General features: G+C 33.0%; 1 protein-coding gene across 3 annotated transcripts; it reads left to right on the top strand.

Moving 5' to 3' along the window:
• The first annotated feature begins 86,925 nt into the window (after positions 1–86,925).
• LOC143232418 (neuroligin-4, X-linked-like) lies at positions 86,926–222,338 on the top strand. 3 transcript variants are annotated; one of them, XM_076467864.1, is made up of 8 exons: positions 86,926–87,971; positions 163,590–163,739; positions 169,258–169,443; positions 202,744–203,533; positions 206,026–206,129; positions 216,500–217,002; positions 219,401–219,663; positions 221,743–222,338. In XM_076467864.1, exons 1-8 carry the CDS (start codon positions 87,545–87,547, stop codon positions 221,777–221,779), a joined length of 2,460 nt encoding a protein of 819 aa, XP_076323979.1. In that variant the 5' UTR covers positions 86,926–87,544; the 3' UTR covers positions 221,780–222,338. The 3 variants fall into 3 exon arrangements, with proteins under 3 accessions (XP_076323979.1, XP_076323980.1, XP_076323981.1); XM_076467865.1 differs by having other exon boundaries at positions 219,401–219,667; XM_076467866.1 differs by lacking the exon at positions 86,926–87,971 and adding an exon at positions 133,070–133,504.
• Positions 222,339–288,358: the final 66,020 nt, after the last annotated feature.

Raw genomic sequence — 288,358 nt, 5'->3', positions numbered from 1 at the left:
AAATATTTTTATTTTTCACTTTTGAAATTCATATGTCATTTTTTGTTGTAGCTTATAGAATACACAATTATTTTTGTGATTCACGAGAAGCGCACGTTATACTAACGTCGAGACAGTATAAATTTCAACATTAAACGTCCCTTATGTGACGTTAATTTAGTGTCTACCAACTGACTGATAGACAATACACTATTGTATAATGATGCGAGTGGTTAAAACAGGTGACGCCCTCCTTGTGATTGGGGAAAAATACGAAGTTACCAATTCAAACGAAACTGATCTCTAACTTACAGTACTGAACTATGAATTTGTTCATAATATATAAAAAATAATAACAGTAAAATAATCACGCTGATCTTACAGTACTGATCTCTGCATGTTTATATAAAATATAAGAATTCACAAATCGCAAGGAACTCACCTTTATTCTTACAAAACTGAACTTTGTGCGTATGTGTATGAAATATAAGAATTCGTCTATTGTAAACGAACTTACCTTCAATCCAAGTACTTAACTCTAATACCTTACGTTTAATTATTGTAGATTTTCTGGGTTTATAGTTTATACTATAACTTTGGATTATTTGCCATTTGAAGAAAGAATAAAGAAAAGGAAAAAACGACCATTTACTCTGGATGAATGGTGATTTGTTTTGTTCAACATTTCGCTATGATGGCTTCTTCAAGTCTCACAACAAACTGATCGATAGAAAAAGATATATTAGTTCACGGCCTAAGTGGCATTAAATGTATTGTGTTCAGACGAATTTACGACACATTAGTATTGTTCAATAATTAGTTTCAGGGTATTATTTGCAATATAATAACTTTGTTTAATATTATACAGAAATGCAAAATTCAGATTATTTACCAAATTATAGTTTGGGTTGGATTGTTTTGAATTTCGCACAAAACTACACGAGGGCTATCTGCGCTAGTCGTACATAATTTTGCAGTGTAAGACTAGAAGGAAGGCAGCTAGTCATCACCACCCACCGCCAACTCTTGGGCTACTCTTTTACCAACGAATAGTGGGATTGACCATCAAAATATGACGCCCCCACGGCCGAAAGGGCAAGCATGTTTGGTGTGACGGGGATTCAAACCCGCGACCCTCGAGTCAAGTATCTAACCACCTAGCCGGGCCCCAAAATATAGTACAGAAACTGAAATGTAGGTAATTATCTATCTATATATATATATGGAGATAAGAACTTCTCAGAATTTCATATTAAATTAAATGGACAAGAAACACAACAAACACATTTTATATGTAAATATCTAGAAAATTAACTAGTGGTTTTTATTTAATATTGTTTTTTCTTCTCAGAAATTTGAAAAGCTTTTTTTCTTACGATTTTGGTATAAGAAATTTTACATTTAACTACAATGTTTCTTTCCGTATAAGATATAATATAGAACATTCTCGTGTATTAAATGTTGGTGAGGCTTTAAATTGTTCGTTAATTCTGTCCTGACTCGAAACGCTTATCCTTCGCTTTCTTCACCTACTTACTCTGAGCCACCATGTTTACTTGTTAAACTATATACACTTTTAGTACATTTTATTATATAAACACATTCAACACACTAAGCATTATAAATGTTTTAGTTTTTGGGTTTAAATTGTAATCTTACTAATAATTAATTTTGGATTTCACCAGGTTTTTAACCACTGTTATACTAAACCTAATTGTTTTACCATCTGTGGCTAATATAAAGAGTAAGTGAAACTGTGCTATATTCTCCTTTTGAAACTCATTATTGATGTTAAATCATAATTATTATTTTACTGATTCATTTGAGTTAATTCAAACATCACAATAGTTAATGTCTGTACTTCTACCGAGTCTTGTTTATATTTATATTCTAAACTGTAATGTAGTAAATAGTTTGACTTTTACATTCTGTGTGTTATATTACATAATTTAATGAGATTGCATGATTACTTTTATTAGCCTAACATCAGGTAGAGCCCGTCTTCTCCCAGTGGCACAGCGGAATGTCCGTGAACTCACGACGCAAGGAAGGGGAGTTTCGATACCTGTGGTGGGCAGAGCGCACATAGCTCATTGTGTAGCTTTGTGTTTAATTTCAATCTATTATTAGGTTGAGACCAGTTATTATTTAATAATGTTGTTTTGTATATTCTTCTAAGCGTGACACTTTGAATTTCACAAAAAAACGGCATCTTAATTTAACTAATTTTTATTCACTTTCATATAATTCTGGGAAACGTCGTAATGCTGAAATGTATGTGAAAACATATTCTGATTTATCTGAAGTGAATTATAAGTTCGTTGTTTTTATTCTTGTAGAAAAATTTAAACATTGATGAAAATAAAATTGTGGAACATTTGAAAATTATACCAACTTATGAAAATTAAAGTTAGGTGAGAGAAGGAAAATATATGAAGTATCATGTTCTATGTTCTACCTATAAGATGTGTCCTCACACTACACACATCTTATTAGTGAGTATTATTAGTAGATACTGGTAGGACTATGGTGCTACCAATCTCCAATATGAGCAGTGTTACGTTAACGAAATCATAGAATTCTATGGTTTAGAACCCTTCTTCGTAATTTGCATATATTGAGACACTTACTTATTCATTATTGATTCTCGAATGAGATTAAAATCTTCACCCTAATGTTAAACTAAGACTTTCTCAGCCCGGGGATGTTGGTTGAATATATTATGTGACAGAGCTGATTGATCAGATTTTAATAAAAGTGAAAATAAAAGGAGTGGTAGGATAAGACAATTATGCTTCGTGATTTTGAACAACAGATCGTTTGTTGTTCCCATAATAAGGCAATAATTAATTCTTGATAAACCTGCAAAAATATATCACTATCTATTTTACGAATGATAACACCAGTAATAGCCTAGTATATCGCTCTATCAACTTAATATGATATACTGATGCCTCAAAATATAAAACTACCTTACTGCAGCTCATTTTTTTGGCTGCTGATGAAAACATTGGCATGTGTAAAAACGTATGAGTTATATTTTAATCAATTATACTAGTTTCCACGAGGCCCGGCATGGCCAGATGAGTTAAGACGTTCGACTCGTAATCTGAGAGTCGCGGATTGGAATCCCCGTCGCACCAAACATGCTGGCCCTTTCAACCGTGGAGGCGTTATAATGTGATGGTCAATCCCGCTATTCGTTGGTAAAAGAGTTGGCGGTGGATGGTGATGACTAGCTGCCATCCCTATAGTCTTACACTACTAAATTAGGGATGGCCAGTGCAGATAGCTCTCGTGTAGCTTTGCGCGAAATTCAAAACAAATATAATTTCCAAGTATTAAGTTTTAGCTTACTTTCATGGTATTACGTTATTTTCTGGTGTGTCCTAAGTTGTTTAAAGAAAAATAAGATTCCAATATTTGTAATATTAAGGTTTTATAAAAAAAAAGTCAACTTTCTTTATTTACATGTAAATAATACGAATTTAGAAATCTAAAAGGAGCCAGGAGTAGTCTAACGGCTAGCTAGCTCTAACTGTATATTTGATAATTCCTTGTTCTCTACTCATTGCCACAAAATACAATCCGTTCTTTGGGGCAGTGAGTGAGTTATAAGAATGAAAGCCAGATCTTACTGTTCGACGAGACAAGATTAGTTCATGATTTAACAATCATACACGCTTTCGAACATTGCAAATCAAATAAACACAACATAACCATAGAAAACACCCAAATACTAAATAAAGAAACAAACATAAACAAACGCAAAATTAAAGAAGCCTTACTTATACAACAACTCAAGCCAAAAATAAACCAATACAAAAAACGCCTTTATACCTATATTAATAAATATATTCAACATCTAAGCACGCCCTCTGCATTCCTACACTCAATTACACAACCGCTTTCAAAGATGTGGTCAGCTCTCTGTGAATTACCTCTTTCTTTTGTTGTGAACCTGACGATGACCGAAGAAGGTCGAAACGTTGTTCGCTCCCTTACATAGAGCTTTCTCTACTCATACCAGGCGTTTTTACTTACATAATGCTAAGCAATGTGTCCTAAAAATAAAGGGACATTCAAGTAAATTCAATACTCTCATTCATCCCTCTTAATAAATGAAGATTTTGTTGCTACTAGAGGAATCAAGCCCCAGATTTTAGCATTGTAATTCTATAAACTTACCATTGATCCAGAAAATATATTAAGAAAATAACTAATTTCGTAACGGTTGTTTCATATAAGAAAAAAATTCACGAATTTAAAACGCTAAAATCAGAGGTTCAATTCCCCTCAGTGGACACAGCAAATAACCTGATGTGGCTTTGCTATAAGAAAAACACATACACACAATAAAGTCTTCATAATATCTCGTCCACGATAATTCCAGATAATTCATATAAAGCTATTTGATTATTAGTTGACTAAATAAAGTGTCGGCTTGATATAAAAATACATAGCTTTTCGCAGTATGCAAAATAGTAACTATAAAAGCAACACCTCAGTCATACGGTGCTTAACTCAGTGTATTTAAATATATAAGATATATGACGTAGAAACTATAAATTTAAAAAAAACTATTAAGTTAAACTAACGTTACTTCATATATAAATAAAGTAAAATTAACGATATGTTAAGAAACTTAATTTATTTGGTCTAACAGCATTTAACTTTGTTCTAGTAAGTAAAATTTAGACTTATGTAATCTAGGGAACTGACTTTTGACTGGCAGTGTTTCACTTCATAAATGCATAGATAAAATAAAACCTGTTAACTCTAAAGAAACACACTTTAAATTCTGAAGAAGAACACTTAGGTCTTAAAATACATAAGTTGTGTTTTTAGACGTATGATATAGGTACTATTAAACCTAATATCACACCTTTACCTTATAGTATATAACTATGTGTAAAATGTGCGCCTTAATCTTGTGGTAGTTAATGCCGTATATATGTATAAAAAGTAGGTCTTCACCTTCCAGTATTTAACCCTAAGTATTGAATTTATGAACTCCAAAACAACTCAACTAGATATAAGCATATTTTTTGTAGAACATATCAAGTTTAGTAAACACTGTTTACTTTATTTGTATTTAAACTTGTGAATGTAGTGATATACACATTGTAAAACCTGTTAAGCATATTTAGGTGTAGGAAAAATGTTACGGATCAAATGACAGAAGAGGTCATGCTTCTGAATCAAACCAATTACGGTGTCAGCTGGGATAAAATACATAGCTTGTATTTTGCTAATTTCGGTTTTAAACTGGTACAATTTCAAGAAAAAGTGTTTACAATATTTCACTTAGTATTGATTTCTATTAGTATGAGAACTGTACCAAGCTTATAGAGAAAATAAAATCAGCAGTCAATCTGTTACATTATAAAAAAAACTAATTGATTTGTGACATTATATACATGACATATTATATCCAATATCACTGCACAACAGTTTTTTGAAAAGTTTTGCTTCCTAAAATGTTTTTGCTGATTGTGACAGGCACCTGGGGGGTATGCACAAATATAGTTTTGGTTTTGCTTCATCACGTAGGAACTCTGAGAAACAGACAGTTAACTGTTTACTGGCAATAACGTATTTAATTGCGTTTATGTTTCTAATACGCTACTAAGTTCAACATAATTAAAAGTGTTTTGCTCCTGATTTTCGTTTGTATTCAATGTTCGGTGCATCACGTTGAAGTGTCCAACAGTAATCATCAAGCATTGACGGATTCCAGTTGCCCTGATATCGTTTTTCCATTGCAGCAATGTCCTGGTGAAACTGAAGATTTTGATGAAACGGTACATGATGGACAAATTTGGATGTCATTTTCGTGATCAGCAGCCAAAAAACTATAAGGAACATCCAACAGTGTTCAAGAAACAAAAACTTTGTTATGCAATGTAATTACCAACTTAGTTGTCAAAACGGACGCCCTCATGCAAAGGTGTGATTGTTATTCAACTTTTAAGTTGGCTGGAGTAGTCAAGGAAGCCAGGGAATCAATGAGTGTTTAAAAACAAAGTGAAATTAATTTCTTTCTCAATGATTATTTTTACTTTTGGCAAAACGTGTGGGTAGTGAATGACATGCTATTGGTCAAAGTTGTTAGATCTTCGTAGATTAGTTAATTGGTTGCTTTTAAGCACAAAGATCCACAATGGGCCATCTGTGTTCTGTCAACCAAGGATATCAAAAGTCGAATTTTAGCGTCGTAAATCTGTAGACTAGCTGCTTAATATCTGGGGAGTTAGCTTATTAATATTATATTGACTAGTTTTAAGGCGTTTTTTTTAACATAGAGTTCAAATTTTGGTAAACTAGAATGAGGCAGCGATAAGTTTTCTACCTACTGGGCCTTAAGGTACCAACTAGCAATGCGACTAAATCATGCAATTTCATCAAGAGAAATAATAAAACTATGAACTATAAAAATAAAGATTATCTAACAGTACAAAACAAATTCGAGACTATAAAAAGGTGTTACTTATAAAAATTCTTTAACTTATTCAGTAAAATAAGTGCCTGTATAAGTGATTATTATTTTAACTGATTTTTTTCAACTAGTTTGCCAAACGATCTTGTAGCTTACAATACTGACTCAGTAAACGTGAAACCATTCGAGAAATAAAAGAGAAAGCGTTCTAAATTAAATTTTGTATATAATATTTCACGTATAATATTTATCTTCTTAAATTCGAAAGTTTTTGTTTTTACTTTTAATCTTCAAAACGTCTGTAGTTAAACTTCTGTTTTCTGTTTCCGCCTCTTTTTGTGAGAAGTGTTTAATTCAACTTTTTTCTTTATAACAGTTATAATAATATAAAGAGAAATAATTCTTAGCTACAATAAAAAATCTTCTGCTTATTCAAGCTAGAAAGAAAAACCCATAGTAATTCCATTTTCTCTTGCAGATTTTAAGAAACGTATTTGGAGTCTTCCAATATGGTTGCATATTTAACCACATTTTCTACAGAAAATTACAGATTCATTATTTCTCCTCTGGATGGATCGGGAGAGTGAATTATTCTAATATATTACATTAGGTTGTTTTATTCGTATAATTAAGTAGTAATAGATTATTCTTAATCTTTTATCAAAATGTTTTTAGTACAATAACGAATTATTCTAAATATTCCACACTTTTGTTTTTATAGTACTTTTTTACTTACTTCTGTTTCACACCTGTAGCACAATAACGAATTATTCTAAATATTTCACACTTTTGTTTTTGTAGTATTTTTTACTTACTTCTGTTTCACACCTGTAACACAATAACGAATTATTCTAAATATTCCACACTTTTATTGTTGTAGTACTTTTTTACTTACTTCTGATTCGCACCTAGAGCACAGTAATGAATTATTCTAAATATTCCCCACTTTTGTTGTTGTAGTACTTCCTAACTTATTTCTATTTAAAAATAATAAGTTATTTTAAGTATTTCATTAGTCAAGTTCTAGGGACATTTACAATTACACCCTTAGCTAGTACATCAGAGAATATAATAATATGCAATAGACATATGTTACCAACTCTTAATATGCGTTATCTACGTTTGTTGGTGTGTTGTTTTTTTTCGGGAGGGGGAGCTTTATTTCTAATTGAAAATACAGACATGCGATAATATATCGATTGCATGTATCATATCGATATATTTCGTGTTATAAGCGATAATGTATATATTAAACGTACCACATGAGAACTTTTAGTGCTAGAATTACATGTACTATATGGATAACTTTAGCGTTAGAAATAGTGATTATCTTCTCATTTCCTGTGCTATAATAATGTTAGATATTTTAATTTGGTTCGTAAAGTGTTAATCACAGTGAACACAAGTCTAAACAAGGGAACATGAAATATGATAATGTTATTTTGGTTAGTGAAATGTTCTTTACTATTGATATAAATATGTATACGAAACATCTGATATTATTTAACCGATCAACCAATTTGTTTCATTTTAATGACCAATTTAAAAAGGATTCGTGAAATTACTTATTTATTCTATCAGTTACACTATGTGTTCTTCGATATCTGTGGTGGTTGCAAACCATGTAACCAGTTTTGTAGCTTTGCCCAAAACAAACATCAAACAAAATTATTACTTTTTAATACAAGTATACCGTGTTAAGAGTTGTTTTCAAACGTATCGTATTTTATATTAATATTAATCTGTTTAAACTCGTAACAAAGTTTAGATTTGAAATTTTCTAACATTTTTTCGGTAATTTCCTCATGACTCTGAATCGTTCGCGCTAAATATATTCGAAAATTTTGTTTTTTTGTTTTTAAATTTCGCGCAAAAATAAGCGTGGACTATCTGCGCTAATTGTCATCACCCACCGCCAACTCTTGAGTTACTCTTTTACCAACAAATAGTGGGATTGACCGTCACATTATAAGGCCCCCACGGCTGAAATGGCGAGTATGTATGGTGTGACGGGGATTTTAACCTTTCCGGCCTTATTACAAAATAATCACTCTAAAATAGAGCTGTATATTGATACTCCAAAAGTTAAAAAAAGAATCCACTCACCGTTTGATAATACTCTATTAAAATCTATTTTAACAGTTATGCAAATTCAGCAACTTAGTCTAAAAACCACTGTCCAAAAAACAGGTATAATATTTGTCGATCAAATGTTTTAATTGTTTTATTTCTGCTACGTTCCAGTTTAAACGTTCTCCACACTTCCAAACTGCTATCACTGACTCCAATAGTCCATCATTCCATCTATTTTGCCAATATCTTATGCCACTTCAGCAGAAAAACACCCAAAACTTTCGTGGTGATGAGAAATCCACTTGAAGTAAAAATGTGTTCTCAAGACAACTGATATGGGTATTAAAACTAACTAAAATCAAGTGCAGAACAACGTTTCGACCTTCTTAGGTCATCTTCAGGTTAACAAAGAGAGTTTGCAGAGAAGATGACCTGAGAAGATCGAAAGGTTGTTCTGTACTTTATTTTAAATAAAGCTTTATACCCATACCAGCCGTCTTAAAAATACATCAAATTTCGGCCTCCATGCTTCATGGAAGGTGTTATGCATTGGGGTAAGTATGTTTCACCTTCTTCCGCCAGACCTTTAACCTACGCTTTCAACCAAATATTTCAAATTTTGATTTATTCGTCCATAATACCCCTTTCTAATCGTCAACAGTCCAGTTTTATACTTTTTAGCAAATTTAGATACCTTGACAAAATTTGGAGGTCAAAGTAAAATATTTTTAACTGTTAACCAAATATTCCGTTCTCATTCAGTTTTCTTGATACTGTAGATTTGGACACATTTTAACATTTGATACCCGGTCGTTCATCTCATACTCGAGATCAATGGCAATCTTCCTTCTGTCGTAAATGCTACATAAACGAAGATACTTAACATCAGTATCACTAAGTTTAGGTGTTCTGCCTTTTCCTTTCCTATTTTCAAATTAACCTGTCTCGCTCTCACGAGCTGGAGTGTACTTGACAATGTCTAAGGAGCATTTCAAGTCTGTGGAAATTTGTCGGAGAATACAAACAGCATAACGTAAAGTTTTATCGTGAACTCTTTGATCTTCTCTCTGCATGACGACAAAATGTAACTATATAGAAATAAGTTAGCATATGGTTCCGGTATATGCTAGAAGAAATCACTTTAGTAGCACTCCACAAATAAATCTTGACAAAAAAACACTATATATTAAGACACTGCCACGATAGTGTTTTCAGACCCTAAGTTTGATCAGTATGTTCATTAAAGCAGAACCCTCGTAACATGCCCATGATACAAGTGTATGGTAATTCTGAAGAATGATAACCATTCTCACCCTAGCTCATTCAGTTGTCAACAGGAATCAGTAAAGCATTACTATAATGTTGAAATTTACATTCTGTAATGGCGTGGAAGAATTAGTCCCGTAAACTATTCTCTTGTGCTGACACATTTGCACATTACTGTGTATATGTTTAGCTGAGAATTGTATGTATTAAGTGACATTTCTGCATGAAAAATATTTGGTGAATTAGTACTTATTATAACCAATAAATATCTGGTGTAGGTAAATCTAACCTATTTTTTATCTTAATCAACAAACATTAGAAACAGATAACTACAACCTAATTCTTCTCTTAACCAAAAAGCAACAAAGATCAATGCATCCAGATTACTTAACCAGGAAGAACCAGATATAGATATCACTAGCCTATTTTCCTTTTAACCAACATGCAATAAGTAACTCCAGCCTTCTTTTCTCTCAATTAAAAAACTCCATGTATAGATAACTCTTAAACAACAAATATTAGAAACTGGTAATTCATACTTACTTTAGGATTAAGTTAGACACACACAAACCTTCAACATACAGTTATTACGCGTTTCTTAATAACTCGGTGTTATTTGTTTGTTTGTCTCTGATTTTAAATTGATAGACAAAAGAAAACTCAACTAATCAATAGGATTTGAACACAACTCTCGAGCTGTTCATGTCTGATCGAAAAATGGGATTTGAGTGTCAATTTTATAGTGATCCCACTGTCCTAATATGCAGAGCAAAGGATAGTGAACAATGGACTCATGGTATTCATACTCCAAGCATGATAACTGTTAACCCTCGTCCAACTCAAAATTAACCAAAGAAAGAGTAGAAACTTGTCTAATGGACAAAAGTCTAGACGTTTTATATGAACCAGTCATATAAAATCAGCTCAAATCATTTTTTATGTTTTAAACAACTCATGCTTGATTGATATTTAGCTCATTTACTAAAAAAAGTAAGGAATTTATACGACAAAGTAAAAAAATGTGTCACTGCTTTTACTCTAATTGTTTCAAAGAGTTATGAAAATGAGCAACATATTTCCGTTAATATATTAGTTAAACATTTACAAGGTTTATCGCTTCTTGATTAATAGACATTGAAGATCAAAAACGTTTCGTGACACTTTATAGTTTTTTATAAACATTTTTACAGAGGTTTCTGGTCAAATAAAAGGGCCATCAATCATCTTAATACGGAACTCGTGATAAATTCAGTTGCTCGTGTCAATGCACGGATGTTGTGCTCGTGATCCGTTCAGCCTAAGAAACGTTCAAAACAAATAAAAACGTACAGAGACATGTAGTGCGTATATTTTCACAGTAAAGAAGTGCATTGTATGCAGTATCCTTATATAGAGACTGAAAATTTTCTGCTTACAACAGGACGTATTTTCTCTATACGTTGGCAATCGTGTCTTCGTCCTTTTTCTACTAAAATTATATATACACATCTTACATTTTATCGAAAAACGAATTAAGTATGTTAACTTTAATACTGCTAGCGTTACTTGTGACTACCTCTCGTACTATATTATAATGCCTTTATATAAGCAAGTGGTTTAAGAGTTTCATTTGTTGTTTGCAGTATTTGTCTGTGCCCAATTACAATTTAATGCTTACACAGGCATAATGATGTGACAACAGTGGAAGATCCCCGCTGGTGCAGCGGTAAGTCTACGGAATTACAACGCTAAAATCAGGGTTCAATTCCACTCGGTATACTCAGCAGATAGCCCGGTGTGGCTTTGCTATAAGAAAATACAAACACATACATACACACACTACTAGCAAAAAGTTTGTAAAAAAAATATTTATTTTCTCATGAGCTACAAATGACTTAAATGACTATAGCGCTTGATTCGTAATCTGAGGCTCGAACCCCATTGCTACACATACTCGCCCTTTCAGCCGAAGAAGCATTGTAAAGTGACAGTACATTGCACTATTCGTTGACAAAAGAATAGTCCACGTGTTGTCGGTGAGTGGTTGATAGTCGCCTTCTCTTTATTACTGTTAAATGAGGGACATTTGCCTTCGTGTATCTCTCTCTACTCAAAACAAACTAAACCATGAGCTGAAATAACCTAACACTGAATAAGTTCTCAAGTATTAGTAACAAAAGTAAAACTCACCTTAACAAAAAAGTATCCGTACTTATCTTGGAAACTTTTTTTCTTTTAATCAGTTGAAACTTTCGTAAATATTCTTTTGAAGATAATAGTTTAATAAACTTGGGGAAATATTTATGAACATAATCGCAATAAAGACAAACATCATTTTTCAGTTTGGGATATATTGCAGATATCGACTACTGTCCTATAGTAGAATGAATTAGGAATTTTTCTTTATGTTACAGTATGTATGTAAATTTTTGGTGAACGGTTGACGTTGAAGTATGAAATATGTATTCCTTTTTCTGATTTATTTCCTGATGCTAAAGTGTCTGATTACAATGCTAATATTCTTATGCTTGTTCTTACTTGAACAGATTCGATTTTCAAAATTTCATATGCTACAGTAATTATCTGGTTTTTATTATTTTCAATTATTTTTTATGCAAGACCAATCATATAAACATGAGCGCGGTTTGTATTTTTAGCACACAAGAGAAGACGAAATACAATATTTCTTATTAGAGGATATTTAACACGCAAGTGTTTTTATCTACGTAAAACAAGAAGCGCTGATGATTTCATTGGTAGACTTTATGGTGTGAAATTTTGAAAGTAGAGACGCACACGGGTGTACAATGTACTTGTATTATATTTATTTAGTTATAGACCCACGTAGCCTTGGGATAATGAGAAATAAACTCTGAAATAAGGGAATGATATTGAAAACAAATATGATCAAACTTTAAAAATCAACCTGTTCTAAACAAAATACAGAGAAAATTTCTAAGCTACTTTTTAGTTCGACTGGTAACTTCTAAGGCAAACTTGAAATTAATTAAAAAATGATAAGTGACCTAAAATGCAGCATTAGGAGTGATAGCTGACCAATCATATGCGGGCAGATTTAGTGAGCAAAAGTTTTCCTTCTTCATGTGTATGTCCCTCAATACCTCCACAAGGATATCTTACGTAGTTACCAAAGTCTGACAGATAAACTCAAATTGGCATCAACAATGGAAGCGACAAACCCAAGGGTACAATTTACGAAACATCATTGTAGGAGTAACTGTTTGAAACTAGAATCAAAGTAAAGGTATTAAACTAGAAGGTACAGTTTCAGATGCAAAGATCACACGTGAATACTAATTGAAATTGAACGGTTTTGCCAAAAGTAAGGATGTATTATGGAGAAAGGACTAAATTACAAGTTATGGAATGTAGACGGTCCTTTCTAATCTTTCTTTTAGGAACTATTGTTTATATATCTATTAGTATTATAAAGTAAGTTCGTACAATTCGAATGCTTATTATCAAAGGAATACAATGTTTACTAGATGAACTAATGAAAGAGTTAGAAGAATAATTATTAACATACAGCGCTAATCGTGAAATTCACGTTGCCAACAAAAGAATATTGTTTGGTGTGTCCACCAGTTTTGTCTACTAATATTTACATTTGGAAGAGAACACGAGACTCATCTCGAGAACAACGATTTCCAATAGTTACACTTCACCAAGTGTCGTACGAAATCTTTCAGATCTGTCAAAGTAGTAAGCGCATTATTGTAAATCGATAATTTAAGGTGGTTACATAGCCAAAAAAGTGTTGGGCTGAGATTTGGAGATTGTATTTGTCAAATATATGGCAAAAGCCAACTGGAAGGATGTCCCAGCAGTATATCGATAGGCTATGCAATTGAACGGTTTTGCCAAAAGTAAGGATGTATTATGGAGAAAGGACTAAATTACAAGTTATGGAATGTAGACGGTCCTTTCTAATCTTTCTTTTAGGAACTATTGTTTATATATCTATTAGTATTATAAAGTAAGTTCGTACAATTCGAATGCTTATTATCAAAGGAATACAATGTTTACTAGATGAACTAATGAAAGAGTTAGAAGAATAATTATTAACATACAGCGCTAATCGTGAAATTCACGTTGCCAACAAAAGAATATTGTTTGGTGTGTCCACCAGTTTTGTCTACTAATATTTACATTTGGAAGAGAACACGAGACTCATCTCGAGAACAACGATTTCCAATAGTTACACTTCACCAAGTGTCGTACGAAATCTTTCAGATCTGTCAAAGTAGTAAGCGCATTATTGTAAATCGATATTTTAAGGTGGTTACATAGCCAAAAAAGTGTTGGGCTGAGATCTGGAGATTGTATTTGTCAAATATATGGCAAAAGCCAACTGGAAGGATGTCCCAGCAGTATATCGATAGGCTATGCAATTTAAGATGTAATACAATTTCGCATTAAGACTTTTTTCTTCAAATTTCCTCATTCCTGAAGTGAAGAAGTGAAACATATTCCAACATGGACGGTAGTGTTCTTTTTCACAAATCCATTACTTGTGAGTTCTGCAGAGAAATGACATACTAGCTCCTGAAACCAACCCACAATGTATCGTCTCATTACGCAGTGGCCATTGTACAAAGAGACTCCTTTCTTTGAGATTACAGAGTCAAAAGAAATTTTTACCTCGCCATAGAAAGAAAAGAAAACTTCTCACTGTATGATATTGACTAGTAAAGTGTCATTGATGCCTGTTAAAACCAAATCTCTTAACAGCTGTTTAAAAAAACAAGAAACAAATAAACAACTTACAACTTCCTTGGAAAAGGTAAAGGTGATAAAGTGAAATATAGTTTACCTGCTCAATTAGCTTATATCATAAACGGCACCTTTGCTTATTGGAAATATTTACGTAAGACATATTTGCACAACTCTAGTCTCAGCAATTGTTTACAATCAGGATTTTTTATTGAAATCTCAAAATTCTACCTACCTTCGCAGAGTGAATTTTTTCTTTGGTTAGGAATAATTTTTGTCTCTAAAAATTTTGTTGCTAGAAACTCGTAATGATGTAATAAAAATTTTGAAAGAACAACAGCTCTGCCCTCTAGCCGCTCATTTAGGAACTATAGTCTGTATGATATTTTATTGTCTTGTTCTTCTTGTTAAACGTGCTCAACCTCTCAGAAAACTGTAAGGTAGTGAGCTGATTTATATAAGAGTCTTTCAATATAATACTAAATTAAGTTACAAAATAAAGAAAATGTCCTTACAAGTAAACTTTAATATAAGTTAATTCTATAATTCATTTCGACAAAGACAATTGGTATTTCTCAATATAAGGTGTATATTACGTATTACTCACTAATTTAACAAAGTAATTAAATAACTTCTGATATTTTAATTTGTATAAGTATAGATAAAAATTCAGGTATGTAAATCTATATAATTTTACCTAACACTAAGTTTTGTTTTTTTGGGGACAGCGATACGTCTACGGACTTAAAACACTAAAATCAGGAATTCGTTTTCCTGTGGTGGACACAGCAGATAATCCATTATCACTTTATTCTCAAAGACTAAATCTTAACATCATCCTACAAGTAGGCTGGAGTATATATGCATGTCGACTAAGTCACGACAGATACTAATTTCGTAATGGTATAAAAGCACAAAAATCGTTGAAGACAGCTTATGAAAGAATACGTAAACAATTCAGCTAAAGGACAAACTCAGAAATTATTGTAGGTCAGCGTTTAAGAAAAAAAGAACATTTTTTGGCAGCGTTAAAAAAATAGACATTTCAAGATGGTTTATTCATTTCAGAATAATGTCTAAGAGAATAAATCAAATTCAATTTAAATCACTATCAAATTTAAAGAATATCTTAATAGCACTGTTTTAGACTTGTGGCCGAAGATTAGGTCCATGCTATTTCAAATACGTTCTAATGACAATAGGAATATGCTACAGTTTGGAGACACAGATTTTTCACGTTCATTTTTAACATGCTAATCTGTCATTCGAACAAGTGTTCCAATGACAATAGCTCATTTTTTTATTATTATGACTTTATAGCATTACATAAAGTGATGTAATTTCCGTTGAATACCATCTACTGTTTTCTTATGAACTTGAAACGTTTTATTTTTAATCAAAATCTGCAAAAGGATGACAGCGCATATATGAAATACAGATGAATCGTGTATGGCGAACGTTCATCTTAATATAATTGTTCTGGTTTGGGCCAGCTACCCACACTACCGATCTCTTGAAGATATCGAGCCTTCCATAAGCGTAAATGTCACTATGATTTCATGGAAGAGAAAATATCTTGTATGCTTAAACAACTATTGGAGCGCACAACGTATGAAGCATACACCCTGTCACGACTGAAACTATACCGATCTGGAAAACCAAGTGACACCTATATCTGTGTGATATTGAACGATGATGAATGAATTGTTATTATCTTTACTAGGCAGTTCTTAGCAAGGCGTATAAAGTGGAACGTTTTCTTGGAATTTCGGAAAGGTTATCTATTAAGTTCTCAGCAGAAATGCAAAGATGAAACTCAGTAAATTCAGTAGTTTAAGTCAGTTGTAGTTTTTTTTCATACACATTAGTCTGTAAATACTACTAAATACCTAAATACAGACAATAATAGAATATTTGTATGTTATTCGGGTACATTTTTATGTTTTTATTTAGATGTGTGTGTTTTCTTTTAACAAAGCCACATCGGGCTATCTGCTGTGTCTTTTATGTTAGTAATCACCCTTTTTCTCTTGTTCTAAATATTTTACATACGTATTAAAATAACACTTATTTATTATTAGTGATCCTTTTTCTACAAATTTCAATTAATAGAAGTCATTATGTGTATTTCATATCTTACGATATTTTATTTTCTCTTTACTTATGATCTACTGTCAGTGGTACAGTTGGTTATGAAATAACTGCTTTTACTGGTAAAACTGATAAATTTTCCGTAGTTATAAATCTCTATGCTTAATGAAAATACGTAAAACATTTTATTTTACGTTAACTTAGCCATCTGTTTATTATAACGAAGTGTTTTTTTATTGCTGTTGCGGATTTTAAAACTTTTCTAAGTTGAAACATTTAACGTATCTGTTTTCAACACGTTTTTGTAAGTGCCGTAAACTATTTTTCTCATACTCATAAAAGAGCCTATAAGATAGTGTATGTACGCCGCAACAGACTGTATTGATAACCAACAAGGCTTACAGGAAATTGAACACCAGATGATGACAGCTAACTTTGTAATATGGCTTGGGAAGGGAAATAAAAAGTACAAATAACTTTGACTTTTTATTTATTACGTTTTTCTTGTAAATCTTATAAACGTTAAGTTTTAAGTTCATCGGGTAATAAGTAATAATCCACTATTCTTCAAGAAATGGAGGACTTGTCATGGTCTAGTGCAGGGGTGTGCAACATTTTTCGTCGGTGGGCCATATAACCAACTTCATCAATCAAGCGGGGCCACTTAAAAAACAAGCTTATTCGTGTACATGCACAATAAATTTAAAAAAATTCTCAAAATGCAAGCAATAATATTTTATATTTTTGCATGAGTGATCATTTCAGTGCGACACTTGAAATTTAGAGTCCTTGCAGAGCTTGTCAATATCAGCTTTGACAGAAGTGGTTGCCACTCTTAACTGACTGGTCAAATGTTCATCAGTCAGATGACTTCTACATTTGGTTTTGATGAGCTTCATTTTGGAGAAAAATTGCTCACAGCAGTAGGTGCTACCAAAAAGGGAGGCAATTCTTTGTGCATGACGGGACAAATTGGGAAACTTTTCACGTACACAGAGTTTGTAAAAGTCTAGCAAACTGTTTTCAGAGAATTTCCTTTTAGTGTCCATGTCAGCCTGCAGTTCAATGAGTTCCATTTGGCAATCATCAGGACTGTCTTCCACTGCCAAATCAAAAGGTTGAGCGAACAATTTCAATCTAATTTCAGTTTGTCTGAAATCTGGAAATCTGTTTGCAAACTCATCACGCAGCTTTTGTACACTGGTTCCATATTTGGTGCAATCCAGATTAGGAAATTCCAGTTTCCTGGTTGCAAGACATGTAAAATGGGTCAATATGGCTCTTCTCAACTGAACCTGGAAAAGTTCCAATTTCTTCTCAAAAGCACAAATATGCTCAAACAACTTATTCACAAGTTGACTTTTCCCTTGTAGTTTTAAGTTTAAATCAGACAGATGCTGTGTAATGTCTGTGAGGAATGCTAAGTCATTCAGCCAGTTCTCATTGCTCAAGAAGTCCACATTCTGACGTTTGCTCTCCATGAAGAACTTAATCTCCTCTCGCAGATTCCAGAATCTCTTCAAAGTAGCAGCTCTACTAAGCCAACGTACAGCAGAGAAGTACAAAACATCTGAATACTCACTGTCCAGCTCATCTAAAAAGTTTTAAATTGTCGATGATTTAATCCTCGTGTTCGAATATAATTTACGCATTGGACGACATTTTTCATGACTTCTGCAAAATCCAGAACTTTGGTGCACAAGCTCTCTTGGTGAATAATGCAATGGCTTACAACTACGTCTTGTGCTCCAATTGCAGTTAGAAATTTCTTGGTGAATCCATTTGTCCTACCTGTCATGGAAGGAGCACCATCTGTTGTAACACCACATAATTTATAAGGATTCAGTTCAAACTTTTCTACAACCTTAAGCACTTGTTCACAAATATCCTGTCCTGTGGTTGTGGAGGAAAGGCTTGCCATATCTAAAACTCTTCGAAAACATCAAAGCCTGCAGTAACAGCTCTGATGAAAATGACAAGTTGGGATGTGTCATTGATATCAGTGCTTTCATCAAAAGCAAGACTGAAAGCTTCACACGAATTCAATCTCTCTTTCAAAGTTTCTTTGATGTCCTCTGAAAGATCTTTTGTCCTGCGTGAGACAGTAAAGCGGGAAAGGCTAGTTTGCTCCACCAAATATTTTTCTCTGGACATGCATATTCTGTGAATATTGTTAAACAATTTTAATAAATTCTCCATCACTGAAAGGCTTTCCCTTTTCTGCCATACATTCACAAAGCTTAAAACTCAGTTTTGTCACCAGTTCTGAATTTTTCTTGAAAGTGGTAAAACACCTTGTTGCTTTTCAATGGATGTTTTAAATGTTCAATTTTGTCCTTTCGTGCCTGACCAACAATTTCATCAAACTGGGAGGAGTGCTTAGTTGCGTAATGTCGCTTAATATTGTACTCTTTCATGACTGCAATTGTAGTTTGACAGACGAGGCAGACAACACCTTGATTATGTGGGACAACAAGATATTTTGTGCACCATTCACTGTTGAATAACCTTCCCTCATCATCAATTTTCGTTTCTTAACTGCTGACATTTTACTAGCCCTGAAATCAAAACAAAAATTATTCTCACGAAAATAGCAAAGTAGAAAAAACATAGAATTTATTTACACATGGAACCTCTTATGGACAGAAACACATGTTTCTAAATTGGCATCCCGATCATAGCCTTCCGGTACTTAAATTAATTGAGAATAGCAAAATACAGTGTGACCTCGCCTATTCGCGGTTCGCCATTCGCGGCCCCGCATATTCGCGGGTTATGCGCGAACTGCGTTTTGTAGGTCACAGAGACTGAAAGGGCTTTTCGAGGAGATTTCTGTTGTATTTACTCAATCAAGCCGTTTTTATCAATTGTCGTCTTCACCAAACAAGATTGGACTGCTATTGGCTGACTGCCTCAGCTTCCCCAACAACGCAAACGGCAAAGCACAGCCCGGTAACGCACGGTACAATTTAGTGAAATACACAACAGTATGCAATATTGCTACATTATTACTGCATCAATGAGTATAAGTATCATTAGTGTTTGGGAAGCATTTCATATAGTATATAATCGCATACATATACGTTTTAAAACTGCGTCCAATATTCGCGGTTTTTCGCTATTCGCGGGAGGGTAAAGAACGTAACCCCCGCAAATAACGAGGTCACACTGTACATAGAATCAGATGCATCTGAAAGCAAAAATTTTAATAAATTCAGTAAAGTCACAACAATATGCTAAATAATAATCAATTTACCTTCAATCTCTTGTAGTAACTGTAAAAGGTAATAAAATTTTCTCCAATAATGAATGACGGACAGCAGAGGTTAGGGAAAATTGTCGCCAGCGGGCGAAGGCGAGGTTCAGGACATGACGTTGAGTCGTAGAAAATAGTGCTAGTGCACGTCACCTATTCATGCTCTAAGGAGGCCGACCAATCGAATTCGGCCTGCTCCTCTCTAGCAAAGATAATTTTAGAAGTTTGTCGAGTCGAAGCCTGGGAATCCCGTAGGATCGATGCTTTTAAAAATATTCCATTTGCGTTGGATTACAGATCAGGCCACATGGTTAGATTACAACAACTAGGGCCACACTAAATGGCTTGGCGTGCCGGGTTGTGGCCCGCGGGCCGCCTGTTGCACACCCCTGGTCTAGTGGTTAGGCCGTTTCTCGACTTGTAACCTGGGAGTATCGTGTTCTAATCGCGTGTTCAAAAAGTTTCACCATTTTAGTTGTGGGATCGTTATAATGTTCCAGTCAATTTCACTTTCCATTGGTAAATAGTAGCCAAACAGTTGGTATTGTTTGCTGTTAATGAGCTACCTCTTCTGTAGTCTACTACTTTCATATTAGTGACGGTTAGTGCAAATAGAACACGAGTAACTTTTAGCGAACATTAACGAGCGAACAAATAATAAAAAAAACATCTTTAAATGTAACGTAAACCAATAATTGATCATAAATGTAAAACCTAAGTTAGAAAATAAGAAAATAGGGATCTACTAGCTATGCGCCTATCAATATTCACGACCTACATGAATGATTTTATAATGATACAGTAATTACACTGCAGTAAGATGTTTAAAATGTTAAAAGCATCAACTGATAAATTTATGACAATTTCATGCCCAAATAACCACACCATTTAAGTTAAGCTTACTCCGTAAAATATAATTGAATCGGAGTTGACAGTTATTTGAAGTGATATTTAAATATTAACATAAAAATAATCAGTACTTATTTATTTTGATAGATCTACCACAAATAAACCGTTATTTATATTATTAATGGTTGAAATGTATGCTTACAGTCATAATAAATATAAGTAGAGTGTTTTAATATTATCGTACGTCAAGAGTTGGCAAATTCACCGGGTAAAGGTAAAGGTAAAGGTTTGGTTTGGTTGCCATTAATTATTTTGAAAACATAATATGATGCGCCATAAAAAAATTTGCCAGTTATGTTCCTTTAAAGAAATTTTCCATCATTCCCAAGTAAATAAATAATTTTATATTACATAACAATGTTGGTTTTGGTTCTTTTCTCTTTAACCAAATGGAACTATTAAGTAACATAGCAAACAAAAACATTTTTGAAAACTAACGATTGAAACAGAAAGTAAAATTACGAACTAACACTAAATATAAGAAACTTTTAAAATCCCTTTACCTACACCAGCATACGAAATTTTCAGAATCATAAAGTGACCAACCAACTTATAATCCGTGAAACTGACGTTGCGCCTCTGGGGACACAATTATCAAAACTCATTTTTTTTTAATAAATAAATAAAAGAAGTGTATGTTTATAGTTCCATGTGTCTTACGACTTAAGCTGTTAAAAATAGTCACATGAACGTGAAAAAAAAACAATAAACAGAAAATAATTATTCCTAGACAACAGTTGCTTTTATTTAAGTTTATTTCTTTTCTTCACTCTGAATAACATACGACGTTCATGTAAACAGATAAATGAACAAAACGAACAAGTATTACACATGGTTTAATTACTGGATTAAAGCAATGGATATTCTACGTATCATCTATAATCAAGTTTAGGATAAATAAATAATGACATACTCCATTTTTATTTCGTCAATTTCATTAATATTATTGATTACAAAGTTTTAACTAATCTTGAAACATATTATCATTATATTTTACATTTGTGAACATTAGTTTTAATAAATAAAGAATGAACAGAAGATAATTACAACAAAAGGCCAAGCAGGGTTTAATAAAAACAGTCCTTATAACATCTATATAACAAAAATAATTATATCTTTTTTTATTGCCACTTGTTAATTTATTGTTTCGTGTTCATAAGAAAGTCATGTGATTACCAGCAAAGTGGACGAGCTTTGTACAGTATTCCACGAAAGAAACTGATTGTCTCAGTATTTCACCAGCAGCGAGAGTTTACGTACGACTTGCGATATGATAAGTTACACTTGAAGAGTAAAGAATGCCTAGCTGTAGAACCTCACAGACTTCTCGATCGAATCTTTTATCCGATGCATAAGGATTCCTGTTCCAACAGTCAGACTACTGTTCTCAGAGCCCGGTGTAGAAAAAATATCCACGTTTTCTAATTAATTACACGCTTTTGAGAATAGTTACCTACGTCCTTCTTTTAAACCTTTAAAACTTGCAATTTTTATGATGGCGGATACACCGGAATGTTCAGTTTAAGAGATTTTATTCAGTGATTTAGTTTCGTTGTTTTGTTTTTTTGGAATTTCGCACAAAGCTACTCGAGGGTTATCTGTGCTAGCCGTCGCCGTCCCTAATTTAGCAGTGTGTTAGTCATCACCACCCACCGCCAACTCTTGGGCTACTCTTTTACCAACGAATAGTGGGATTGACTATCACATTATAATGCCCCCACAGCTGGGAGGGCGGGCATGTTTGGCACCCGCGACCCTCAGATTACGAAGCGCACACCTTAACACGCTAGGCTATGCCAAGCCTAAGTAATTTAATATTTAATGATTATTTAGCTTTTATAACAAGAGTGTTAACAGATATGATATGTTTCGTAACGTAATTCTGTAGGAGTCGTACGTTGCGTATGTAGTTTAGTTGTTTATTAGGATTTTCTAATATTGTTGGCATCTTACTCGAAGCTTCTAAGATTTTCTCGTTATATATTATACCGTCAGAGGGCCAGATGTTTCTAGATTATTCTGTCGCAGTTTATAAATGCACACAGATACGGAGAGCGAAATGAAAATTGGAGTTAAACTTGTAAACTTTGTGTATTGTAAACACAGAAAAAAGGAGATTAACGTGTCCTGTCAAGGGTGTTCTAAAGTAAGTTAATCCACTTGTGAGAATTTTAACGAAATGATGACTATTATTTAAAACTGTGGTAACCAATAATTACAGTGTTGATTTTTAAGTGACTTTTACAACTTGTATTGTAACAACACAGATACAGAATAAGTGGTTTGAATTTCGCGTAAAGCTACACCAGGTCTATCTGCGCTAGCCTTTCTAATTTAGCAATGAAAAGCTAAAGGGAAGGCAGATAGTTCTCACCACCCACCGCCAAATCAAGGGCTACTGTTTTACCAGTAAATAGTGGGATTGATCATCACATTATAAAGCCCCCACTCTGAAAGGGCAAGCATGGTTAGTGATATGGGGATTCGAGCTCGCGACTATCAGATTGCGAGTCGAGTGCCCTAACAACCTGGCCATGCCAGCGAGGTAGAGAAAAATAAGTTGTTTAATCAATTGGGTTCTAAAGCAATTGAACCAGCCTGTGTGAACGTTTGACAAAACAGAGAGTTATTTAAATCTACGGATGCAATTGTAGTAATTCACGGCGTAACGTAAGTGAATTTATCATTTATTATTTTGTTATAACAGAGTAGAGAGAAGAAATAATTCGTCTTGTCGATTAATTTCAAAAGTAATTGAATTAATTTGTGTCAACTTTGACAAAAGAGTGAGAATTATTCAAAACTCTAAGTTCTACTGTGATAAAAATTAATGTAACAAATTTTTATACGTATATTTGACTTGTTTTTTAATATATTATTTTAAAACAAGTGGATTGTGTGCTGTACATTTCTTGTTTACATTTATCACCATTATGTTACAGGCACCTCCGGTAAATAATCTGATCCGTATATAAAACCTGAAATTTGAATATCTAGCCAGGATTGTACAGTGGTAAATTGCAGTAAAAAAAGACGTGAATGGCAGCAAAAGTAGGGCCATGTACGTACAATTGTTGTGGTGGCGAAAACTGCGTAGAGATTACAATCACACTACATAACTATGACAGCTGATTTTGATAAATAGGTTGAGAGAGGAGAATGACTTGAGATAAACTATAGTGATCTATGAAAGTTTGCTAAACAACAACAAAAGAGAAAAGTGTAAGGAGGGAAGAGAGTAAGAAAGACTGAAAGAAGAAAAAGAGCGAAAGGAAAGATTTAAAATAAAGATAATAAAAGCATAAAAAGACAAAAAAGGAAAGGAAGAAATAGAAATGGAAAAGACGAAAGACTGCAAATAGAAAGAAGTAGAGTAAAACCGAGATCGTAAAGTTCTCTCCAACAGAAAGACCAAGGACTCAAGAGCGAAAATGAAGTTAGGGCCAGCCGACCAAAGCTGTCCAAGTTTGATGAAAAGAATGATCACATGGGTGCTTTTCTGGAGAGATATGAAGGTTTTCCTCAGAAATTTAGAGAAGTCAAATCTGAAACTGGAGAAACTGTATTTAAGTTTGTGTCACGTCTACGATACTTCAAAAGATGGACTGACACTGCTAACTATGAAGATATATTTGAAGGACTGTCGGATCTACTAATATGTGAACAGTTTATGATCACTTACTCCACTGAGATGTTACTGTTCTTGAAGGAGGGAGCACCTAAAGACATGGAGGAGATGATCAAGCTGGCAGAACAGTATATGAAAGAGCCCATAACTGGTTCTGGTAAGTACAAGAATAACCAGTTAACGTTGAAACCAGAGTTGGCTGACCAGAAACGGGATACCATTAAAGGTGACAAGAACTCAATTGACAAAAGGGAGAAGAGATACTATGTATGTTATAAAATGATCAAGCGATCATTTTCAAAAAACGAGAAGACTGACTACCACCATGAATGCTGCTGCCAGAAGAAACAGAATTAAGACAACCCATAAGATTCACCACAAAAAGAAGTTATATATCCATGATTAACCAGTGCATGACTGATATTAGGTTTAAGTTAGCAAGTGGATCGACAGTGCTAATAGTAATTGGAGCATCTGACAAACAATGAGACGTACAAACAAATCACAACATGCCAGTGGATGAAGGCTTTGTTTATTGTTGAAATTTATCACCAACAATTCACAGACACTTAATGTAAGGAATCCGTCCCACAAACAAAATCTGACACATGGTGCGGTTCTTTTGAAATACTTAGATACCTTTATCATATGTTATACTGTAATACTCTATTGTTATTGAATCAATAAATAATCTTGCTCGAAAATTAGATTGAGTTGTCACTAGCATTTACTATATAACATGAGACAAGTTTTAGGCTTATACAACTCAAAACAAAGCTATAATACGTCATCCTACTACACAACACAAAGGAACAATACCAACCATGAAGTTCTATTTTTCAACATGGTGCACGAAAGTATATTTTATTTTTATATAATTCTAATTTACAACTTATGCGCATGTTATCCAAACGGCTAGGACCTACATCCCTTGGGTTCAAGTCTTTAATTTTTAATACTGACAGAAATGAAAGTACACAGCCAGTAAAACATACGAAAATAAAACAAATATTTTTTTTTTTGCTTTGAACTGAATAATGGAATTGACTTTTACTTTTGTATCGTTGGTTTTTGAATTTCGAGCAAAAATATACGAAGGCTATCTGCGCTAGCCGTCTCTAATTTAGCAGTGTAAGACTAGAGGGAAGGCAGCTAATCATTGCCACTTACCACCAGATCTTGGGCTACTCTTTCACCAACGAATAGTGGGATTGACCATCACATTATAACGCCCCCACGGCTGAAAGGAGGAGTATATTTGGTGTGACGGGGATTCGAACCCGAGACCCTCGGATTACAAGTCGAGTGCCTTAACTACCTGGCCATGCCGGGACTTTTTTATCGTTATAACAGCGGAAACGTGTAGCAGTTTCATCAGCACATGTCTCAAACCTTTGACCATTCAAACTACTAAGTTACGTAAGGCCCTGCTGTTTACGATTATTCCACCAAAAACAACTTTAGAACACCTTTTTTATTTTAAGCCGAATGACGGACTAAAACAACATCATACCGGTATAAAATTACGTAAACAATAAATACAAAAATTTAAGGTAAAGCAAAATACTAGTTTTTTATATGCAAAAACGGCTCGTTTGGGTTGAGAAAATATTTTACACAACTTGTTCACGTGGGGGTGTTCATGTGAACCTGACGATGACCAAAGATGTTTATGCGGTGCACATTGTAAATAACGAAATCAGATTATTAGTGGTGTAAGCCCTACGATTTATCACTGGGCCACTAGAATAAAAGAAAAACACACAAAACACGGAAAATAATATGTTATTGTAAGCCGTCTTGACATTTGTAATTTCGTATAAATAAAGAAAACATAATTTAAACAGTATTCTAATTATTCCAATATAAACCAAAAATAAAACAATACTATTGCGTAAGTTTTGTTTTTTTTAAGTTACGCACAAACCTATAGAATGGACTATCTGAACTCTGCCCACCGCAGGTTTGGAAACCTGGTTTGTAGCGTTGTGCCACTAAGAGCAGAACTATGTAATTAATAAAAAACACCACAAAAATAATTAATGTAAAATAAAGTATTATACTAGTTTTAGTTCAATCACACGAAAACAACATTCAGAAGAAAAAAACTGTGTTTTTGTAAAATTGTCATGTATAAACGTAACAATATAAAAAATATACTATTTTAAGAACAAATAAATGAACACGAACGCATGCATCAAAAATATATTAAAGTTAAATAAACAGCCAAAAAAATTCATAAACGAAAAATATAATAGATCAAGAATAGATAATCGAAAAACACTAAACGCAAGAAAACAATGTATTAATGAATTCCCTTTCAGCGAAAACAAAAGAAAAACCATGGGAATCCATTTATGTTACGTCAAATAAATGAAAACTTCGAAATAAAACAAAATGGTAGAGAAGAACGAACAACCAACATGAAACTAAGAGGAAAACTACAACACAAAATAAACCGATATATTACAGTAAAGACGGCTAAAAACAAGTCAAATAAACAAAAAAATAACAAAACGACCATAAACGAAACACAATATTAATGCTGGGACAAAAACACAGAACAAAAATAAAATAGTAATTTACGAAAACATTGGAAAAATATTATGGGAATAATGTTTAAACAGCATAGTGACTAATTTAAACAACATAAACAATGTAAATTTAAAAAACAAGCGTAAAAAATATCAGTGTAAAAGTGAATGAACAAAAACGTAAATCAATGTGTTAGTGTGTTGTTATCAGAAGTTCTATATTCAGGTGTCCCCAGTGGCACAGGGATAAGTCTGCGGATTAACAACGCTAGAAACCGGGTTTTGATACTGTGTTGGGCAGAGCATTGTGTAATTTTGTGCTTAATTAGAAATAAAAGAACATATTCAGATATACGTTTTTTAGAATGGTTACAAACTTTCACATGTAGGAAATGTGCTGTGGGCATTACTGACGTTTTGTGTACTGCTTACATAATATCAGATTTAATCAAACCAGTAATTTTGGGGGGTTTCTTATTGACGATGTGGTATAAAGATTTACTTTGTTGAATATTCACGATAGCTATATATACCAATGGTCTTTACTCTTGATGACGAGAAACCCCATTGAAATAAAAATGTATCTCAGAACGGCTGGTATGGGTGTTAACACTTTTACTGATAAGGAGAGAACAACGTTTCGACTTTGCTAGGTTCTCTCCTTATCAGTAAAAGTGTTAATACCCATACCAGCCGTTCTGAGATACATTACTAGTTGTCTTTAATTTAGAAGAAGAAAGGTAACTAGTCAACACCTCCCGCAGACAACTGTTGGACAATTTATTTTCCAACGAAACCTATGAATACTTAAACATTATCACGCCTCCACAACCGAAATGGTAATTACGTTTGATAACAGGATGCGAGTCTGCAACCCGCAGATTAAAATTAGACCACCATCTTTACTAGGCCTGATGTTGGTGTAGATCCAATTGGCTCTTTTACAGCAATTTCGTGTTTAACTTATGTCAGAAATGCCATGCAATTAAATTCTCCATACTTTCATCAGGGAGAGCCAAAGGTGAGGGAAATGCCTGCGGTCTGAAAAGAATTACTTCATTGTTTCTGGATGTGTGTATATATTATAATGTGGTCTGTCAGTGTAGAACACAATCTTCGGAATTCTAGCAAAACATTTGTGGAATATCAAAAAGTGTCATCCATTATCTTCTACATTATTCTATTTTGAAAATAAATATTCGTTTCACTTTATTTTACACTTTGTTCCGTTTGCAACGCAGTTAAGTGAAATTTTCAATTAATATTCTGCAGCGTGTTTCCCTATTCAAAGTAGTTGTTGTTGTTACCAGGTTCACTGGTAACCTGGTAGCAACAAAGAGTAAGGTAGCAAGATGACATTTTAGGGCTGTGACCACAGATTTTGTATTATGAAGTTTTGTTATTTTGATGATTATACTATTTTGAACCTCTCTAAAACAAAAGGCTTATGTATGATGGGGAGACTGACACTGAGATGATACGATAATATTAGGAGATAGAAATAGTGATGATGACTCCTCTTCAGAATTCATGCTAATAATGAATAAGTTCATGTCTACAGCCTGAGCTCCCGAAATGTTAAATGTGTTATACCCTTAACCTCTGATTGACGGAAGGCTTGGATAAATAAGAGTCAATGAAGTGACTTGCATGCTACAGGTCCTGGAGCTAAAGCCTCTATAGGATACACTGACTTTCAATCTGATCAGCTCAAAGAAGTAACAGTTGAGATTACCATAGTTACGGTGCTTAAGGCAGACTGTCGAATAATGTTAGCATATATGAAAATATGTCATGTTGAGATATACTCATATGATAGTATGCATACATGGTTACAAGTGTGAAATTGGAGATACATTAAATAGACAATATTTAAAGGCACCAACGAACAGTTAGTGAATTGTTCATTATTTTTTACTTTTTGCTGTTGAAAATAAATATCAATCTTACTTTGTGTTAAGCCTATTTTCTGCAACTCAGTCGTGTCAGATCCTTCATATGTATTTTTATGTTTAAACCCTTAGCTATTGTAGCTAAAGATAGTTAGTGCACCTAAAAATATTAAAAATATAAGACCAAATAAATAAAACTGAAAAAATACAAGGTATTCTAATATTATACCATCGGAAATTGCAGGTTAGAATATGTGCTTATTTGCTCAAAGTTCAAGTTTCACTTATTGGGAAAAGAAAAAGAATTAAGGGAAAAAATACAATATGTCTACTTCACTTGGGGAAGGTACAGTAAAAATATACAAAATTATAAACTAAATCAAAATAATTTTGTAACCTTGAATAAACAATGTAACACAAAGCGTAAAGAAAAACAATTATGTAGTTTAAATTTATATCTGCGGACTTACAGTGCTAGATTCAGGGTTTCCATACCCGTGGTATGCAGAGCTCAGATAGACCATTTTGTTGCTTTTGCTTAATTACAAACAAATAAACAAAGTCAAGCAAACATAGAATAAATTCCAAAACTGTGTTAGCATAAGGTCAAATAGACTAAAACACAATACACGAGTAAAACAATGTATTATTGTAAGGTTAAAGGAACAAATAACATGTTTCTGTAAGGCTAAAAAACAAAAAATGCAAATAAAATAAGTGAAAATAGTGATCTAGTGTGAGGCAAAATAATTGAGAAACTCAGCAAAAATACAAGTTCATAAAACTTAGTCAATAATCTTAAGAATGACGGTGAATCGTTTAGTTCTTTGCCAATCATTAGGGCCCGGCATTGCCAGGTGCTTAGGGAGCTCGATTCGTAATTGGAGGGTTGCGAGTTCGAATCCCCATCACACCAAAAATGCTTGTACTTTTAGCCATGGGGCCGTTATAATGTAACGGTCAAGCCCAGTATTCGTTGGTAAAAGAGTAGCGCAATAGTGGGCGGTGGGTGGTGATGATGATGACTAGCTTCCTTCCCTTTCGTCTTACACTGCAAAATTAGGAACGGTTAGCGCAGATAGCTCTCGTGTAACTTTGCGCGAAATTCAAAACAAACACAACAAAGTCTCAGCGCAAGGTACTTTTATTTCGATTTTATTATAGTATATTGAAAACTTGTAAAACAATAACCCGATTCCTGAATTCTGGTTTGAATTATGTAGATTCATATTTGAGTCAGTATGGTATTTGACGATTAATACATGTGGCCTTGTATTCTTTAAAAGCCGAAAGCAAAACTTTCTTTTGATTCAGAATTTTTTACCACATTTAAAATAAGAAAAACCCATCGATATCTGGTTAAATGGTTAATTAAACAAGAAAAGATGGAATGTTTTCTGCTAATTTGATACACGTATTTTCACTTTCATCACTATAATAGAGGAAACGTGTTCAACATTCTATAAAAATGTTTCAAGTTTGATAGGTGGACTTGTCATTTAATGTTATAATAAAATTGTTTTACCCATGCCATCAATTAAGTGAATAAAAATATTTTTTTTATTTCTCGCAGATAACTACTAAATACTGACATTAACGGTTTTAACACTGGTGAATTAATTTAAATAGAGAAATAATTTTTTATTTCTCAATATTATTTAAATGGGAAAAAATAATTTGGATAATTTTTTAAAACGCCCTCGTACTGTATTCTAATGTAGAAAAGTGTCATTGCGAGCCATTTCATACTTTAATAAGCGTTAAAAATAGTGCTCAGTATGGCCAGGTGGTTAGGGCGCTCGACTCCAACCCTGATGGTCGCGGGTTAGAATCCCCGTCGCAACAAACATGTTCGCTCTTTCAGCCTTGGGGGCGTTACAATGTGATGGTCAGTCCCACTATTCGTTGGTAAAAGAGTAGCCCAAGAGTTGGCGGTGGGTGGTAATGATTAGTTGCCTTCTCTATAGTCTTACATTGCTAAATTAGAGACGGTTAGCGCAGATAACCCTCGTGTAGCTTTGTGCGAAAATAAAAAAGAAATAAATAATCAACTAGCTAACCCCTAGTGGCACAGTGGTATAGCTGGGGTATTATACTACTAGAAACCTGGTTTTAATACCCTTGGTAGGCAGAGCACAGATAACCCCTTTTCTGGCTTTCTGCTTAATAACAAACAACACGATCGATCAGCTTGATATTACAATCATGTTTGTTTTACATTCATGACACTGCCAACATAGTATGGTGTAAAGTTACTCAGAGATTACTTAAGTCGTTTCTGAGTCTATCTCAGTGTTCTGATTTGAAAATTACTTATGTAAGTCAGGAGACTTTTAAATTGATGAAAAACGTGAACGCCTTGACTGTTCGACACACAATGTTGAGTAGGAAATATATGTCATACTCTTGTGAATAGCAAATTTAGATATGCGTTCTCGACTTTAGAGTAAACCCATACTTTTTTACTTGAAAACTGAGATGTGTACGTCACACTGTTTCTTTTCTAACAATATTTTGTATTTTCCATAATAAATCGTAACTAAATTTCAGCTGATTCACGAACCTGTTTTTGCTTCTTTTGTCTTGTGAGATCTCGTCGTCGAGACTTGCCCATAAATGTTACAGGGGCCACACAATTAAAGTGTCTAGACTGTGAAACAGCGGATATATGTTTTGGTCTTGATGCAGAAACAAAAAAAAATTGTATTTTAGAGCTATGAACGCGGTTGTCTAGCTGCCTTCTCTCCTCTTTACCAGTTCAACTGAAGAGCAGCTGTTTTTCCAAAGGTTTTATCAATAACAACAAAAAAGTGACATAGTTTTGAATTATTTGAAATAACACTCAGGCATTGTATCATTACCTAACAGCAAAGTTTTCTGGATCTCAAGGGGTGAATACAAATTACATCATCTACAGCAAAATGAAGGAAATATCTATCTAGTTGTTTTTGATAACTTGACGACAATAACATAGAAAAGAAATTCAACTCTTCAAAGAGGCTGTTAATCTTGCTATTTTGATTGTTACTGAAATATAAATATAAGTTTACAATTCCACAACAATCAAGATAAGTGTTTTTCTAAAAGACAACTGTATTATCAATTTGCTGTTTAACTCTCTAACGCGACTTAAAACATTTGCCTTTCGTTAAGACTAATTACCTTCCTTACAGTGACGATAAATATGATATCATCTCAGAACTTGATCAGTGTTATATAAAAAATTGTTATTAATATTTCTATCAATCGTTCTCAATCTACAGTAATAGTAGTAATTATGGAAACACACAAACAATTGACATAATTGAGCCATAAACGCCAAGTAATAGCCCGTAATGGTGAATTTATTACTCATACAAAAATTATCACAAAGAAGTACAAACGAAAAGCGACTAATTTGCACAATATACTGTTGTTTTATGTGAGCTATTTACTTTTCACAGAGCATTACAGATTGTTTATATTCTGCAATACACTTTATCAATTTACAATGGGGAGTACAATTTCAAATGGTCAATTCAACAACATTGTTTTGTTGCCTTTAAGATATCTTTTGAACCAACTTTCTGTACACTTGGGTTCATTGTTTTGTTGGAGTAGGAATCCCCACAAGATGAGTCATTTAGGGAACGGCATGATGGATCAGAACTTGCTTGTACTTTGTCAGGGTGCCATCAATTTTGTACATCAAGAAACCTTCCACTGAGACATCTCCAAATTTGTACTGAGCCTCACCATTCGTCACTATAGATATTAAACATTGGCTGTGATACAGTTCTCCTCTCTGCCGTCAAACAAACTAACATTGATTGTTGTCAAGCAATTGAGAGTGAATTTATATTTTTAAGCTTTGCTTATTTTCCAGTTTTTAGTAAAATTATATTTTGGATTTATTTATCCCTTCTCAGCAGCATCATTTCTTCTGTTAAGAATACGTTTACATCTTGTTCCTCTCGAAGCCACATCTGTACCTGTATTTACAGCAATATCTGTACCTGACTGTTCGTAAAGGACCTGCTTTAATAAGCCTGACATCACTTTTAGGCATTTTCTGTTTTCTACAACGACAACTGCTATTACTAAGAGTCACAAATTCATGTACATCTTTCAGATTCTTTCATAACAGCTCCTAGTGAAATATGGGGACATGCCGCAGTTTTTCGACTGGAAAGTATTTGACAACTCAAAACTTTGTTTTCTACCCGCTTGTAATACCCGAGATCCCTGACTTATCACACTAGCACTACTGGTCATAATACGACTGCTAGCACGTTTATACGCTTTTTACTGTTCTAGAACATTTTGATTGGTTAGATGACAATCAGGAACAGTTTAAAGTATGAACACGATAATTTACTTCGATGCAATTGCTTTTTGCGCGATAAACGATTGTCATTCTCATAGCACTTGCTTCTTGTGCCCTTAGTCTAACTTCTCCCCTACTGATTTTCAATATTATATATCCATAGATATATCTTTGTTTTCGTATGCTGTCTTTTTCTCATTTCTTTTCTTGTAAAATTATATAACAAATAGCTGCATGTTCATTCTAATTCATTTAAAGCGAGATACAAGATAAATAAAACGAGTTTGAAAGTTATTTTCCTTATATAAGCCACATTATAGACAAACTTAACTGTGACCATCATATAAGGAAACAAACATAGTGTTACTAGTTTGTTACAAATAAGACGAAAGATACAGGCAAAATCACACCACCAAACTCGCCATGATCGATTTAAACCTTGTCAACCACGAAGATATCTGTCGCTCTAGCGGTTGTCTGGTATTTGTATAACAGTTTCTTGATTGCAACGCAACGAGCTAGCTGATTGGTTTGTCCTCGTGTGTATGCCCTTCAAACATCTGTAATTGTCTATTGTGAGATTAAGGTTTGTAAGTCCCGTTATTCCTATATATGCTGAACAGCTGTCTAAGACTTCTTTAATTATGAACAAATAGTTGTACCAATTGTAAGTTTTCAAGTATTGGTTAGAAACTGTTACATATTTTTTTTGTTATAGCTCAAGACAAGAAATACGTTTTAGTTATTTCATCCGACGATCACAAATAATTATACCTCTAAAGTTGTTTAAGGTAACAAAACCACATATGGTCTAAAAAGTAGTTGGTCTGGGGGAAAATCCGTATAGTTTTTATCATAACACTTTGTAAAAAATTATTGTTAATGGCAGATATTTTTTTCTAATTTCCAAATAAAAAAGTCTTATTTTCTTTCTTTACAGAAATATGTTCCTTCCAAAATATGAGACGTACAAAGTTGTTTTTACATGTCTAAAAATTTGGCCACAAGCTTATTCCATATTCTTAAAGTTTGTATGTAGAAAAACTTATTAAACATCAAAAATTAACAAAAGTAAGAGACTACTGTTTTTCTCTCTTAGAATAATTCTATTTGTATTTAGTGTTTACATCAAAGCTTAGAAGCTGGCCCGGCATGGCCAGGTGGTTAAGGAACTCGACTCGTAATCTGATGGTCGTGGGTTCGAATTCCCGGCACATCACACATGTTAAATGGTTAGCCGTGAGGACCTTATAATGTTACGGCAATACCACTCTTCGTTGGTAAAAGAGTAGCCCAAGATTGGGCGGTGGGTGGTGATGACTAGCCGCCTTCCTTCTACTCTTACACTGCTAAATTAGGGACGGTTAGTGCAGATAGCCCGCAGGTAGCTTTGCGCAAAATTCAAATTCAGAGCTTCAGGTTGTCAGCAACCTCTTTGCATAATGCAATGAATTATTTTAATAAACATGATTTATTGGGTGATCGACATACATGATGAACAAGGTTCTAAATACATCTCTCCAATGAATATATATTTAAGAAATAATAATCAAGCCAGCCACCATGCACTAGACGTTTAGAATTAATATAATATTCATAGTTTATAAATATTTTTATATAAATAGATTAAAAATTAATAATGAAAAAATAAAAATAAATATATTAAATACATAAATAAATAAAAAATAAAAAAGGCAACTCAAGACAATATATGGGCATTGCCCTGAAAAGGGCCTGAGTATTGTGGGTTACTCTGGTCCTAAATCATTACAACTGATTACACTCAGGAGTAGCTGAAATGAAAGTTAGGGATGGAGGAAGAGGTCTTTTGCACCTGATCCTTCTGGGTATCTAAAATCCAACATACCCAAACATCCATAAAGAAGAAGCAACCGCCTTAATTTCGAACTACTGACAAAAGTGAAGGTCGCCAGTCAGAAACACCATTCCACTCACCATCATGCAAATAATTTCACTTATAACGCACCCACAGCTTAAAGTGTGAGGAAAAATTAAAATTGTGGTACCGCACAAATTCGAACCCTGCTTTCCTGTCCAAAATACTTAACTTTACTTCAGAGTAAACTAGCGCCATGAAGATAAGTAATGTCCTATGAATCTCGTCACAACTCTTTATGGCAATAAAATATTATTTGTTTAATTAATTTTAATGTTTCTTTTACACATGCATAATTTTCACAAGGTAATCATAAACCATCTAGAAACTCTACTTAGTGTTAAATTATTACATTTCTGATTACATTTATTAACCTGGTCATAAAGCAGCATTTAACTGTGAGCCATAGTTTTTCTTTCAAACTCGTGAAAACTGGATCATCTGAGGCACTATGTGTTCTACTTATGTGTATAAGTGTTCTTCAGTTCTCGCTGTAGATTTGAATATCCTTGGTGTAATTGAATAGATACAAAATTTAGATAGAGTGTATACTGTTAAATTGGAGTTCTCAACTGTAAACGAGCTTTACCCAGAAAAACCTTTTATAATATATTGTTTGAGAAATAGTTTCACGCCAATACCCGAATAATTAATCTCCTCGCATTAATACCCGCTAAACTTCTAAAAGACAATAGAACAGAAGTTTACCTTTAACAATGCTTATATACTAGTTGCTATGTCTAAAAATAGTAATTATTTATGCAATAAACATAAGAATAATAATTAATTATTCCGTTGCTAATATTATTGTTTTAAACACAAATTTAATTAAAAAGTAATTTAATTAATATGTTATGGTTATGAAAGCTTTGCCATACATCAGTAACTGTCAGAAATAAGCATAATTTTAAGAGAGTAAGTAAGTAAACTAGTCTTGCTTAATTACGTTTGTACCTTTCACAACATCAGCAAGCCATCACCAGAGTCTTACGTAAAGATGTTGACAGAATGATGTCACAGTAACAAGTAAATTAAAATTTTAAATATAACGGGTTTTTTTCTTTGTTCAGGTTTCGAAACTTTTGGTTTGATTATTGTTAAACACAAAACTGTACAATGAGCTGTCTATGCTCTATCTACCGCGGGTATTGAAATCCAGTTTCTAGCATTGTAAGTTCACAGACATTCTGCTGTGTTACTTGAGGAGCCATGATGGGCTATATCGTTTTGTACTTACCATGAGTATCAGAAATATGTTTGCAAATCACCGAAATAGTAGAAGACAAAATATGCTAAGCAATGTAGAAGTGAATGAATGTCTCGTGTTTGTCGGAAAAATAAACATGAGTCAATCTATACAGGCAGCATCATGGTGGTTAAGTGTTAAGGCCGAGGGTTTACGACACAAAAAATCGTGTTTAGATATCCACGGTAAGCACAGCACAGATAATCTATTGTGTAGCTCTGTGCTTACTAACAAACAAACAATACGGACGATACATCACGTAACTATTTAAGATTTTGTGTTAGTTTGCAATAAAATATAAACTCACAGAATAGGCTATCTGTGTTCTACACACCGGGGGTATCGAAACTCGGCTCAATAAACACTCAGACATACTGCTGAGCTACCCGCTGGCAATTACTCGTAAGTTACATGTTTTTTATTTACCGAACAGTAGAAAGAAAGTGTGGTATAAAGTAAAAGAAATACGTGAGTAATGTTATGTTGATACTTTGGACAACGTAGCTATCATGCAAATCTTTATCCTGTTATTCAAATGTTATCACACTCTTACTAAGTCAACTATATAATTCTGTGTTTACGTCAGCTTCGCTCAGAGTTACGCTCCAGCGTCTATGAGCTAACATTAGATTTGCATGTTTATTGAAAAGAGCTTTATTTCATTAAAGATACGTTAACAATTCATTTGTAGTTCCCAGCTCTCTAAGGCTTTGTGGCACGTGACATTCTGCACCAAAAGGAACTAAATTCCGAACCGTAACCTAGCGTGTTGTGCAAATCTAGATATGTGTTAGATTTTTCTTTTTCGCTCAAAATATATAGAAAGAAAAAATCAATTAATAACATAATATTAAATTATAATAATAGCACAAAATATTAATAAATGCCACAATTATTACCTTCAATATATATTGAATTCCCATTTCACTAAATGTTATCTTTTAAAACTAGTATTACTGTGATAAGCAAGGTTTAACTTAGTAACTATGCTAAAACCGAAAATCCTTTTTATTTCGTTTGGTGAAACTCACTTTGTTGTAATTTTTCACGTATGTTCAAATCTGATTCTATGATATATATACTAATAAGATGTAAATGACGCAAACAAAATGCTAGTAAAATATTAAAAGTATGGCACCTAAGAAGACATATATATATACAGGATTCTTTATTATTAAATTAGGTTCTCAGCAGTTTCTCGATTTTATTATAGATCATGAGAACCAGAATAGAAAAGAATTCCCCAAGAGCATGAAATTACAGTGCGAATTAGAAAGCTAATCTAATATGTTTTACATCTTACTCAGGCGTCAGTGGTGAGTGTAAAACGAACAAGTCTGTATAAACACAGATATAGACATCAGTAACTTCCAGAAGAAGGAAGTTGTTATCGATGCTATGCAAAAACTTGGATCGTATACTAAAAGCCACGAGAGGGCATGAGAGCACTCTAAAGAGAACAGCCCCGGGCATTATTGATGTTAATAAAAAAATTATATCTTGTACGTAGAATTTTAAATGCATCGCCGATGTTGTGAAGTCTTACTTTTGCAACTGAAGAATCTGAAACCTTTGCTTGGCTCAACAGCCTCGGGTTTTTCTGGGTATAATGAAGATATCGTATTTGGCAAAATTAAACTCCAAGACTCTACTGTCTGCAAGTGTACAGTTTATTTGTAGATTTAATGTAGCTCGGTGTATAATCTCTAACACGTTTATTTTCCATTTCATACAGTGCATGCATTTGGTCTGCTAATATTAAAACTAGCAGCATTTTAGGTTCAAAACCTAAATATTTGGTGTTCAATCTTTAAGAACATAATTACTTCCTAGTAGAACATGGATAAGTTATATAAATGTGAATATAATACGTTACAGATTGTATTTTCATTAAAGTATATATGAGTTTATCATTTGTATAGTTATATCACTTGCTTTATTCGTTTTAGTTACGTAGAATTTGAAGCTGCGAATCCTATTCTTATGTGGTTTCCCCTTCAAATATACTTCTTATAGTTCAAGATCTCCATATAGAAAAAAAAAACATGCACTTCGGTGGCATTCATAAAAGAATTATTTCTGGTGTACTTAAGGTACTAAATCCCCCTCATCAGCCATATAGCGCTAAGACTCTAAATCATTGTTGGTATTGCTCTAGATTCTGTTATAATGGATTTACCAAGTATTTGTTTTATTGTTTCAGGAATAGCAACGCTTCGTTGTCATATTCGAGTTTGATTAACCATTTAAAGTAATTTTGTTTTGCACCATTCTTCCTTAAGCCTTATATTTTATATTTCCATAGTATCATTTATTATTTAATCTAATTAAATTACGTTAATAATGTATTTCATTTTTTTCTTATTTCCTTTTTTGGCAAAATTTGTAATTCTTTTTAAACAGTCAACGTGGTTGATTGCTTATCTGTTGTTAAGCGTAAAGTTACACAATAACCTGTCTGTATCGTGTCCATAACGGACATCGAAAAGCGTTTTTTATGTCCATAAGCCCTCAAATTTACTGCTGATGCACTGTAGAATATTTATTGCTAACAGATTCCATTGTTAATTTACGCAAAAAGTTAAAAAAGTTTATATACATTAATGCCTTTATCACAGTCAAGTTCTGAAATGTCCATTTTTATTCATTTACGTATTTTTGTTAACATTTTATGCATAAAAAGTCTGAGTAACTGCCAAATGCATTCACAGAGAAATAAAAATCATAATACATGGCAAATTAAAACATTATTTTAAATACTAGCTATAGCTACAAATATTTGAAAGTGTAAAACCATAAGTTAAAGCATGTTAGAAACATTTGTGATAATCGAGACATCTCATAAAATCACATAATATTTATATATATCGAATGGTAATAAAATTCGTCACATGAATAAGTTCATTCTTTGTCTGTTTTCTTACATACAATGTTAACAAAGAAAAACAATCACATCCTTAAATATTGTGAAAAGACATATCTCATGTTATACGTTTGTTTTTAGAGAAACAGCTGTCCCTAACCTTCCACATTTGAATTTATATCCTTAAAGTTAATTTTGGTATTACCTTTATGGTTTTTAAATTAGTTACAATATACTTCGTTAGTTTTTTGGAATTTCGCGCAAAGCTACACGAAGGCTATCTGCTCTAGCCGTCCCTAATTTAGCAGTAAAAGACTAAAAGGAAGCAGTTCATTATATACCGCCAACTCTTCGCTACTCTTTTACTACTGAAGGCTGACCGTCTGCGCTAGAACAAGCACGTTGATAATTTAACCGCCCTCAGATTACGAGTCAAACGCTGGAGGGACCTGGCCATGCCGAGCATATTATACTTCACTAATTACCATATATTTTCTAATTTTAAAAATATTTTACGGTTTGAGAACGAACGTTAGAGTGAAGTAAAATTATTTCTGAAGTTAATCCATACACAATAGGATTTTATGAATTAAAATTTAAGTACATAAAATTTTTATTATTGACTTGTTTGTTTGTTTGTTTTGGAATTTCGCACAAAGCTACTCAAGGGCTATCTGTGCTAGCCGTCCCTACCTGGATGGAAGGCCTAGTCATCACTCTTGGGCTACTATTTTACCAACGAAAAGTGGGTTTGACCGTCACATTATAACGCCCCCACGGCTGAGAGGGCGAGCATGTTTGGCGCGCCAGATTACGAAGCGCACGCCTTAACGCGCTAGGCCATGCCAAGTTTTTTATTATTGACACTATTACTAATAAATTTATTTTTTTGTTATCTCGAAAGTAGTATCCGTTTTGCATAAGAATTCAGAGAACAATAAAATCACACATATAGCTTTGACAATCTTATTTATAACATACCCATGATTTATAATTTATTCAGAAGAATTTCAATATTTATTTGATAAACCAAAAAAATATTTCATGATTTAAATATTTTTCTTTTGACTTAAATAATTCAACCGTTTTTTTCTTTACTTTGACTAAATTATTAGTTTACTTTCTTTGATCAGCTTCCAATAAATGAATATATTTTAGTGTTGTAGTTCCAACTGTATTTTAAACTTCTAAAATGTCAATTTTGCAGTTGACAGACTCGCAACCTTGTGCGACGACATTTTTGGTTAGAATTTCGCGCAAAGCTACTCGAGAGCTATCTGCGCTAGCCGTCCCTAATTTAGTTGTGTTAGACAAGGGAAGGCAGCTGGTCATCACCACCCACCGCCCACTCTTGAGTCACTCTTTTACCAACTAATAGTGAGATTGACCGTCACATCATAACGTCCTCACGGCTGAAATGGCGAACATGTTTGTTGTGACTGGAATTCGAACCTGCGACCATCAGATTACGAGTCGAACGCCTTAACTCACCTGGCCAAGACATTTTTATTTTGAAATTCAAGATAATATCTAAACTACGATTTGATTTCAATTCTTTAAGTATCAGTTTGTTTTAACCCTCTCTATCATTACGTTATGAGAGCTTCGATCTAGGGTCTTCCACGGTGTTTATATCAATTTTTTTTACCAGTGGTTCTAATGAGTTCAGATCAAAGCTTTCTTTATCAGATATTAAATCAATATTTTATACTATCTGTTATCAATGCATTGATCATTTAGAACGTATATCGATTATTTTAAATTATCAACAAACGTTGATACGTTAATTTTGAAATTAACTTACATTGATTTTGACCAATTAAATCCATACAAGTAGTCAATACACAGCGTCACCACAGTGGTGTTTATCCTTTCGTGATTCTGATGCTTATTGGTTTTAAAATTTTCAATAATTTTTTGATTTGTAGATAATTTCTAGGAGTAAATGAGAAGTTGAATGTGTCTTTCGTTTAATTTACGTTTTCTATATTTATTATCGGTTCTAACTGATGAAACATCTGCAAAAAAAAAATCAGTATTATAAGTACAAAACCCAACACATCATAATAACAGTTACAATTTTACAAACCTTCTTACTGTAATATTTAACCACACTCGCTGTTGTGGTATATCAATGATTATCAGGTAACCGAAAATTCAGCTCAACGTGTTATTTGTCAGAACACCCTGTACACACGTAACAAACACCCCATATACCTGCAGATGCAAAGGTGACAAGTGATATATCAAGTTATTACGTTAGCCTTCTAAAAGGAGAGGTACATGATGTTACTGTTAATTTGCAGAAGGAGTACAATATACAGTACGTATTTCATGAGAGTGTTGATATTTTACATTAATTTTTAATGACTGCTCAAACCATCTGGTCCTTGGTGAACAACATATGGAAATATCGTTTAGGCGAAAAATGCATTAAAAATTAATATAAAATATCAACACTCTTATGAAATACGTACTGTATATTGTACTCCATCTTCAGTTCAGTCTATTATTGTGGAAGATGTTGGTCGAAACTGATATTATGTATCATAGTATTAGATATCATGATGTAACAAGTCTTCAACATTGAATATCTTAGGAATTTACGGTAAATATTTTTTTTTTATCATGTACGAAAACCTCCTGTGTTAAGTATTTTTGACAACAAAAAATAAGGTACAGCGCTTAATCAAAAATCACATAAAATGTATTTTAAAAGCATATTTAACTTAAGACTACGTTTTGGCAGGACAAAAATATCGTTATAAACATAATCAACATGTAAATTAAATTTGATTTATATTAATATAATGCTACAAACAAAAGTTGTCATGCTGAAGGTGATAACAGATATTTTGTGAACAAACAAACCTGATAAATTTGAGAATTTTATTTAATTTTAGGAATTTCTTGAAATTAACTTACTTACAGCATTAAATTGTAATGTTTGAGTGACAAGGCGGCTAAAGAATTATAATTACGAATTATTGAAAAAATTGTGAAAAATTGAATTCAAGAATATACACGATGAATGTTTTACTATTCTGGATAGTTGACAATTATCTAATATACCCATTCAAAGTCTAACAACATAATTTAGATAAGAATTTACGAGGACAGCTTATAGTTTAGTGAACATAAACATGAAAGTTTACTTTTTTATTTTAAAGTACTTTTCTTTACTTTTAACAACACTACGAATTGAAGTTTGATCCCTCCGGCGGTATAAACATAGATAACTTGTTGTGCAGTTTTACCTCTAACAGCAAATTAACAAAATCCTTTCACTGAATTTATATTGTTTTAAACATTGTATGGCTTATAGTTAACACATGTAGTAGTTTGATAAATATGTAAAGCTAAAAATCTAACTAAATATTTTGAGCATTTCAAATAAAATGTTACTGATGATATGAAAACTATTTACATACAGCACTCCATTAAATAAACATGTTTATTTAGCCCTAATTAATTATAAATGAATTCATAAAAAATTGTTTGGTTAAACGTACTTCACTCTAAAAGAATCCATAAATATTTTATGCATGCTGGATGCTTTTGAATGGAAAAAAACGTGTTTATTTCTGATAAAATAGTAAGATTCATCAGCCATTAATAGCTGCAGCTTACAGAGCCAAGTAAAATACTTGATCCTCTTTAAGGATTGACTTTAAAATTCTAAAATAATAGCTATCATACTAATAACATTATAACATATAGATGAAATAATTCAAACACCATTTAAATTTCTATATCACGTGATAAAACCTTTTATTCACGACACTGAGATGAAAGTAGCAATTACTTCAGGTACGCATGACATATGAACTTTGATTATGCTGTTATTCACGAGCAAACTGTCTTTGGAACACATAAATCATTGTATCTCTCTGGAGCATCAAGAAACCTTAATATGAAATCAGCCCACTTGAAGTTAACTAACAGTGCTATAGGGAAAACACTGGTAAAGAGCAGACATTGATTCACGGCAGTAATCTTATTTGTATCATAAAGTACACTGTGCACAACATTAAGCAGTAAGGTTCTGGAGTTTAGAAATATTTCTCGGTTTTATTGCCAGCAATATTTCAGTAGGCTCTCATTGATATCTACTACTTTCACGTGTCGTGAAGAATTCAAGCGTAGTAATCTTAATCGTTGTGATTGGTGGATTTATTGACTGTATTAAGAACTATATGGTCAATGCACTTACATACAGTAAACGTAAGTTGTGAAAGCGTTTCATGCTCTAGCAGGCTGTCTGATTAAATGATGTTAAAACATCCTATGTCTAAGCAGGTTCTCTGATAAAAGGATGTTAAAATGTTAAAGATGGATCTCTGATCAAAGGAGGTTAAAATGTATCATGCTCAAGCAAGTACTCTAATTAAAAAAGGTTAAAATGTATCAGGTTTAAAGATGTACTCTGATTAAAGGTTAAACTTCTTGTATTCTAGAATGATTTTTGATTGTAGAATTTTAAAACGATTTGCATTTAAACAGATTCCCTGATTAAAGTAGATTAAATGTATCTTATGTTCGATCAGATTATCTTAATAAAGGATGTTAAAACATGTCAGATTTGAGAAGGTTAAAATGAATCGGGTTCGAGCATGTTTTTAGATTAAAGGACACTTTAATGATCGAGCTGATGAGTATTGAGTCATAAGCTTGCTTGAATTGTATTAACCATGAATTACTGAAAGACAAAACAGTTAAACTCAGATGGACAATGAGCAATACACTCACATATTTCATACTATCTACAAATTAAAAATGATGAACGTCAGTAGATTTATAAGAATGTTATTGTTTGCAAGTTAACTTGATCAGTCTATAAGTTATATGATTGTATTTGTTTTACAAAACGGAAAATAAACATGCATTTAAGTAACTTGAAAGTACATGATACAACTTAATTTAATGCATAATGTATAAAACAAATATCACCTTTAACTTCATTTAGGTAATGAACTGGTAGATTCAGTACCTAATGTACTACTATTTAAAACATGTTAGAGTTTTATAACCGTCTTCCTGTGACTCGTAACTGACCTTTGACCTTTAATGTGTTTTTTTATAAAGCGACATTATACATTTTTATCTTAGATAATTTTAAAATTTTTCAAACTATATGACAACTAGCGAATTTAATTTTCATTACTTTGTAAGTTGATAAATTAACAAAAATGAATGAAATATATTTGTAAACTTACTATTCAACCCAACTTGCTTAATATCTTTATTTATACAATTCCTGTTTGAGATGTTTTCTATGACGTATTCAAGCTCTCTGATCAACCTCTTTTCAAATGACACTTGTGTAATGTTGAGATTTTTCAGACTAAGCTATTAATTATATAAAGTTTCCATATTACTACTATTTTCTGCACTTCACTTTGATAATTTGTTTTTTAAAATCAGATGTGTTTATATTTTATTTTTATACTTCTCCGCTATAGTTAGGTTTCATTTCAAGTTTTATTAACCAAAGCAGCTGCTTTTATTTTATTTATAGTTTAGCTCAAGCATATGAACTTCATTCACAGTTATTATTACCCTACGTTAGAAATAGTCTTTTGAAATTAGAATTACATGTACTAGAAATAATAGATTGTTTTGGTCAGTATTAGGACAAACACCCAAATCAGTAGAGAAACATTGTACAAACATTATGTTCAGAAATAACCATCTAATACATCATAACACAGTGACTTGTTAAAGCAATATCTAATAGACAGTTGCTATAATTTATAATTAATCCACTATAACGTTCGGCTAATTTCCTAGCTCGAACGTCATATTATCAAATGAGATGCTGTAATTCAGTTGGTTTAATTTGGTGGAATCTTCTAAAACAAACCACTACTGACAATTCAAAACATAACGTGTAGATAAAATATGATATTGGTTATTGAACAAAAATGTTTGTGGAAAACATTTAGCTGCACACTTCTTTAAACGATGAATGGAATCATGTACACTAATCACTAGTTGGTTTCTCAACCAAGATAAGAAAGTTGTCTTTGTGAAAATTAACGTATAGGTACTAATTATGCTATTCTCGAATCGTGTTACGACGAACCAAGCTATACTAGTTTTAATAGTTCATTATATCCCAATTCCGCACATATACTACAATCATTCGAGCTATAGTATATAGATTCATATTTAACGATATTATGATAAAGTCTTTGCAAAATTTTATTTATCTGAAATCACTATGAAGGATTATATGAATATCAAATAAATCTTATAATGAACATACACTGCTGGCCAAAATCTTAAGACTAATTAACATAAAGAAAAAATATGCATTTTGCGTTGTTAGACTCATCTACTTATTTCAGTAGAGCTTCGAAAGATGAAAATAAGAAAATGGAAAATAAAAATAAAAAACTTTTTTAACATTTAATAGCGAAAATGTAAACACTATAAAATTAGCCTAAATACTAAATGGTTAAAAGTTTAAGACCATACCAAAAAGAAGTCCTAAACAGGAAGGAAATGCCCAACAAGAGGTCTCAGTAGTGAGTTGTACAGCCGTCACTGCGAATAACTTCAAACATTCGCTTTGACATGGTCGATATAAGCGTTTGCAGAAGGCTGACTGGAATGTTATTCCAAGTGGTTAAGATGGCTTTACGAAGATCATGGATTGTTTGGAATTGACGTCCATTTCTATAGACTTCTCTAGCCATCCACCCCCAAAAATTTTCAATGGGGTTCAGTTTGAGCAAACACGCTGGATGGTCCAAAAGAATCACGTTATTCCTTTGTCCTGTGGGCTTTGTGGATTGCAACGTTGTCCTGCTGAAAGATCCAATCATTTCCATACAAGCGAGGGCCTTCAGTCAATAAGGATGCTCTCTCCAACATACCAATGTAGCCAGCTGCTGTTTGACGCCCCTGTATAACCTAAAGCTCCATTGTTCCATGGAAGAAGAAAGCATGTCAGATCATGATGAAACCTCCTCCACTGTCTCGTGTAGAAAATGTCTCCGGTGGGATATCCTTAACGTGCGAGCAACGTTAAAAGCCATCTGGACCATCCAGATTAAATTCTTTTCTCATCCGAGAACAAAACCTTCTTCCATTTTTATTTTCCATTTTCTTATTTTCTTATTTTCATCTTTCGAAGCTCTACTCAAATAAGTGATTGAGTCTAACAACGCAAAATGTATATTTTTTTCTTTATGTTAATTGGCCTTAAGATTTTGGCCAGCAGTTTATTACTCGATACTGAAAGTAAAATACCAAAATTAAATACAAAACATCGCCACCACCCGATATTCATAAGTTGTATCTGTAAAAACGAAACATTTCCTATTCAAGAGTCAAAACAGACAAAAAAAACACAGTTTTACAATGTTCTTACATATTATTAGAATCACCTAAGTGTTGGATGGGCAATAAGCATAACAAATGCATATCTTATTTCAGTGAAAAGTATAATAGTTAGCTTTGTTTGAAGAGATAAGCTTACGTAACTGGAACTTAATATAACGGAGGAATTTAACATCTTGTCACACATCTGCAGTTAAATAGTTACTCTTCTTCTGTTTAGATTTTTTTCATGGATAATAAGAATAAATTAGCTCTAAGTAATAGGCTTGGGACCTCCGTCGTGAAGTTCCTACTGTAATCCTTGTACTTAGTGAGTACAGTAGCTCTTTTATTTGGTTCCTGTCTCTGTGGCTTTTCTGCATTATTTACTTTCCAATTTTGTAGCTCAGATGCCTTTTTTAAATAATAAATGTTTAATGTCACAAACGCCAGATGCGTCCGACCGGGTCTTTCAACTCACTTCAGCAAGTACCGTGGCGAAGCCTGTTTCACAAAACGGTTGAAAAACCAATTTTGTACTAATTACCGTATTTCTGATTCGAGCCTATGGAATGAACCTTGCTACAACTTAAGGCACGCAGAAGTTATATTTGAATGAGTGTAGAAGTGGAAACAGCACACAACTTAAGAATTAACCTTGTATCTATCTGATACTCAACAGTTAAATTACGTCCGTAATTACAAAAATTATTTAATTTAGTGGAAGTACGCTCTGTAATGGAAATGGAATGTTTTTGAAAGATATGTGATTTGATCATAAAAGTCACTAGAAGAGTATTGGTAATAATTGTTTCTGCTAAGTAAATCGCCGTTTTGTGTTTGTTTGTTTTGTTTTTACTCTATGTTTTCTTCCATAATTGAAATTATTGTATAACAAAAGAAATCCTGCCAGACAACAAAATATTTCAATGTAGCTTAACAGGCAGTTAGTTAAATTAACAAGTTAACATTTCATTTTTTCAATTTTATCTAAAACTAACACAATGGTGATTAACTCCCCATAATCATATGAGTTAACTGATATTTTACTACATTTTATTTTTACACCTTGAAACTACTGTTTTGTACTAAAAACATTTTTATTAAATACTGTATTTCCCCTAATTAACTCTCTCAGGGTGTTTCAAACTGCAAAGGGACACTAATTATTGTTTTGGAATTTCGCGCAAAGCTACACGAGGGTTATCTGCGCTAGCCGTCCCTAATTTAGCAGTGTTAGACTAGACGGAAGGCAGCTAATCATCACCACCCACCGCCAACTCTTGGGCTGCTCTTTTACCAAAGAATAGTGGGATTAACCGTCACATTATAACGATCCCACGGCTGAAAGTGCGAGCATGTTTGGTGCGACGGGGATTCGAACCCGCAACGCTCAAATTACGAGTCAAATCCTTAACCCACCTGGCCATGCCGGACCTATTAATTATAGTATTTGTACATTACCAAATTCTGTTTTTCACCTGTAATTTGTTGACTTCAATGCTAATATGTGTGTGTGCGCGTGTTTGGTTTTCTTCATTTTTTTTCGAATCAGAATTACGGTAACAAACAAGAATATATATTGGCTGAATATTGCTGTCACACAAGGTAAACTTAATAAAAATATCGGTGGCGTCGATAATTGGAGAGAAAGCGTAAATTGTGGGCACTAAGACATACTAATTAATTATTAGCTGTCAAAAATAAATGAATAATTTGCCAAAAAGATAAAACTGTAACCGACATTATAAATGTAAGAACCTCTAATATTATTCTTGCGTTTAACTTACTGTTATAAACGACCAGATCAGAGACCCCTATGGCTCAGGAATAGTCATTCTTAATTTAGATATACCAACCAAAAGAAAGCATCCAATTTTTTAAGCAATACCAGTCGTCTATACGATTACTTCTAATTAAGAAGCGTAATTCACTCTTTGAATTAATGTACTCAAACATCTGCAAATGTGATTCGTGTTCATCGGCATATCACGTCTTAATACAGGAGTAAAATGTTATAAAATACTAAAGTCTTTCTACGTTCATCAGTATATCACGTCTTAATAACGGAGTATAACGTTATAAAATACTGAAGTATTTCAAACGTTAAGCTTGTTATTGGAATATGTTTGGTTTGGTTTGAATTTCGCGCAAAGCTACACGAAGGCTATCTGCACTAACCGTTCCTAATTTAGCAATGTAAGACTAGAGGGAAGGCAGCTAATCATCACTACCCACCGCCAACTTTTAGGCTACTCTTTTACTAACGAATAGTGGGATTGACAATCACTTTATAACGCTGCCACAACTGAAAGTTTGGTGCGACAGGGATTCGAACCCGCGACCCTCACAATGCCAGTGGAGTGCCTTAATCAGCTGGCCATGCCGGGCGGTTATAGGACTACATCCCAGAAACCTAATATTAATTCTTTATATAAATGTGACTGGAACACTGATTAAACGCTGATTTGATGGCAACAATACACACCCTAAAGAGGTTACTTGAATAAGATTAATTGATTTTCGTGTTTTGTTCTCATTTACTACAGATAGTAGTGAAAATTAAAGAAAAGAGGTATATTTACTTACTTTTATTTTGGTTTTTAGAAGTTTTAAGTTCTATATAGACACAAGCATTAGGTAAGAAAATTAAAATCGATTAAGAAGAAGAGAATCGAGACATTAAGGTGTGAGCTGCGAAATAACAAACTTGAATTATTTGTTGGTGCGTGAAATAAATACTTCTTCCATTCTGTCCTCTGACAACGCTTTAGTTGTATGTAATGCACTGTTTATTGTAGATCTAATTCAATAAGGAATTAACATGTTCTCCGATGCTTGGTGTTGTATTTCATCGAATGTTTTATGAGCACACAGAACAAAATAGCAGGAGTGTACTTGTCTTATAGCACGGTCACATCGGGGTGTCTGCTGTGAGCTCTGAAGGGAATCGAACCCCTGATTTTAGCATCGCAAGTCCCAAGACCTGCCGCTGTCCCAGAAAGAGACAGAACATAATAGAAGTTGTTGCTCGTTTCTCCAGCAAAGTTTAATTTACATTTTTGAAGTGAAATTTAAAAGCAAAACAGTGCAGGAAATTTTGTTGGAATACGCATGGATTTCTTTGTGGTTTTATCTAACAAGATGTGTTTCCACTAATTCTGATTAAAACCGTTTTGTTCTTTTGTAGGATTTCGTAAAGATAGGCTGGTTTTAAGCTTAAACATTTCCTTATTCTTTAAAACGATTAAAATACTATTTCTAAATTTTCATTTCTAATTAACCCGAAAGCTGATTTTTTTTTATAAAGAAGGACCACATACATACCTCACGTTGTGATTAATTTGGAATCATATAAATATGTGTGTGGGTTCTGTCGTTGTAACGTTTACTTATTGTTAAACTAAAATCTATATTATAGATTTTTAGCATTATAAATCCTTAGACTTACAGTCGAGCCACTGTTGGACCTCGCTGGAGTGAATGTAAAAATCACTAACACATAATAATGTACAGAAATGTTTATTCATTTTATTTTGTGTTTGAAATTACTTGAACAAAACAAATCTTATACTACACAGATGTTATTTTCATTTGCAATTTCAGAAAACTTCAACATGAAAAACAGTCAATTCTACAAATCTAAATTTGTTCATTCTAGGCCTTAAGTAACCATTTAAGCTAATTAACTGTGATCAGACCTCAGTTTTTACTTTTTCGATTGCAAAGTTATCGTTCTTTGAATGTCGTTTAACAAGTTTGCGAAATTGAAGCACTCAGACAAAAGAGGCATGTTTAATATTTGAGCATGAAAACAGTGATGTAGACATAACAAACAGCACTTTGGCATAGTACATTTTTAGGTGTATATGTACAGTTTACTGGAATCTGTAGTCAAAGAAACGTGTAATGTTCTGGTATTGCACTGTGTGTAATTACATCAAAACAACAGTATTTTATACACAGATATTCGGGTTACTATTCTACGTATGAGGGGCATTTAACCTCACAAGCTAAACCATGTGCTTAATTAAATACTAATGTTTCATATAATTGATCATTCTCTTCGTACTTTGTCCCAGACTTACTACAATGAACTAATTTTCGCGCTTCATCTCGCTTATAGGTATGTAATTTATAATTGTTCTCTCAGGCATTGGCCGAGCACGAGCCTCGCGAGGATTGGCCTTGGTTACTCATCGATTAACAAACATTAACAATAAACAACATATGTATCTATAAATATATTATAATAAAGGTGTTTTTATTTCATTTGAAAGCATAACACATTTTCAGGTTGCACAAATGACTTTATTTTATAATTCGATTTTGAAAGGAAAAGTATACACAAATAGATCCGTTGTTGAGCGTAATGTGACAGGACAAGAATGGTTACAATACAGGTGAAGTTTCGTCTTCGACAAAGTTTTAAGAGAAAGTACACATTTCTCGGTAACACAGACTAGTTGTGTTGTATATATAACTTTGGGACAGTTGATGCTAATTTTAAAATACATCCAAGTAGTTCATGCGTGGTACGTTGAGTAAAATCGTTCTAATAGGAAAAATAAACCGTCGAAGTATTAACTGGTGGTTATCACTAAGAATGGTACCAAATGATTGTAAATCATAAACAAACTAATTTTAACACATCTTATTGGATGTGTTTCTATATGGTAAAGTCTGTTGTCACTTTATACATCTTGCTCATCCTTTCAGCTGTGGGGTGTTATAATGTTATAGTCAATCCCACTATTCGTTGGTAAAAGAGTAGCCCAAGAGTTGGCGGTGGGTAGTGATGACTAGCTACCTTCCCTATAGTATTGCACTGCTAAATTCAAGACAGCCAGCACAGGTAGCCCTCGTGTAGCCTTGCGCAAAATTTATAAAAAAAAAACAACTTTAAACATACACAGTGAATACATCATTTGTGGCCAGTGTACATGTTTGATATTTCTAAGTGAATTATAATTATAATCTATGTAGTATCGTAGTTTGTTCATGATTAAAAAACAATTGCTTTATCAGAGAATTAAGAAAGAAACAAGAGGTGCTGATTACATCATAAGTGACATAGATTTACTTACAATTAACCGGTTAATTAGTCTTTCTAAATTTCTCCTACAAACATCAATTCTAGAAAATATACATACAAACGTACACAAAGTGTACAGAGCATTCACAGTCACCCATAGAAACATCAATTTTACATAATACACATCTAAACGTACACGAAGTGTACAAAGCAATCACAGTCACCCCTCCTTTTCTTCGTCCCGTGGGAGTCCTGAGTGGAGCGAAATTTGATAAACATAGTTAGTCCATTAGAGATTTTGTGTAAAGTTAGCTAAGCAAACTTGTAAGTAAGAGTCATATACATAATCGATATGTAAAACTTCATTATCATTTATGCAAGTAAACTAAAAAAGAAAATATTGTTTTGTAACTAATAACAAGTTAAGTTCAGCTAATTAGTACGTATTTCTACTTCAATGTTACTCTATGACTCAACACGAATTAGTTGCAAATGTTTAGGTATTCGCATATTGGTTTAAGTTATATATAAACTTGTGTATGCGTTAATTCTGGTTCTTCTACTTGTGAAGTGCTCCAATATGTTCTCCATAACGACTTAAAAGTAAAATTATAAATTCGGTCATTAACTAAATTTCAGAGAGCTCGTTAATATCAATTGCAACTCATTATTTTGAAGTTAGTTGTAACGAAAACTAATAGCCAAAATCCGAAATCTAATCTATGTTGCACGTGTTCCTTTTTTTGGACAGTTTTAGTTTTATTAAAATGATCCAAAGTACAATACATTTATTGAAAATAAGACGTTTTATTTCTTCAACTGAATGTTTTATAACATACCCGGCTTACTTCGGGGGGAGACCCGACATGTCCAGGTGGGTTAAGGTGTTCGACTTGTAACTGAGGGTCGCGGGTTCAAATTCTCGTCGCACCAAACATGCTTGCCCTTTCAGCCGTGGGAGCGTTATAATGTAACGGTAAATCCCACTATTTGTTGGTAAAAGACTAGCCCAAGAGTTGGGCTACACTCGTAAATTAGGGACGGCTAGCGCAGATAGCCCTGAAGTAGCTCTGCGCGAAATTCCAAACAAACAAACAAATACTTCGGGCAATGACCACTATAATTTAACATCCATGTATTTGTTAAATTTCTTCTTGCAGGATGAATTGTTAAGCTATATTTTATCACCAGTATAAAATAGTGGTTTCGCATCTCATCACACACTGATCGTCTTATTCGGGTAAATTCATGCGTTAATATCAATGGTGTTTTGTAATTTCTCAACACATTCTGTCCAAATGATTATCCTCAGGATGTGGTTACAGAAGGTTAAATGGTACTTTAAATTATTTTTCAAACATGTGTTACCTGTAGCTTCGTGTATTGCTACTCAATGACTAGCAATGGGAGAATAATTTTATGCCACATTTTCTGATGTTCATTCACATAAATTATCTGTCTTAAACGTAAGCTTGTTTCCATACATAGATGATTCCTGAAATGATTCGGGATAACATGTTGTATAATTTCATTTTTGTGCAGCACTCATAGTAGTTAATCTCATATTCTTTCTCCTGTAATTGTGATAACAATATTTCATATGAAATATCCGTAAACGAATATACTTAACTTCATTGTTATTTTTAGGTAATAACAAAATTTGAAAGAAAGAGAAGTAGTAGGCTTATAAGTTTTAGTTTTAATAATTAATGGAATTCTACATGTCTTCCACTATTTGCTATAGTTAATCTAATTCTGGGTTTAAATTCTAAGAAAAAAAATTCAGCACAGCATGAGGAATAGATGAGATAGCATCGCTAATCCATTGTTTCTTCTTTAAGGTCTTTAGAATTATTGTGGTAGAGTTTATTTTCAAAAGCCCAGAGATGAAAGAGGTTAAAATGAACGAACGAACGGGTCACATGACAGATCCTAACCCAAAAATCCAACGTTCGAGAAAAGTTTGGTTTAAAAATACTTTAACAAATCGAGGAAAATAGAGTGACGCTTCATCCTTTCGTGATGATGAGAAACCCACTTGAAATAAAAATGTATCTCAGAGCTTAGCTTATGAACTTTCGATAGCAATTCGTCTTATCCTCAAAAAACCGTGAAAAAATTATACGCACACACCTATACCAACAACGTACAGACAACAATAAATCCCAGGATACAACAAACCACAAAACCTTATACTGCTGCATACCATGTGTTCCCAACGTCAAGGAAAAATAACCAACATTTGGAAAAAACTTATAACAAAACACAACATTCCAGTAAACACTAAATTTATTCAAAAACCAGGTTCGAAACTAAAATCCATACTATGTAAAAACTACACTGACAAATACAATACCAACATAATTTATAAAATACAATGCAAATACTGCCACGACTTTTATATTGGTGAAACAAGCAGAGAAATGGAAACTAGATTCAAAGAACAAAAAAAAAACACCTTCACACGTTTTTTTGAACACTGCAAATCAAATAAACATAACCATGGAAAACAGACAGACACTAGGTAGGGAAACAAATATAAACAAACTCAAAATCTAAGTAAGGCTGCTTAATTAAACAAACCAATATAAAGGAACACCTTTAAAGTTATACTAATTAATAACCTAACATCCAACTGCAACTCCCCCTACAATCTCGTTCCCGTTTATGCGCTCGTCACTAAGACAATGGTCACTTGCAAACTCTCTCTTTCTTAACCTGAAGATGACCTGGGAAGGTCGAAACGTTGTTCTCTCTTTATCAATTAAAGTGTTAATACCCATACCAGAAGTTCCGAGGTGCTCCATCTCCAGCTCTTAATAACAAGACAGGAGTTTCTTGGAGTTCTGGAATAAAGAACTCACGTAGGATGTATGCTTATGAATTTTCAGTGACAATTCGTTTGTCAAAGAAACAAACACAAAACAAAAATTAATCGAACGACACAAAAGTTACAAGTCTGTTACTTGTATTTATATTCAACATTTGTTATCTCAACTAACAATAAAGTTATTCAACTTCATTTTCAGTATATTAATTTTTGAACGTCCTGTACTGTGAGTGTATCTTAAAGAGTAAGGTATACTAATAAAGGAGTACTGCTTAGTCATCTTTTTATTTTGTCGAATGAAGGTCTATAAACAGCAGTCCAACAAATCACTTTTGTTTTTTCAACTGGTTAATGTAAAGAACAAGCTATGTTACAGAATGGTGATAAGAAGAGCACGGTAGAAGGAATCCTCCTAACTCAAACAAGCTCTATTGGTGATGCCCAAAGACAAGTACATGGTTCTTCCATGGACTTCAGCCTATCATCCTGTTTTGCAACTTAATCAACTGGTCAACAAACAAATTGAGGCTGAATATACGTTATCAATATTATGAGATATCTTATTTCTGTAGTTTAATTTATGAGATCCCCTAAAGAAGGGATCTAAGTATGAGCAAGTCATGTAATATAGGGCATTGATCAATTGTAACACCTCCACAACTACAGTCATACAGCTCCTGTAACTGAGATAGTAAACTCACTTTAGCCAAAGATTTGAAACCAGATTTACCATATTTATTTATCTAAGGAGATTACTTCTCTTTTTTTTTAATGATTATATGCAGTTTATATTTTGCAGTGTTCGATACAGAATTGTCTTGGATTTTATAATCTATTAAGTTCATTATCTTAAAGAGGACCCACGAAATTCTGTCAGCCAATAACCTCTTAGAACACACTGAAATATTTGGTTCTGCTATGTCTCAGTCACTAGACTAAATTTACTCCTAATAACTCCTTGTATGGGTATGCTTGGTGGAATAAAACTCTTCTTCTTGTCACAAGAAGCTCAACTTTTGGTGTTTTAATGTTTACTTAATGCAGAGCAAATTCTTGATCGTGTACCGTGAAATGGTCTGAAGCAAGTCATATCTAACATCCATGTTTTGTGTGAAGTTTATTCTCAGAATACACTCCTCCTCAATGACTTACCAAAACAACCATGTGTTACAGAAAACTTTCGCGCAGTGAGGGGTAATTTCAACTTTCTTCTTGCCATAACTTTACGTCCTATTTTAGTCAAATTTATTTATTTTTTATCTCTGGATGGCATTTCTTACCATTTTAACCAGATCGGATTGACATATTGTAACCAGAGTATATCAATAGATTTAAAAATTCCCACCACCAATGGTTTCATCATCTTTATTAATTCGTTAAACGATGAACTTTTACCTTAGTTTAAGCAGTTGTAATATTCTCTTTTGAAATTCACCTCTTAAGTCCAGCTAATTCTTACCCTCTGGTATATATTTAGCCCTTTATTGTTTCTTTAATTTGGTTGAGTTCTGGGACTTTTTAGGATAGTATCTTCTTGACTTATTATCATCTGTTCCGGTTGTGTTTTCCTTACTCATAATACTTTTTTTTTGTTCGGACATCTTTTAGGAGCAGTATTTAATTTATTTATAAAATTATATTTAAAACAACAATTGTTTTGTAGCTTACGTTTCCCACTCCTATCATGGGAAGGAGTTAATGTTTTCATAGTAGTTGATTTCTGAATAGTGTCGTTAGTTTATATGTGTGACTTTAATTATTAGGTTGTTCTGAAATAATTGTCGGAATTCTCACGATGATATTTAGAAACTGAATATTCAATAACTTATCGTTAGTTGGTTTAAACCAACGTCTGTCGCTTACAAGATGTCGTAATTATCTGCTGTTTCAACTCTACTCAAAGTTTCGCAACTCTCAAGCATACACAAGAAGGACTTTCGTCTGATTTTCCTTTACTACTTCAAACTTGGATGAAAAGCTACCGAAACATCAACCAGATATTCGGCCATGGATCTGTTACTGAAGTCTGAACTACAGTTCAGCGTTGATTCCAAAAGTTACGACATGGAGATGAAAGTCTTGAAGACCACAAAAGTCGTTTGTGAAAACTATCCTTAGATGAAAACACATCAAGGGAATCAGTTGAAACCTTCTTCAACCTAATTAATTCGTTATCATCCACTATGACATTTATGAATTGGTCACATGTCAGCAAAGCCATAGCTTCACATGAGGCAGTGGGGTAAGTTTTTCAAGTTTGGTCAAGGTCTCGTTCTTTGTCCTTACTCTGCTTCTGAACTTTGCTTTATGTGTGTCACTAAAAGCCAGTGTGATAAGAAGATTACAAATACTTGATAGTGTGGCTACAGGTCTTAGCTGAAAAAATACGTAATGTTTGTTGTTAAGGTTGGGAATCACAATGAAAGACTTGTTGTTTACTATTTCATTAATTCAATTTTTCTATAATTCTATGATTAAGTCTGATATGCCTTCCAAGCCACCTTTACATTGTAGTTTATTGATATATTAAATAATTGAATGAAGTTGTTAAACAAGAAAGTTAGATTCTAGAACTGTATTAAGCAGTAATGTAAGTGGGGTAGATCATAATGTTTATAAGGTAAACAGTAGTGGCAACGTATAAAGGAATCAAATAGGTTTTCCTGTTTCATAATTGATGTTGTTTGAGATTGAAATTATTAAAACGATGTAGAAAAAGGATTGATTGGTTTGTGCCTTATTCTTGGCAGTTAAAATTTCTGGTGTTTTAGCTTGACACCAATTTTTTGTTTCCCTTTCCTTAAATCGTTACTGTTCCTTTGTACGTTACCAAATTTGTCATTATCATTTCTCTGTACTTTATAAATTATTTTTGTACTTTTCAAATTTGTAATTACAATCTGAATGTCTTTTTATGATTCTTTGATTTTATAGTGACAATCCTTTTGAAAACCTTAGTATCAAATAATTTATTCAGTCTTGACTTATTATCGCTTGATTTCCTTTTCCTTTTTATAATTTTCGTTTTCGTCTTCCTTGAAATATTTCTCCCTTTCGTCTAATTTAGTTATTATTTCATGTTTATCTTCCTTTATTTTTGCTCCACAGTGGCAAAGTATGCCTGCAGAGTTATAATGCTAGAAACCGGGTTTCGATACCTGTGATGAGCAGAACACAGATAACCCTTTGTGTATAACAAAACAAGCAAACATATCCTTACTTTCCTCTCTTTTCTTCTAATTTTATGAGCCCGGAATGGGCATAGGCATGGCCAGGTGGTTAAGGCACTCGACTCATAATCTGATGGTCACGGGCTCGAATCCCCGCCACATCAAACACACTCGCCCTTTCAGCCGTGGGGGCGTTATAATGTGACGGTCAATCCCACTATTCGTTGGTAAAAGAGTAGCCCAAGAGTTGGTGATGGGTGGTGATGACTAGTTCCCTTCTCTCTAGCCTTACATTGCTAAATTAGGGGCAGCTAACGTAAATAGCCCTTGTGCAAAATCTTATAAAACCAAATCAAACCTAATTTTGTGTTTCTTTCTTCTTCTTGTTCTTATAACTGTCTGTCTCTTTCTTCTACATCTTTTAGGGATCTTTGTTTATTTTTCTTTCTATTATTTCAGCATTTTCAGTCAACTTAGATTTGAAGCTAGGTCTGGATTTCAATTTATTTTCACCAAAATAATCCCATTTTGTGATACAATTCTCATAAATATTTCTATCATTAGGATGATTATCCTTTTATTATACAGTAAAAGTAATTACAGGCCAAGTCCACTTAATGAAAGGAAAACTTTTTTATTTTTTCATAGGAAAGTTTCACAGCTTTCAGTTTCACGAACTGACAATAACCAATCATAAGACCTTACGAATAAAAGTTAGCAATCACTTCCATGGTAACTTTTCTCTCGTACCAATGCCAGTAACTCATACATGTATACAACTGAACTCACCGACTTCATAGTGTTTTAATTTTGCAATATTCATACTCCTGAAGTCTTAAGAAAATTCAAGACGTCAAGTGTAAATTTATACAATCGGAAATTTTCTAGGTGTCTCTGTTATAATCAAATTATGTTAAAATCCCATCTGGCAAACAACACAAAACAAACCTATATTAACTTCAAATTAAGTTATGATCTAAAAGAGATAAAGTCCAAATCATACTGAAAACTCTATTGCTAAAAATGTTTAAGAATGTGTCTCTCATTTAATACTTAATACTTAATGTTTAGGCTTAGTTCAATACAATTGTGCGTGGTATACCAAGGAGTAAAAAATATTAACCGGTAGAAATCGTTCGTTGTTCATGGTATTTTTTATGTTTAAAATAATAAATATTCACAAAGAAACAGTTTTCTTCACCTTTTCTGTAGGTATAGAGGTATTTGGTGAATTATACTTGAAAAGAAAAAAAGTGAAATGCCAGTAACCAGAAACCAGAGAAACCTAGAATTTGGATAATGATGCGAATAGGAGAACTCTAAAGAAATTCTTTCAGGGCAGTAGAGATGCACCTTCTTCTTTCTTTTAAAAGTTCGATAAATGAAAAATGAACTAAAGGCTATCGGTATAATTTTTGTTACTGTATATGATGAATGCAATATTATATCGATATAATTACATCTATCTTATATCCAACGCAAATACGAAATCTCGCAATAGATAGTTTTGAAGAGAATTCTTAAATTGTGAAAGGCTCTAAATTCTCACTTCAAACAGCACTGGACAAAAACGTCGTAAATGTTTGGAACTTAGCACTGTAATATACTGTTAAGCGATATAATTTGTTTTTGTTTTTTTCCAGTAATGTTATGGTAAAAAACTCGACATGTCTTGATAATTCATTTTCTGTATGGGTGAGAAATAAACAAAAACAATAATTAGTTTAAGTTTTATAACGATTCTTTGTGAAAAGTTTTCAAATTAGTAGCTTTGTAACAACTAATGGTATACATTAAACTTTTAGATGTACTGAAGAGGTAGAAAGTGTAGCAATCCAAATTTCAATAAATGTACTCAAATGCTATATATCGATAATGATTAAGAAACATAACAAGTACAAACTAACAGCCCATTTGTCTGAGAGTTCTTATTGTTATTATTATACAAAAACAGTATATTATTATTTCCCTTATGGTTCTCGTACACTATGGATCATACAAAGGATGGGAAAACTCACCCATCTTGAATTATTGTAACGTAAAATAATTTAATATTAAGTCAATAAGTAAAAAAAAAAAAAAGATTATTAGAATGAAGAAATCTTTATTTTAAAAGAAAATTCGTTAAAATTATGAAGGTTCACAAATCCTACTTCTAGCAAAGACGTTTACTTTCCTCGATCATTATGGGCAGTTTCTTGTGCTGTCATATTTGACATTTGGTCTGCTACAGCTTTAACTCTCTAAACGGATCAAATATTTCGATGTTTTCAGTATACTACATTGTTTTAAAGATACTAATCTCTCATTTCGTTCTGACGTTTTACTAAAGTAAGTGTTTAAATGATTCTTGTTATTTTTTGTAATTAATTAGTTAGACCAGAAACGTGCTCATTTACCCCAACTAAAAGTTAACAGACGTGCTGTTAAAATTATACAGTTGTGAGGTCACAATGAATAAGAAATAATAGTTACTATCTAACTAAACCTGTCAACTCTTCCTACCGTTTCCTCAACTGGGATTATTGTTAAATTTTATTAACAACTGATACATTACAGCTAATAAGTAAGAAAACTGCTGATTACAGAACGACTGGGTAAAAAGTCATATCTGTTTGTGTTGCTCAGCCAGTATATCAACATATACTTATTTTTAAACAAATAGTTTGTGATATTTTTATAACAGTTTGCATATATACAAACTGATAAGAAGACAAAGTAACGAAAATAGACGTGTAGAAACGAATTAACGTCCAATGAACAATTGCACCTAGAGGGATAACTTTCTACACATTCAAGAATGACACACAAGCACACCAATAGTTAGTGACAGAATATGTAAAATCTTTACTACAACTTCTACTATTATACTGCGAAAATAGAGTAGTCAAACTTGACTTCTCTTTCTGTTTATTGCCAAGTTTTAATAACTGTATTTATTGCTACGATTGTCCCTGATGAGGAGCTGCAAATGTCGTGCGCGTGTTTCTTAAAAGTGGCGCTTTGCATGTATCTAAGCCGTCACTGAAAACTCTTGAATAGTTGAGTATATTTTAAATGTTTCTTATCTTTGTAATTATGAACCTTATGCTTTAAATATATTCAAAAGATAAACACTAAACGAGGCCAAAGAATTACGAAAGGCGCTGCCTAAAACCATTCTTGTTCATTTTTCAGGAATAAGAAAGTCATAAGTGTGATAACAGATTATTCACTTCGGTATTATCTACAAATAATAATGTTTGTGTGTGTGTGTGTGTGTTCTTATAGCAAATCCACATCAGATAGCTGAGCCCACCCAGCAGAATCAAACCCCTGATTTGAGCGTTGTAAATCCGAAGACATACCGCTGTACTAGCAAGGGACACAAATAATAGAAAATAAATATAAATGAAATCATTAAATACCATGTTATTCAAAAACTCGTTTTTCTAAATACATTGTATACACCAATATTACCTAATCATATTGAGCATAAAATATTGAATTTATATTGATGATTCGGGCATTGTAAAAAAAAAAGCTGTATTAATTATTAATATATTACATTTACTTTTTGTTTAGGTTTTATTTTTTGCTTTAATATATAAAATATCGATTTATGTTAATTCACTTTCTACAAGGATCACTTAATAAATACAATTACATACATAATATTTTGCATTTTCAAATATGAATAATGGTAATGAAACAGTATTTATTTAAATTTTGGAATCTAGGAGGTACCCGAAAAATTATACTTTTCTAAAAGTGGTCTTCATTTTTAAAGAATATTATTGCTAATAACAGTGTATATTGTTAAGCAGAGGTCCTTATTTTTTGTTACTTGGTGACCCGTTAGATATCCATTCAGAATAACTTGCGAGACTAAAAGAGAGACACGACTTCGGTTGTTTAGAGTAATAAAAGATAGCTTTCTCTTAGTTATACATCTCAGTAAAAGATCCTTTATTGTAAATATGTTAGTGCCTTCACGTACTCTGATCATCTTCTCGTATTGCTTCCAAATTAGGTTAAACAATCATGGCAAAAGACTAAAATAAGTAAAAAGACACAAAATCACGTAAAAATCTCGATGCTAAAAGGACTTGCGTCGAGATAATGGCTGAGTCAAAACATAATAAAAACTTTACAGGTTTAAATAATGACGCTGTTGATTGGTTGGTATCATTAAAACAAAGTATATTTTATTTTATTATACCTTGACAACACCGTAGGCCTTTCATTATGCGTAATAGTTGAACAGTCAGCCTCTAAACATCATTAGCATAAAGTTAATCACAAGACAAGAAGTAAGGTTGCGCTGCTCCCAAGATACGATACAGGATATGACAAAATTATAATAAAGATTAAATAATGACGACTGTGGATCACCTTTACCTTTCTTGCTTTCCTCACATAATTATTTATTATTGAATAAAATCTCTTTTTATGATATTTGACTAATATTATGCAAGTTTCGTACCCTCCCCAGTGACTTAACAAAACTAAGTTTTTTGTTTTGTGGCATTGATTTTAAAGTATTTTTTCTTTCATTAAACCTCATTTTTAAATTGCATCAAAACATCAAATGGAAAAAAAAAAAAAACATTTGAATTTTAGTTTTTACACTGAAGCTGTTAGCTCCATGACTACGTTTCTTATTTTCAAAACAACTTTGTAACCAAGTGAATTCGTTTGTTTTTTATTAAGCATAAAACTAAACAATCAGCTATTTGCATTGTGCTCACCATGGGTATTATACCGCGGATTTTGTAACTAAGTAAAAAATATAATAAGCCTATCCTTTTTTTAACAAAAAACAGCTTTATAAGTCTGTACTACTAATGTAGATTAGCTCATTTATGAGAAAATAAAAAGTTTTTTTGCAATAGAGCAAAGCCACATTAGGCTATCTGCAGTATCCAGCATAGGGAATCGAACCCGGATTTTAGAGTATACTCATTGCTGTCCCACTGAGAGAAATAATAGAAAGCATCTTTAAAAATTGTACTGAAACATAAACTTTGAAAAACATCAAAATATTGCATACTTTTCTTGAAACAATGCCATTGTGTTTAATAACAGCTTAAAAAGGCACTTCTCAATGAAATATGGCTACCTGAATATATTTAAAAGCTGATTCTCTAGTAAGTTTACGGTTGGATTGCATAACGTTACGAAAGGTTTACTTTTTATAGTAACAGGGGACCCGGCATTGCCAGATGATTGAAATGCTCAACTCGTAATCCGAGGGTCACGGGTTCGAATCCTCGTCACACCAAACATGCTTACCTTTTCGCCTGCAGGGCGTTATAATGTAAAAGAGTAGTCCAAGAGTTGGCAGTGGGTGATGATGACTAGTTGCCTTCCCTCTAGTCTTACACTGCTAAGTTAGGGACGGCTAGTGCAGATAGCCCTCGTGTAGCCTTGCCCAAAATTCAAAACAAACCAAACCTCATGAAGCTTTACGCGAAATTCAAAAACAAACAAACAATAGTAACAGAGATTATTCAAATTAAAATAAGTATGCTTAATAGTCAGTAAAGAGGTTGTATCAAAATAATACGACATCGCATTATTTTAAAGAGTTAAGATTGTTAACTTAAACTCCAGTTGTTTAACTATATAATGGAGAGAATAGAGAGAGCTGATACCTTATATTACGACAACTTTGGATATGCATATCAGCAACTAACTTTAAAACCCCAAATGATATAAATTTACTGTGAAACGGAATCTATCAGAACTAGAAAAATCTGACATTTTCACAGTTGAAAATCCGTGAACACAAAAATCACTGGCAAAAGCCGTTCATCTGTTCCAAGCAACAGCACGCAACACAATCAAAAAGGAATTTCTTCTGGAAAAACGACACAAGTTGGATTTACACAAGTCACTTCCATTACATATTTCTCAAGCGTTACATATCTCAAGCAGCTGGATAACAAACTAGTTAAAGTTTAAAATAAATTTACTACTGTTAAATCAATATCATAATAAATAGAAAAAATGTAACATCAGTATAGTCAACTGTTACCTTCCCATTAAATTAATGAAAAAAGATTGCTAAAAATCTGTTTTATCTCTGTAAATCCTGAAAATAATTACATCAGTTATTTGATCTTGATTTTTTTCCGTAATTTAAATACTCCAATTAATAACGCTTACAAAACATTCAATTGATATATTATTTCGCATTTCTAATGTTAAAATCTTTTGCAAGTGATATTATAAAAAATAACTCGTTTATATGCATATGAAATAGTTTAATTTACTCTTAATGTTAAACTTGGGATGATCATACACAATTTTTCATACGAGTAGATCTTATGTTCACAATAAACTACAAATTAAAATAATTCATTTTTATTTATGAGCTCATTTTCTCCAAAATTTTCTCTTCCTCAATTTCGTTATTTTTTCGTGTGTTTTTTTACTTTTGGTTAAAAAATATCTATTTCTGGAGAGAGCAGTTTAAGACAATTTGTCCTTAAATACACGGATATGTCAGCACTAGCTTCCTTTAATTACAACAAATTACTAATTAATACCACATTACTCTTTTTCTCAAGTGCAAATTACATCTAGATTGTTTGTTTGTTTGATTTGAATTGCGCACAAAACTACACGAAGGCTATCTGCGCTAGCCGTCCCTAATTTAGCAGTGTAAGACTAAAGGGAAGGCAGCTAGTCATCACCACTCATTGCTACTCTTTTATCAACGAATAGTGAGATTGACCGTCACATTATAACGCCTCAACGGCTGAAAGGGCTAGCATGTTTAGTGTGACAAGGATTCGAACCCGCAACCCTCGGATTACGAGTCGAGTGTTTACATCTTGAAATTGAAAATCCATATTATAAGTTGCAATAGACAGTTAAAATCACCTCAGTCTTCATGAATTTTCTTCAAAACACAACTTAAAATTAAGATATTTAACGTGTAGCAAAGCGAGTTTTCTCGTGTTGCGAATTACCGATTTTAATGTCAGTTCGTAAAGTAAACTAACATATGTGACTCTCTTTTTATAATACAAAGTACAGCATATAGCTGTGGTACTTGCAGCTAAGCATGATTACAATTAGACTGACTAGACAAGTCCATTCAATAAAAGGAGATTCGACAGGATATTTCCTTAGAGATATTTCTATGTTTTCTGACTATTGAAATTATCAGAAATAAAGACTGAATACAAACGTAGAAGACAATTAAGAATCTTTCAAATATAAAATTATAATTATCAAGTTTTATTTTGAATACTTAAAATGTATAAGTAGCTTGTCACAGTGGACAGACTGCTTTATTAGAGAATTAATAATAACTCGATTACCTCAAATTCCAAGATATCTCTCCTAGATCATATTACAGCTTCCTCAGCTAAGTTAGTTTCTCAGACTGTACCTCCTGAGAATTTGTTCCAGACAGAAAAAAATCTCATTTTAGCTACTGAAATCGTTACGGAAAACTTATCCGTAGAAACTAGCGTTTACACGTGTGACTAATCATTATTCCCTCCAGTAAAATACAAGATAAATTGTTATCTTCAGTGGAAAAATACCTGTCTTATGTTACTTACAACAAGGAGACAAAAGTTGATAGCTGTGGTATAAATGAAACCGTACAATGGGCACCTGAAATTAAAGAACAACATTATTGACCAACAGGATGTTAAAATGGCAGAAAATAAAGTAAAAAATCTATATTAATACAATGAGGTCTAATATAGTACGTGTTTATAATATGGTGTACAGCTGAATGCTCTATGTTTATAATGAGTAGTACATATTTATACTTTATGTTTATAATGAATGGTATAGATTTAAACTATATGCGTTTAATGCGTGGTTGAAGAAGTATAACTTAAGCTCAAGTTTGTGTGCGTTACAGTAAGGCAAACAGTTTAATACTGTGTGTCCATAATGGCACGTACAGCTTAAAATTGTATTTGTAATACGGAGTGAAGTGAGTATAATTGAAACTCAAGACTGTTTACAATAAGTAATAGAACTTCATATTATATGTTCATGATGAGGAGTACAGCTTAAGACTGTATTTTTAATGCGAAGTGCAGTGAGTACGGTTTAAGCTCATGATTGTTTGTTCAACTTAAGTTTTAAAATCTTTCATTACAGTTTTGTTTTACATTCAACTCCAAAGATCCATTATGTGCTCCATAGCCCATTTTGAACCTTCTAAATTATTAAAACACTATGTTGTATATTCTTAAAGATGATATATAAATATTATATCCTTATTTTTCTCTAAAACAGGACCATACTTTAATTAAAATGTCCACTAAATTTATCTTAACGTACTCAAGATCTAAATGTAGGTATTCTTTGTTTACACGTGTCTATGGCTGTGGAAAAATGGAAACCACTTCCCTAGATCATTAAATATATGCTCTTAGGGGAGAAATTTAGATACAATATACTGCATAAATAAGTAACAGTGAATAACCAGTTCTAATAAATTAGTCTGGATGTATAAAGAAAAGTTACAATCATTAAGTCTGCTTAAAGATAATATAATTTTCGGTACTTTCACCAGTAAGTTATTTTGTATTTCTTTATTTTCCATTTCCTTTCATTCATTAAGTCCAATTTTGATATGTGGCCACTATTAAGTTTTGTCTTATTTGAATTAATTCTAACAATCAAAATTACTTAGAAGTTCCAAAGTTACTTATCAAATTATCTCAGTAAAAGTGTTTGATGTAAATATTTGTCTGTTCTGTTTTCTTCCTCAATCCTTTTAGAGTGGAAAATATCACCTGACAGATGTGACACTCGTGGAGACCTGATAACCTCCAGAGAGAGAGAAACAATACACGTGATACTGTTGTGAAGGAATATCTCGTTCATAAACTGGTTTATAAAAAAAAAGCGAAAGTTGAGAGAAGTGAAGCAAGAATTAGATTCTGTTCTTAAAACTAGCAGCACATAAACACAGTTTGAAAAAAAAAATCATACATGAAACTTATAATCCGCCAACATCCTTTGAAATCAAATGGTGGTTTATTTCTAAAATATCCACCCTTTTTGTGAATTTTCAATCTAAGTTTTATTTAAAGCTCTTTTTTCGTATAAAAAGCTCTGGTTATAAACTTGAATATTATACTATTGGAAGAATAACCACATTTTGAAATGTCCCGAAAATATTCAACGTCTTTCGCTCCTTTCATCATTAATGTATATCAGCATGTCAAAAACGTAACTCGTTTTCATATAAATGCAGTAGTGTTGTATTAAGATACTCACCTTTTAAGTTATCTTTTTCCTAGAAAAAATAGGGATAAAAACGTTTTGGGTAATAACATGAATGTTATGACTAGCTGTCCATATGGTTTACAAAACTCCTGTCATCACTACTTCTTTGGTACACTAACGGCTTACAAGAAACACCTCATTACCACTTTGATACACTAACGGCTTACAAGAAACACCTCATTACCACTTCGGTACACTAACGGCTTACAAGAAACACCTCATTACCACTTTGGTACACTAACGGCTTACAAGAAACACCTCATTACCACTTTGGTACACTAATGGCTTACAGGAAACACCTCATTACCACTTCGGTACACTAACGGCTTACAAGAAACACCTCATTACCACTTTGGTACACTAATGGCTTACAAGAAACACCTTATTACCACTTTGGTACACTAACGGCTTACAAGAAGCCGCCCCCTCCCTAAGTAGCACAGCGGCATGTCTGCGGACTCACACCGCTAAAAACCAGGTTTCGATGCCTGTGGTGGGCAGAGCTAAGATAGCCCATCGTGTACCTTTGAGTATAATTCTAAACAAATAAGGAGCTTTCTTCACGAAATATTTCAAAATATTTAGAAACTGAATATGATAGTATAACTGCTAATTTATAGCCCCATAACCTTTCCAGCAACTCAATTGTATACATACATATTTCTATTAAACCAGAAGTAGATATTCTCTTACTATAAAGATCTAATACCTTAGCAAATCAACAACCAACCTATCCGTTATTTCAAAAGCCACATCGGCATTTCGTTCATTAAGACTCATAGTGGAATACATACATATATTCAATATCAAAAGTAGCACAACTGTAATAATCTGAGAATATTGAATGCTACTTTTCAGAGAAAACACATGATGTATGTAAAATTTCGAAAGTAAAATAAACTAATTTATAATTATGAGTCGCATTTTCGGAAAACTGTGATCACATTTCAACAATCGAGCTTAACATTAGGCAAATCTTATAACACACACAATTTTATTATCAATCTGAATTTATGCAATTTTAACAAGCCTCATAAAAATATTATCTACAATTTCTTAATCTTATCAACTAAATCGGTTATACTATACTTTTCAACCTCACCAAATAAATCTAAATTATTTAAATTTTTAACTTACTATTTTTATACAAAATAACCACACACCAGTACCTTCATCTGTTAAACAAAATTACATAATTTGTTAAATTAAAGGTTCATAGAAGCGAATTATTATTTAATGAAATCATGTTGATAAGATCTGAAACCATATGAATAAAAACTACCCAAAATAAGTTTTAACACTTCGGTTGCAAAGTTATAAAAAGCACTGATTAATTCAGATTTATACAGGTTTTAAATTCTGTAACGATTTTTTTTTAGATCAGCAAAGAGAAATGTATATAATATTTTTGTAAGAATTAATCCTTAGAAGGATTGGGGCCAAGAAAGATTGTGTGCTATATGTTTAAAATATTATAAGTCTAAGCAACAAGTTTACTGTCGGACTTTAGTTTTTGTACGTTAGCTAATAAAATTTGTCGCAAGCACTATATTTATAAATTTTACTTTTCTTGAAATGAACAAAATTTAAACAAATAAACTTCTCTTTTTAGCTTTTTAAGTTGCTACTTCAGAGGAAAACTTTTTGTGTATCTGTGTTTTCAGATTTGTTTTTATTTTCCTTAAAACGGTTGTGAAGTATAATATTAGCGACTGCCTTTTAAACAACCTCGTAATAACTTTAAACTGTGAAAAAAGTCTCAGAGATTATAAGCGTTTTAATACCATTATGTTATAAATATTGAAGTTGTGACTACCACTTATGAAAGTTGTTCATAAACTGTGCAATAACTGAAGGATAACAGTTACATGTGAAGGTTGGTTTGTTTCATAATATTCGCGCAAAGCTACACAAACTCTTTGCGCATGCTCATAATTCATCTCTTGACTTGCCCTTGTCTAACTGAATTAATGTTATTTAATCATTACTCTTATAAAACAATTAATACCCCAAAGGGCCCGGCATGGTCTGGTGGGTTAAGGCTTTTGACTTGTAATCTCAGGATTGCGGATTCGAGATCCCAGTCGCACCAGACATGCTCGTCCTTTCAGCCGTGGGGGCGTTATAATGTTTACGGTCAATCCCACTATTCGTTGGTAAAAGAGTAGCCCAAGAGTTGTCGGTGGGTGGTGGTGACTAGCTGACTTCCCTCTAGTCTTACAGTGCTAATTTAGAGATGGCTAACGCAGATAGCCCTTGTGTAGGTTTGCGCGATATTGAAAACAAACCAAACCAATACCCAAAAGTGCAAAGCGCGTTTTTGCAGTATCAGGTGGCGAATCATGAACCTAGGATTCTCAGTCCAGACACGCTAACCATTAAACCATTAGGAGACACTCGGTCCCACGTATCTAAAAGTTGCATAATCTCAAATCGTAACTTAATTTCTATTTGTTACTGTTTCCGCTATTGTTGATAATATACGTTCTATATGAATCAATATTAATTCAATTAATTTTGTTTTAAGAGTTAAAACAAAGGAAATTTTCAAGCATGAAGAATCTATCAACTACCATTTTTTAATTACATACAGTATACACTTATTAAGAATTTTATTAGTTTAAGAATTGTATGTTCAGTAGTTACAGTGATTTAGAATCTCGCACATAGCTGCACAAAGACTGTCTGTGCACTTGATATTCATGTTTTAGCTGTAGTAGAAACAGCAACACATTATACAGTATGTCCTGGCCTTGAGAAACGCCGACCCAACTTTTTTAAAGATTTTGGCATTAAGAGAGAATCTTCATATTAATAAAGTTGCCTATATCTCTAACTAATAAAATATTTACAAAATTATCATATGAACCAACTAAATGAATTATTAGTTCAAAAGCTTAGACGTGTATAGCGGCTACTGATCGTATAATCCAAAGTTTGATCTGTAATGCCACTGAATGCCTTTTGAGAGCATTTTAAACGTTCAAGTCAGGCAAATCCTCTGTGTTGGGGTGTCTGCTAATTGACTTCCCTTCCTTTGGTCACTGATTATTGTTAGATATACACGACTGTTCTGTAGTGTATAAATGACCAAGTTAGTGCAAGTAAGTTGTGAAAGTGAAAAAAAGCGAAGTTAGTGAGATATATAGTTAAATAGACTTAGACTGTGTTTGAAAGTTTAGCTCTAAAGAATATATCATAACTACTTCTACAGCATTACACTAACAGATTACATTGTAACAGAGTTAAGAAGAAGAATTCTTCTTTTCAGTTGAGTTCTAAGGTAAACTGAATCATTCTGTGAGAACTTTTGACAAAAAGAGACGAATATTTATAGTTCTAGATACAAATGATATCATTAACTTTTTAACAAACATTTATATATATGTATGACTTGTTTTTAATATATTGTTTTAAAACAAGTCTGTTGTGTGCCTGTCCATTAAAATTTATCGCCAACAAATCACAGACACCTACAGTAATGAATCTTGTCTATAAACATACATAAAACCTGGCATTTAAAAACAAAGAATGCTATACCTGAACTCTAAAAGATCTTGTATTTGGTTATTTAGTTAATATTTTGTATAAGGTGCTATTGATGTTTCAATTCAGTTAACTTGTAATAAAGGCCTTACACGAAACAGCATAATCTAGTACATCCAGATTTTTGTTCAATACTTCCAAAGAAATTCAAACTAAATTAGACAGACATAACTAACTAAATGTTTCTTCGTCTTATATTTCTTTCAAAAGAGAAATAAATGGATACAGACTGAAGGGATTTTTATGACTTGTAGACCATTAAGCTAAAGTGTATGAGTGAGGTGGTAGATTTCTCACATATGTGACTTTAGTCTTCTCTTAAAATGTGCATATTTTAAATGCTCGGATGTTCACTAAACTCTTAAAAAGCGATTTATCCGGCCAGATGGTACAGTGAACCCTCAGCTTAAGCTATGTCAGCGGAAACTAGGATAGGTCACACTTAGATACATGTGGATTTGTGGTTTTGTAACAAGCAATTTGTTTTACTCTTGAAAACGTTCGCTTGTAGAAAAGAGCAAATAAGAACAAAAATAAACTGTGTTGTTATTTACAGCAGGACTGCATGAAAATGAATATTGGATGTTTATTTTGTCATTGTAAAGCAAAAATGTTAGGAATACTTCATAACAAAGTTATTATCGCGAACACGAAATTCAGAAAGTAAAAAAAAAAAAGTATCAGAGAAACTTTGTACAGTAACAGCCGTCAGGAGTAAACACAGGGATCAATAATTCGTACGAAGGAACAGAAACTAAAAGTGTCAGGTAGTTTTATTTGTTATAGTAAAAGGCTTTCCGTATTAAAGCTGTCATATAGTGCAAGACAGGCATTGAAACTCGGACGAGGACCACAAAAATCGAGACTTTCATATCAAAGGAACGGCTATAAAACCCTTTCTTTAATGCTTTATGTATAAATAATATATAGAAAGAAGCAGTAAGCATCTTATGTCGCCTATTTAGAAGGTAGTTGTGAGTTATGCGATTTATGTGTATACCTAGCTTACCGTAGAATTGTTTATGTTATCAGTAATAGCAGCAGTATGTAACGTGATGTAGTTTGGAAGTGCTTTTAATAATACTAATACAGGTTGAAAATACTGTACGCCTTTTTCTACTCAGAAATGAGCAGGGTAGGATTTTGTGGACAAATATAACGTTTGTATGATTTTCCTTATTGTTTGTTCTGTACTTCACGAAGTAAGTCTTACATTGCCGTGTAGTCAATGTGTATAAATGCGTGTACCAAAAACCTACAAGATCGTGATTTAAGTTTAAATGATTTTTATATAAATATTGGTGATACTGAGCAGACTACACATTTATACATGCGAGTGTGTTACAAGGTGCAATTTCATATTGACCAGAAGGAAAACCCATGTCCACAGCTTTGCTCAGAGACAAATGTCACATTGACGTCCACTTCTGTATCCCTCTCTTAATGGTAAGGATTTGTCAAACGTCTCTCGAGCTTTTCTTGTCATTACTAGTGAGACATCAGACTCGACTGCTTTTACAGTGTTATTCTTTATCTATACTTACAAAACAATCGACAAATCCTGCTGTTAAAGAAAGATTTCGTTAAAAAAAACTGTAAAAATTGAGATTTGTTTTCTGTCATTAATAATTTTTGTATACAGCTCTAAACCACGATGTTACTTAGACATACGTGACTTGAGTATGGATTATATTATATTTTGATGCTTTATTTGATAATTACTGGTCAAAATTATCAATAACTGAAAATAATAATAATATATATTGTAGAAAAAGTAGAAAATTGTAAAATAAATAAATAAAAGGTTTAAAAATGTATATTTCACAAAAATACTTTTACCTTTAATACGCAGACGATCAAGCTTGAGAGAACTCAAAGGACAAATCCACACTTTGTATATTTATACATCTGTAGCAGTTATTTGTGTGTGTATGCTTCTATGACTAAGCGTAAAAGAAAATCAAACTTTATCGAGTACAAAGTAACTCAATTTTCTGATTCATTTTTTACTTTTTTACTTTTTCTCTGTATGTTTGTGAGTATTAAAAGCATACATTAACATATATTTATTACAGTTATCAGATAGAAGGGGTTATAGCAATTCAGCCACTTCCAGCTTACTTCATTTAACGTTTTTTTCAATACATGTAATCTGTGTAATTTAACACGAAGATACAAAAATATTTACAAACACGTTAGGTATATTGTTAGGTTAGATAAGAGCCCCACCTACTTTCCAGTGTTGTTTTTTTGCGTAAGAAATACTTAAACAAATTTTGTTCCTCTATATGTGGTATCACAGCATCTGTTGATAAGGCCACTTTGTTAACTATTTGTAACTGAAGAATAATATAGGATCATTTTCAAAATAAAACATCAAATACTTGTGGGTGCAATCAATAACGTTGATCCTTAGTTATTGTCTGAGGAAAGAAAATGCAGATGTTTATATGCATTAATTATCTACATTAAACATATAAAAATAAATATAAGTCCAAGGAAACAAGGCAGGAATACAAATTTAAAGCAAAATGTCCTATTTAACGCAAGGACTAGCTATTCACAATAAAACGTTTACATACCATAAAGAAAAAGAATGCAAAACAATTTCGCCAGAAAAAAAGAGAGATGCAATGGTAACATTATGTACAAACATACTTTAGTCAAGTTGAATAATTACATCAAAATAAAGAAACAAAATTATAAGGAAGGACTGCATTAAAAAACAGCAAATCCCAACCTCTGATTATATTATAACCATAAAATTTCAAGCCATGAAAATTTATGGTTGTAATATATGAATAATATAGCAAAGAAAAATACAATACGATACAATTTCAGACGCTAAGCAAACAGAATTTCAGGCTATGTATCTCAATGGAAAATGACAGAAAGATTAAGTTACTAAATAATGATTTAATCTCCAACCTAAGGGAATAGATAAAATAAAACTATTGTTAACCAGTTCCACCTTGTAAGAGATTTCGATATCGTTAGGATATTAACAATTTCAATGCAAATTTTTCAAATGTAATTATAAATAATCTTAAGATGTTTAGCTTTCATATAAACGATTATTTAACTTGTAGTTAATATTAATGAATTCGTTAGTTTGTTGCTCAGGTACGTATGTTTTATTTTGACGCTTTATTTGATTATTACTGGACAAAACTACCTGTAGTTCAAAATACTTTTACCTTTAATGGACAGACGATCAATAAAATAAATACAATCATCACATAATATTTTCATTAATATACTGATACGTATATTTTACTTTTTGTCCCCATTTTGGAAATATAAAATGCATAAATACCTATCATTAAAGTGTAGTTTCGTAAGGTGATGAAAAATAAAACGTAAATAAAATATTAGTTTTACGTATTTTTCTCATATATTATCCAGTTGTTATACATTTTTTGCACATATTCTCACAAAACTGTGTTAGAACATACACTTCCACGTTTTTCTGGCACAGTGCCATGTCGCAAAAACAGCTATTCGTTCTTCTGTACACAGTAATATACAATACATGGTATTTATAAAGCGGAGTGATAAGTAAATGAGATCATGGCAGATATATCGCAAAATACTGAAGTCTGAGGTTTAGAGTAATTTCAAGATTTCCGCCACGATTTAGCTGAAAATATGATTTGTTAGAAAGGTCGACCATTTTCTAATTTAAAAGTACTCTTTCACACTCTTTCACATAAGTCTTTACATAAAAGTCCATATTTCAGTTTTTAGTGCGCTTTTATCATGCTGTCAATGCATCCAAAAATAAATCTTGATTGAGTTCACTACGCGCATGTGTAGGAAGACGGTGTTGCATTAAATAAAAAAACGTTAAATTACTGGAGAAAATCCTGGAACATTTTGTAATGGATCTATACAACAATTTTAGTAATCTATTTATTCAAGAGCACATTCTGAAACATTTTGTAGTGAAGCTATGCAGCAATACTACTAATCTATTATTTCAGAAGGACATCGTGGATCATGCTCTAATGGATCTCTGAAGCAGTTCTAGTAATCCAAGAGGACATCATGGATCATGTGCTGTGAGCAACTGTAGCAATCTACGAACGCAATTCAAAATAAAAGCAACTTGATTCGCCATTTTCTATTATTAGCTTATAGAAACTCTCCACTTGCAGCTTTAACAAATATATAAATATTATAAAGTATACATAAATAAACACATATGAAGGAAGTTACCAAGTGTCGGAGAGAAACTAAGCATAGAAAAGTATTAAATGAATAGTACTGTTTACTCAGTTTAACTTTTAATGTTTAGAAATAATGCACACGAACTACTAGATGTCAACACACGAACACTGTATTGCTCGTACATTCAACTTTTTTTGCACAAAATATAAGTGTTATTAAAATGTCCCAATTTAATGTTATTAAAATGGTCAGTGTTTAACTAAACACACGAAAGGACAAAATACGGGTGTTAGTACGCTAGGAAACGTACGTTTCAGACTTTTCGCGCAAAACTACATATAGAAACAAGTTATCTGTAAAAGCCGTCCCTAATTTTGGAATTAATGACCAAAAGAAAGAGCGCTAGTCAGCAGTACCCCCTGGTTTCACCCGAGTTACTTTTATCTGACGGAATAGTGGGATTTAAGACTCACTCTTTAAAAACACACATATACCCAAAAGAGAGAGGTGAGTGTGCGTGATTGTGTTTTCTTATAGCAAAGACACATCTGGCTATGTGCTGTGGTGTCCACTAAGGGGAATCGAACCCCTGATTTTAGCGTTGTAAAACATTAGACTTACCGATGTCCCAGCGAGGGACGAAGAGGGAAGTAAAGACAACAAGGTGCTTTACAAGATAAGGACACTATGAAAGAAAGTGTGTTTATCAAGAAAAGAGAGGGAAGACAAGAAGTAAGTACCAATATAGGATAATGAAGCAGGAACGCAAGTGCGCCTGGTAACAAAAAAGATAGGAACAAATATTATGCACAATAAAGTTTATCTTTTTTTATTTCAGTTATAAGATACTAACGATGGGTAATTGTTGGTTGGTTTGCCTAAAATTACACATCAGCCCATCGTAGGTGTCGAATTCCGATTTTTATTGATGTGTAACAAAGTGTCAGTATAAAACGTCAACAGTAACAAATCTAAAACAATAACATGTTGGAAAAAAAAACGTTGAAAGTCTATATATGCACCATAAGAAGAAAAAACCACAAGTAATCCGTGTTCGTGTATACTTGACACTGGATTTTTCAACAAGTTGAGAGCAATTCAAAAACAAAACACATTATTTTATTAACTTCACTTATATACTCTTATGAAATCATTGGGTTGTTTAGGCCCGGCATGGCCAAGTGTGTTAAGGCGTTCGACTCGTAATCCGAGGGTCGCGGGTTTGAATCCCGGTCGCACCAAACATGTTCGCTCTTTCATCCGTGGGGGCGTTATAATGTGACGGTCAATTCCGCTATTCATTGGTAAAAGAATAGCACAAGAGTTGGCGGTGGGTGGTGATGACTAGTTGCCTTCCCTCTAGTCTTACACTCCTAAATTAGAGACGGCTAGCGCAGAAATTCAAACAAACAAACAAATCATTGGGTTACTTCCGAGAAAGCTAACATGGTTATTACTGTGATTATAATAGGTATTGGATAACATAAACGTCGGTTGTGTAAAACTTTTAGATAACATATTGTTTACGATCCCGTACGACCGTACAGTGTAATACATAAAAAGATGATAAATGAAATTGAAAACTCTGCAATTTGGGAGTTTTATAAATATATGTGAAATATTATAAAACTAAAATGCAGCAAATAATAACTTATAGAATAATTTACAAAAACGTACAATACAAAAAAATCAAATATTCTTGGTAAGTCTATGTTCGAACTGTCTCTCCAGTTTCTACGTAATCACTTAAAATTTAATATGAAAGAAATTTAGCTTTACGTTGTAAATTCAAAGTTGAAATTCACCCTCCATGTTCAGTTACAAAAGTTCATTGTTCCAATGTCCACTACACAAAAACTTGTCGATATTTTCAAAACAATTTTTAAAAGCACGAGGCTTACAGAAATTACAAAATCTATAATTAATAGATTCATAATAGATTAATAGTTTACTAACTCTTTATTTCATCACAAAAACTTATGATTAATACCCATGTTCAAAACTTCTTTTGTGTTCGATACAGAAAATCTCTGGCTGAAATGGCTACTCAAACTAAACGAAACGAGGCTTTTAAAACACTTCTCTCTTGCTTTTAACAGAAACTAGGGCTTTTTATACTGAACCCTGAACAAAACCGTTACAGGGAACACGAATACTAAAAACCGTTAGTTATACGTCACTGATCGGGAGATACACCTGCAATGCTTCTCAGGGGAGTTTTTTTGTTTTTTTTTACAAATATTACAGAAATACAGCATCGTAGCATCATCAAAATATTTGAAACTCTTAAACCTAGCAATTAACATATATATATATATAAATTGTGGTGAATAAAATGTTATATTTCTCAAGTTTATTCACCTCCATCTTAGTAGTTATAAATGTATTAAAGTTGTTAAATAAATCTAATAAATTGTTTCATTCGTATCCTGTGTCTCGTGCGTTACTAAAATCAAATTACGAAAGTTATTGGTTGGACATTTGAGATAACAAGTTCATTAATTACGTTTAACCTGTAGAGTTTTTATTTTATAATAGAATACAAACTGTCAAACTAATTAAACTTAGGTCTGTCATGGCCAGGTGGGTTAAGACGTTCGACTCGTAATCTGAGGGTCGTGGGTTCAAATCCCGTCGCACCAAATATTCGCGTCCTTTTAGCCGTGGGAGCGTTATGATGTACTATATTCTATCTTTTGAAATGTCTTTCGAAATATTTAATCTAAGTTGGATAATAAATCTTGTAAAACTAAAATGTCCAAAATAAAATAAGTCACAAATTATCTTGAAAAGGGAGCCATGACCAAGCGTGTTAAGGCGTTCAACTTGTAATCCGAGGGTCGCGGGTTCGAATCCTGTTCGCACCAAACATGCTCGCCCTTTCAGCCGTGGGGACGTTATAGTGTGACGGTCAATTCCACTATTCGTTGGTGAAAGAGTGGTTCAATAGTTTGCGGTGGGTGGCATGACTAGCTGCTTTCCCTCTAGTCTTACACTCCTAAATTAGAGACGGATAACGCAGATAGCCCTCTTGTAGCTTTGTGCGAAATTCAAAAACAAAACAATTAGAATTAAATCGACTGTTTCTTTTAGCAATTGCTAGGTGACCAAGTACTTGAATTCTTTATCTAGGATATAATAATTCATATACAATTTTTACTTGGAAGTTGTGTTTTGTGCTTGTTTCAGCTCAGTTTTAAGTAACATTATTTGGTGTTTTTATTCAACAACCGTAGAAAGATATAGATAGGTAAAAAGGTGGCAGTATTAATGTTTATATGAAGAGTGGTTAATAGTTTAACGACTTACGACGAAGTTGGAACCAAAATGCAAGAAAATACCGTTATTTTATAAACTCTTGAAAAATATTTTATATTTTGTACTGAAATATGCGAAATGAGATAATCATGTCATTATCTTAAAACTTTACTAAAATGTTACTAAAATTTCCATGTTTAATTTGTATACAAACAAAACAAATGCGTTTTAAAACGATAGGTGTTGCGTAAATTATGACCACTACACTTAATGGAATGTTTCACGTATGTGTTAGCAAAAGCCAAATGGTTACAGCTGAACATACAGCTCAAACCTAATATATCATACAGTCTATAAGACAAGTAGTTCTTATCTCCTTTTCGTTTACTTTTGTTTGTCAGATTGTGCTTGTTCATGGAGTCACAAGGCGGAATTAGCAACAATAAAGCTGCAAGTTTAGCCAAGTAAAGACCACTTAACTATAGACCCTTCCTGCTCCACGTGCACAACTATCTAAAGAACTATTTGTGGTATCTATCAGAAATATTGCAAGCTTGTTTTTCTTTTATGTCTTGAATTTTGCTTGAGAGTACATCACTCGTTATTGTATTGGTTATATTCAAGTATTTAAGCGAAAGAGACTTTGTTTTTCCACACAACTGCACAATTGGAAATCTAGAGGTCACAGCGATATAGGAGTGTTATCAGAAGCTTGACTAACCACTAAGCTTGACTAACTGAACTATAAATATCACAACTTGTTCCACATAATTGAAGTTTTTTATTAATTTGAATACACTAAAATTAATTAAATGCTACTACATTATTTATTAATTCGGTAGATGGAAAGTAATCACGCTATGTGAAGATTATTTATAACATTAACAAGCTATGTCAGTTTAAAATTAAGTACAAGTAAAAGATAAAATATTACAGTTTACATACATTCAGTACCACAAGAAAATCTAAAACGTAAATGTCATACAACTAATGTCAATACCAATGTTTACTAAACTATCCATAAAGTGCCATTATGTGCAACAAGTGTAAGTAAGGAACAGCAGACTGATGTGTAAACCATATTAGCATTTCACGACTGCATTCTAAATATTAGTATGTCAACGTAAAGCATACTATCATTTTATAACAGTAAACTAAGTTGCAGTATACCACAACAAATTATATTGCTGTTTTACACTAATACGTATTGTCGTTTTACACCAGAAACTTAAGTAACAGTATATCACAATTAAGTTTAGTTTACAACAGTATATCCGATAAAAGTCACTTTAAAACAATAAATTAAGTATATATTTTAGTTATTTTTCTGGTTATTTATTCTAAGTAACAATTACTTTCTCATTTATTTCACATCAATGGCCTCAAATATGTTTATAACTACTTCTCAATAGGCAACATTATATACAGTAAAAGCTGTTTCGCAACTATAAACTAAACGGCAGTATATTACAGTAAACGTCGTTTTAAAACAGTAAACAAAGTGAAAGTATATCACAGTAAACATCATTTTACAACAATATACTAAATGGCATTATATCACTCTAAACCATATTTTCGTTTTACAACATTAACTTAAATAGCAATATGTCATCGTAAACCATAATGTCATTGGTATCACAATGGTATATTAAGTATCAGTAGATCACAGTAAGTATCATTTCGCATCTGTGAGCTAAGTGTAGGTATATTACTTTTGTAATAACAAATGTTCTTAAACTAAGTAAATAGGCATAACTACGTTTAGGAACATTTAATCGAAGTCCATTTTCTGACTAAATGTATACTATTTCATGTATTTCCCAATCAAACTAAAATTAGCCATGTATTTTACGGGCATCATTTCTTGAATGCTGGATTTTTTTTTCCAAGACTACTATTTTTATGAACTTGACAACAAAGTAAGATAACTAGTGTATATGCTACTGAATTATATTATGCAAAGAGAAATGCACCTGCCAGAACATTATATATAGATCTGTGTTATATTTTTCACAAATTGCCTATAGACCCATGTTATATTTCTCACGAATTACATATACACCTGTGTTAAATTTCTTACAAATTAGTTAGGACCTCAGTTGATAGCATTTGCTCTTTTTCTAGCAGTTTATTTCCCTATCGGGGAACTTGTGATAAGGAAAAGAGTAATCCTAGTTTTAATAGCTGAAGAATATAACAGCAGTTCGTAGCATGACAACTCAGCGTAACAGAATGCTGCTATATAGAGATGTAAATTTAAGTGCTGGTTTCCTCGGTTTTCTTATTACTCTGTTCCGCAAAGCACTTAACGTATGAAAAGAATTTTTTTATGAAAACATATATTGGAGTATTTATACGAGAAATCTCATGATGTGATCTAAAATTGCGTCACTGAGTTAACTTTTGTGCTTTTCTTTATTAGTTTAACATTTTAGTAGACTTATTTCAAAAATATATGTTTACACATACACGTATCATCATCTTACAATATATCAAAGTATCTGTATATATAACATGTATCATATTCATATATTGTCTTTTGATACGACTGTAACAAATACCGAATTAAAACACCTATTGACTGCTTATTCAAAATTACGTTTGTGTTATTTGTTTTAAGCTCTATAGAGATGCCGTATTTTAGGAACTATGTTGTCCTCATAAAAGTCATGATCGAGGATGTTTGTGTTTCTTCTGTAGAACATCGAACAGTTCTCGAACAGAAACAACTCCAAAACGTCTTCATAGCAAACAGTATTGATTTGTTCGGCATACTACAAGGATCTGTTAGACATATAGAAAATGTCATTGCTCATTCACTCGGTGAAGTCATATTTACATTACTTTCATGTAGAATTGTCTGCCTGGAAATCCTCCACGACACCTTGGGTAATCGTCAAATGATTTCTACAGCTCTCGACAATTTCGTTAATAAATAAGCCCCTTCTAAATAACATATTTACTTCACAAATATATTTCAATTAGAGAACATATTTTATTTGATTAACCCTCTTAGCGTCTCTCCATAGTATGGTACATTTAGAAGTTACGTAAATATGTAGAGAGAAGTGTTAAATTATTCATCAAACCTTTATGGGCTTATGGAAATTGAATTTACAATTGACAGAAGATGGATTGTATCTGATGGCATAGGAAATAAGAAACATAATTTGCACACATAATTTCAACAATGTGTATATGCATAATTTAATAGTAGACAGCTTGTTTGTTGTTAATGACAAAACTACATAATGACCCAACTATTCTTTGTCTACTGCCGCCATCGAAACCCAAATTTTGGTGTTATAAGCACGCAAATATTTTGCTGAGCCACGGAGGGACGCTTAAAAATAAACACAGTTGATACATGAGTTGTCACAGTAGATAAACGTGTCGTCGATTTAAAATTTCAATCTGAGAGCAACTTTTAAATTCAGTTACAAAGTTAAAAGAATAAAAGAAAATTTTTACTTTTTGGATATAAGATATAAATTATATCAATGTCATAAAAAAAATGATTTACAAAGTTGAAAGCATGCATCAGGGCATAAGTGAAAGTCTCGGCCGCAGCATTAACCCGACTTCTAAACATTTCCAAGTTTGTTTGTTTTTATGTAATGCGTAAAATAAACATAAAAATATTTGATATGGTCTTGTCATATCTCTCTGGGGTAAGAATAAGCGAAATACACGTAAATGAATAATTCATTGTTACTCTGTATACTTGCCTTATAAAAACGTTAATATATTCATACAGAATAAAGTGGTTTAAGGGAATGCCCCGTAGTACATTTAATTTTCAAACACGATTGAACACTTAATCGGTTTGATTACACTGCTTTTCATTACGACTGTATATTTATTTTAAAAAACAGCTTGAGATTTTTGTTTTATACATCAACAAGGGTGAATTGACGAAATTATAATAGGGAAATAAATTCCAAATATTTTAGTTACAGACACTTAAGATCGAGTACACTCTGAATAACTGTGAACTCAGACAAGGCCCGGCATAGCCAGGTGGTTAAGGCGCTCGACTCTTAATCTGAGAGTCACGGGTACGAATCCTCGTCGCACCTTTTAACCGTGGGGTGTTATAATGTGACTGTTAATCCCACTATTCGTTGGTAAAAGAGTAACCCTAGAGTTGGCGGTGGGTGGTGATGACGAGCTGCCTTCTCCCTAGTCTTACGTTGCTAAATTAGGGACGGCTTGCGCAGATAGCCCTTGAGTAACTTTGCGCGAAATTAAAAAAAAACTCAAACAAAGCTCTAATTCTTCAAATATTACACGTACGAGTTGTTAATTCAGAATTTGTAAAAACATATTCTTTGAAGATCTGTATACAAATTTGCATTTTAAAAATATAATATAAACAGTTCATGGGCAAGATTTATCGGTATGTTGGAGAAGATTGCATTTCCTTTTGAAATTAGATTTATACACATAATCCTAACTTCACAATAAAGCTAAATCCCTTGTTGTCCTGAAAATAAAACACATAATATCGACTTTGATATTGATATCTATCTCGTTAAACAAAACATTTTTTTAAAATCTAAAATGTTTTGAAATTAATCACTTTTCCCATGTTAATGAAGATTTCGTTTACTTTTGTTTAGTAGCATAACACACGAACATTGAAATATTTGTATTATAGCATTACCCTATTTTGTGTGTTTAAAGCTCTGTATTTCTTAGAGCTAATTAACAGTAACATAGGTATTTATAGAATAAACAGCAATAAATATTCCAACATAATACTTTTACTCACATTGTTAGACACATATTGTTTCAAATACCGTTATTTTTGTAATAATCAGTATTTTCGTTTCTATTGAAAGAAAAATGAAGCATATAAAAAAACAACTGTATATTACCTTTTACTTTGCATAAAATCTGGATTATGAATATTTTAAAAAGTACATAGTCATTAAAAACTGGTTTTACGAGATTGTTCTTGTTAGTTTGAATGTGATTGCAGGCAGTTTTCCTCGTCACAGTCGCTAAATTTTAGTTCTCCCACAGACTGATAGATTGGGTTGTTTTCTTGAATACTTTGCTTATCAAGCAAGTGTTCAGTTTTAGATGAGTTAGTTCAAACTACAGCGTCACAATATTTCTTCAAAAAGAAGAAAGAAAACTAGTGTGGTTGTTTTGAATTTCGTGCAAAGCTAGCCATATCGAATTTAGCAATGTAAAACTGTAAGGAAGGCAATTAGTCATCATCATCCATCATCAACTCTTGGATTACTTTTTTACCAACGAATAGTTTGATTGGCATTTACTCGCATAAAACACTCTCAAAAGGCGAGCATGTTTGGTGTGATGGGGATTCGAATCTGCGACCCTCAGATTTCGAGTCGAACATCCTAACCACCTGACCATGACGAGCTTAATAAATAAAGTAACATGTATTACAAGTGCTTAAACACATAAATTTCACTGAAACAAGTAACTTGAATCTAATATTGTAACACATCACTTTCTTTTCGACAGATGACTGGAAGTGAAACAGGCCACAAGCGTTTAAACATTTGAGTGATGTCGAAACAATTGTCAGTGTTTAAACAGCTCACTAATATGAACAGTGGATTAATGACGAAAGGGTTTAAACAGCTAAGTAATTTTCAAAATAGATGGCTGGCATTTAAATAGTCGACAGGTATTGAGACTGGTCACTAACATTGAAACAACTGACTAGTGTTGAAACTCCTTATAAAGTTTAAACAGCTAACTATTGGTGTAAGTAGCTAGTCTATTTTCATACTTGGTTACTAGTGTTCAAACGACTAGCTAGTACTGAAACACGTCGCCTTATATTTAAATAGTTGATTGGTACTGAAAAGGATCACTGGCATTTACTCAGCCAACTAATGTTGAAACAGATGACTATAGCTTATACAGTTGGGTGATATTAACCATTCACTATTGTTTAAACAGCTGATTAACGTTGATGCAGATCAGTATAGGTTAAATAGTTGAGTAGTGTTTAAAAAGGACATTATCTTTTAAACAGGATATTTTAATTTAAATAGGTTCCTAATGTTTAAACATGTCAATTGCCTTCATACAGCTGACTCATGTTGACACAAATGAGAACATGTAAATACGACATTAACATTTGAACGTGAAACTAGCGTTTACAGAAATGCAGTGAATTGTATACATTCTCATTTTTTTCATCCAGTAAATAACAATGATATATTGATATTTCATAAAAAAACATAAATTATACGATTATGACTTCCTTAGTATTTGAACCGATAGATACTTAAATGTTTTTGTACGCGCGTGTTTTAACCACTATCAAATTTTTCTCAAGGTTTTTACAAAGAGCCAAAAAAATCCATCAAAGACGGAAATCTCTCGACGATTTTTACATTGAAGTCGTTTAAGTCGAAACTGTTCATAGAATTTTTCATTGATGTAAACAATTTGTGAAAAAAAACAGTTTCAAGTGAGTCTCGAAATCAAAATGAGTTCATTTTAATGTAAACGAATTAAAGTAAATCTCAAATTATATCTGTTACAAAAGTTGAACTGTGGATCATTAGTGCAACATCAGCTCTGAATGCCCACCGTCAACGTTAGTGTAATGTAAGTTATCCAATTGATACTCAGGAGATTTATAAAACATTCGTATGTAGTAGAATGATTAGGAAAACACATTGCAGTAGTAAAATGGAAATAATAAAGGAAAGTACGTTTTTGTCAACCCTTAAGTGAGCACTTTATCCCCTTGTGAAACAAGGTAGGGCGTGGCAGTGTTGTCATCTGGTGCCCCACCTATGAATCTGAGGGTTTATTATTCGTATCCTACTGTTGTAGAAACGTGCTTTGGAACCATGTGTGTGCCATAAACAGTGACGATTAAATGTCGTTACTCTCTCACACTTACATAATCGAAGAGTTCAAAGTTAAGGACGCCCATGTGTAATACATACACCTTATGTAGCATCGAGCGAAACGTACGATAAACATTATATAAATAAATAACTTTTTGAAACATGTAATTATCCTTATTATTAACAGTTCAATGGAAGTTTTAAGATTAATTTTACACGGCGGTCAACTTTAACTTTTCTCTTAATAACTAAGTTTTGAGTTTTGTTTTTATTTTTTTTTAATTTTGAGCAAAACAAAACGAGGGCTATCTGCGCTAGCTGTCCCTAATTTAGCAGTGTAAGACTAGACGGAAGACATCTAGACATCACCATCTAAAGCTAACTCTTGGGCTACTATTTTACCAACGAACAGTGGGATTGACCGTCACTTTATATCGCCCCCAAGGCTGAAAGGGCGAACATGTTTGGCGTAACGAGAATTCGAACCCGTGACTCTCAGATTACGAGTTGAGCGCCTTAAGCACTTGGCCATTCCGGGCCTAATAACTACGTAAAATGAAATAAATTTTCTGCTGTATAATAATTTTTGCGATAAGTTAACGTATAAATTAAGTTTTGCAAGTTGTTATTCACATGGTTGTTTTAACCGTACTTTCAGATGGATTTTTATAATATATGCACATATTTTATGAACATAAAAAGAACTTATTTAGTTTCATCACCTACATATAATATTTTAAGAGTCTTTCAATGAACATGCATGATAACATACTAATTTTACAGTTTTAGGATATTTTCCAAGACTTTCACTTTCCTTACTTTTATTTATTGATATTTTAATATACTCAATTCTTTTGAGATTATATCGTCAATAATACCAAAAAAATTAAATGTTTGAAATATTCATATTCTGCTAGAATTAAAATTTTAAAATGTTCGTTATTGCCCGTATATTAATCTGGATTTGTTGCCTCTATATTTCTTTTTTTTTGAGCCATAACAATTAAATTATACATTCTAGGAGAAGCATTCCTTCATATCATTTCCATGAACTTATTTCGTATTACTAATACTTAAAATGATAATTCTTTTTTAACATTATGTAAATTGACGACTCTTCACATTTATGAATATTTCCCTGATAATTTTACCGAATTTTCCTTTTTTCATTTATTTCATGTTTTCTTTTTACGTCATTAGTACTGACATAGGAAAGAATTAATTAAACCTCCAGTAAGCTTTGCACTTCAATCGTTTTTGGCCCGGCATGACCAGAATGTTAAGACACACTAGTCGTAATCCAAGATCGAGGGTTCGAATTCCCGTCACACCAAACAGCCTTTCAGCCGTGAGATCGTTATAATGTGACGGTTAATCCCACTATTCGTTGGTAAAAGAGCAGCCCAAGAGTTGGCGGTGGGTGGTGATGACTAGCTGCCTTGCCTCTAGTCTTACCCTACTAAATTAGGGATGGCTAGCGCAGATAGCCCTCGTGTATCTTTGCGCGAAATTCAAAACAACTCAACCCCACTTTGAAAACAAACAAACAATCGTTTGTAAATTCATGTATAAAAAGAAGCAATCTTCCTCTCAGTAATTCAAAAACACTTCACACAATCATAATTTTAATACTGAATCTATCTATGGAGTTTTGAGTCTCTTTTACTTCACCATATAGTAATCCAAATTTATCTGTTTGAACAACATCTTTGTCCAAGTAAAGCTGATTTTTTCTCGTACATTCATAAATATTGTCGGTGTTCATAACGCCTTTGTGACACTTAAAGTGTTTAAATACAACTTAGAAACAATAACAGTTTGAATATCTCCCTTATTTATGTCTAGCACTCTTTATTTATAATGGGGAAAAATAGTGAGCTAGAAACGCAAGCATGATTTTTAATAAACATACGAATGTAATAGTACTCTTATCCTATTTTAATGATATACATATTAATGTAGGAGAAACTAAATGTAAACATCTAAATACATAAGTGTAATCTTTAAGAACTTTATAATTTATTACCCTTATACTACAAGCTTTTCGAAAATATTTGCAGTGTTGCTTCTCAGAATCGATAGAGCTGAGCATATACTGGGTACAATATTAAAAGAAACGATATGTGTCGAAACAGATAATTTAAAAGTTGTTGTTTTTCAACTCTGTAGATTTTGTTTCCAAAGCCACAGCGTTAAATAAATATGTCGGCGTAGAATGTAATAAACTATTCAACGTTTCCCTAGTTCTACTAGAAACTTGAATAGTTTTTATGAATACCGGAATTGTGACTTTCCCCTGTGTTTTCAATGGTGAACTCCTGCATCCTACGCGCACTCTCAGTAAGGATCCAACGACTGCTGATAATCTGCACTCACAGCATCACTAGACGTCTCGTGACAGAAGCTTGGCGAGTGGTCATATAGTTTAATATTGGCTTAATACTCCTTTGGTTGGTTAAACAAAATACTGGTACCTCTCGTGAATCACTTGGGATAAGTTACGTTGGGAGAGTTTGTTCGAAATAATATGGATTCTTTTGGGCGTCCAACTTAAACTCTTACATTCGATATTTTACCAATAAATTGAATACTTGATTATTAAGAAACTTGGGTATCAGTTGTTTTTTATTGTAATGTGTTGTTATTGGACCTGTAAGGTATCTTGTTAACATTATCAAGAGTTGAAAGTTAAGGAAAACTCTGAATTTTGATTGACCTGCTCAAGGCTGTAAATGGCCTTGCAAGAAGTGTTCTACGGTGATAATACGATAAACAAGAGATCCCAAGAAATATCTGTTCCTCGGAAAGGCAATCAAACGATGCGTTCTCGTGTAAATAGCTTCTCCCTCAAGTTGATGTCCGCCGGGATGGTCTACAGCACCTAGTTAAGTCTACTTCGGCTTGTCCAGCTACACGAGTCATCCACGAACATTAAGGCTGAGACCGGGAGATAAGACCAACACTCAGAAGTGTTTAGGAAGCTGCGACGACACAGTTCACCGATAAATCTGTACACCATGATGACCACGGATGTAATTGTCTTTTTACTCTTCTTGGCTATATTCCAACAGCTACAAGGTGAACCTTACCAGAACTACCCGCGAGTTGTACATACAAAATATGGCTCCATAAAGGGCATAATTCGAACCCTATCAAACCGTCGACTTCAGCCTGTGGATGTTTTTTTAGGGGTTCCTTTTGCTAGCCCACCAGTAGGATCCCTACGTTTCATGCCTCCAGTCACTCTTCCAAGATGGAAAGGTGTCAGGACAGCCGATAAACTTGCACCTGTCTGCCCGCAGAAGTTCCCGGATATTCAGAATGAAACCGAAGCTTTGAAAATAATGCCTGCTGGAAGACTAGCATATCTTCGCAGACTTCGCCCTTACCTACAAAACTTCAGCGAAGATTGCCTCTACTTGAATATTTATGCCCCTGCAAAAGGTAAAAAAAACAAAACAAATAAGTTGTTCCTAAAACAAAAATTTATAATAAGAATAACATTTAGCAATGCTTACGAAACACTAACAAATAATCGTAGTTAATTTTTGTAATTTAGCTCCTATAAAACAAATTGCGCTCTAAATTAAAATTTAAAATTTTTGACAGTACGCTTTTGAGTAAGATATGGAGACTCCTTGTTTTACTTTTCTATAATGATTGGGTTTAAAATCCTTCTGTTTAGTTACCATAACTCACTCTTCCTAGCTTTATATTGAATTCAACAAAGTAGATGTTACGTAATTCATTAACAGAGTACACATATCTTATATATCTATATAATTCATTAAAATAGTACACATATCTTATATATCTATGTAATTCATTAACAGAGTACACATATCTTATATATCTATATAATTCATTAACAAAGCACACATGTCTTATATGTCTATATGATTCATTAACAGAGTACGCACATCTTATATGTCTGTATAATTTATTAAAAAGTACACATATCTTATACGTCTGTGTAATTCATTAACAGATTGAACGTATCTTAATTGACTATATAATTCATTAACAGAATACACATTTTTGTCTACATAATTCATTAACAGAATACACATATATGTCTATATAATTCATTAACAGAATACACATTTTGTCTATATAATTCAATAACAGAATACACATATATGTCTATATAATTCATTAACAGAATACACATATATGTCTATATAATTCATTAACAAAGTACGCATATCTTATATGTCTATATTATTTTTTGTACATAAGCATTTTAAAATAGACATGCGCTAACAACATAACGACTTTGATTTTGTTTCTATGACTCTTGGTAACAACTTATATGGTTATTCTTTGAATAAATGAAACCTGTTTACACAGGCACACGGAGGAAACTCACTGGTAAAACAGAAAGTTTGTTTGATGTATTGTGGCGGAACAGTGAAATCTGTTCTTTTTATCTTTATATCATATGTACGTTTTAGTTGAATCTTATAACTATAGCTAAACAATATTCTTAATTAATAAACTATGTGAAATTATCCTATGACGTGATTTTAAAGTAATATCTAACATAAGTTTTGTTTGTTTGTTAAGAATTAAGCACAAAGCTACATAATGGGCTGTCGGTGCTCTGCCCACCACGGGTATCGTGAGCATCTAACATGAATTTAAATTTAAATATACTAACAATTTGATAACATCAATAAAATAGTTGGGTATTTAAAAAAAACGACCTTTCAACTTATTTCTATTTTTTATACTAAATATAAACCTTTAACTATTTATCTCAATAAAACATAGTAAAATGTTCATCCCAATACTTAAATAACAAAATGTTCACTTCAATACAAAAAATAACACTCTCGCCAAATACAAAAACGGTAAAACACTTTAACTTCAATATTAAAATCTTTCACCTCAATATTAAAACAGTAACAACTTTTACATCAATTCAAAAATAGTAAAACTTTCATCTCAATAAATTAGTGAAACGTTCGCTTCTATGCAAAGGTAATGAAATGATTCGAACTTGTCATGACTTTGGTTTTGAGTTTGTCTTTCTGACTATATATGTGACATTTTGGTATCAAACACTTTAATCTTCATAATAATCCAAATTTTGAATCAGATTTTACTTAACTGATTCAAAACATAAAATGTACCATTCCTATTATTCAAAAACTGAAAATTCATGATTACGAGAAACCCACTTGAAGTAAAAATGTATCTCGGGACTACTGGTATGAGTATTAACTCTTTTACTAATAAAGCAAAGAAAAACGTTTCGATCGTCTCAAGTCACATTCAGATTAACAAAAAGAGAGTTACAAACTCTTTGTCTGATACACAAAAACTTTAAAAAAACTGGATTCAAGCTACTTTTTTTAATGAGAGACAACATTTCTTATCTCTTGATACCAAAAACATTTATATGGTAAGTTCCACTCAACTTACTCTATTTGTATATTTTTAATTGGTACAAAATGTGTGTTTTTAGTAACGTAACTTAAAAAAATATATACGAATTTGAGTACTTTAAAAATACTGAAATGCATAAAACGTTAAAATTGTCATTGCTTAAACTTTAGCTGGAGATATGTGGTGGATAAATCCCCTCCAATGACGTCTTCCTATATCTACTGTTTAAACTTTTTTAATATAACTTTCTCAACGAAAATGAAGTTCTCTTTAGTGAAAACGTGAAGACCTATTTCTTTTGTATTGTTTACTTTATACATCTGAGGACGGAATTATTCATATCAATCCCTTTTACTTGATGCGCGTTATTTTTAAACTATCGTTAAAATTCGTAATTTTATGTAAACTTGGTTTAGAGAGAATAAAAAACGATTGTAGAAGGAGTCTTTAAGTTTTCAGAAGTCAAAAAACATTTCAAGGTAATTATATTAGAATACACCTGTTGAAGAAAGTACAATGTTTTTTGAAAAGTACGTCACATTTTAGAATGTTGGGTATTGAAAACAATTATATTAAAAAGAACATCACTGTATTAAGAAAACAGCACGTGATTTGTTGTGTTCTTGCTTTTATTACTCACGCAAACTATACTTTCGTGCTCCGAGCATGGCCTATAAGTATTTTAATGTGTCCACACCGTGATTCCAAATGTTTTTGAGTCTGGTCCCGTTGCACAAAAAAGTACTCCATTTTTGAGATTGTGGATAGATGTGAATATCAACTCCCGCCGTTCAGCCAAACAATCAAGTAAACCCATTCTTTACTGGAAGTATATTTTAAGCTAAATTAGTTTATCAGTTTGAGATCATAGTATCTTATTATTAGTCTGATTTTACATTATTTAATATATTTTAAGAAATGGATTAACAGAACATTTCTACCAAAATCTCGCAACATTTTTGGGAAACTGTAGAATGCTCTGTGTAAAATCTGTCGGAAACATTATCTATTCAGGCTAAAAATTACAATTTGATTATCTTTCATCATTCTTTGGTTTCTGACCTTTGCCATTTAAAAATAACATAAGAAATCTCGTTTTTATAAGACTAATTATTAGCCAGTTTTTCATATCGAACTCTTTGTTTTAAGTTTATAAATCTTAAATTTTGACATTAAAATTTATGGTCATATGTATATTAAGTATGCTATTCTTTTTGTCTTTTTAAAGTTAAGACGTTGCTTTTTGTGTAATCCTTACGTTTAAATGTCAGTTATTGTGGCACTCTTAAGTTTAACATGTTAATAATCCTAATTTTGAGGTAATATTTGTTAATTTGTAAATTCTATTTTTTAACCCTAATATTGAGCAATTACAAAGAAAAAAGAATATTGTCATAACTTAACTGGATGGGTGTTTATTAGAAGCCTTTATTGCTTCTTATACACTAATTTTATAACTTTGTACTAATGTTTATTTACTTATTTTGATTTCTTTGACAATAAAATATCTTAAAAAGAAAATAGTAGTTTGTAACAAAAATTATTCATACTCAATATAACATATCAATAATGATTTCTAATGTTTGTTTGTGTGTTTTTGTATTTTGTGCAAAACTACACAGGGCTATCTGTGCTACCCGTCCCTAATTTAGTAATGTAAAACTAGATAGTAAGCAGAAAGTAATCATTTCCTACTCCCACCTCTTCGGTTACTCTTTTACCAACGTATTAAACATCACTTTATAACGGGTGAAAGAGCGAGAAAATTTGGTAGAAGTGGAATCGAACGTGCAACCCTCAGATGAGGAGTCAAGCGCCCCTAACCACTTGGCCATGGTGGACCGACTTGATAAGCTTCAAGTTACAAATTTTTAAACCTTATAGGCTGTTGTTTTTTGAATTAAGCAGAAAGCTACACAATGGGCTATCTAGGCTCTGCCCAGCACGAGTATCGAAACCCTGATTTTAGCGTAGTAAGTCCGCAAACATACTGCTGAGCCACTGGGGGGCTAACCTTGTAGGATACAGTCATTTATATCAAAATATATAAAACAACAGCAAATTCAGAAGTTCCAAAGAAAATTTATAGTAAAAAACAAACCCAATTATTATTTTCTTATAAACTGTGTGTGTGTGTGTCTGTGTTTTGTTATAGCAAATTCATATCGGGCTATTTGTTATGCCCACCGAGGGCGACTCTTATAAACTAACTCACTGACTTTGGCTCACATATTTATTATTTTAAATGATCAGAGTGCTGACTACAGCGACATCTCACTCATGATATATTTAACTTAATTTCTTCTGTTTGTTGCGAGTATATAAACTTTTGGAAAACATGGCTAGTTTAGATAAAATTTTCTTAACTTTAATAACGTAATATGTAAAAGGAAGAGACTGTTAGTATTTGTGTTTAACTCTTATAAAAGAAAAAAAAATTGATAACTTTCGTGTTCATTCCCGGTTTTAGAAAAACGGTAATAAACATTCAACTCTGCTTTTAAAAGAAGAATATAATGATCGATGTGTTAACGTGCTGTTCTAAATTATAATTTTCTAAACTTAATCTATTATTCCCTCTGCATTCTAATGATTTCAAAGGCAGAATTTTGGACTGTTTTATATGATTAATTCAGCATGTTAAAATGTGTTTAATTGGTTTAATTAAATTTGCATCGTATTGTTACACTTTTCTTACTTAAAGTACAGAAAAACACAAAAGTATACGATAGCGTGCATCAACGAAAAGCAAAATATAAGGTGAGTGAATTATTTCAGTTCTATAGGTCCTCAGTCACGTAATATATTTCTGCTTCTGCGGAAAAAAACAATAAATGAATGTGGTGGATACGTCCCAATTCACTGTTTGCATGCTTGAACTTTTTGAAATATTGTTTATAGCATTTTGTTCAGTGTATTAAAGTGAAACAAATACAGGAAAAACATTTTCAATTTCTCAGTTTTGTTTTTACTTTCTAAAACTGCTTTCTAACTTAAGCTACTAATTTCGAAGCAAATCGGGTTTATTTGCTTAATTTTAATTGTAAAGATTTCATAAATTAGAGAGCACAAAAAGTCATTCTAGTGATAAGCAAATATTTGTATCTTTATTTATAAAAAAAAAGAGAAAATACTGAAATTGAGCATAAATCTTAACTGCCTACCACTGATATCAGAACCCGGTTTCTAGCGGTGGGAATCTGCAGACATGCTGGTGTGCCACTGAAGAACAAAACCACCACTTATCCAAATACAGGGAAATATATTCCAAATTTAGTTATTAACTAACTCTTAATTTTTATAAAAAATGTTTACAAAGACAAAAAATTCTTCAAATACAATAGAAGTTGTTGGTTTTCTTATGCTATAACATTAACGTACCCTACGATTACTTTAACCATTTACAACGTAACTAGAGTTATGTTATTAAAAAACTTTGGATCACAAGATTATTACAAATAAGGTTTAGTTTCGTTATTGTCTTGGATAAAAGAAAGTGTCCCCCGCTTACAGCAGGAAGTCTACGGATTTACATCGCTAAAATCAGGGGTTCGATTCCTCTCGGTGGACTAAGTAGATAGCCTAATGTGGCTTTATTATAATTAAACACAAGCATAAAAGAGAGTGTACTATACTACACACAAATGTTTATTAAAAACCGCTGTGTGGTTTTACATAAATATTATTTGTTAAGTCTGCTGTTTCTCCTTTTTGTTTGTTGTTGAATACCACTGAAGAGTTTTTACAAACAACAAGCATACGTTTAAAGTTGTAAGAATAAAACTTTACGTTTCTTTTAATTTTTTTGGGGGGATTAGGATATTTAGTTGTTATTGTTTGAAAACCTGCTTTTGATGTTTATGTTTCAAAGTGAACTCATATTAAAAGGTTGGTTGTATGTGGAAATTCTAACAAGATCAAAATCCAAATGTTATATTTTAGAACATATTTAAAGGATATATGTTTAAAACTTTTGCAAACTACTATAACTTCCCTAGAAAATATTTTGCAGTCTTTCTGGAGTTTGTTCGTCTTTTTCCACACACAGTCATCAATTCTTTTAGATTTTCCAATTGCCAGCTGAGTGATTTATTCCTACTACATGAACAAATGGTGAACATTTTCATTGAAACTATTTCGTTAAGAGAAAGAATCACGAGACCGTTTAATTGCACATTCATGTGAGATTTATGAAGAAAACCCTATTTTAAATAGAGCAATGTAATTACAACAAAAAGCCATATTAAATGCGACATAATTTACAAACTGAGTAAATGGGCTGCCACATTTACTTAAACTGCTACACCTCTATTTCAAGCACAGTTGGTAAGGGTAATTTAACACATAATAGAAAGCTTATCTACATTCATTTTACAAGTTTTAAACAACCGCCTTGAACCTTTAATATTTTTAATATATGAATTTAGAAATATCCCTTCATAAATTCAAGCTTACTTTTTCATAAGTATCTAATAAAGACTGTTGTTTGTTTGTTTTCTTGAATTTCGCGAAAAGCCACACAAGGGCTATCTGCGTTAGCCGTCCCTAATTTAGCAGAGTAGTTTTATAGGGAAGGCAACTAGTCATCATCACTCACCGCCAACTCTTGGACTACTCTTTTACCCACGATTAGTGGAATTGACCGTTGCATTATAACGCCCTCACAGCTGAAGCGGCGAGTACTTTGTGTAACGGGGATTCGAACACGCGACCCTCAGCGTATGAGACCAGGGCCTTAACCACCTGGCCATGCCGGGCTTCCTTTATTAGCTACTGAATTCCATATACATTAAGTGAAGGTTGTATAAAAATAAATAAACAGTGAATTCCTGTAAAAGTGAATTCTATCATATACCAGCTTTGTCATCTGAAGATATGTTTATTATATGTCTGCTCGTTGGTTACATTTTATATTTAACATTCCTGTAACATTTATCTATAATGAACGACTGCTTTATCTACTTCTTCTGGACTTCTCCTATTTCCGCATCTTTATACCACTGTTTCCTTGTTCTAAGCAAATAGTTTTTCATCAGTCGTTGTTACAAAAACGTTTTCAAACATTCTTCTAAATATTTTTGTTAAATATACTTTTAAATTAATATTTGTGAAACGCTTGTTTGTTTGAAGTTAAGCACAAAGCTACACAGTAAGCTATCTGTGCTCTGACAGCCATGGGTACCGAAACACGGTTTCTAGCATTGTAAGTCCGCAGACATTCCGCTGTGTTACCGGGGGTTTGTGAAATGCAAGTAATAGAAATCACGTCTTTTTTTTTTTCCTGATTACACTAAGTTTATCAGTATGTGTTCAAACATGTTACACTGATTACACTGAGTTTATCAGTATGTGTTCAAACATGTTACACTGATTACACTGAGTTTACCAGTATGTGTTCAAACATGTTACACTGATTACACTAAGTTTATCAGTATGTGTTCAAACATGTTACACTGATTACACTGAGTTTACCAGTATGTGTTCAAACATGTTACACTGATTACACTGAGTTTATTAGTATGTGTTCAAACATGTTACACTGAATACACTAAGTTTATCAGTATGTGTTCAAACATGTTACACTGATTACACTGAGTTTATTAGTATGTGTTCAAACATGTTACACTGATTACACTGAGTTTACCAGTATGTGTTCAAACATGTTACACTGATTACACTAAGTTTATCAGTATGTGTTCAAACATGTTACACTGATTACACTGAGTTTATTAGTATGTGTTCAAACATGTTACACTTATTACACTGAGTTTATCAGTATGTGTTCAAACATGTTACACTGATTACACTGAGTTTACCAGTATGTGTTCAAACATGTTACACTGATTACACTGAGTTTATTAGTATGTGTTCAAACATGTTACACTGATTACACTAAGTTTATCAGTATGTGTTCAAACATGTTACACTGATTACACTGAGTTTATTAGTATGTGTTCAAACATGTTACACTTATTACACTGAGTTTATTGGTATGCATTCAAACAATTACACTGATGGCATCAATGAAAACGAACATTAAAAAGATATAACAAAATCTGTAGTTACTGCAGTCATGCCTGTTTTAGCTGTTCAAATTATTAGCTGGAAACGTATAACGTGTAAATATCGCTTGTTTTAAACACGCAATTTATTCAATGTAAACTTTCCAAGTAAATGAAATTCAATATCTATAAAGTGTATCTTAACAGTTCTAACAGTTTACCTCAAAAGCTTTGCATTTATTTAAACAAACTGAACAGATATCATAAATTACCTTATAACTATAAGATTCCAAAGAAACTAAGCTAAAGCACTGTGGGCAAGTCTAGTTCCTGAAAAGTAGCTTCTAATGGGACTGATGTTGTATAAACACTTGAGGAACACTATCTGACAGAAGTAGCTCTTTAGCTAGCCAGTTTTTATTTGATGATGTTATATGAAGGCTAACCAGAATATTGCGATACAAATGTAAATTAAATATGAGTAAAGAGGATCACACTATTGCGTCGACTTTTGTGAAAAGTATACACCTAAGTAGATTCATAATGAAGAAAACCTGCAAGGTTTCCCGTATTAAGCACTGGGATCTGCGAGTTTTCTTATACTATGCAATTACTTCACAAGAGATGATCGATGCTTGTAATTAAGGTGTGCACTGTGTAAGTCGGCCAGTTTTATGCCATGTCATGTCTGATAGTAGGTGGCAGCACAGTAGGGCAACATCACAATTCTTTGTCGTCAATACTCTCCACCAAAAGATCCGTAACCAAACACTGATATACTCTCGTCGAGCCTGTTGGTTTCTACAGGATTATGTTCGTCGAGATTTCCCATTTTTACAGACTTGTGGTTATTTGAAACCACATTTGCAGTAATAATCTTTTCCACCTCCTAGTTTTCTGCTTTGACATACGCACAGTAAATCCCATCTTACTGGTCCTGAGGTATGCAAGTGTGAAACACTGCGCTCCAATCTGCCGAAGGGTCAACTCATAGATCCTACGCTCCATGTAAACATTTCTGCACTGTAATATTTATATAATGTTAAACGGCATTGAAATACACTTCTTTAATGGGATTAAAGTGAAAAATGATAAAGAAATGCTATTTTAGCTAAGCTAACTTTGGAATTAGCTAACTGCATGTTGATATTCTTGGATCATAGATGTTTATTCATTATTTCACGGTTTACCTTACTTTGGCTTTGATGCGCTGTAGTACTGTAGTATATTAGCACTTACTTTACCTAACCTATATATTATTTTCAAAAATTAGCAGTAAAAACAGCCAACCATATTATAATCAGTTGGTTTCAAAAGAAGTAAAGTAGTAAAACCAACAGTATAGCAGTATTAAATTTTAGAAGGTAATGGTATATCTAGGGAATAACACTTCCTAATTCTTTAGTCTGAGCTAATTACAGCAATAGTCACATCTATCGTTCAAGTTAGAATAAACTTGGAATAAAAGCCACAAAAGAACAAAGTTGTCTTGATTTCGTTACATTACACTAAATATTAAAATACTTAGGACACACACTGAGTAGTCAATATATTACAAGCTCTCCTCTTTACTTTATACGTTGAGATCGATAAGCATGTACGCTTCAAGTTCTTTGAGAATATCAACCAGTATTTCCTTCCATTGTTGCCTCACAACGTCCCGGATTTAAGTTGTCATAGATTAATTGGTTTCTCTTTTGTAAAATTGCTTTTTGAACTAATGCCTTGTAGTACCACTTTTTCAGCTAGTGCCGCGAATTTTCAGTTGAGTGAACATTGAAACTTTGTATTGGTTGGCCGTTTCGTAATTTTTATATCACCGGCTATTTCATTCTTTATTAGCTATACGTTATTCAGTAGGTCAATAAGTTTAGGACCATTTTCCTGCTGAAATTCAAAGTCAAGACCAATTAAACACCACAACCTAGTTATTGAATGGCAACCTTGAATGTTGAGGTAGTGCCCGTTTTTCACAACATCACCTTCATTAGAATATACATACAATCATGCTACGTTCTTTGGCTTTTCTTGTTCAAATTTCTATTTGCGTTTCTCTACACATTTTCTAAAAGTTTAGTCCAAATCGCATAACGTTTCATTCATTTTCCGATTTTAATAATCCTCTGGAAAGCTTTAATAGTCTGTCGTATTCACATATAATACATTAAGGTGTTCGGTTGCAAAAAAACTGTTTCCAACTTTACGTAGAACTTGTATTTCTGCATCCTTTCACCCAGCATGGTGATCATGTTCCACACGTGGCACCTTCCGCCTGGTTGATTCTTCTCTCCTCTTTTTATTAGCTTTTAAACTCTCTATCACAGTGAAACGATATAATGTTCTTCGAACCTCACCGTTAAAAACTAGCTTTTAAGCAATATACATAACGTTATGTTTTACACTGTTGTTGTTTTTATTTTAATCATATTAAAATTCCCAAAGTTTTTGATAATGCTGATACGTGACTAGTACATACACTACAAATATTTTAACAGAAACAAAGGTTTAGATGGGAATAGTTAAAACATTGTGAAAAATAGATGTATCATTATGAAAGCATCTATCAACGAATTTCATGATATAAATCTATATAACTATGATAGTACTGTCTGTTGTATGTCCATATAACTACTTCTCAGGGTGCAGATGGATCTTCGTCAAAACGGAGATACATGCAAACTTGCGGCTTCGTATTTTGTGTTTTACAGGTTTTATAGGCGTTTTTTACAATTTTTACAATTACGTATAAAGGAAGTAGCTTTTTCATATCCTAAGATAACCTTTGATTAATCATTAATTTACGTAACTTCCTTCCATAGGGACGACTAATTCAACTAATAGTTAATATATAAAAGTACTAATAATGTTTTTGAAGCAACTGTAAAATAATATTTGGTTATATTCCAGAAGAACAGTGGAAGAAAGATGTCATTGATATTTGGAAAACAATAGTTTTTACTCTTGGAGATTTTTACAGCAAAGATATACTTTCTTCTTGTTTTATTGAGATTTATGACCGTCGTAGTCAGATAAATACAATATTGTAGATGTCCACTGGCACTCTACTGGTTACATGTAAAAGTTGCACGTGACAGACAAATTTATTTTCTTTGTCTTAAATTACCTTTCTTTAGCACACAAAATACAGGAGATATATAGATGCCAAATAACTGAAACCATATATACACTATAAGCTACGTGCCGGCATTATAAAATACAAAATAAAACATATATGTATATAATGTATATATATATATTGCGTTTAACTTCCATTATACCCAATGGGAGTAAAAGTATTCAGTATTTTTATAATCAAATAACTGTTTCTTTTTTTGCACATTTCACACACGTTTACAGTTGAATTATTGCAATATTCACAGTAAATGCAACATAGTTATTTTATGACATAGGCTCCGACTTCTACGTTTTGTTATGTATGGAGTCTTAACGGTAAGATAGAGGCTTTTAAAACTAAAACTAGGTGTTTGATCCTTGTAATTGGTAACTTCCCTACTGCTTATACGAAAACAAATATATTTTTATTCTAGATGACACTTCACGTTTTTTGTTCTTTTGACCAATAGTATTCGTGAAAATACTAGTAGAAATAGAAAGTGACCTAATTTAATTACTTGCAGTCTATAGCTACTGGCGTGTTCTCACACATTGTATTGTTTCAATGAGATCGAAAAATATCTACAGAGAACATTAAGCTTTTCAAGAACAAGAACGTTCTAGATTTCAAATATCATTCAACTGCTACCATCGGAAGGTTCAAGTCATTTATGTTTTAATTTGTTTGTTTGTTTTATGTATAATGCTATAAAATAGGCAATCGATGCCTTGTCTACCTCAAGTATCGGCAAGCCATTTCTAGTATTACAAGCCAACAGATTTACCGCTGAGCAACAGGAGAGTTTGTTTTAATATGCCTTTTAGGTAATTGCAGAAAACCAAAGAACAACTGTTATATTATAGGTTTACCTGTTATGCTAAAGGTACACAGCATATTGGTGTCTCCAAAACTATTCTACATATATAATTGAATGTTTAGATTAAATAACTAACGGGTGGTATGAAGAATAAATGGAGGATGAATCCTATTTTGTTGTTAGTGAAGTTATATCTTCTCTCATCCAGAAAGAGAAAATAGCCCAAACTAACATTTTATACCTTTATCAGTATTCACTAACTGAACATAAACAACAGAGTTGCAGGTTAATTGCTTCGTTTTTGTACTCTATAATGTGGAATATCTGTTCTTGGGACAGGTAAATTTTAAAGTACCAGAAAGGTAATCAACCTAATGCGTTTTCAGTATGTTAAGTAACTACATAATAATCTACGGTAATTTATCGGCCAGTCCTTCCTTACGTACGTGGTTTATACATTACAAATACCCTTTTAAAAGACTTTAGAAAATGTCAATTGATTAAGCTACTAGAAGTTATTAATTCTAGCTTATTTATGCTTCAAAAACAATACACTATCCAAATCATTGAATATCTTTATATACTATGGTGTTTTAAACACTTTTCCTAATATCATAAGATTTTTATCTCAAAAGAAAATCCAAATACTAATTATATGTGGTAGAAGAGTAAACTGTGTCCTCAAGTTAATATGCTTATATATGTACAAATAGGTGGTATGTGTGTTTTCTTATAGCAAAGCCACATTGGGCTATCTACTGACCCCACCGAGGGAAATCGACCCCTGATTTTAGTATTGTAAATCCGTAGACATACCGCTGTACTAGTGGGAAGAAGGGGGGGGACGAAATAGGTGGTAATTACGTCTCCAATTATCTATCCTGAACACCTAACTAAGACGTTAAATAGATAGGTGTGAACAGATTGTTAGAGTTTGCAGATAGGTGTGAACAAATTGTTAGAGTTTGCGATCTCTAGCTATTTTCTTTGCTTCTGTAAAATATATTTCTTTTTAAATACAGATTTTACGAGTTCATAAACATGGGGACAAGGCAGAGTCAAATTGCTACTACTTTCAGATTATGGTGATGTCACACGTTTTGCATGAACTCTGCGAATCTCTAAGTACACTATTTATCTGCATAATTGTGTATTTCTTAGAAGTGGAATATATCCTTAACATCAGCAAGCATATGGTTGTATTAATCAGCTTACAAAACTCTCTTATGTATTACTGTATCACCTGTTTAATCATATTATCCTAATATTACCACACATCTTCAATAGAAACAAATATTCTAAAAATGATTTACTTTAAACAATAATGTATGAAGGACTCAATAAACACCTTCTTTAATTGTCATAAGGAGTGTTGAAAACTTATAATAGATTGCTTTGATAATTAAGTTTGTTCTGCGAAGCTGGATTATATTGTGTCTACAGCAATATATGCAGCAATATGAAAAGAAGCTCATACCTCATTATAACGTTAAAATATAAAGAACTTATTAATTGAATACAAGTTTAACTATAGTATGTTATTAAGTACATATGATAACACTGTTTGTCTAGAATTTTAAAATGCATGTATTATTTTAATTTTCGGTATTACAGTAATGTAAATGAATCCGTTGTTTATTAGCTCAATAGCAGAATGGTTAATATGTCCGTTATAAGAAGCCATATAGCTACAGAGGGAATTCTTCTATAGAATGTAAGTAACACAAATTAATAACACATGCTTGTCATTTAAAAACATATTTTGAACATAACATGATATTTCAATGGTTATCCTCCCATAATTCAATCGACTTCAAATCGTCGCATTTCTCAAAGGAACATGCGAACATTGTAAAAAAAAAATGTATTCCTCAAGTTGATGCTAATAAATATGTTTGAAAAAGCTAAGTAGTTTTTAATTAGAAGAAAACAAAGATTGAGCTGTCGGATGCATACAACGTAGCGTTCCATAGATTCTAACATTGTACTGTTAACTTCAGTAGGTTTCAGACTGGAGCTTTGAACTGTCTAAAAAGAAGATGTTAAAGACTTTCTTACCTTTTACATGGAGCTTATAGCGTTGTAAGTGGACATATAGCTTATAGCGTTGTAAGTGGACATATAGCTTCTTATTTACATCTTTTCTTCATGTCAGTAATTTCCTATTGGATAAGGGAAAAACGTGCTTTATGCATGCCGTTTTAAGAAGTCGTGTAATTAAATCTAACAAATTAGTGTTTGAGATCATGAAAAACAACTAAAGATATTTAATTCAATGAATTTTTCAGAGGCGTGGTACAAAGTTACATTATATTCTACAGTGTTTATAAAAAATATTACAAACTCAAATAACCTTTTTTATCTTGTTGCAGCTTATACTTCATCAGTTACGAAACAGTTTCTTAAAACTAAAACCAAATCTATACTATTGCTTATTTTAAGGGTAACATGAATCTGTCTCAGTTCGGACTCTAAGGATGAGAGAACCTTTTTAGAGTACAGAAAATTTCATATTTTATAAGCAGATTTAGAATTTTCTGAGAGTATATCTCCACGTTGAATCCGTTCATCCATAACGATACAGAGAGGTGCCACTTAAGCCTGAAGATGATGGGTAAATGACCTAGACATCTTGGCAACCTTTATTCAGCACAACTAGCGCTTCACAAAGTGCTCGATCAATGTGTTCAATAGCTTGGTTTGTCAGTGCTCTCCAGGACCATGATTGGTATACAAAACGTCTCAAGTTTTCAATGTAGTCACTGATGCAGACACAGATGACGCCTTGCAAGGAATTAAAGGAACAATCACAGTGCTCACAAATGTGCATTTTTCCCCAGTTATCCCATCTTTTTTATTACGCTCCGAAAGACCTCAATCCACACAAATCTTTATGGGGACGTTATTAATTTTGGTTTAATTTGTATAGTCCTGTGTGGTGTTAAAGTTCATACATTAAGATTTCAATTTATTGCTTGTAAATAAAATTGATAAATTGGACATAAATAAACGAATAAAACTTATAAAGATATGACTTAAAGCTGCTATGATTTTACGTGATATGAGACAACACTTATTGAAGTTATCATTACATACGGTTGTAGGGCGACACTCTTCTATAACATTATATGAGCAACACTTCTAGAAGGATGTAAAATATGGGAAGTAACATACTTCTGGAATGTTAATATTATCACAGGGTATGAAGGAGATACGCTCTTTCAGTTTTATGAGATTATATATGATGAAAGGCGATACGTTTCTGGAGTATCATGATTATAAATGATGAGAAAGCGACACGTTATGGTAAAGATAAAGTAAGTTTCTAAAGTATTATAATGAAGTGTGATAAATAGAAAATTTTCCGTTATCAGTAAACAACAATGAACGCTTTAAGATATAAAATGAACTGAAATAAGTAAAATGCATGGTTAGAGGATACTGTGCACAAAGTTTTATAGTGGCTAATATTTGGTATTTCCAGATTTTGTCTTTTATCTTTTAGGAACAATTAGACATGTCGGCTGTTTTTTTACTAGAGGCATTTGCCGGAAACTTTGAATTTTTTTAAACTGAAGAATGTATGAATAAATGAAAAATATTATAACGTTTTTAAAAAAAGTTGACTTGCTACATGCCCGATCTGAATAAACTGTCTGTTCTTTTGTAATGGGTGTGGCCTAGTGGTTAGCATGCCAAACTCTGAATCTGAGGGTTCATGGCTCACGTCCCGTTTCTGCAAAAATATTGCATTTTACATTTCAAAGTCGCGGGTGTGTTATAAGTGTAATGGTTAAAACTAACTATTTGATTAGAGTAGCCCAAGTGTTTATGATGGACACTGTTAACTATCTGCCTTCCTTCTCGTTTATCAGTTCAAAATTAGAAATGACAAGCGCCAGTAGCCTTTGTAGCTTTGCGCAAATATCTGAAAAAAAATAAACATCTCAAGTGATCCATTTAACTTGTATCTTATAAGTTATACAAATCGATCTGTTTGAGTTTTATCAACATAAAATTATACTAATTAGGGTGTTCCATTCCCATAATCTTACCTGTGTCTTGTTATATTTCTACAATAGAACATACATTGATTAACGTTAGTTTTTTAAAGGTTCGACAAATAATCACTTGTTCAATATCAACTGTACTGCGATGCCATCATAATAGTATTTCTTTTCCAATCGGTAACCCTCATCGTTGACTAGATGTTCAGCATTGGTTTCTCCCGCATAACAACTTAAAAAAGGGGATGGTATATTATTTCCAGACTTTTTAGTTGAGCTGTTTTTGGCAACAGTTGACGACTATATAATAATGAGGTTAGATAGTCTTAGTTTACTACCATAAATATTGAAGATCCAGTAAAAAGTTATTAAATATTTTCAACTAAATTATTACGTATTCCACATATACTTCACACAAAAAAATAAAAGCACCTAAAAAAAGCCACTAACAGCGCTTTCCTGTAATGGCGTATGTTAATATATTCTTTTCCTGAACTTGTTGTAAATATTATATTTTTTAGCAATAGTTAGATAAAGTCCTTAATTAGCCAGACCACTAACACCACGTCAATCTCCTTACCATATTGCAATGAAACAGCTTTAAAACGTAATATAAGACTTTTTACTAACTAGGCCATCAACATCACATTGTTACCATACCCATATTATAATCTATTTTTAAAGTGACATAAGAATTTTCTCTAAGCGAACTTCTTCACTCACTGTCCATATTATAATACCTTAGTTTTTAATATATCATAATGATCTTTATTAGTCGGATTAACAACACTACGTTATTCCGCCGGCAGTATTCTAATGTAATAATTTTCAGAATGACCTAAAGTTATTCACCTCGCAGATAACTGGCACTTTTAATGCTAATGATATTTTCTATTGTCTGTTTTTAATAGATAGGTATCTGATATTTCTTGCTTGTTTTATGTTTATAGCTAATGAACTGTATTATATTGCATGTTGAATTAAGTATCAGGTGACGATTCCAGTGTCATATTGAAAATTCTGAACCCTTATGAGGATACTTTCATGATTGCTTTTGTCGTCTTACAAGTGCAAAGAGGTTTATATTCTTCCAGTATAGTTGTATTACAATTGATCTAAAGATCTTCTTTTGCGAGCTTGTTGGCTTTCTGGTTTAGCTTTACCTCTGCATGACCTGGCAGATTCATCACGGTAGTCGTTGTTTTCATATAACTACTTTACACTTTACCATACACCTAAAGATCGACCATTCTGAATTTTACTCAGTACTGCCTGTTGGTCAGCCACTTCATTATCAATCCAGAGGAAAGCCTGCTTTTGGTCTTCCAACACCATTTTATGCTATTCGTGGAAATCTTGAATGCTCCACCAACGGAAAGTTATTTCTCCACGAGATGGTGAGTAAGCAAACAGCAATCTAACTATCTATGATGGCCCAGCATAGCAAGATGGCTAGAGTGCTCGCCACACAATTTTAGGGCCGCGGGTTCGAATTACCGTCATACCAAACATGCTCGCTCTTTCAGTAGTGGGGGCGTTATAATGTGACAACCAATTCCATTATTCGTTGGTAAAATAGTAGCGCAAGAGCTGGTGATGGATGGTAATGACTCGCTACCTTCATTCCAGTCTTAATCTGCTAAATTAGGGACAGATAGCGCAGATAGCCCTTGTGTGCCTTTGCACAAAATTTAAAACAAACAAACTATCTACTGGGTAGGGATTATTTTTGGGTTATAATAACAGGTGAAGGTTCACCATAGTATTTCAAAAGGAACTGACAGTTTTCTCCTGCTCCATCATCTGTCAAGTCTTTACATATTTCTCTCTATACTAATTTCCACGCATCCCATTCACACGAAATTTCTTTCCACCTAGAAAAGTCTGAAATATACTGATGATGGCTCATTTCAATCGTGGCTGTATTGCACCAGTCTATTAATGACTGTCTTTTGAGACGCCTGCTGTTCTTTGTTTGTTTTTGAAAAGTTGTTGAGGAGCTAAGATGTCCAAACTGAAAAGTGCAGTCTTTCAAACGTGGAATGCATAATCTTTAAATTACAAGGCCCTATAAATCTATCATTATTATGTATGATAAAGGATAACACCCTTGTTGAAGTTATGATAATGTATGGTGGTAGAAAGACGCTCTTATAGAATATTATATGAGCAACGCATCTAGAAGGTCATGAATGTAAACAATACAAAATAATAACACATTTAAAAACAACTCAGTGCTGTTTTGTTGGTTCTTTCCAATGCATTTCGCGATCACTCTTAAAAAGGTGTTCTGTGTTTTTTAATCTTGTTTAGGTGCTTGGTACTTACACTAATTACTGAAAGTGCATAATCCAGAAAGGAATGGTTAGGACTTTGGGAGTGCATAAGTAGGTAACATTATTGAGTTTTACTTCCTACTTTAACTTTCAGTGTATTGACACCTGTAGTAGCTCTAATTATAATGATGCTAATGTTGCTGTTGAAGCTTAGTTGTTTGTTAAAGATTATCATCAGGTACTGCAGCGTTTCATCCAGTAAGATGGCAGTACCTACAAAGGATAGTGATGGATTGTCCTCATCAACAATATACTGTTGAGTATGCAGAGCACATCTTAGTTTTAAGATGTTTTAAAACAGCACTTAGTTTTAAATTAAACTAGGTGTGCTAGGTCCATAATATAGATATCGAAGAAAACTAGTAAGAGTGAAATCCTTAAAACAAATCTGACTGTCAGTTTTCGTGCTTCATGGTGCATTTTCTGATAGTTTGTACAGTTACTACCTAAGTCTCTTATAAAGTCTCTTATAGGTGACTTTCAAATAAACAGATACTGTTAAGGTTTTCTCGTCAGCTTCAAAGAGCTCTCATGTACAAGTTGTGGCTTCATCAACACTGAGTTAAGTTTCTGTCCCATTAATATTCCGACACTAACTTCAACAGGTTGGCTTCAATGAACATATTAAAGGTGGATATTATTACACCATCCGAACCTGGAAATTCATCTTCAGATATATTTATGGATTAGTGTGTCTTGTGCAACCTAATATAGCTCCCATATTCACATGTAATTCTACTACGCATGTACATTTGTGCAGAAACAAATCGAAACTTCATTTCACATCGTAAGACTAGAGAAGGTCCTTTTCTTGGTTGTTTGCCCTTCACTTTGGACATTCTTTTCTTACTTTAATATGTATTTTCAAAATATCATAATAATGGTAGTTCAATAATAAAAAAACTTCCTCATCTAAGAACACAGATACGTACAAGGCACAACTCTCAGTTACTGATCAATAACTTATATTAATAAACTGGTTTATCATAGTATCTTTCAACCATTAGACAAGCTACAAATTCAGGTTTTTTATTTCTTAAGTAACGTAAGAAGTAATTTTTGAATGATCTTAAAATTTAAATACATGATCATATATGGCAATTCATGTCATGTATTTTCTCCTTTTTTATCAGTTTGTCCATACATTCTCTTATATTAACTAGAAGTGCTTAGCGTTTCTCTAGTGGTTATTTCTTAAAGAATAAGTGCATCTCTTCATTCTTACCTTGTAAAAGAAGCTCTCCATATCGATCAGCTCATATCATCAACGTCGCATGAGAAAGTTTACCACGGTATTTCTCGATCTCTGTTCATAGACTAAGGCTTGCTCTTCCAGCTGCTTCGATTTAACTTCGTTGGAACATCGCCATTACGACATCCTAGTAAGATTAACTGATGACTCTGGACTTAGTTGGAACACTTAAGTCCTTTGTCATTCTTTCTCTCGCTGTTAATTAACTGAACGAAGAAGCAGGATTATGGAGAATGAGTAAGTAAGTTTACAGCCAAGTAAGTAAAACCCATGAATATGATTTACTTAAATACGGCTGCCTATATATCTATATACAGATAGATAGGTAGAGAAAAGTGACCATACATCAACTCGGGTTGTGTGGTTGTTGAACAAAGTTCTATATCTTCTCTGGAAATAAATTTCAGGTTTTGCTCAATAAATATTATAGAAGTATTCGAGATTTTGATGATACATTCTATGTATTTATATGGAAATATTCCCCTGTATAAGAGGTTATTAGGCACACTTATGTATCACAGTTATTTTCAACACCCTTTAATTTAATAATCCGATACCATTAAACTACTCTTAATGTCATTTAATTATAATCGAAAGTTAAAATTTAAAGTTGATAATTCGAACTAAACAATGCAAAGAATGATGTCATCATCATAACTACAAGATTCATACAATAGAATACAGAGTCCACGCATAATAGTATTAAGACATGTATTTCATAGTGTGTTAAAATATTTCATAACGTTCTGTGATCATTTTAGAAGAACAGTTCTAAAATGTTAGGTAATAGAAACATTATACTTCCAAAACAGTGTTGTTATTTGTGTATTCGACATAATTCCCACCAACACTGTTTTAACATTCTGTTATTTTTTATTACAGAGACTAGTGTGCATAATTTAAGTTCTACAGCTTCATATGATCGTAATCCTAGTCAATTTCAATCTCGTCATTTGATGACGTAATTTACAAAAGACACCATCCATTTTCAAAAAGTGAATGTCTTTTACGGTTAACGATTATTGAAATCTAAGTTTCCTAAAGAAAAAAACGAATTTCTTCAATCAAGTGACAGCAGCAGCCGTTTCACGGTCCAATCATTGACATTATCAAACATATAAAAAACATCAAGAACTGCCGAAAATAATCCATCAAATGTAGAACTTGAGATCACAAATTACATGTGTCTGCATATATTAAATCTTATATATTTTGAAATTTCACTTTCTTCTCTGTTATGCTGAAAGCACATTTGACAACTAGTTTTTTTTTATATTTTTTCCATAAAATTCTTATAACTCAAATCTAGCATTATTATTAGGCATCTCTGATGTCTGAAGAAATAAACTCGCTGAACAAAGTACTTCAAATGTACTTTAATTCATGAGAAATGTGTGATTCCCCAAGGGCTAATACGTTAACCAAAGCTTAAACCCTCGGAAATAAATTGATACAAAATAGGCTGGTAAGTGAGCTTAGATGAATGCTTACGGTGGTAATGGGATAGTTTTAGTAAAGCCTAAACACTTCTAGGATTTCTAGAACGACAAAAGATGTTTTGTAGAATGAATTGGTGACTATGTGCGAGATAAAAGCTTTTGCAAACGGATATCTCAACAAGTAATTCTAAAGCGCTGGTATAAAGAACGTCAGTTTTGGAATTGCTGGAAGTGATACTGATGAAAATCGTAGATTCTACCCGATCGATGTTTAGACAGAAATAAAGGGAATCCTAGACCACTCTATATTATTCTCCTTAAATCCAACTCTAAGAACCTTACCTTCATAAAATAGATAACTCTAGAAACTTGTTAATTATGATAACCTGGCCGTATCGAAAACACACTTATTTACGTCACATCTCATACCCACTGTTGTATATAGGAGTTTAGTGTTAAGGTTTTGAGTTATTTCAAGTTTAAACCTTGTCTAACGTATAATAGCTCAGCAATAAGTCCGATAGCTTATAACGCTAAAAGTAAGGTTTAAGTGCATGAGGTGGGCTGAGCACACGTAGCCCATTGTTTACCTTTGTACTTAACAGCAAAGAAAAAAAATCTAATAAATTTGTTGTTTCACATTTTTTCTGAGTAAATGGTGTTAAATATAATGTTACTAATTAACATATTTCAGACTAACCGAGGAATGTTTTTGTTGTTATTGTTTTTTAATTTCTCGCCAAGTTACACGAAGACTGTTTGCGTCAACCGTCCCTAATTTAGCAGTGTAAGAGTAGAAGAATGGCAGTTAGTCATCACTATCCACCGCCAACTCTTAGGTAACACTTTTGTTACCAATGAATAATGGAAGTGACCGTAACTTTGTAACGCTCCTACAGCTGAAAGGACGGGCATGTTTGGTGTCACTGGGATTCGAACCCGCGGCCCTCAGATTACGAGTCGATGCCTTAACCACCTGGCCATGTCGGGCCCCGTGGTGTGAGTGCATGATGCTTGTGAAATTTAACAACAGAATCAACACCAAATTATTATTTATATTTTATATTATACAACTGCCGTTTGTAAAAAAAGTAAGCTTGTTAATTTCAATAAAATCTGATAATTATTTTGAATAATACGAACTCCATTTTTCCTGGAATATGAGTTGATGTTGTCATCTTCTTATTAAAATGCAGGATTGCTTAACAAAAGACAATATCTGGACACGTCCAGGAAAATATCATGTTTATTGATACTTGTAAAGGCTAGAGCCGAGATCATTACAAGAGCTATAATGCTCTCAGTACTTTCTGAGTTGCAGCTGGAGAGAGGAAAACGTTCCCACACTACTGTACAAGATATTTGATCGTTGTCAGCATTACGATAAAGAGACTTGTAAAAACACTGATACATAGAGAACATGACATTAAATTAATGTAGTTAATATTAATTTTTTTCAGCTACAAAGAACAACAGTTCAAATGCTTAATTTACAGTCATTCAATCATAAATTATGGTAGTTATTTGAATTATGTATAAATTTTTTCTTTCTGATATTTTTGAACGGTTAGGAAAGCAAGTATTATCTTCCTTGTCTGATATACTGTCAAGGAAAGTGTTAAGTGTTAATTAGTGGGACTCAGGAATGAAGTTTAATTTTAGTGTGGAAGGTAACTTTCAGGTAAAATAAACAGTAAAATTTTGTAATTTAACCTTAAAATAAAAAATTGAGTGTTTTTAAACGGTTAGTACTAATAAAATAAATTCATTATTTATACGTTGTTATCTAACGCCTTGCTGGTTTCTGCACACGTCTTTTTCAGATTTATTGTGGTTTATGCATTTTCTAAAATAGTCGCTATGAAATGATCTTGGCTAATGACGTTTCATGGTTTAATAGAGAACTCAGAGCTCTGGCAGAGTTCTGTTTCACTTAGATGTGGGAGGGGCCGGTGTGGCTAGGTGGCTAGAGCGCTCGACTTGTAATTTGAGGGTTGTGAATTCGAATCCTGTGATACCAAACATGTTCGCCCTTCTCGCCGTGGGATATTTGTAATATGACGGTCAATCCAACTACTTGTTTGTAAAAGAGTAACCCAAAAGTTGGTGGTAGGTAGCGATGACTAGTTACCTCCCCTCTAGTTTTACGTTTTTAAATTAGGGACGGTTAGCGCAGATAGCATTTGTGTAGCTTTGCGCAAAATTCAAGAAAAGATAAACAAAGCGACACTGTTGATTTTTATGTTATGATATCTAGGAAAATAATTAGACCCTAAAACTGTTAGTAAAATCATAAGATATATTTTTCTTTACAATACGCTTACATACATAAATGTGTATGTGTGTATATATCTAGTATATTTTCAAAGTTAAATGGCACTCTTTTTTTCTACCACTACAAAATATTTCAACATTATCTTTTTATGCTGCTTTTTGTTTGTTTTGAATTTCCCGCAAGGCTACCCGAGGGCTATCTGTGCTATCCGTCCTAATTTAGCAATGTAAGACTAGAGGGAAGGCAACTAGCCATCACAACCCACCGCAAACTCTTGCGCTACTACTCCTTTACCAACGAATAGTGGGATTGACCGTCACATTATAACGCTCTCACGGTTGAAAGGGCGAGCATGTTTTGTGTGATGGGGATTCGAACCAGCGACCCTCGGATTACAAGTCGAGTGCCTTAACCACCTGGTCATGCCGGACCTGCTGCTTTTTTCTTTTATATACATCGACAAGAATATAAAACATATTTTCTGAAGAAAGATGTGAATTAAGTAAAACGTTAAGCACTTCTAACAATCATAAATTCTAGGCCTTGTGATAGGATATTTTAAAACTCTGTAGTAATGTTCTTGCTTAGATTGCCACAGCTGTGCTTATGAATAAAGTCTGAGCGTAAGTAAACTGAAAAGTGCTATCGAAATTACATGTTATATTAATACTCACGTAAGTGTATAAGATTTGCATAAAAGCTTCGTAAAATGTTTTATGTGTTTAATATATTTGTTTCAAATAATGTATTTAAATAAAACAAATCTAGACTTATTAAAAAAACATCATATTTTGTAATGAGAACGTCCTAGGCTTACAATTAAAACTGTATACAAGTCTAAATATAAATAAATTCAAGTTTCGTTTGAAAGCTTTAGCAATGTTGTTACTGATTTAAATAACATATGCGAATAGTTAAGTATGTTATATTGAAATAATATGTAAATCCCATCACGTCGCCACCTCTGCTCATGTTCTATCTGAGGACCATAAAACTTTGTGATAGCAATGCAGAATAGGTTCTATTTCGAAAGGTTCTATCGTAAGACTGTCATGTCCAAAGTGCACTACTTTTCCTTGTCTGATATCCATAACTCATCTAAAGTACGAAGACAACGCCCGTTCCAGCATTCCGATCGCGCATAAGACCGAAGGCACTGCACTCGGCACTTTAACTGATATTATTTCATATGGACTAGAATGAATATTCGTTTCCGTTCTCCAGCTGCCTGGAATATACAACGGTTAAACGGAAAGTACGACTAGAATCCTTACCTTGGTGAACTCATCCTTAGTGATCCGTATCCAGACGGAAATCTTTCTTATTTTGTTTTATATTGTTTTAATACTGTTGTATGTACGGCACACTTGAATGGTGATATTTGTTTATATTTATATCGGCACACTATAAATTTTCCTTGTGATAACAATATAGCAACTTTTTCTTTGAAATGCTAGTGTTCTAAAGGACAATTTATATCTTTCAAAATATTTTATATTAAAACGTGACCTGAAGATATGAACATTTATATATCATAAATAGTGATTACGTGTCCTTGCTAAAAATTAACAAATTATCTGTGGCCTCACATAATACCTACTAAATGCCAAAAACTCTCCAAATGTAGTCATGATATACGTATTTCTTCTTCGATTTTGTATTTACTGTGGTTGTTACGTGACTTGCTTAAGTGAATATTCAAAATCGTTTAGTATGCAATATTCCCTTCGATGGAGACAGAAAATAGCCCGATGTGGCTTTGCTTTAAAAAAAAAAAGGCACTAGTATACAGTACTATTTCTGTATATTGATGTTTTTATGTCAATTTATAATTTTGAAATGTGAAATAAGTATTGTTTCTTTGAATTTTCTAATGTTTATCATAACCATAGAAGTTTTTTTTTCATTATTTAATGTAACGCAAGTTTCACGATTTACACAATATCATATTATTATATTACTTTGATATTGAAAAATTAACATTATAAGTAAACTAATGCTAAACAAAAAAGCACATGTGTCATTACGTAAAGGTTCTCAAAACGAAAGCGTTTTTCAGTCTGGTATAAAGTTTTAAAAACTAACCAATATTGCCGATTTATATTCAAGTAATTAAAAATGAAAGTTTGATTTGTGGGTTTATTTGTATGGGTTGGACAAAAATATTGGCTGTTTTAATTAAATCCTGAACCCCTTTCCACAAAGTGTCAAGCCTCCACTGTATTCATATGTATCATATAAACGTCTATATACATATGTACACTCTTATAGGATACCCATCCCTGATGCTCTTCAGATACAGACTTCAAGGCTTCCAGTTGATGAAAGAATATACGTAAGTCAACCTACAGTTGCACAGATTGTTGAAATGTTAAAAAGAATTACCTTCAATAGGATTTCAGCCTAGTCTGCACTGATAAAGCACCTCAAATAAGTAACACCTTCATGCGTGATGGAATTGTTACTTTATGGTAAAGCGAAACAGGAAGATAACAGTAACAATATTTGTTTTCCCACATGATTGACTGACCTGACAAATGTAAGATCTCAAATTAAACCAGGAAAGAGTACGTAATAATCATTCGCTTCCAACTGTGAGGAAAGCATACAGTTTCATTAGATGGAGAAGGCTCGTTTTGTTTATTAGGTTTGTTTGTTTGTTTATTTTTGAATTTCAAACAAAGCTACTCGAGGGCTATCTGTGCTAGCCGTCCCTAATTTAGCAGTGTAAGGCTAGGGGGAAGGTATTTAGTCATCATCACCCACCGCCAAGCTACTCTTTTACCAATGAATAGTGGAATTGACCGTCACATTATAACGTTCCCACAAGTTGAAGGGCGAGCATGTTTGATGGAACGGGGATTCGAACCCGCGACCCTCGGGATGTGTATACTTTATAGAAATATAACTTTCACTTTGCATTTTAATTTTCTAAAAACATATTTACATTTTTACAGAAGATTTATATCAAAACATATTATCTGGAAGCTCTTTTCTGGCCCGGCATGGCCAAGTAAGTTAAAGCGTTCGACTCGTAATTCGAGGATCATGCGTTCGAATCCAGGTCGCACCAAACATGCTCGCCCATTCAGCCGTGGGGGCGTTATAATTTGATGGTCAATCCAACTTTTCGTTGGTAAAAGAGTAGTTTAAAAGTTGGCGGTGGGTGGTGATGACTAGCTGCCATCCCTCTAACCTTACGGTGCTAAATTAGGGAAGGCTAGCACAGATAGCCCTCGAATAGCTTTGCGAGAAATTAAAAAACAAAACATAAACAAAGCTCTTTTCTAGCATATATTTAACGAAGGAGTATGAAACGATCAGCAAATTTTCATGTATATTTTATATGTGTTTGATTAATAAAAAAACCTCAGCCGGATTTATTCGAAAAAATATTTTATTCTATGATATATAAAAGTAAAATAATATATAGTTTTATGAGAATGGACGTCTTTCATATATAGCTCAATTTACTTCCTGTTTTTTTCAACATATTTTATCTTACAAACCTGTTATCTTGCTTTGTATGTTTAAACATATAAGTTAAATTTTCTACCAGTTGATATTTTCTATTCTATTTGATTAAACAATTAACTTTAAGTTGTTTCCATAGACTTACGACAGTATCAAAAAGTAAGAACTAGTTTTATATATTCCGTAAATAAAACATACCCTATTATTTCTGTAATAGCAGAGGTATTGATTAGAATGTTTATTATAACTGTCTGTATTATTTATTACAGTGAACTTTTCGTATGTTTGGATTTAGGAATAACATCATATCGTGAGTTGTTATTGGGTTTAGGGCCGAAATGTCATTAATATTGAAGATACTCAGTTAATGAAAGAATGAGTTATACTTTTTACAAGTGAGAGCGTAAGAAACAGTATACTTAAATTAATTGTAATCGCTACAGGGCTAATTTTAATGTGGATCTAAGTAGACAGCAAATTCTAACTGGAAGCTACTATTAATCTACTTTACACTTCCCCATAGGCGTTCTTATATAAACTAGCGTCACATGACATATAGCTTCGTTCCATCAGTTATATATATGTAATTTAATGTGCTTATATATGACTGATTAATTTAAAACTGCTTACGGGTTTCAGTTGAGTTTACTCGATTACTACATTCGATATAATATGCGTGTGGGAAAGATTAGGCCTCAAAGAGACAGTGATAGTTGTCATTTCCAATTTATGTACAAATGATATATTAGAAAATACAATATTCTAAGCAGTATCTATACACTTGTTATTTATATAAATACAGAGAACTGTTCGAACGTATCACATCTGACACAGAGAAGATGAAACCAAGGAACCAAAATATGAGATCACATCCCCATATCTAGTAATTGAACACGTGTTTCCGCTATTTCCACATCAAAGCCTTCCATATAAACTCGTGACAAAAGGCTTAGCCTCCTCTCCCCTCAAGGTGTTCAATTATAATTCTAGCCCCATTTCTTCGTAAACTAGTTTGAATTTCTATGAAATAACAGACTGCACGCGAGCTGTTTTATAATCTTGCTCCGGGATGCCATCAGTCACATGCAGTGAGTATAAATAAGGTATTTTGTGTAATTTATAGACTTGAAAGTACAATTCTAAAGTCAAATACATTCAGATGAGAAATCAGAACCTTACTTACGAAATCATTTTCAAATTGACAAATTGCTCGTGTTACATGGTTCAGTTACTTCTACTATAAATAATATTTTACAGTGTTTGTTTGATTTTAAATCTTAGATAGTAAAGGACGTCTCTCAAAGCAGGTAATAAAGCCAAACAACAGACTTGCGTACTCGTAGTTATTAGTTGGGTGCGAGTTTTGTGTGTTTCCTTATAGCAAAGCCACATTAGGCTATCTGCTGAGTCCATTGAGGGGAATCGAACCTCTGATTTTAGCGTTATGAATCCGAAGACTTACTGCTGTACTAGCGTGGGACGTTATTAGTTGGAAATAACCATTAGTTGCAAAAGTTTCTATCTAAAGCTGACTACTGTGTTATTAATAAATTCACTAATAAGTAAGCCTTTAGACACCTTGATTTAGCTTACAGCTGTGTTTCATTGTTTTCCTTTTTTATACTTTAAATATATTAAGCATCTCAACTGTGGGTAGATTTCTCGAATGTTGCACAATTATGTAATATGGATCGAGCTTTGAATATCAAGCATCAGATTAACTTTAATATATAACTAATACTAAAGCATTTACAGTCGAGAGCACCTTATTCCCCGCGGGCAAAAAGAAATAAGGTAGGCTTGTTTACGGAGACGTACGAGCACCTAATCTTCCAATGAGCAAGTTACTGTTAGTCATAAGTACTGCGTTATCTATCGTACAGTCCTAGCAATCGGATTTTCTTCTCTATATATAGTCAAGCCAGCTACTGGGCAAACCCAGATAGAAGAGACTTACTTAATTGAACCATATAATTACCAAAGAGTAAGTTTCTAGACTGATTTTTTTTCAAATCATTAGTTGTGATATTTTGTATAAATATTTAATTAACTTAATTCGATATTCCAGCTTCAATACATTTCAAGTATATGTTTGTTTGTTTTTTGAATTTCGCGCAAAGCTACTCGAGGGCTATCTGAGCTCGCCGTCCCGAATTTAGCAAAGACTAGTCACTAGAGGGAAGGCAGCTAGTCATCACCACCTACCGCCAAATCTTGGGCTACTCTTTTATCAACGAATAGTGGGATTGACCGTCACATTATAACGTCACCGCGGCTGAAAGGGCGAGCATGTTTGGTGCGATCGGGATTCGAACCCGCGACCCTCGGATTATAAGTAGAATGCCTTAACACACTTGGCCATGCCGGGCCCCTAAGTATATGTTCTATTTCATTACAAACAATTTCTTCGTAGTATACATTCCGTTATACAGACGTTTACTTTAACAGCATATTTATTCTCCACCTATAAATAAATCCTTCAGAGAATTTCCAGAAACAAGACGCGTGAAACGCATTTATAAATTGAAATGTATCCATTGATGTGGTGTAAAATTTAAAACTTTCAGATTCCATGCCAACCAAGAAGCAGCTTGTAGAAGAAAGATAGGATGTGTGTATTGAAAATAACAGTATTTGTTTTTTGCTGATTTTGTTTACACCCATCGCTCCCAAACCTGCTTTATATTCCATAAATCCTGCTCATTTTTTACATTATATTAAATTTATCTTTTGTTTCTTTATTAATTTATTGATATTATGATATTTAATTCACTTTAATCGCTATTACCCTCGCTGTTTTTGATTCATTAGTCTGCAGGTATTCAGAAATCGGCCTAGGATTTAGCCAAAATATTTAAATAGGATTAGTGTTATCACTGTAAAAGTAATTTAATATATCACTAAGTAAATATACAAATATTTTCAGTATTAGAGAAGAATTAATTAAGTCAAACAGGAATTATCATTACGGAATGTCTAGTACAGACAGCTGAGACAGTTACATTAAAACAGTTTCGAAGGCTCACGTCCGGTCATGTTCTATCTGATGAGTTATAATATAGCCTACCAGCGTAGTTTCTATTGAAGATAGCATACGAGGACGACTGAATACTGGCACACATTTTAACAGTCCAATCTCTAAAAATAAAATAGGCATTGATTCAACTACTTTACAGTATAACTTAAATAACATGAATATCCGTTTCATTCTGCAGCTACTTCAGGTGCGACTGGAAGCTTTATCATGTTGGTCTTATATCCAAATGGAGATATGTGTCGATTATGTTGTGTACTGTTGCTTGGGGAACGTGAACAGATTTTAGCCACTGACCTTTCTGCTTGTGGAATTTCACCTTTTACAATACGCCGCTAATTTCTTACCATAACTGGGGTACGACTTTTTGGAAGTCTCTTTTTCTATGATCCTAGTGCCCCAAATTAATCAATATTACTAGCAATCCCCAAGTCAAACTACATTTCTTTGTTTTTCAATGCGATTACGTATAAGAGATGTCCTTTCTCATCTTGAAAATTTTAAATTCCTGACCTGTATATGTCCTCATCTTCCCAGAGTAATGAACATTTTGAGACAAAAAGGATTATTATAAACCCTTACCAAAAGCTATAATTTTTTGGTGACATCACGCTACCTACAAAATACAAGGCAATGTCAAAATGTAAACCTGGTGGATGGCATTCCAATGCGACTTGATATCTGTCGTGTTTAGCATGTGATTTTCTTTGCAGCATATTCAGAATAGTTTTGATATTAAGTTCTCAACGGTGTATATCTTCAAGTGAATATACAGTAGCCTGCGGAAATGTATGAGAACTAGCACAATCAAGTAAGATTTACCGTTATATATAAGGAAAAGAAAGAGTTAACCAAGTCAAATAAAAGTATATCTTTCAGCATGAAAACTATAATGTTTTGTAATTTGATATGAATGTTGGTTGAGATTCGTTCAGACTTCAGTTAATTTGAGTAAATTGAGTCAACAGCTGGTTTAAACTGAAGTTTTCGATCTACAGTTTAGTGTACTTAATTGCTGACGTAGTAATATACAGCAAGGCCTACCATTGTACTTAAAAAACTACAAAAAGAAAATAAAACAATTTTAACTGTTACGTTACCGTTTGAAGTTAATGTAAGCATTTCCTAATAAACTAGAGCTGCTTTAAGATATGTTGTCCATATAACTAACTACATCTATAGATCTGCTTCAAGATGTGTTGTTTATATTACTAGCTACATTTGTAGAACTGCTTTAAGATACACTGCTGGCCAAAATCTTAAGGTCAATGATCATAAAGAAAAAATATGCATTTTGCGTTGTTAGACTCAACCACTTATTTGAGTAGAGCTTCGAAAGATGAAAATAAGAAAAATAAAAATGAAAAGCTTTTTTAGTATTTAATAGGGAAAATGTGAACACTATAAAATTCGTCTAACTACCAGATGGTCAAAAGTTTAAGCCCATACAAAAAAAGTCCTAAACAGGTAGGAAATGCCCAACAAGAGGTCTCGGTAGTGAGTTGCACGGCCGTCATTGAGAATAACTTCAAACATTCGCTTTGGCATGATCGATATAAGCGTTTGCAGAAGGCTGACTGGAATGTTATTCCAAGTGGTGAAGATGGCTTCACAAGGATCGTGCACTGTTTGGAATTGACGTCCATTTCTATAGACTTCTCTAGCCATCCACCTCCAAACATTTTCAATGGGGTTCAGTTTGGGCGAATACGCTGGATTGTCCAAAAGAATCACGTTATTCATTTGTCCTGCGGGCATTATGGAATGCAAAGTTGTCCTGCTAAAAGATGCAGTCATTTCCACACAAGCGAGGGCCTTCAGTCAATAAGGATGCTCTTTCCAACATGCTAATGTAGCCAGCTGCTGTTTGACGCCCCTATATAACCTAAAGCTCCATTGTTCCATGGAAGAAGAAAGCATCCCAGATCATGATGGAACCTCCTCCACTTTGTCGTGTAGAAAATGTCTCCGGTGGGATATCCTTATCGTGCGTGCAATGTTAGAAGCCATCTGGACCATCCAGGTTAAATTTTTTTCTTATCCGAGAACAAAACCTTCGTCCACTTTTATACGTCCCATGTTTGGTGCTTTTCAGCAAAGTTTAACCGAGTTGTTTTGTGGTGTGGAAGGAGGCGTGACCTTTAAAGACGTTTACGGTTTTTAAAGCCTTTCTCTTGTAGATGCCGTTTTATTGTTCTTGAGCTGCATTCTGCATCCGTAAGGGCTTTTATCTGGTGTTTTGCCAGACAACCCGTCGAATCCTCCTGCTCAACGCCGGCGAAATTTTCTTGGTCCGACCACTTGAAATTCTTGTTCCGTATTCCTCAGGGTCTTTTAAGAAATTTGCAACAACAATTTTACTATCAGCAATCTCACCAGCGATGGCACTTTGAGAGAGCCCTTGCTTTTGCAGCTTGACAATTCTGCCACATTCAAACTATGTCAACTTTTTAGCATTTGCCATGTTTTACCCAATTATACAGTATTTGGAAAAATTAGGGAAATGTACAGGTAGTTTGTGCATAGAAATTACAAACAGTAATTACTAATAACTAAATATTCAATTTGCAATTAGTAAAAAACGTTATAACATCCATAAATTACGAAATACAAGCAAATGAACTGTGCAGTGCACTAACACTTTTTATTTTGCTGAAGTTCACTTTGTTTCATGTTAACATAAATTTGTTAATGTATATCTGTTAAACATTGTTTCAACACTTTGATATTATTCTCCAAAATTCAGCCAAGTTATATGGTTACTGATTGACTTTACGTTATAAGTTCATATCAAAACACTGTAAAAACTAAATCTGATCTACCTGCGTGTTTTTACCATCAGCCATCGTTTCGTCATATCAATTCCATGCTCAAGACCACTATCTTATTAGAAGATGATCCCTTTCTACCATGACCTACTCATGAATGTTTGACATGGACAAAAATCTGCTTATTTCTGAAAGCAGTTAGTTGGACATCAATTTTATGTATGTCTTTAGTACCATTGACTGATATGATGTCCATACTTTTAAAGGTCCCCAAATATATCCTACCATAGACATTGTATCTTGACAGTGTTACTGTTTTCTTGTCTGCTGTCGAACAATCTATGGTTTATTGTTACCAAAACTCGGAGTATGGATTCATCGGTAAAGAACACTATTGTTTAAAGTGATATCTAATGCCATTTCAGCCTTTGGTTTAGTAATCTCTCATAAGAAACAGTTTTTGAGAGGCTACACATACGTTTAACGTAAACATGTTTTGCTGAAGGTAATATTAACACCTGTACTTAGAGTATTGACAATATCTCTACTATCTATCACACAAAAAGCATAACTTGAGTTACGTAGCATCAAGTTGAAAAATTTGGCTTGTTACCGCGATCTCTTCCATAAACAACGGTCCTGGTTTCACGTTCCTCCTTCGATACAGCTCCTACTTATATGGAACAAAAATCTATCACATGGTATACATGAAATAGCCCTCATCAGTCAAGGCTTTCATTTCAAGTCTTTTATCATGTGCAATGTTTGTTATGGAAGCCAAAGGAGCATTGAATTTATCACTGCTGGGAATGGTATGACTTTCTGTACTTTTATAGGCATAATGCAGGAGGCATTGTCTGATTGATTGATGACAGCCAATTTGACTACAATCTATTAAAACGAAACCGTCCTATAATATAATTAGTTGATACACGAATTTCATACCTTATTCTCTTTTCCTGTAGTTACCTCCTCTTTTTATCCCACATAAGTTCCAAGAAAAGCTTAATTCTATAATCAGCGAGAATGAAAAGGAAATCAGAAAACAATGAAGAATTACGGAAATGGTGATAGAAATGGAACCATGTATGTAAGAGGAAAAATTTATAATTAACAAACTAGATGATCACTTGATTGCTAAAAATATCGCAAAAACGAAACAGGAATAAAAACGAAAGCATTTGTAAAAAAAATGTAAAACTGTTTATTTAAAAAATAGTAATTTAAATAGTTTATATGAGGCAGAAAACAAAAAGTACACCGTTATAAAGACGAAAGAGAACACATTGATGAGATTATCCCACTTTAATGCTAAAATCAGGCGTTTGATTCCCCTAGGTGGACACAGCAGAATACCCGATGCGGTTTTGCTATAAGTTTGTTTGTTTGTTTTTTGAATTTCACACAAAGTTACTCTAAGGCTATTTGTGCTAGCTGTCCTTAATATAACAGTGTAATACTAGAGGGAAGGCAGCTACTCATCACCACCCACCGCCAACTCTTCGGCTACTCTTTTACCAACGAATAATGGAATTGACCGACATTATAACGCCCCCACGGCTGAAAGGGCGAGCATATTTGGCGCGGCGGGGATGCGAACCTGCTACCCTTAGATTACGAGTCGCACGCCTTAACACGCTTGGCCATGCAGGGCCGTTTTGCTACAAGAAAAATACACATTGATATGGAAAACGGAATTTACATCGAAAATCGCAATTGAACAATATAACAGAACCTCTTTTAGATAAACACTCTATCGAGAGTCGTGAATCTCAATATTACAAACCAAGTAACTGCACTTTTAATCACACGAAAAGTTTTTATTTAGATATAAAAATGTCCTTATACTTGAAAAACCTAAAATATGAAAGAAGCCATCAGTAATGAAAGCCTTAGTAATGAAATACTATCAGACAGTTTGAAAAACAGTTCTTAGTCGAGAAACTTAAGTAACCTCAAAATTTTGATTTTAACAAAAATTCCTGTAAACGGAAAATGACATGCCATTCTTTTGTTTTTCACAGAGAAATGGATTTCGAAATAAAACGGTTGAAAAGAATGCCACTAAAAATTATTTACCAAACTTTATTTTCAGAAAGACTACGCAGTTCATGGAAAACATTCAAATTTTCATTCGTTTTTATTAATGCTTTTAATAAGTATAGAAAAGAAAACATAAGACATTCGAGAATACCGAAAACTCTTTCATAAATAAAGAGTTGAAGAGACGGATAAGAAAAAAATACAATAGTCATTATGACGATAACCTTTCATCATAACATAGTACAAAAGCATCTATAATAAACAAATATTCACGAAATAGCTGACAAAGATCGTGATCTGCTATTTGTTATTAAACATAAAGTTACACAAGGGACTGTCTGTGTTCTCCCCTCCACGGGTATCGAATCTCAGATTCTAACAGTGTAAGTTCACAGATACACACCTCTGTGCCACTGGAGAGTTATCGTGATCTGATAATTCAAATGAGTCAGTAAAACAAAAGTCTTTTATAATAATACAGTACAGAAACATATGCTTATTAAACAACTGACGAAGATCGTGTTTTGAATATGATAAAAGGCATTGGATCATTCACAGAATTATTTTTTTCAATTTGAATGATAAGAACTAGACATTGTTAATAGATTTTACTCCCAAATTTAACAAAGCTTACACTATTCGTAAAATTCATAAGTTTGAAATAATATCAAAATGTGTTCGAAAATAAAATTTCAATACTTAAAATTCCAAATTCATTTCTCTGTTGAAGAATGCGCTTTTATGGCAGACAGCTTTTGTTGTTCTCACTGTTTAAATGCCTTATATATGAACTTTTTAAACACTTTCTTAAATCGATACACAATTATATTAGAAAGGACTTGGTTTTTCTTACGACATTTCCTAGAAATGTTACTAATAACACTCATTTGTTAATTTCTAATGTAGTTTCTTTGTATATATATATTACTGATCACGATTTATATCAATGGCTTTAACAGCATATTTAGACAGCTACCTTGTTGTTGTTGTTTTCGTCCCATATAGCGCAAAGTAACACAAGAATTCAGTTTCGAAAGACAGTGTGTCGTCGTTTGATGTTTTAGAGTTAACTTCGTTTATCGCCGTATCGAATGATGTCTTTTTTTTTCTAATTTTATAAAATATAAACAGCCTTTTTTGTCTAAGTATTTGAGAAGTAATTAATAAAAATATATATTATGTTTAGCATTGTGGGTGAATCAAACCCCGGAGTTTAGCATTGTTTTTCTGTAGTCTAACCCTAACCCCAAGGGAAACTAGACAATTATCCACATTGTTTAGACTGACGTTTCTTTGGGGATTTTGTAATGTAGGGAGCTCAGTTACTTCTATTTACGAATTACTTTCTCTATGACGTGATTACTATGAAATAAGAGGAACAGCACTGGAAACAAAAAAATCTCACCTGCTTGTGCTGATCTATTTATTGGATTTTTAAGAACAAAACGTATATAAGTCAGCTTATAATGAATCTAGGCAGATGGGTTACCTTTAAAGTGAAATAATTAATATAAATACATATATGTAGATAGGTTATTATTTGTTTTGACGACAAAATATGTGAATATCAGTCTTTTTATCCTAGAAAAGCCTTGTTTGTTTCTTTTGAAATTCGCACAAATCTACACAAGGACTAGCTGCGCTAGTCGTCTCTAATTTAGCAGTCTAAGACTAGAGGGAAGGCAACTATTCATCACTACCTCCCGCCAACTCTTGGTCTACTCTTTTACCAACCTATAGTGGGATTGACCATCACATAATAGCGCCTTCACAGCTGAAAGGGCGAGCATGTTCGATGTGACAGGGATCCGAACTTCAGACCCTCATATTGCTAGTCGAGCGCCCGAACCACATGGGCATCAGATGTCAATTGTGTGATTTTAATTGTAACACTTAAAGAGACTAAATGTTAATGGAAATTTCTGTTGTAATTCTCATAATTGTATTTATGTCTTGACTTGTATAATATGTGCTTAGCTTTATATCGGTCAAACTCAAAATGTTTTAAAGAGAGCAAACAAAATAAACATAATATACAAAACAATAAAAACAGACTAATTCCCTCGTCTAAGCATTTTTATGGTTATTTAATGAGTAAATATTGCTGTCTATGGGATTCACATCTTAATGGACATATTTTTCAGAGTGTAATCCCCGGTGGAACAGCGCTAAGTTTAAGGACTTAAAATACTAAAATACAGGCTCGATTTCCCGCCTTGGACACATCAAATAACCTAAAAGGAAGAGTGTATTATAAAGATATAATTATATAAACGTTCAGATGTACCTTGAACGTATACATTTTATTCCTTGAGTTCTATTTACTTGCCTAGTGTTTTAATATATTCTAAAGATACTGCATTTGGTTACCTTTTAATAAGTTCATAGCTTTGAAGCGCTTTTGAAACCCTTATCTAGAAAATTTCAATAGATAGAGCTATTTATACTGTTACAGACTTCCATAACGAATATCTATGTTTTCATTTATTAAATACACAAAACACAGCCATAAATGAGCAATCTACGGCAGCAATAAATAATAATAGTTACAATAATAATATAATAATAAACAGCTTAGAGACATTGGTCAGGCCTAGTTGCCGCAAATGATAACGGGCTCTGTCTGCAATCATTACGCTCAGTCATTTGAAACAGTTGGCATCTCTGAAGTTATAAGAAGGAATTATCTTAAATTTTCTTATATTTATGTGTGTGTGTATGTGTATTATTGTTGCAGAAATTATTTTTTTCACGCATTTTTAGATATAAACAACCAAGTATTTATGGTTTTTTACCTAATCAACCTTACAAGACTCTCTAGGCCTAGAGTCATATGATGTTTTGCTTATGTCTTTATTTCTGAGTTTGTTTGTTGTTGTTTTAACGTTACTGTTTTTTTTTTTCAAGAAAGATCAAAACGCATAAATTACAGAAAATTGGTTTCCGGAACACATGACATTACATAAGACTTCGTGAGGGTAGCATAAGGAGTAGTACCTTGTTTTAAAATGTGTGCACGTTATTCTAGAAATGGATCATTTCAACATTGTGGTATCAAAATATTAAATGAATCAGTGGACATTTCACACAGTCCGGATCAAAATAAAAACTTTTGTTATGAAACAGCCCAGATGGATCTCGGTTTGAATAGATTTCTGGTTTTGTATAGTATTTGTACTTTGCAACCTAACGTGTTGCTCTAAAACCGGTCATTTTACGTAGTTATTACAGCACCATTGAAGAATTTCTTATTAGAAATATTTCCCTTTATGTGCAATTAGTGCACACATTGATCGCGTCTTATTTTTATTCAGTGTTATTTTTTTTTCTGCTTTTAACGAACAGTACAGAGTTTGTATGTTATTCAGCATTATTATTACTCTTTTGTTGTTGTTTTATAATGTTCTTATGATACTGATAAGTTCCGATTTCCTTTACTTTTACCGAATGCTCTAATGGTGTTCATTGCACTATTTGTATATTATTCTAATGAGGAGTTTTTGTTTTGAATACCATGATTTGACTTCTCGAAATAAAAAGAGTTACCACACATTACTACTCTTCTTAAACACATCAACTCACTATAACCTCTCGTAAACACAGCTTCTCTTCGTTCACATAAATTATTTATTTACGATAAGAGAGGTGATAATAAGCACATTAATGTTTGTTTTTTCTTGTTTCACACCACAGGGAAGTAAGTTCTGATATATTGAAATTACATATCTTTATCCTGCTCACTTAAATAAGTTCTTTCAAAAACCAACCCTAATTGGGGCTATGACATATCGTTGGTAAAGAGGAACCCAAAGCAGTGTCACATTTACCACACAGAACTAATAGATGTTTTTCAAGAAATAAGTGATGTTGTTGTTTTGAATTAAGCACAAAGCTACACAATGGGCTATCTGCGCTCTGCCCACCACGGGTATTGAAACCAGGTTTTTAGCGTTGTCCACAGACATACCGCTGAGCCACTGGGAGGCGAAATAAGTGACAGAACATTGATATAATTTTCCGAAAGGATTGCTGTGTGTTTTTGTTTATGATTTTGTTGGTTTTTTTTGCTGTTGGATTTACACTACTCATAATAAATTAATTCTTACACATTTTTCAGTTTTTCGTGAAATGACAATTGAAATTTGTATCAAATTTACACTATTTAATTGCATAGAAAGACTTAAGATATGTTCGTAAAGATAAAATACTATGTTTAGCAGCTACCAATTATTTGGCCGGCGAGTAAAATTTGTTTACATAACAGAAAATAAATTAGGACATGTAAGGAGACTTCTGTTAGTTCTCATTGTAAAAAGAAATCTAATTAAAAGTAATTTTAGACCACATTACCTTGTCTTATATTTGAATGGCTGTCTTTTTTTTCACTGCATAATGCTTTATTTTGTATTTGAATTATGCACGAATAGCAACATTTGTCTGTTTGTGCCCTAACAACTTTGCTCGACTCATTAATCCTAGATTTACTCATCTTTTCTGCTCTACTACTTGATGGCTAGTATATCTGTCACTAATTTCGAATATTTTCTACCATGTGATATATGCGATAGATTTATTATACTGTATTTAACTAGTGAAGTGCCATCTGTACGTAAAAATAAATTTATTATGGATAATATAAAATATTGGGAGTATGCACATTACGTTCTAGTTACTGAAACTAGTTTTTTGTAGTAACTACAAAACCCTTACTGTCAGTGTTTTATAGTAGCTAAATCAAGTGCTTGTTTTTAAACTATTGGGAAACAGTCTGTTTTTCATCTTCTTCGAACCCCATTTTTTGTGGTAATATTTAAATAATAACGTTTTTATTTCTCCAACTTTTTATGCCATTAAATGGATGCGCTGTCAAAGACGTGTACGTAATAACTCTTGCGTGTTTTCGTACAAGTAGCGTGTGAAAAGATATAGTATGGCTCACAAGCTCAACCTGGCAATGCAGAGAAACGTCATCTAAAAGTAATGTATATATAGAGAAACGGAAAGTGAAGTACTATCAAATAGCCAGACTTATAGCTTAATATACGTAGGGCAAGGAAATAAAACTACACAGTGGGCACGATGGAATGTGTGTTATTGAAGAGGTGTTCTGTACTAGGAATGAAACATATCTTTTGATACTGATTTTTTATAGCCATGTATCTATATAAGTATCGTAACAGAAGACTAATCTGACAAGGCTAATATATGTAATAAAATACATAAATACACAAATACTTACCAGGAACCTTGATAATGTAATATAACATACAGTCGTGACTAGAAAAGTCTGCTGTTACATTTTTACTTTTCAATCGGATCTAATCAAATCATGTTATATAAACACGTCACTTATGTAGAGCAGGTGATATGTTTTACTTTTGACGTTCATTAGTTTGAAATAATTAAACGTCTTTATTTTTCACTTATATTTAGTTGAGTTCTGGTTGCTATTCTAATTCTTTAGCAGCAACTACTTGCCTTCAGCACCCAGCAGAAACAAAATGAGAGTTTAGGTGTAGAATTTTTGATTTAGTTTATCTATTAAGTGAACTGTATATTTTTAGTTATCTCTTCTATTAGAACTCATTCCATTATTCAACTGAAAATTCTACAAAACAGGAAAAATAACTATGTTTTAACAAGGATTTTCCATCTAAACATTAAACCTTGAAAATTTTTGTTAAAAAATAAGATAATTAGACATAGAAATGGCTTCTCTTAGTTTTCTTCTGTTCAAATCTTGAATTAACCCTAAAAATTAAAGCTTCAGGTTGTTAGTGATTATAACTAAATCACAACACAAATATTTTACTTGTTAACTTTTGTGCTTAACAACAAAAACTGAGGCTTAGAGTTGTAAGTTTTCTTGAAGTTACAAATTAGTTTTAAAAAAATTCAGATTATGGTTTTTGTCTGATTTAAGGCTTGGTTTTGGTTTTAATTTCCTTACCTTAGACTCTAAGAGCTCTCCTCAATGACGCCCGTAGGTATTGTGTAAGTTGTTGATGGCAGAAAACCTTCAAGATTTAAGTTCATTGTTGACTGATAAACGAATTACCGATCCTCATTTGTATTTTTTCTTTAATTTAGTGTTCCAGGAAGGATATTGATTTTTTTTCATTTAAAGACTCGATAAAAAACAAAACCAAGGACACCAAAGACACTCAAGATAAAAGCAATTCACACAGTAGTTCTTAAATTTAAGTAAGAATGAGATATTGCGAAATTAAAACCTAATATCTGAGCCTTCCAAATGAGCACCCGTTCAGCAATATCATTATACTGTGTATAAATTGTCTCTTACCTAATGTAGACAGCTTTATGGCAGAAACTATGATTTTAGATGTTTGAAGATGAAAATATATTCTACTTGCTTTTAATAAGGAAAGGTAGAGGCAAAGCGTGAAATCACCAAGAAATATTATTCTTTTTAATTTTGTGTTTATAATGTTAGTGGCATTACCGCCTTCTTAAAATAGTTAACTTTTCAAATGACTTAATAATTTTGTCATAAAATACATACTAAATGAAATGAATTTTTAATACATACCATCAGAGAATAAATAGTTGTTTCAAGATTTATTGTAGAGACCTTTATTCATCTCTAATAATCTAAAATACTATGGTTATTTAAATAATCTATCACTATATCACCACAATAAGTCTTTCATATTTATTCAACTGAAATTATAAATTTTACTGAGAATAAGAAAAATTATGAAACAATTTTCGTGATTCTCACTAGTTCTTACAAAAGTCTGGATTTAATTATGAAACCCAACATCAGAGTTATCTAATAATTATGGAAAGTTAAAAGCAACGACTGTTTTGGTTTATTCGGAATTAAGCACAAAGCTACACAACAGGATATCTGTGCTCTGTACACCACGGGTATCGAAACCCTGTTTCTAGCGGTGTGAGCTAGTAGAAATACCGCTGTGCCACCTGGGGACGCCACGGCTACAAGGCTAATAAAGATAATGTTCTTTTTAGGCATTACGAAATACGTTTCGAAAATATCTCTTGCAGTTTTAAGCATCTTGGAGGGTTACGTTGTTAACCATTAAGTACTGAAGAGAGGGAGTCATTGTAAAGTTCTTAATTGTTTAATAACTTAAGAATGTACGCGTTAGTATTGTTCATAGCAACAAGATAGAGTATAAGTGCAAATTTCTCACTTTTCAGTTTAGCAATAGCAATGTTAGAATTTGCAAAATAAATAATTACTTAGATTTTATATTTTGCCAGGTTGTACGTCGGATGGAAACTCCAGATTGCAGCTTAGTTAAAAAGTATTCAAAATAAATTGTGGAAATGCACAGGAATACACATACAAGAATCTCAAACAATGGGAAATTTCAATAGCCAATTTATTATTAGTATAGTCATTCTTATTAGAGAAAATACGAAAAGAGGACAAATTAGTTGCACAGTTCAATGATTTATTGTATTTGCTTTAGTCTGAGAAATATTATTTGTGTTTCAAAAAAGTTTTACCATATATGGTTTTGCGACTGTGTTCAAATGTTTCTGTATTACTTACTGCAATTCAGCCAAGCTGTCTATTTGCCACTTGTCCTTTTCAGTTTCCACACACGACCCCATGTAGTATTAATCATATCAATATCATTACTTCTTGTATACCAAATGATGGTTGTAAGTGTTCCGTCAGCCTCTTTTCTGATTCCAGATATAGCTTGACCATATTCTTTGGATGTTCCTGACGGAAGAACATGGAGATTAAGATTCTGTTTGCATCTGTCAGTATTCAGGCTACCATCAATTTTGGATAACCATTTGTATAACAACAAAGACTGATGATAATAATAAACTTATGCTGGTGTGGCACTGTCTGATTGGTTGAATAGCAGACAATTGCAATCGAAGCTATTAATATGTAATTGTAATCTGGTATTGCACAGTTTGTGGAAGAGAAATCGCATGGTAACAAAATTATACAACAATTTTATTCATCGTTTATATAAATGTTTCTAATACTCTAAATGTATGTACATATTTATAAATGCTTAGTGGCTAGTGGTGGCATGGTTAAATATTTTTCGGCGGAAAGGCGTTTTGTGTTGTTTTTGTGCATGTGTTTTGTTATTTTTCTGCCCAAGAACGATCGTGTGAATCGGTAAATATCCATTCGCTTCCAGTAACATCACATTTTGTATTTCCACGATAAATTATTAGCGTGAAACACAATTTCGAAATAGCAACGGTAAATTTCATTCGTATTGAGCAATGTGCTGTAATTACGTGCTTAGCGAAGGAGGTGAAAAGTATACGTTCATACATTACATTAAGACACTAGCCAACAGTTGGTGTATCAAGATGGAAGTTGTCTCACGCAACATGATAATACGAGGCCCATTTTATTCATCGTGTTATGTTCTTCTCAAAGACAACCTGCTTGGACAATATTAGCAGACATTGGATGCTATTAAAGCAGTTATGCGCAATTAGATTCGCAACGCCATAACTGTCTTTTATTGAACTGATATAATTAGATACACGCCACAGTAAAGTAAAGGCATCATACTTAATGGAGACTACATAACTACGCTTAACTAAATATTATTTTAAGTTCCTCGTAACGTGTTCCTTAGAGTTTTACCAGAGATTTATAACAGTGGGATTTTTCACCTCTAATTTGCTTTCCAGAAATCGCTGCCTGGAAGATACCTTTGTTCAACAGCAGTTCGCAGGACAGCTTAAGGTATATTTGAAAATATTTTTACATATAGTAAGAAATATTTATTGGAGTAAAAACACGCACCACTGTAGTTGTTTCTTTCACAAAATGTTCTAAATTAACCCTTTACACATTTCTAATCAAAGGTGATTAGTGATAGCACTGAAAGAAAAATATTCTAGGCAATGGTTTGTAACAGACGAAATATAGTTCTGAAATTCCATTCCTAAATATCTCTTATTAAAGTAGTTGTTTTTCTAAAACGTAAAAACAAATATTCAGTGAAATTTGTTTAATTATTAGTTTAATTTAACCTTAAAAGACCTTATGGCTAAGCCAGTTTAGGCGTTTAACACTATTACATTGCTAATCGTAGTTGTGTATTTAAGTTTCTTTTTACATTCATCCTTTCAATAGTTAGAAAATCTTCCTTCACATCCAGGAACTACTGGACCACAGGTCTTACACCAATATCCTGGACCAGCTTCCTACAACTATGATATTCCACTATTTCAAAATTATTTCAGCCAATCTTTTTCACCTCTGTCTTAAGTTTCTTTTCAGTATAGTTGCAATATACATTGATATCGTTTTCAGCTACCGCCGAGTACGGTCAGGATATTTCATTCTGCGCCCTGGCCGTGAAAATGGGATTTCTCGGGACACTCCTATTTCTTCTCATAGCAAAATTATCGCCTTGAATCGTGCATCATGCTATCCCTACCCTGAAAAGGTGCTTTCACATTTAGCGTCATTTAAAACTACAATTAAAGTAATCCAAACTTAAAGTCACAACCAAGTTAAAACCCAACTGTTAAACTTATCTCAAGTCTCAAATCCTGTTCCAGTCAATCAGCTTATTATGCTTGATTTATTAATCCAGGAACTTACTACTTCACCACAATCTTGGTCTCTTCCATGGACCACCAAGTTACAACTGTCCATTATCCAAGCTGTCCATCCTTCTCTACTTTCCGTCCTGGTTCACAGCTTTCCCTATCGTTTTTAATGTTAATGGAATATCAGACCACCTCCAAGTATAACGATATTTATCACACACTCACAGCATTACTCTCACTCTACTCTAGTAGCACTTCACCTTAATTCTGGGGCTTGTGAGATATAATACCAAAACCATTGCAAAAATGTAATGTAATAAATTTTACTTACACTTTAAGAAGTAGTTCATGAAAGTTTATTCGAATAAAAAGATAATAAACTCTGCAGTAGTTCATGATTTATACTTTTATGAATATATTAGCTTTAAATATTATTTTAGCAAATATATCTAAATATTTTTTATGCAGGTCTTTCATAGAAATGTAGATTTCGTAACAATCGAAAAAAATTTCAGTTTCATGTGTTTTAAAAGGTAAACTTAAATGGTATGTGTGAGGGAGCGACTAAACTATCAGCTCATCAAATAAGTAATGTCCGATTTTAGGTTCAGAAAAAGAGAAAGGATTTCAAACGCTTTTAATGTTATTTAATCAATAATGTATGTTCCATTATTATTAATTACTTTCTGTCAACGATTCTCAAGCTTCTGAATGCCACTTCTACAAAATTTTGGAGGTTTGGAGAAAAAAGAATGTGTCTTTTCTATCAAGATAGTTCTGCAAACTTTGGAATAAATGATAATCAGATGGGGGCAAGTCCTAGAGAATAAAAAGGTGTAGAAGTTTTTCCAGTCTAGTTCTTCAATCTTTATAGATGTGATCCTTGTTGTATGTGGCCGTGCATTATCCTAGTGTAACTCAACATCTTTATGACTGATCAAAACAGGCCTCCTTTCTTTCAGTGCAAAATTCAAGTGCTTTAACTGTTGACAATAGAAGTCTGATGTAATCGTTACATTGAGTGGTAACAACTCAAAGTGGATCACACCAATAATATTCCACCAAACGCTTAACAAGACTTTCGTAGGCTGTAGATTCATTTTGAGTTGCGCTTTAGCCAGTTTACCTGCACTGAGTCATTGTCTGTGGCGCTTAACATTTTTATAACATATCTTTTTCATCTCCAGTCACTAACCTGTCCAAAAAATTGAGTTACGTTCACGAGAGTGCAGATAAGTGCAAATGTTTACTCTTGTTCTAAGGTTGGCTTCTGTCAAATCATGAGGGGACTCATTTTTCAATTTTTGACACTTTTCCAAGTTGTTGCAGATGACAGTGAACTGTTGAATGGTTTAATTACGCTTCTGTGCTAGTTTTTCAACTGATACAGCACAATCTTCAACAAGTGCAGTCAGCAGCAAATCATCATTAAACTCAACAGGACGACCTGAACGTGGCGCACCACTGATCTGACAAAGTGTAGTTTGGTTAGTTTCTTTTATTTGTCTGAACATTTTTATATACGTCCTACTACATATTTTAGTCATTAAAGCCTTCTACAAAGACATAAATGATGATGCACTTTCTGTATTAAGTTTTCGGACATTACTTATAAGATGACCTGATACTACTAATAAAGTAGTCTTAGCTTCGTCATACAAACAACTGATAGGATCTAACCTTAGTTTCGTGTATTTGATAAAATCTTGGCTTTTGTAAGAATAACATGAAACATGTAAGCCTTATAAATAAAGAAATGTAAGTGATACAGCAAAGAAAGTTTGATAAAAGAGGCAGTGTAATAAAAGTTCTATGTGATTAGATATCATGAGTAGATAAACAAAGTAGCTTTAAATACTGCTCAGTATTAAGTGCACACGCGATAAGAAGCATTGAGAAAGGTAGCTTGTTCTTACTTTTCTCCTTATGGAGGAACCCGGCATGGCTAGGTGGTTAAGGCACTCGACTCATAATCCAAAAGTCGCGGGTTCGAATCCTCATAACACTAAACATGCTCGCCCTTTCAGCTGTGGGGGCGTAATAATGTAGCGGTTAATCCCACTATTCGTTGATAAAAGAATAGCTCAAGAGTTGGGAATGTGTTGTGATGAATATTTGCCTTCCCTCTAGTCTTATACTGCTAAATTAGGGACGGTTAGCGCAGATAACCCTCGTGTAGCTTTGTGTGAAATTCAAAACAAACAAACAAACAAAACCTTATGTAATATACGCATTACGGGTGATTGACGCTGATTGTATAAATCTTAGAAGCATGTTCACCATTTGAATTCTAAGGAATAGTTCACACTACAGAATCTCTTAAGTTACCGTATAAGTGTATTGTTAGTTTGTAATTAAAACATTTGTATGGTAATGAATAAATGTTGTCAAATTAATTATTGTAAAACGCTGAAAAGTTTAATTACATAAGCTGAAGATGATTTTGTTATGATAATACTGTTTTGTTTGCATTGCTCGTGATCTTTTCTTGTTGTATAAAATAAATAGGTATTAAACGGAACATGCGAGTCACCCTTAACGATTTCTCTTTGTGTTAACACCGACTATTGCGCATTGTTTAAGGGAAGCAGAGCAGCGCAATATTTATATAAAATGCTTGCTTTACATATCCATACACTCTTTTCGCTACTACGCTATTTCTTTACATCTCACAAATTTTACTGGCTGATTTGGTCTCGTGCTCCTTCGATTTAAAATTCAGGCACGTGGCATGCACGTTATGCAGAATTAATCAAGAATTTTACTGCTTGTTTAGCAAAGTAAATTGAGTGATTTTTCAACAAACATATTTATCTCCAAGACGAATACTCTGTTTAGTAATATAGATTTAAGTACGTTTTACAAGTTAGTTTTTTCAGGAATGTTTTGTGAAGGGCAATCCTGCAAGTCATTATGATGATTCTTTACAGTTGTTCAGATGATTTTGAGCCAACGAACCCGTTATATAACCGAAACGTTCCGTTCTGTCTGTAGCTATATTTAATTGTTCTAATACTTAATGTGATTTTATTATTAGTGCTTGTAGCCCACTGAGAAAATAATCAGTAGCATGTATTATATGCACTTATTTTTGTCGTATATTGTGTGTATGTGTGTTTTCTCATAGCAAAGCCACATCGAGCTATCTGCTGAGCCCACCGAGGGGATCGAACCCCTGAATTTAGCATTCTAAATCCGTATAATTACCGCTGTACTAGCGGGGGACCACTTATTGTGAAATTTCTTTTTGAACACTTCCGTATAAATAAAGCAATTGGTTGTTTCCTATAGACCGGCATGGCCAGGTGGGTTAAGGCGTTCGACTCGTAAGCCAAGGGTCGCGGGTTTGAATCCCCATTGCGCCAAACATGCTCCCCTTTCAGCTATGGGAACGTTATAATGTGACGGTCAATCCCACTATTCGTTGGTAAAAGAGTAGCCTAAGAGTTGGCGGTGGGTAGTGATAACGAGTTGCCTTCCCTCTTGTCTTGCACTGCTAAATTAAAGAAGAGTAGCTCAGATAGCCTTCCCGTAGTTTTGCGCGAAATTCAAAGAAACAAACAAAACGCTATGAATAAAAACATAGGAACAGTATATTCAATAAGAAATACTCATCACTTAAATGGTAGCTTGCTTTATAAAAAGTAATATTAGTTACATTACAATCAGATATAGTTTCACAGCCAGAATATTTAAAATTGATGTAGAAGAAAATCCTATGCATATTTATAAACATACAGCTGTAATTGTTTTATTCATGTAGAATTTTATTGGCTATCTCGTATTCATGTAACTTACGAGAATTGGCTGCTTATAACTTAGAGACAGGACATAAAACAAGCAATAACAAAATTTGATTTTACAATACCTTTCTAAAACTAAAGATCATCTTTGTAACTTAGAAGGAAAGTCGATCTGCAGTAGGCGAGCAGGCAATCTGCATAAGAAACGCAAAAACTTTCACTCACTCTATATTGACAGTGGTGTGTTGCAATAGCCTTTGGATGAGATTGAAAAGCAACTCCTAGCCAAAAGAATACAACACGAGACAAGAATACGTTATAACTCGAAAGACATGAGTTAAAACGAAATAAAACTTCAATACAAATGAGAAAAGACAGAATGATCGATGTAAGTCCAGCTTTTAGAAAATCTTACTTTCATTTTCAAAGCTCATTATTGATTTTTAGCGTTACTGATTTTGGTACACAGAGTACAGAGACACAGCATTGGAATTACCTTCTAGGCGTTGCTCATCTCTTTACCAACTCTGTTCTATCAATATCCGGATAAAACTGTCCAATATAGCTTGATTTATTGATAAAAACCATCAAGAAATGTGATAGATTTGGTAATTCCTACATCAAATCTTCAAAATGAATCCACATTTTCTGCATCCAAGCTGGTGTTCAGCATAATTATGATGAAAGAACTGAATATGTTATTACCAAATCAGAAAACGTATTGAACAATAAGTATACAAGTTTCCAGTTTTGTGCTGATATTAACATATCGCAGTGTTCTAATGTTATTTATAGAAACCTAAGTGTTTGATAACTGTAGAAGAATTGCTCTTTCTCTAATCAAATATTTAGGAATAAAAAACTTAGAAGATAAATTCAGCATTTTTTAAATTTTGACAATAGAAGTTCAAATAAAATGGCAAAACAAGTATACAGGACAAGAAACGATACGAAAGAGAGGGTGCAAGTGTTTGTTTGTTTCTTTTGAATTTCGCGCAAAGCTTCACGAGGGCTATCTGCGGTAGCCATCCCTAATTTAGCAGTGTAAGACTAGAGGGAAGGCATCTAGTCATTACCACTCATAGCCAACTCTTGGGCTACTCTTTCACCAACGAATAATGAGATGGACCGTCAAATTATAACGCTCATATCTAACCATGCCGGGCCATATATATAAAGTTTTCCTATTAAACTTTTGACCAGTTTTTATCATAAAATTAATTATAAGGTTCTCACTAATAAAAGTTTCGTGAAAAACTATTTCAGTTGAAATGAAGTGATCATGAAAACACTTGCAGTGGATTTTGGTAAATCTTTAGCAAGCTTTTGAGAAATTGTTTACACACAACATACAAAAGAAAGATAAGTGTGTATTTTCTCATATCAAAGCCACATCATGTGTCCACCTACGGGAATCGAACCGCTGATTTTAGCATGTAATATCTGAAGACTTACTGCTCTCCCTCTGGAGGACAAAGAAGGAGATTGAATGAGACACTGTAGTAATCATAAATTATGAACAAATAAATTTTAGTCCTTCACTTATAACTACCATATATTATCTTTTTTAAAGAACAGTCGATTTAGTTGTGGTTTATATAAAATTCAGATCAAATCTATTGATCCATTCTTTAAGGCTTAGTTCTTAAAATATAAGATCAAAGAATCAAATTAAACTCAATACTGCAAAAAAATTTGAAGACAGGAAACTGCTATTTATCAGTATCATCACTTTAAATTGTTGACGATCCCGTTAAACCAAAATTATTTTGCCAACAGGCAGTTGAGCACAAAAATACCCTCGTGAAAACCATTTACTGGAAAATAATAGTATATCCTTTCATCAAGACGAGAGATCGGATATCGGTTTTGCAATAAAGAGACATAATACTGTATACTACGCTGTTAAACTAGAACTTTCTCAAAAATAAATTTCATTCCTTGTCTCTTAAAGAGAGATTTTACTCAGAACAAATTAACGTTTAGTGAAAGTATACAAGAAGGGTAAAACTTTACTGTTTTTTTTTTTTTCAATTTGGTGAAACTTCTTACTTATACATTTAATTGTCTTTTTGAATTGTCAGTTTATCTGGCATTATTTCTATTGACATATACCCACCCTTAGATATTGTTATGATCGGCAGATCTACTGTTCGTATATTGGTCGTGTTAACTTTTAGCATACTATGCATAATGCTACGTTCTTACTTTATGTATAATTTCAGCACCTTATAATGATCATTTAGTGTATCCAGTCAAATTATTTTATCTGAGAAACTGTCTTTATCAATAACTAATGATCTTCTAGTGTAGTCAGCCACAACAGCCGATCTGATGAAGAACTTTTGTCAAACAACAGTAATTTAGTAACATTTTATGTCATGCAACAAACGACATGTTCATGCAATCAGACGGATAGCTTGATCTGAAAAACGGTCTTTCTCAAATATAATTAGTAAACACATGGTATATCCAACTGTATCATTAGATCTACAAAACAGCCTTTCTCCAACAACCTACAATCATGTAACGTATCCAACTATACCAGATGATCTTTTACAAACGGCCTAAAACTTATAATAATGTAGTTGCACTAGTTGAACTGTGAAATGGTCTTTCTGTGTCATATTATAATCGTATAGTGTATCCAACTGCACCGTGTGACCTAAAAAAAAAATTTTCAAAAAAGTTATATTCGCTTAATGCACCCAGTCATCCCAAATGAAATATCAAATTCTATACATTAAATGCTCTCTCTTTTATCTTACAAGCTGTAATTGCGTTTATATTCAATTACAACATTTCTGGTTCTTTTACTGTTTAGATAGTCTCTTGAATAGGAATTTCTGAAAAAAGCGCTAAGAAAAAATTGAGTAATAAGGCAAGTTTTAATTAAATAAAGGAAGCTTGTTGTTATACGTGTATTCTCTAAGCTTTTAAACCTCTCAGCCAGCCATTGTTTTTTTTTCTAAACAACATATGAGTTGAATTGACAAAAGGCGAATTATAATCATGAAATGGAAACTATAATACTTTCGGCATGCAAATACGTGCAAACATTTTTGTAGTGCTCAATTTAAATTGAAATATTTTACTACCATTAAAATGTGTAAGCCCCAAGAAACTTTTACCTTAAAATTTCGTCAGGTAATATAACTTGGTTATCTTTATCAAAAGTCTTAATGTAAGGTACACAACTTAATCTAACCTGCATAAAACTTAGTTTTCGTCACGCTTTCTCGAAGTAGGATGCGTCATAAAAGCCAAAATGCGTTTATCAAGATAAAATAATTGGATCGTTGTCTGTCAATTGAGAGTTTAGTGACGAGAATGCAATGAGGCCGTGAAACTTTATAAGTGTAGTGAGTGTTGGTATAATAAGGCTAAAGAAAAGACGTGGTGTGGGATCACTAAACCTTGAGCCGAGTGTATAAAACGTATCATGAAAATAAAAATATTGATTCAATTTCAAACTTAAATCGTTTATGAATTAAGCTACTTTCTGCTACATCACCAAAGTTTTAATTAAAACAAACGTCTTTAATGAATTGAGACTCTAAATTAAGAAATCAACAAATATTGTTCCAGTTTTGTTGTTTTTACATTTCATTTTATACTTTCAGTACATAGACTAACAATATTAGATTATAGATTTGTTTCTATGCAACATAACATAAAAGTCATTGTGGGAACGATGTGTTATCAAAAAGCACTGAATTTCCTATAAATTAGAAGTTGTTAATCTAGCTGATTTTACTAATAAATACTCTATATAAAACTCCACACAATTTCATGAATGATCTTAATTATAATTGACTTAGAAAGAAATTTACTAATGTTTGACTATCTCCACTGCACTTTTTTGCCTCTTTATTGGTCAAACTTGATTTACAAATCGATTTATTTCACTTAGATATAAAATATAAAGTTAGGTTATACTATGGAGTGGGGGAAGTACTTACCCCTTCATGTTTGACGGGCTATACGCTAGTTACAAATATGGAAAGGTCAGGTTAACAGCTTAGTATTTGAACTACAAGTATATCTATAAATATTTAAGTAAATACCATCGTACATATTTTAAGAGAAATGTTATATATAAAAATGTGTAGATAGAGATATTGTTCTAACACTTGGAAATGGCTACAAAAATTATCCATAACATATTCTCGTCAACCTACTAAACATTTCTTATACTAATTACCTAAAAATTCCGTTGCGAAGAGTATAAAAACTTGAAGAAAGCAATACTTGATCATTCACTTTTTATCACTTTTTGGTTTCATTAGAACAAAAAATCTTAAAATGATGTAAATTCCACGTTTGTTAGGTTTTTTGTGTGTGAATGAAAGTTACGTTGAGTAATTTTTAAAGTTAATATGCAGGAATATTGGCAACGAGTACAAACATGTAAAGACGATGGAGATTTTTCATTACATGCTCGAAGAATGTGAAGCAAATCACTTCAGTTATTGGGAATGTCATAATCTTGAACATTAGAGATACGAAAATAAATTGATATGTAATTAGTCTTTACTCTTAAAAAAATAATTAAATTAAGTTTTTGGGTATAAGTTGCATCACAAAGAAAAAAGTTAATTATGCTATAAACGATGCACTAAATAATAAATTAATGTCAAAAGTCTCCAATCGCGTTCCTTTATAATTTACCTCTTTAACAAACAATATAACCTCCATGTCCTCGCTACATCATATAAAAGAAGATGTTACGGCTGTTTGAAAAAAAGATGAGTTCAATTACTTTGTGAAATAAAGACTTCTTGTTGTTCTAAATCAATGATGAAAATTTCTTTGGCAAATTAACATTCGAATTAATATTCGATCTACGGTCATCATGTTAGGGTTTACTAAAGTTTATTCCTTTACTAAGATTCTTTATAAGTATATTACTCACACAGTTTTTATTATTTCTAAAATTAATGAACAGTATATTTACTCTGAAGTTTTAGGCTATGAAACAGTTTTTATTTAAAAGTCCGTTTGTTCTTACAGGACTATTTTGATATTTCAAAATTTGAATTCGATCAGAAAAGTTCTTTAGTTGTGCTGTTTGTTTTGTTTTTGAATTTCGTACAAAGCTACTCGAGGGCTATCTGTGCTAGCCGTCCCTAATTTAGCAGTGTAAGACTAGAGGGAAGGCAGCTAGTCATCACTACCCACCGCCAACTCTTGGGTTACTCTTTTACCAACGAATAGTGGGATTGACCGTAACATTATAACGTCTCCACGGCTGAAAGGGCGAGCATGTTTGGCCCGACGCCTTAACACGCTTGGCCATGCCGGTCCGCTTTAGTTATGCATCATGGCAGCATAAAGAGTACTTTGTAATGTTAAATCAATAATAGTTTATTGCAGTACTGTATAATAGTGATTTTACTTAACTAGAACAAAAAAGTATTCGATAATTCTAGATTTTTGATATTTGCAAGATTGAACTGCGTTATAATACGTTTATTAGTAAAGTTTTCGTTTTAATATACCATAAAAATTTACAGTCTTAACTTCTATAATATATATTATAAATAGTTACTATTTTCATTCAAGTAAAAATCAATTTCGTACTAAAATTAATGTAAAATAAAGAGAAAAAAAGACCATGTTATACTGTATGAATTGAAAATCATTAACTTAGCACACGGCTCGTCCTGGCCAGGTGGTTAAGGCATCCGACTCGTAATCCGTGGGTCGCGGGCTCGAATCCCTGTCACACCAAAGATGCTCATCCTTTCAGGCTTTGGGATGTTAATGAAGTTACGGTCAATCTCACTATTTGTTGGTAAAAGAGTAGTCCAAGACTTGGCGGTGGGTGGTGATAACTAGCTGCCTTCCCTCTAGTCTTACACTGCTAAATTAGGGACAGCTAGCGGAAATAGCTCTCGTGTAGTTTTGCGCGAAATTCAAACCAAAACCTAGCATATTTCAAGAATTTCGTTTTACCCATGATGCAATTTAATGTTGCTACTTGTTCTTGTTCTATATTAACTGCCATTTTATTACCAATCAGAAGGTAATATAAAAATGTTCTACCTTTCAATATTTTTTTGCACAAGAAAGTTATCAAGCTATTGAAATCTTTCCGAAAGCTAAATCATAAATCGATATTTTTCGACATTTCAAATTTCTAATAAAACTGTAACAAATTTCATTCAACTGCTTGTGATAGATTTACTCTATACTAATAAAATATATACGAAAAGACAAAAAATTCTTATTACAGCAAAATATGAAATTTACATCAAAATAGGAAACTAGGAATTGTTTGGCTTATTGGTTAGGGTACGGGATGACGAATCCGCGGTTTCATGGTTCGTATTCCGTAGCTGTAAATTAGCGCTCCGCACTCTGGGGTCTAGAGTACATTATAAGAAAAGCAATAAACTCATATTATACGATTAATTCAACGTTTGGCAATGGGTGCTGTTCTCTAGTTACTTTGTCTCTATTCTACGGTTTAAAATTAAAGATAGCTTTGCGTGATTATCAGAAATCCTCAAAGAAACCATTGAGTTTCTCATTGACTCACATAATTAACCTGCGAGGTAAAACATAAAGGAAACCCAAAAATACAAATAGCCCCCACTAGTACAGCGGTAAGTCTACGGATTTACAACACTAAAATCAGGGGATTGACTCCCCTCCGTGTGCTCAGCAGACATTCTGATGTGGCTTTGCTAAAAGAAAAACACACGTAATACAAATAAAGGCTTATTACACTACGAATAGTTATTCCTTCGTAATTATTAATAATGTTTGGAATTATTTCTTTACTCATGCTAACTGTAATTTATATTCAGAATTTCCATCAAACCGTACTTGTATTTTAAAACTCCTTTTTTATATCTTCTAATAAAAACTCCCACTTCTGTTTACAGCAAATCAATGAATTTTTCTCATCTCTGGTACTTTTACAAGCAAGAGATTTGATGATTTTGTTTCTAAACATGTCAGTAAAAGGTCACTGGTCATCCTTTCGTACTTCACGTAAAATAAAATATTTTATATTTGCGTCTATTCTTGAAAAAAAAATTAGTCCTGTAACATATATATTAAAATATACAAGACTGATTGGATGTACTTGAAAAATCATTTAATTTTTTCTTTCAAAAAAATCCCTATTACTTATTTCCAGTTTTCAGTTTAAAGAGTATTATCTTGCACAAAAATAATGAAAGAAAACTTTCTTTCGATTTTCCTAACGATATAGTTTTTGACTATGTTTAATACTTTTAAAAAATATATTATAAAACATGTGGGCCAGGCATGAACAGGCGGTTAAGGCACTCGACTCGTAATCTGAAAGTCGCAGGTTCGAATCCTTGTCACACCAAACATGCTCACTCTTTCAGCCGTGGAGGCGTTACAATGTGATGATTAATCCCACTATTCGTTGGTAAAAGAGTAGCCCAAGATTTGACGGTGGTTAGTAATAACTAGCTGCCTTTCCTCTAGTCTTACACTGCTAAATTAGGGACTGCTAGCGCAGATAGCCCTGGCGTAGTTTTGTGCGAAATTCAAAACAAACAAATACACGTATGATGTTTATCATTATGTTTATTTATTTTGTATTTGTTTTAACGTCTAGCGAAACATTATATTTTTCGTATAAACTTTTTAACTTTCCCTGTGTATAGTAGCATTTTGTTTTTAAACAAAGATAAAAGTGTTTTCAAAATCATAGGATTAAAGAATAACTGATATAATTCGAAGGATGATTTTACGTTAATTTTATAAATAATTAATGGTTATCAATGTTGTTTGTTTGTTTTTCACTTTCGCGCAAAGCTACTAAAGCTACTCGAGGGTTATCTGCTCTAGCCGTCCCTAATTTAGCAGTGTAAGACTAAAGGGAAGGTAGCTAGTCATCACTACCCACCGCCAACTGTTACGCTACTCTTTTACTAACGAATAGTGGGATTGACTTTCACATCATAACACCCCCATGGCTAAGAGGGCGATCATGTTTGGTGCGACGGGGGTTCGAACCCGTGACCCTCGGATTACGAGTCGAACGCCTTATCCCACCTTGCCGTGCCAGACCTAACGGTTATCATTTCAACCTCTTAATTTTCTGTCAGAATGATATTTAACTAATTTTTCAATGCATTTTTTACTTGAAACGTCTGATATGAGTGACTCTTCATTTACATTATTTTTTCAGTATATTTTATCTTTTTAGTTTCGCTTATGTAGTACAATACACCCAGTACTATACAAATAAGTCACGAATACAAAGGATCAAACGAGTTAAAACTTCGACATCCGTGGTGGGCACAGCACAGATAACACACTATGTAGCTTTGGGCTTGACAATAAACAGCCAAACAAATCTAACCTTTTACGGTAGGCAGGAAATATACGTAATTAATTTATATTCTCTTATTTAAAATACATACACGAACTTGTCGGTAACAAGTTTCTCACAAACGTAAAATACCTAAACTCATCTGATGTTGTAAGTATGTAATAGCTGGTTATTATTCTTTAAATGCGCACTTCTCAGCAGTTTTTCTCAAATGAAGGCCACGAGTTTCTTGCTAAGAATTAAATATGGGTAACTGACTGCTATAGAACAGAAATCCTCACTTCAAAAACCAGGAGATTCACATATATCATTCTATTTCCTTTTTTATTTGTTTGTTCGTTTTTCATTACGTTTTCATATTCTAAAGAACTTTCTATCTGTATCTATTTCATGGCAAAATTTCTTAGGCTATATGCTATTGACCGTAATTTTGAACATCTAACTAAGGTGGAGGCAGACAGATAGCAACAACCTACCATCAACACTAATCGTTTAACTAAAGTATCGCACGTATTAGAACTCGCCAATTCCGAAATTTAAATCTCTACTATAGTATCAACCCGCACCCATCGACTAAAAAACATTTTAGGCTTTAAACTTACAAATAAAAATTTAAATAAGAAATAGTGTTTCTGTGAATTGTATTAAGAAATTAGGAATTCATTACTGAAAATATTATTTCAAATTACATCTGTTATTCAGATCTACTGTAAAACGTACAGATATGTTGTTATTTTTTAGATTCAAACAAGGTATTAAAATATATCTTATTCCAAAACGTCTCACAATAAGACAGAATAACTAATAATATTGTTGAAAGGTTTGTAGCGTCATACTGCATTCGTATCTTAAATTCATTCTCATAACCAAACTACAAAACATCGTATCTCAAAGTTCTTAATATAATGTTTAAATTGATAGTTTTTAGCGCGTTATTTGCCACTTATGTAAATAGTGATACCAAGTCTTTTGTTATATGTACTGATAAAAATACACATAATTAAAGGATAAGTTGTCCAAAGTTGAACACATTTTCTTTCAGAAATAAAAGTACAAAATAAAGTACAGTAATTGTACGTTGAACCGCTAAACAATTTGAAGCGTAAGATGATTTTTAAATCAGTTTGGAATGCTCATGATTTGAAGGTTTCATAAAGAAAAGACCACCAATGACTTGTTTCAGGCTTTGATACCACTAAAAAATAAGATAGCTTATTATTATGAAAAATTGGATTTTATTTGCTTTAGCACTGTAAATTCCCAATTAAATAATTCCAGCAAAACTGATAATATTAAATTAATAGTATATTTATATTAAAAGTAAATTTTAATCAAGTGAATCTATTCTTGTTCAACTGAAGATTCAAGTGGAAGAGAAACTTCAAAATAACAACTGTATGAAATAAAATAAGACACTTTATGTGTTAAATACGTTATACTTGTCATTTACATGCAAAGGCGAAAATAAACAAAATGTAAAGTCTACAAATCAATCGGAAAAGGGAAACTGCCCACATTTAGAGAAATATTCCGGATTCCCAAAGATGTATGATATCACGCAGAGAAAAATCAATTATCCACGGCCTCTGCTCGCTACTAGATTTTATAGTTCACTTGGAACACAGCGAGAACCCCTTTGAAATCTAGTCAGTGCTGGTTAAAAGTTTTTTGGACAAGAATACTTCCCTATGTAAAAGTCTGATGCAAAACTTGTACATCGACTGTTTAAGAATCTACTATATTTGTAGAGAAATACAGTTTAACTAAATAACAACTGCTTTATTCTTTTGTTTCTGCAGTAAGAGTGTCTACAGCACTTAAAAAATAGACCGACAAATACTTTTAATATATCTTAGAGAAAACAATGTTTTATTGTTGTATGAACAGATGGAAAGGCTTTCTCTTGTTTTGTTTTAAAAACATTAGTATGTATTTTTTCAATTAAAAAACACACCCTATTTCTTCCATTTACTAGATGAGCGCTTCTTTGTTTGTTTGTAAGAAACTACATGTTACTCATTTGTAAAAAGAAAATTTCTTTCTCTACTTTTCACACGATGAGTTCCATTCATTTCTTGAAAAAAAATACTATAATCAAACTTAAATCTTGAAAGTAATAAGTTTCAAACACTTTTCTTCGAATGGTTGAAACATACCATCGGCATGAGCTAACGTAGATTTTAAATCAAGTATACCTTGAAACTTAACAAAGAAAATGTTTAACTTATATCAATTTGTGCTAATTTGAAATTTTGAGCATCAGCTAGAAATACGTTTCAAGCAAAATTATACTTAAGTATAAGACTTCAGAAGAAGCAAAACAGAAGTATGTATGTTTGGTATTAAGCACAAAGCTACACAATGGGCTATCTGTGCTCTGCTCATCACGGGTATCGAAACGCGATTTTAAGGGGGGTGAGTCTAGAGACAGACCGCTGCGCCGCTGGGGTAGTCAAGTAAATCACCGTATTTAAAATACAAAATTACAAAGATACAGCATAACAAATTTGTACTTGATTTTATATTAAAATAGTCTAAATAAAAATTTCACGCAACTTATGACTGCGTAATTTTTATAGATAAATTATCAGAAGCAAGTGTAGTTCCTACGTTTTCTTTGAGGTTTTTGGTGTTTTATTACTATTTTAACATGTTATATCGTTTACAAAGTGAAAGCATAACCCTATTTAGAGCTCAGTAGCGCAACGTCATATTGTTTTGATAAGTTTAATGCAATAATTAATATATTTTAGAAGATGTTATAGCATTTTCTTTCGTACATAAAATTATATAAAGTATATTCATAAAATAAAATAGAACTAATTGTATGGTATAGTACAGTAGTTTTACTTCAAGTAAACAATACACGATACTTAACTCTGTTTTTTTTACGTTCTGTAATAAATATATGATTAAAATGTTTATAAAAGTGAATGACGATTAGACGTTATCTGGTTTGTTTGTACGTACCGAGCCAACTACGGTCCTGTGGTCATTTTAACTGTCTCTGAATCAGAAATTTCTTGAACCCGCTACGGTTAGAGAAATATTTATGTCGCTCTCCTAACTAATGGGCAAACATGCTCGCCCTTTCAACAGTGGGGGCGTCATAATGTCACGGTCAATACCACTATTCGTTGGTAAAAGAGTAACCCAAGAGTTGGCGGTGAGTGATGATGAATAGTTGCCTTCCCTCTCGTCTTACATTGCAAAATTAAGAACGGCTAGCGCATATATCCCTCATGTAGCACTGCACTAAATTCACAAGCTAAAAAAAAAACTATTGGGTTGTAATTGTGGTATAAGAGTAACGGTCAAATCCTACTATCAGTTCAAAGTAGTTGGAAGTTGATGATATTGTGTATCTTTCTCCTCATTAGTCTGTTACTTCACAGTCCTTGAGTAACTCTGTGCGAAATTTGACAAAACAAAACTTGTACTTATCACCTATGTAAGAGAATATACAATTCTGTAAGAAGTCACAACTACAGTGCACAGTGGACATAAAATCCTTCATTCATTCCCAACTTTATTATTCAGCCTACAAATTCCATTAATGGTTCCCGCTAGTATCTGTAATACTTATAATTTTGCAATAACCTTTAGAGGTTGTTCAGAAATGCTAAAAAAAAAAGACAGCATGAAGAATGCTCCTCTCTTATGTGATAATTTGAGGCAGCTGGTGCATGGTTATTCCATCACCTTTGAAACGAACCATGCAAATGATACATCGATCAAGAGCAAGACTATTCAAAACCTCTTCTCGCTCTCTCCAACCTGACATTTCTTCCATTACTTTGTTCTCTACGTATAATCTGGTGTATCCACGAAGAAATTGAACATGTATGGAATGTATTCACTCACAAAAAGGCCACTAAAATGAAGGTTCATAACTTACGCTTATAACTGATTTTACATATTTATTTATTTCTAAATACGATATTTCTTTAGCAATTGGCTCGACATGGCCAGATGGTTAAGGCACTCGACTCGTAATCTGAGGATCGCGAGTTCGAATCCTTGTCACACCAAACATGCTCGCTCTTTTAGCCGTGAGGACGTTATAACGTGACGATCAATCCCTCTATTCGTTGGTAAGAGAGTAACCCAAGAGTTGGCGGTGAGTGGTGATGACTAGCTGCCTTCCCTTTAGTCTTACACTGCTAAATTAGGGACGGCTAGCGCAGATAGCCCTCGTGTAGCTTTGCGCAAAATTCAAAAGAAATCTTTAGCACTTGATGTAGCTGAAACCTAAACCAACTTGAACACAGCGCCATATGTTGCAGTAAACGAAAGCAAATTTTGAATTAAAAGACTGGTAAAATAATTACAATCAGAAATAAGAAACTGAATACAAGAGAAAAAAATCTCGTTAATCATAATGGAAAATACTTTTATTTAAGCCAGAGGTTTTTAAACTGTTTTATGTACCACTGGTGGTCCGTGAACTCCTTTTTAGGTGATCTGCCATGACATTTTAAAGAAAGTGTTTAGATCCTGAACAAAGCTGACACTTAAGACATTAAAAATTCGGTCATATAAGTAGGAATAATACGTGTAGGTTAATAAGTTAATGTTATAGTGGGTTTTATGTGCTTATTTTGTTTGTATAAAGTAATTCTCGTTATATGGTCCCTAGAGTCCTATTTCTCTCTCAAAAAAAAAAAAAAATATTCAGACAGCCAACGAAAGAAACAATTTTAAAATCACTGATCTAAGTGATATTTGTGTCCTGGTACAAAGCGTCTCTGTATAGCTAAACGAATATATTTCAAATAATTACAATAAAATATGTTTTGCTATCGCGTTTACTAAACAAGAGCTGGTTCAACCTTTGAATATATATGTACATGTATAAGAATATAACGATAACAGAAAACCGTTTCAAAATAAGAATCATTTCCGTCAAACGAATTACAAACAAAATTGTCTGTAGACTCTAGTTTCAACTCTACGCGTCTTCTCTAAAAAAAACACTTCATCTATTCAACGCACAATACATATTAAAGGTATGCAAAAGTATAGTAAACGTTTCAGCAACTACATATCATTTCAGGCCTGGCATGGCCAGGTTGTTAAGACACTCGACTCGTAATCTTAGGGTCGCGGGTTCGATTCTCTGTTACACCAAACATACTCGCCCTTACATCCGTGTGGGCGTTATAGTGTGACAGTCAATCCCACTATTCGTTGGTAAAAGAGTAGCCCAAGGGTGGGCGGTGGGTGGTGATGACTAGCTCCTTCCCTCTCATCTTACACTGCTAAATTAAGGATGGCTAGTGCAGATAGCCCTCGTGTAGCTTTGTGCGAAATTCAACAAACAACAACATATCATTTTTCAATGCGAATAAATACTATTATTTTGACTCCACAAAACTCATTCTCTTCTTTTGCTGCCAATGTAAGCTTTCATAAATTTCGTGAACTTTCTAAAAGAGAAATGAATGCGAAGCCCTCAGGTGGTACATACCTCCTTATGTTTCCATAAAAAAAAAATTGAAAATTTTTGTAAGACTATGTGATCAATCAGAATGTTAACATCCAAAAAATTTTGGAGCAAAGGAAATATAAAACTGCTTAAAAAAAGGTAAGCATAGTGTTACGGCCTGGCATGGCCAGGTGGTTAAGACGTTCAACCCGTAATCTGAGGGTCGCGGGTTCGAATCCCTATCGCACCAAACATGCTCGCCCTTTCAGCCGTGGGAGCGTTATAACGTACGGTCAATCCCACTATTCGTTGGTAAAAGAGTAGCCCAAAAGTTGGCGGTTGGCGGTGGGTGGTGATGATTAGCTGCCTTCCCTCTCGTCTTACACTACTAAATTAGGAACGGCTAGCACAGACAGAACTTGAGCAGCTTTGCGCGAAATTCGAAAAACAAGCAAAACAAACAAGAATAGTGCTATGCTAAATAGCTATTTTTGAATGCTAATTACAATACGTGAATACATGTCACAATATAATATTTACACAATTCTTTTTGTTGTCACACGATCATAAAATATATATTCTAATTTTGTTTAACATTTAGTTGTCACTATAGTCATTTAGATTTGTATATTTTAGTCTTGCTCATTATGCAAGTTATAACAATTTCCTTATAGCTATAAAACTTGATGCAGCGAAAGCCAAAACCTTCAACGTTACAGCGTTTAAAAATAAAAACGGTTATTAAATAACAGACATTATATCGATCAAATATCAACATACAGTGAATTGATGCGAGCAACGATTTATTTCACGCGCAGTTATGATCAAGCCAATTATTCATTAAATTAATCTGTGAAGATATTATTTCGCATTTATAAAAACATTATCAGAATGACATTATAAATTAAACTGCTTGATTACTTTATATCATATACTTTAATAGAAATCATACTGTTCATTACGCTCTGAATAAAATGTGTATTTGCGAGCGGACAAGTCATGAGACAGAGAAATACAGAGGTCTACAGCTCTATGAGAATATAAAGTGCTCAGTAAATCAGTTAGAAGTTCGTCTGTAAAATTCACAATATTTAAAATTGAGTGCAAGTAAAAATACGAATTCACAAATGGTTACCTAACCTCGAGTTCTTGATAAATGAACTTTCAGACAACCTTTGTATCATTTGTTTTGTTTAGCCTGTATCTTAAAAGTTACTACTAAGAATAAGTTACGGATAATATGATCGTAGAACATTTCTTTAATTTTATCTTTCTGATTTATATCATTGTACTTCATGTAAAGTTCTGACGTATTTTTAACATAATGGTTTTATTCGTTTGTTCGAAGTGTCTTTGGCGGTTCTTACATTGTTCTTTATTGAATTTTTAGACAAGCTTCAAAAAACGTTTTATGGCACAGAAGAACAAGCACACAGCTTGAAGCTTTCTCTGGAAACAATCTCGAAGATTTTGTGATATAAAAAAAGCTTTTATTCCTATAAAGTAAAACAGCTGAAAATGTAGAGTACCTTAATCGGACAAAACAACCAAACTCTGATTGTCCAAAGTATTCGACCTAATAACGTAGAAACTTCTAATAATGTTGAATAATGTATTTTAACAAGCTCTTTTTCATTCTCTCTAAATGTGTAGAAACAGAACCGCAACACTGTTTTGTTTACCTTCATGTCTGAAAACTTTACTTAAATGAACAAACCATTCCAAAAGTGTTAATATAAAAGGATAGCTAAAATATATTTTTTACAACTTTCCACTAGTTAAATTAGAATTGTATCTGCTAAAGCCATGCCTATAAATTTTCCAGTAATTATATTTTAGAATATACTTTGGTTCATTAGAGTTAACATAACTTTTAATTAACGCAATAATGTGGTCGTTCTTTATCCTTTCCAGTGTAATTAAACTAATTCTAAAGAGTTTTTATTTGTTATTGTGCATGTATTTACTCTGGCATAATTAATTAGACAACCATATTTATTAACTCATTGCTGTGGTTGTGTGTTTTTTGTATCATTCCGAAGAAAGGAATATTCGTTTTTATTTTTCCAATGATTTACAACGATTACAAATATTTCAGCTAAAGTTAAATTTAAAGATTTGTGTTGGCAATATATCACACGAAGCTAACAGTAACAAAATACCATGTATATATTTTGCTTTCGTTATTGTAGCCAAAGGTAAACAATAAGTTATCTACAGTGTTCTCAAGGAGGGGATTGAGCTTCAATTATATATATATGTATATATAATTGTTAGTATTTGGTTTTCACAGTTGTTCAGTTCTGCAAACTACGGACAAATCCAGCACAGCAAGTTAAATAATGTGATTATTAGTTGCTTTGAATTACATTATTACGAACAGAACTACACTGTTAGCAATACATATGTAAAGAAAACTGAGTTAATTCAACAACAACGCAACAGCTGCGATCTTAAAATACCGTGCAGCATCATAGCATACAGTTCATCGCATTAACTTATCGTGATGATGACAATTCCTGAGACAATCGTTACAAGTATTGGTAACTCCTACACCATCCTATACAAGCAATGAAAACCCATGCGTCATTACTTAGAAGTACTTGTAGCTGTTGCACTATTCTTCACAAATATTGTTCGTTCCTGCACTATTGCCCCCTAGTGGCTCAGCGGTATGTCTGCGAACTTACAACGCTAAAAACCGGGTTTCGATACCCGTGGTGGGCAGAGCATAGATAGCCCATTGTGAAGCTCTGTGCTTAATTCAAAATAACATCCTGCACTATCCTTTACAACTATTAGTACCTCCTTCGCCAATATTTAGAAATGTTTATAGCTTCTGCATCATTTCTTACAAGTATTAATACCTCCTGCGTCATTCTTTACAATTATTAGCACCTCCTGCACCAATTTTTACCAATATTGGTTGCTTCAGCGCCATTCTTTGTAAATATTGGTAGTTCCTGCTCATTTTTTACAAATATTTTTAGCTCCTGGGCTATTAGTAGGCCATGCAATTTTTTTTACAAATACTTGTACCTCCTGCACCAACCTCTAAAAATATTGATAAGTCCTGCTTTATTTTCTAGAGAAACGGATGACTCCTACATTATTCTTTAGACTTATTTGTAGCATCTGCTTTATTCTTTTCACGAATTTGCACCATTATTTAAAAGTTGGATAAATGTTACACTATATTTATAAGTACTGATAACTCCTGGTCATTCTATAAAAATACTGATGATTAATATGGTATTTTTTTTATAAGTGCTGGTAATGTTAGCACTATTCTTTACAAGTGTTTCAACTTCTAAATATGCAGCAGGAATTTTAGGTTTTATCTCTCTTAATGAACCGAAAAATGCTTACATTAATTGTTTATTTTGTTTGTTTGTTTTTGAATTTTGCGCAAATCTACACGAAGACTATCCGTGCTAGCTGTCCAAAATTTGGCAGTGTAAAACTAGAGGGAAGGCAGCTAGTCATCATTACCCTCCACCACCTCTTGGGTTACTCTTTTACAAACAAATAGTGAGATTGACCGTAACATTATAACGTCCCCACGGCTGAAAGGGCAAGCATGTTTGGTGTCACGAGGATTCGAGCCCGCGACCTTCGGATTACAAGTCGCACGCCTTAACCCACCTGGCCATGCCGGGCCAATACCTTAGTTTAACATTCTTATTTATACAAACATTTTCATTAAACTTTGTCAAATAATAATGTAGTACTTTCTTGGATATTATTAAGGTTAATTGACCAAACGTGTTCTAAAATTAGCATGCCGGACTGTAGTAATGTGGATCTAACGTTTACGTCTCGTCACTTTCATACCATAGTGGCGAGCAGCATGTTTGCAGACTCACACCGTCAGAAACTGTGTTTCAATACCCATGTTGGGCAGAGCACAGATAGCATATTGTATAGCTTTCTGTTTAATTCCAATCAACTAATAAACTCGTCACTGTCCAGACAAATATCGATCTCTGCACTTTGAAGCCGTGGTCAAATCCCATTACTCGGTCAAACCAGAGTAGTCCAAGAGTTGACGGTGGGTGCTGTTGACTATCTGCCTTTTGTCTTGTCTATCAGTTCAGAATTAGAGTCAAGTATCACAGATAGTCTCTAAGGAGCTTGGTACAAATGTCCGAAAACAAACTATGCTTAATATATTCAATTAGAATTGATTACGTGATAACGGTTGAAGTCTTCGTAAAATATGATAACGTAAATCATGTTTTTGTTTTTTATTTCATTTTTTGCTCTTGATTTCCCTGTTTCTTCATAATGAATCACACTACCTCTACTTTCATGACAGAGAATGCCCTGAATGTGCTCTTAATTCAAAATTTATCACAAAGTGTCTTTGTAGTAAAACATTCACAGAAATAAATATTTGGCATTACCAACTACGAACTATGACATAGTTGTTCATACATTGAAGTTCGTTTTGCGACAAAACGAAAAGCGTTTCCATTGCATATTATAAATATAAGGAAAAGAAAACATTAAAAATATATATATTTCCAGTATATTATATGTAAATTAACTTGAATTGTGGAGTATTGTTAATTAAAGGACCTATCAAACACTTAAAACAAACAATAGAATAGCTCATGAACCTTCCGATCGTCCAATAAAAAGTTTATTTCAGTTCAAGCAAGAAATACGAATTAATCTTTGAACATTCTTTGTTTTTATTGACCAAAACTCCTCTCTTACGTTTTATATGAAAGGGTTTATATCCTGCCATGTTCTAATAATACATTTGTTTCTATGACGATTTTTTTCAGCATGCAAACAATTTATGTTGTCTTTTTCAGTGTATAGGAACCAAATAGGCTATTTGCATTCTATATACAGCGAGGAATCCATCTGACGACACTGGTACTAGTAACGAATTTCCGGCTTTATAGCCCTATATTTTTATCACTTAAATAGTGAAATCGGATCGAGATGTTTTATTTTACAAATGTTATAAACACAATAAACCATTATGAACGGCCATGTGAATTAAAACCTTTTTGTCACTGTGGTAGAGCACCCTAAGGACCACAGCAGTGGAATTAGGTGCTAGTCTTTCTCAAGTAATATATATTTTATATCAGTTTCTTCGATATGTTTCTAGTTTGAAACTCTATGGTATGATACTAACCACGTGTTTACTTCAGAGAAGTTTCTCCTTGTGTAAGCGCAGAGTTTTGCTGTTTTGACGTCCCTATAATTATTTTAGTTTCACTCATTCTATTTTTTTGTACACCGAAGTAAAATTCGGTATTCTTTGTCGATAAAACATTTTATCTTTTTCTTACTGCCCAATAGTATAGAGGATGATACTGGGTCCGCTTATCTGTTTTTGCTTTTGTTATTGTTGGTTTTTTGTTCAGACGCAGAATCAATAACCGTAGGGCATAATGGAATAAGTCTTTCGTGCCCAAAATGGAAAAGATTAAACGTAAAGGTGGTTATGTTTCGCGAAGATCACGTCACTTTGACACCCAGAGAAATTATAGCCAGAAGGTTTCGCAAAACTTTCTCGTTGTAAAATTACATTCGTATGTAAATCTTATTGTTCAAAGTTTAAAGGTAAAAATATTTAATAACTCATCACAGTTATATGATTTTATATAGGATATCAAAACTCATAAACAAAGTTTTACCAAATAGGTTCTAACTTATATTAAGTTTTACTTCTAGTGGACATACTTTTTTTTCATCATTTACATCTGGCTACATAGTAATTATTTATTTGTAAAATAATTATAATCTAAATAGCTAAGTTTGAAAATGTTTCTCAACGGCTGAAAATCCATTCACCGAGCTTTTGGCTAAAAAGAAAAATGGTATCAAGCGTCAAAATGTTTAATTAGCGCATTCTTAAAACTCTTCACTCACTTTCATAGTTGTTCTTATTTTTTTATTCGTATCTGAAGAATTAGCGAATGATTGATAAAAAAAAAAGTTAATATTGGAACAAACGCCACATTTCATGAATGATAGCAGTAGTATTATTCCTAAACAGAGCCTTTCATTCCAATAAGAAACGCGTTAACAAGCAAACCGTAACATATTAAAAAAAAGTTTACGAAATCAAACCCAGTAGCGTATTGTCGAAACTGAAATGTGTAAGTTAATAAACTTCTTACTTAAAACATATGTTTAAGAATCACAAATATAATCCAAGTCAATAAAATAATTTTATAAACTAATGGCCGACTTAAACAGTCAAACTAAAGAAAACTGCAATGTATAAATACGACATAAAATTACTATTATAAATATGGGTTAGTTTACCGTCAAAAATAGAGAAAGTTTTTGGTTTGAATTTCGCGCAAAGCTACACGAGGGTTATCTGTGCTAGCTGTCCCTAATTTAGCAGTGTAAGACTAGAGGGAAGGCAGAACACCACCCACCACCAACTCTTGGACTACTCTTTTACCAACGAATAGTGGTATTGACCGTCAAATTTTAACGCCCACACCACTAAAAGTGCAAGAATTTTCGTAAGATGATGATTCGAACCCGCGACTTTCAGATTGCGAGTCAAATGACCTAACCACCTGGCCTCGGAGAAAGTTACAATGGATAAAAATGATATTAAATTATTGTTATAACTATGGGTTATTCTACAGTCAAAATAGAAAAAGGTGCAATGGATAAAATCACGTTAACTTATAGCTATAAATACAGTTTAAATTCAAACTAGGTTAGATGATCTAGTTCAAATAATATTAAGATTATCACCCTGCTGTACTTGTTTTCTTACTGCTGTCGTGAAAAGTAATTAAACAGATCTTCATAATCACATCAACAGATTTAAGAAATTGAAACCTTATTCTCGGCACTTGATCACTTGTTTGTCAGGTAGGTTTCTCTCATCCTAAACTCCAAAAAGAATCTTAAAGAATTCGCTTACCGCTATGTTACGTTTACACTTCGACACACTGGTTTGTTCTTCTCGTCTCCTGGCTATTCGATCAACAATCAACAATCGGGAATAAGCGCTTTGTTAAAACAGTAAATAAACTGTTTTTGAAAGTTCAAGGAATAACGAGAAATTACAACAGTTTACGCAATAATTATTCTTTTATCTCACATTCTGTTATTTTTAGCTTAAACGACTCTTCTTATATATACTCTTCAAAAAAAGAAACACAAAAGGCAAAATATGAGACAAATTGTTAACAAGTTTATTCCGGGTAGTTCTGTATGAGATCTGTGAAACTTTGCACATTCACTGCTGAACATCCAAAGTCTGCAAAGGCGAAGTTTAACGTCACTCAACGTCAATAACGAGTATGCCCCCCGTGAGCATCAATAACTGCTTGGCATCTCCTGCCCATGGAAGCGATAAGATGACAAATCACATCCTGTGGAATGGCTGTCCACTCAGCCTCCAAAGCTGCTGCAAGCTGAGGTAGAGTCTGCGGTTGAGGTTGTCGCCGTCGCAGACGTCGGTCCAACTCGTCCCAAAGATGTTCGATGGGGTTTGAATCTGGTGATTTAGAGGGCCAGGGAAGAAGCGTTGTCATGTTGAAAAACGTCGTTGACGTTCACCATGATGGGTTGCACATGGGGCCTAAGAATCTCGCAGACGGTTGTGTACGGTCTGATCGGAAATCCTACGCAGCCCTGGTATGGTTGAGGCAGTAGACGTCGCAGTGGTGGTCCTATCCCGAAGGTGACGTAACCGGATGTTGCGATCTTTTTGCGGGCGTGGTCACACGAGGTCTACCAGATCGTGGACGGTCACGAGTTGATCCATGTTGTTGGTGACGATTTCATAGCCTTGTGATGGTGCTTGGGTGGACATTCACAGCTCTGGCAACATCTGATCGAGATTCGCCTGCTTCCAAACGACCAATGGCGTTGTTGCGTTGTGCTTCAGTCAGTCTTGGCGTAACTGTATTGCGTGTCGGTGGCTTAACACTGAGCTATGGAAACCGAGAACCCATCACTTTTATAGGGATTTTGCACATGTTGCACCTGCAGAACATGCAGGTCTCTCAAACAAATTTATTGGACACGCATGCGTTTTGGCGAAAAATCCGATGTTGTCCTCCGTTTTCAAAGTGCACAACTTTTATTGTCATTTTGGTCTGACAATCAATGCCTTAACACGTGTAACACCACATACTCTGAGCTTATCACGCTATTACATACATTTCTCTTTAAAATAACAAAAATATCCCTTTTGCGTTTCTTGTTTTGAAGAGTATATATATATATAAGATTTCCAGTATCATGGTTGCGTTAATATATATATAAGACTGTGTTTGCTAGAATTATATTACCATAAAGATACAAAGTTCAGCTAGTGTACAAACCAGTTGCCAGCTTTTCAACACAGATATATTTACCTAAATGATTTTTTATGTTTCTCTAAAACAGTTTCTATAGTAAAGAAAAGATAAAAACACCTATTTGAGCTCATTTATATCAACTTCAACACAACCATGTTCATATACTTAAAAAATGTTACAAAAAATGTACCCTCAAATTAAACTCACACCGAAAATGTTTAGTAGCTGTGTGGTCTGGTGGTGAATCCAAGGATTCTTGGTTCGTGGCCCGTTGTCGCAAAAACGCATTACTCAATTTAATGCTGTATATGCATTATAAGAGTGATGCAGAAATTCCAATATTCGGCCAGACATGACTACCCGAAGAGTTGGCGATGGGTGATATTAACTATATGCTAGTAGTTTTTCTGTAACTAATTAATTCAAATTCAAGACTAACACTTGATAAAGCTTGGCGAGAAAATTTTGAAACAATTAAAACGTATTGAATCATTTGCTTTCCGGTTCGGCATAGCCAGGTGGTTAGGGCCCTCGACTCCAATCCCCGTCACACCAAACATATTCGCCGTTTCAGCCATTAGGGCGTTATAAAGTACGGTCAGTCCCACTATTCATAAAAGAGCAGCCTAAGTGTAGTCGGTGGGTGGTGACGACTAGCTGCCTTCCCTGTAGCATTGCACTGCTAAACTAGGAACGACTAGCGCAGAGAGACTTCTTATAGCTTTGCGCGAAATTTAAAAAATCAAATAAACATTTGCTTTCCTATATATTTCAAACTTATGTTGTGACTTTCGGTAACAAATTTCAAACATCTGGAATTAATGCATCCGTGTTGTAATGCTACATCTTAAGATTTCTTTACGAATGAGAGCTGTATTACATTCTAAATGCAAAAAAAACTAAAAACTCCTGAACTTAATCTCCCGATAAGAGACCAATAATACTGAAACCCTGGGCTAGTTTCCCTATTGTAAACGCAGCAGAAAGCCCAATGTGGCTTTGCTCAACAACAAACACACCAAACTCCTAAATTTATGTTTCCCGTTGGGTCAGCGGTAAGTTTACAGCTTTTCATCACTACAATCCTGGATTCGATTCTTGCTAAGAAAAGCGTTCAGATAACTTATTTTATGGCTTTGAGTTTTAAAAATCAAACATAAAATCTTAAATTTATATAAAAAAGGTCTTAATGCTTCTGTTACAAGTAACTTATTCCCCGTGGTAGACAAAACCCTGATAGACTGTTGTGTAGCATTGCGCTAAAATAAACAACCTCATAAAAAAACGACAATGATGAACATTTCTGTTCTAAGCTTTCTAAGAAGAAAGGACTATTATTCACAATGTGATGTAATTAATTAAGCAAAAAATTTGTATTAAAGGTCGCTGATAACAGTGTAACTTAGCCCACAGCTAGGAAAGCACTAAACTTGTAACATAATTCTTTAGAAACAAGTGTATAATCTGCTGTCTTTTATGGCTCATTTCATGTAAAGTAATCGAGTGATGTAAGATTATCGCGATAGATTACAATTAAAAAAAATGTCTCTTATTCTTCCGACATCATACGGTGCATCGTATTAAAAATAATTTACATTTCGATCATTTTTGATAGATAAACATAGATAGGGGGAAGCATATGGCACGATATACTGTAAATAGTATGTAATTATGATAAGATATACGTTTATGAAATAATAATGATTATAATTTTGTTCCATTTTATACTCGTGATTCTGTAACAAGTCTATCTTGTGTTTACCTGCAGCGTTTTCAATTTAAACATTTCAAGCATTTATTTTATTTTTTAGCAAAATGCGAACAAATCGTTAACGAATAACATCGAACGTAACTAATAATCTTAGATGTTTAAATCTTCAAAGTACACTACTTAATTACAGGTTATTTAGAAATGAAAAGAATAAATAGGATACAATTAAAGAGTTTTTCTTTTCAAATAACTACAAAACAAAAAATTCTCCTCGTCTAAAGTAATGGCAGTGTAAAGAATATATTTTCAATACATTCACTAGATCAAACGTATTAAATATAGAACTATTTTGTTATAAAGTGCGGTGAATTTTTATACGCTAACACCCGACGTTCTTTTCTCCATGAGGAACGTAACGTAAAAAGTTTATTATGTAGCTTTGCGCAAAAAACAAATAACCAGTATTAGGTACAATAACTAACGTATTTATTCCGTTTTTGTTTCTTACTTTCAGAAGTAATGGTTCTAATTTCTATGATTTATTTCTTTATTATTATTTCTTCTTACATTTAACATCTGTTTTGAAAACCCTAACTACCTCTTAAACAACAGCTGTAAAGAATAGTTTGTTATGAATTTCGCACAAACCTACACGAGGACCAATTCTTGGGCTACTCTTTTACCAACGAATAGTAGGATTGACCGCCACATTATAACGCCCCCACGGCTGAAAGGGCAAGCATGTTTGGCGCGACGAGGATGCGAACCCGCGACCCTCAGATTACGAGTCGCACGCCTTACCACGCTTGGCCATGCCGGGCCCAGAAATATTTAAACAGTAGTTTAAAAGATAGAACCAAACTGAGTTTCGAGTATCGGATCGGCAATCAGAGCGTGATTGCGGTTTTTATAAACATTACAGATAAAATGGCCATCCTTTAAAAAAGTGGAAAGATTCATAAAAGCAAGAGATGGCGATTCTAGAAGAGTGTGAGGCAGAAATGTTATAGCTATGTATTTTATTTAAAATATATTTAGATACAGATAAGGTATGCCGTAGCGACGGCCCACCAGAGATTGGGATCGTCACAGTGGAAAAGGGTCGTAGAAGATATCAGAAGAAATAGCCATCCAATCTACATGATGTCAATGCAAAAGTTGTCTTTGATTTCCCAAAAGAGTATAATACATCAACTAAGTATTTCATGAAACTGTTTTAAATAGAACTATATAGCTATTATACAGATTAATGTCCATGATGGACATAAAAAGAATAAATAAACAAAATAATTAAACATTATCAATTTAAAGGAAGAGATGTGGATCTTCGAAACTTTCCAGAAACAAGATCGGTAGCTTAAAGTGGAAAGGAAATCGTAAAAAATATAACCAAACAAGTTTAACATTTAAGAAATAGTGTTGGCATGATTTCCTCAAGCTATAAATCCCTATTTTGACTCTCCTAAACATCACAACTTCTAGATACGGGGTCAGAAGGGGGATTTGTAGCTTGAGGAATAATGTCAATACTATTTTTCAATTCTTAAGCTGGTTTGGCTATAATTTTAACGATTGAATTTTCACTTTAAACTACTTATATTGTTTTTGTAAATTTTATAGATTCTTATTTTCCACCTTAAAATTTTGAATTTTTAATAATCTTATTAAAATGTATGTATTTTACCATGACCTATGATGTTCTATTTTTATTCCCTGTTCTCTAATTTTCACTGATTTATGAGTGAATGTACTAATTATTTCTATTATTGATAATTGGAGATATACTTTTACTTGGTTATTTAACCTACATTTTTATCCCCTTCTTTAAGAAACACAATACATTTCCGCACAGTGCTCTAAGGTTAAGCAGCGAGTCTGAGAGCTTATAACACCAAAGGTCGGTTTTTATGGTTGTGGTGAGAAGATTACAAATATCATATTGTGTATCTAACAACAAAAAACACTCTTCGTTCAGTTAAAGAAACAAATCTTTAGATGTTTAATTACGATCACCTAGTGTTTCTACTTTCCTAGTTGTAGGCCTCGAAACAAAGATACGTCAACTTCTAACATCTACAGAAGTCATTACCCCAGTTATAACCCTTGTAAATTACAAACAGTTGTGGATGGCGAATTGTTTCGTTTTCAAATATTCACTGGTTATTTAGCTTCCTTGACCGCTTTAGCCAATTTAAAAGTTGGAATACATAAATACAATTTTTACAGAAGGGCACCTAACCATACTATAGTTCAATTATTCCGTTTTAATTTTTAAGTGTAGGATATCACGAATCTGTTAGTTCTTTAGAATGTAAAAGACTGATTGCTCAGTTTATTTTTAATATAAGATTGATACAATTCTCATTCTAATAAAAACAAAACTAACTGAAATATAGTAAATATATGAACTTGAAATTGTACTAGTTTGAAACTGAAATTAGCGAAAGACAAGCTATGAATTTCATCCTGGCTGACAGTCTATTGAAACATTAAGGTCAATCTTAGGGCACAAAGTAACAACTTTAACACGTTTCACTGCACGTGAATTTATACTTCCAAGATTATGTTTAACCTTCATATTACTGACATTTTTATACCAGTCACTACAGGTTAGTTCAGCAAATTACATCATATTGAGTTTCATTTTTCCTGTTGTGACACTAAGTGTAAGGAAATGACCACAACGATCCGGTAAAATCACTCATTTTATATAGAAAATTCATAGGAGATACTGTCAATAATGAACTAACTGAATATTTACGGTACTTATATCTATATTTTTGTGTCACTTGTATGTTATTAAATAGGACCTGTGACAAACAGTGTTGGACCCACAAACAATTGGGTGCAAATACTACAGAGAAATGTGTTTAAAAAGTAGTCGGATGAACTCATCGGCTACTGGATAATTAAACACGCTTCACACATTCGGCTCTGTTTGAGCTATAGGAGTGGCATTCAACCTTCTATTCTCTTAAAAACAACCGCTTCATGCTATGGGTCAGTTTGTTGTCCTTCCTCTGGACCTTACCTCAGTTCAAGTTTAAGAATGCGTATGTCTGGTCTGGCTGACTAGCCTATTGTGTGCATCACATTTCGTTTAGGTGATCAAAACAAAACAATCACAACTCTAGGATTAAGTAGACGAAACACTTAGTAACATATTGGAGTTCCAGATATATGATGAAATAGGAGTGCTGTGATTCAAGTTTCTACTGTCATTGTTCACGTGAAAACATAAACTGGCTTCGAGACATGTGACGAACTTTATATGTGTGCGTTCGTCATCTTGAAATCCATTTATTAATATCTTGTTGGTTATAATATAAAATACGCCCAGCTTCGTCACAATGATATTTTTGGACAAAGAAAACATTTTCCTAGCCATAGCCATATGACGACATTAGTTTTGATTGGCTCGAGAGTGTTGCTTTAGGACCCGTAATTGTCCTCGCTTTCTGTGTGTGAGATTATCTGATTCTGCTGAAAATTCTCTTCTATATAAACTTTCTGGTCTATAAATGTTTCATTTTGGGAAGATCTTTTTATTTTTTCTGGCAATAAGTCTAAACGTTGCAACCTTGCACTGGCAAATAGCCGTAAATAACACATGAACTAAGTATATAGAATACCCTACCCTCCTATGGTTAATCCTGTTGAGAAAATGATTGTAATAGAAATTCCTAGTTTGAGGTTAATTGTCCGTTCTGCGTCTGTAAAAAAATAATATTATAATTACCACTGAGCATGTGACACTGAATTATATTATTTCTAGTGAGATGAAGCCCGACTGCGGTTATTTTAGGTCACACGAGTGAGTAGAACACCTGAAACTATAATTTATGTTTTTGTAATCTGTATTTTTAATTTGTTTTTATTATGTAAAACAATTATTTTAAAAAGTTCACGATATCATTTTAATAGCCTTAATCATTATCCATATGATACACATATCTCAAATCAGTGAGGATGTGTTTATATTATCAGACCTGTGAGGATGTGTTTATATTATCAGACCTCTGTCAGCTAATTTGAGATATTTTTCTCTCCTTTCATGTTCTCAGTTGCAAGAGAGCCTATGAAGCTACCTGTGATGGTTTATATTCATGGAGAATCTTTCTTCTGGAATTCGGGGAACCCTTATGATGGAAGTGTATTAGCAAGCTATGGTAACGTTGTCGTTGTTACCGTTAACTTTAGACTTGGAGTGTTAGGTAAGACGTTGAAAATAAAAGGATCTTATGAAAATAAGTTTTCTAATCACAAAACATTTCACAGTTTTACGTTGTTTAAGTGTTGACGTAACTTGGAAATATTTGTTATTGTTACATAGAGGACCCTACGTTCTTCTCTCGCGTGAAGTTCAAAACAAGAAACGCATGCCATTCATCAGAATAAAGATATAATGTTTTAAATATTGTCTTTATATGTCAAGTAAGAACTTTCAATATAAATGTTATGAATCATATGAATTTATAGAGAGGGAGTGGCTTAGTGGTTGATATCCTTGTGCTATAAATCCGAGAATTCATGGTTGCTCGTTTACCATTTTTTTTTCTTTTCTTTTACTATGAAACCTTGAGTAAGTTATACAGTCAAATTCTACTCTTCAATTAGATAAAAGTAGTTCAAGAGTTGGCGGTGGCTGCTATTGAGACTTGAGTCGGTCACTTGAAAATCGGAGATTTCTGTGCGCACCTAACTCTTTAACTAGTCTTGCACGAAATCCTAAATCAAACAAACACGTTAATGAATTTTGAAGAAACCAAATTCCATTCAGTGCAATACTGTTTATAACATGGTATCAAACATCGGACGGATGATAACACAGTAATGTCAACAAAGAAAATAATTAATTATGGAATTGGTAAAGAAAATGGACAACAAATATAAATTGACAAAAGCCTAATTCAGAGAAATCGACAAACGTAATTAATCTAGTAATCAATACAATGTAAACGTTTACTTCACTCAGCTATGTTGCTCAAGAAACAAGCGTTCCATATGAAATGTTAGAAATAGACAACTTACATTCAAAACAGTATATTCATTATTCGCAATCGTTTTAAATTAATATCTAGATATCAAACATAGAGGCACGGAACGAGCCATGAGGTTTTTACCCGATATTAAAATATCTGTACCGATTGATTTCTTTTAGGTGAAACGCTGGATTATTTTCAGTTGCTATAGTCTGTTTGTAGATATATCTTATCATCAGACTAGACGCTAGTTAAACTACTATAGTAGACTGAGGAAGGTTTGTTTACATTGATTTTTTTTTTTATATAGAAGGTATCGAACCCAGTTTTTACTATTATAAGCCTCAAGCGCATCAATATGTCACCTGGGGTGCATGTTGCATGTACATCTAAGTTAAGAATGATTTGATTAGTTGAGAATGGGGTTTTATGTCAATGGGTGCTTTAGACAATCGTTGGATTATTCTATTGGTTGAAATGGGCGATGTCTTGTTTGGAATATCTGACTGTTTGTTTGTTTTAATTTCATGCAAAACTACACAAGGGCTATCAGTGCTAGCCGTCCTTAATTTAGGAGTGTAAGACTAGAAGGAAGGCAGCTAGTCATTACCACCTACCGCCAACCCTTGGGCTACTCTTTTACCAATGAATACTGGGATCGACCGCACATAATAACGCCCTTACGGCTGAAAGGGCGAGCATGTTTAGTGTTATGGGAGGTTCGAACCCGCGACCCTCGGATTACGAGTCGAGTGCCTTAACCACTTGGTCATGCCGGGCCCCGTTGAAGAAGACTAAGTTAAAAATGTAAAAATTATTTTGTTTTATTAATGTAGTTTTGTGTTATAATATAACTATGTACTATTATTTAACTATATATTATTATATAACTGTATTATTATATAACTACGTGTTATTACATAAATATGAAATTCTAGAATATTAAACTAGAGACACTTCTTACAGTTACAATAATATTACACCTGAATGATCATAATCCAGATCGGATTTAATTTTACTTAATTTTAGAAGGGAGAATTATTATTAATATACTAATAATTATCCTATTCCTGCTATATTGGAGTGTAAATTTTACGTGCATGAATGGTAGAGAATAAAATATTTCTACGATCTGTTGTGGATAACGTAGTTTATAGAAAATCTGTACCTAGAAAAGCGGTAAACCTTTTAGGAAACATCATGTAGACCATCAAGTGGAGCTCTCTTCAAAAAGCTTTAATTCATTAAGTGTTATCATACACGTTATAGTTAAAGTTAAGCTGTGTGTATGTAAATGTGTATTCACTTTTCTAAAACACACTATAGCTATTTTCACTTAAACTACCAAGGTATAAATCAAAGAAGTGCCTATTTTTCACTGAATAATTTTTACAATATATTTGTACTTTTAAACGGCATAGATATATGTTGAAAACTAACAGCTAGCGATGTCGTTGTATAATAAAGTTAATAAAAACACTACGCATGTTTTTTTTTACTTAAAAAATGAGCGCCAGAGATAAAGGATTATGTATTATAGTCATTTATCAGTTCTAAAATCATCCATGATAGGAAGTGTAACATCTACTGAAATATGAACGTTAAATCAATCATTGTAATTTCTTTATCCAGTATTTCACGTAACGTCTATATTTATTATGTGGTACTTATAGTACTGTGGAAAATAGTTGTTAAAACCCATGAAAATCTTGTAAGAGACATCGGTTAAAGAAAGCTTTCGCGTTTTATCACTTTGATGCTCGAATTTTGTGTTGGGCATAATTCAGAAGCACATTGCATAAACATATTGACATTAAATATCTTTCTCAATATCAATAAAACGTATATTGCTAATATGCGTATCCAGCCAGGCAATGTGTAAAACCACATGAACCCTTTTCTAAAATACGTATAATTAATACGAGTTTCAAATACCGGGCTCAGTTATGTAGGATATAGGGAATGATTAAATACTTTGCAATAATAATTAAAATATTAAAAATAATTTAAAAAATTCCGTAAGATGTGCCTAATATTGAAAATAAAAGAAAACGCCATTCGTTATGCGTAACATTACCCAAACAAAAATAATCCACTGTGAATTCTAATTTTGCTCAAATCTTCTTTAAACCCGATGAGTAAATCTAATGTTGCTCGAACAAATTAATTCCTTACACAGACCTAAAGTTAATGAAACAAGGACAACTCAATGTTAACTGATGTTATGAAAAGTAAGACGTCTGGATTAGTAAAAAAAAAAACAAATACTGAAAAACTGAACTGATTTCATAGGCTTAATTACTTAAGTTTGAATAAAAATTATAATTCTGTTCCAAATTATTTTACTATTTTCTAAAATTAAAGTGCCTCAAATCATATGCACATTTTTTCAGTTTTTCGAATACCTGTGTACAGACTGAAGACTGGCCTTTTAAATATTTTATATGTAACATTGTGTAGAGTGCGAGTTTTTAACAAATCTAATAAGTCATTAATTTAAGTATCTCGAACAAAGAAGTGTCATGACTTAGTGAACTTGTTTATCCATGAATCTGCTATATATGTATATAGATAGATCACTTTGTCTAACTAAATATATAGAAAGTGTATGTTTATATGTTTTCTTATAGCAAAGCCACATTGAGCTATCAACTGACCCCACCGAGGGGAGTCGAACCCCTGAGTTTAGTGTTGTAAATCCGTTGACTCACCGCTACACTAGCGGAGGACATATATTGCAAGAGAGATCACTTTGTCTAACTCTATATATACATATATAGAGAGATCACTTTGTCTAACTATATATATACATATAGAGAGAGATCACTTTGTCTAACTATATATATACATATAGAGAGAGATCATTTTGTCTAACTATATATATAGAGAGAGAGCCAACTTTGACTAACTATATATATACATATGCTTGATTATGTCTATCTATTTGTTTATTTTTCTCTTTTCCGTGTATCTATCTATTTATTTATATATGTGTGTTTATATTTCTTTCTTAATACGAGACAATTTATTGTATTTATTTATTGTAAGTTTCGTATTTATTGATACATATAATCGTACCATACTGAAGGTAGGTAAAACTTTTAGGTAACAGTAAAGTTGAAAGTATGAATGAAGCTAAATAATATTTGCTTATGTTAAAAATCTCAATTGTATATATTATATTTTAACGACAGTTTATACCAAATGTTTATCCTGGTTATCTTAATTTGAACATTTTAAGGTGATAATAAAAACTACCAACAAACTCAGAATATTTTAAACTTATCTCTTAATTTCTCGTTTTGGAAAATATTTTTATACCGGGTTTTCGTGTTGCATTTTATCATCAAATGTTATGATTTAGAACTAAAACTGAATATGTGTACGTAAAAATCTTAAACGAAATAATATTTACTTTAAGTTTTTACTGTATGATAAGTCTCTATTCAGTAATGCTAGAAATTAAAAATAAAGAAAGTTAATATGTATTTGATGACTTAATATTTGAATTTATATCTTCCCGTATCCTATTGTTTTCTTAATCTCTTCAGCTAAGTACGACGAAGGTTAACTCTGACTTAGACTTATTTGACAGTTTTCAAAGGTTTATGATACGATATTGTTATTTGTGCACGCAGTCGAAACAGGGAACTAAAAAGTGAAATAAAGTGTTATTTTCCAAAAGTAAACTTACTGGTGAACCACTCAGCCTTTTTGACTTATTGCTTTAGAAACGTTTGGTCTTACTTATGAAAGTGGCATGCGTTTAGACTGATACTGTTCACTTGGAAGAGTTGGATCTTATAAAACATAGTTTAACAGTTTATATTTGTTTTATCTAAAATAATTTTAACATCATATGAAACGTTTTTAATATTTTGTAAATTCGTTTCAAACATGGAAATGAAGCTCTTTATTTTTTAATATCGTAAATCAGCAGTCACACGTTTCCACTTTAGTATTGTAGCTTTTTTACACAACAGTCACACGTTTCTACTTTAGTATTATAGCTATTTTAAACAGCAGTCACAGGTTTCTATTTCAGTATTGTAGCTTTTTTACGCGTATTTCATTACTCACTTTGTTTCATTATAACGAACAAATAACTTTTCACACACGTGTGTACCGAGTTTAGTCTGCGATGTTATGCGTTCTTCTTCTGTTTGTAGCATGTAAAACAGCTTGGGATGAATTCAGTCTTCAAGCTGTAGTACAGATAAAACAGTTAACAACTTTGTACCATTTACTAGCATGTCTGTAAAATTGAATTTTATTTTTCAGTTGGCCTAGGGGAGTATTAATTATGCTATATAAAGACATAACAAAAATATACATTGCCATAATTTAACGTAGCAAATTTTCATCACAAAATCAAGGTTTCCTAATTAGCTATTTGAAGTTTAAAAATATTTGTTTCAGTAGTAATTGGGTTGATCAAGTTTGAAAGGTAAATCGATCGTTACTCAAAATTTTACTTCAGTATAGTTTGTTTCTATTATTTACAATTATATTACTTAACAAATGGTGTCGCTGCAGGAAATATTTATGAATATATTTAATAATTTTGGATGGTTGTTATTAAGTATGTTTGTTTTTTTAAATACGTTATATTTTATAAGAATAAAACTGGTTTAAGACTTTACATAAGCAGAAGGTTCTGATCTTCCTGTTTAAATATGGAAAAACACTTCGGTCATTAAAAGACGACTTTCCTTGCTTGATTTTAATATATATTGTATATATTTCCTAGGTTTCTTCCCAGCAACAGAGGGCTCTGCTAGAGGAAACTTCGGCCTTATGGACCAAGTTGCAGCTTTACATTGGATACAGGAAAACATTGACGGTTTTGGCGGAGATCCACACAATGTGACGATATTTGGTCAGGGTCATGGAGCCGCATGTGCAAATATCCTGATGATAACACCCATGGCTAAAGGTAATGGTTTGGTTTCTCGTGGAAATCTAATACACTGCAAAGAAAAAGAAAAATGGTACATTGGAATATATCTAGAACTGTGTGTAAACATATACATAACAATGTATGAAATGTGGGTATTTTTCCTACTTTATGTCAACCATTTCATATTTAAGTATGAAAAAGAAAAGAAATAATTTTACTTACATGTACGCAAGTTACAAAACTAAACGCATTGATTAAAATATTAAAGTTTGTTTCCACCATATATTATTTCTCGTGTTTTATGGAATCTTGTAATTACTAATGAATCACGGTAAGTCTGTATAGAGCACGTTCATAATCAAGATTTCTTGACCAATGAATCCTGGTGCCAAAATATCCAATTTCTACTATTTCCGTTTCTATTTCCTGCCGTTTGAAATAATCTTTTAAACATCTTACATGAGAAACGATCAGACAGTTACACATAAATATATATAGTGCTCAAGAGCCTTTAGAGGATTTTGCTATGCTGACATTGATAAGACGGAGTTATTGTTTGTGATAATCCAACAGATGTTTACAAATAAAACGTGATAAACTATCATCTCTTCACTCGAGTTTATATCCGACCCAATCTATTTCTTCAGCACTGCGTTAATTAACTGGTAACCATTGAGTTTGTAATGTAAGTAAATCATTACATAATGTAAATGTTTATATTTCTGTTGTAAAAATATTATTTTGTACTTCTTTGTTTCCAGTATATTCTCCATGTATAATCATAACTGTAACGTTGTTTTTCTTGCTAACAGTTGCTAGTTTTCAACGCGTTTACATCGTAATCATGAACGGATTACTTAAACTTTTATAGAAGTATGTGTAGTTATATGTAATTGTAATTTACTATGGATCACCTATGTTTTCTTGACATAGTCTGAACATATTTTCAAACGGTAAACATTAATTTCTCATCTAACGGATTTAATATTATTTTAATGTCTATGTTTGTTTTAGTTCAATATATATTTTAAAATGTATATAACTTATATTGTTAAATGTGTGTTGCGCAAGTCTCGCCTGTTCTCGACAGTAAGAATCAACAATATATGTTTTAAGATAGCACTAGCGTATCTTCGAATACTGTTGCAACCAAACTTTTGAGATTCTCACCCTAAAAGTTTATAAATCGACGTGCTAAGAGGCAGTTTAATATTGTTGTTGGTTTGCTACAGTCAGTATACTCTATACTCTAAACCCCGGAAGCTATAACTCTGATAAGCGCTTATTAATCGGAAAATTACAGATATGTGACCAGAACGTTTATAGATTTCAAACATTACAAGCCGTTTAACTTCAGAAAAGAAGGCCGCGGGTTCGAATCCCTGTCGCATCAAACATGCTCGCCCTTTCAGCCGTGGGGACATTATAATCTGACGGTCAATCCCACTATTTGTTGGTAAAAGAGTAGCCCAAAAGTTGGCGGTGGGTGGTGATGACTAGCTGCCTTCCCTCTAGACTTGCACTGCTAAATTAGGGATGGCTATCGCAGATAGCACTAGAGTAGCTTTGCGCGAAATTCAAAACAAACAAACAAAACTTCAGAAAATAAACTTCGGACATTTCTACGAAGACATTAAATATCTTCGTCGGTAAAAAGTCACCTTGTAAGCGGAGTGAGGCCAGGTAAGAATAGACAGCTACCTAGCTTAAGCAAAGTATAACAATATCAACTTAGTATTAATTAGCTCGTCGTGAATCTGGATCATCAATAAAATATTTAGTTCGACACCAGACAGAAGACTGGATATTTTAAGATAAATTTGATACATAGCGACAATCAATTGCGTAACGTTCATAACATAATAAATCGGAGGATCGTCCGATATAATTATAATATGTAACAATCAAATAACTTGTTTGTTCATGTTTATAAAAGGTTGTAGAATGATAAAGAAATAAATATTTCATATCATGAAAATGGCGTTTCATGAGATGTAGATACAAAAAGATTTACGGTTTCAACTCGCGCATCAGGGAAGATTTTTATGTATAAAGGTGAATTTACTCTTTGTGTTCTTTTCTTAACCTTCTTGAGTGCTACGATAAAAAATGTTTTATTTTCAGTTATTATAAGGTTTTTTTCTATCTTCGTTAGATCTTCGGTTTGTTAGAAACTGGATAGTTTACCGTAATTCGCTTTATATCTTAAAATCAAAAAAGCGTAGCGGCAAATTTATAAAAAAAAAACAAGAAGCGCTTATGGAATGGTTCGCATTGGAAATATTATTACTTATTTTTATTATTTATGTTAAACTATCTATAATTTTATTGATTTAATAGCGAAAGGAGAGGGATTCGTAGATCAGGCATGGCTATATGGTTCAGGCACTGGACTCGTAATCCGAGAGTCGCGGGTTTGAACCCACATTACATCAAACACGCTCGCTCTTTTAGCCGGGGTAGCTATGCGCGAAATTAAACAAACAAACACACGTTCTCTTGGGATATTAGTATGATATATTTTAGATGATTATGTTAGAGTGTGTATTTAAAACCTATCGTAGCATAGAAAAACAGTAAATATATTTTAGACATTTTATTTTCCAGAAACATAAAATACCCAAATGAAAATAAAGTAAATTAAGGATTATTTATTTTCAATGAACTTTATCATTGCGTTAAATATTTCACATTTATATCTTATATCACTTGTTTGTTTTATGAATTTGAATTTCTCTGTCAAATTCTATAGCAAACGAGTCTTTGTATCAAGAAATTTATAGCATATTATAATTCTATTTGTATCCTTCTCTTTAAAACATACAAACACATTCTAAGCATTACATTGTGCAACGTTTATGTTAACTATTTTTAGTAAATCCGATTTTTCAAATGCTCCATCTAGTTACGCATTTCTCTTTCATCGTTCATTATTAATATCGTGGGAGGTTACAGTTTTAGTTTGTTTGTTTTGAAATTTCGCACAAAGCTACTCGAGGGCTATCTGTGCTAGCCGTCCCTAATTTAGCAGTGTAAGATTAGAGGGAAGGCAGCTAGTCATCACCACCCACCGCCAACTCTTGGGCTACTCTTTTACCAACGAATAGTAAGATTGACCGTCACATTATAAAGCCCCCACGGCTGAAAGGGCGAGCAGGTTTGGTGCGATAGGGATTCGAACCGGCGACTCTGAGATTACGAGTTGAACGCCTTAACGCGCTTGGCCATGCCAGGCCATCTTATATCGCATTTTATAAAAGTCTATTACAAGTTTTTACTTATGCAGTGCTTCATAATGGTTGTTTTCTTATTGAAATCACAGACATGCTCTATGATAATAATACTATAATTAAGCAAGTAGTTCCTTATATTACAAATTGTAGATATAAATCATAGATAAACATGTGCGTGCAAGAAAGCGCTTATCTTTTTAACGAAACAATCTAGCAAAAACTCACATAGCAAAGTGTGTGTGTGTGTGTGTGTGTTTTCTTATAGCAAAGCCAAATTGAGCCATCTGCTCTGTCCACTGACGAGAATCGAGTCACTAATTTTCGCGTTGTAAATCCGAAGGTTAGCATTGTCCCAGTGGTGGTAAAATAGAAAAGCAATGGTAACTTATTTAACAAGTGCTAATACACAAAAGATCCAGTGTGTTTTGGTACTATGTGTTTTAACAATAGCTTTTGTATCATGCTAATTAGCTATAAATGTTTAACTTAATATTGTTGTTGAAAGACTATGTGTTGAAAGTATAAAATGATATGTAAAAAAAATACAAACTTGGAAACAAATATTTTTTTTCTCTGGAGCTATGACAGGCACACATACACAAAAATACAAGTGGACATGCGCGCACACACGCGTATCTTTCTTTCTGTTTGTGATATCTCTTTGTAACAAAACAAGCCATTTATTTCTGTATTTTTACGATAGCTTGCCTCATTAAAAAGATACGCATGCGCGCGCTCGCATGCGGATAGAATAAGTAATAATACCCAGGTGTACCCTTCAGAGTCTACTTAGTATGAGTGCAAAATTTCAGGTTTCTATATTTTTTGTTTTTAGAGCTATAGCTGTTACACATACACAAACACGCACATATGTGCACAAGCACCGTATTTGTCTGCTTGTGATTTCTATTTCTAATGTAATTATCCATTTCTAATATGTATATAGATTTCTGACAGCTTGCCTCATTTAAAAAAATGCGCATGCGTGCACGCACGTGGATAAGATAAGTGGTAACACCAAGACGCGCACCCTCTAATTCTACTAAGTATGGGTGCAAAATTTTAGGTTTCTAGGTTATTTCCTCTTAGAGTTATAGCGGTCACGCAACACATATACCCACAAGCAAGTCCTTTTATTATTATAGATTAATTTGTTATTAATTTACAACATTCGTGATACTGACAGACATATTTACCGAAAAAAAAGTACATATTCTGTAACTTTAGCGGTAGTAACTCAAGGCTCTTGAAATAGTTTCATATTATTAAGTCACTATAATTCAAGCACTTCTAAAGAATAGCTTACAGGGTATAAATGTTTATGCGAGGTTTTAGAGAAGAAATGCTCTGGGAATAAGTTATAAGAAACTAATGAAGAGACCGCTAGAGAAACTGAATACCACTTCTCAGGCACATTAACTTATGTTAATTATTGAGAATGCTTGGAATATTTTAAAGCATACTCATTTATCTTATTGTGACTGCATGTCCTTATAATATATTTTATGTAGTGTATTAAATACTCATAGTAGTGAAGTAATTGTTAAGGTGTATTTTACAAAGGTTTCTATAGGGAAAAAAATTCTGTAAAGTTCATGCAAATTTAGCTAAATAGTATTTTGATATTTTTGTGTTCGATTATTACTCTTAAAATACCCCAAAATTCAATTTTGGAAACCTAGTAAACATCACCGACCAAAGTAGCAAAGACATTTTTATACTGGTTAAGATATTTTTGTTTGTCTGTTTTTGTGCCCCTTAATGGCAAAGCAGTATGTTTGCGGACTCATGCCGCTGGAACCCGGTTTCGATATCAGTTGTGGGCAGAGCACAGATAATTCATTGTGTTGTTTTATTCCTCATAACAAACAACAACTTTTTTTTGTTTTAGCTATTAATGTGTAGATTGCGAATCCAAAGGTCGTACGTAGATGCGTTATAAAAGTGATAATCAAATCCAACTATTCAATTAGAGTTATCCAAAAGTAGGCGGTCGGTGTTGTTGGATACCTGTCATCCCTTTAATATATCAGCTAAAATTAGTGACAACTAGCTCAGGCAGTCCTTCTGTAGCTTTTCGTGGATATCTCGAAACAATAAACCAACTGTCTTTGGTTTTTAATAAATCGTGACAAACAAGCATAAAGAGATATGCTGTGTTGATTATTCATGCTGTACAAATATGCATTGTTTTTATTAGGTAATTTTGCTTTTCTGTGTGGTACTTGAGGGCGTGGTCAAATAGATTAGTACAAATCATGAAATCGCAAATCCCTAACCCTTTTGAATGCATCCTAAAATTTATTTACTAATGGCGTCTCATCTCATTAGTCTGATTTACATGTGACTAAATTCAAATTAAGTTTGTGACGAGAATAATGAACTGGTAGGCAGTGAACAATAATAGTTTGCTAGAAAACATGTAACACATTGTCATTAGATGTTAGTAAAACTCCAGAGGTTGTGTTGTTTACTTTCACTAGTGCTACAGTAGCTAAAGAACAAAGCATGCTGTTCTTAAAAGTAAACTGTGGTACAATTCTCGTTGTAAAAATCATTTAGATTAAACTTTCCTAGTGGTAAAGATTTTAGTCACTTTGGTTAAAATTAACTGGAGTAATACGTTGTATATAATAAAATAATGTAGTACGTTATGCATGAAACGAAATGTTTTTTGTTGTGTTTTTTGTTAGTGGAAACGGACACGAATTTCAAAGCGATAATAGCTAGGGATTTGTATGATTGTTACAAACAGTTTGAAACTTATGATATTTATTATTGTTACGATGAAGTGCTGTTAAGGTATAGTATTGGAATACTGAGTTGCACCAGTTCTCACGGTATATAACGGCATTAGATACCTGCAGCTAAATTAAATTTCACGAAATAAGATAATATTAGATAAACACAAATAGACCAAACCTTACGATATTAAATGATGTTAGGCGAACACAGCTAGACCAAATTTCACAGTAAAAATGTCACTAGATAAACACAACTGGACCAAATTTCACACTATAAGATGGTGTTAGGTAAACACAATTGTACCATTTCTAACAATAAATTTAAATTTCATTCTTCATAAAATAAAAGCTTAGAAAGTCAATCTTAATATCTGTATAACAAGTGATAATTAATAGTTTACTGGAAATGTAAGCTTCAAAACCAAGTAATTATCGCAAATATATTAAAATTGCAATTAGAAATTAATTGTCACGTAATTTTCTAAAAACATAAATCTGAACAGCATGAAAGCAGAAGGCAGTTTTGCAGAAAGATGCGACGTTGGACAAGTATTTTGTCCTCACACATATAGAACCAGAGCGAGGCTGCTTTTCTTCATTGTTTTTTTCTACAGACAAATGAAACCGAGGTTGATCAAAGTACGAACACAGAACAACCCGGAAACAAGCGTCGGTTTGTTAATTTACAAATTGACGTGTAGCAGAAAACAACATCTCAAAACACAGACTGATCCGGAGAGAGACGTCTGTTTGTTACTTGATAAGTCGATGTTTTTACAGAAAACATTTCAAACAAATGATCCTCTCTTTCATATAAAAATACTTTTTTTTGTCGAACTGGAAATTTTCCGAGGTACAGAATAAACGATTTATATACTATATATATATTCACATCAGATATATATGTTATATATACACCTGAGACTTAAATCTATTTAACTAATGGGTCTCAGAATTAGTGGCCAAATCGAAAAAATGAAACGCAATCTAAGCAGACATAGATCTTTACTTTGCATACTTCGCTTTATTCTTTTATGCTAAGGTCTTCTAAACAATCCCTCTTCGAAGCATTCTAGCAGTATTAGCTATCGTCAAATTTAAATCAATACTGCATAAAGAAAATATTACATTGTTAAACACAGACTTCATCATGTACATGGATCATTTCTACCCATTCAGAGACTTGAATATCAATCACAAATTATTCTGTCTAGTCATATATTCATCCTCGTTCTTTGTGACGAACTACGTTAGAGATCGACAGTTTCATATATAGACGATAGTCTTTGTTTCTTCTACCCATCACTGACTGGTTTGTTATGAATTTCACCCAGAACTACAGAAGGGCTTTTTTGCGTTAGCCGTCCCTAATGCAACAGTGAAAAACTAGAGGGAAGGCAGCTAGTCATCACCCCTCACTGCCATCTCTTGGGCTACTCCTTGGGATTGACCTTCACATCATAAAACCCTGCAATTGAAAGGGCAAGCATAGAACGGGAATTCAAACTCGCGACTATCAGGTTGTGAGGCGTCGCCCCAACGACCTAGCCGTGCCAAAAAAACTTGCTCCTCAGTGGCACAGAGATATGTCTCCTGTTTCAGTACCTATGATGAACACAGCATAAATAGCTCTTTGTGTAGTTAGTGCTTAACTACAAACAAATAGCAGTGAAACATAGTATGACGTAATGTTATTTCAGGTTTTCAGGTGTTTTCAAAAAAAAAAAACTTTTAATATCAGAGTAGCGGTATTTTGACAATTAATAAAAAACTACTGAAATCGTGAATGGACTATCAGTGAATGAACATTGTCAAGGATGTTCCTGTACTTTTCCATTACTATAGGATTACTTACTTAATATTTTATATAAATTATATTTATTCTTCAACAACTGGTACGACACTGGGGATGTTTTTAATGTCAATAATTTAGTTTTGGCTTCGCTAATGATTTGAACCTGACAATAAAAAGGACGTCATAGCAACCATAAGTTTTAGACAACTTGTTTGTACAAGTGTAAGCTTGTTTTTCGTTGGATCTCTTTTTTACGTAAAGGTCAGGCCCGGAATGGCCAGGTGGGTTAAGGTGTTCAACTCGTAATCTGAAGGTCGCGGGTTTCAAATCCCGGTCCTACCAAACATGCTCGCCCTTTCAGCTGTGGGGGCGTTATAATGTGACAGTCAATCCAACTATTCGTTGGTAAAAGAGTATCCCAAGAGTTAGCGGTGGTTGGTGATGACTAGTTGCCTTCCCTCTAGTCTTACACTCCTAAATTAGGGACGACTAGCGCAAATAGTCCTCGAGTAGCTTTGCGCGAAATTCAAAAACAAACAAACAGATTTTTAATTACATATTTATGTATCTCATTTTATTAAAGTACTATTTCATTTATTATTATTTTTTAATTACAGCATTTTTTTTCTAAATTTTTTAGCGACAAAATTAAAAGAACTTTGTCACTGGATTTTGCTAGTTTTCCTTTATTCGTTTTTAATAAAATATGATGTCCAACTGCACTAACATAACTATAATTTAATACTAGATGATATATATCTATCTTTATTCCAGATAAAAAAATTAGTAATAAATTCCTGCTGGTATGAAATAACATCAGAAGATCAAAAGAAGTATTAGCAATTGGCTTTATGCGAACAGCGGAAGACAAGAAAAGTTGGACTATATCCAACGTACGTGATAAGCCCTCGCGAAAAGGTCTTCCTAATGTAATATATAGATAAGTCCACCATTCTTGACATGTCTAGGCATTCACTTAACTTTCAGTAAGTATGCATTAGGTTTAGTTAGGTAAAATTATATGAGTCCACTTCACATGTCATGAGAAATAAAAATGATAAAATGATCGATAAAAAAGGGTTTCCGACGTCCATAGAAGAGCGCGGGAAGTGTTTTGTTTAAACTGTTATTTCGTGAATCCTACATCAAACCATCAGTAATTAATTTTATGCGTTCATCAATAACGTGTAGCAATCAAAACTGTATTAATTTTTCCGTGATCTGTATTCTTACATAATCGTAAATTTTACAAACAAATAGTTTGTCCTCGTACCGAAACGAATTCATTGTTTTAACTCCAACGTTCCTTTTATTCAAGTTCATCCTCACTGTTAGGGATGCTTCTAGTTACACATTGTAAGGTTTGTATTTCACTAAATGATGCTACACTAGAAATTTCGGAGTAGTATATCTCTCTTTTTTCTATTCTCTTTCCATTTTCAGTACCTATATAAAATAAACATTTCGTAGTGTAAATAAGTTCAGTTAAAGAGATTGCAAAATACATATAACAAAAGATTGTCTACAGTAAACCTATTGCAATAGTGTATGCTTTGTGTTTCTGTCCTAACATCTTCGTATGTTTTATATATAAATTAGATTTAACTAACACTTATAAAATAATATGCGAATTTATTCAAATACTTCGACAATTGCCGTTTTATGAGATTTTATACAAATCACTAGTCATGTATTTACTATGGAAATTAACTTACATAATAATTGCAAATTAATTTTACAGGAAACTATTATAATTTCAGTACACAATGTCTTTAAGTTCATTTAATGATAATATTTGTTCTGGAATTTTCGATTCAAAACAACCTGCTGTCTTTGTTACATTGTATCTGTGTATTTTCTCAATTTGTTGAAGATGTGGAGACTTTCTTTAGTGTGTTTGTTTGTTTCTGAATTTCGCGCGAGCTACACGAGAGCTATCTACGCTAGCCATCCTTAATTTAGCAGTGTAAGACAAGAGGGAAGGCAACTGTTCATCACCACCCAACGCCAACTCTTGGGCTACTCTTTTACCAACGAATAGTGGGATTGATCGGTACATTATAACGCCCCTACGGCTGAAAGAGCGAGCATGTTTGTTGTAACGGGGATTCGAACCCGCAACTCTTGGATTACGAGTCGAGTACTTTTACCACCTGGCCATGCCGGATCACTTCCTTTAGTATAATTGGTACTTGTGTCAAGTATGTAGTTCACTAAATCCCAAATTTGCTCTAGCTGGTTAAGATCTGGAGTTTGTGACAGTCATTTGATTAATTGAATAACTTTGAGCTTTATTTATCTTTCGAATAGGCTCTGCATTTGTTAGAAATGTAGTTGAGGTCACTGTCATTTTAAAACATCGAATTGTGTTCAATCATTTTCCTTCTATAGGGTAAAATATGATGAACTATTATTCTTTGGTATGATTCATAATCCTATCATTTTGTGAATATGACCAATACTGTTCTCGAATATTACGCCCCAAACCACCACAGAACATCCTTTATGCTTTAAGCTTAGCATATGTAGCCTCTCGTGAACTCTTCGGCGATTGTATACACTTTGGCTAGAGACATTAATTTTAAATTAAAATTGTTTCCTCGTCATAACACTTTGTAACAATGTCCCAAAGATTAGGATACATTTTCTATCACAAAAGTTGATCTCTTTGTTGTATTATATTAGCGCAATAAAACCCTTCTTTTTTTTTCTTTCTTCCTCCAAAGACCACATTTCTACAGAATACTTGATTCTCTAAGCCTTGATAGTTTATCTTTACAGGACTTGTAAGGTTGTCAGCAAGGATTTTTTACTCAACTTTCGTTTGGGTTTACAGAGAATCAATTATTAGAAATCTAATATATATTTCAGTAGGATTTATATCGTCATCTCTACCTTGTCTGGTATTATATAACTGAGTTTCTTTGTCTCTAAAGTGTCCTTAACAATACTTGATAAACACCCAAGGTCTTTTGCAATATTTTTCACCCCTCAAACAGCATCATATAAATACTATAATTCTCCATATTCTACTGTTTTACTGACAATATCACTGTTTTAGAAACAAAAAAAAAACGTGAAAATCTCAAGTTTTTATTAATTTTGACTGATTGTTGGTTTGTTTGTTGGAACTAAACACGAAGCTACGCAATTGGCTAAGTGTGCTCTGCCCACCACGGGTATCGAAACGCTTTTCCCACAAATTTCCAACTTAATTAAAAGTGTGTTATATTAAAGTGATGAATAGAGTCAAAACATTTAAACTTTGTATTTTAATGCCTTTTAAGTATTTTAATCTACGTAAAACAATAAAAAATAAGTCGAGATTTGGGCTAATAAAGAAAGAGAGAATTTACCAGACTTAAAGTATGTGTTTAAAAGTTAGTACAAAACTACACAATGTGCTTTCTATGCTCTGCCCAACAAGGGTATCGAAACCCGGTTTCTAGTAGATTAAATCCACAGACATACCACTATGCTATTTGAGGACCAAAATTAAGGTAAGAACTAATAACTGAGTCGCAAGAGAATGTTATACCCTATCTGAGTTGAGAACTTACTCATAAATAAATGAACTACAGTTTGTGTGTAATATACCATGACTGAAGCAAGAGCTACAAATCAGTAACAGCATAACTAGTGGCATATATATTACATCTTACTTCAGGAGAGAAGAAACCCTTAATAACCGGACCGTTAACAGTATATATTATACCCTACTGACCTTAGAAATTACTGGGTCTGTATGTATTAGTATATCTTAACTGATGACAATTTATTATTATTGTAGGCGGAAACTGTTCCGTCTAAATGAGGTATATAAACTAATATTATTATCTGCTAACTGAAATGAGAATCAATCATCAAGCTCTAGTGTTATATACAGAGTGTTCGGAAAGTCACTGTGCACTTATATATTTATTAACAGACTTGTTTCAATATAGAATACAGGAGGTAAATATGAATGACAATTATAAACAATGTTGAAAGTGACCTCTGTTGGCATCAATACAAGCTTGGATTCTTCTTATTTTGTTTCTAAACACCGCTATCAGTTGCTGGCTTGAAATAGACTGAATGAATGCTGTTATCGCTACTTTAAAAACTGCACAGTGACGTTCCGAACACCCTGTACTTGCTCAGATGATAATTTATCGCTAATAACACGAGCACTAGTTATATGTATCTTTTTTATCTGAGATTACTCGTAAGATATTTCAATGAAGTTCAGTCAATGTAAACCATACTAAATGTATTTTACTGATTTTATTTTGCTTAGTTTGAGCCGTGAAATACGTAGCCTAAGTATTTTCATTTTAAAGTGTAAGTTGAAATAGACCTGTGCTAAGAAAGTCTAAATAGCTGGTATTGACGGTACGGTACTGAATGCTTATATACGCTATTACATACACGTAATTTCACTATAACATTAATTATATCGCTAATCTGCGAAAAAACAATTAATATATATTCACAAGACCTTGTTTGTTTGTTTGTAGCGAAGCACAAAGCAACAAAGTTAGCCAACTGCGCTGTACCCGCCCATTTCAAGATCTCTCTGCTTGCGACATATTTAATGTTTATTTACAAGTAAACTGTAACCGCAAAACACAAATTTTAGAAGTTAAGTTACTGTGGAAATAAAATAAACATGGGCCACAAAAAAACTCTAAAATTCGTGTAAAACAACAGATGAAAAATCTTATTATTTCCTAAGTCGCCCTGCGTGTATTTATCTAAATCACAATTCCACTGTGTTCGAATATCTTCAGTCGTTAACTTCAAAGTACAGTTAATTACTCTCGCTGATGGAAACAAGGAAAACACGTCAGCATAAAGCATTAACAAAAAAATCCGTATCGATATTTCGTTTCAGTAAGGCCATGGTTTTAATAAGGTATCCCTTAATCCTCGATTACCTAACTCAGTGATCATTGTCATTAATCATTCTAGGGGAGATTAACTCCCAACTGATATTAACCTGTGTAAACCTATGCAGCATTCATTCACCTGGCCAAGCAATATAAATCTTTCTTGATTGGCCACTGTATTATGTCATCTTAGCTTTAGGTGATGGTTAAAGCAGGCTCACGCATCACCACCTATATCCTTTTTACAAGGAGAGGAACTAAATGCCGGTTATGTAAATATTATTATTTCTACAAATTATTCCTGCTTCTACGTCAATAAATATATATTTAATCCACTTTTAAGATGCCTTAAAAACTCTAAAACACGACGAAAAGAAATAACACTAAACGAAAACCACATTTGATTTGATTCATGTCTTTACTTTTGAGCAATACGTTTCGCTATTTAAAATACTGTCGTTAAAGAATAGTTATAAAATGTTCTGTCAACCAATAAAGTGGCTTAGAATGACATCACCTTATAATTTTACTTCTTGTCTTTTAGATTTTTATTTAAAAAAAAGATAAAGTTATTAAACATAACCGTATCTGCTAGCAGAATATATATTTTAACCATATAAAAAACATAAGCGGTAATCTACCTCGAACATTAAAGTTCGTTCTTACGCGTTTATTTCATATGTCTCACAAGCGTTAATGACTTTTGTTTTTAACTAACTACCTTCTCCCCAGTCTGTCGCTTTAAAATTAGGAATGACTCTGCAAGTTAGTTCTTGTTTAACTTTGTTTGTTTTGAATTTCGCCCAAAGCTACACGAGGACTTTCTGCGCTAGCCGTCCTTTATTTAGTAGTGTAAGGGTAGAGGGAAGGCAGTTAGTCATTACCACTCACCGCCAACTTAAGCCGCTGTCCACAATGCGCGTATTGTACAGAATTATCTGGAACAGGAAAACGTAAAAAGATTGTCATGGCCAGTGAAGTCTCCAGATTGTATCCCATTGAGAACTGTTGAGCAGAGCTTAGCCGGAAAACTGCTAATCCCAAACCAACTGTGGTTGGATTACAGCGCCTTCTGGTGACAAGTTGGGAAAAAATAAAATACATCAACAACCTCATGGCTTGCGGAGGTTATTAAAGTATGAAGAAGACCAACCAGGCACTAAATACTTAATGTGAACTGACGTAAGGTTACATGCGCTATTTATAATAATCTCATGTTACATTTAGTCAATATATATGTTTTCATTATGTTTTGTTGCGGTTGGTAAAATGCTGAATTACATATCTTTCTATAGGCATCTGATAAAACTGTTTGCAGTTCCAACAAAGCGTTCTTGATTACCATAGAATCTATTTCACTACACAAATTACATATGTAGATGTTTAACTGAGTTTCTTAATTTGACAGTGTTAAGTCCATTTGTATCCAATCTTGATAATAATAACTTCATTTGTTATAAAATATGCAAACAATTTAGCCACTGCCTTGTGTTTCTCGACGGGAGCAGGTTGCCCCTTTGATAGAAGAGCTCCGGGTTTCGGAGCTGATAAAAAGGGTTCGATTTCCTGCACTTTTAGCTGCAAGTGCGTTATAAGAGTGGAAAGCAGCCATACAATAATACCCTACCATTCGTCGTTAGTGCTAAAGGGATAACATTAGTGACCCTGGCCACCAGTTCAACATTAAGACGGCAAATAGGCTTAGTAGCTTAGACATACATATAAACTAGGAATTATACAGTTTTTCCGCCTGGTAACAACAAAAGGATTGGCACGTGATTAGGACACTAAAGCAGAAGTAATCTGTTCACCATTAAATTAACAAATTTAGAACATGTTTCTCATTTATTATAACATGCTATTTACAAGGACACTTGTGGTTATTTTCTCATTAATAATATCCTGTAGTTATCACAATTAAATCCAAGCGGAAAACGGAAAATTTAGAAATATTTTACCCGGGGTGTTGATTTATAATAGTCATCTTTACCTCAACAGGCAGTCTGTCGTTCTGACAAGTCGTCCTTATCTAAAACGGCCTCCGGATAACACGTGACTAAGCAATTCCTACACTGTAGCACATTTTATCAAACCTACACCGATAATCAATATACACCCCATGTTAATTGCTGTGGTATCTATAGCTGTTACTAATCTACCGAAAGTCCGTGTGTTTTTTAGTACTAATATGTAAGACAGCTCAAACAGAAAATGAGACAAATGCTGACTTATATCATATATATATATATATATATACTCTCCAATAATATTATTCTGAAGTAAAAACCAAAGAATGAATAAAACGAATTTGTTCGAAGCTATTTAAGAAAGTTTTATATGAAATATAGGAGTCAACTTGCATAACTAGCTGCAATGTAAGAACAAATTAATTTGTTTGTTTGTTTTTGAATTTCGCACAAAGCTACTCGAGGGTTATCTGCACTAGCCGTCCCTAATTTAGCAATGTAAGATTAGAGGGAAGGCAGCTAGTCATCACCACCCACCGCCAACTCTTAGGCTACTCTTTTACCAACGAATAGTGGGATTGACCGTAACATTATAACGCCCCCATAGTTGAAAGGGCGAGCATGTTTTGGCGCTACGGGGATACGAACCCGCTACCCTCAGATTAGGAGTCGCACGCCTTAACACGCTTGACCATGCCGGGCCAACAAATTAATAAGTATGTTGTACTGCACTAACCCTTACTGCTTTATTGTCGTCAGTCGGTATTTCGAATAGGAAAAACGTATTCAAGATATTTTCTTTTTACCTTTGTTATAAATTATAATTTATGTTAACATAAAACTGGTACATATTTCCTTTCATCTTTCCACATACAACTGTAGCTTTAACGATGTCACCATCATGTTTACAATGTTTGTGGTTGAGTGACTAGGAAACAAAAACAAAAATCCAACTTATCATTGTCCATAGGATTCAGTGTAAGGAGGGATTTTTTTTGTAATTCTTGTTCTAGTGAAAAGGGATTCGTTGTGCAATAGATAGCTTGGCACCGTTTATTTTTCTTTAGCACAACTTGTCTACACAGTATCGTCGATGTATTTTTCCAGAAGTTTCCAGTCTTAAAGGGCTGCCTCTTTGTGACCAATAGGTAAGCTCATTAAAACCTGGTTTCGTTTCTATGGGAACAAGAAGACGAAAGAAGGAATTCTCGCGTAACCTAGGTAGCAGCATAGAATATTACAGGATTTATATCGATAAGAAAACACAAAACCCTGAATCATTTCACGCATGAACGATATTTTAATATATTAACTATAGAATAAAACATTGTACGTTTGTATTGTTATTCAAATTAAACACTTCGATTTCTCAAAGCTATGAATTTGTCTATATTTAAAGCACCTTATTTGCCTAAAGTTATTAAATTATCGTGTGAAAGTAGAAATTTTTGTTTACAATGCTATGTTTTACTAAAATTAGGTTTCCTTTGGTAAGATCGTTACTGTTACGCAAAAATCTGTTATTTAATACCTTTATTGAGAAGTAAAGTGCAATTTTGAGACAAACCAATATTAAACACTATCGTGACAGAAGGTTTTCAAAGCTCCTAGTATAACAAGTATGAAACACGAGAAAATCGACATGATGTAACAGCGAAATCTTTCATTAGATTCACTGATGCTTTTTACTGATTTATACCATACAACTAACTATCTTGCTGAATCAACAGATATTTAACTTTTAAAAACTATTCTATTGTTAATTATAAAATTCGTGTCACGTATATAGTAATAATGTCTTGGGTTAGATATAATGTACTTGACTTTGGTATCACATTTCTGTAACTCTCTGCACATTTTAAAACGAGGGTTAGTATAATTTCCTATTCACAAACAGAAATAAAAATTCTACAGTATGAGTCACGCGCAGTATCCAGAAGTAATCACTGAGTTAACGAGACATAATTTTTAGTTCATAACAAGGTTACATTTCAAATGGTGTAGATCGAGTTAGCGTGATGTAAGTTATTGGTTTCAGCAGATTTCTAATGCAATTTACAGTTTTAGATTAAAACTTGTGTTAACAGACTACAACTATCGAACAAAAATAGATAACTTTAAAGAGGTTTTAAAGTCTTAAAGGCTTGTAGGTGAAATATATGTTCTGTAGTACATTAACGAATTTCATCTGCTTCACTTGCATCGTATGAGGATGAGTGATGAATTTAAGGTTTTCATCTATGCTATAACTCAGGGGTTTTATCTTTACTATCTATTTCTTGCTGTTTTGTTTTCCTCAGCACGAAATTGTTATGCTTTGTCTTACAAATATAGGACACAAGTAATTCTAAAGCAAAAGATCGTTTACAATAGAAAACTTTTAATCTGAAGCTCTTTTGTTCGACTGAAATTCAAAACTGTGCTTTAAATCTAGGTATAACTAAAGGGAAACACGACTGTAAGTGTTCTGTCACAATAAATATATCGTGATTGGTTCATTACAATTCAGTTTACGGTTTCACGTGAATTATCAAAGACTTGCTCAGATTGAAAACTTAATAAATGATGTATAGTAGGACTATGTAATTCTTCAGATAAATACCCATGATGATTACAGTGCATTGAATTATACATTAAGTACTCTCACTGATACCTGTAACAAACCCTTTCTTAGATTAAACTGATGCATAGATAACACGTCTGTTACACATAATATTTGCTTAAAAAGTGCAGTCATTACTTTTTACAACTCGAGAAAAGTTAAATAAGAATAAGAGACACTGGCAAAATTCACAAAACAAAACATATATTTTAGTTACTTGCCCAGATGTTAATTATTATTTAGCTTTTCTAAAAGACAGGAAATAGTAAATACTACTACTGCATAGGTTTTAAGGAAGTATGAAAAGTTAAAATAGTGAGTTTGAAATTACTACTTATTACTACTTAGGAGAATTCTCTCTCATATTACTCTCATTACACTACGCCGATTATCCAAAACGTGTGCTGTTACCTCAGATTACATTCTAAACTTTATGTCTTATACAGCACACAGAGCAGGGAATTTACTGACTCAAACTAACTTCATAATATGTATGCTAACCACTCATGCAGATTACGTATTCTAATCAACCTCTTAGTTTAGTAATAGCTTGGATATTCGATTTTTATGCTTAAATTATTACTGGTTATTAAAAGTTTTAGTTTTACTAACCTGGTGCTTTCTAGTGCTAGTGCTAGTAAGTTAGTTTGGAAACTTTAATTGACAGTAAATTCATGTTGAAATAAAAACTGACGTTTTGGCTTCTCTACTGTGGCTGTCTTCAGCTCATTAAAGTGCTATAATATTCAGATTATGATACCATCTATAATATCCAATATTTCTTTGTTGATATAAAAGTAATTCACCATATGTAACTGACAAAACTTTTTATCAAATTGTCATTTTATGTAATAATAACCAGACGTGCTACATCTAACCAAACTATTGACTATGAAAATGTTTTTTTTTTTCATTTTGCTAATCTCTGTTTCTCGACTGTGTTTTTCTATTGCATGCTATAAGTATACATTTAAAGTGAAAATGTTTTATATCATAAAATTTGGTGACTTTGGCCATTAATGATAACTCTGGTCAAACAGAAAGCTAAAATATAATATCTTACATCAAACCTGAAAATTAATATTTCAGTACATTTTTATACATAGTGAAAGAAATTTATTCCTCAAACACAAAAATATTAAATTATTTTTATTCACTGTGATGCTATTGGCGGCCATATTGGATCATATGTTTGAGTGTAAAAAGTTCTTGTCAAATTTTTGGGTATTTATTTGCAAACAAGTAATATTACCATGACTAGCATGGTTTGCAAGTATATTATAGCGGGCACCTAACTGCATTTTTAGTATTAATAAAGTACTTTTCTTTAACCTATTTTCGGGTAACGACCAAAGCTACTAACTAATGTAGGAGTCATGATCCTGGTATCATTGTTCATAGAAAGAAATCCTCAGTAGTCTGCGATCAGTAGGCTCGCAACAGGAGTAGAAGAAACAGCAGTATCATCCGTTGTTTCAGATATGTTTGCTCAAAATTTTGACAACGCATCACAAGAAACAAAAAGAATCTTACACCTCTAAACCTCAAATAATAATTTCAGTGGAACCAGGGAAAAGTGTCTCAGTTGATCAAATTGGATAAAACTCAAATTCACAGAATGAATCAGACGATTCTGACTCGGAAAATTTCAGGTTTGATGATAGCAGCAACAATATGAGTTCTAACCTCAACTTTGATTCCGACTTAGTACATTCCACCACAGAAACTCCTGATCCATTAGCAGAAACAAGTGTTGAAAAAGATGATTATCTTCTGGTAAGGTAAAAAATGCATAAAAGCAAGAAATACGATGTTTGGAAAGTAGATGGGGATTAATATAGAATAATGTTCACGTGAAAGCAACGAGGCTCCAACAAAATATTTGTGCACCCTTTAGTTACAAACACAGTAAATAAAGATCTAATAGTGCACAAGCCCCCTACACCCGTTATAAGAATAGTTTCTTTGTTTTAGAATTAAGCACAAAGCTACACAATGGGCTATTTGTGCACTACCCCCAACAGGTACCGAGATTCGGATTCCTGCAGTGTGAATCCGCAGATATACCGCTGTGCCACTAGGGGGCCAGAAGGGGAATACAAAACTTCATATTCTCTTTTGGCAGACTGAATCCAGTTTGCTTACATTGTATCAATACTGATGCAGAGACGTTAGGAATATTTGAATTGTATAAACAACGTTGTTAGCAGAGTTAGGATTTAATAATTATTTTGTTGCATTTTAATGCTGTTTCACATGTATGTATATGTGTGTGTGTGTGTGTACTTGTGTATTATTTTTTTATATTCATGCAGAAGTTATTCATATTCTAATCAAAATAGTTCATGTTTATTGGTTATTACACATGACGTGTCTCAAATGGCGTGCATTCATTATAAAACCTTATCACACTACCATTCTTATTGATACGTACACGTTTTATGTTTTTTGCAACAACGGGACGCGAATCAGGAACGTTAGAGTTCAAAGCATGGCACACAAAAATCTGGGTCACGCCCAGTCCCAGCTAAATGTAAGGTCAGTGAAGATGTTGGAGATTAAAAACTGTGTTAGTTACTTACATGAGAGTAAGTGATGAGTTCCAGATTACGAGTGTAGAGTTTGTTCTCCAGAGACGAAGTTCAGAAGCCGAACAGAATTTACATTAGCAGTAAAAAAAAAAAAAATTTATTAATAGTAACCTTATAACCTACGGTGAATTTTTAATCATTGCATAAATTATAACAAACTTGATAACCTTCGTCATGATCTTTAATGTAAAAGTAAAATTGATAATTTAGGTGTCAACCACAATTGGAACGTCCATTGTTATCTAAGGTGTCAAACAGTTTATTGTTTTGCTTTTCAATTATATAAAACATCGCGTCTGTTTCTAAAGTTTTCATTATTCTAAAGACCGTAACTCAGTTATCTTGATGATTTATTGTCGCAATTAAAATCACATAACAATATGCAAGCATTGATAAAGACCCAAGTGAATACACCATATTATCTGTTTGCTAACACGTGATTCAAAAATGCTATTCCTTTAATTTTTCTAGGTCTCTAGGGAAGAAAAATGTTCTTTGTCAGACTGTCTTTTTTGTACAACAATAAACACACGTCATAAAACAATAAGCTTGAAACGAATTTAGATACTGCTTCAAAGAAAAAAAACCGTTCAAAGACAATAAACTAACATTAGCGAACGTCAATAAGCCAATCTCATTCTCATGTGTCTACTGTCAATGTCAAATAATACTATTGTGAATATACATATCAATCACTTCTTTATCTCATTTGAGGATTCTTTACATGTTATTGGCATTTGTTCCATCTCAAAATTCTTTTTAATTAATAGTTTATCCACTATGGGATTATCAACCAGACGTAGTTTATAGGAATTTCTGTCTGTATTTTCAAACAAACAAACCCTTAATTTTAGTTCCCATGTCAGAATCCAACCGGTGAAATCAATGGAATACAAAAACTTGCTTTATCTTAAGAAAAGGTTTTGAGTACGAGAAACAACAGGCTTTAACTTATGGGAGTTAGCATCATTAAGTTACAACCAAATGAGTAATTAAAATATTTTAAACTTTACCCATATAGTCAGAGATGTTAATATTAATTAGCAAATGAACTAATAAATAAGAGTTAGTTATGTATATTCAAAAAGAAAAGTTAATAAAGATAAAGAGAACTCCCTGGATGTTCGTAAATTGTTCATTAGATTAAGTTGTTCGTGTTAGATTTTCACTTCATAATTCTAATATTCTTCCAACTTTCATGAGACATTCAAGACCTGTGTTATAAAAGAAGAGAAGACAGTTCATAAACTTATTTACAAAATTAAGTGCAGTTTGTTCAGACTAAAGCAGGACTTTATAAGATCTTTACTTGTGTGAAGGAAACCGAACATGTTGTGTCTTAAAACAGCATTAGAATTATATGAAAATAATGTGATCTGAATAGCTGGAAAAAAAAAAAAGCTGAACCCTTACTGATCATAAGTATGAACCCAGCTCTTGATAAACCAGTCATATTCATTTTATATTACATAACAGATTATAACATACCTGATTTACACGAACATAAAGTTAGAGAAATGATTGGCATAGATTTGTAACAGAGATCAAGTCTACAATGTTAAAAACTGTAATTGTTTCATATCTATAGATAGGTAGATAGATTTTGTTAACTGAAATAGAACAATTACTAATTTATGCTAAGAAGTAGATAACTATTTTTTAGGGCAGATTTTCAAATCGGTTATTTTTTGTCTAATTACAATAACTATGTAGTTGGGATATTATTATCAACCTCAGGTCAGAGCAAGCTACCTACTTACATCAAGACTAAAAATCAAACCGATAGTGGGTATAGCCAATTAGTTAAGACGTTTAAGTTCTTACTTATAAATATCGTAATACATTATTTCCTCACTTGGGTATTTGCGGTATTTTCGGCCGTAAATCCAATAATATATAATAGATTAGAAAATTTAAATTAGCCCTAAATCCATATAATAATTATAAAATAATGAAAGTAATATACTAAATATCCTAAAAGTAGTGTTAGTTAAATTAAAATCAAAGAAAGAATAGAGTATACATTTATTACGGAATATATAAGCACTAATTACACTGGGGAACACTCATTTATTTGCATTTAAAAAAAGACCTTTCTATAGTCAATTTGAGTGTGTTGATTTCAAATCTGAAGTCGGTTTTTGTCTGCAAGCTACAGATTTTATGCAATTTGACATTTTTATTTGAAAGACCTAAATCCCGCACTAAATCATTCAGTTCAGCCTGGGGAAGAGACTTGGGGACGGGGAAAGGTTCAGTGTCTGAAGAACAGTTCTCCGATTGTGTACACTTTTCTGACAATTCACTGTCACAACTGTCTTGTTCGCTTGTATCATGTCCAATGTCTTTATCGTCCAATGAAGGCAAGCCTTTGAAAACTGGAACAGGAACTTCTTCAGAGTGCGGAGCAGGCCGAATAGCTGAGGAAATGTTCGGATACGTAATCTTATGTCGGTTTTTCTTCCCAACACCCGTTGTGCTTACCATGCAGAAATAACTGTCAGTTACATGGTTGGTGGGTTCGCGCCAAATCATTGGAACACCAAAAGGCAGACCATTGCGTTTTCCTTTGGTCCAGTCTCGAAGCATTTCCTCACAATTGTGGCACACAACATGAGGAGCCCATTGCTTGTCTTGATCACCAAGATGAACTTCAAAATATGCCTTATAGGCACGCTTGACGAACGAGGATATGTTACGTCTCTGACGATTGAGTGTGTATCATCCACATATGTAGCAGAAGGCATCAGGCTTGTTTCTGCAATGATATATATTTTTGGAAGCCATGTTTGATGTGAAACAAAAGAAGAATGATCAAAATATTAGAAGCTATCTATATATATGGACGTGAAAATGCTTATACATGGTTTACGCAAGTTCACATTTGTACAATTTCATTAACCTCAAATTGCATACAAACTAGAGCTTGTAGAGAAAAACTAATTTCAGATTTGAAATCAGCGCCTAAAACTCCTTCAGAATCAGTTAAAATATCCAATGCAACTCAAAGTTACTGAAAAAGTGTTCCCCAGTGTTATTTGAGACACTAGTCACTTGGCCACTCCTGGTCCATTGTTATGTTTTCCTTAATAGTTGTTGAGACTGAAAAGAAAGAAGCAATAGTATATAAATATGAACATTGTTTAATAAAACATAAAGACTTGAATTCTTTAGAAATCTAGTAGGTAACACTGACAGGTTCACGTTACCAATTACTCAGAACAGAAAGTAGTAAAATAAAGCCTTCAATATGTAGAATGTCATCAAAATAAAACTCGAAATATACTTGCATGAGATCCTTAGAAGTTCCTGTTACTGTACGCTTCGTCTACTTCATTAAAATACTTATAAGGATAAACTAAGGTAATTTCGGCTTTACGTGATATTCCTTGTTTAAGTAATAATTATTTCATATGTGAGCTGACCTACTAATAAAGAAATTCAAATGTTTTTATATCTGAAAATTCTCGCACTGACTTACATTAAAAGAGAAATATGCAAGACTTTATCTGTTTTATAAGAAAAAAACATGAAATACAGGTAAGTAACATGATATCACAAGGTTTTTAAAACTAATATAGAAATACAGTGCTGCAACAATAAATCGTTCAGATAAACTGAGCTTAGGAGTTTCGGAATATTTGCACACAGTTATATAAAGAAGATTTTCCTGGGATACTTCCCAAAATGGTTGAACAGAGTCACGAGAAAAAAAACTTTCTTGGGATATTTCCACGGCTTTCTGAATATTTGGAAGTTATAAGAACGACTGACCTTTTAAGCTCTACTACCTCTACCATTTGACGAAATGAATACCGGTAAATCTAGTTTGCGACTCCATTATTTTCTCATACAACTATCAAACCAGTATTAATCGTTATAAACATCGACATACTACTAAGACTACAAATGTAGTCTCTAATCACAACAAATTGGCCCAACATGGCAAGGTGGTTAAGGCACTCGACTCGTAATCCGAGAGTCGCAGGCTCGAATCCCCGTCATACCAAACATATTCGCCCTATCAGCCGTGGGTGCGTTATAATGTGACGATCAATCCCACTAGTCTTTGGTAAAATAATAGCCCAAGAGTTGGCGGTGGATTGTGATGCCTTCTTTCTAGTCTTACACTGCTAAATTAGGGACAGCTAGCGCAGATAGCCCTCGTGTAGCTTCGTGTGAAATTCTAAACAAACCAAACTAAACAGAGCAACTTCAGAGGCGACAAAGCCATGATTGCAATGGTTCAGTAGTAAGCTTAACGATCCTGAATGAAACAGTGGGAAAACTACTGAAATTTGAATAAAATAATTCGAATCTAAACAGTAAAAGATATAATCCTAATATAATGACACATTATTTGGTATAAAAGCAGAACACTTCAAACAAATATTTTTACTCAAATATTAGAATGTAATATTTATACTAAAACTACACAATCTATTTCTCAAATAACGTTCAGTTTTATTTCAGTGTTAAAATCGGTCCATGATATCTCGTTTGTTTGCCTATGGTGGATTATTTTAGGACAAATCTGAATAAGTGTCAGAACTGAAGGTTATATTTATATTGTATTTATGTATTATCTCGCCTAAAATCTTAGATACAGTTCGTTTGTTTGTTTTTGAATTTCGCACGGATGACCTGCGCTAGCGGTCCCTAATTTAGCTGTCTAAAACTAGAAGGAAGGCAGCTAGTCATCTCCACCCACCGACAACTCTTGGGTTACTCTTTTATCCACAAATAGTGGGATTAACCGACACATTATAAAGCCCCCACGGCTGAAAGGGCAAGCATATGTAGTGCGACGGGGATTCGAACCCGCGACCGTCAGATTACGAGTCGAACGCCTTAACCCACCTGGCTCTGCCGGACCCCGTACGTACAGTACACGTATAAGTTAAATCAAGCTTGTATCTACTATAGTGAATTTCTGTTAAACTTATCAGAAAAGCATACATTTAATGAAAAACAAGAACAAGGACGTTATTTTCGTATGATCGGAACCACAATAATCCTTAAAGCTCTCTTATGTAATATAATTTGTGTATATGAAATAGACCAAAGATTTGTTACGTAGAATACAAAAGCACCATTAAGGTTAGTGGAAGACAACCATCGTATTTCATTTACACAAATCTCGATTTATATACACAAAGAACGATGTTGAGGAAAACACATTATAATTCATAAAACGTAATATCAATACAGTTACGGCATATGGGTTAAAGAAGAAAATAGTCATATTTTTGAGTCCTCTGTATTAAAATTATCTAGTTATCCATTATTGCAACAATACTAAAGTAAAACTCATATTGTTAGTTGAAACCAAATTTCGGATTTGATTATTATTTTATCAAATTTTTAATAAAGTATCTGAAAACCATAAAGACACTGCTAATTTATTGTTATTGTGAAGAAAATTATTTCTACCAAAAACCTATTTTTATGTAGAATGCTTTATTAATACCATTTCTCCATTCCAGGTGTAAATCGATTGTTCGTCTGTTTGCAATTAAGCACAAAGCTACACAATGGGCCATCTGTGCTATGCCAACTAAGGATATTGAAACCCTGTTTCTAGCGTTGTAAATTCGCAGAAATTCCGCTGTGCCACTGGGGAAGGGGTCGTGTAAGTCGACCAGTATAAGTCTGTTTGTTTTGTTTGTTTTGAAATTTCGCACAAAGCTACTCGAGGGCTATCTGTGCTAGCCGTCCCTAATTTAGCAGTGTAAGACTAGAGGGAAGGCAGCTAGTCATCACCCCCCACCGCCAACGTTTGGGCTATTCTCTTATTAACAAATGGGGAGATTGTTCGTCACAATATAACGCTCCCACGGTTGAGAGGGCGAGCATGTTTGGTGTGACGGGAATTCGAACCCGCGACCCTCAGATTACGAGTCAAATGCCTTAACCATCTGACCATGCAGGGCCGTGTCATAATGTCAATTTAAAGAGTAGAAAAAATGGGTAAAATTGTTCACTTTATCTATATAATATTTATTTTATTATAATCTCTATAGTTTACAAACAGGTTCGATATCATTTATATATTTTATATGTGATCTACTTTGGTGGCTCGAACTGTCGCTAATTATTTTTTTTAATAATTAACCCTGTAACTAATGATTACTTAAGTGACACATAAACTAATAGAGTTTTCATTAGAAGTTCAAAAATATTATAGTCTCCTCTCTACAGCTTTTCTCATGTGTTATCAAAGGCAAGAGTAAAACAAATAATAGACTAATATGTAACTAACAACTTGACCAAACTTTGAGGATAATATTTGTGTTTGAACACAAGATAAAAGGAAACAAGTTGATTGCGCCTTTTGGAGCAATCGTCCTTTATCAGGTTGCTGCACTGTTCCAAAAGAATGACACCAGGGATCATTTACGGATAGCCTTACTATTGATCATGTCATTCTTAAAGCCATGAACAGCGTCGGATGACCCGCCAGCGAAGCATAAATTGAAATGCAAGCGTAACACGACTAAACTAGGCACAACAGTGAAGGACAGCTTGCTTTGAAATGAGTTTCTTATTTTAGAAAATGTCAAAATAAAAGCTCAAAAACTCAAATCCATTGCACTTAAAAGAAAAAACTCAAAAGTATTTCCTATAAGATAGCAGTTTAACCTCAATTCAAGAGATTCATCATTGCCAAACTATAGTCTTTTAATGTCTTCAATGTCTCACCTGACTACTATTTAATTGTAGGGTATTTCTAGCAACACTTTTTACACTAATAAAGGTGAAGTAAATATATATATCTAATAAATATGATTAAAAATATCAAATTGTTAAAAATAGCCATGTGTTTCAAATATTAGAAGTTTTGACAATGAACAGAGACATATGTTTATTTTTGTCCGACACCCTTCTACTGTCACAAAAAGTGAAACATTTTCCTGGGTCATCAAGTTGTTGTTTATTACTTCAAGTAAATAAGAAAAGTACTTAGCTATTCCATCATCAGTATCCTAGACTAGAAAATGTTAAAGATCTTCAAAGCTTAGTGGCTGTTAATAACTGTACAGTAATGTATAGTCGCTAAATCTTTAACAATAAGATCTCTCACTTTCTAAACATTTAACTTCAGTGTTTTCACACTGGACATCAATATTTTTACGAAAATATTAAATAACTTAAGCGGTAAAAATAAGCTGGTAAACGGCGTGAGATTAGACAAGAATATAGACCAGCTGTACTGATCTCATCTTGAAATTCATTAGCTCATCGTGAACCGTGGATAAAATATTCACTTCCATACCAGATTGAAGAATCAATATTGTTTATAAAACTTTTGTATATAAATCATTATTTGTAATAAACATTATTATAAAATGTATTGTTGCTTGCATACGGAAATGTATTCGTGTTAAGAAAGAAAATTGTGTGTATCAAATGTATGATGTATAAAACATCATAAACTTGATACATCTCTACATTTTGTTAATTTCTAAATTTAAAATAAATTTAACTCGCTTCCAGGCTATTTGAGATTGTAATACGGAATATAATAAATTGGAGGTATGTCCGAGATAAATTATAATATGTAACAAATAGATGACTTCTATTCAGAGGTTCTCTATTGAGCTCGTATCTGGTGATACTGCTGAGCATTCCATATGCTTTACCTCCTGCTCTTTGAGGAATGTTCAAGTTCAATGTGGCCTGATTGTATCATCTTGTAAAACAAAACTTTCTTGAAACTCTCTTAAGAAAATAGAAGCAAGATTTCCTATAATATGTGACTGCAGTAGTGTTGTTACAGGTTTTCATCAGTAACGCAAAGATCACTCTCACCTCAGACTATGATATTATCACTTTCAGTTTGCACTTTCAGTTAGACGCAATCATTATTGTAAACCTCATGGACTTGTTTTCATACTCTCACATGGTCTTAATGACAAAAAGTTTCACTCATGCCTTCATCATTGAAAACCACATGTTATCAATATCCAGAATGCCATCTTAAATGCCCATTGAAGAGTGCACTGGAAATGACCTCAGGACGTGTAGAATAAATAAATATATTTTTGTGGCAACATTTTGGCATTTTGTTACTTATATTTTAATTACAGTATCAAACAGATAAGCCTAAAACAAATATTCTTGTACTTATTTAAATGTAAAGTAGTCTTTCACCAGACGTTAAAACTAGTTTAACTGCGGATACATCACTATGAACATAAACTTACACACTTTTATTTAAAAATACTTGTAAAACAAAATAGTAATTTCAACCTGACGTCTAATTGCACTGAATTTAATTAAATAACGTGATCTTATGAGATATATTTTATTATAGATGAGTTTACCAACTCAGTTTTCGTAAACTTTCGATAAAGTTTTAACTTTTAGAAAAATGGGATCTTCAGATGTATTGTTCTACTTTCACAATGAGTGTTGTCTGACAAACTAGTAAAGTTTTTAAAAATCTGAAGGTTTGTTCTTATGCTAGATTCTTTACGGAGAAGCCTACTTAACCGTTGACTTATATTTGCTAGCTCATTGAAGCTATTCATCAAAAATTTAGTAATCTTTAAAAATGCATTTTCTCTTGAAGTATTGTAAACTTTATTGGCGTTTTTAGGACATAGTTCAAACAAACGTTTTGTAGAGATAAGTTTTGTGTTAATAAATAAATAATATCGTTTAGAAAGAACGAGTTTATCCTTATTCTTTGTTTGTTTTTGAATTTCGCACAAAGCTACTCGAGGGCTATGTGCTAGCCGTCCCTAATTTAGCAGTGTAAGACTAGAGGGAAGGCAACTAGTTATCACCACCCACCGCCAACTCTTGGGCTACTCTTTTACCAACGAATAGTGGGATTGACCGTCACATTATACACCCCCACGGCTGGGAGGGCGAGTATGTTTTAGCGCGACGCGGGCTCGAACCCGCGGCCCTCGGATCACGAGTCGCACGCTTTACGCACTTAGCCATGCCGGGCCTTATCCTTATTCATTAATTTTGTTTGACAAGAGTAGGCTTTATACGGCTTCAATTCAATATTATTTAGACAAGGAAAAATGTCTTTGTCGGCATGGACTACAAAAACCAAACACCTGGAGAAATGATAAATAAGTTTATTTCTTTATAAATCAAATTCATTTTTTCCTACAAAACATTCTAAATTACTCTACTCAAAATACTCTGATTTTATTATTTTCTAAAAGTTTATCGTTGTTAGAGTTAGAGTATCACAGAGGGCGCTTTAAGCCCTTCTCTGGGACATAATTTAAATCCTAAGTACTGACATTAATGGTGTCTCAGTATTCTACGAAGCGAGACTTCGGCTTATTCTACGAACAAACCGCGCATTGCAAATAATAAATTATCTAGACAACTTCAATAGTTTTCGGTGTAGCGTTAGTATGTATAAGGACGACTCTCAGCAACAACAAAATCAAACTTGTGTTGTTGCCGTTTTAAGCCCTCCGTGTTTTTGTTTCTTTAAACAAGATTGGAATTACACGAAAGCAGTTGGTTACTTATGATGAAAGTAAACTTCTTGATTCGCGCTGGAATGGGAAGTAGCGTGGAATTATGTACAGTGTTAATTAGAATATTTTTTATTATTTTAGTAAAGAATTGTCGTGTTTCCATACGTGTCCATTTCAAAAACTGAAAAGACTAGTTCGAAGAAAACATAATTTCTTCGATAAATTAAGACAAGTTATCTTATTAAACTTTGTATCTAGTGAATGTGCTTGGAATGAAAATAAAGTTTATTTAATATAGTTGTTGATTGGTATAAAGCACAAAACTACACAAAGAACTGTCTGTACTCTGCCCACCACGGGTATCGAAACACAATTTTTTTGCGATAAGAGTCCGGAGACATGCAACTGTGCCACTGGATGTTTAAATATAGTTGAAAACATAATTTTAAACAATACATACATGTATGTGTGTGTGTGTAATTAAAAGACTGCTTAGAAACAGACGTAATGTTAGTGACATATAGATTATTCTGTACGTTCGGTCTTCCATTAACATTTCACATTATGTTTTACAATCGTTCACTAACATGTCACACATTATTTAAAATCAATCTTTATTTTCATAAATAACCTTTACATCATATTCAAAAAATTCAGAAACAAACGAGTTGAAAGAATGAAAAATACCAATGATGAACGCAACTTAGTTAATATGCACTCAAGTTATAAAGATGTGTTCCGACCGATGGGTGACGTAGTGTACAGGGTATGGGTTTGGTGGGTTCAAGTTCATGTATCCTTGCTCTTATGCACCTAAGAGTTCTCTTTTCTCTGTCATAAAACTTGTCACCAACTACGAAAAGACCCACCTGATTTCACGCCTTGTTTATTGCAACTTAATGAAAAAGGCTTTCAGCATTAAAATAAATGAAACACGTGGTTTTGAAAAAAATAATTGTAATAGGCTATTAAGTAGTAATACGTAAAAAATTCACTGTTTAGTTTCAGATCATAAAAGTGTTTATATGACCCACTAAATAAGAATAAAAGGTATCTGTTTGCTGCTTACGGATTTTTACTCAATGTGTACCAAAAGTCCTCATAGCCTTATGTAACATTCCTCCCCACAGAAAAAAGGCTTGACTTATAATGAATGAAAAATGAACACTTTTTTGTAATGAGCCCTTGCCCTTTTAATGTTCTCTACACATCATTGCGATCAAGGATTTAAAATTTCTCTGATGGAGATGTCACTTATTCTTAATGGAATTGAAGAATAAACGTTTTTAGATTGAACTGGAGAACCAAGACCATCCAGAAAAAGAAGAGAAAAAAAACCTGCAACAATTCTAGCCTCAGAAGTGGTAGATAACGCACAGCATCTTGGAATAAGTAAGTAGCAAAACCAGTCCATTTTTTCCAAAGAAAAAGTATTTAACACAATCAAGAACGGTCTTTGTCTGTGAAAATGACATATGTTCCGTATACACGACATGTTAGTTCCATTTTCGCGTACCGTCTGCAGCTGAAAATTGAAATAGCTATTCATGTTATTTCGTATGAAGACATGCTGATTAAATTGCTGTGCGATCGATTTATTGAAACGAACACCGAGAAACTATTGTCCTTGTACACTAGGTGGCTTATAGTAAGAAATCACAAAAGACTGGTGTGTTTTGAACATGACAGTCTTTCAGTGGAACCTTTTGCTACGGAAATTACTTTGAAAAACCATATTCAAGATGTACGGTCGTCAGATAGAGCATGACAGGATGTAGACCATAACCACGTGTTGAGGTCACCCGATCGTTTTAATATAGCATATTCAACTTTTGTATAACATATTAGTGATGATTAATCCAGCATCTCAATGATAAAATATTTCGAAAATCTAACATCAAACCCCAGCAGAGGCTATGCATTACATTCAGTGATTTCATGTTGAACGCCATTAAAAAGACTTGTAAAAGTCAAGCTTAGCCTCATTAAAATTAACCAACAAAAAATTATATCTCTGTCGATCTGAAATAGCTTGTGATATATTTATTCAAAATGCTTGCTTCGATATAATATACCATGCATGTGTTTTAGCTTATGACGAGGAAAAGAGTAATTCTTTTTTTCATCGTATGTATGTATAATCTCCACACAAAAAAAAAGCACTTTTTGATTATTATATAAACCTATATACTTCAATCTAATACATCATTTTGACAACTGTTACTGTCGTTTTTGTCCAACGCACATAACTAAGCATTTTTCTGTTTTTGTAAATGGTATGTAGTTGGAACTGAAAGCGTATTTTATAATCTGTAGAATGTTTGTTACATGTGTGAGTGAGTGTGAGAGAGAGGAAATACATTTCAAATATAAAAGGTTTTGTAAGCTAACATTTGTTATATTCATATTTTTTTCTGAAAATCTAACGTCACAAAATAAGAGATTAAGTAATATTTCATATCAATAAATGTTGTCGTAAAGTAATTTTATTTGCCCTCTATTAACAAACTAAAACCTCGTTATACGTTTTTAAGTCATCTCGTTTCCAAGAAGGTTTCTTTATAAAATAAGAGCACGGTTATGTTTCACGGCATAAAATAAAAAAAAAAAGGAAAGAAACATTGAAATTCGATCCTCATAGGAAACTATAAGCAAGAAATTTCTATAAGCTGGGATTATGTCAAGAAGAGATTAGGAAGTGTTAGGAACTGTATTCACGATTTTAGTGTTCTCCGATATTATGTGCACGTTTCTTTTAATAATACAGATGATTTGAGGAGATTGTTGTTTTTAATTGGAAAAATAACAAAGGCGTTTGCTGGTTTTCGACCGTAGTTGTTCGTATTAGACTGTTAACAATCGATTTCAAGAAAATACTTAGTTCGATCAACAACCCTTTGTATAAGAATAAAAAAAGAAAAGATGTTTTGTTAATTTTATATCATCCTTATCAATACATAACCAGTTCCCGAAGAAAGAATGGGCTTTCAATGGATCGACTAAGTGTAGATCTTGAGAATTACACTAGAGAAATAATGTGAATAAACAGATCTTACAAAAATAAAATTAAACTCTTTTCATAAAAATAACAAAGTAAAAACTGTACTAGAGAAAAATAACAATGCAACTAAAAGTTGTTGATGAATACACTACAATAGACTCTTTATCAAAATAAATTCCCTTATGGTTATAATAAGAGAAAAGACAAAATAAACCCAAGTTTTAAGACTGGCTGAAAAAGCTAAACTGTCTCAAACGTCCGTTGGCTATGAAAGTATATAAAGGTGTCATTATAAACAACACTTGTACCAAGCTGTCTCTCATCCTAAGGACATCTGGTTTGTTTGTTATTAATTTCGCGCAAAGCTTCACGAGGGCTACCTGCACTAGCCGTCCCTAATTTAGCAATGTAAGGATAGAAGGAAGGCAGCTAGTCATTACCATCCACCGCCAACTCTTGGGTCACTCTTTTATCAACAAACAGTAGAATTGACCGTAATATTATAACGCCCCACGACTGAAATAGCGAGAATATTTGGTGTGGGCTGATAAGAGTTGATATAACACAAATACGAAGCTCTCAGCTCGTAATTGCTGTGTGTATTTTTTCATTAGGTATGAACGTACATGTTTCGTACTTCAATCAAACCACGTCTTTCTGTAAGTTTTATTTTCAATAACCCAAAAAAGACTTTCCAAATGAAAACAATGACTTAAAAGTACAAGTGAATTATACAAATTGAATTTCAAATGTTTATTTTTCTTTCAATAATTGTTTAGATATTCATGCCTAAAAACGTTTAACTTTTCTTAACACTGAAAGAAACATTTTCATAACTATAACAGCAATAAAAGCTGAAAACATATGAAAGATAACCCTTTTCTTTCACAAGGAACGCTTTAGAAAAACTTTAAAATATTTTAAAGAAATTGCTATAGTGATAAGCTTTAACACTTGAGAAATATCATCTAGAGTTTGTGATGTCCACGCAACAGTCACAGAGTTGAAAGTAGAGAATAAGCAAAAAATTAATAATAATGAATAATTATATATTTTGATAATTTTGCCCTTTTATAGATCTTTTTCATCGAGTCATCTTACAGAGTGGTTCGGTATTCAGTCCATGGGCTATTGCAAAGGATTCACTATTCTATGCTCGTAAGTTGGCTATAAAATTAAAGTGCCCTACAAATATCGATACCTCGACCATTGAATGTCTTCGTCATCGTCCTCTTCAAAAAATATTAGACGTAAACATAGAAATTCCAGATTACCTAACCACATTCGGACCAACAATAGATGGTATTTTTCTACAATACGATCCGGAGTATCAAATGGAGGAAAACACCAATATAAACCGCCAGTATGACTTACTGTTTGGAGTCACTCGGACCGAATCTTACTTTCAATTTTCAGCAAGAGAAGAAAAAAATGGAATCGACATAAAGCGACGCAACCGAATTTTAAGAACACTAGTCAGAAATCTGTATAATTATCACCAGCAAGAAATTTATCTCACCATTATCAACGAATACACCGACTGGAGTCGCCCTAGTCAACATCCTGTTAACTTATTTGAGGAAACAGTTGATGCTCTTGGAGACGGCCTGATTGTGGCCCCACTTGTAAAACTAGGTACCTTACAGGCTCGTATTCACCCAAACACTTATTTCTACGTTTTTAACCACCAATCAGAAGAGGGGGACTATCTGTCCAAGCTTGGCTGTATACATGGTGAGGATCTTTCTTATATCTTTGGAGCCCCGTTAGTGGATTTTCTTGCACACTTTCAACCTAACTATACACGGTCAGAAGAAATCCTCTCGGAATCTGTAATCACGCATTGGACAAATTTCGCTAGGACTGGGTAACGTATTGTTTAACTATATTCTACTACTAAAATGTACTTTAGGTTATGTTTGTTGTTGTTTTTCTCTGTGAACTGAAATAACAATTCGTGTTTATTCTCTTCCTTGACATTGTTTTATGACAATTTACTCGATAATGCAATAGGGCTAAAATTATTGTTATAATATAGTTATGTAAGTGATAAATACAAAATACTTAAAATATAATACGCAAAGATAAAAGTATGTATGCTATAGTTATACTAATAATAAGATTAGCTTTCGGCCTGGCATGGTCATGTGGTTGGGATGCTTGACTTGCACTCTGTAGCTCGCAGGTTCGTATCCCCCTCACAACAAACATTCCGTGGGAGCGTTATAATGTGACAGTTAATCCTACTATTCTTTGGTAAAAGAATAGTCCAAGAGTTAGCAATGAGTGTAATGACCAGCTGGCTTCGCACTGTCAAATTACGTACTGTAAGAGCAGATAGCCCTCTCGTGGCTTTATGTGAACTTCCAAATGATACATTAGCTTTTAAAGAAATGTAAAACTACGTTTCTTACTTTTTCCCACTTTTGTGAGAATTTGAGGGGCTTTCTCTTTGCTGCGCTTTGTCAAAAAACACCCCTATTTCAACTATGTCATCATCATTATCTCAGTACAATACACTTTAACGAATAATTGTTGAAACATGACTCAAATATCTGAATAGTTTGTGCGCTTTCACCTTTAATATATTGAGTCAGGTGTAGCCTAATAGTTAGCATACTGAAACCGTGGAATTAAAGATTCGTGATCCGTTGCCACAAAAACGCACTTTGCACTTTATGGCCATTTGTGCGCTATAATAGTTGTCACATCACATTCATCGGGAGAACAAGAGTACATAAAGAGTTGCTGGTAGGAAACAGTTAACTAGCTGCGTTCCGTCTTGTCTATCAGCTCAAAATTCTGAAAAGAAACAAAAAAACTTTGTTATATTCGTTCGTTCTTCACATCGAACTAAAGTAGCAGTAACTTACGATTTAGAAAACATTACATTATGCACAGAACCTAATACAACATACATTTTTGCTTCATTTGTAAAACCTTTTAAGCGATGTTCTAGCAATAAAAACTGTATAAATAGGAGAATAAAGTCTGGCGTCAAAAAACAGTTGAGATGACAAAAAAATACCCTAAAGAAACTAAACCTTCAACTCCAACATGCTTTTATGTTTCACTTAATATAGCTTGAAAAGCATTTGCGCAGAATGAATTTTAGAAAAACATAAGCAAATCATCTGGAGAAACGAAAGAGGGCTTTTAAAAGAAATTTCTGTATTATTGCTATTACATAAAATTTTGAGACCCAGAAACCACTGAGGTAAGTAAAACCCTTCAGAATAGAAAGACAAACGACCCCGCATGACCAAGTGGTTTAGCTACTCGACTTGTAATTCTAGGGTCGCGGGTTCGAATCCCTGTCACACGAAACATGCTCGCCCTTACAGCCGTGTGGGCATTATAATGTGATGCTCAATCCCAATTTTCGTTGGTGAAGGAGTAGCCCAAGAGCTGGTGGTGGATGGTGATGACTAGCTGCCTTCCCTCTAGTCTTACAATGCTAAATTATGAACAGCGAGTGCATATAGTTCCCGTGTAGCTCTGCGCGAAATTCCAAACAAACCAAATACAAACGGACTATTTTCTTAAAACCAGAAAGCCAAAACTCCAGGATTATATAGAAGGTTCAAATCCGCCACTATAAAAGTTATCAACACATGAAGACTAGAAAACTAACAGCACTTGGGTTTTCTGTAGTTATTGCTGCATAACTGTATTTAAATAACTCGTTTTCATGTTATTTTATCGTCATATAGATACAGCACAAAATAAAATAAATAATTACGTATAAACATTCATTTCTTTACGTCAACTCCCTTTCTTATCTGTATGTTTTTTTCTTTTTAGAATTAGTGTTAAATTTAGAAGTAATCGTTACGGTTAAAAACGTTATTTCTAAATGAAAAATATTATTAATAAAGAAGATATACGTATTTTAAAATCTGTTATCAATTAATGTTATGACGAATATTTTTAGGTTAAAAGATAATTTTTATTTCTTAAGACATCATGCAATACTAACTACCTTTTTCCTTTAATTAGATATTGTTACCTCCAGTCCTAACTTGAACTGGTGTCATGACAACTCACAATAGAACTACCATTAATAATTGAGCAGTATTTACAATTCACTCCTTTGGGAAAAAAAAACAAAAAACAACTCATTGCAATGCTACTTGTTCACTACTTTGAGAGTGTGATGCTTTCCGTGTATAAATAAACCAAACTCTACTCGACATCAGCGACATCTAATGGCGTTAGTCCATAATTTGTTTAAAAATATATTTTGTGTATAGGTTTTACTGAATCTTTAAGAATAGTATACTTTCCAAAAATTTTGTAACCTTATATTCTGTTTCGTAGAGAGATATAAATTAAATCCTGTAAAATATTCTCTCTTAGAAATCCAAACTCAACGAATTACAAAGGTGATAATGATAAACACAGATTTAGCCGCTTCGATTGGCAAAACTATGACCCAGTGTACCAGAAACATATAACTATAGGTAAGTGTTTACTGTTAAAAATAAAACTGTGCTATTCTTCAATTTTAGCTGCATTGATAGATAAAGATAAACAAAGGGTCATTTTGACCAAACATTTATATGAGCAGATAAATATTGAATATTTAAATGACGTAAGGGTTTATAAATGTTATTAGAGAAAAATTAACGATTTTTAAGAGATTAATGTGAGATTACAAGAAAGTAATAAAGAAAAATAAGAAACAGAAGAGTTCGGATATTGTGGTGTGTTTTGTCCATATATTATTAAATGGTGCTTACATTAGCCTTAAATGTATTTTTTCGGATTGTTACATATAGAACTGCAATCGATAAATTGTGTATTCGCTCTAGGTAGTTTACTATGGTTTTCTCGTCACCGTAAAAGATCCAGTAGCGAACTCTTAGGTTGCAGCTGCAATGCGCATGACTGACAGTTGTCTTGTTTTTCAGTCTGCCAGATATCTCCTTATTGGTTTCTGACCAGAAAAACGGTAAACTGCCAGTAACAAGTTTTTGATATCATACATTTATTTCACGTTGTCTTCCATGAAACTAAATGTTGAAACTGCTTGCACAAATTAGAGGGAAATGTGCACTTTCCACACATATTTCTAAAAACATTTTACCAATAATTATTTATCTGTAGTATTTTCAGTTGGAGAAAAGAACTTACATGATGCTCAAAATCTTTATGGCAAGATATAAGACTGTATATACCAGGATAACAATATTTAAAAGTAATTGCAACATTTTAATCCACAATGTAAGAGGAGAGGTATATATATTGATCAAGTTCATGTTTCCAAATATATTGTGGACAATATTTGAGCTTACCCCCTAAAACTTAATTAATATATATTATTTCAGCTTAAAGAATTAATCTTTGCTGTAACTAGTGGAGAGTTGAACAAAATCCTAGTGTGATTAAGCACACGTTCCTCAGCTTTGGCGTGAATGATTAAAAAACAAAGTTAGTTTTTCCCCGGTTGGTGCATTCAAAAGCATGACGTACAAAGTGGATTGTTACTTTGGCTGCTATTAAAACTCTGGAACAGAGATAAGCTTCAATTTACAAAAATCAAGGGCTCGATTCCTCTCGATAAATACAACATATAGATCGATGTGTATTTGCTACAAGAAAAACACATTTATCATAATCTCATAATACGCACAAAAGTAGGTAAGCAGCCCGAAACGTCTAAGTATTATAATTTTTTTCGTATAGTATTAAAGAAATGTTTCAGTCTAAATTGAGGCTTAATTAAGCAGTTTAGTCAATTAGTTATTTGTGCTTTTATCTTGGTAGCCTTACGAAGGTAGGACAAGACTAAGTAGGAAACGAGACATAGCAATTTGTTTCGTAGCTTCTTGAGTATACTGTGAACAGTCTTTAAAGACTATAAAAAAAAACATTTTATTAACAACTCCACGTGTTTTTAAATCACCGTGAAAGTAACTGTTTACGTTTAATTAATTTTATATGCAATAATAACTCTAAATATGAACTATAATATTTTTGAACTCAACTGGAACTGTATTACAGTGTTTTATCTAAAAATACTGTTACAACAGCAGCTGAGAAATACAAGACGAGCCTTACTCTAAAATCCAAACAACTAAAACTGATTAGAATGACAAAAATTTGACTATTGTAATTTATATTAGTTCATATTTTATCTCTGTTTAAGCTAAACACACCGATTTTTATTTTCTAAATCTACATAACTACTGTGAAACATTAATATCCTGTCATAACTAAGATGTGTTAACATAATTGGTACCAATATGAATGTATTGATTTTAATAGTAATAAGTGTTTGTAAAAAAGAAAGATTTTTGATAAAATATGACGTAGCAGGTTGAAATATTTTGATTAAACCTTAAACCGTTTGTTGTTTCTTGTGTGTAATTTCTGTTATGTGCATGTAGATCGCTTTTAGAACATCGTATTAAAATTTGCAGACAATAGTTTTACATACTGTAGCGCTATATGATGAAATTACCAGAAAAATTAAATTTGTTAATTTGCATGTTAATTTGATTTTTACTAATGCTTTGTTAATTATCAAGCAGAGATAAATATGCTTTTCTACAAATTGCTATATAATCTAGTGAACAATATTTATATAAAAAAATTTTATAATTCCAATTAAGTTGTAATTTATACATAATTACTAGAACAGTTTTACTTCAATATTTCTTAGCTTATAGTTAGTAAATTGAACCTTTTTCTAGAAACATATTTTAATTTTATTTCAGAATGAAGTATGAAGTACGAGTTAGTAAATAAAAATGATTTTAATTTTATTTCAGAATGAAGTATGAAGTATGAGTTAATAGAAAAAAATAATATTAATTTTATTTCAGAATGAAGTATCAAGTATGAGTTAATAGATTAAAATGATTTTGATTTTATTTCAGAATGAAGTATGAAGTACGAGTTAGTAGATAAAAATGATTTTCTTTTTCGTATCATATGACATTATAAGTATCCACGCCGAATTCAAAATTGTTGATATTTCCTTCATAATTGTCCGACATGGCCAGATGGGTAGGGCGTTCGACTCGTATTCTCGGGGTCGCGGATTCAAATCCCCGTCACACCAAACATGTTCGCTCCTTCAGCCTATGGGGCGTTATAAAGTTACGATCAATCCCACTATCAGTTGGTAAAAGAGTAGCCCAAGAGTTGGCGGTGGGTGGTGATGACTAGCTGCCTTCCCTCTAATCTTACACTGCTAAATTAGGGACGGCTAGTGTAGATAGCCCTCGTGTAGCTTTGCGCGAAATTCATAAAATAAATAAACAATCCTTCATAAGTACAAGAATAAGCGAGGATGATATTTGGCATTTATAAATGTAAGAGATTATTTCACATGTTCTGTTCTTCGTTTATAAAACTAATACTTTTCCAGGATAGAAACAGATTACTTATATAATTAAATAATGTGTTTTTCTACATCGCAAAAAAAACTAACTTCCATGTTGTTTCAGAGCTATTTTACGATTTTGTACATAACGTTCAAGAAAGATTCGAACTTTTTGTTAATTGAAAATAATTACGAAAATTTTTAAACACAGGTATATAGGACATTAAAAAAGTTCAAAACGCATTTTGATGAAGAAACTGGTAGTGTTTAATATATCGCAGCTAATACCTGAAACAGAACTAAAAGACAGTTCAGATGAGCTTTCTTAATTTGGAGAGTAATAGCTAATGATGTCTTAAGGCATCGTGAAAAATATATTTTAAAACATAAAGCTCGTATTTGTTTCAAGAAACGAATCATTCCTCTAAACATCTAGTGACGCAGAGCGAAAACAAAAGCAAAAACCGATCTATTGGTTGAAATGTGGAAACATTGCAAAGAAATGCGCCTGTTCACGGAGATGCATTATTGTCCATTTCCTTTTTATTCTGATAAACATCATTCAGTTTAACCTTGTTATATGTTCTGAAACCGTTTCTCGATGATTTCTAAAATGGAAGTAAACACATGTAGATAGGTTTCTTGCAGAGTGAATTTTCTAGTCGTTGGAACAGAATTTTGTCATTTTGTTCATTCAATTTCCAATCCACTTTTTTTTATTCCATTTAAGGTATCCGAAGTATCGTATTGGAACTCTTGAAATCGAAACCCTTTTAAGCAGAAATGATTACTTGACATGTACAAATACTTAAAGATGGCATGTCCTGAGTTCTAACTATTCTCCTGCAATTGACTAATCTCACTACAAGTTTTAACTATTCCCTTTGGCTTGACTTATCTCACTGTAATGTAAAGTTTTATAATAATTCTGAAATGTCTTATACGTCTTTTACTATTGCAAGAAGAAACAAGCAATATGTCATCTTCCAACTTGGCATGAGATAATCACATGTTGATTGATATCTTACAAATATTTTTAATCGTAGATCTAGTATGTAGTGGAACTTAAAAAATAATTGTTTATTTTTATATAAAATGTTCAACTGACGATAAGTAAACTTCTGCGTCGTCTTACATATAACGGTTTATTGTTTTCTCCTCAGAATCGTTTACGAAAACCGGCAAAGAATTATTATTTAAAGATGCTTTACTTTATTATTTGCTATCAACTTCAACAACAGTGCTAAATATAATATACAAAAACTGTGTGATAACAACTATTTTTAAAACAATTTTTAGCCTAACATGGCATGGCCAGCTGGTTAGGGAGCTCGATTCGCAATCTGAGAGTCGACGTTCTTCCAAATATGTTGACTCTTTTAGTTGTGGGGACGTCATAATGTGAGTGGTAATCATACTATTCGTAGGCAAAAGATAACCTAAGAGCTATGAGCGGTGATGACTAGCTACCTTCCTTTTAGTCTCTTAGTGCTAAATTAGGGACAACTATAGCAGAAAATCCTTGTATGGCTTTGCGCAAAATTCAGAACAAACAACCACTTTCAACCATCAAGTGCAGTCGGAGAAATGAAATATAACTAGTTAAAAATCCATCCCAACTATTACACGATAAAATATCAAAGAAGACACAATGAGAAAGAATACTGTAGCATCAAAAAGAACACATACCTACATAAGTTTCCCTATAAATATTTTTATAAACATTTGTATTTTACTATAAAATAAACGAAACAATATTGTATTTCTCTCATACTTTTCTTAAGACATCTACCAAGTAAATCAAACGTTTTAATAAATATTCATCTCATGAACCATTTTATTAAAATATTCATATTTTTTCTTCAATACTCACTATCAAGACATTTTCTTATTGTTTAATCGTATTCACAAAAATACGTCCAACAACCTTTGTTCACAGTTATGTACATCCTAAACTGTTACAAGTTCTAACATAAATGTGGTACTACACTACTGGAAACTCAGAAAAGTCATGCAACTAAAGATGACAAGTTTCATCCTTCTTTCCAAGTGCCACATGCTGAAATAATATTTTACAATAATAATCACTACGACTACGGCCGAAAATATCGTTATCAATACATTTTAATCTTTATAGAAAATAACGGAAGAACAATATATTTAACTATCTTTTCTAATTACTGGTTGATTTTTACTTTATTGTAAACAGACAGTTTGTGTGATCGGAAGCTAGTATTCAGTAATACATGCAGTACTTATGCATTCACTTCTCAACACTTCTTTTAGATCCTACTGTTATATTAAACTGGATCCAGACGATGCAGATCCAATAAAGTTGTTACAAAATCGTATTTTAATGCTCATAATAACTAAAGAACAAGAAATATATGGGAAAAACAGTACAGAAAAAGCATAACAAATATAATCCCAATAAATAAAATCTGGATCAATCCATGAATAGTTTAGAACACAAACATTTAAAATCCGTGATTGATAGCAAAAAGAAGGTATTAGTAATCGATGCGTTCGAAGGAAAACGAAGTTTTACAATATAAAGGATAACGATACTTAAAACGAATAACATTATTTTAAACAGAAGGGTAGCGATATAAACGTTTCAGAATCTTATAGATTCCATCTTCAGTATCTAAAGCAAAAACATAAGGAATTGCATCATTCCAAAGTAAGCAACTAAAACACATTGCTAAAATAACAATAATTTAATCTAAACTAAAAACTTAAGAAATAGACGAGAAACAATACAAATATTGCATATATTAAAAAATGTGTAATGTAAAATAAGATTACGTGTTACTCATGATTGTCGAATGCTCTTTGATCCAGAGTTTCTTTTAGCTCCAGATCAGTGTTTGGCTATGTGCAAAGGATATTGAAATGTGATAAATTCGTGTCCCACATGTCCCTTCACTGTGTTGTGTAGAGAAAGCACAGAGATTACTTGACTGTATGCGTGTTTTCATGAAAATCCCCTTATGTTTAGAGTATCCAGTACGAAAGAAATTTTTGATTGTGAATTGAGATATGTTGAACACAGGTTGTAAGATCTGTTTATAAGCATGTTGTGAGATTTCTTTTGTATATGAACGGGATGTCGGATTGAGTCCATTAAACGTAACTTTTCTCTAAATTGATGTACCAAATCCACTAATACTATGTTTATTGTTTTTTTTTTATCAAATAAAAAAAATTTTTTTTGTTATTTTTGCGTGTGAATGTAATAATAGAATGTTGTAAGTTCAGGTATACTAAAAATTTTGAGCAGTGATTTTGATTATGGCAAAAAAAAGGTTACGCCTACATACATACCTGCTATAAACATAGATCTGAACAAAATAAATATTGAGTCGTTTCTGTTTGCGGTAAGAAACTTAAGAAAATGAATTGTTTGAAGGAGTTCTTCACAACACATTTCACAAGAAAATTAATGTCATCTGCCAACACCAGGAAATGAATTAACATGGAAAATCTTTCATAAATTACAACGAATATGTGTTTAGTGCTTAGCTTTGATCGTTTATTCACAAAAACTTACCACGTCCTTACTCACCGGACAAATATAATCCTGAAAAGAAACAATGTAAATATTTTAAAGTTCCCAAAACAGAACAATTCGAGTTTTCAGCCACCAAAATATTTTACTTGCTGGATTAAAATTATTTCAGTGGGGAAAAGATTTTAAACCTCCGAAACCGATGGAGTCCTTAGTGGACTTTTACTTATTTATTACGCGGAAATAGTTCTTCATAGTCCAGTTACACTGTATGAGTGTTAATCATTACATTGCAACTTCATTGATTGGTTATATTTTTCTTCATCTATTCTGCTATTTTACAAAAGTATCAAGAACATGTGTGTTTTATTATAAAAAGGCTTTATAAAACTGTAGCCAAAAGTCTGTAATATTCCAGAAATATAGATCTTAATGGAACATAACAGTACCTGAAATATAGAAAATAACAATTACTGTACAAAATAATTGATTGTTTTTATACCGTGTAAACTGGATTTGACTACAGATTTGAAGTTACCTCGCATTTAACTGTCTTCTGTAAAAATTAACAAACGTTTAAGACTTATAATACATTGTTTAAATATTATCAGTAAAAAATGAACTTATAGATTATGAGTACTGTACTAAACACTAATAAAACAAGAGATTCAAGCTGAGTGGAAAATAGGATCCAAATTCCACTGAATGCATGTATCGTTACATATATAGGAAGTGGCGCCAGAAACAGTTTAGATACACGCTACATCTAACTCAATTACTGTATACAGCCTAAACAGGACGTAATAAAATGCTAATTAAGTTGGTCTGTACTAATTTGATATAAAGTTCCCGTTAAACTAGATCCCTTAGATCATTGAAACTGCAGTGATGCTTCATCAGCGCATGACTAGCTTCTGTATCACAATGTTATAACATTACTCCTACTCAAACACTGTTTTTATTCTTACAGTTAGTTTCCAAAGCTTATTCTTTTCTGTAGTTTTAGTGTACCTTATTTAGGATTGGGTTGTCTGTGCAGCCGTGATGTTAAAGGTCATGTAGTAATCAGAGAATGATTACGCTGCTATAATGACATATATATTTTTGTGAAATACTTATATTTTCTACTCATTTTAAAAAAATCAGTTTTAATTTTTTTTCCTCTGCCTCATTTTGCAATTTTAGCACTGATATCTTCAGACACTTTATACCTGCTCTGTGAAAAACTAGTTTCGAATTAGTGTAACAATACAGTGTGATTTAGTTGTGGAAATGTGTTATAGAAGCAACGTAATTGTATCAATACCTAATAACAATGCACTGTGTTAAATTATAATATGGCTTAAGAGAAATGACTCAACACCAAAGAACGGGGATAAGTAATTAAGGTTGAAAAGAAATTTCAGTTCGTTCCTTCTAGAGAGGCCCGGCCTGGCCAGGTGGGTTAAGGCATTCGATTCGTAATCTGAGGGTCGCGGGTTCTAGTCCCGGTCGCACCAAATATGCTCGCTCTTTCAGCCGTGTGGGGCGTTATAATGTGACAGTCAATCCAACTATTCGTTGGTAAAAGAGTAGCCCAAGAGTTGGCGGTGTGTGGTGATGACTAGCTGCCTCCCCTCTAGTCTTACACTGCTAAATTAGGGACGGCTAGCGCAGATAGCCCTCGAGTAGCTTTGCGCGAAATTCACAAAGCAAACAAACACACAAACAAATCCTTCTAGAGTTTGTCTTTCCTGGAATATTACTTACTATAAAACAGTTTATAGGTAACATATACTGTTTTATCCTAAACTCAGTTTAGCAAACCTTCTTGAAAGCAACGTTTAAAGCTGTTAAGTTGACATATTCGTAACCGCGATAACACGTTAAAATACATAGTGATTTCTCGACCTAGAAAGACGCCATTTCAACGTACAAATCTCTCACATAACTTTGAAATACGCAATTTTCGATGATATTTTAAGTTTTGTTTTTAAATGAAAGAATAATTTAATAAATTTACACTTTTAACTCCACAGTTTATATATTCTGTCTCCACAGAAGAAAAAACACATAAAGTATTGCATTAAATACAAGAAAGAATTATGTTTTGACTTTACACACCAGGGACGTAGTTTCATTGAACCGCCCATACAAACGTGACTAAAATTTAGGAGATATTTTATATTGATCAGCCACTTCTTACTTTTTTAAAATATCAGTGAAAAACCTCTCACTGGCACAATTAGCTAACACTGATTTAATCACTATTTACTGAGGCACGTTCTAAGGAAAGAAGAAGCCACGAAAGCCTGTAAATATTCTGTAAAGTTAGAACGAATTTGTTCTATTCTACGATATAACTTTATAACTATTCAAAAAACGGTTGTGTGAGAGGCTCTCTTCTCTCACTTCAGACACTTCAGACAAATAAAACATTTTTAAAACGTTTAAATTAGCTCACTTGTAAAGGAGTTGGACATGAATAGTCAATATAAAATATTTTTTCTTGTGCATTATATTTAAAGGAAAATGTGAAAAAAATTATGTCCGAAGTATACATACGATACCAAGCTATTCTACTTGCTTTAACATGCACTTTAATTTGTTGATGGAAGGAAACTATTGGATTTAAGTTTTATCAGTTTTTAACCTATCAAACGCAAGTCTAGACTTCAGGCTGTATCGGTTTATTACTACTTCTTATTCTACGTCATAACAAATTTCAGTTTACAAAAACAGACTGCAGAGTTTTAAACAGTTAAATCTGTTCCACGCTTACCATGTTTATTAATTTGAAGGATTTTCAGAACGACACAGATTCTTACGCGCAAACAAAAAAAAAAACGCTCAAAACACTTTGAATTGTCTGTTTCATATTGTTTTTATCTATAACATAACGTATGATGTAATAAAAGTTGAAAGTACACGAAATGGTTACCTAGTCCGATAATTTTTTGCCAATTATTATCTGTATTTTGAGTAATTTGATATTAAACTGCAATATATGGAGGCTAAATATAAAGCATGTATAACTAATGCATAGAAAACAAATTAGAAATACTACCACATGCTATAGGATTTTTACGAAGAGGTTTTAACCTGCGGCACTGGCACGTAAGAACTACGCGGTATCAACAGTTGAAGATTGAGCGTGTATACCACTTATTCAGTAAGGTTTGCAGTTTAATTGTTGACATTCTAGGTATCTAAGCTGTAGACGTGTAAAACGTAAGTTAAATTTCTTTAATGAGAAAAGTTTACCCAATATTTTCAGTTGTACTCACTTTCAATGAATCATGTCTTGTTCTCTATTATTAAATATAATATCTCTTTAAAAAAACCTTGATACATCACGTTAGGTAGAAAGGCTATCAACCAATGTTCTTTTGTCTAAACGTCTTTGTTCCTAGGGTTAAGTAAATAAGCTAATAGGTCTTGCATTTATTACAAGAATATACAACGTACAAAATGAATGCTAATAAATTCAGTCTTAGCAGTATAGCACCATAATATTAGTTGAAAACGCACACTGAGCGCTGGTATATGACTCGTAGTCAGAAGGTAACAGACGTTAATGCCATGTAATTAATTAAGGGGGTACAAAGCCGTTCATGTGTCCCCACAGTGCAGTCTAATTGATTCCCTGACTTAGATTTCCTAATCTTCTCGTCACACTTAACACAATTTGTAACATACCAAAGTTTGAGCTAGTTACCTAACAGAAGAGAAGATTAGATTGGGTCAAGTACTATTGTAAGAAAGTTGATTTTTTTCTCATGTATTTTCGTAGTATTGACATCCTGAACATGTGTATTAGTTAGCTTCCTTTCTAGGGAATCACGTGAAATCATTGTCGTTAAGATGTGTTAAAACTACGTTAATGAAATTTAAAATAGCAAATCAAACTTGCTGCACCCTAAAATAAGTCAAAGAATGAAATCGAATTTAATTAGATAGACTGTACTTTACTTCACAGTTTTTAATGTATTTGTACTTGTTCTTCATAGGCATGAAGCCCCGAGTGCGAGACCACTATCACGCGCACCACTTATCATTTTGGTTAAATCTACTCCCATCATTGAACAGAGCTGGTGCTGGTGAAGTTCATTTTGAACACCACAGGCTGCATGACTACAATAACCCCTCGTCTTACGACGGAACCATCCGTAGTCATCTGTCATCCTCCACTCAGCATATTACCACCACCTCTTCTATGGGGGAAGACAATGTTTCCACAGAAGGCAATGAAAATACTTCAGCTTCACAAGGGAAGTCGAAAATGGAAGTAACTTCACGAAGTGTGGTGGAAAAGAACGTAATTGCTACTACAATAACAAATAAGACAAAGTCTAAAACCGTTGTATACCAAGAAGGGATATACTCCACAACACTCAGCGTGACCATCGCTGTGGGATGTTCGCTTTTAATCCTGAATGTTTTAATCTTTGCTGGAGTTTATTATCAGAAAGACAAGAAGAGAGATTTCAAGCTTGACAAGAGAATTTACGAGGTATAGCAGATTTAATAATATATATATGTATGTGTGTGTATGTATGTATGTGTTTTGTTATTCAGTTAAAGAACTGCGCTAAAAACAACTAGAGAAGCACATATGTGACAAACAATTTCAAACTACATTCTCAGTGGAAAACGAGTCTTCAAATATAAGTTTCACTCAGAAAGGAGGAGATGCCGTCTGTTAGATGATTGGATTGACAAAATTTTCACTTAGAATTTAATTCTTAAATTACTTTAATGGTAATAGCTTATTTGGCTTATCAAGCCACAATGTCCGGAATCTAAGCAACCATTTATAATTTGCAACATGTTATGGGAAAGTGATCATTTCTGAAGAAACGAAGTAAATATGCAGATAATTATTGCTTTATTTACAAAATTCAGATGGAATTAGTAAAATAATATGATACTAAGAGCTAATGTAGATTATCAAGCCAATAAATCTGTCATCTAAGCAGACATGTACCACATACAGCTTGTTTTGAAAAAAAAAAAATTCTCAAGAAACGAGATAAAATAATTAGTCAACAGAACGAAAACATTAATTATTATTAAACGTTATAAACATTTAACTGGTGTTATGTAACTTTTGTGTATTTAAATTTCGACTTTTGAAGATAAAGTATATTTTTAACCTTCAGTGGTTTGTCTCTTAAATGTTCTTAAAAACATTTGTTTTCAGACAAACAACAAAATGCACTATCGTAAATGTAAAAGTTATAGCGCAAACTTTGTACATTTTATCTAAGTTTCTACTTGTCAAATCTCAAATATGCAAACAAACCTCTTATTAAATTATCAACAGTATTTACGTATACATCACCATAAATAATTATATCTAGTTCAAAGTTTATATATAATATTGCCATAGGTAATCAGACCTGCTTCAAAACATTCAATTTATTTAACCTTCCAAACTTAAAGTTCAAAAGTACATAAAGCTGGTTAGTGTAGCCCAATACTTAGATATATAAATGAAAGACAAAAATCGTTCTATCTGAAAGATTTTCTACAACTGAGTTTATTACTATTTCTGTACTGTTAACTTAATATATTCACACTGCTGAAAGAAAATGTTAATCTCCAAAATGTCTGACTTTGGCAAATTATATTTAGAGCCTCCTACGTGTAATTTCTAATTCTATTTTGATAAATTGTTTTCAAATAAATAAAGCTCGTTTTTAAACGTATCGTAGGGCAAAAATACACTTCTTTTTTCCAAATTTTAATTTAGAACTTCCTATATGTACCAGGTGGCTTAGATAAGCTAATAACTTTTTTTTTTACTTTAAGATATTTTATATAAAGTACTTATACTGTTTAGGATCTATACACACACATACACTCTCACACACAAATACATACATATATATATATATATACATGTGCCCCCCGCTAGTACAGCAATATGTCTCCGGATTTACAACGCTAAAATCAGGGGTTCGATTCCCCTCGGTGAGCTCAGCAGATAGCACGATGTGGCTTTGCTATATGAAAACACACACACACATATATACATGCACAGATACAAAGAAAACAGATTCCTGAGTTATTCATTATCTTACAAAAAGTTTATACCTTTGATTCAAATATAAGATTTTAAAATTAATTTGTTTTATTATGAAATTTGCAAAGTAGCTTCTGTTACATATCATGGTGTGTCTAGCAGTGATGACCACATCACATAAAGTGTGTGATCTTTTGACAGGCCACCGTGGAGTCATACTGTCCAGGACATGGATAGCTCTACTGTATTTAATACTTGTATAAACTTTACCCCTCCCTTTGAAAAAGGTTAAAAGTCAATAAAAATACCATAATTGTTGTAGCCTGATAAACTTACCTTGTCCCATCAATAGTCCCACACTTAAGATGTTCTTTTTTCTCAATGTTTGCTGGGTTACTTTTTATATTACGATGCTCCGAGTTTCCCGTATTAAACATTCTGTCCCAAACACATACACAAGACACAGAAGTAAAACCTCATGAGTATCAAAATGTGAGCTTAACTTTATTACTTATACATTTACAGTATTTAGGTGTGGCAAAGTGTAAAGTGAACGATTTTTGCCACTAACTTCCACCATTAAGTACGAGGGATGTCCCTTTGTTGAAAATTCTAAATCACTATTTGAACCCATCTATATATTCTGGGTGTGTCAATATTTTACATTAAAAAGGGCAGTTTCATATTTTTTTTTTCAAAAGGAATTGATAACTGTATTATTTCTAAAGGAATTTTATGAGAATAGAACTTCATAATTATTTGCATTTACTTTCATTCCCATCCATAATTTTTCAACTTTTAGCCTCTTAACAGAAAAGTGAAACTAACTAACCAAGCAGAAGTATATATAATGAGGTGATTAAAGCGTGTGTTCTTTTTATAGGCACCAGAATGTGGAGATGATGACCCTTTGCCAAAAATTAACCAAATGAAAATGGAGTTAATGAATAAAAAAGCCCACTCTTCCACCATACCGTCCACTCATCCTCAAGACCTGTGTTTCCAACTTCCTCCTTCTTCTATACCTCTCAATACGGTTCCATATTCAACCAGCCAGGAGAAAATGCCACCACCAGAGGGCCAGCCACTTCTGTCGCACAACTTTCGAGGATCAGCAACTGTTCGAGCTAGTCAGGAGATGAGGGTGTGAGTAGGTGTCTGTTCATGATTATAAGCATGGTTTGGAATTGTTATTCTGTCACTTAAGGTAATTTTTCATACCCAATGACCAGAACATGATGAAATGAATAAGGTACTGTTCGTAAGCACAAGTGTAGTAAGTCCGCTTTTCTATTAAGCACTAGACAAATATAAAAAGTGTTATTAGGAGTATGTTTGTGATTAGAAATGCAGTTCGAGTTCACTTCCCAGAAAATAACGTGTTAATAAGTATATGTTTATGAGTATAAACCTGCTTTGGGGTTTGTTTTTTTTTACCAAATTCCTTGAGATGTTTTATTTTGTTGCACATTAACCAGAAGATGGAAGTCTAACTAGGTGTCAGTTTAGGATTGTAAACATTATCCTCTTTTAGGTATAAAGTTATCTGAGCTATCGCCCTGTTACATGTTACACAGTAAACACTGAATAAAGCTGCGATTAGGTGTTACCTGTAGTTTTGGTTTAGGTTAGTAAGTTACATTAACTATTGTTCTGCTACACAGAAACCAGTAAATGAGGTTATGATTAGGTGTTTACCTGTGGTTTTGTTTCAGGCTATTAAGTCACCTATTCTGTTTTTCTGTTTCCCGGTATTGCAATAAATTATTTCAGCTTAGAGGCAATTTTAGAAATTTAAAATTATTTTCAAGGACTAAAATACATTATCGACAGTAAAAATGAAGCTGAAACTTAAGTCAAACTTTGAATTAAAGAAAATATTAGTTGACTTTCCCGTGGAAAGTTAACACAATAAAAACGTAATAGGATTTAATGCTAGTCTAACAGTGAAGTCAATAAGACTTCATCAATTTTGTAACGTCTAAAATTAATAGCAATACATATTTACCTATATCTAATTAATTTTACTTTAAAGTATACTTTACAAACTGTTATCACGCAATTACAGTTTAAACTATTTTTATGCTAAAAAGTTCTTGTTACATGTTCAGAAACTCCAGTTTCTAGCGATTAATGTTAATACTAAACAATATAATGCACATCAGATTCTATACAGATTGAGTAGATTATGCTACAACGACTTAGGAGTGCTGCCACATCGTTAGTTCTTATGACGCTATGTCAGATCTTGCTCTACCTGATAATCATGCATCTTGACAATATCATTATAGTATAGCTTTCGTTGCAAATTGCTCCGTAGTAAGGTTGTCATGTCTAAAGTACGATCCTCCTATAGGCAGCATTCCATAATCCATCTAATCTACAAGGACAATGGTTTGCCAACATCCGTTTCAATAGCACAAGTGCAGAGAAATCTACAGGCGATACATACGACTACTTCACTGCTATGTCTTCACGTGAAATAACATTAATACCTGTTTCATTCACTTGATACTTAATTAAAGTACGTGACAATTAAATGGCGGCGGGTGGTAATGATTAGCTGCCTTTTCTCTAGTTCTTCACTGCTAGCATAAATAGCTCTCCCGTATATTTGCTTGAAATTCAAAACAAATCAAACCGAACTAAACATGTTTTTATAATCTGAGAGTCAAGATATATTGCACTTCAAAGAGCAGTTTTATACCTTTCAAAAAGCGATCATTTCTTGGTGCCATCGTACAACTTACATAACGCCAAACAATGTTAAATATAGTTGTGATACATGTCATTCTACTACGACTTCAAATAGGTTGTGTTCGTTATGTCATTTAACGATTTGTATCATCAAAATCGTTTAGCATAGTTTAATCAATCGTCTGTATATGATATTCACAGCTTTTAATAAACATTTATAAATAAAATATAGAGAAATATATTTTCTCATCGGATAGTTTCCATTTAATCAACAATTCGTGTATCATGGCTGTCTTTTTCTGCTTGTTTGTTTAAAAGAGAACCTGGAGTATAAATTATTCTTATATGCTAGTAATATTATAGCTATAAAAGAGCAGTGAGCATAGAATGGATAAAAACAAAGATAAATAATTACAAACTGTGATTAAGCTATTATAAGTGTTATTTAATCATAGAAGTCGTGCTATTGTTTGTTTGCTTTCATCATCATGTAAATGTGAAGTTTAATGTTATTTTTCACTTTCTTAGCCATTTTCAGGAGCGGCCTGGTGAGACCACAGTTTAATAATGACCAGCAAGACAAATTCCTAGTAAGAAAATAAACTTGAAGTAAAAGACTGCACAGAGGGCGCTTTGTTATCTTGTCAGCTCTGTAGAGTATTAAGTCTCTATTCCCTGAAATGTTATGCTAGTTCGTGGAGTTTTGCTTTTACGTTTTCGCCTAACGAGCTTTAATATTAAACGGTGTTATATACATTGATGGCTGTATATTTCATTGAACAGTTCTAACTATCTACTGGTTATTAAGCCTGTGATACATATAAGCTATTTCACTTTCAGATAACACATAAAAATTGTCAATGTTAGACGCAGCTATCGTATAATACAAACAATTTCCGTTGACTCAAATCCAACAATCGCTATCTTGATTTGGATGTTAAATTAATTAGATCTTTACTAAAAACATGGACAATTTTTTTTCTAATAGTTTACAGTTAATCAAAAAATTCGCCGTTATCTATTCTTATTTTAATACAACCATCATAAAGTGTAGAATCTTTTTAGAATCGTGTGCTCCAATATTTGTGTTTGTCCACAGATTTTTCTTCCTTGGATTTAATAAAACAGAAACTTTATTGTACATTTTTGCATAGTTTACTCTTACAAAAAAGAACGCAATACATACAGGGTGTTCAGAAAGTCACTGTGCACTTATATATTTATTAACAGACAAGTTTCAATATAGAATGCAGGAGGTAAATATGAATGACAATTATAAACAATGTTGAAAGTGACCCCCGTTGGCATCAATACAGGCCTGGATCCTTCTTATTTTGTTTCTAAACACCGCTATCAGTTGTTGGCATGAAATATACTGAATAAAATATGATTACAAAACTGCACAATGAATTTTCAAACACCCTGTATATATATATATATATATATATATTTATACACATTACTATATCAACCATTTTTCTTTCTACTCTCTGAAACATTAGCACTTCTTAAAATTAGAATAGTGGCACTACCAGCTCACGAAACGTCATTAAAAATGGAGTAAAGCAGTCTGACGAATGTGACTGCACTGTTTGATTGTTTATAATAATTCCTCCATGAAAGCTTTAATATCGAGCACTTCTTACAATTACTAATATGAGGCTATGAGCTTACGAAACGTCACTAAGAATTCGTTATACTGCTTGGCTATTCACAATGAAAGCTATAGCAATTAGAAAAGTGGCACTATTAACTCATGTGATGTCACTAAAAATGAACCCAAGCAGCTTTACGGATGTGGCCGCACTGCTTGCTTATTCAAAATAATTCAACCATGAAATCTGTAATACAGTCAAGCATTACATGTATAACTTTATTATATTACCAGCAAAGTCATACGTTTCATCAAGATAAAAGTATTCCAAGATTTACTATTAACGTTTGGGGTACCCACTTCTAATTATATCCGAATTGTTTCTGCGGTTAATTAGTATTAAAGAAGTGTTTCTGATTCTGGTACTTCTTTGGAATATAATAATTTAAGGAATGAATGAGAATAATATTGAATAGATTTTCAGAGAAATGTACGTTTAAAACAATTTATTTAAAAATATCCAAATAAGTAATCAAATCCACTCAGACGATCCAACATACAAAACCCGAAACAATACATAACCCTGAAATTCAGACATAATATTTTGTTTAAATTAAGAATTAATCACTTTTGTTGGTGACCCCATACACGAGAAAGTTTCTCAAATACCACATTAAATGTTCTATATTATAAAATCTTCTGGAAACGTCTATACAGTATTAATAAATTCCCAAGTGAAATATTTAAACCTAAAGGAATAAAAGAAATTATTTCTAAAATAAATTTACTCACACAATGATATAATTATAAACTATAAACCAAATTTTCTCAAAGTAGGGGTTGAATATCATAAAGGTAATAGGAGAAAAACCATAAATCTAAATTTCTTAGCTCCCGTGAAAAAGTATTTTTGAAATCATTTCTAAATTCGGTAGTTTACTATTAAAAATGTGCCTAAATTATATGTTATTTAACAAATACGTAGACCTTTAAAAACAAGTAAAGAAAAGTGAAACAAAAATAGTTAGTTAATGAAGCTTTAAAATTATAAGACATTAATTAATCAAAAGACAGTAAATCTCAGGGCTCTTGCATTTACAATAACTAGTTTTCTACGCATGGTGCTCATTTTGACCGTTTCAATTAGCTTTGTTGTCAAACATCACGATTTTCATTGTAATAAGTTTCTATGGAAGACGATAATGTCAACATAATCTATACATCTTGATAAACATTCTGTAGAACGTCCATGAGAAACCTTCAACACCAATAAAAACCTACAAAACCTTCTTTATAATTGGTCTACTATTTTAAAAGCCTTTATTATCTCATGATAACAATTCATCAACCTATTGTCAAAATCTTGAACGATTATACACTAGACCTCATACATTCATTTTTTACATACAATGTATTTTTTGTACAATCGAGTGTACTTTGTTTTTAATTTCCAGTGTGCCTATGAAGTCGTTTGTACATTCACTACATAGATTTTTTTTTACACGAGTGAGTTCATTGGGACAGATTCAGCTTGTCAGTAATCACTTTCTGGTTAGCGACGAACATGTTATGAACTTTCAAAATATTAGTGTGTATGAGTGAAAAACACTTAACGTCTTTATATGAGCGTGATCTCTCCTTTTTGAAACTGTTCACAATGTTATAAATAATCATCTTTAAAACTGTTATACCATGGACTTTGCACACTTTTATTATATCACTACATGAATATCAGAATGCCTGTGACACCAACCTCCAACCATGACATCACGCTCGGCGGGATTGCACTGTCAAATGATCAGGAACTCCTGTGAATTAAATATATGTATATGTGTTTGTGAATTATGAAATGCTGTGAACCCTCCGTAAAACCTTGTTGCTTAAAATTGTTGCATTGCATACAGAATCCTTCAAGCTCAGAAAATTGCTTTCTTTAATTTTGAAACATCGAAGTTAAATAACAACAACATTAATAACGCAATGTTTGACAACTACAATCTAAGAATTTCTATAGATACTTTTACTTTCCACAGACGATTCCTTCAACATTTCAACAAAAGATGTCGTCTTTAACAGTGGAAAAAGCAAGAATATTAGCCACTAAAATAAACATTCAAGCCGAAATTATTTGTTTTGTATGTAACGTTTTTATTTTAACTAAGTTGTTTATTTTTAAATCTGTGTATGAATCATTTTATAGTTAACAAAACTGCGGGAGAATATGATTTCGATGTTTCAAAAAGTCGTTTAAAAACTATAAGATAAATAAAAAGCGAAAAATGATTGAAAATAATAATATAGGAAGCTTTTAACACTTGAACCATGTTAGATTCCTGGACATCTGATTGTACAATATTCTTTAACTAAGGCATTTAGTGACCTTAGTAAACCCACGCATCCTAATTTTTTCAATGTTTCTTTAAGTTTATTATCAGTAACTTCTGACAAAAACAAGCTGGTTACATAGACCGGAACAAGACATTAACCTAAAAATGAGAAACGCAAGCTTATTACACCGATATAACAAGGAGTGTGAAATCTCATAAAACAATAACTTGTAATTATTAGAATACACTGATTTATGAGTTTGTACTCTTTCTGTTATAAAAACTTTCAGCTGTAATTCCAGTAATGTCTCATGAGATTCGACCAAAAACACTTTCTGTTTTTTCTCGGTGATTATTCTAGACAAATTTACTTATTAATATGACAACTGGTTCTTATTTACCCCAGTGATTTTGTTGTATTAACAGCATATAAGGCCATCCTGAATCGCTAACAAATTCTGATTTTTCTAAATGATTGTATTTAATGGGCATTAATGAACTTCTTTATAAATACAAAACCAATTTGTGGCTTTCCACGTCAGTTCTGCTAAATGAAATAACACAGATAACGCTATAAATAACACAAAATAACTTCTTTCTGAGCACAACCATTAATCCTAATTAACGTCGCTGACCGTCTTAAATAAACTGCAGATAATCTGTTCCTGAATGCGATCAAACGTTTTGGTTTTCTCCAAAGTTTGTCTTAAATGGATAAAATTTAACGAATTCCTGATTGAAGCATGGTTATTTCTCAATTACTACATTAAAAGGAAAAAGGAATCAACCTTTTCCTGAACACAACTTTAATTTCCGCTTATTCTCAGTTACAATGTTACTTTAACAACAACGAACGTCTTCTTGAAATACGAAAACAAATTTTAGCTTTCCTCGGTAATTGCTTAAAATGAGCAACAGCTAATTTTTTCCATAAAATTCTGCCAAAAAAACTTTGTTTCGCAAAATAATGTATTAAAAGCTTGTGTGTGTGTGTTTCTTGTTAATCCTAAAGCTAAACAATGAGCTTATTGTTCTATTCTCACCACATTTATCGAAACCCGGTTTTTACGTGCCTACAGACTCGACCCGGCATGGCCAGATGGTTAGGGTGCTTGACTCATAAACCGAGGATCACGGGTTCGAATGCCCGTCATGCTAAATGTACCCGCCCTTTCATCCGTTAAGACGTTATAATGTTACGGCCAATCCCACTATTCTTTGGTAAAAGAGTTGGCGGTGGGGGGTAATGACTAGCTGATTTCTCTCTAGTCTTACACTGATAACGTAGGGACATCTAGCGGAGATAGCTCTCGTGTAGCTTTGCGCAAAATTAAAAAACAAATAAACAGCCTACAGACTGTGGGGGTTAGTGTGTTAAAGGTAACAGCCACTGTGCTCCTAAAATAATAACATATTTTATAATCAGTGATGACGAGAAACCCACTTGTTGAGAAATTTATATGCAAAAACGGCTCGTTTGGGCTGAGAAAACACTTTTACATAGAAGAGCGAACATCGTCAGGTTCACAAAGAAATAGGTAATTGACCGGAAGCCGACCACATGTCTGAAAGGGGTTGTGTAACTGTGTGTCGAAATGTAGAGGGCGGTATTAGATGTTTGAATATATAATTCTATTTATTTTATTTTATTAATATAGGTATAAAGGCGTTCCTTTATATTGGTTTATTTTGGGTTTAAGTTGTTGTATAAGTAAGGCTTCTTTAATTTTGCGTTTGTTTATGTTTGTTTCTTTATTTAGTATTTGAGTGTTTTCTATGGTTATGTTGTGTTTATTTGACTTGCAGTGTTCGAAAACATTTGAAGGTGACTTTTTATGTTCTTTGAATCTGGTTTCTATTTTTCTACTTGTTTCTCCAATATAGAAGTCGTGGCAGTTATCACTTTGTATTTTATAAATAATGTTGGTGTGGTGTTTGTCAGTGTAGTTTTACATAGTATAGACCCTCAGTTTTGTGCCGGGTTTTGAATAAATTTGGTATTAATTGGAATGTCATATTTTGTTACTAATTTTGCCAAATGTTGGTTATTTGTTTGCTGATGTCAGGAATATATGGTATACAGCAGTATATGGTTTCGTGGTTTTTTTGATTCGTGAGCTGTATTTACTTTAGTTGGTTGATTTTGCTTACTGTCTAGGTGTGTGCGTATAATGTTTTCTACGGTTTGTGGAGGAAACTTATTGATGTTGGTGAAGTATTGTTTTATTTTGTCTAATTCATCGTTAATTTTATCTGGTGAGCATAGTTTTATGGCTGTGTTTATTTGGTTTCTTAGTATGTTGAGTTTTTGTTTTGTTTCATGTGCTGAGTCCCAAGGAATGTATAGACCAGTATGGGTGATTTTTCGGTGGATTTCTGTTTGAAATTGTGTATCAGTTCTTGTAATTTTGAGGTTAAGAAATGATATTTGATTGTTTTCTTCCTGTTCACATGTGAAGTTGATGTTGGAATGTATAGAGTTAATGTGATTGAAAAAAATTAAGTATGTGTTCTGTAGATTTGAATCCCGCAACCGTGTCATGTACATATCTGTACCAGTATAGTGGTGGATGTAATGCTGTGTTAATTGCTTGTGTTTCAACTTGTGTCATAAAAATATTGGCTAGAACTGGTGATACTGGGTTGCCCATGCTTAGGCCATTTGTTTGTATATAGTTTTGGTTGTTGAACATGAAGTTTGTCTTTATCGTGGTGAATTCTATGAGGGTTGCTAACTGGTTACTGGGAATTTCTATAGTTGGGTTAGGGTCTCGGATATAGAGTTCTAAGGCTATCTTGCAGGCTTCAGTGGTTGGAACTTCTGTAAAGAGGGACATAACATCGAAACTGGCCATTAAGGCTTTATGGTTAAGTTGATTTAGATTAGACTTGAAATTAAAAGAGTCTTTGATAAATGAGCTGGCTGATGTTACATATTTGAAGAATGCCCATGCTATGTATTTACCAAGGTTGTAATTAAACGATTCATATGTGGACATTATTGGTCGTAATGGACAATCTGGTTTATGAGGTTTGGGGATGCCGTATATTTGCGGTGTGCGTGAGTCGGTTTTACGTAGGTAGGAATAAAGTGTTTGTGAAATTGTGTTGGCTTTTTTCATTTGTAGTAGTAATTTGTTCAGTTGCGTCTCGTGTGTCTTTGTTGGATTTGTGTGTATTGGTTTAAATTTGTTCGTGTCTGATAGGATGTTATTCATTTTTTGGATGTATTCAAACAATAAGCGACAATTCTAATTTTTAAAAATAAAAATAATAAAAATAAAAAGAAAGTTGTGTTTAAATCATCTTGCATATTTCTCGGAGAAAGAACACATATAAAAATATGCAAATATTCCACACGTGTGTAAATGTAGGAAACCTGAGCAAATAGAAGACTAGGAGCAAAATATAATCGGAGCTCAGTTGCGTTATGACTTATTATCACTTGGCATCAGTGTGAAGGCACTGTTTAGTCACGGGAAATATTTCTGTGAAACATGGAACAAATCACTCTTTAATCATAACACGATCCCAAATCGCTACATATTCCCATTGACCAAGGAAAATAACAGTATCGACCATTGCCAAGTAAATGTATTTGATCTCTTGTGTTTGAATATCTGTCCAAACTGTTAAGAAACGACTGACTTCACATGATCAGATTTTATTCTCGAAGGCCTATGATATGTTTTCCATTAAGCCACACTCATCCTTGAGAAAAGAGGAAAAGGTGTCAAGAACACCTCTCCTAGGACAATGACAGATGGGTCATTTTTGTGTTCATCGATGAACTGGGCATCTGTTTGAAGAGTGATTTCTGGCGTAACCACTAGTTTTTGGAATGCTACATTCGAGAAAGGAGAGCTTCTGATGGTAATTGGATATTTGTCTGGTTTGGCATTTCAGTTATTGGTCGCATAGATACCGATGTCTTAAAGGGTGATTCTATGCAGTATTTATCAGTTAACTACAACTATAGTGAAAATGCCTATTAACGAACATAAGTCACCTCAGTTAATAATAAGTACAACTATAACTCAATAACATGTAAAACAGTAAAGTAATAGTAATGAAAATTATATAGTTACTTGATATACATCGACGAGCGTTGGAGGACAACAGGCTAACCGAAATCCCTACGTACGTAGATAAAATGCTTCAGAAATGCAAAAAAAGCTAAACCGAAAATACCTTCACATAGTTTCAAAGGCAAGATAATGTTTTATGTTAAAAATTATCTTACCCTCATATACCACTGTAATTTTATTTTTATTTTTTAAAGCCATCACCATTGGTTTAATATAATAAAAAGTAAAATAGTATGTAGTTATTGAAATAATAACTATACCTAATTTTAAACTAATAACTATAAGTAATAAAAAATAAAGGTACAAATCCTTAGTTATAAATTTAACTCCAACTTAAAAAAAACATAACTGAAAAACCACTGTTATATAAATGATTTCAGATATAGGGACGACATTCTTGAACTGTATGTCGTCTTGCTATTGGAGAATCCTTCATCCGAATGGATAATGATGCAAGACCATATATAATGCCAGTATTGTGTATAAATACCTTTAGTCTAATGTAATCGAAAGGTTAGAGAAGCCAGCGTTTTTTTTTGACCTAAACGGCTTGTACACCTTTTAGGTGTACTGGATATAACAGGCCAGCATCACCCATTTTTATTCCTTTCCAAATTTATGAGAATAGCGATTTTTGCCTGTTCAGAACGTGGTGAGAAGTAATCATTGTGAGGTATTATGGTGTTACTTTCCCTGTTACAGGTCGTGTTTTGTTGAACGTTTCCATGGATAATACAGCTCTATTATCCTACATATTGTTCATACACATTCATTTTCCAAGTTATGTTTCTGTTTTTTTTAGATTTATAAATTATTCATATTCAATGTGTACAAGTTATTACTTAAAGGTTTTATTATTATCATTTGGGAATTTGCTTATTTCAATCATCTGTCATGAGTAAATAGTGTCTCCCTGAAAACTGATAACGAATTCTTATTTTCCTCGTTGATCGTATTACATGAACAACAATTGCTGTCTTCCAGAAATGTTATCATAAATTTTATTTCTCCTCCTTTATGGAGTTAAGTGAGGAACAACTGGTCTGTTCCTGAAATACAGTCACAAATGTTGATATTCCTTATTTATTGAGTACGTTAAGCAACAATTACTATGTTACTGAATAAGACTATAGTCCAAGTTTGGTTGTATGTTTTCATGTGAGGTCTGATGTTTGGGTATTCAACAAGCAGCATGAGGGTTGAGGGATCGAAACCAATTGCAGATTATTCTCATACTTCAAACGTGAGAGCGTCATGATGTAAAGGTCCATCTCAATCTCCGTAAAAAGTAACCTGAGAGTTAGCGATAATGTTCACAAGCTGCCTTCCCTCTAGTAGAGCACTTTAAAATTTGAAACAGTTAACGGTTCGAGTTGGTTTTAATTTCGCGCTAAGCTATGTGAGGACTATCTGTGCTAGCCGTCTCTAATTTAGTCGTGAAATATTACGCAAAAGGCCACTAGTCATCTCCATCCATCGCCATCTCTTGGCGTACTCTTTTACCAAACAATAATAGGATTGACCGTCATATTCTATTACCCCAAAAGCTGACAAGACAAGCATGTTTGATAAGACGAGAATTCGAACCTGCGGTAGCTAGTAAAAGAAGCTCTCGTGTAGCTTTCACGAAAATTTAAGAAGTTAACATATAAACCTTTTATGTAATTAATAGGAAACATGGTTATCTGAAAGCAGATCACAGATTTAAAACAACCGTTTTACTAGTGATTGAAGTAGAAAGCAACTAATATTATTCTGAGTAATTCTACAAAATCTACTTTTCCCCAGTACCTGTATTAAAAAAACAGTCGCTGAACACAACCATATATGCATCTCAGTTGTGTTATTTTTCCTTAGTGACTGTGTTAAATGAAAAGCAATATTTTGGTTATCCTGATGTGATTGATTATAGTCTTCTGCAGACATGAACAGATATATTAGTTTTCTTCAGTCATTTCAAGAATATTTTATGAAACGAAACCCTTAAAACTATGTGATGATTCACATTTTGTTTGAAAAAGCTTTTCTGCATACGGTATTGAACAACCGTGCACCAGTTATACTACAGTTTATCACAGTTTCCAAAATTTCCAGAGTAAGAATTGAGATTCGTCATTTTCATTGCTGTTTCCAACTTTAGTGGTGGAATAAGTTAAAAACCATAACAAGATATCTTAAGAATTATAAAAAGAAACTTGTATTTTTAGAGCGTAGTGATTCTTTTTGTTGCTTTATCCTTATATAGCTTAATATTCATAATAACACAACCACAAACATGTTCTAGTTTCAGTTTCTTCTTATAAATTGATAACTCGTGCTCACGACAATAGATTCAGAATAATCTGTTGTATCTTTCCCACCAGCTTCCTAAGAAAGAATGAAAAAAGCTGTTTAGAAAATTCTTTTTTCCAGGGACGTAATACTGGCTGAAATATTTATCCACTGATAATGTGCAGATACACGAACTTGTTATAAATTGACTTACTAGTAGTTGCTGGTCGAATTATAACATAAAAGTTAGTGCCTAACTAGTGGCCGCCTCGTGAGAGTGGAGGAATCTGGTAACAGGTGGTTGAGTTTCCTAAAGAATTAACCTTGTTTATCAGACGGTAAAGTTTTCTCTTGTACCGCATTCGATCTCGGGATCTTGCAAAATGTGGATTACTCTGTTAGCAGACTTTCACTATTTAAACTGTACCAACGAGTGCAGAAAGAAATTATTTATATTTGAAAAAAAACGTCAGATGGTGAAGATTTTTATTTCATCGATGAAAAAATAGCTCTGTAAACATTAAAGTAATTGATCTAAAATGTCCTTTATACCTTATTTTCGAGTCATATACTTAACCTATCACAGTTCAAGAATTCAATTTAAAGTACCAGATGTTTTTCTTCTACCTTCAAATTAAAAGTATGAATAGACAAAGTATTAAATTTCCTCCCAATCGTCCAACGTTACTAGTCAAAAAATAATGTAGATTAAATAATTATTAATCTTACTTTAAAATATCTAGTTGAATCTCAAAAGAGCTCATGGTGTCAGAAACCTCAAGCTTCATGATATATTATTTTTAATAATTCATACGATTTAAGAATAAATCATATTCGTTATAAGATTCTACGTTCCATATATCTTATTTTTACCTCTATGTGCTTTTATGGCCAATGAAATTAACTGTAATAGTTTCTCACGAAGAATTAAGGTTTCATGACTACGAAACTCCTTATATGTATATATAAATAATTGATATGTTCATTATTTACCTTAATTTTTTGAAACAAATGGTAAAGTTTTACATAAACATAACGATGATACAAAAGAAGTATATACATAAAAATAGAATAGCATCATCACACCCTGAATGTCTATTGGTTACTAAAGGGTTCCTGTTTAAACATGACTATAAATAAAATAAGACGTTAAAGGGAACTAAATAACTATTTTTAAAAGTTTAGTAACTGCATATGCGGGTCCGGCATGACCAGGTGAGTTAAGACGTTCGACTCGTAATCTGAGGGTCGCGGGTTTGAATCTCCTTCGCACCAAACATCCTCGCCCTTTAAGCCGTGGAGGCGTTATAATGTGACGGTCAATTCCACTATTCGTTGGTAGAAGAGTTGGCGGTGGATGGTGATGACTACCTGCCTTCCCTCTAGTCTTACACTGATAAATTAGGGATGGCTAGCGCAGATAGCCCTCGTGCAGCTTCGCGCGAAATTCAAAAATAAACAAACAAACAAACAAACCGCATATGCAAATTCATATAACCTTATTAAAGACAGTTTAGTAATACAAAATATAAGCAACTATTAACTTTTTTTCAATAAAAGTGGAATCGAAAAACCCTATTGGCACAACGGTATGTCTTTGGACTCAAACCGCTAGATACCGGATTTCTATATCTGTAGTGGGCAAAGCACAAATGACACATTGTGTAGCTTTGTGCTTAATTCTAAATAATGAATCAAGTCAAAGGAACCGATATTAAAACGTTTATGGAACGCTGTATTACAAGAAGGCGAGATATTTTAGCGCTATAACTTCGTAAACTGACAAGGAAAGTAGCAACAGAAACTCCAAAAGAAATCGAATCAGCTTAGCTAACAACCAAATAGAAAATCAACGATTAGCAATGGAGCAGAAGGGAGGAAGTCAAACTAGCAACTGACCTTCCCAGGTTTCAAAAGACCTAAATCCTAATGAGACAGTTTTATTATCTTAATATATTGCATGAATACGAACCGTTTTCGTGTGTTTGTTTTTTCTACTCCTTTCTGCAAAACATTTTAACATCGTAATTATTGTTTGTTGTTTTTTATGCAGTTAAACTTCGAAATTAAAAAACGTATTATGCATTATTTTGTTCTCACTACATCTTATCTTCACTAGCTGTTTTATCGTTATTATCTTCTGTTCCGTAGCTCACAATGTTTCAATGTATATTTCAGATCTAAATTCTTTTATAAAAAAATAAAGACACTTAATGTAAGTTTTTCGCAAATTTCTGTTCACTTTTATAGGTCTGGCTTTAAAGTTAAAGCAATCATCAAATTTTTGTTTATGATGAATGAGTTTTATTTTAATTTGTCTAGGATTATACAATGTCATCAATGATCTCTTTGCCGCCAGCTGTTTAATAAAGTGTGACATTTAAACTAGTAAATGGGCAAAGTAATGGTTGGAGCTCGAACTAACTCATTAACTATGAAGAATAGAGAAGGTGAAATGTAAAAATCGACAAAGGTAAGCAACTCCATATTATTTTGTCTTCTGTGGTGCAAAAAAAAGATGAAAGATCAACGAAAAAAATAGCCGCTGTTGCTAGTAGAATGGCAAAATTTGCCATATTTCTATCCCAAGCAATTATAAAACAGGAATTACGTAGAAGTACTGAAACAAATGGAACAATGTTACTAAAAGATGAAATATGTTTATATGCATAGCAAATAAAAGGAAAAGTGTATAATTTGGGATAACTCTGTAACAGTCAAATAATATGTCCAGAATCTTTTATTATGTTTAAATAAAGTTTGTTCGCATTGTTGACTTTAATATTTTGAAACTCACTGTACATAACTTTTTATCAACTGAAACACTTTACGAACCTGATTGAAAATTATTGTATTAATGGATTAAGAACTTTTATTTCTAACAAGAATATACAGCATATACAGATTAAAACATTGTACTAGAGTTCTATATAGAAGTGGCAAAGAACAGTAGCTCTCAATTATTAAAGACCAGCTGCTTATCTATTCAAACAATGAATATGATTCTTCTTCTCATACGAATAAGTCAGCCATATATAAGGTTACGAAACGCTGGCTTATGTTAACTAAAATCTGTCTTTCAACCAGAAATTAACAAAAGTTCTAACATTTAAATAATTCATCTAATTTTACGTTTTATTAGACAAATGTTCAAAGGTTTCTTTTGAACATTAAAAAACAAAAAATATATTTTTAAAAGAGTTTCATAGTGATCTATTACTCGATCAAAGTAACCAACCTTCTAAAATAAATAAACGACTATGAAGTAGGTTAAACATTTTTTCATCTTGATGATGTTTTAAATGACTTCATTATCTGACGATTTTGTTTTGTTGAACAGTTCTTGCTAAACAAAAAAGTATCTTTTTTTTTTACGTCCCACGCTAGTACAGCGGTATCTCTCCGGATTTACAACCCTAAAATCAGGGTGTTCCCTTACCCCTCAGTAGACTCAGCCTGATGTGGCTTTACTATAAGAAAAACCCCTACACCTTTTTCTTTCTTTCTTACAAGAACAAATAAATAAACATTAGAAATAAATGATATCCCAGTCTTAATTTTTAAACAACAAGTTTAGCAGCTAATAACAAAAATATAATCTTGTTCATTTTAAACAAAGTTAATACTGAAAATGTATTATATTTTAAACATTCACTTTGAGGATTGTATATAAATTCTTAGGTCACTTTCATGCATCTTTAAGTCATGAATCTGTTTTCGAGAAAAGGGTGTTTTACCCTTTTAAAAATGTTGAGACAGTGAGTCAAAAATAGAACACTTTGACACAGTAGTTAATATACATGCTTGAATTGTCTTGACTATATACTAATTTTATTGGAACTGTACTAGAGAATTTTTCCTTCTATATTTGTCGCGCCAAACATGCTCGCTCTTTCAGCTGTGGGGGCGTTATAATGTGACTGTCAATCCCACTATTCGTTGATAAAAGAGTAGCCCAAGAGTTGGCGATGGGTGGTGATAACTAGCTGCCTTCCCTCTAGTCTTACACTGCTAAATTAGGGACGGCTAGTGCAGATAGTCCTCAAGTAGCTTTGTGCGAAATTCAAAAAACAAACAAAACAATATTGTTGATACATGTACCGTTGGTTCAGATCATGTTAATGTAAATGTTGACTATAAATTACGAAAAATGCACTTCCAAATACTTCCCACTTTCTCAATATCCAGTGCAAAAATATTTTAATTTCCAGGCATTAATTTTCTTTAGAAATCAATTCCAAGCTCTTTAATACAATAGCTTAAGATTCTACCATACTCATGGTAACCGTCAATTTTAGATCACATGTGTATCCTTGCCATATTAGTTATCTTTGGTAACTTGAAAAGTGATTTCTATAAACTATTGACCCATCATTTCCATTGGAGTCCAGCATTCGTTTAGAAATAAGTTGGAATCCAGAAAATTGTCCCTTTCGTGTGTTTATGTTACCTGTATGCCTTGATCTTTGTCTGAGTGTCTGTTTAGTTCTAGTTTTAGTCTAAATCAGTGTAGTTTCAATTTTAATTTAGATCTTTTTCAATCTCAGTAAAGAGAATCAAGTGTTGTGAATAGTATAGTATTATTGTCCCTTTTTGTTTGTCTGGTTATAGAGAGCAATAAAATATAAGTAGTGTCTATTTTTCTAGCTTTAGGTTGTGACAGGCAGACGTCAAACGATGAATAAAATACTTGATTTATTTGAACCGTGAACGTAGATGTCCATGTTATCATTTATACTGTTCTTTTACTTCAGAATTGTCCAATTTTACTTTGAAGATCCTCTTCTACTTTTAATAATCACACCACCTGGCGGAAGAGAATTACTTGTGTTCATTCACTAAACATATAGATTAAAGCTATTTAGATAGTTGTGTAATGTTGTTGTTTTTTAATTTTTACATATTGGGTGTTCTAATTGACAGAAGAGATGACATACATGTGAAAAATGATTTTGTTTTGATATACCCACATAGACTAAAACAGTTATTTATCCCATAATAGAAAAAATAGCCACCTACTTATATCTAATACTTTATATATAAACATTACTCGTCTTTTCTGATTAATTACGTTGTTAAAAGTAGCTATCGTGTATCATTAAACTATATTGAAACCAATTAAAGTTTTTATTGACAAATTTAATTGTGCAATTCAAATGCAATTATTTAAAAACAGCGTTGTAACATGTCATTTTTACTACTTGTATATCAATACACTCGTAAAATGTAACAGAATTTCGTCTTACTCTGCTAGTTGTTTTATCTCTTTTTACCTTTTTAAGACTCTTTCATCGTAGCCCCCTAATGGCACAGCGGTACGTCTGTAGACTTATAACCCTAGAAACCGGGTTTCGATACCTGTGATGGGTGGAGCATAGATAGTCTTTGGTGTAGCTCTGTGCTTAATAACAAAGATTAACTTTCAGCGTAAAATCGGTTTATTTGTTTTTCCAAAAATATTTCTTTGGAGTGGATGATGATTTAGCACAATCCTTATTTTTCAACATACGAATAAAATACTTTAGTGAAATACAATAAAAGCACATATAAATCCTGAAACAACACATTCATGTAGTATATATCTGAACTTAGCTTCAAGTGGGCAACTTCACAGTAAATGTGAAGGTGCTTTATAACTCTCGAGTTATTTATTCTATACTTATTTTATGCTAATAGCCCTAGTAAATCCTATTTGAACATCCTTGTGTATAATAATAGCGTTTTGTTTTCAGGTTTTGTTAGTGTTTCAATTCAAAACGTGTGTTTATAAACAGAAAGATAATGTTTTTAATCGATCATGAGTGAAATACATAAAACGGCGAAACAGTGCTTTATTAAATGAATAAGAAGAAAACAGTTTATAATCAAACTATGGACAAAAACTCTTGAGATAAAATTTCAACAAGCGTAAGTGAAATGAAACATGAACAAACAGTCTTGTCATATTCGATATCCTTGGTTCATTCAGCGTAAAATATGAAAAACAATCCAGAAAGCTGTAAGTACGTCAGAACAGATTGAACGCTAATTTACCTGCATATAGGAGAGGAAATATTGATTTTTATTCGACTTATATCAGTATTCTGTTACTTTGGTACAACTATTGCTTTACTGTTACATTTTCAATTCATGCACAAGTCACCATGACAACAATAAATTGATAGTTTCGTATAGGATACATATCCGTGGCTGGATAATAAATTAACTTTAATTCTATGGTCATCTTAGGTAACGGTAAACAATATGATTTTAAAACGATGTTTTGTTATTGTAATATCTCTCTTTTTTCTTTACGTTTCCCCATATTAAACTAATTTCATGTTTAATCAAACACGCAGTTTGTCTTTAATATAGCTACTTTTTTCAACTGTAAGTTGTAAACCTAGTTGCAGGTTTTACTTTTGTTTTTAGATGAAAAGAAAAAGAAAGATTTACATACTGTAACAAAGAAATTACTAACTTGTTCTTTCTACAAAATTATTAAGCACACTTCTCACGCTAAGCCCACAATGTTTTGTAACTATTTTGAACAGTATACTCCCAATATTTTGTTGTTTGTTTGTGTGGATGGATGTTTTATTATAGCTAAGCCACATTGGGATATCTGCTGTGTCCACAGAGGGGAATCGAACCACAGATTTTAGCATTGTAAATCCATAGACTTACCGCTGTCCAAGCGGGATGATATATTTCGTTGTTCTCTCTGAGGTCAGTAGTTCAAAATAGAGAAAGGTTCCTTTTGAACCTTGGACACTCTGCCCTGGTCACTCATCTATTATGTCGTATAAGATGTCGTTCAGGTAGAAATATTATTTTAACAAACTAGCATCAAACAATTTCACGTAAGTAAAGTATCTACTAAAGTAAGGCAAACCGTCCTAAAGAAACACTCTTTGTATTTTTAATCTTACAAAAAAATTTTTATATCTACGAAGAACTACAGAGCTGTAAAGAAGAAGTAAATTTTTATTATTTTTTCTTGCATAGTCAAGCTTTGTCACTTGAAAAATGTTTGCAGAATTGGGCCGAAGAAACATATTCGAAAACAAATCACATTGAAGAATTTATCAGAATAGACAAAAGCCGATATTTGAATGAAATTTATTCGGTTTTTGTCGCTAGTTTTACGTTACAATTCATCAATATCCTACACAGCATTCAATCAAAAAAATTTCAACCATTTCATTGTCCACAAGACGTAGGAAATACGCATCTATCAAGTATAAAACAAACTTTATTTAAAAGTTTTAAGTCATGAATTTATTGGATCATACAATTACTTTCTCTGAGTTTAAAATGTACAATTATGTCTGCAAAAATAAAATCTATGAATCATAAATAATTGTTTCGAGGAAACATCTTGGTAATATTTTATACGGTATTTAACAGCATTGGCAATCTAACAAATTAAGTTTTTCAGACTTGAACGTAAAGGTGTAAGTTTTAACTTTCATAGCTTCATATAAAATTACACATCATGTTCTGAAAAACCGAATGTTTAAAATATACGGAGTTATGTTTCAATTGTTTGCTTTATAATATAACAAAACAAAGTGCAACCGTTCTAGATACTAAATAAGACATCAATCACCCTAAGTATAACAAGGATGAATCATTAAAATCAATACCACTTGGCGTCAGACGTTGAAATTCCTTGAGTAAGATCAGAGATTTGTGATTGTACCTTGCTGATTTATAGACTTGTATTCATATTTTGCAACTGACAGTCACATACTCTATTGAATGTTTCCTTTTTCCATTAATCCTAGCAAAAAATTGCAAATATTACAACTCCTACCTCTTTTGACTCGCAGGGGCGTAGATGTTTTACACCCGATGAGGGTGGATGATTTTTGCAACCACTTATGGACTGTTCAATTTGCAAATTGGTAATCTCTGAACCTGAAAGCTGTAGACATGCAGTCACAGAGTAATTTTGTTGCCACGATACATGGATGTATACTTAGACCTACTGACCGATACTTACGAAGTTACGAACTATAACTTAGGTCGAAAAGCTTAGAAGCACGCCTACGTTAAAGATGTACATTTCAGCTACTGAAAAAGCCTACATCTAGGCCTAATTATATAATTCAATTGGTAAGAACATGAGAATCACAAGAACAAACACACAATTTGTAGGCCTGTGATGCAATAAAACAATTCAACAGACCAAACTGTAGGGGGGATGATTGTATGCACCATACCCCCCACCTAAAATGAAGGGGGGATGTATACCCTCCATTCCCCCAGGATCTACGCCCTAGGTTCTGAGTTTCAAGCTTATGCACATACATCATTTTAATTAGAAGCCTAACAAATATCGTTCTGAAGGCTAGTGTTTAATATCATTATGCATATATACATTAAATATTATCATAAATAACACGAAACAGGGTTATATTAAAGATACAACATTATGTATTCGCAAAAGAACTGTAAGGAACAAAACTACAGGTGTATGAATTATTGTAACTTTTTACACGAACACATTCCTATCTTGTTGTACACGTTCGAAGTCCAAGGATTCATTTCTGCTTGTAATGTTGAAAGGTAAATGGAGCATTATTGGATGTTTAAGTTCATTTTACGAAGAGAATACCTAAGTTAATGTTATTAGTTGAGTAATTAATTAATTATTGGGTTTCGTTTCCAGCTGTTCATCAAACCATTTTTCACGAAAATGTTTAAATATTTTCTCACAATGTGTGTTTTTCTTATAGCAAAGCCTGGGGCCCGGCATGGCCAAGCGCGTTAAGGCGTGCGACTCGTAATATGAGGGTCGCGGATTCGCATCCGCGTCGCGCCAAACATGCTCGCCCTCCCAGCCGTGGGGGCGTTATAATTTACGGTCAATCCCACTATTCGTTGGTAAAAGAGTAGCCCAAGAGTTGGCGGTGGGTGGTGATGACTAGCTGCCTTCCCTCTAGTCTTACACTGCTAAATTAGGGACGGCTAGCACAGATAGCCCTTGAGTAGCTTTGTGCGAAATTCCAAAACAAACAATATAGCAAAGCCAAATTGGGCTATATGTGGAGTCCACTGAAGGGAATCGAACCCCTCGTTTTCTTATAAATAAAATCATTATTATTAAGATGGAATACAAGTATACTTAGCACTATCAACTGCATGTTAAATTAAACATCTACATATGTGATTTGTATAATAAAACAGGTTCTTTGAACATCATGAACGATATGTCAGAAAAGCAAACAATTTTATCAGACATGCTTAGAAAGATATGTAGTTTAGTATTTCACCTATCACAGCAAAAACCAGTTACCAAAACATATATAATGACAAAATATAATGCCAGATTATTATAAATTGCAGCAGTAACCTTGTATTAATTCATGGCAATTTTGTAATGTCTTCCTAGTCGAAATAATCCTACACAATACGCACATTATGAGCAATGGCATTGCCATCCTAGAATACAAAGTTGTTGCTAAGCCTTGCTCTAAAATATGGCAGAAATATCCTCTCCACATGATGTAGAAGGAGTCATTGACATTTTCCTGGAGGACATAAAGAGCAGTTTTTTTGCACCCTGATTAATAGCTGCTGAAACATGTACTACACCAACTTCTGTGTGTTCCCTATGGGAAAGACAGTCTTTCTTCATCTATTCTCCAGGCAAATGACGAACACGAGCTCTACCATCAGCTTTAACATGCCAGAAAGATGACTCATCCGAAAAGGTACATGTTGCCAGTGTCCTATATGTAGTCCCCCGTTGGAAATAAGTCTATGAATTTACAACGCTAAAATCAGAGGTTTAATTCCCCTCAATGGACTCAGCAAATAGCTCAAATGGGCCTTGCTATAAGAAAAACACACACACTCCTATCTGTGAGTTGAATTACAGTCTTGCTCATGTAACACATTGTCGCTGGTGAACTCTGGTTAATATCAGTTTTTAGATAGACCTTCTTGTAAAGTAATCTTGTTTAGTCAGTCTCCTATTCACTGTTTTTCTGGATACCCTGAGATAAAGGTGTTCATGGCATTCGTGACGTAAGGTATTGCAAGAGTTTTTCAACTTTGGCGTGTTAACCTGATCAAAACCTAGTAATCTCTAGCAGTGGTGTTTCAGCGTCTACCAGTACACTTTCCCGGAACAACGTTTCGTGTAGTCAGATGACATTTCAGAATTCTGGGTTGCCATACTCTTCTGGAAATGACCGTTTGCTTCATACTATTTATGAGCAGTCGAACATTTCGACGCTCTCTAACCTCTGGTACGTGACGATGCATTACTCTTTACCAAGTACAGAGAAAATGTCTGAACAAAGTGTTGATCTCTTACGAAAAATATTATATCAAAATCACACCCTTTTATACAAAACAAGTTATACAGCTCAGAATGCGCTACCTTCTAATTATCACTCAGCTATGTACTCAAAAATTACTTCATACATATGGACAATAACATCAATACAGAACATTACAATAACATTTTGACTAAGTCCTTAGATCCTAACAGAAAAACAGAAATTAGTATAACAAATTTATGCTCAAATTAAAACACGTAAAAATACAAATTTACATCATTTGACAAATAGTTAGTTCCCTCACATATACTATTGTTTTACTTGAAGTTTTTCATTTAGAAATTGTTAACAAGTAAACAAACTGTAGCTTATTTTCTCAGAACTCTTTGTTGTAATTCCTAGAAATATTTTAAATGACCTTAATAAAAATTATCTTAAAAATGGCCAGATCAGTAATAAGCATATTGCTATAAAAATCTTAGAATGATATTCTTCTATGAATAAATATGTTGTTTGTTTCGTAGGATATGTGAGTATGTAACAACGAACTTTGTCGAAACCTAAAAATCTGAACAACGATCTATTAACTATGAACTATGTGAAGTATAATATGACTTATTAAGATGTAAAAGATTATTTATAAAGATGATAATATTTATAACTTTTCGTTAATGGTGTTTCTTATTAAAACTCATTTTTAAAGTAAATAAATAGCTAAAGGGTTTATTTTTATCACATCAAATAATGCTTAAAAAACTCCTGATAATTGAATAAATATGTATATATAGTGATAACAAAATATTTAATTATATAAGCAGAATAACAAAAATTTTCTACCACAGTCTCTGAGCGTTATTCTGAGAAATTGTTCAAAAACAGACACAAAGTTTCAGGACAAGTTCGTTTGATGTCGTGTTAGTGTAGTGATGAAAATGGAACAAAACAGAAAAAAGTGGTTAATGATGCAAAATCGAGTAAGAGATACTTCTCGAAACATGTTGTGGAACATGTGAAAGTGACATAAAGCTGAATAACGAAAAATTATCAAGACATTTTGTTACTTAATGGACGAAACTGACATAAAGCTGAATTTCCAGAACATCATGTTACTTAATGAGTGTAAGAGAGACGACAAATATTCAAACGTTGTGATATTGAGTAGATTAAGGTGGTGCAAAGCAAAATAAATTCAGTTTTTCTGGATGATGTATTATTTAATAGAATTTGCTCATAGGTTAAGTACAAAGTTACAGAATAGGCTTCTATGCTATGACCACTATGGTTAATTGTTTATATATTTCTATTTGTTTTATATCTTAAACTTCTTAAACGATCTTAACAGATTTTTCTATAGCCTCAAATTGCATAGCAATAAATTTCAAGACTTATAGCTCAAGAACCCCGTTTCGATACCCGCGTTGGAATAGCACAGACAGCTTATTATATAGCTTAGGGGCTTAATCAAGAACAAAACATCTCTCTAAATCCACTTTTATTCGTTTTATGTGAAAAAAATACATTTCCTTTCAAACTTTGTTTTTTCTAGTTGTTTTTGTTGGTATTGTTTCTCGAAAAAATGCCACACAGTTTTGCTTTCAGTACCTTTGATAAACCTTCTATAATTAAAATGTATAAAGTGCCAGTTTCCTCGTTTACTTCTTTGCAACTTGTAAGATCTTATTATGCATGGTTTGTCTGTTTATCAATTGTATCGTTTTTTTATTTTTACGTCTATTTCATTGTTTCACAATTCCTGTATAGTTTGGTCCTCTTTTTACATCTTTCTCTTATTGAAGATATTCTTTAAATTACGTTATTTTTTAAGTGAATGCTGCTCAAACGCCTTTTTACAGTTAACTATTCATTCATATTTGTTGAAGAAATGTAATTGATAGACCTTAAAATTAATGAAGTATTTCACAACAGAAGGAGAAAGGTTTCATGAATGGATTGTAGAGTTTCAAATTGTTAAAATCTCTATTTAACACATTACTTGAGTAAGGAAGCACATTATGCTAATATAATAATAGGCAGTCAAACAACGATTTAATTTCTAAGCACAAGGAAATGTTTTATTGATGGTAGAATATACTAATATGTAGTACGTTATTATATTTGCATAATGTGTTTCCTCACTTAAGTAACAACGCTATCAACGATCCAAGGAACAATATGGTTATTAAGCTAAGAATAAAACACCAACAAAACCTTGAGCATCTAATATACCTGCTGAGCTGTAAAACATTCAAAATCATCCTCAGTTTTATTCAAATTAAGTGTTTTACAACATTTCAACGAGTTAAAAATTTGATCCTAAAAACCAATTTGTAATTATAAGAACCACCATAAAAAACATACGAAGAAACATTTTCAAGTTAGAAGTGCAACTCTACCAAAAACACCTAGAATTTGCCAATAAATCCACTCTTGAAAATTGGAATAGACATGACTGCGCCAGCTGCTTTAGACAAACCAACATTGCAGAAAATAAAATCCAACCAAAACGTAAGAGTCTAGAAACCATAAAGTACCAGAAAAAATAAATGAAAATGTCCAATCTGTTAATCTTCCTTCTTCAGTTGTAAATATCTTGAGTGAACTATTAACTGATAATCAGATTGATTTCTGTGTTAAAATTAGGCTTAAACTTTCTTGTTAGAAGTATATTTATCGAAAAATTATGGTTACTACAGTTTCTAACACTGACTTTGAATCTCAGTGAAAAAAAATCAGAATTAACATACACTCTAGACTTACAGTAAATAAATGTAAAATATCGAAACTTAACCTTAAGAGAAATGAGGTCAATGCACTAACAGAATTAAAATCTAACAACAAGAGCTGACAAAGGTTGTTGCATTGCAGTCGCAGATAAACAATATTATAAAGTAGGTAACAACATCTTATTAAATGATGGATCTTAAACTGTACTTAAAGGTGGTCCACTAACAAAAATCTTTCGAACCTTAAAAACTAAATAAAGGTTGCCTTTTCTCACTGTTAAAGAAACAAATTCCCTTATTCTCAAATATTATTATCTTCCGGTTTTTACTCCCTTCCAAAAATTAAAGAAGATAACATTTCTTACAAACCTATAGCATTTAGCATAGTTTTATAGTTACGGAATCTTGGTAAATTATTAATTAAGGGCTCGACATGGCCGGGTGGTTAAAGTGCTCGACTCGTAAACTGAGGGTCACGGGTTCTAATCCCTGTCGCACCAAACATGCTTGCTCTTTTACCCGTGGTGGTGTTATGACGTGACGGTCAATCTCACTATTCGTTGGTTAAAAATACCCCAAGAGTTGGCGGTGAGCGATGATGACTAGCTGAATAACTTCTAGTCTTACATTGCTAAATTGGAGACAGCTAGCGTAGGTAGCCCTTGTGTAGGTTTGCGCGAAATTCAAAACAAGCCAAACCAAAAACTCTCTAGATTATCTTAATAGAATCAAAACTTCGAACTAAGCCAAGAAGATATATTAGTATTCTTCAACGTAAAATATGTATTTACCTCAATACCTGTTGAACCTTACACTATCTAAGAGGAGTAGAATACAATCCTGCAATAAATCATCTTATTAACCTCACAGAATATTCCTTGAACAACACTTATTTTACATACGAAGGCCAGATTTAAAAACAACTTATGGATAGCGATGGGTTCCTCCTGTTTATTCTATGTTTATTGACCTTTACGTGCTCGTTCTAGAAGAAGACTTGGTTGCAAACAAATTCATACACATCAAGAAACCTGACATTTCATTAAAACGCGTACATGATATCTTAAGTGTATGGTGGCATGGGAAAGAGACATTACTCAATTTCAATGAACTCTTAAACTCATTAAGACCCAATGTCATAATTTTCACATATGAAATAGAATCCAATAGTTGTCTCCCATTTTTAGACGTGAATGTAAACAGAGAATATAATAAAGTTACCATCAGTATATTCAGGAAACCCCATTTCGTCACCATGCCACCACACATGAGATCTAATCACCACCTATCACAGAAAATACTCTCCTATTTCACCTACGTAAATCGTCCTATAAAACTTTGCACCTACAAAGACCTACTCATTAAATTGAGCTGTCTAAAGAACATAGCACTATCTGGAAGTTTTAACCACAATATCACAGATAGGTCTTGTATCAAACTTAAAAACAATGAAAAATTATGTTAACTCTAATCTTTCACCTGTCAACAACACCAAAAATAACAAATTTGTTTCATTCCCTTTCGTACCAGAAAGTAATAACGAAATTACTAAACATTTTAATAAGTTGAGCATTGATGTTAAACCAGTATTCAAACACTCAGGTAGCATTAATATCTCACTACCTAACCCAAAAGAATTTACCGATTTTTAGACTCACAATTATAATTATAATTTCCTCATTCCATGTAGATAACAAATAAGTGGAATTACTGTCTCTCTTTGTATTAAATAATCTACATGGTTCATCATCGGCTTACTCTAATTACTTTAATCTTCCATTAGTGTTACTGGTGGCCTTGTCCATTCTACACAGATTAATATGCACATATATTTCAATATCACCGATAAATCAAGAATCATTTCTCGACTTTTTGAAATTAAAAATTAAAAAGTTGTTGGATACGCAAAATACAATAAATATCTAAATATTTCAGACATATAAGGGCAACCAACAAAGCAATAAAGGCAAAATATCAAAATATATCTCAGCTGATTGTTTGTTCAGTTAACCTGTACGAGTTTGTACAAATACTCTTTTATTACAGGAAGAGAAAAACTAGGATTGTTTCTTTTCTTTACTTCATACAAATATATGACAAGGAACTGCGCCCTCTAGTACAGCGGTAGGTCTACGGATTTACAACGCTACAATCAGCGGTTCGATTCCCCGCGGTGGGCTCAGTAGACAGCACGATGTGGCTTTGCTATAAGAAAATACACAATACAAGGAACTGACTTTGCAGAACTAAAAATTTTGCATCTGATGACATAACTCAGCTTTTGTTTCATTATTAAAAATGTATGATTATATACAATAAAGTTGTCGATATGTATATATGTATGATTTGCGTGAGTGGGTGCATATATTACAAAAGCTTGAGATTTAATTAAGAATCCAAGACTAGAGAAAGAACAAGGTCAATAGTTATTTTTTAAGTTAGAAATTAATCAAACTATATCAAAAAGTTAGTGAAACTGCCTTCAATTTGTTTTCATTGTTACACTGTAAAACATTTCTCAAGATTAACTGAACTTATTTTAAAATGCCAAAGGGTTGTCATGTTTATTATTAAATATTTAACTGCTCTCATAGTTGTAAGTTGTCATAATTGAAATAACAAAATGTAATCAAATTAGTAGTCTATAGAGTTATGTTGTCAATAAAAGCTGTTCAAAATGTAATATATTGGCGTGAAATCGATCCATATTATGCAAAACGACAGAATGATTAAAGAATTTTTGACGTATTTAAAATAAAAGTAGCAAAGACCTTTGAAAGTAAAAAAAATTGAAAATGTTACACCAGAACCTGAAGTAATGCTACAAGTTTCATTTCTTAACCTTTATTCCAACTTTGAAAACATTTCCATAGTCTTTCCTTTCTTACCTTTTACCTTTGAGAGAAGAAAACAATAATCTTTGAATTTTAATAACACTACAATGAGCAAATTTTGTTTATTTTCGCATGAAAAACTTTACCGAGATGAAAATTCCTGCAAACCAGAATATTTTTTTTGCCATAATTATAGTATAATAAAAGAAATAGGTGATGGAAATTTATTAATTGATTTTCAGCTTAGAACATACAACTGATTATCAGCTTAGAACATACAACTGATTATCAGCTTAGAACATACAACTGATTATAATTACATTTTATATAAAAGCTTCACATAATTCGTTTTTCTTTCTTTTCTTTCGTTTTTTTGTTAGCTTAAATTGTTCTAGTTGCTATCACATGTAACTAATTCACAATTACGAATCATACTCTATGAATTTCATGTATTGCAAGATTTATCTTGAATTATGTGGCTTCACACAGTATATTTTCTGCAAATTTATTTTTCATGTCCTTTATGCGAAATCATACACTAATGTTTCATATATATGTGATATTTTTAAAGGAATACTTTATACCTTACAGTGGTTTTACATTTTGCTTGTTTGTTTGTTTTTGTTTTTTGAATTTCACGCAAAGCTACTCAAGGGCTATCTGCACTAGCCGTGCACTAGACAGTGTAAGACTAGAAGGAGGGCAGCTAGTCATCCCACCGCCAACTCTTGGACTACTCTTTTACCAACGAATAGTGGGATTGACCGTCACATTATAACGTCGCCACGGCTGAAAAGGCATGTTTGGTGTAACGGGAATTCGAACCCGCGACCCTCAGATTACGAGTCGAGTGCCTTAACTCACCTGGCCATGCCGGGCCTACATTTTCCTTAATTAAGGTGCACTGGTTTTAAGAAGCAACAACCACATGAGTTTCGTGCAATTTTATCTACCACTAAAATACCAATGTTGTCATGACATCACGTTATACTCAAGAAATGCATCTTACGGACTATATATTTTATGGTGGGTATGATAAATTTTAAATAATTCTATATTATATAAAACTGTGGAAACCATAGGTAACATTTCTAATAGATATCAATATCGTGTACTTCTTATGATGTCATTATCGGAACTATTTTCGAATGATATGAAGCGAAAAAAAAAGTACAAGAAGATATTTTGCGTACACTTTTCCGATAATCCCCAAAGGCAGTGTTATTAGCGTAAAAAAATAAATTTATACATACGTTAACATAGCAAGGAAATTTTCAGATGTGGCGTAGATTTCATTGTTTTACCCTTTAGAAATACTTAGAATCTATAAATATTCTAAATCACTGGAAGATCACCAATAGAAGCTAATTTTTTTTTTAAATGAGCAAGAAGGCCTAAGAAATTACGTGTTTAACATTATAACTCCTATTGTTAGCGACAGAGATAATTTATAAAACACCCGGAACATTCGAGATAATTATGATTAGTTTTTCTTTCTTGCCTAACTATCTTATTAAGATAAGATGTTTTTATCAGAAGTGACGTTAAAAAGATGTATCACGACAAGTGACTTAGTACAGTATTGATGGATGGTACAATTGACAGAATACTGGATTGGTGGCAGAGAGCAGAGGGGTGTTTATAAAGACGGATCACTTATAAATCTTTAGAGAAATATTTTTAAAACGGCTTTCAACTTTTTGCGTTATAATTACTACACTGTTGCTGTTACAATGTTGCAAGTTAGTTTGTTATTTAGGCGTGGCATAGCCATGTGGTTAAAGTACTCGACTCGTAATCTAAGGGTCGCGGATTCGAATCCCCATCACACCAAACATGCTCGCCCTTTCAACCTGGGGGGCGTTATAATGTACGTTCAGTCGTTGGTAAAAACGTAGCCTAAGAGTTGGCGGTGGGTGATAATGACTAGTTGCCTTTCCTCTAGTCTTATACTGCTAAATTAAAGACAACTAGCGCAGATAGCCTTCGTGTGGCTTTGGAGAAACTCAAAAACAAACATTTTGTTTATTTAATGAATACGAACAACCACTTCACGTTAAACTGGTGTTTCTCATAATTGTTTGCGATGGTAGAAATATGATTCTGCACATTCTTATATTTCGTTTTATGAATAAATTCAAAATAAAGTACTTAACTATCTGAAGACGATATTTCATAGCTTAAAGTTACAACAAGAGACGCGTGGGTGTGCGTTCGATATCCACGCCACATATATTTTGAGAAACACTTTAACGAAAATAAAATCACGGAACATGCATATGATTAATAGTGCGTCAAAGCGTCATTTTACTCTCTTTACAAAGGCTTCTATTACTTATTTTCATGCAAAAAGGACTTGACAGTTTACAATAATTGTTGGGAGAAAACTTCGTCTAAACATATCATTTTTAATGCTACTAAATGGGATAGAGTGAAAACTATTAACAGTTTCTGAAATAATTACAGAATTCAATGAAACAGATGCCTTGGCTCCAGAAATGATTTTGGTGAAGAAAGAAACTGAAGACTCTAACCAGAACTTTCTAGCCTTCCGACAGAAAATGTAGTTCGTGAAATTCAAAATTTAATAGTAAAAGTAGGATATATATAGATGAAAAGAGAAACAGAATATGAATAGAAAAAACAAAATGTGTTCAGAATAAAGTTAAAATACTTTTTTATATATTTTGCGTGCAGTATGAATAACTCTACAAAACACTGAGATGGTAGCCAGATGTATTACAATAAATATTATAGCCGTTGAAACAAAGTACTACAGAAACTACCATATAGTGATATCTCGACCATAAAATTTGTTTACCTGAAAGTAATGTTATTACATTTATTAAAATGCCCACATTAGGATCCACTGAGTTATATTTTTTAGCGATTCTTTTTTATACTTCCAACCAGTTCAGACTGTCTATGTCTTGTTCTTTGGTAAGTCGAGTCTATGTGACCAGAATGTTGAATTTACTCGTTCCGTTTTATTTAGTGAAGTTCGCACACTAAGTCAACTCAGCTGTATACAGATTCTTATACATGCGCTGATAATTAGAAGTTTGATTGATTTGTTTGTAAGTTATTCAACACTAAAAATAAACAAACTAGAGTTGCACAAATTTAAAAATCTTTGATTATTTCACTGACATACATATACACCAATAATTTATTTGAAAGTGAACTTGTATTTAAAACTGTCAAAAATATATATTTTATACCTAGTAGGCTCGAGCACTTAATCATGGTGATCGCTGGAGACGTATTCTTAAAAATCATAAGCCATTCAGAGTTTTCTAATAATATCCCAGTTGACTGTATATTCAACATAAATAGAAAGTGATCCATGTTAGTTAAAAGCGCCCTTCCTTTATCCACAGTTTTTCTGACCATAAGGTGCACGTTACTGGAAAAGCAATAAAAATTATCATTAAACGGTTGGTCATTCACTATTTTTGACAGCCTAATTTTTCGTCTTAAAGTTTGCTGGTCATAACAACGTTTGAGCATTTCTAGATTAATAAAGCTATTTACCCAACATACTAAAGCCTAAAATCTGTGGCCTGGTGGTTAGGGCGTTCAACACCCTATACGTTGATAAAAATAATCCCAAGAGTTAGAGGCAGACGGCGTTGACTAGCTTATCTTTCCTCTTGCCTAGCACTTCTAGATTATGGACGGCTAGTGCAGATAGCTCTCTTGTAACCTTGCGCGAAATTCAGTACAATCCTATTTTAACAGTATCACTCATGACCTGTGCGCCACCACTCATGATTCGTTACACTATATCATTTTTTCCAATATCCAACATAGTCATACTCTGCCACAAGAAGACCCAAAGGAGTGGTAGGAGAACTTTGTCACCAAGTATTCATCCACATATGACAGACCTACCTAATTACCCACTCTCACAGTAGTTTATCCCCAGGTTATATATCTCTAAGTGTGCAAAAATTGGCATTTTTGCAATTGTCCTGGTGTTCTTCACACATGGATTTTTCACCTTACCAGTTGGTATTCAACACCCACAACTCGAGATTCTTTGGCTAGAGTGCTCAAAATTTCTTGTTTTTCTCTACACTGTAGTATTTTGTAAATAACCATGAAACCACATAAATTAGGCCTGCTAATAACAAGTAATTCTCTCGGATATTGGATTTGAGTATATAATTCCCGATGAGTTATGACAATTAATTCAAAAAGCAAAATACAACACAAAGATGTATACAGGTAATTATTTATTGACCATTTTACTGTTGAGAATACAAATAAAAAATACACTAAATAATAAACATTTGCACAAATGATCACACGTGTGTAGGTGTGCCTACAAAAAGCTTTCATAACAAATAGATGCAAGCTTAAAAAATGTTAACTTCAAACAAACCTTAATTTAGGTTAGATACTATCAGATAGATCATCCCTTAATTAATGTCCGATTTTAGGTTCAGAAAAAGAAGTTCAAACAATTTTAATGTTAGTTAATCATAATTGCACGTTCCATTATTATTAACTGCTTCCTGCCAATGATTCACAAGCTTCTGAACGCCACTTATATAAAATTCTTGGAGTTTGGAAGAAAATAATGTAGAAAGAGTAGTGTCGACATCTTCATGTGTTCCAAGCTCTTTTTCATCAAGATAGTTCTGCAAACTTTGGAATGGATTAAAATCAGATGGGGCAAGGCTTAGAGAATAAGGAGAATATTGAAGTTTTTCCCAGTCTAGTTCTTCAATCTTTGCAGATGTGATCCTTGCTGTATGGAGTCATGTATTGTCCTGGTGTAACACAACACCTTTAAGACAGATCAAAGCAGTCATCTTTTCTTTTAGTGGAACATTCAGCTCTAACTGTTGACAACAGAAGTCTGATGTAATCGTTACATTGAGTGTCAGCAACTCAAAGTAGATCACATCAACAATATCCCACTAAACGCTTAACAAGCTTTTCCTAGAGTGGAGGTCCATTTTGGGCTGTGCTTTAGCCAGTTTACCTGCACTGAGCCATTGTCTGTGGCGCTTAAATTTTTTATATAAAATAATGAAATTTCATCTCCAGTCACTAATCTGTCCAAAAAAGGTCGGTTACGTTCACGAGAGTGCAGAAACGTCCAAATGTCCACTCTTGCTTTAAGGTTGGCTTCTCTCAAGTCATAGGGAACCCATTTTCCAAGTTTTAGCACTATTCCAAGCTGTTGCAGATGACGGTAAACTGCTGAATGGGTTGAATTAAACTTCTGTGCTAGTTCTTCAACTGTTACAGTACAATCTTCAACAAGTGCAGCCAGCAGCAAATCATCATTAAACTGAACAGGACGACCTGAACATGGCGCATCGCTTAAGCTGTAATCACCTGATCTGAACTCCTGAAACCACCTTCGACATTTTCTTTTATTGAGAGACTCTGCACTTTAAACACCTTGAATGTTTTGTGTAGTTTCTGCTGCACTATTACCTTATTTAAATTCATAAAGCATTACATGCCTAATGTACTCCTCAAACACATCCATCTACATAAGGGTTTGTTTCATTAATGATCTGAAAAAGTGGAATTGGGTTAGTTTCTTTTATTTGTCTGAACATTTTTATACCATCCTACTACATATTTTAGTCATTACAGCCTTCTACAAAGAGAGAAATGATGATGTACTTTCTGTATAAAATTTTCGGACATTACAAATCCAAAATCTTATTAGAAATTTACCAAGGAAGCTTAAAACACTTCTAGCTTTAAGTCGTGGTACCAATTTACTCTCTAAGTTTACTTAAGAGCAAAAATTTAATGTTTCAGCAAGATACTCGGTGGAATACAGCTGCAAAAATAATGAAAAACTTAGAAGAACTGAACATTGTGCAATATGTTTAAAATCTACTAAAAATATGTGTAATGTCTATGTAAGTCTCTTCTCTTAAACCGTAACACTGTTTTAAATATATCAATAAACCTTTGGCTTTTCAATACAAAAAATAGCAATTGATTCTTGCTAGATTAGCTAGCCAACAAACAGCGAAGATGAAGAGCAATTCCTATCACATCTATTGCTCAAATGACCAAGAAAAGTATCTCCGCTCAGTTATGAAAAGCCAATAATATTCGTGAAAAGGAACATATTGTGCAGCTGTGGTCACCGTCTCTACTTCCATTAATGGCATAAAATAAGTTACTACCTCACTTACATGTATCTAGGATCAACTAGAAAACACTGAAAGTCTAAACATTTTTTAATGTTCATTTTTAATTTAAGGCATTAAACCATAAAGTATGTTCCCATACTAAAATACATTCCATGTCAATGTCTCATACTATGTTAGAATACAAATCCCTTCCTGGACTTTGGAAAGAGTGGCATACCTACCATTAAAATCTTGCTTGGGAAGATATCACAAAATTATGTTGTGTTTCCAAGGAAGATTGGAAAAATTCTACTGATATTTATCTGTAGAATGTCTATCAAATTTGTTTACAGAATCCTTAGTTATTATCAGTAAATAATACTAACCATCAATTTCTGAGAATTTTATTTAACAAATAAAAAAACATTACCTATGTATCAAAAGCAATACGTGGTCTTTTCTGTAACAATACTGTTGTATCATACTATATAAACTGGAAGATTCTCGCAAGATATCAGACTAACATCTCACTTCTGAACTACACTCAGCAGTTCTAATAAATTAAGAGTAGCAAAACCATTTTAGCTGATCATTTATAAATTGTCGAATTATCTGGAATATAAAACGTTTACTAGTTATCTTGTGATATTGCATAGAAATATTCTATTGAGTTATTCGTTTATCACTTAATAACAGTCCCAACTGTAAATCAAGCAATTGATTCCGATAATAATTGACAGAATGATTACTTGGGTATCAGTAGTCATATCACTCCCTAACGGACATTTCTTCATCTGGCTCATTAAAGATTGTCAGATATGAACTACCAGCACTTTATTTTATCAGTTTAGCCAATGTCACGCTAAAACTTTTCTCACTGTCAGAAGTAACCTGCTCATCATTCTCTGATTCTAGGAGTAACCAGTTTTCGAAAGACACATCAATTTTTTTGATTCTTAATATATTTTCTATGTGTAACAGCTATGATAACTGATTTACCAATATCGAGCTAAAATATGAATAAGCCCTACCAGAACTGAGTTACATGCAAGATTCAAACACATGCCACAATCACTTCTTGTGTCCAGTCCGAACATTGATTCTATTACAATTTTTACAACAAAATCTCTAATTCATTCCAATTTTAACCATCTGGCACTGTGTACCATTTGTCGCAGAGCATAATTTCATATATTATTGTGAACACTTCGGTACATTTGCACTAAATAAAAGGACATAAATCAGATCCATCAGGCTGCATTTGTTAATAATGTGTCAGTAGATTCAATGATCAAACAGCTAATATTCACTCAGTTACATGACACACCATTATGACATATGGTAGGTTTTATCCCTGTCATTTTCAATGTATCATAATGCCAAGTCCATAGCTATATAAGTCAGCTACTATTTCCTATACCTCGAAAAGCTAATGATCAGACCCCACTTAGAGTCTAGTAATTTCAACTATTTACAGTAGCTGCAGCCAAAAGATGTTATTGATCTACTTGTATCTTCTATGGTGTTACCTTGAAAGATTTTTGTGTCTGATAATCTTGTATTAGTGTGATATGTAAATTTCCTCATAGTTCCTGTATATTTGGAAAGTCAGCTTTTAATGTATAGATCTAAACTACCAACTGGACCTGGGAAGCTCTGTTCTTCATTTGGAACCATGATATTTTTCAACGCCTATAGCAGTTAAGCTAGTATTTAATGCTTCAGTCAGTTCATAGGAAACATCATGGTCCCCGAAGATGTTTAGGATCATAATCCACAGCTGCTGTTGCCACTATTGCTGTCATCTTCTGTCTACATTTACAGCTAATGTAAATGCTTGAAACCACGTCATCACATCAATCATCTCCAAGGGAAATTAAATATCCTGGAGACCCACTTGGTACCATTTAATAGCCATCACTGAGCTTTTGATTAGTATGTCATCATGGATGACAAGTATTCTACTTGATAATTAATTCCCATACAATACGTTTAATTTATCAAAACCAGCAGTTAATTTCTCATGAAGCCGTCAATCATTGAAATAAGTCCAGATGGTTGTATCTGTGGCACAACTCAGTGAAAGCCATGTGCCAGTTGTTAAATTGGCTCTTTATCCAAATACTTTAAGGTATTGAAACTGCATCAGATATTGCGCCAAAAGCCTCTGTCTCCATCCACTTCAGTAAACAATCTGCCAAAACAATGTTCGGAAATGGTTCAGGTCCTCCTTTAAAATACATTTATAAACTTCCTGTTTAACTTAATCCTCTCGCTAAACGAAGGTCAGAGTACACATGTTACGACCTTTAGAGACTTACATTCAAAGTTTAATTAAACTTTCTTATTATCAATGTACACAAATAAACGTGACAAGAAATAAATAACTCAAACGTATAAAACACTAATTCATGAGTTAATTACGTTTTCTGCCCTGAAAGGGTGATATCATGAAATAATGAAATCTTCATGTTTGACTCTTTAACCTGTTGACTGCCACGTATTTCAGCTGCTACAATACAACTCTAATGCTTCTTCATTTTGTAGCGTTTTTCGTGACGCCATGTTGGATCGAAAGTGAAACAATTAATAAGTAGGTCAAATGCATGTATGGTGCTGACATCTAGTGTTGAAGTTAGGTATTACTGAGAACGAATTAACTCGTCCGTAGCACTGCGTTACCGATCGGCTTGGACGAATTATCTCGTCTACGGCATTGAACAGGTTAAGTAAAAATCAACTTCGTATTTCAAAGACCTTCAGTGCCTATTTAATATGCATGGCAAAATATTTCATTTTACACATGATATTTTTGTAGTTTTATCTTACACGAGTTTCACAAAGGCGGACACTGTTACCATACTTCCACTTACATGATCAATGTCTAGATTTAATTATGTTAAAATCGTTATTATATATTTTGCATATTTTGACGTCTGTATTACTTAATTTTACTACAGTTGAGAAAAATAAATGAATGATTTACTATTTGTCCATCCACTTTCTGTAGAACATTCACTTAAAGAATAAAATTGCATAAAAGTTTGAAACTCTCTAATGCTAGTAGAAATTTATCACTGCCAAGCACACCTTTAACTTCTCGAGTTTTATATATCGATGAAGTTATATAGTGATTTTGTAAAAAAAAAGAATAAAAAATGTCCAATGTGAATCCACTAAAGTTAAATGGATTGTAATGTTTCAAATGTTTAAATGTTCTTGGTGAAATGTTTGAAATTCCCGATCAATAAGCGTTAACCACATTTATAACTTCCGAGATTTATATTATAACAACTGTTGCAAAATGATACATATAATCTTTCTTAGTGCATCGCATCGGTTACATTCATAAGCAGAGAAGAGTTTTTCAAAATTTCAGCCTCCACAAAAATGTATTCGTACACAAACATATTGTTGATTCTTGCACACGAGAATCTTCTACAGTTTAGCAACACAAATTTGAAAGTACAAGTTACATACATTTCTAAATTTAAATTTAACTTAAAACAAAGATCAATATTAAAACAGATAAATAATAGTAAATCCGTACAAACCATATATTTTCTACATAAGTTTAACATTCAGCATACTTTAATGTCACGTCTTTTCTCTTTTATAACTTATTTATCACGTATCTCGGTCCGGCATAGCCAGGTGGTTAGAGCGCTCAACTCGTAATCCAAGAGTCGCGGTTTCAAAACCCAAAAAATAATCGCCCTTTCAGCCGTAGGGGCGTTATAATGTGATAGTCAATCCCCCTATTCGTTAGTAAAAGAGTAGCCCAAAAATTGGCAGTGGGTGGTGATGATTAGCTGCCTTCCCTTTAGTCTCACACTGCTATTTTAGGGACAGCTAGAGCAGATGGCTCTTGTGTACCTTTGCACGAAAATTCAAAAAACAAACAAACCACCTATCTCTGAAGTATGGAATTAAACATAAATTGCTTATTATAAGATAAACGTTACTAAAATCAAACCTAATATTTATTTGTTTATGGAACATAAATAACAAAATCAACCCCCATTGCTACACCCACCCGTCATGTTCTCTTTCGCAAGTTCACAAAATTTCTTTTAACGTTTTATACAATTTCTAACCAATAGAAAAGCACAATTTTAATACATCGAATGACGTATAATTCTAGTTGTTTTCAGTAGAAAATTTTATCAAATTCCTCTTTAAATTGAAAGTTTATCTCATGGTACTCAGGTCGAGCAGCAAAGAACAGTAATTTAATGGGAAAGTCAATTAAATTATAACAGTCATCGTGCTTTGCTTTGAATGTGTTATCATTCTATGTTTTCAGGGGCATTATTTGCATAAATAAGATTATCTAGTGTATTGGTATTATCATTATAAAAAGTAAACTTAAATTTCCTTGGTAAGAGACAGAATAGAGTCAAAGGTACAGTTACGACAGAAAGTGTTCATACCCCTGCGTCGTGAGTAGTTTTATCTCATAACTTAAAAAGTATCACAATTAAGATAATAAAAGTAGAGTATTTTATAAATATTATACTAACACACATCTACATATTCTTTTATGTAAATTGAACGACAAATAAACTGTTTATAAACATATAACCAAGCATAGGAAGGTCAGAAAGTGTTCGTGCGTCTACTTTAATGGTCAGTTGTTTAACGTTTCAGGTGAATTACTTGGCACAATCTCTCCTCATAGCCCTCTATGATCGTTTGACAGTACTCGACTGGTATTTTCTTCCATTCTTCTTTACAGAAGGCCTCCAACTCTTGCAAGTTTTTCGGATGACGCTGATGAACCCTAGTCTTCAACTCATGCTAAACGTTTACAATTGGGTTGAGACTGAATGTCTGCGATGGCCACTCCAGAACGCTTATATGATTCCTCTGCAACCAAAATTGCACATATTTCGATGTGTGCTTAGGGTCATTGTCGAGCTGGAAGATCCAACGACGCCAAAGCCGCAAGTTTCGAGCATCATTCTTGATATAAGTGCCTAATATATCAACGTACTCTTCTTTTTTCATGATTCCGTTGACGCGGTGAAGGCTGCCTACATCAGAAGAGCTGAAGGAACCCCATAGCATGATCGAGCCACCTCCGTATTTAACTGTAGGGATGGTGTTATTTGGAATATTTCGTTCCCCCCTTCTTACGAACATCATTGGGGCCGAAAAGCTCGATTATAGTCTCGTCTGACCAAGGAATACTCTTCCAATAGGTAAAGGGTTTATCTACATGGTTTCTTGCATACCTCAATCGTGCTTCGAAATGAACAGGCTTTAAATATGGAGTTCTACGAGGACGGCATGCTTTGAACCCAGAAGAGCATAACGTGTTCGTAATTGTAGAGGTGCTCACTTCAACCCCAGTTTCCCTTACCAGTTTCTGTTTGTCATTACGTGTTAAACGAGGGTTCCTACTAACTTCTCTGAAAACCTTCCTCTTGGTTCTCTCTGGAATTTTGGTGGAGCGTCCGGAACGAGGGAGGTTAGTAATACCGGAAAGAGACACACGAGACTAGTATTTTACAATAATTCGGTTTTTTAAAACACTGGACAGTTGTTTCCTGTTCGCCATGATGACCAAGCAGATAATGACGGAGACGGCGCTAAATTGCCGGAAGTACATTTTTTCTGGCTAATTTCCAATAATTATGAACCCAGTGACTAGTTCTGGAATGGTATAATGTAGTTTATTCGCCAAATTAAACAAAATTTTTACGGGAATATCAGTTTTTTCATACATTCTGAAATGTACGAACACTTTCTGCTCCTCCTATTTTTGGTTATTTGTTTATAAACAGTTTATCTGTTACTTAATTTACCTAAAAATTTATGTAGATGTGTGTTAGTATAATATTTATAATATATTATACTTCTATTACCCTACTCGTGATACTTTTTAAGTTATGAGCAAAACACTACTCGGGACGCAGGGGTACAAACACTTTCTGTCGTAACTGTAAGTACTGTAATTGTTGATTTTCATATATATTCTTTATTTATTCTTATAAAAGTAACCCAAGTGTATAAGTTATATATTTTGTATGTTAGATAAAATTAGATTAAATAACACAATGAGTAATAATAACTGTTATTATAATTCTTCACAAGATACGCTTATAACTGTCCAAAAATAGAATGAAGTAAGCATATATTGTTATAAAAGAAGGGTGCCTAAATATATTGCATCTAGAGCCTTTAAACTTCATTGTACTACAGGAAATGTTCCAGAAAAGTCTGCTGGTGAACACAGAAAACCTACTGCCAGAAATGGCCTTAGTTTGATCAGGTTAATACGTCAAGTTTGAAAAACGTCCCACAACACCTACAACACGAATGACGTGAACTCCTTCATTTCAAGATATCCAGAAGAGTGAATAAGAGACTAACCAATCAAAGTTATTTTCAAAAAGGACTATTTACAAAACGATATTAACCAGAAGTCACCATCGACACTGTGTTACTTGGGCAAAACTGTATGCCAACTTACAATTAAGACACTGACAACTTGTCACATTTTCGATGAATCCTGTTTCTGGCTTTTTAAAGCTGGTGGTAGGATTTGTGTTCATTGTTTGTCAGTAGAATAATTGAGAAAAGACTATTTTTTCCACACGAAATACACAAGAGGTGGTGTAGCACACGTTTAGACAGCCATTTTTTCCCCAAGGAATACACAAGAGGTGGTGTAGCACACGTTTGAACAGCTTATTATCATGGTGAAAAACTGCTCTTCATGTTTACCAGGGAAATGTTAATGGATCATTCTATATTTCTGCCATATTGTAGGTCAAGTTTTGGCAATAACTTTATGTTCCAGGAAAACAATGTCACTGCACACAGCGTATTTATTGTACAGGATTATCTCGACCAGGAAGTTATGACAATACTGCTACGGCCATCAAAGTCTCCAGCTTTTAATCCAACTGAGAATTGTTGGGCAGAGCTGAACCAAAAAATTGCAAAATGCAATCGTAAACCAGCTACTGTAGCTCAGTTACAGTGCCTTGCAAGTGCATGTTGAGACGAAATCACGGTGTATTATACCAAGAGCCCCTTTGAAAGCATGCCTAGTCACCTAATGAAAGAGGACCATCCAAGTACTGAAAGCTTAATATGAACTAATATCAAATTAGACGTTATTTTTTTTTAATAATATGATATTATATTTTGTTATTATGCCAGTTTTGGTAAGATTTTGTTGTGATAGTTGAAATGCTGAACTATACATCATTCTACAACTGTCTGATAGAAATATTTTTGTTCTAATAAATCATTCATGATGTCCATTGAACTTGTCTCTTTATATAAATTATAGTCCATCACTGGTACAGCGGTAACTCTACAGATTTATAACGCTAAAATCAGGAATTCGATTCTCTTCGGTGGACTGAGCAGATAGCCCAATGCGGCTTTGCTATAAGAAAATACACACACACACACACAAAATTATGTATATAAATCTTAAATATAGCATACATTTCTTAGTTGGATAGTACTAAGTATATTTGTGTTCCGCTGTAATAATGATTTTATTTATCACAAAATATCCAAACACTTTGACTATATTTTCATTGAAAATCAATTTGTACATTTAACACTTTTCTTCCATTAAATCATAGGCATGTCTTTAATAAAAATATTTGATCACAAAATCATATTTTTCGCGTACAAAAAAAAAAACAAACTTGTAATGGTTACTAAATGTGTGCCACATTTCGTGAAGTTACACTAAATATATTAAAAGTTATAGTATGAAAAATTTGATTGCTTACTTTATGGTTACAAGATTACTCATTTAGCCCGATCTTATATATAAAGAAACAATTCACATCACTTACATTATAAAACAATGGTATAGACCGGTATCTACTACCACAATCTCTACTACTTAGTGTCGAGACGTTGTAACTATTTATGGGAGGCTCACATTCTTCCTCTAAATTCAAAATTCTTCATGGCAAACTTTGTCTACCACACACACACCTCACTTTTCTTCTTAGTTATGAGATGCTCTATCTAGCACCTGAACGTATGTTGGCTATTACAAGAGCTAAGAATACCTCGGAATTGATCTCCAGAAATGTGGAATTTAAGCAATAGATGCAGGGAATTAACATGTTATAGTTTTATTGTTATGGAAGAATAAATTATACCAGTTTTTCAACTAAAACTTGGTTTGTAGTTAGGAGAGCATTTTCAATTATCTTATCATGCGTAACTCAGTTTCTGAGCTCCAAGAATGGATTATGAATGCGGTATGTTTCTCCATATGGCTTAAAACAGCTCTTAAACCTTTTCACTCTCTCTTCCAGTCCTTACTCCCACTTCCAACTGTATTTGTACATGGCCTCGTATACCACTGCTCCATGAACATAGTGGTTTACAAACTACAAATTCAGAGTCAAGTGGAACAAAAATAATATTCAAAATAAACTTAGTCTGTGGAATTTTAGCATAAATGTTCAGCAATTGGATTACTAGAAGTTAATAATAAGCATTGAATTTTGGAAATAATAAGCAGGAAATAAATTGAACATGAGCACGAAAAGAAAATAAGCAAATTGAACTGAATAAATAAAAACAAATCTTTATTTTGATGCCAAGTAATATAAACTGGGTGTTTAACAAGACTGGCCATCTTCTATATGCTTTAATGATGAAGGACGAATTGTACACTTCTGCACGTCTAGACTAATGATCGATCCTATTGTGAAGTAATCTGAGGGTCGCAGGTTCGAATCCCCGTTACACCAAACATGCTCGCCCTTTCAGCCGTGAGGGCGTTATAATGTCACGGTCAATCTCACTATTTATTGGTAAAAGAGTAGCCCAAGAGTTGGCGGTGGGTGGTGATGACTAGGTGCCTTCCCTCTAGCTTTACACTGCTAAATTATGGAGAGCTATGCAGATAGCCCTCGTGTAGCTTTGCGTGAGATTCAAAACAAAAAACAAACCTATTGTGATATCCCACAAGCTGGGGTCAATTTAACATTCATTTTTAAAATAAATTGTGTGTGTGTGTTTTTTTATAGCAAAGCCACATCGAGCTATCTGCTATCTACTGAATCTACCGAGGGGAATCAAACCCATGATTTGAGCTTTGTAAATCCGTAGACTTACCGCTGTAACAGTGTGGAACTAAAATAAATAGACATGAGTGGTGCAAACTGATACAAGTATAGTACAACACCCACAAGAACGATGATACAGAAACAGGATCAAACACCGGTACAACGTTTTCTAAAATTTAACTGAATATATCAGAAATAAATATATTCATTCTTTTCTTAGTATAAAAAAGTGGAATTTGACAGTTTGATCCTCTACTTTGTTTGTTCATGCGAGAGTACTTTAAAGTTAGAACATAGATAATACCGTAAAAATGACCACATCTGTGACCCACTCCTTTGTCAAACATTTGAGAGTACTTTAAATGCTGGAACAGAGGCAATAACATAGAAAGTATCACCTTCTGTGATACACATGCATGGATCTTAGTTTTAAAACAACATGATCATGGTAATCTATATTACCTGTGATCCTTTCATCCAACGTGTAACAATATAGTTTAAGTTAGCTGGCTAGTATTCAAATCCACAAGTTTTCAATGTTGTACATATGATACCTATGTTTATCAGAAGTCCCACAGTATCTTCAGGACAAATCTAGATGTTATTTGCAGATGCTTTCAAAATGTATCGGTGCATGATGTGAAAAAAACATCTATACATCACAAATGCTATTTTTGGAGCTCTTAAACTAGAATTTCTAAAGTCTAGCACGAATCCTCTATAAACTACGACAGACTCTGTCCCTAAAACATTCTTATGTACTTTAAGCATGTGTATGCACAGCACCATTTACATTTCGAAAATTAAGACCAAATGAAACAAAACTATTTTTTGTAAATATAACATAGCCGCATTGTAATATATCATGGTTTTATGTTATATAGTTAGATGTAAGGGCAACCATTCTTGGGTTATTCTCTAAAACAAAATAAGGGATTACAGTGTTTTAGATCATTATAAAGTTATTAGTAAGTAGGTACAGCAGCTATCTTGAAGTTTTGCCAGTATGAATACCACAAGAACCCCTGCACTTATGAAATATTATATCCTGCTGATATACAGGAAAAAGTATAATGTTGTGGGTTTGAGAAAGAAATATGAAAAACAGAAGTTCAATGAAAAGAAGAGAGAAGATTGGGAGATGTAAGAAAGAATAAATAAAGAGACGGAAACAAAGAAATAAAGTAATATGCTGACATTAAGAAAAAATAAAGTTATTTATGTTTTATTGATAGCTAGTAAGAAACGGCAATATGATATGCTTACATTGACAGCTTTGGTTTGTATTTCGCACAAAGCTACACGGGAGCTGTCTGTCCATAATTTAGCAGTATAAAGTAGCTAGTCATCACCACCCACTCTTTGGCTACTCTTTTACCAACGAATAATGAGATTGACCGTCACATTATAACGCCCCATGGCTGAAAGAACGAGCATGTTTGGTGTGCCGGGGATTCGAACCCGCAAGCCTCCGATGACGAGTCGAGTGCCTTAACCACCTGGCCATGCCAGGCTTACATTTACAGCAGTCAATTTTTGATAAAAACAAGTAAAATCTATACGAAGTGACTATAAAAACGGGAAGCCAAATGTAAGTATAACATGATCATACAAACCTCCTCAGAAGTGGAATTAGAAGTCAATACAAAGTGGGAAAGAAAATCAACAATGAAGAAGTTAAGGCTGGAAATAGAGCAAGTTTCCTTTTAGTTCTTACTTTGCCCGATATGTTTCTGACAGTTAATTCGTACTAATAATAAATTTGTAACGGTCTCAAATGAACACATCGCTACAATCAGGTTTCAACAACAAAAAATGCGTTTACAGTAATGACACTTAGAAATAATTTCAACACTTACCAAAACCCAATTAATAAACAAGTGGCTGGCTAGAACTTCACACCAATATTAATAAACAATTTATCATAAATATTAATAAAACTAATAATAATGGACTAGGGAAAAAAACAGAAAGAAAGCCTTTTTCAAAAACTACCCCAATATTCTAAGAAATACCTTTCAATATGGAATGATAAACAGCAATCATTCACTAACTGTCTCGTAACTCTCCCTCTGTAATGAAGTTTCTGGCAGGGTATTTATTCACAGAGTAGGTCACGAGAGCACAATCTTAAACAATCATAAATTTGCCTACCTTTCTGCTACATTCATAGTATCTGTACGTTAAACTTCGGGAAACTGGTGTCAGTTTCATTATATACTGGGTGGCCTGTAAGTCCCTACCCGTCCATATATCTTATGCATCCAGTGTATCTGTGTGGTGTCCCTCATTCTCGCTGCATAACATTATGCGACGCCATGTTCTGTGAGACATTTTCCTCAACATAGCAGGGGTTATTGCTCCAAATGCCGCAGTAACAGCTGCCTTCAACTCATCATTAGTATTATAACGTTGTTTAGACACAATGTGGATGGGTAGGGACTTACGGGCCACCCTGTACATACTTACTCAAAATACATATAATTAGCTAAAAGATAAGTTAGCGCTTTAATGCAACTAAAAATTCGTAGATAAACTAAATGATAAAATGAAATAATAAATGAACAGCAAACACAACCAAAATCGTAAAAAAAAATTAGAATCTGCTATCCCAAAAATTGTTTTCATTGTTTTAAGAGTAGAATATTAGCTGTAACATTAGAAAGAATTGTGAGTAACTAACCAAAATTCAGTTGTTCGATTAAAGTATATAATATGGTGTAGCAAGTCGAAAAACGACAAGATACGTATATTTTTAATTAAGGCGGAAGACACAATACATCACTTTCTAAAGTTGAGCTTACTAAAAATAATAAAACTGAGTGGTGTTTGTGGAAATTATGATGGTGTCGATATAGAATAATTTACTAAGATACACTTAGAAATTAAATGCTTAACAATTGTGTATAACCATTTAGAGCCAGAGATAGAAGATAAATGTAAGCAGAGAGAAAATTTTAGTTTTATCTCAAAGCGGCTGGTATGGATATTAAATCTTTTACCAATAAAGCAGAGAACAACGTTTCGACCTTTTTAGTTCATCTTCAGGTTAATCTAAGAAGGTCGAAACGTTGTTCCCTGCTTTATTAGTTAACGTTTTAATACCCACATCAGCCGTCTTGAAATACTTGTTTTACTTCAAGTGGATTTCTCGTCATCAGGAATTCTAGTTGATTAATGAAAATCGGAGTAATTCTGGTGATACGGCTGATATGCATGAAAGAAGCGCCCAGATGTTGTTACCTAACTTTATATAAATACATAAAAATATACGTTTCTGTGCTTTTTGGAAAACAATTAGCAAAAACAAGGAAATGACATCTACAGGACATGTTGAGAAAAGAACTTCCTGTAATACCTGAAAAAGTGTTAAGAGTATACGATAAGATTTGAAATGCAAACAAATTAAATTAGATGTAGTAAAAGTAACTATTTTAGAGAAATATGAATTATTTCCAGATATTTATCGCAGAAAGTTCAGCGAGTTAGATAAAACAGCAAATGAGACATTTAAAGAGTACACATTGGACAAAGCTGTGTACATTGCTAGTTAAATGGATTAAAGAAGCTAACTGTGGTGGAGACACTGATAAAATTGCAATTTGATGCTGCAATATATCTAATTTCGAAAAATTAATTTGCGATATTGTTTAAAATTCAGGAAGACAGCAAATGCACGCGAGGCAGTGACATCAACGGATAAATACGTAGTAATAACGAAACATAGTGGGCTGGTTTGTTTCGTTCTTGTTAAGCACAAAGCTACACAAAGTGCTATCCGTGCTCTGCCCATCACTGTGGAAGTGGTGGGGGGGCTTATGGGATTGAAAGTAGGAAAATATCAAGCTTGTAGAACTACTTATCAGATAAAAAATAAAATGGATCATCACTACCAGTGTATAGTAAGGAGAATCTTTGCATAGAGCAATGTTATCGATAAAGAGTGAAATTAAAAACCTTCACAAAAATGTTTTATGTGAAAGCAATTTAGATATATAGATAAATTATGTAGGCAGAGAAAGGAAAAAATGAGAATATAATATGTTATATGGAAGACAGATAGAATATAACATATAGATATTTAAAAGAAGTGATGAACTGAACAATCCACAAATGCCTTAAGAGGAAGGAAAAAATGTTAGTCAAAGGTAAACTCATATGTGATACCTTAGATTTAAATGTATTTAGTATCACAGCAGGAAGGCTCGGTATATTGTATATACTGTACCACTCGCTAAAGCCTCACTGAAATGTCGAGCTTTTAAAAATGAAATAATAATGGGAGTATTAGACGGTACCCACAGCTTCTTTTACTTGATAATAAGGTAGGAACTATCACGATGCAAATTAAACCAATAGCAGCGGTATTATTTTGTTAGGTTGGTTTGAATTTCACAAAAACCTACTATTGGACTATCTGCGCTAGTCAACCCTGATTTAGAAGCGATAAACTGGAAAGAATAGGCAGTTGTTAAACATCAGCCACTGTCAACTCTTGGGCTACTCTTTTACAAACGAATAATAGAGTTGTCTATCACATTATAGTGCCCACACGGCTGAAAGGGTGAGCATTTTGGCTGTCGGGGATTTGAACTCTCGACCCAGAGATTACGAATTGAGTAGCCTAGCTACCATGACATGGTAACACGTAGCTAAAGTATCCAGGTGACAAATGAGATCAGAAAAAAATACTCTGAAACAGAAGTTAGTGAAAAATTATATAATCAAGTAAGTAACGTAAATAATGGTATTTTTTAAATACTGTTAGTGCAGGAAACATGTACCAAGAACACGTAATTAAGTGATAGCGAGGAGTGAAACCGCGATAAAAGAGGCAGTAGTAACTAAACTTGTGTGAAATTATTATTATTACTGGTGGGAAGGGGTGTTGAAGTGTAAAATTAATAGAAATGATTCAATAGACGGTAAGGATCAAATAGTCTTCCCAATGAATGTAGATACACAGATGTGAGAGTTGGACTTTAAGGCGTAGTTCAATTGACAGGTAACTTTGGTAATATTGACTCTGATATAAAACGTTGTTCAACGTGTCAACTAGTTGACAAGAGAAACAGAAAAGTAAAATGTCTAAAAAATTAACTTACCACTTATTAATGAACCTTTAACTCTATTAATGCTAATATTATCGGACCACTTCCAGTAACAGAGCGAGGGAATGCATATATTGTGACAGTGGTTAATTCTGCTACTAGAAATGTAGAAGCAGTAACAATGGGCTACAGAAAAGAAGATAAACTAGCAACAGCGTTGTAAGTTATATTTTCATGGGTTGGTTTCATAAATAGTTCTTATAACATTTAAGTAGCAATTTTAATCGAAATAATGCAAAAGGTATAAATGCCGATAGAAGTAACAATGTAACACGTTAATCCTTGTAGATCACAAACAAATGGGGTATGGTAGAGAGCAAATGGAACAATTATGACCATTTTAAGAGTAATGGTGCAGGATAATCCTGTTGATTGGAATACAATAATGTATTTTGTGCTGTTTGGGCATATTTAGAAATCCCACCCTAAGAAGTGGCCAATATGAAGCAAAATTTAGTAAAGGGCAGAAGATAATAGCCAAAGTTACTCAGAAGAGAAAGGGTAAAGGCTACAATAAATATGACAGAAGTCAAGGTGAATTAGTTGTTTGTGGTACAGAAACAATACCTGAGAATAGTTTAGTAGATAGTTTTTCTTATAATTAAGTAAAGTGATCAATGAGTTGTTGTAGAATGATGGATAGGTAGTGGAGTGATCGTGTCATGTAAATATACTTAACGCACCTGAAAGTTGTGTGATGGCTTGTTTAATAGCCAGTAGTAAGAAATTCGAACATAAAGTAGCTTAGCTTCTTATGATTAGAATAAAGCGCGTAAACGGTTTTGAAGAATTAACACCAAGTCAACAGGGAGTGGGAATGTAATAGATTATAACAGTGTATCTGATTGTAAGCCAGAACAGACCTGGTTAGTTAAGTGTGTATCTGATTGTAGGCCAGGACAGACCTGGTTAGTTAAGTGTGTATCTGATTGTAGGCCAGGACAAACCTGGTTAGTTAAGTGTTATCTGATTGTAGGCCAGGACAAACCTGGTTAGTTAAGTGTGTTTTCTTATAGCAAAGCCACATCGGGCTATCTGCTGAGCCCACTGAGAGGGCTCTGATTTTAACGTTGTAAATCCGGAGACATACCGCTGTACCAGCGGAGGGCTGATTAGTTAAGTGTTTATCTGATTGTAGGCCAGGACAGACCTGGTTAGTTAAGTGTGTATCTGATTGTAGGCCAGGACAGACCTGGTTAGTTAAGTGTGTATCTGATTGTAGGTCAGGACATACCTGGTTAGTTAAGTGTGTATCTGATTGTAGGCCAGGATAGACCTGGTTAGTTAAGTGTGTATCTGATTGCAGGCCAGGACAGACCTAGTTAGTTAAGTGTATATCTGATTGTAGGCCAGGACAGACCTGGTTGGTTAAATTTCAATAAAAATACCCAAAGGAAGAGCATCATACCATTTGAAGGAGTCTCTAAAAGGTGAGATTGAGAAATTGTTAAATGCAAAAAAATATAGGTTATCTCTGGCTCTTATGTATCGGCTGTAGTGTTAGTACCTAACACTCATGGGATTGAATGAAATTACTATTGCAGATTTGTATCAGTTAGTAAAATTGATTTATTGAAAGATTATTTCCCTGTTGAATTAGAGATTAAAGATAATTATTATAGATTATTTGAATTTTATGCAACGCCCATAGAAATAAAGCATGTGTAATGTATTATGAGGCTTATTGGAACCAATCACAACATACTTAGTTGACTATGACATATTCATTAATAATTAAGATGTGCATCTAAGAATGTTAAAGGGGTTGAATGAAGCCAGATAAATTCAAGCTTGGTAAACTGTATATAGAGTATCTTAATTCACTTGATGGGTTAAAAAAATGATTGTCTTTTTAGGAACAATGGTAAAAAGCTCTTGGAGATTGGGAAAAGCCAGCGACAAAGAAAGTAATTGGATCTTTTCTTAGAATGGTAAGGTATTACAGAAAGATTATTCCTGGTTTTGCAAAAATAGCAGCCTCAACCACAGCATTAAAGTGTAAATCAAAACTAAAAGACGTTTTGATGGGTGATGCCAATGAGAGGTATTTTAAGACAGAAAAAGAGGCACTGTGTAAAAATCCAATATTGCATAATTATAAAAAAACATTAACCAATACTGTGCAAAATGAAACGTCTTATACAGGCATGTCGGTAATGCTGAGTAAAATAAGTGAGAGTATGATGGAACATCCAGTGGCATACTTAAGCCGGAAATTACTAGCATGCGAGAAAGCTTTAAACACTACCAAAAAAAAAAAAAAGATTTCTTGACAATTGTGGGGATGTCAAATTAAGAAGTGTTTTCTTAGGTGAAGTATCTGTCGTGGAAACAGACAACATCTCTTTAACATGCTTGCACAGAGTAAAGAGTTAAAATAGAAAACTGCTGTTATGGAATCTGTTGGTATAGACGTTTAATTTTACAGTATGTTATAGACCAGCAAGTAACCATCGCAATGCAAACAAATCCACTTGCTTGACATATTAAAATCAGCCTGTAATGTTGTTCTAGTTAAGACATATATATGTAGTATAGTTACTGAACTTAAGATCCATTCAATTATGGTTAAAACTGACGTTGTGAGTGACTGTTTAACTGTGCAAATAAATGGAAGTGTAAGAATTTGTGAACTTACTATTTAAAACCCTGAAAGACAAATTTGAATGAAAGATATAGAGGGTATTTCCCGAGTAATTTAGACAAAACACTAATTTTTTTGTAATATTACACATATATATATATATATGGCTGTGAAGTTATAAGCTTTCCAGGAAAAGGCCCTGAACTCTAATGTGATATACGATCTACATAAAGACAGTGAAATTACTAGAACCTTAAAAAAACACTGAGTGATGAAACAACCTGAAAAAGACTATGATAGTTGGCCGAAGTTTCGTAATCTAGGATAACAAATAAACACAGCCGAGACTGAATGCCGTCAACACTGTTAAATGTATTCAAGAATATGGATGGGAAACGTGATATCAAGTTACGTGTGAGGTAACATTATTTGACGTAGAGAGTGTGAGATAATGGCTGGCGTTTGATCTTTCACTAAGGGAATAAGGGATTACAGTATTATAGGTTATTAAAACACTGGTTACAGTGAGCGGCAGTTACCAGTTCAGCAGATATAGAGACTACAAAAACCTTTAGGGTTATGAAAAGTTAAAATCCGATATAAGGGAAATAGGTGAAAAGTCAGAAAGAAAGGGACCTTAGGCGTGAGTTTTAGAAAAGAATACAAAGACGGAGATCCAACGAAAACGAGAAGACCGAGAGATATGAGAGAAAACAAACAAATCAAGATAGGAGAAGGAAGAAAGTTATATCCTTCCATTGAAAAACGAAACCTATTTATAATCCTGTGTATTATTTATTACTAGTAATAAACGATAACTACCTCCGCCACCGAAGATGAACAGGGTTTATGTTTCACTCCTGTTTGTGTTTGTGTGTGTGTCAAGAATATATCTCATAAACGGCTGAATACATTTGGACGAAATTCGATATATATATATATATACATTTGAACCGTGGCTTAATTTAGTAGTGATTAGTTTTTGAAAGGTCAAGGTTAAAGGATAAAGTCACAGTAAGGGCAAGAAACCAAATAAATCACAATCCGTTAACATGGGAACCGATTTTTACAATATTTTTTGTCTATAATTCAGTCAAAATCGAATTCAGTTGACACTTGGTGGATGTCTGTGGAACATTGACATTATCTTGCCAGAAATTTACAATGTCCGTTGATAACGACAAACATACGGCCACACTTTAACATTTTTTGAAAGTTGAATTTTATAAATGCTACTTTCTGGAGTTATGCGCTCTACTGAGTGCCTTTCTGATCTGTTATGTTTAAACTGCTTTGAGTCAATTCGTATGGCAATAAGTACAACATAAAAATACTCAATGAATAAACACAAGGAAGGGAAGGGGTGACAATAGAAAAATCGTAACACCTTCAATATAAGAGTCAACAAAATAAAATATTTCTCGAAAAGAAATCAACATTTTACGAATTAGGTGTAATATTCAGAAAGAAAGCAAGAGACTGTATTGAATATGAACCTAAGCATTAAAATACTGTATCCTTATAATGTCTGGAAAGATTAAACCTCAAAATAAAACATTTAAAAGTAAAAGATTAGTTGTTTTTACCAATAATGTAAATTATATTATTTCATTACAAAATACACATATCAGTCTTACGTTTGATCATTAACACATCGATGTGAGAGTAGTAGGAGAACAGAAAATAATTTATATTTTCAACAACTTCTGCACAGAGACGAGTATTAAATTAAAGCAAAGAATAAGTAGAAGAAATCAGATTAGGTTATCTACTGCCAGAAAGATTTTGTTTGTTTCGATTTTCGCACAAAGCTACTGAGGGCTATCTGCGCTAGCCGTCCCTAATTTAGCAGTGTAAAACTAGAGGGAAGGCAGCTAGTCATCACCCCCCACCGCCAACTCTTGGGCTACTCCTCTACCAACGAATAGTGGGACTGATCATCACATTATAACGTCCCCACGGCTGAAAGGGCGAGCAAGCTTGGTTTGACGGGGATTCGAACCCGCGGCCCTCAGGTCACGAGTCAAGTTCCTTAACCGCCTGGCCATGCCGAGCCTCTGCCAAAAAGTAAAACTTTATCTGTAAATAGCAGAAAATTAATCGTAATAAGTACTTCAAGAAAAGTCAATTGCTCTTCGTTTTCTAAATCGAGCTAAGAACGTTCTTCATGATGACAAATAAATAAAAAAGGATGAAGAAAGGAATGTCTTTCTTGAACAAAGAAGTTGGAGAGAAAAAAGTTTGTAACTTCAAACATTAACAGGAGCTTTCGATAATACCATTTTCCATACACAAGCAAATTAGAAATTATTTTGTTTTTCTGCATTACTAAGTGTTCCGATATATTTGGCTCTTGGCGATACCCACTTAATTTAGTTTCTGATCTTGACTCGACAAGTCATTTGTTACCCTGGTGGTAGTCCATTGTCTAAAAAGGCCATTCTTTAATTAAAACCTCATAAACTTGCAAGTAATTTTTTGTTTGTTCGTGTTTATACATGGAAGAGTCGAAGTCTTTAAGCTCATGAGAAAGAGAAAGCAAATACTCCATTTAACGTTTATCGGCTTATCTTAACAAAGTGTTATGTCTGAAAACTGTGTCTCACTAAGTATCAAATATCGTTATACAGTTTAAGAAATCTCAGTTTCCACATCTTATTAAATAGGTTATTAACTCTTATTTTCTATTAAATGTTTCTAAAAAAGTGAATATTAAAAAAAATCCTGACCAGTTAATGTTTAAAATAAGCTCAAAATATACTTAAAGATAAAGACGGTGGAGTAAAATTGGTTCAATAAAATTACTTAGAATTGTTAGAAATGTTCAATCTCACTCAACAATGTATGTGCACACACGCTTCACTTTTCATATATAAACACTAAACACACGCTTATATACATATGATATATCAACGTCATATTTCACACTTACATACAGGCTATATATGTACATATTGTACATCCAATAAAAATGTCAAACTTACATTCACAATCTTCACTATTAACGGCGTTTTTAATAGTGAATCCAATAACACTTCAGACGGCGCCCTCCGCTAGTACAGCGGTAAATCTACGGATTTGCAATGCTAAAATCAGGGATTCGATTCCCCACGGTGGGCTCAGCAGATGGCCCGAGGTGGCTTTGCTCTAAACAAAAACACAGAAACACACACTTCAGAAGGTTCAGCCTGCTTAGCAGTTTAAGATTAGGCTTAAATTATACCAAGAATGTTAAGCCGAACTACAAGTTATTTTAATTGAATTTTATAATCACAACGAATCCTACATATAAATACAAGTAAATACTTGTAAGTCGTAGACTATACAATATACGTTTTCAGCTTTTCACTGATGACGTTGAATATGTCATTGTTTGCTGAATTTCGTGTAAAGCAGCTGAAAGGCTATATGTGCCAACTGTCCCCAATTTTGAAGTGATCTACTGAAGGGAAGACAGCTGGTCAACATCACTCTTTGTCAACTCGTGATCGACTCTAATCTAATAGTGTTATATCATTGTCACTCTTATAACGCACGCATGGTCTCAAAGTGGGAATTTCGATTTTTTTGGCACTAATGATTATCAGACCACGGAATCTTGGACCCTCAATTCGACGTGCTGGCTATAGGGCAGCAATGTGGCCTGTTACATTCGACTCTCTCACAAAACAATACATACGTATGTGAACAAACACATATATATCATATAAATATAAACATTTTAAAAAAGTAGAACTACGTTTAAACCACCTAGATCAAACCTATGAAAAACTAGAATATGCATAATTGAAAACGCTGCATGAACAAACTAAATAGTCACCAGGATATTGCCTATAATTTGGGAAATGTGTCTTGGCCTTGGAGGTAACTGCGTAAGCGGGATTCGTATAGCAATGGGAGATATAACGTCTTTCAGGCTTAACGTACATTTGCCAAGAACGTAAAGAATAATAATAAAGTAAAATAAGATAAAACAAAATAGTAAGATGTGGGTGTTCACCCTCACAACATTCCACACTCTCTCATCCTCAATTCCCCGCAGACAGTTGTAGGAAGTGAGCATTCTCAGCAGAAAATAAATGAAAAACAAATAACCTCCTACCATTATAAGCAGTGATTAAAACAAACAACACCTCCTGAAGTTAGCATTCAAGTACCGATAATGATGGTAAAAGTTGAAATTATAAGGTAATGCATGTGTTAATAACACAGCAGACAAAAATTATTTTATGGTAGAATTGCATATAATAAAGTTCGTACTGAATTACCTGAATTTGTACAACTACTAGTTTTACACTCGAAAAGTCTATTTTAACTACAACTTCCTCCATTATCTTCTATCATTTATAAGAGTTTATATACATCTGAAAATTAAAATAACAAATATCGATATTAATTTTGATATTTTTAATAAAAGAAATAATTTTTGTTTTCCAATTTAAGTAAAGTTTTACAAATTTTCCATTTGTAAATTTCCATATTTTTTGTTATAAGCATTATAAAATCATAAATACCTATATACTGTAGAGTATGTAACAAGTTATAATATTTTAATGGTAATATTGAAATATTTATAAAATATCAAAATTTAAATTGTTAAATTTATTAAAATATTCTGTGCAAATTTAAAAGTATACTAAACAAGTATCAAGATCCAAAAATTAAATATATTGTATGTAATTCATCTTAACCTTTAAAATCTAAATAAACTCTGTCTTGGCAATGTTTTCTTACGTCTATTAATTTCATTAATTCACACGAATATATAATGTATTTCAGATGCAGAGGTTACAGTATTAATAATTTTCGATTTAATTGGATAAATATTGTTAATGAAATAATTTATTTCAGAATTACTCGTACCAATTAAATTATCGATATATCTGTAAGTTGAAACAAAATAAACGGATCTGTGATGCTTCTGATTAACTTATTTTCACAAAAGTAAAAATATAAATTCGCTGTACTCGTAGAATAGTTCTGCTTGGAACTTCAGTTATTTCTTTGAATCATTAACAAAATGTAATTATTATAAGCACAGAAGCTTAATATATCTTCTTTATTTGAATAATTTTAGCTTTTTCACATTTATTTAAATATTCTAAAATAGGTTGAGTAATTATTATCCTGAAAGAATGTTTATTATTACTAGTTTTCAGTTTTTAATTCTAACAAATAAAATATTAAACAATTTATGTAACAAAATGGCCGATTTTTCAATACTTGTTTACACTGATTTGTAATTTATACGAGATATATTCAATATAGATATTGCATACAGAAAAAGTAAATCCAAAAAGGAATCTGATTTGGAATGAAGTTTTTATAAGTTATATCCTTAAACTAGTTAATTAAGTTTAATATTTACGTATTATTACTTTCAAACAAAAAATTAGAAAGTGCAATTTTTTAGAAACAAATTCAAAGGGAAAAATTACATATTTTAATTACAATTGCTGAATCCTACTTTTTAATTGAAAAAAAAAGTTTTGTCTGTTTGATTTTGTTTTCAATTTGTTTAAAAATTTTGAAATTTTACTTTATTAAGTACAAAAGATTTCTATTTTAGAAACCATCTAAGAGGGCAAAATGTAATATATATAAGTTACAAGATGAAATCGCCAATGTACGTTTCCAATTGATTTAAAAAAATAAGTTTTAAATCCATGTAACTTCTCTATTTGTTTTAACTTTGAGGCAGTTGCATATTTATAGTAAATGTAACGGTTTGGAAGTCTGACCGAGATACTGCATATCAAATTTAATATCAGCTAATAAATAAACTACTTGTTATTTTATTTGACGAAATTGATTTTTTTATATTCAATAGGAAGAAAAGAATTAAGACAGGTGATGAGACGCTTCTTTTCCTATTACACCTTATTACATTTGCAGCAACTATAATTATCTAGCTAGGTCAAATTACATATGACACAATTTTGTTTCTTATTTTATCTACATAATTATGCCTATTATTTAGGTATAATTTAGTTGTAAAAAGCAATAAGACCTGAAAGCAATGACAAAGACTCAAAATATGGAACAATGTAACACATTTTGTTTGTTTGTTGTTAAATACACAGCTAACACAATGGCTTATTAGTGCCCACCACAAGTATCGAAATCCGATTTTTAGCATTTTAAGACCTACTGTTGAGCCAGTGTTATGAACTTGTTGACATATCAGCAAAAAGACACATTCATTCAAACACACATAATGTAAACATCAATATTATTTAAATAGTTAAATTTATATTTACACTGAAAAAAGGACTGCGTTAAAAGCAGCATGATTAAACTTATGATGAAATTGAACATACTTATAATTCAATAGAAGCCTGAAGATGAATATAAATATATATTTGGCCTAGGTGGTAAATTAAAATTGATATAATGCTGCAAGTATAAAACATGTAATAGCAAAACACACTTGACATGTGCTGCTCTTAATTCATTTCATCCTATTACATTTAATAATCCATCTTGTAAAATAAAGTGCATAGTTTATTTATTAACCTATACTGCACGTAATATGCTGTAGCTCAAATTATTCCAAACATATAAGAACTGTTTAGTATAGTAATGCTCAGCTGTTAAAAGCTATGAAGTGATGTTTTAATACATCTTGAATTGGGCGTAATTAAGCAAGGGTTCATGGCTCAAGTCTCGTTGCCTCAACAACGCGCTTCCTGTTTTGGCTTGTTCTAAAAATCCAAAAATATTTGGCAAAATCCAAATATTCAGTCATATACTAATAACCTAAGCGTTGGCTCTGTGTGTTGTTGACTGACTGGTATTGATTTTCTCTTACCTATCACATCAAGATAGCTATGTCCAGATAGTTCTCGTGTGGTTTTGCCCAAAATTCTGAAACATTGGAAACGTGTTATAATATTTGTGACACAATCTTATTTGAAACAAAATACGTTATTTGGCATTCCATATATGTAATAAATACTGCACAGTGAAAATGTTTAATATTCACTTGTCTCTACAACATTATAAATGTTATCAAAACAAAAGGTTCTGTATTTCTCTATATATTATTAACAACATTTAGACAGGGGAGATTTTTACGTCTGTCTCTGTAGAGGCCCGCCATGGCCAGGTGGTTGAGGGACTCAACCCGTAATCTGAGCGTCGTGGATTCGAATCCCCATCACACCAAACATGCCCGCCATTTTAGCCGTGGGAGCGATATAATATGATGGTAAATACTATTATTCATTGGTAAAAGAATAGCTCAAGAGTTGGTGATAGGTGATAATGATTAGCTGCCTTCCCTCTAGTCTTGCACTGCTAAATTAGAGACGGCTAGCGTAGAAAACCCTCGTTTAGCTTTGCCCCAAATTCAAAAACACGCAAGCAGTTTCTGCAGCTGAGGCTTAATGAAAGCTAAGGATGGAGGAAGAGGTCTTGTGCACCTGACTTTTTTGAGTATTTAAGAAATAAACATACCCAAATACCTAGAAGTAAGCGAACGAGCGAGCAGCTGAAGCTTCTCGTGGTAATGTAATGTGACAGACGAAAAAGTAATAATGCACATAATGAGATAGAAAACCAGGTAAATCTTGATCTAATTAGAATATATTTTTTATATTTTCATGTGAAATCACTGTTTCTTTGCTTTTCCCGTCGTCAAAAAACATCACAAGAATCTGTTGATTTTTTAAGTCTGATTTCCTACATTTTAAGTTTTTAAGCTTTACTTAGAAAATATTACGTTGTAAGTCTGGTTTGTTTAGAATTTCGCGCATAGCTACACGAGAGCTATCTGCGCTAGCCGTCCCTAATTTAGCAGTGTAAGACTAGAGGGAAAGCAACTGGTCATCACCACCCATCGCCAACTCTTGGGCTACTCTTTTACCAACGAATAGTGGGATTGACCGTCAAATTATAACGCGCCTACGTCTTAAATGGAGAGCATCTTTGGTGTGACGGGGATTCGAACCCGCCACCCTCGGATTACGAGTCGAGTGCCTTAACCACCTGGCCATGATGGGCCACGTTGAAAGTAATCACATTTCATTGTCTCTAACTGCTTTGAAATGTGATTCCTTCCAACGTATTGTTTTCTAAGAAAAGCTTCAGAACTTAAAATGTAGAAAATGAGACTCCAACAAAAAAAATCAACAGATTTCATATGCCAAATTCATATTCCACTTTGACCATTCGTAGTCCATGTTGCACCTCATTAAAACTATTTGTTTAGTTTCATTAGAACAAATTTTTAACGACTATATTTTATTGGTGTTTTGATATTAAGCTCAAAGTAACACAATTGGCTATCTGTTCTCTGACCACCACAGGTATCGAAATCCAATATTTAGCATAACAGGTCAACAGACTTGCAGGAGAGTCACTAAAAGGTCTAGTGACTATGATTTAACAACAGTTTTGGGTTTGAATTTTTGTTGACAAGAACAGTTATTATATCAGGTTCACTCTGACATGTAGGCGACAAATCAGACCTGTGACATCAAAATGAATACTCATTATTTGCACAATTTCTATATTATCATAAACTACCCATCCTTGATCAGCTATTATACAACTTATAAGTATTCACAATTTTTCACAGTTCAAAGCCTAAAAACGGTACCGCACTCGTGAACTTTGCCATGATTTCAAGACCATTTTTGTTTTTGTAGTTAAGCACAAAGTTACGCAATGGGTTATCTGTGCTCTGCCCACCACAGATATCGAAACCTTTTTCTAGCGTTGTAATTACGCATACTTATCGTTGTACCACTGGGAAGAGGGCAACTTCAAGGTCAAACTTTCGAACTTAACTCCGAAGATAAAGCTTCAAAATGTATTGCATCATGTTAGAACAAACCCTTCTTTCGTGATGACGAGAAATCCACTTTAAGTAAAAATGTATTTCCAAGACAACTGATATGGTATTAGTACTTTAATTGAAATAAAGTACAGGACAACGTTTCAACCTTCTTAGGTCATCGTCAGGTTAACGTGGTTAAGAAGGTCGAAACGTTGTTCTGTACTTTATTTTAATTAAAGAGCTGATACCCAAATCTGTCCTTATTTAACACTTCAAATTCCATCTCTGGCTACAGGATACGAAAATCTATATAAACATAGCCTTTAAGCCTTGTTAACTTCGTTGAAAATTATAACCATTAAGCTGCTATTCGAGACCATTCAGGATTTGCATTCACTAGCAATTTACCTTCATACCAAACTAACTTAGGTGACATATACACACGCCCTTCTGGAGAGAAGGTGAGGGGGCGGTTACTCGTGATATTTTTAGAGTGTGTCATGTTTTTATGAATATTTCTGAATAAAAAATAAAAGTAGGGCAATACGATGGGAAAAAATGGCTAAGAACTCTTCTAGTCGAACTATATTTAAGCCCAACAATAATAATTGGTGTGATTTCAATTGAAGCTCAAATATTGTATAAGAAAAAGTCTTAGAATAAAAGAAAAATATTTTTATTACCATGAAGTACTTTTTCGAAGCAACATTAAAAGCAGTAGACATCTAAAAAGTTCTGATTTAGGTTGGGTTTTAACAAGTCCTTACTGCGCAAAATGATTAGTGGTCAAAGTTCAAAAACAGATCCAAATAAACCAGCTGCCTAATAATAATAATTGGACTATTTAACCATGTTTCTGCTAACAATAATGCAACAAAACTTTTTTTCTCATTCACGCTATTAACATTTCATGAATCTTTTGTGTGTGTGTTTTCTCATAGCAAAGCCACATCGGGCTACCTGCTGAGTCCACCGAGAGGAATCGAACCGCTGATTTTAGCATTGTAAATCCTTAGACTTACCACTGTACCAGAGGGGAACAATGAATCTTGTGAAATTTCTGGAGCAAACAAATTTCATCAAGGATTTGCTAAACATAATGTTACACGAAGAAATCTCTGAAACAGTCTCAGTTTAACTGGACTTATTAAATATAATTCAACATTGACAACGTTTTAAAAGAGCATCAGTTTGACTGCTTGCTTACTACACATAAAGCCACTTGCGCAGAGATCTGAAACACACAAACTTTAGGGAGATCTTTGATATTCATAATACAAATATCACTTTACTGTAACGTCAACAATGTTCTGGTACAAACTCAATTTCACCAAGTGCTTAATTTACGGGCGTAATTTAAGAAGTTTTAGCAGAGAAAAACAAAGAAAGTCGGAAAATATATATATTTAATTAAGTGTCTACTTGTTACAATATAAGAACGATTTAATTTTTAAATTATTCTGACTTTAGCCATACCCTACTTATCGCAGTGTTATATCGTAGTAGTTTCGTAATATACTGAGTTAGCCAGTTCAAAAAAAATATTGCGTTTAGCCCTGTGCATAATTTTCATAGTGCTATTTCAGTATAGGTCTTTAGGAGACTGCATGTAATCATGTGTCCGTCTATTTTACCTAATAATATTTAAGTTCTGAACCACATTAAGTTTCATATGTGTCTAATTATCACAGTGCTATTTCAGGAGATTTTTAATCCTGTTTTGAAACAGACTATAATCAGACACGTGCTGCTTTACAACGTTTGGTATGAAAAGTGAGTTCAACTACGTATCTTTTTTTAAAATGGTCCCGGCATGACCAAGCGTGTTAAGACATGCGACTCGTAATCTGAGGGTCGCGGGTTCGCATCCCCGTCGCGCCAAACATGCTCGCCCTTCCAGCCGTGGGGGCGTTATAATGTGACAGTCAATCCCACTATTCGCTGGTAAAAGAGCAGCCCAAGAGTTGGCGGTGGGTGGTGATGACTAGCTGCATTCCCTCTAGTCTTACACTGCTAAATTGGGGACGGCTAGCACAGATAGCCCTCGAGTAGCTTTGTGCGGAATTCCAAAACAAACAAACAATCTTTTAAAATGTATTTTGAATAAAGTTCTAAACAAAACTGAGTAGCCAGCTCTTATCACAATGTTATGGAGTTGTGGAACAAATTAAATTAAGCAATGTGTCAACTTATCAAGCATTATTTGAGTAAAGTTCTGAAGCAGATTGAGCTCAGCTACGTGCACACATTTTAATAATAAAATAAAGTAAAAATTTGAAATACATTTATTTTAGTTACCTATCGACTCACAATAATGTTATTTGAGTAAAGGTCTGAAGCAATCTGAGTTTGTCAGGTTTTTACTAACCATTTTATTTCTTGGTAAAACTTTCTGAAATACCTTATCCCAACGAGGCAGTCACCAACAATGATATTGTTTGAATAAGGTTCAGGAGCTTAGCCAAGTAACTAGTTGTCACATTGATTATTATTAGAAGATGCCTTTTTTATTTAAAAAAGAGAGGGGTGGTTTATCCACTTATCCTAGAGCTGCGATACAAGTTGGATAGAGTTACGGAGCTTAACCAGATACAATGTCTTGCAAAAATATTCACCTCTACTATTAATGTCACATTTTGATGGAATGCAAATAATGTAAGTATTTTTATTAATGATTTTTTTTTATTCAGAACTCTAATGATAAATAGTTACATTGTTATGTGTGAAGATTTGTGTTTTTATTATAACAAAACCACATCGGGCTATCTGCTGAGCACACAGAGGGAAATTGACCCATGGTTTTACAGTTGTAAATCCGTAGACTTACCGTTGTACTAGCGGAGAACTATATCTGGAGGTCGAATGTCAGCAAAACCTGCATCGGAATTATATAAATTAAAATTTAGTATTCAGCCCCAAAGTCAATAATTGGTGGAAGCGCCTCTGGCAGCAATTACTGCTGTGAATCTTTTGGATATGTTTTTACCAGCTTTGAAAAATAGGATAGGGATAGTGTATCGTTGTTTTTTGCTTTCTTCCTGGCAAACATGCTCCAATTTTGACAAGTTCGTTAGGAATCATTGAAGGATTCAATTGCATTCAAGTTAGGACTTTGACTGGGCAGTTTCAGGACATTCACTTTATTCTTCTGAAACCACACAACTGTGGCTTTGACCTTGTGCTCCGAATCATTGTTCTGCTGAATTGTGAATTTTCGAGTTTCAGCTTCTTGGCTGACTCAAGTAGGTTTTCCTCTAGAATTCGATTACACTATTCACCATCCATTTTTCCTGCAATCGTGAAGTTGTTACCATCATGCTTGACACTTAGGATGGTGTTGTTTAGGTAATGTGCTGTGTTAGACTTGCGTCAGACATAACGCTTTGAATTTAGAACAAAAGCTCAGTTTTTGTTTCGTCTGACCACAGAACCTTCTACCATGTAGTATCATTTGCATGGTTTATCACAAACGTCATACGAGATTTAAGATGATTATTTTTCAATAACAGCTTCTTTCTTGTCACTCGCTCATACAAGCAAGCTTTATCTGGGGTCTTGGATATTGTCAGTTTATGAACACTGACTCCAATCTCAGACATGGAATTTTGCAGATCTTTTAAAATCACTGTTGGCTTCTCAGTGGCATCCTTAACCAGCTTTCTGATTGCTCTGCTGCTTAGTTTGGCAGGGCGACGTGATCAGAATAGTGATTGAGTGTTATAAATCACAGTCCATTTCTCAATGATGGACTTGAACATATTCAAAGGGTTAATTATCAACTTTGAAATTTTCTGGTAACCTTTTTCTAATCTGTGTTTCTTTGTCGCTTTATCCCTGACTTGTTTGGAAAGTTCGTTAGTCTCCATGATTGGTTTGTCATATCATTATTTGCTGCATTTACTCTGAAGACAAGTTAAATCAATTTGATTACACACAGACAAAAACCATTACACTATTTTTGTGACCTTTCAAACCAATCTTATGGATCTAAACTGATTTAAAGTTGTCGTATACAATTGAGAATTTTCTAATTTTCTCTGAGAATCTAATTTACATAATATTAGGGTATTTTTAACTCCCAATTTGGAGTAGCTTGTGCACATTCTAAATATAAAATCTCATTTGAAAGCTTAATGAGTGCAAGCTCGGATGGCAACAAAATCTGGAAAGTTTGAAGGGAGGTTAATATTTCTAAAGGCTGTAACTAGTTAAGACAAATGTTTTTGTAAAGGGACTTAATGTATCGATTTATATCAGAATTACATGATTTATGGATAAAGATTTGAGGAAGACTCATCACAGTCCTTGGAATAAAAGACTTCCTTATGTATATATATATATGTGTGTGTATGTGTGTGCGTGTTAGTAATTCAAAATTTTTACAGTGTGATACTGACTGAAAGATAGACTGATTTCAAATATGGTAACTAGATCAACTTTAGTATGATCTTAGTTGTTGAAATTTCCAGAACCAAACTAGCTTTGATGTTTACTCACAAAGTTGGATGGTTCTAAAATTTTAAAAAAAAAAATTAGATTTGAAAATGTCTGTAATTCTGTGCGAAAGCTCTTTTCTCCAATTTAGCAGTGAAAGACTACAGGGAAGGCAGTTAGTCATCACCATTCATCGCCAACTCCTGGGCTATCCTTTATATTAAGAGAGAGTGAAATTAACCATACTTTATAGTGCCTCCAGCTGAGAGGGTGAACGCAATTAGCCAAACGGGAATTCAAACTCGCGATCCAGAGTGCGAGTTAAGCGCCCTAACCATCCGTCCAAACATCCAAGCTCTGAATTACTAATTAGTCCCAATAGCAACCAATAGATGGCACAATATTGTCTACAGTTGAAAATTTGTTTGTTAAGCGCAAAACACATCAGCTAGCTATTTGCGTAGTGCCTACCACAAATATAGAAACCTATTTTTCAGCGATGTGATCCCTTCGAATTAGCGTTAAGCCACAAGGGCATGGCACATTTGAGAGTAAAAAAAAATAGGAATACAAGTATAAAATGTTGTATCGTATCTATGACTGCAAATATTTTTGTATATACAAAATTTATATTTCAGTAATATCGTTGTACTCGAAGTGATATCTAACACTAAATTCAATATTAAGATTTGTTAGGATTTTTTTTCACTTATATATATATCAAAGTAATTTGTAAATACTATGTTTCAGTAAATTAATATCTCTTTAATTACAAGATATAACATTTGTGAAAATGATTAGTGACAAAGTCAACACGTAACTCAAAGTTTTGTCGTCGTAAATGTATTGCATGAAAATAATGAATTCTAAGAAATATTTAAATTTGCAACGTGTGAGTTATCACGTTTCGTAATCATTTTTGAAGCTATTATTGTTTAGGGGATTTACAATAATTCGTAATAGTTTGTTTCCAATTTCGCAAAGCTATACGAGAACTATCAGCCCCAGCTTCTCTAATTTATTAAGTGTAAGACCGCCAACTCTTTGAACTAATCTTTTACCAACGAATAGCGAGGTTGACCATCACTTTAGAGTTTAGAACATCTCTACGGCAAGCATGTTAGAGAGGAAGAAGGGGATTCGAACCCACGACCTTCAGATTAAGAGTCGATCGCCCTTACTACCCAGCCATTCCAATAGGTGAAAGTTAAAAATATTTATTTTCGCAGCATTAAATTCAACTTCAACTCTAGTCAGGCCCGGCATGGCCAGATGGTTAAGGCACACGACTCGTAATCGGAGGGTCGCGGGTTCGAATCTCCGTCACACCAAATATGATCGCCCTTTCACCGTGGGGGCGTTATAATGTTCGGTCGATTCCACTATTCGTTAGTAAAAGAGTATCCCAAGAGTTGGCGATTGGTGATGATGACTAACTGCCTTTCCTCTAGTCCTACACTGCTAAATTAGGGATGACTAGGACAGATAGCCTTCGTGTAGCTTTGCGAGAAATTTAAAACAAACCAAACTCAACTATTCAGTAGTGCCATCTAGAAGAAGTATTTTATTTTGTTTATATAAAGTTTACAATTGCCCATGCACCAAAACCTTTTAAAATAAGTCAATAGACGATACATTTCTCCGATGTTGTTCTCTCCAACATATGCATTATAAGTCAAACTATTTGAGAAGGTAGGACTGTTTAGTTGTAAGGTTTTGACAGAAACTGATGTCCCCTCAACAGACTTTAACACAAGTTTCTAGAGTTATATTTTACTTAGAAAAAATATTAACGACAAAGATCGTTTTTAGTAGATTGGTATATTATGTGTAGTCAGTATCATTAACGACTACTACACGAAATTAAATAAATGCTTAACGCTGCAATATGCCGCTGAAGTGAGAAAACTTTAAGAATTTTACTATTTTTCTTATTAACTTGTTATTTTATAAAAGCTAATCTGTATTTCATGAAACAATGAAAAATATTTAAAAACTACTTTAAAGTTGAAAATACAACTGATATTTTGCCAAAAGTTTTAATTTTCTATACTATAAATTCATTTCTAGTTTCATATTAACTGATGAAAATGCATATAAATTAATATTAATTAATTATGATCCCACGAATAACTCTGTTTAAAGTAATTTAACTTAAGAATTATTAATAAAATATGTTCACGTCTAACTCTTTGACGTATTTAAAGTGTATAGCAATAAGTTTTAACATCTTTTTTTAACTTTAAAAAATTCTCAAAACCTGTACATATATATGTATAGAGGATACTTTCTTTTTATTGAGGTTGAAAAAACAAATGTTTTTTAACGAAAACTGCTACTTCTTTACAGATTCTCTAGAAAATTCCCGCATAAGCTCAGGTAATTTGGAACAGAAAATAAACATGAATAATATATTACTTTTCAATCTACGTCAGCAAAATAACAAACGTCATAAAAAATCGTTGCACCTTTCTGGACGAAAATAAATCTAATTTTTAGTATCTTGATGAAAGAGCTTAAGTTTCTTAGTATAGTATCTATTTCATCATTGGCGTAACTATGTACAAATGCGACACGACGCGTCATTGTACTCTACTTACCGTGGCCTGTATATAAATAAAATTACGCTTATAAAAAAAAAAGACTAATCACATGATTTCAATCCTCTAGACTGTTCTCCAAAGTTTAAATAATTGATATAAGTAAGACGTATACATTACATAGTTCATACACAGCTGTTTCTTCAAATTCTATTTCCATTTTGTGATTATTATATATAAAAAATAAAAGACTACAAAAGGACTAAAGACTAATACATTTCTGTATTTTTAAGTAACTTTCATTCTGATGAAATAAAACAGAAGTAGATGGACTGTAAAAGCGAGATAAGACATGAAATAGTAAACACTGAAAGGTGCCATATTTCAAATTCATAATGACAGAAACGGAAGATGGAAAGAAAGGCTATTATTTTGTTGGACATATGAGATGTTCTTACTTACATATAATACTTATCGTTATATTTAAAAAAAAAACTTTATGTTTTATGTGCATTATTCAGGTGTAATATTATTCGTCTAAATGTGAAATAAATGACTATATTTTGTAAGCAACGTATTTTTTCAATCTTCCTTCATAATTATTATGTCGGGTTTCTAGAACATCTCTTGTAAAGTATAGCCTGAATAGTTAAAACATCCACTCTGACCACTGATTAATGTAAATAAGACTTCAAAACATGTTACAAAATCTCAACTATAAATCTATCGGTGATTCTTGTTTTTTATAATTCAAAATATTATTGCTAGTGTTTACATTATTAGTCGCTATACACAAACAAATATTACAGAATGAAGTTTCTGTAGCAAGTTAAAAGCAATTACTAGAGATGACACATCAGTCTCTGTATATTTATATTCTTAGTTAAAAATTCATATAACTGTTATGAACTTTACACATCTCTTTGACACAAAACTAAACCTGACACAAACAACTCATGTTGAACATGACATGTTTACGTGGCATCGATATTCGAGCATATATATTTCATCCTACTCATTAAACATAACCCTTTATTTCAACCATTCGAAAGCGTTCAAGTTTTGGGTCTCGTTTTGAAAATATTACAACTTTTTAGGTGATCCTGTGTGCTAACTACTTAACCTGAATTTACATCAATGTCTTTGGTACGACATATTACAATAAATCATCGATTACTATACACTGAGATAATTGCTCTTGTAAATGAAAATACAACTAAACTTTCTAATAATTATACAATGAACAGAATGTTTATCAATAATATTCACATAGAATTGCATAGATAAAGATATATGATTCTTCCCATATCACTCATGATGTGCTCTCGATAGAACATAAAGAATATATGACGAAAATAAAGCATCTCAATAAAAACTACACCTCGTGATAAATTATTTAATAAAAGTATTGTTTCAAAATGATATAAAGATTGGATTGAATGTAAATAGCTCATCAGCATGACCTTTATTTTAATCACAGCAATATGTCTGCGGATTTACAACGTTAAAAATCGAGTTTCGATAGCCGTGGTTGGCTGAGCACAGATAGCCCAAGTAATTGAGCGCTTAACTACAAACTTTATTTTAATAGAAGTCGAGTATAATTTGTGATCTAAACTATTAACAAGTACAAGAATATAAGAAATAATTTTTAAGAAGTGACTGTGAAGTTTTACGTGGAATTTTGACCACAAAACTGAATAAGTAACTAAAGGATGTAGAAACAAACATCTTTGACCACATTTCCTCTGGCAATACAATGTAAGAATAAAACGAAAAACATAGTTGAAAGCTCAGTGCAAATTCAGCAAACTCTGGATTATAATAAATAGTAAATGTTTAAAACCTGCTTTGATTTTGAATTTTCTAAATAATAATTTTCACAGATTCTTCAAATGATTAGTCTTTCTATTAAACTGAAATAGCGAAATAAGAAGCAATAAAATTTGACTTCAATACAGAATTCAACGATCACGGAATAATATTCTTCTTATACATTAGACAGGACTATCTTATCTTTAACACCGTTGCGTTGCATTTAACAATCTTTTGAACAAACAGTAGGGTTCCTGGTCGTGTCCCGGTAACAAGAAACTTCTGTTATCACGAAAGCCATGTTAATAGTATTCCTATTGAAAGCATACCTTATTTTAGATATCAGCTCAATTATAGATGTTTATCCAGTGTTGAATACAAGACTGTTTAGTGCAATTGTTGTTAATCGACGTCACAATACTCGAATCTTCTGTAATTTTTTTCTTGCATCAAGTGAGTATTGTTACATCATAGCGTCTCGTAATTTGTAGAAACTGCAAGGTCTCAGCAGGGTAATGTGTAAATATAAAGCTTACAAAATGAGTGCAAGAAAGTTAACCCAGGGGATGTTAAGTTAATGAAAGTAAAGCTA

The sequence above is a fragment of the Tachypleus tridentatus genome, chromosome 11 (genome assembly GCF_004210375.1).
Source record: "Tachypleus tridentatus isolate NWPU-2018 chromosome 11, ASM421037v1, whole genome shotgun sequence".
In the NCBI taxonomy this organism is placed as follows: Eukaryota; Metazoa; Arthropoda; class Merostomata; order Xiphosura; family Limulidae; genus Tachypleus; species Tachypleus tridentatus.
This window is presented reverse-complemented; position numbering and strand designations above follow the sequence as displayed.

Bases quoted from the DNA above. Each gene is read 5' to 3' on its own strand.
- LOC143232418 (XM_076467864.1), top strand. From the start codon at position 87,545: ATGATGACCACGGATGTAATTGTCTTTTTACTCTTCTTGGCTATATTC. The intron at 87,972-163,589 runs GTAAAAAAAACA...TCATGTTCTCAG, and splicing joins TATTTATGCCCCTGCAAAAG to TTGCAAGAGAGCCTATGAAG. The intron at 203,534-206,025 runs GTAACGTATTGT...ATTCTCTCTTAG, and splicing joins ACAAATTTCGCTAGGACTGG to AAATCCAAACTCAACGAATT.